The sequence below is a fragment of the Magnolia sinica genome, chromosome 10 (genome assembly GCF_029962835.1).
Source record: "Magnolia sinica isolate HGM2019 chromosome 10, MsV1, whole genome shotgun sequence".
Classification (NCBI taxonomy): domain Eukaryota; kingdom Viridiplantae; phylum Streptophyta; class Magnoliopsida; order Magnoliales; family Magnoliaceae; genus Magnolia; species Magnolia sinica.
The window spans coordinates 45,036,842-45,280,634 of record NC_080582.1 but is presented as its reverse complement, the minus strand read 5'-3'; the positions used below and the strand labels follow the sequence as shown (position 1 = coordinate 45,280,634).

General features: G+C 39.7%; 1 protein-coding gene across 5 annotated transcripts; it reads right to left on the bottom strand.

Annotated features, from left to right (window-relative positions):
• Positions 1-16,988: 16,988 nt before the first annotated feature.
• Positions 16,989-128,356, bottom strand: LOC131258346 (uncharacterized). 5 transcript variants are annotated; one of them, XM_058259604.1, is made up of 16 exons: positions 128,157-128,352; positions 115,634-115,807; positions 115,300-115,372; positions 115,098-115,205; positions 94,188-94,272; positions 93,057-93,111; positions 90,253-90,657; positions 80,993-81,073; positions 75,036-75,095; positions 70,456-70,554; positions 70,161-70,271; positions 63,529-63,600; positions 63,285-63,401; positions 47,547-47,696; positions 44,878-44,978; positions 16,989-17,702 (listed from the first exon to the last, which is right to left on the bottom strand). In XM_058259604.1, the coding sequence occupies exons 1-16, from the start codon at positions 128,217-128,219 to the stop codon at positions 17,366-17,368; spliced, it is 2,091 nt and encodes a 696-aa protein (XP_058115587.1). In that variant the 5' UTR covers positions 128,220-128,352; the 3' UTR covers positions 16,989-17,365. The 5 variants fall into 5 exon arrangements, with proteins under 5 accessions (XP_058115587.1, XP_058115590.1, XP_058115589.1 ...); XM_058259607.1 differs by having other exon boundaries at positions 115,300-115,473; positions 115,634-115,871; positions 128,157-128,297; XM_058259606.1 differs by lacking the exon at positions 47,547-47,696 and having other exon boundaries at positions 128,157-128,356.
• Positions 128,357-243,793: the final 115,437 nt, after the last annotated feature.

The following is a 243,793-nucleotide window of genomic DNA, read 5'->3' as shown; positions in this document are numbered from 1 at the left end:
TATTATTGTTTTACACACTTTAATTCACTCTTTTTGAAGAATTCAAATTCTTCTTCTGGTTCCAGTAGCGTTTTTATCCTAGTCTATGTGGATCGACCTTAGGTTCATCAAGTACTTTACTACTTCGCTACCTGCACCTGAGTATACAATATCATAGTTGTACCAACCCATGTATTAAGTAATACCATGCCTCATTTTACTTGGAATTTGCCTCAGTTTGGGTTCCACGTGCCCACATACTATCATATATATATATATATATATATATATATATATATATATATATATATATATATATATAACGGCTCCATTTTGCGGCGCAAATGGACTTTGCCATATGACCCACCACACTGCTCAAGAAATTTGCTGCATGGACCCAAAATGATACATCGAGGTGGGCCACATGGGATGCCAAAATTGGTGGACAACCTGTATAAAACACATACATCATAATGTACAACACACGCATCCTAGTGGGTCAAGAATGGATTGACCTCGAATTTAGTATATATATACTTTATCAAGTCTATTATCATTACATAAAATTTAGACCAATTAGATATCTATGGACTCCGCAACTATGTGCCATTGAAATGGGTGTTAGTGGTGACCACTACACTGGACAACAACTTTGTCCAAATTGCATTAATCAGATGAAGTAGTTAGAGAACTTGGATTAACCCTAACTTTAGTACATACATAATCTATCAAGTTTAATAATATCACACAAAATTTGAAATAAATTACATATATGTGGACCTCACAAATATGGGACGTTCACAAGGGTGTTAGTACTGATCACTACACTACAAAGCAAACCTGGTACAAATTGCATTAATCGGATGAAGGGGTTAGACAGATTAGATTAATCCCAAATTTGGTACATACATGCTCTATTAAATCTATTATCATCACAAAAAAATCGTAACCAATTACATATATGTAGACCCACAAATCTAGGCCATTCAGAAGGGTGTCAGCGCTACCCACTCTATTGGACAACAAACCTGGTTCGAATTGCATTAATTGGATGAAGGGGTTAGACATATTGAATTGACCCCAAATTTTATACATACATGATCAATCATGTCTAATATCAGCACACAAAATTTGAGATCTATTATATATTTGTAGACCTCACAAATCTAGGCTATTTAAAAGGGTGTTAGTAATTTTTAAAAGAGTTAGGACCCTCTCAATTGTTGGATGGAAAAAAAAAACATCATGATGGCCTTAGGAAGGCTTCCATGGTGTGCACTCTACCTGTGTGGTCCACTTGAGGTTTGGATCTACATCATTTTGGGTCCTACACATTTTGTAGTAAGCTAATATTTGTATTCTCCCCTAGTTTAGGTCCACGTGAATGTGGAAACCGTTCGGGTAGCCTAGACACGGCACATTGCGGTTCGCTTGAACTTGGGTTTGTGTCGTTTTGAGGGCATTCATGCACTTAGATTTGGGTACCATGAGTGGGCTCCTCTTCCTTGCATGGTGGGCCACATAGTAGGTTAAAAAGGCCCCACAAGATTCAGGCCAAACTACAAGTCCAAAGGGCCGTACAAATGGCCCTACAACAGCAAGATATCTTATTTTTGGGGCCATGACTGGGCAGCCACTAAGAGCTCATGTGGGCGCCACTTTTTGACAGAAGTAGGCCGCACCTTAGGCCACAAGTCAGAGTATGTTTATCCCAAAAATGGGCAGTAGATTTAGCCCAAAAACATATGAAAAAGGAACCCACAATCTGTCCGAAAAATCGGACTGCAAAAGATCTATTTGAAGACCATAATTAGGGTAAAACCAAGCATCATGGTGAGCCCTCCTTTGATCAACAAGGTAGGCCCAACACATGGAATTTGAGCCCTAAGAATAGGCTCCAAAGTCAACAAAAGTAACGTAAAGAAAGGAAGGAGGAAGAGGGGAGAGTATACATTCCTTTAAAAAAAACAAAAAAAAACCCTAGTACTCCTTTCTCCACCTTCACCACAGCCTTTTTTTTTATGGTCGTACTCTTTACTACTCCCTCTCTACTCTATCCATGGCTGGGAGCACAAGGGAAATGGAAGGAGAAAATGACCACTGTAGACAAAACCTTTTATCGAGCGGTTTTTATGAAGGAATACAAACTTATGTTACCAACTTAGACTAGCACGTGCGGACGGCAAATTTGATGACGAAACTACCCCTCCTTTTCACTTTTCACTGCTGCGTCATTTCCTCTCCCTCCCTTCCCTCGCTCCATTTTCGGAAAAAAAAGGACGAAAACTCCACCACTACATCAGTTGCTTGGATCGCACCACGCTCTAGCTGGATCCCACCCTCTCTATTCATCAGCATTAGGGTGTTTTTCTGAAAATGGTCCCTCCACGGAAGAAAGTACATACTACAGGTATAATGTAGTACATTTACCTAAACGGTGTAAATTTTTTGTGGGCCATTGAACTACTGGATGAAGCTCGCATCTTGGTTTTCAGTTCATCCATGCAAAAATCATCCTATGAACATGATGGATTACAAGTAAAACATCATTGTGGGGGCATAACAAGGTTTCTACAGTGGAACCACTCTTTCCTGTGGTGTGATCCACTTAATATTTCGATATGCCACCATTTTGGGCTGAAACCCTTACTTTAGATGGAAAAATGGATGAACGTTGTGGATAGTCCACGTACATTCAAGGCAGGCCCAACTCAGTTTTATTTATTTTTTATTTATTATTTTTTTTACTATTAATTTTTTTTTTTTGGGTTAGCTTATTAGTACACACCCATGTCAGTACACACACTCCATGTTAGCCACCCCCGCTAGGGATCGATACCAAGACCTCAAGTGTTGACACGAGGTATCTCCACTCAGTCTGCCAATTGAGCTATGGATCTGGGTGTGCCCAACTCAGTTAACTCAGCACTATAAGTGCGTACTGAGCAAACTATAAATCCAAAATGCGAGAGGTATTGGTCCATTTGACCTACTTCTCGGTTCATAATTGGTGAAATTCCCCAAGCAATTCATAAATTTGACGGAGATATCATAAAAATATGATGGGGAACTTCCACGGATTCATGTAATGTAACAGAAAATTTTATCAACCGGCTCGGTCAATTTCATTAATTGCTCGGTCAAATTCACCGAAGAGAATTTCATGTAAATCTCGGTCAATTTCATTAACTGCTCTGTCAAATTCACCAAAAGAGCAAGTTGTTAGGCTAGGTCAATTACACTTAAAGTTCATTCTAATTCATGTTAGCCTCACCCAATTTCAAGCTTGCCTCGCTCAAATTCATGTTTCGCTTGCTCAATTTCTCGGTTGCCTTGTTGAATTTTTACGTTCCCTCGCTCAATTTCTAACTTCCCTCGCTCAATTTCTAACTTCCCTCTCTCAATTCCTAGGTTGCCTTGCTCAATTGATAGGTTGCCTCGCTCAATTCCTAGGTTCCCTCACTCGATTCCTAGGTTCCCTCGTTCAAATCCCAGGTTGCCTCGCTTAATTTTTAGGTTCCCTCGCTCAATTTGTAGCTTCCCTCACTCAAATCCTAGGTTGCCTCGCTCAATTTTTAGGTTCCCTCGCTCAATTTGTAGCTTCCCTTGCTCAAATCCTAGGTTGCCTCACTGAATTTCTAGGTTCCCTCAATTCCTAGGTTGCCTCGCTGAATTTCTACCTTGCCTCGCTTAATTCCTAGGTTGCCTCGCTCAATTTCTAGCTTCCCTCGCTCATTTCCTACGTTACCTCGCTGAATTCCCAAGTTGTCTCACTCAATTTCTAGGTTCCTTAGCTCAATTTGTAGGTTCCCTCGCTCAATTTCTAGCTTTCCTCGCTCAATTTCTAGGTTCCCTCGTTCAATTCCTAGGTTACTTCGCTGAATTCCTACGTTGCCTCGCTTAATTCCTAGGTTGCCTCGCTCAATTTCTAGTTTCCTTTACTCAATTTCTAGCTTTCCTCGCTCAAATCCTAGGTTGCCTCGCTCAATTTCTCACTCAATTTCTAGCTTCCCTCGCTTAATTTCTACCTTCCCTCGCTCAATTCCTAGGTTATCTCGCTCAATTTCTAGCTTTCCTCGCTCAATTTCTAGGTTCCCTCACTCAATTCCTAGGTTACTTCGCTGAATTCCTACGTTGCCTCGCTCAATTCCTAGGTTGCCTCACTCAATTTCTCAATTCATAGGTTGCCTCGCTCAATTTCTAATTTTCTTTGCTCAATTTCTAGCTTTCCTCGCTCAAATCCTAGGTTGCCTCGCTCAATTTCTAGCTTCCCTCGCTCAATTCTTAGGTTACCTCGCTGAATTCCAACATTTCTAGCTTTCCTCACTAATTTCTAGGTTCCATCGCTCAATTCTTAGGTTACCTCACTGAATTCCTACATTGCCTCGCTCAATTCCTAGGCTACCTCGCTCAATTTCTAGCTTCCTTTGTTCAATTTCTAGCTTTCCTCGCTCAACTTCTAGCTTCCCTCGCTCAATTCTCAGGTTACCTCGCTGAATTCCTATGTTGCCTTGCTCAATTCCTACATTGCCTCACTTAATTTCTAGGTTCCCTCACTTAATTTCTAGCTTTCCTCACTCAAATCCTATGTTCCCTCGCTCAATTTCTACCTTCCCTCGCTCAATTCCTAGGTTACCTCGCTGAATTCGTACGTTGCCTCGCTCAATTTCTAGGTTCCCTCGCTCAATTCCTAGGTTCCCTCGCTCAATTGTTAGGTTACCTTGCTCAAATTCTAGGTTCCCTCGCTCGATTTCTTGCTTTCCTTGCTCAATTCCTAGGTTGCCTCGCTGAATTTTTAGATTCCCTCGCTCATTGTCTCGGTTCCGTTGCTGAATTTCTTGGTTGCCTCGCTTAATTTCTAGGTTTTCCGCTCATTTTTACCTTGCTTCGCTCAATTTTTTAGGTTGCCTCACTCAGTTTCATCTTGCCTCGCTAAATTTAATGTTTGCCTTGCTGAATTTCATGTTTCCCTCACTCATTTTCTAATTTGTCTTGCTCAATTTTTAGTTTGCTTCGCTCGATTTCAACTATGTTTACTTTCTTGCATTATGATTCTTTAAGTAGTGAAATTTGCTTTAAATATATTTTTCATTACATGTTTGTAGGTCAAGATTCTTGTTCTCAATTCCCAAACCCATCCTCTAAGTGTTCATTAAGATGGTGGTTCGACACGGTGAAGGGTGGATTAGAGAAGTATAATACTCAGCTAAGTCTATTCAAGCAATCCCCATTTTCCTTCTTGTTGCACCTCTCATCCTTTCGATTTATAGGGGCTTTATTTCACCTTCTTCTTGTAAGATGTAAAGGTGATCTTATATTTGAGATACGGGGGACACGATTGCAATTCACGGAGATAGACCGCCCTCATAACAGGGCGTAAGACTGGGGAGCTTACAATACCAAAAAAGCATCCCATCAGTAGTACATTAATGGACAAATACTTCAGAGAATATCCAGGTTCCCTCGCTGAATTTCTAGCTTCCCTCAGTCAATTCATTGGTTGCCTCACTGAATTTCTATGTTGCCTAGCTCAATTGCTAGGTTGCCTCGACCAATTCCTAGGTTCCTTCGCTTAATTTATATATTGCCTCGCTCAATTCCTAGGTTGCCTCGCTCAATTTGTAGCTTCCCTCGCTCAATTCGTAGGTTGCCTCGCTCAATTCATAGGTTCCCTCGTTGAATTTCTAGCTTCCCTCGCTCAATTCGTTGGTTGCCTCGCTCAATTCGTTGGTTACCTTGCCCAATTCCTAGGTTCTTTCGCTCAATTTATATATTGTCTCGCTGAATTTCTAGCTTCGCTCGCTCAATTCCTAAGTTTCCTCGCTCAATTCCGAGGTTCTCTCGCTCAATTTTTAGGTTGCCTCGCTCAATTCCTAGCTTCCCTCGCTCAATTCGTAGGTTGCCTCACTCAATCCCTAGGTTCCCTTGCTCAATTTCTAGCTTTCCTCGCTCAATTCGTTGGTTGCCTCACTGAATTTCTACGTTGCCTCGCTCAATTGCTAGGTTGCCTCGCCTAATTCGTAGGTTCCTTCGCTCAATTTATATATTACCTCGCTGAATTTCTAGCTTCGTTCGCTTAATTCGTAGGTTCCCTCGCTCAATTCCTAGGTTCTTTAGCTAAATTTTTAGGTTGCCTCGCTCAATTCCTAGGTTGGTTCTCTCGCTCAATCCCTAGGTTGGCTCGCTCAATCCCTAAGTTCCCTCGCTCAATTTCTAGCTTCCCTTGCTCTTGTAGGTTGTCTTGCTTAATTCCTAGCTTCCCTCGCTCAATTTATAGCTTCCCTCGCTCAATTCCTAGGTTGTCTCATTCAATTCACGATTTGCCTCGCTCATTTCCTATGAGTGTGTGGTCCCGATTTCCACGCATTTCATGGTCAATTTGCTTCACTTCACGGTCATTTCCATGCATTTCATGGTCATTCCCCGTGATTTTTTGAGCCTGATCACTGGCCCGCAACGTACCTTGGCTTATCTATTATTAGAATCCTTAGCCTTAGGCGAGGATTACCTTGTATAACGCCCTAAAAATTGGGGGTCGAGCAGGTACCCAACTCCCAAGTTCCAACGCATCACTTATGCAACCTGCATAATGATGATTTGATGTTGTCCATGTTAGTGCATAAAACATGAATGAGATTAAGCTAAATTAGCAGATCATACTCCAGGGACAGTTAAATTTACGCAAGCGGAAGACTGTAATCAGAGTATAAAATATATAAATCATTGTAGGTCCCCAAAGCATGAACGCATTGCCAGGTCAAATAGTTACAAGTATTGATTCAAAATACAAAATGTCAAAAGAGTGGTAGTCCTCTACAAGCATAAACCCTGAAGCCCGTCGATTCAGAACGGTCTATAAGAACCCGCCTGAATACTGCATATATGAGAAAACATCCTCATCATCCTCAAAGTCCGGCTCCGCCTTGCAAGCTATGCCATCATCTGAACCTACAACAGGATCTGGTTGGTGTGTACAACACTGTCCCGTAACGTGGGAGTGAGTGATCAACTCAGTGGGATCATAGAGCAAAGGTTAACATGTTATCAATTCAGTCAAGCAGTAATGATAAAGCAGACATATCAGACATTCCTAGATACTCTTATTAATGCAAGAATGAAATGTAAGCATGATGCATGCCCTCGCCTACACTTCCTCGTGCGACACCATCTTACGGTCGCGGTATGCTTTCTTCCCTCTGTGCTCTTCAACCCGGGGCACATGCAGTGTGATGAAATGAGAATGATTACCGAGTTATTATTAGTCCCTTTCATACAACAGGATTGGGAAGCTAAGGTACCTCCCTTATATCAATTCCCAAACGATGATCCATTCTAGGGTCGTCGTCCTAGTAAATCTCATACGATGATACGGTTTTAGGTCGCTGCAAAGGGCTCATCACCTTATCAGTGCAGGCCTAGTGTACTCTTATTGCTATGTAAGGGCTCGTCGCCTCTACGCAGTCTTAGTGTATGCTCGAGGTCACTACAAAGGGCTCGTCACCTCATCAATGAGGCCGACAGCTCGAATACAGTGCCCATACCACCATATTCGGTTCACGAGTCTGGGTTGCTCACTGGTCACTACGGGGAGACTCGTCACCTCAGCGTAGGCCGACAGCTCGACCACGGTGTCCCATACCACCATGCCCGGCTCATGAGTCTTAGCGGATTGAGGTATTAAGGTTAAAGGGGTTCTCACTGGTGAGTTTAGTACCTTAGATTTAAGCAGTGGCGTCCATACATGGTGAATATACATCGGGTCAATCGGGTTACTTGACGAGCTCGATTAGTACGAGCGCATGTTGAGTTAATCGACATGAAGTGCGTAAGCACTCCGCGTGGCCTAACCACTGCAAACATCCCAAGTACGGCTCGGATTCATCGATCACGTCCTATGTGGCGAAACAACCTCAGCCACCTATTCAAAGTCTGTTACCGATTGCCTGGACTATTCCGTAGTTCCAAACACATTCAATTATAACAGGTAATCATACAAGCTAATCAGAACAGTAATGGATCAACAATTCCAATCATACAAGCATGTGAGCATTTGATGGATTTCAACTTAAACATGAATTCACACATAAGCAGTGTCTAAGTAAAACAGACAAAGAATATAAGTTACATGGAGGAAATCATACACATCGTTAAGGTAGTTAAGAATATCTTCTCAACGCCCATATAACGTATAATTTATTACACACTTGTTCATTCAGACATTTCTACAAACACTTAGACTACACATTCCAACATACATGACGTATGTTGGTGATAGCACGTCTTAGGGTAAATCCTTTCGCCAAGGAGTTGTTACACATACAACTAGCACAAACACACGACAATTAATCATGGCAAGCACACGTTCAAATTTCGTACGTATACGATACTTTCTACATATACATGGAATACACTAAACTCAATATAGTTCATATATATCAGAAACGCGATACAAACATCACATTTGGCATGTGAAATTGCACCCACATCAATAATAAACCATTAACCGACATTGAAAGCCTTAAAAACCATAACCTATACATTTATAGTCCACACCTTTCGCCGGTAGACGCGTAACGAACTCAGTTTTAAAGCTAAGTCTTTGTCTACGGCAGATTGACAACCTATAGCATAAATTAGGTTAGCTATTTCATAACTTACACTATCCGAAACCCTAAAACAGATTAGGGTTAGATTTTCTTACCTAAGAACGGGATTGGTATTGCCCGTATAGCGACATAGGAGTGGTGGCTAAGCACGTGGAGCGTCAGGGAAAGATCCCAACATCTATCTCTCACTCTCTCTCTCTCTTCCTCACTTTCTTCTTCTCTTTTCTCTCTTCTTTCCCTTAGGGTTTGCAAAAATTCGTATGGCATATGAGAGGGAGTGTTTAACGTCCTTATATAGGCCCGGGTTTGATGGGAATGGCCCCAAGGCCAAGGTATACTTAGGTTATATCCAAATACGGACTATTCCGGTCCAACGGAGCACTTATGTCAGCCCATTTTCTACGTGCAGTCGGACTTAAGCTCCTTGACCTTGAATCTAGTTCAGGCTAAGTTTTCGCTCTGATCGGATTTACAAATCAGCCGTGGCGGACCAATTTTAGTTCAACGGTCACAGTCACTCGATCAGGGTCATAAGTACACCTTCATGTGTGGGACATTTCTCCTGATCCAAGGGTGTATTTGGGTCAGATTGTGACGGTCTGAATCCTTATATTTGGCCCGCAAGCGACACGACTTAGATTACTTAAATTCAGATTTTTATTTCTAAATATTTTCACGTTTCTCACACACTTTGCTCTGGGCTCAAGTTGTGCATTTTTAGACACAATCAAGACTTGATTTCTGAGGGGGTTATCAAGTCCAGTAATGTGGTCATATCCATATAGTTTCGGGGTAATCGGACTTTCGACGTGCCGTCCAGGTCTGATACGGAGTTTCGGTATGCTCCCGAGAGCAACTGGGTTTTGAGATGGATACTAAGTTTCAAGATAATGTAGTGTTAATGATTCTACACATTTTGAGTCTTATAGTTCATATTTAAAGTAGTTCGAGCTAATTCTATTGATTGTTCAGTTTAGCACTTAACTATATTGTGCCCTAATTACGATAGAATAAGGTCCTAGGCCAGTTCTACGCCCCTTTCTAACACTTTTAGTTAGTATATTATTTTAATTATTTTTTTAATAGTTCTTCATCAAGTCTACTTCATCCCTACCAAATTTCATTAGATTTTGTGATGTAGAAAAATTTTAAAAATTCTGGAAGTAGCAGCTGTCTAAACTAATGATTTTCGGACAGTTGTCACAATGACCTATATTTAACTATATTAAGTATTTTATTATATTTTTTTAATTATTTTTATATGAAACTAAACTTATCAAGCTTCAATATGGATATTAAATCACCTAAATCGGAGTTATAACGAGAGAGATATGATTTTTCAAAGTTGGATGTACATTGCAGAATTTTTCTGCCGAAAATGGGTCGTCGGCCCACTGCGGCCCTACCAGGCCCGCTTGGTGGTGAGGCCTCGCCAAACAGGTGAGCCCCTCGCCGTTCGCTGGACTCTGGGTGCCAAATACATGCGTGACCCACCTCGGGTCTCCTCGAATTGTGTTGTTTGGGCCCTCGAGTCCGTCGAGGCATTATCGGGTCTCATTTATAAAACAGAATGAGTTATTTGATGTGCAATATATGATTTTGGGGTAGGAGAAACTAATATATCTAAATAATCTATTTATTTCATAATATTCCAAAAGGTTAATAGTCAAAAGCCCATTTTATTTACGTATTTACCATTTACAGTAAGTTTTAGTTTAAGTATTATTCTTCATCATTTAAACTTTAGGATTAGTATCTAATATGAAAGTACTTAGAAAAAATTGAAGAATAAGGTAGTGAAAGGTGAGATTTTTGAAAGAAATGGGAGATTTTGAAGGAAATGGGTTGAAAGAGGATCTGAGACTTTGGGATTGAGTTTTTTTGAGAAGTAATTATGGTATTAGGATCGACCTATTGCCTAAGTACATCTAACTCTAAGTTGGCAAAAATCCGGGGTGTTATACCTTGTGAGCCTTGTGAGCCTCCCCTCGTAACCTTACTGACCAAAAATAACCCATATAGGGTTAGTATGGGAGTATAAGTGCCATTAGGGCCATTTATATCTCAAATTATCATGCCTTAATCTTTTATAACTTTTCCTCGGTTCTGTCACATGGTTTATTGGAATGTTCTTTTGCCAATTTCACACATATGTTGGCTTCACTTAATTGACTTTCTTAAACAAATGTACCTTTTCTTTTGTGTTTCTGTTCTTTTCTATTCTTTTTCTGTTTTTTAACATTACTCTTAATTTCCTTTGTTCCATTGTAATCTCTGTATCATCATGTAATTCTATAGCCTGAGTTTTATGCTCAGGTGCTTCTGGCAACTTGGTTTTACATAGTTCATTTTGAACAGGGCTCCTTATGCTTGTGTCGAAGACTCAGACCATCATATCAGTGCCAATATTGTTGGATGCAGCTCTACATGCAGTTGTTGAGGAGCATGTTGATCTGTTACCTCACTAACTTGAGTGAGGGAACCTAGTAATTGAGTGAGGGAACCTAGAAATTGAGCGAGGGAACCTAGGAATTCAACGAAGGAACCTAGGAATTCAGCAAGGGAACCTAGGAATAGAGCGAGGGAACATAGTAATTGAGCGAGGCAACCTAGAAATTGAGCGAGGCAACCGAGGAATTGAGCGAGGGACCTAGGAATACAGTGAGGGAACCTGGGAATTGAGCAAGGGAACCTACAAATTGAGCGAGGCAACCTAGAAATTCAGCGAGGGAACTTAGGAATTGAGCGAGGCAACCTGGAAATCGAGCGAGGGTACCTAGTAATTGAGCGAGGGAACTGAGGAATTGAGTGAGGCAACCTACGAATTGAGTGAGGCAAAGTAGAAATTAAGTGAGACAGCATAGGAAATTCAGTACAACAAACTGAAAATGAGCGAGACAACTTAGAAATTGAGCGAGACAACTAAAAGATTATTGCATGAGAGGAACTATATTACAACATATATTATACAAAACACTAAATAAATTACAAAGTATGCTATACAAAACACTAAATAAATTACAAAGTATTACAACATATATCATACAAAAAATTTTATATACATATATATACATATTTATATAAATATGTATTAGAGAAAAATGTAGGTAGACTAAAGTTCTCCATGTAAAAAATAAAAATAAAAAGAGAAAAAAGTGCATAGCATTACAGTTATGCTACGGTTATAATCCGTATCCATAGGCTCAACTTTCAGCCCTAAAATCATATATGGTACGTCAAGTAACTAATTTTAGTTTAGAAGATATTCTTGTTATATGAATAAAGAAAGAAATGAAAAAAGGAGAGAATTTTTTTTTTTTTATATGCTTATATATATAATGAAAGAAATGAAAAAATGAGAGAATTTTTTTTTATATGCTTATATATACATATTTATATAAATTTTAGTAGGTAGAATAAAATTCTCCATGTAAAAAAAATTAAAAAATAATTTTAAAAAAAGTGCACAGGATACGGCTATAGCTACAATTATAATCTGTGGCCATAGGCCTTTTGTTTGCATCAGCAATGAATTGCAGATTCTGCGATCCATCCCCAAATCCTATAGCGAGCTGCAGTGGAATCGCAGAAACTACAATTCATAAATTGTTCAAACAAAAGGCCTATGGCTACGGATTATAACTGTAGCTATATCTAGTCCTTTTTTTTTTTTTTGCCGTGGAATTTTCGTAGCTTTTGTGGGTCCCATCATGAGGTCTGTCTTATATCCAAACCGTTCATCTATTTGGCGAGCTCATATTAAGGCTCGAGACGAAAAATAAGACAGATCTAACTATCAAGTGGACTACACTGTAAAAGGTAGTGGGGAATTGAACGTCTACCATTGAAAACCTTGTAGGGGTTACAGAAGTTTTGGATCATTATGAAATTTGTTTTTCCTCTTCATCTAGGCCTTTGTGACCTTATGAATAGATTGGATGGAAAATAAATGTTATGGTGGTCCCTACAAAATTTTTAACGGTGAAAATCAATTTCCCCAATGCTCTTTGTGGTGTGGTCTAGTTGATCTTTGGATATGATTTTTTTTTTTTTTTTGGATAATACTCCGAAATGACCTTGAAATATGGATGAACGTTGTGGATATAATCAATACATAGCTGTGGGGCCATGTAACTTTGATCTCTTTTAAGCCGTTCGTACAACTCTCAGTTGGAGGAGCGTCAGCGCTCGTCTTCGCAGTGAAAAGGAGGGGTAGTTTCGTCCTCAAAGTCGCTGTCCACACGTGCTAGTCTAAGTTGGTAACTTAAGTTTGTATTCCTTCATAAAAACCGCTGGCTAAAAGGTTTTGTCTACGGTGGTCATTTTCTCTTCTTCTTCTTTTTTTTTTTTTTTCTTTCCTTTTCCTCTAATAACAGTTAGAAAATTCTGAAAAGTTCTAAGCTCTGTGTCGGAGTCTTCCTCATGTAAGGGGTATGGATGGAAATCTTAGTTGGCACTTTGGTGGACTTCCATTGGATGGTGTGACTAGCATTTATTGGCCCCGTGGTGAGATGGCTTGGCATGTAGAGTTGGGCAGAATCTGACCCAATCCGATCCAAACTGAAGGCCAGGGTTGGATCGGATCAAGTAGACCCACTTAGATTCAACTGTACATCGAGTCGAGTTCGGATCAATGGCCAATCCAGACCGATCCGATCCAATTAAATCCGATCTGCACTATGTTCATTCAACACTATTTTCTGTAATGTTGTTCACTTGAGATTGCGATATACCTCATTTTTTAGTTTAATATCATAAAATGATCTAGAAAAATAGATAGACGGCATGGATGAAATAAATACATCATGATGAGGTCCACAGAGCACCGACCACCAGCCATTTGCTGGGAGGAGTAGCCAATACGTCTCCTCTGAAGCACCTCGAGCACCGGACTCTGACACTGATATATTGGTAAAGCCTTTCACATGAAGTTCCTGCGTAAGTATGTTGGGTGGGACCCACCGCTATGTTTGTAAGAAATCCACTCCGTCCATCTATTTTTCGAGATCATTTCATGACATGAGACCAAAAATTAGGAGAATTCAAAACTCAAGTGGGGGTTGAAGCATTTACCATTGAAACTCTCTTAGGGGTCATGGAAGTTTCGGATCAATAATAAGACAGATCGGCTTGAGCCGAAAAATAAGACAGATCTAAAGATCAAGCGTTTATCATTCGACTCGGTTTCCCTAACCGAGTCGGACTCGGTTCGGGTCAGGCCAACAATGTAACGGATCGGATCGAGTTAGAGGACCCGGACTCGATCCCTGATCGGATCGAATTCGGGTCAGTGCATTGAAAATTTCGGATCGAGTCGAGTTGGACCCAAACCGGTCTGACTCGACTCGATGCCGACCTCTATTGGCATGCATTGACTCATTTGTGAAGCATCGTAAGAGAGGGAGAGGGATTGTGAGTGAAATATCTAAGTGGCATTTTAGTGGACTTTGATTAGAGAAAGGATGGTAATGTGACCAAATTCTAGGCATGCATTGGCTTAGACAGGTGGTGTAAGAATAGTAGGGGTAAGAAATAAGAAATGATTTGTTATAAGATGAGTGGAATAGGTAATAATTTGTTTTGAAAAAGAATAAGAGAGAGAATAAGTGAAAGTGGTAGAGAATTGGTGACGTGGGAAGTGTGTTGATGATGTGTAAAAGTGCAAGTGACATGTAAATGTGTATAGTGATGTGTGAAGGTGCATGCTGATGTAGACAGGTAAAGTCAAAGTCTCTCATTTGGTCTTTGGTTAATATCTTATTATGGTATACTACAATGAGGTATATGGTGCTACAAAGCTCTTTCTTATCTATTGGCATATGTGCCGTTGGATACGTGTGCAGAGGCTTAGGGTTTACACATGAGTCTAAACGAGCATGCACAATGCGCTGGATCATCGATAATATGTTCGGATAGTGCTATGAACTCCCGGGTCCCATATAAGAAGGTTGTTTTCCTCATTATTTTTCAAAAAAATTATTAAAAAAATTGTCATCATTTCCAAATATGTCGTTTGGAAAAGAGTAATTTTTTTTAAATGAAAAGTTTACTTAAAAGACGAAGGTGACGTGTACACTAGATGAATTGTGGCACATTTCACATTGTCACACGTGATTAATTTGTCACGTGTGAATGGCAACATATGTTGCACATTTTGCATGTTGACAGGATGCATGTGGAGCTCTTAAATTGCATTATGTGGTCCGACATGAGCATTTCCACAGGGGGGGCACATGTTACACATGTTCGTGTATGGTATACGTGAAGCACTTAAAAATGGAAGGTAGTCAATAACATATGTAGCAAATTAAAGGTGTACACTGATGGTACATTCAAGCCAACGACACATTGAAAGAAAAGGTGGGCCACTGGAAGATGCATAATAGCACATGTGATGTTTTAGTATGGTTGGCGGTACATACTACACCTATGGCAGGTGAGGCATTGAAAGATGTATGGTTGCCCTTATAGAGCACTCAGAAGATGAACAGTGGCACATTTCGGTACTTTATATATATATATATAACACGGAAGATCTGCAGTCCACCTTGTACATGTACAATCCACATCATCAGTTTCTCATTTTATGACAAATAAGAACAAAAATGAAGAAATCCAAAGCTTAAGATCTGCAGTCAACCTTGTACATGTACGATCCACATCATCAGTTTCTCATTTTATGACAAATAAGAAAAAAAAAATGAAGAAATCCAAAGCTTAAGTGGGGTACCCATCAGGAAATAGTAGGGACCAGACGCCCACAACTGAAACCTTCGTGTGGTCTCACAGGAGTTCTCCCATCATGCTAAATATTTTATGTTTTCAGTTCATCCTCGTGGGACTAACTATGACCAGTTTGGACGTTATATAAATATCACTGTGGGGGTCCAAAAAGGTTTCAACGGTGGGCATCTCAATCCCTATCGTTTCCTATTGTGTGGCAACCATAATTTTGATATCTACCTGATTTTCGGACTCATGTCCTAACATCAGCTGGCCAAACTGGTGGACGAATTGATTTCTCACGTGCTCCCCCGCTGGGAACGCTTGATCAATACCGCCCAATAGCCTCATCAACACAGTTCATGTTCATCCTGCTAGAAAACAAATTAGACCGATTTGGATGATCAACCCTTCCAAAACCGAGACTTCTTCATCCATGATTTCATGCCCAAACAAATAGATGACTCAGATTGTTGATTGGACCTACTTTCATATACACCATCTTGACCATCCATTTTATAGGAGATTGATTAGATCGTAAAATCATCTGACCAATGTGATGTATTGTATAGTAGTAACCAAGATCATTCCAACGTGCATCTAGCCCCAATGGATCTTAAATGATTGTTTGAACCATTCATGACTATGCTACCCGGGCCATCATAATAAGCACTCTCACATTCAAGTCCAAGATTCAAAGGGTCACAATGAAGAATGATTTATAAGAACAAGTGAGAAAATGAATGGTTCAGATCAATCTAACAACGCAATCCAGAGGTAGAAACCATCCATCGTGGACGTATTGCAAGTGCATGTATTGGCGTCCCATCTCCAATTTTCTATGTGTGGACTACCTAAGCTGTGAATCTGACCAATTTTTGGTTCCTGAACGGATCTTGCATGTACAAGATGGTGGGACCCATGGAGCTTGGGTGTTTAGTGCTGTAGAGGATTTCATTTGTAGTAGGATATGGTGGATCGGAACCGAAACCATTTACAAAACAAGTTTTAGGCACGCACCACCATATTGTAGATACAGAAATCCATTCCATCCATAAGGTGATAACTCTTATGGTTACGGTACATACAACAAAAACATTAGAGAGAGAGAGAGAGAGAGAGAGAGAGAGAGAGAGAGCTCAGGTAGGCCACATCATTGATAACAATGTAAAATTGCCCCTAGAACCTCTTACCATCATGCCGTCCCAACGTGGGAGGAATTCCGTATGTTGAGACAATTTGGAAATTTTATATATATATATATATATATATATATTTCAGTCATGCAAAAGTCATTGGAGAAAAAAAGAAAAGAAAAGAAAAGAAAAAAGTATGACTAAAACATATAAAAAATCCTCGAAAAATATTTTGCCTCTTGTTAGTATAAATTATTGATAGCTCTATAACCAAACTCACCATAGAGAAGGAATTCAAGTTCAACTGGTTGGACCATAAGTTATGGTCTACAAAGCAAATAATTTCAAACCTATCATGTTTGTGTGACATCTAACCATTCCAGTAGGTTGGACCTACCATGAGGATGGCCTTATGCAAAAATCAGTGCCATCCATTCATTACGTGGGTCACACCAAAAAAAAAAAAAAACAATGTTTAGCAATTCATAAATAACCAAAAAAAAAAAAAAAAAAAAAAAAAAAACAATGTTTAGGAATTCATAAATAACAAAATACAAGTGTGGTCCACTCGGTGAGTGGATGTGGCTGATTTCTTCACGATGTAATCCCAGTGATGGGTTGGATGTCGCATACACATGAAATGTTGGAAGCTATTTGCCGGGTGGAGTGATCGGACTTGAAACCTTATACAATCATGTCTGACCTCCACCCACTCATGTAAGAGGGGAAAGAGGACTGATCAGAAGATATATCACAGCCATTGGTTTCCGACTCATCATCAGTTGTTCAGCTTCTACTGACATCATTCATGTGGGTTTGTATTGAGAAACCACAGAAAGCATGCATATACAAATAGCAATGCAGAAATGAAATGAACTGAACTCTTAAGTATTAGCCCATTAATTCAGTCTCATGACATGTTCACATACAAGCATCATCATCATCATCTTGGTGAGGATTCATTAATTCAGTGTTGATGGGCAGAGATGGTGGGGTTCCAGGTGGGATGCAAGCCGAACCATTTTCGCCAGCACAGATGCACAGAGCCTCACCATCCCTTATAGCTCCATTGAGATCGATATGGCCACTCAGCCCGTTAATGAACTTCAAGAGTGTGTCAAAGTCCATTTGATCCCCCATTATCTTCTGGCGGTACCTTTTCAGGATTGCAACACATACATATAAGTGGAAATGCTCGGACAAGTAGTGGGTCCACAGCACCTCCCACAAAAGCATCGTCTTCTCATATTCAAATTCCCTGAGTCAGAAAACCATGTTAATGGATTGCTGCAGACTGCTATTGTAATTAAGATGAATGCAACTTGTTCCAAAAAACCAAAGACAACCTAAGTACCCAAACATGCCTTTGCCAAAAATAAAAATAAAAATGTTAAATGGACCTTTGTTATCACTCAAGTGGACCGGCTTGGTCTCACATGTGGGCTCTTATAATTATTAGGCTAGAATGTGTTGGGGTAAAGTTTATAGGGCCATGGGCTTAGTTTTGGGTACTTTCGTAACTATTGCTTTAATAATGAAAGCCCTAATATAATATGAGAGGTGAGTGGGTGTGTGAACACATTGAGCAGCCCTTCTCCCTCCTCTCTCCTTTTCTCTCATGTCTTCTCTTTTCTTCAATTTTAAGGTTTTACAGCTATAACCAGTTTGCATGAGAAGCTCCCAAGCAACCAACCCAGCTCAAGTGCCAATGTGCCATGACCTGATGAGTGGACCCCACCATGAAAATGACCTGCTGCAAAATCAGAGAAGGTCACACTTATATGAAGAAAAGGGACATGTAAATCAGGCCTGTTAACGGTCTAATTTAACGTACACGTGCAGCCTGCTTGATGAGTGGACAGCCTGATTTTGTGCACAGATACGGATGTCATGATACATGTTGGCACATAAGGAATACCACCCCCCCCCCCCCCCTCTTCATCTCCTTTTCTTTCTAGCCGACAACGAACACTTCAAAAGAAGTGGCAAAGGATAAAATCAATTAAGGCATTGGATAAGAATATCCTATAATTACACCATTCTGACTTTTTAGAGACACCTTCCTTTGCTAAAACATGGGCAATTGAGTTGACTTCACTTGTAACATAACCAAAATTGATCCTCATGGAGGAACTCCTTTTATAGAGTATCGTTTACAATGAAAACCCACTTCCAAGTGGCCAAAGTTGTTTCAAATGCCCATCCACTAGAATTTCTAGAATCTCTTCCAGTGGAGAAGGGGGCCTAGGAAACTTTCACAGAAGAGTAGGAACAATTCCACAACTCTCCCTCCCTCCCTCCCTCTCTTTGAGAATTATCAATTCCACAAATCTTGAGTATCACCAAAGACAAAGGACATGAGAACAATAACCTAATTTCCCCTCAACGATTGCAGCTTACAAAGGAGATTCCAGATAATCCAGGTGATTCTAGATAATCCAGGAATCACCAAAGAACTCCTGGCTAAGTTCAATTTCCACAGGTCCACCAGTCAGGAGGAGGAGGAACTCAGGAGGTCAATCTCCTTGGGGCAGCATTTCTTCCTTGAATAACTGCATTCCAGCACCTTCTAAGGTCAGGAATTCTCTTTCTTTAAACTCCTCAGCCAGAATAACCCAACTCACAAGAAGAAATTTCGTATGGCTACCTGCTTGAAAATAATAGCATGGAAAGCCCAAGCTCTATCATCTTCCACAAAATTGCTAAAGGAACTGACCTCTATGATGCCCTAGCTTAAGGCCTACGGAGTGCTTGTCCAACCCTCTATTATAAGATCTTCCACAGAACCAGGAAGCACCATGTTAATGAATGTAACATGGGCCTACATAGGCCACTTAGATGGGTTATTTTGGTCTAGGACATAGAGGAGATTTTTTGCTTTTGTTATTAATGACATTTATGTAATTATAAAGCTTCCATAATATGAGGGCTGCTTCTTCTTCTTCTCTATTCTCTCTCTCTTTTCACCATTTTATATGGTATTAGAGCTTCATCATTTTTTTATCCTTCTTTTATTATCCAAATCTTCTTCTTTTCTTTTATCCCTTAGTGTTCCTTACCTTGCTTGTGTTGAAAATTTCTTAAGAAACCTAGGGTTTCTTTTTTATTTCTTTTGTGTGTCAGGGGTTTTGTAATTGTCTGTGTGCGTGTGGAGGAATGAATAAATTGGCTTCTTGAATGATATCATTTCAGGTGTGAATCGTGATTGTTGCAAATGTATAGGCTATTTGCCCGTGTTGGATGCCGTGTTCATGACTATACTTCTTCGTGGCCAGTTGGAAGTAGTAGATGTCTGGGTTAGATTCTTTTGTCAGAGTTGATGAGTGCATCATGTGAAGTGTTCAAGCATTGCTTATCTATTGTGATAAGTCATACCGTGTTTGTGCTTGTGAATTACTCTTCTTTTATTTGTTATGGAGAAAAAAAGTGACCCAAAATTTGGATTTGCAAACCCATTTGATTTTGCAGGGGTCCAGATAACCTCTATTAAAGTAAATGAGACATTATTTAGAGTGATCCAAGTCAATCCAAGTTTTTCTAATGACCAAGGAAAATTTGAGATATCCGACAACAAAGAAACTAGATGAAGATTCCAATACTTATGTCCAATGGATCATTTAGGAAAATGCACAAATTATGACCTACTCATGGTATAGTATAAAACTCTCAATAAGTACAAATGTCATGCTTTTTGATACGGCTAAGTGAGGGATGCTCTACGAGAGCACATTCACCTGATAAAACACATCTCTCGTACTTATCAGTTATATGAAGAAATATTTGAGCTCTAACAAAGAGATAAATAATTGGGTGAATAGTATCTCAAACGAATGTGGGAAGAGTTGAATGTGTATCAGCCCCTAACAAATGATTTGGAGAAACTATGTAATGCAGGACGGTCTAAACTAGGATGCATGTGTAAGCACAAAAATTATCCAGCGAAATAAACTAAGCAAATCAATTAAAATATTCACATTCCACATCATATTAAAGATAATAATAAAGGGAACATGCAATGGTTGCAGACCATCATCACAATCCTGCTGTACCGTATTCAAATCATGTGTGGATTGGATCCGGCAAGGGATGGGACCTCCCAATCTTACATGGTTTCAATAGAACAATCAATGCAGCTTTTCTAATCCAGGAAATCAAAGGATTTTTGGAATAGGGATGGCTGGAAAATCTGAGAGAGGGTGGGATCAATTCTCAGATTTTCAGGGTCAATAGCAACAAAAAAATTACTAGGTATAGAAAGACAAGAAGAAGTTTAGAGGGCTAGAAATAGAATTTAGAAGAAGAGAAGAGATTAAGGGAAGAGTAGAACTTACCATAGAGAGAAAGGGGAAAGGAGACACCAAGCTTTCATTAAAAAAATTTATTAGTTTAGGGTAGAAAGCACCATATTTATAAAATTCGGATTTAAAAGAAAATGACTAAATTACCCTTATAACAAAAGAAAAAAAAAAGCGCAAAACAAAGCTTTCTATAAAAAATAAAAAATAAAAAAATCCCACGTAACAGATCAATCTTCTAACTCATCCTACACGTGTGTCCTACTAATGTGGGGCCTTCAATTAATCCAAGGACACGTGTAAGGTTTTCAAAATCATCCTTATTTGTGCCATTAACTAGGTCTTCAAAATCATCCTTGGTTGATCCATGAACCATCATTGAGCCATTCGCCTTCGTCTTTAATAAACTTTGAAGGGTCTGATGTACTCATCAACTCCCCTCGAGTGAGAAGAACTCGGCTCCGATGAGTTAAAACTTTTGTGCGTCTTGAGAAGGTTCGGATCAATCCGCTGCAGTTCCACTTCTGCAAGTCACGTGGAATCGGATGGTGACTTGTTCTTCCATTTGACAAGGTAACTTTGGAAGCCCCCATCTCGTGTGGAAACAATCTCCTCATCCATTATCCCTCCAATCTCTTCCTTACGGTCAATTGATGGTGGAAGGGGTGGAGTAGGTTAAGAAGTAAAGTCGGAAAGTGGCCAAGGGTGGGACGAAGAAACAATGGAAAGGTTAGGACAGAGGATTAGATCTTCCACATTGATCGTCAGATTTATTCCCATTTCAGGTGGAAGGTCTACCCTGTATGCATTAGACCCAATTTTACGCAATACTTTGAATGGTCCAGTACTGCGAGCTTGTAATTTCTTAGCGGAACTCGGAAGAAACCGCTCTGGTCTAATCCTAACCATTACATTATCCCCTTCATTAAATTCTGTCCACCTACGATGTTAGTCAGCTGAACATTTATAATTATCATTACTCGCATTTATTCATTGTCTAACATGTGCATGCAAGTCGTGAATGTGTCGTGCAAATGCATCGGGTAACACAGAAGATCTTTGTGTAACAGACATGGGTAACAAGTCTATGGGCATCCAAGGTTTGTACCCACTAACAATTTCAAATGGACTCAACCTTGTAGATCCATTGATTGAACTATTGTAGGCGAACTCGGCTATAGGTAGAATCAAATCCCAAGTTTTCACATGTTTACCCACTAAGCATTATAAGAGGTTTCTAAGGCTGCAATTAACCACCTCAATTTGGACGTCAGTTTGGGGGTGGTATGCAGTAGAAAACTACAAATGTGTTCCCATCATGTGCCATAGTGTCTTTCAAAAATAGTTGGTAAATTTGACATCACGGTCAAACACTATGGTCTTAGGTAAACCATGGAGACGGACCACACCATTGAAAAATACCTTAGCAATATTAGACGCATCCGAAGTTTTAGAACATGGAATGAAATGCGCCATCTTAGAGAAGCGGTCCACAACAACAAAAATGGAATCGTGCTTTTTAATCGTCTTAGGAAGCCCAAGCACAAAATCCATGCTAATATCTTGCCACGGATCATGTGGCATATGTAATGGCATATATAATCCAGAATTTTTCTTTTGTTGTTTCGCCATCTGACACATTCTACATTGCCCTAAAATTATGGCGACATCTCACTTGAGACTTGGCCAGTAGAAACGATCCTCTACGAGGGCAATAGTCTTATCGCGGCCAAAGTGGCCAGCTATCCCTCCCGAATGAAGCTCTCAGACGAGGAATTCACGGAGGGACGTACGGGAAATGCATAAAAAATTTCCTTTAAAAATAAATCCATCTCTCAAAACGAAATCCCCCGCACTTTGCTGCTCACTCGAGAGTGACCTATAGGTACCCCTAAAATTTGGACATGTGGGGTACTCATCTCTCAGTTGCTCAAAGCCGACAACTCATACACTCAAAGAATTGAGCAACACCACTTTACGACTAAGGGCATCGACTGCTGGTTTATTCTCTACTTCGGTCTTGTGTTTCAAGACAAACGAATACTCTTGAAGGAACGCAACCCACTTAGCATGCCTTGGGTTAAGTTTCTTCTGTGAGTGAAGATAACATAAGGCCTCATGATCAGAGAATAAGACAAATTCCTGCGGTAGGAGGTAGTGGTGCCAATGTCTCAAAGACTGCACTACCACATAGAATTCCTTATCATAGGTAGAGTATTTTTGTTTTGCCTCATTCAGTTTCTCACTAAAATAGGCAACAGGATGACCCACTTGACTCAGAACTCCACCTATACCAACACCAGATGCATCACACGCAACTTCAAAGACTTTAGAAAAATCGAGAAGGCGCATGATGGGAGCTTCGACCATCTTGCCCTTAATTTCTTTGAAAGCCTTAACTGCTGCTTTCGACCACACGAATTCTCCCTGCTTCATACACTCTGTAATAGGAGACATAATCGTGTTAAAACTCCTAATGAACCGACGATAGAATGTGGCTAAGCCATGGAAGCCAACGATAGAATGTGGCTAAGCCATGGAAGCTTCGCACTTCATGGATGTCCTCGGTTCAGGCCAATCAACTATGGCCTTGACTTTCTCTGAGTCTGCACACATCCCTTCTGCTGACACAATAAACCCTAATAACACAACCTGTCTGGACATGAACGAACATGTTTTAAGGTTAGCGTATAGTTTCTCCGCCCTAAGGACGCTACAGACCAACTTCAAATGTTCAAGGCATGATTCTCTAGTGGTGTAATAGACCAGGATATGGTTGAAGTACACCATTAAGAATTTCCCCATGAACGGTCTTAAGACTTGGGTCATCACCCGCATGAAAGTGCTGGATGCGTTAGTCAAGCCAAAAGGCATGACCAACCACTTATATAGCCCATCCTTCGTCTTGAAGGTTGTCTTTCATTCATCACCGAGGCGTATACGGATTTGGTGATACCCACTCTTGAGATCTATTTTGGAGAAAATGGTGGATTTAGCCATCATGTCTAACAAGTCATCAAGCCTAAGTATAAGAAACCTATACTTGACCGTGATTTTGTTGATGGCTCTACTGTCCACACACATGCGCCAAGTGCCTTCTTTCTTAGGTGTCAGTAAAATGGGTATGGCACACGGGCTCATGCTCTCCTGAATGAAACTCTTTCGCAGGAGCTCATTTACTTGTTTCTTCAACTTTGCATGCTCTGCAAGGTTCATCCTATAGTGAGGAAGGTTTGGTAGAGTCGACTAGGGACAAGATCAATGGCATGCTGGATGTCCCTCATGGATGGCAACTCATCCGGCAAATCCTCAGGGAATACATCTCTGTACTCCTCTAAGACCGAGGCTACCTCGTGGGGTAACTCTACTAGAACTTCTGGTGTAGCCTCTCTAGCCACTAAGGCATACACTGTTGAATCCTCTTCAGTCTCTCTTTCAAACTCTTTAGTTGTGATGATGTGGAGAGACTTGGGTGTGGATTTCCTCACTTCTTTAGGCTCACTAGCCTTCTCACCTTTCTTCTGTGTGGTGTTTTGCAGTGGCATATGATTAATTTTGATCTTCTTGCCGTTATGCATGAAGGTACATGCATTAGAACGGCCGTAGATCGTGACGTCATTATCGAATAGCCACAGTCTGCCTAGGATGATGTAACCTACATTCATGTGCAACACATCACACCACAGGGACTCCTTATAAGACCCGAACTCGATGGGTACAAGACATTGATGGGTGACAGGAAGGGAAGTCTTGTCTACCCATGAGACTTTGTACGGGTCAGGATGAGGGGTGGCCTCTAACTTTAAACAGCCTATGGTGATAGTGGAAATTACATTCTAGCAACTCCCACTGTCCACTATCACCTTACAATTTTTCTCGCCACACTTGGCGATCGTGTAAAAGATAAGTGTTGCGATAACAGTCAACACTACTTCTAGTCTGGGCTAGCACACCTGACAACTGCTAATGTGGCATAATCACACACCTCATCCTCATCACTCAATGATCCTACGGGCCGATATTCTTCAACTTCAGAGTCGCCCTGATCATACTCGCTATCCTGGGAATCGCCTATGACTAAGGCTTTTCCTTTGCTCTTAGTGGGACACTGAGTTGCAAAATGGTCAATATTCCCACATTCGTAGCATCGTACATTCTATCCTCCACCTAGACCAGCACGAAGGACACTTTTTCCCTTGTTATCCCTAGGCCTAGGCAGAACATTTGCCTGCGCCCTAGGTTGATTACCAATGTTGGGTCTAGTTCCCTGAGAACCAGTCCTAACATTAGTCTTGGGAATCCAACTGTGTTGTGACATGAGTCTTCAGATACTGCTCTAATTCCTGCACCACTTGGTACATATCGTCCAAATTTGTCACGGGACGAGCCCGAAGCTCACGCTGAAGATCTAATCGAAGGCCTGTCTTGAAACACGTGAGCGTTATTAGAGGGTCTTCCTAAATGTCACACCGCATCATAAATTCCTCAAATTTTGTGATGTATTCCGTGACAGGCATGGATCCTCAGCGTAAAGATTGCCATTGTTCCAGGAGCTTCTGGCGATAATAGAGAGGGAGGTACTTCTCTCTTAGCATAGTTTTCATTTCGCTCCATTGGGCAACAGGAGCTCCTCCCACCCATTCAATCCTACGCTCTTTATTGGTCCAATACATCTTTGCTTGCCCCACAAGCTTCATTTTGACAAATCGCACGTGTCGGTTTTCTGACATCTCATGCCACTCAAAATAGTCATCCATGCCAGCTAACCAATCAAGGAATGCCTTTGGTTAAAACAACCATAAAAGCTCGGGCATCAATCCTGACATTCATCATGGCCCTCTCATCAGGATCAAAGCGGTCTCAATATGCCCGTTCTCTAGCCACGTGCCCGCCATTGGTGGGGGTTTGTCTAAGGGCTGGCTCCTCACCAACACCACCTGCCTACGATTGCACATCTCCCCCAATAGTGGGGTTCTCCCTTTGGGATACCTCTAATTGCTCAAGTCTAGCTTCGATGGCGGTCAATTTTCATTTGATATTTTTGTTGGATGTCTCTATGGCAATTATCTTTTGGAGTAATTGAGTGAGATAATCGCTCAAGTCTAGCTTCGGTGGCGGTCAGTTTTCGTTTGATATTTTTGTTGGATGTCTCTATGGCAGTTATCGTTTGGAGTAATTGAGCGAGTTGATCGCTTAATTGCTCGTTACTCATGATGGGGTGTTAGCCAAAACCCTTACCACTTTTAGTGGGCATACACCAATAACTCGAACTCAATTTTCCTAAGTCCGACTCTAAGGTTTGAACAGACCTCAATATGGATGTATGATCCTATTTCTATATGATGTATGAATGCTGTAGATTTTCAGATTTAACTAGAATGAAAACACAAATCTGGAAATTCAGACTTATATCTCACAGGACTATGAATCTGAAAAATCGGGTTAGCAATTTCTTTGGCATGTAGATCTGGAATCAGGTTAGCAATTTCTATCACATGTAGATCTGAAATTATCCAGACAAATCCCATATGAGAAAACAGATGATCCTAAGTTCAGATAACTCAATCTAACAAAAACCATGCAAAACCTAAAGCTCTGATACCAAATTTGATGTAGGACGGTCTAAACAAGAATGCATGTGTGAGCACAAAAATTATCCAGTAAAATAAACTACTCAAATCAATTAAAATATTCACATTCCACATCATAGTAAAGATAATAATAAAGGGAGTGTGCAATGGTTGCAGACTATCATCACAATCCTACTATACCATATCCAAATCATGCGTGGATTGGATCCGGCAAGGGATGGGACCTCCTGATCTTGCATGGTTTCAATCTAACAATCAATGCAGCCTTTCTAGTCCAGGAAATCAAAGGATTTCTGGAATAGGGACGATTAGAAAATCTGAGAGGGTTGGGATCAATTCTCAGATTTTCAAGGTCAATAGCAAAAAATAAAATAAAATACTAGGCATAGAAAGAGATGAAGAAGGTTGGAGGGCTAGAAATAGAGTTTAGAAGAAGAGAAGAGATTAAGGGAAGATAAGAACTTACCACAGAGAGAAAGGGGATAGGAGGCACCAAACTTTCATTAAAAAAAAACATTATTAGGTTTAGGGTAGAAAACACCCTATTTATAAAATTCAGATTTAAAAGAAAATGACTAAATTACCGATATAACAAAAGAAAAAAAAACACGCAAAATAAAGCTTTCTGAAGAAATAAAAATAAAATAAAAAAATCCCACGTCACAGATCAATCTTCTAACTCATCCTACACGTGTGTCCTCCTAATGTGGGGCCTTCAATTAATCGAAGGACACGTGTAAGGTCTTCAAAATCATCCTTATTTGTGCCATTAACCAGGTCTTCAAAATCATCCTTGGTCGTGCCATGAACCATCATTGAGCCATAAAGATGTATTCGTTGGCCGCTTTCGTCTTTGATAAACTTTGAAGGGTCTGATGTCCTCATCACTACGTCAACAACATAAAGAGTTCTGAGCGACCAAGTTCTTATTTGGGTTGAAATTTGAGTATGAATCGGTTCATGCATAGATTTTGGGTGGCAAAGATGTGCCATCTCCAAACAAGGTGCATGCATGCTTGTAGCATGGATCTTTGGACTCCACAAATGGAGCAATGACAGCTCGGCTCTTGCATCATTCTATGGCCGGGGTTGCGGTGGTGACCATGGTGGAAGAGGTGGTCATGGTGACATGGGAGGTGGTTGAGGCAGTGGTTGTGGACTTCAGAAGTGCACGCATCGTGTGCTCTCCAATCATTCTATTGAAAAATGATGACACCTCCATGGGAAGCTTGCATGGGAAAATCAAGCTTCCCACACTCGAGAGAAGTGGCTTCCTCTGATTAACTCTACCTCTTTTGCTCCACAGACACATATGACTTGAGATGGTTACTTTTAACTCAAGAAAAATATTCCAAGTTGTTGAACAATCTATAGAATTAGTTTGTTCCTGCTACTTCCATCCTTAAGTACATTCGTGACCTCAATTATGGCTGGTTTAGGGTTCAAGTCTCATTCTCCATAAGTAATTGACTTTGGAATGTCTGACCACATGACGGGTCAGTCCAGTGTTTTTTTGTCTATTGATGTGCATTAACTTCTTTTGTCACTCTGGTAGATGGTATCCAATCCATCGTATATGGAATGGGTACCGTTCATACAAGTCTCACTCTTTCATTATCCTTTATTTTATTTATTCCAAAATTTCTTTTAACAAACTTATCAAAGCCCTTAACTGTTGTGTCAATTTATATCCTTCACACTGTGTTTTCCAAGACCTAAAGATGAATATGAAGATTGGTGGAGGACATGAGCATGATGGGCTGTACTATCTTGATCGTGACATTGTGGCCCCAACGATACAAAAAGACATCTCAACTTATCAATGACACTGCCATCTCAATCACCCATCATTAAAGATTTTTAAAGGTGTCATTCCCTACTTGTTGTAGATGCCATGTCTAGAGTGTGATGTGTGTGAGTTGAGTAAACATCACCGTGGTGCTTTTCTGTCACGTGTTGAGAAGTGTCGTTGAGTAATTCTTTAGTTCATTTAGATGTCAGGGTTTAAGTATTTTGTTACATTCGTCGATGATTGTTCAAGAATAATGTGACTTTATTTAATAAAAAAAAATAGATCTTAATTATTTTCTATTTTTACGACCTTTCGCATGAAAGTGCAAAATCAATTTAATTTAAAAGTGTCTATATTTTAATTTGATAATGCTAAGGAGTACATACATGTCCCAAGCTTTTAGTTAGTTTTTTCTGAAATAGGAATCCTACATTAGACATCACGAGCACACACTCCATAACAAAATGGGGTTGCATAATGGAAAATTTGTCACCTCCTTGAGGTAACTCGTGCTCTCTTAATTCACACGAATGTTCCTAATAATTTTTGGAGTGATGCAGTACTCATAACATGTTTTCTGATAAATCGGATGCCCTTATCTGTCTTAAAAGGTCAATTAGCTCATCAAGTTTTGTTGCCAGATGCTCTGTTATTTTCTCTACCTCCTAAAGTTCTTGGATATGTCTATTTTGTCCATCAGCTAAAGTTTGGCCATGATAAGTTCGATCCTCGGTAGTTAAATGTATTTTTCTTGGATATTCTCGCACATAGAGGGGTTATAATTATTATGGTCCATCACTTCAAAGACAATATATATGTGCAAGTGTTACCTTTGTTAGTCTACATCGTTCTTCTCAAAAGATAACAAATCTCTTGATATGGAAACAATTCCCATACCCGTTGCAGTCAACAAAGACATCCAATTTCCATCCTCTATTGCCTATTCCATTCCCATTGTGTCTCGGCTGAAGGCTTACTCACGACAAAAATGGATAGATGGTACAACCAATCATGACGTGCCGCGAATAGGCAAGCATACGTGTACCGGTCATCCCATCTCTAAATATGTTTCCTTTCATTGTTTATCTCCAAATTTCTGTAAGTTTGCCCTGTCCTTACCTTCTCACTTTGTTCCTAAGTCATATGAGGAAACTTCGTGACATATAGAATGAAGTAGGCTATGGAGGAATGACACTTGGAAACTTACCATTAGTGTTCGAAATATCGGTATCGCGTTACATATCGCATCCTTGGGATACAGATATGTATCGGTTATCGCGCGAGATATATCGTTTGTATTGGGTAATTTATCACACTTTTTGGGAAACATTGGGAAAATGGTTAATTTTTTCAACGAAACTTCAGGGATTGTCAAAAAAGACATTAATACACTTTTAAATTATAACATCTCAAAAGAGAAGTGTGCATAATAGGTTTCCCTTTGTATAAGGTCCTAAGCTATGCACTATCTGACTGAACTAATGTAACTACATTGAAATTGAATGCATAAAATTTAGAGTGTATGTGATGACCATTTCATCAAACACTCCTAAATACTTTGACATTAGTCTTAATTGACAGCTGGTTGAAGGGAAATTTCAAAAAATAATAATAGTAATAATAATGTTTTAAATTAATTTTTAATTAAAAAATGATTTTTACTTTTCGAAAATTGACTAGGACTTGACAAATAAGTAGATCAGCCCTCATACATGCTTGATTTCATGTTTAGAGTGCAACATTGCAAGCAATTTGGGAGAAATTGGGAATTTTTTGAATTTTTTAATTCCAAAATTCCCCAAACTGGACTACCTACGCTAAAATTTCAAAATTAAAGTATATTTTATGATAACTCCATCAAACCTAAATACTTCGAAATTAGTCCAATGGATATCGAAATCAAAGCTCCAACTCCATAATTTTTCATGCAAAACATGAAGAACCAATGGATCTGTAACCATTTGTCACTGATTTAACATAATTTCAAAAAAAAAAAAAAGGATTAGAAATTGAAAATGCTTCTTGGATTGAACATGTGGGATATATCGACATTACTCGTGTGTTTCGTATCGCACAGGTGGGATACAAGATATATCGTGGGATATATCGGCCGATATCATCGATATTTAAAACATTGCTTACCATCCTTCCAACTAATAAATGTACTATGGGTTGCAAATGGGATTACACAATTAAGTTTCATCCTAATAGTACGAGGGAATGGTTGAAGGTTCGCCTAGTTGTTAAGGGGTATACTAAATACTTGGTGTAAACCTTCTTTCCCATGGCCATACCATTCAGGTTATATTGTTAATCATGGTTGGGCCTATTTCCAACTTGATGTAGAAAATGCCTTCATGGTGATATTAAAGAGGAAGTTTATCTAGAGCAACCTCCTAGATGTGTTGCTCAAGGGATTTCGACAAAGTGTGTAAACTATGAAAACCAATTATGAGTTAAAACAAGTTTGTATTAAACTATGGTTTTATTCCGAGTCATGCTGATCATTCCATTTTTGTGCAAAAGGGTACCTTAGGTCTCATTGTGCTTAATAGTATATGTGGATGATATTGTTATTATTAGACGTGACAACTAGGGGATCGAAGAACAAAATGTGTATCTACGCTATCATTTCTCGCAAAAGATCTAGGTCATCCTCAATACTAGATATAGAAGTAGCCAAACTGAAAGGAGTTGATCTATCTCAATGAAAATATGTTTTGGATTTACTCATGTAGACAACTCTTTTTGGGAACCAAGCGAGTTGACATTCCAATGGATCCCAATTACAAGATTGTAAGTGATCATGGAGATGTAGTAGAGGATCCAAGGAGGTACAATGGATTGGTTGAAAAACTTATTTACTTGTCTATTACTTGACTACATAGATCCTATGTAGTGAGCTTGGTAAGCGAATTCATGAGTTCTCCAAGAATACCTAACATGGAAGCAGTTATTCGAATTTTGCATTACCTCATAGGAGCACCGGGTGAAGAAATTTTGTATAAACAAAATGGTCATCTTCGGATCACAAGATATACATATTCAGACTGGGCAAGTTCCTTGGCAAATAGATGATCCACTACTGGATATTGTACATTTCTAGGACGAAATCTAGTCACATGGATGAGTAAGCAATGTGGTGGCCTGATTGAGCGACAAAGCAGAGTACAAAGTAATGGCTCATACCTCCTGTGAGTTAATGTGGATCAAGGAATTATTCTAAAAAACGGGACTTATAGTGCACCTACCTATGTAGTTGTTTTCTTATAGTTGGGCTATTTCTTACATAATAAACAATCTAGTCTTATCACGAAAGAACTAAACACATCAAAGTCAACTATCACTTCATACATGAGAAAGTTTTTAATGGCGAAATCTATACTCCATATGTTCAATCATAGAACCAACTTGCTAATGAGTTCATCAAGGCTCTTCGTTCTACCTAGGCTACACACAGTGTTCAAGTTATCGGTATCGTTACAAGTTTCACTGGCCGGAGATAAAGATAAAATATCGTTATCGTCGATAATATCGTCGGTAACCGGCAATGTGGGGAAACATAGGAAAAAATGTGGAGTTTTTCAATGAAACTTCAAGACATGCCTAACAACACATATCTTCATATTTAGGAATAAAAAAATTGCAAAAAATAAAAAATAAAAAATGCATACATAATAAGTTTTCTTGTAATGGAAGTCTAAAAACATGTGCTACCGGAAGAAATCACTCTAGTAGTAACTAAAATGAGTTTATATAATACAAATGCAGCTCACATAAAATAATTAAAACATATAAAAGTAAATGAACTTAAAAAAAAAACACACATTTATGAAGCCCACCTTTATGTATGCATCGTATATCCACGTTTTCCATCCATCCAACCATCCAAACACCCATCCATCCATTCATCTCATCCAACCAACCAACCATCCATCCATCCGACCGACCACCCAACCATCCATCCATCCATCCATCCGACTATCCATTCATCCAACCATCCCATCTAATAATCCAAACATTCATCGATCAATCTCATCCATCCATCCAACCATCCCATCCATCCATCCATCCATCCCATCAAATCATCCACACATTCCATTTATCCATCAAACATCCATCCATCTTATCTATCTAACAATCCAAACATCCCATCCATCCATTCCATCAAATCATCCAAATATCCATCCTTCATCCCATTTATTCATCCAACCATCCCATCCAAGCATCCAAACATCCATCCATCCATCCAACCAATCAACCATCCAATCATCCAAACATCCATAAATCCATCCATCCAACCAATCAACCATCCAATCATCCAAACATCCATCCCATCTATCCATCCAAACATCCATACATCCATCCCATCTATTCATCAAAACATCCAACCATCCAACCATCGCATCCAATCATTCAAACATTCATCCATCCATCCCATCCAATCATTCAAGCATTCATCCGTCCATCCATCCATCCCATCTATCCATCCATTCATCCATCCAACCATCCTAGTTATTTCATGCATCCAACCATTTATCCATCCATCCATCCAACCATCCCATCCCATCATTCAAACATCCATCCATCCAACCATCCCATCCCATCATTCAAACATCCATCCATCCATCCATCCCATCCATCCATCCATCCAACCAACCAACCATCCCATCCCATCCCATCCATGCATCCAACCATCTAACCATGCTTCGGCCTCACCCAAGATTATGGCCCTTACCGCGGGGCCCACCTTAATGGATTTATTCTATATCCATCCGTTTTGCAAGACCCTTTTAAGGCATGAGCCTAACAATGAAGTAGATCTAATTCTCCAGAGAAACTTATCATTCATAGGAAACAATGGTGATGAACATTACTGGGCCACAAAAGTTTTGGAGTAAGTAGATATTTGTTTTTTCTCTTCATCCATATTTATGTGACATTATCAATAGGTTGGATGGAAAATAAACATTATGGAAACATAAGGTGGGTCTTAGGAAGTTTTTAATGGTATGTCATTCAATCACCCCTGTTGTATGGTCCACCTGAGATTTAGATCTTCTTCGTTTTTAGGCTCATGCCCTAAAATGTTCCGAAAAATGGATGGGCAGATACATCATGGTGGGCCGCATCATCTTATGTGAGAATGGGACGCACCTGATCTACTCCCGTAGCCATCACAATTTTTTATATAAAATGGTGGTGAAATAGTCTTATTATGTTGTGTGAAACTCACACTATAAAATAACTTAAAAGTTACATAATCTGTTAGTTTTGTTTTGAGGTAAAATGGCGGTGAAACAATTTTATTATGTTGTGTGAAACTCACATTATAAAATAACTTAAAAGTTACATAATATATTAGTTTTGTTTCAAAGCAAAATGGTTGTGACCTTTGCAATTTAATAGTGTGAAACGCACATTTTAGTTAACTTTAAAAATTCAGCTATAAGGAAAGAGCTTCGAAAGAGGGTTTCGAAAACCCCTTTTTCAAAACCCTAAAAGTCGATGCGCAAGCTCTTCTCCATGGCCGTAGTAACCTTGGAATCTCGGAAGTATCTTCAATCTCACAACGCAAATTCAACTATCGACAGAAATCCCAACAAGATTAGAAAAAAGTTTGTTGAAATCCTGGATTTTTTGGTTATTTCATAATTTTTCGAAGACCACACTATCGATTTACAATCCAATCACTTCTCGATCTTACAGAAAGAGGTATTTTTAAAATATGATTTTCTTTTTTAGTATTTATGGCTCGATTTTGTCGGCGAAATTTCGAAAAAAAACAGTGAAATGTCACCGATATCCAAGAGAGACAAAATCTGGGGTTTTCATTATCAAAGGGCTAGCCATACCGAAAATATCGGCGATAATTCGATATTATCACCGATAATTTAAACACTGGCTACACATATATATTCCAAGCTTGGAATTGATAACATATATGATCCAGCTTGAGAGGCAGTGTTAATGAATGTGATATGGGCTTATATAGGCCCACTTAGATGGGTTATTTTGGTGTAGGACATAAAGGGAATCTTTTTCTTTTGTCATTAATGGCATAGAGGGAATTTTTTATTTAATGGCTTTCGCGCGTGCGCTCCGGGGGGTGGGGGGTCTCCATACTCGTTAACTTAACTTCTACTCTAGCAAGCCTAATTCATGTAATGCTTAACACCTCATTCAATAATACTCCTTACACAACATGTGACCCAATGAAATTCTAAATGAATGAATCTAAGCATCAACCTTTGATCGCCAATTTGAAGTTTCAGGCTTGAAGTCACGGCAAAGTTAGAGCTTTCAGTTAAATCATACCAACCATGAGGAGCATTGTACCCTCAAAATGAATCAAAATACAAAATAAATGAAAACCATTCATTCACTATTCAACCAACATCCATGCCACATACACATTCATGGGGACATTAGCAACGTACCCAAATATTTGCAATTGGCATGTTAGACAACCAATCAATGAGCCAGAATGTCCTTCCATTCATACTTAGGGAAAGCTAAACTGTAAGAAAATCATGTAGACTAGATGATATGTAAACCATTTTGTTACACCTACTTAGCCCCTAATTGGATGGTGTTTCAACTATAAACAAATGTATTTCGATTGGGATATCTATATTCAATAATAACAAAGGAAAGAATGAAAAAACAATCATCATTATATATTTTATTGATTCCGGAATTGGTTTACACCCTCGTATTTCCCTTGATTCCAATACAAAGTATATATATAATGAGTATAGCAACATGAATGAAAATAATTCAGATGGCAATTTTGGCAGCATTCCAACTTGTAATGCGTCTATCTTAGCGACAAAGGAATTGTACGGATTCAAGAATCCTCCATTCCTTTATGATATACTTGGAATACGACCATAAACAATAATCTTCAAGGATATAGTCAGATTTCATAGAAGATTGTCGTCTTTACGAAAAATCCAAGAAGACATGTATATAATAGTACTTCACAGTGCGCGCAACGGGTGTGTTGCACGCCGTGCAATAGATGTCTGTTGCGTGCCGCGCAACAGATATCTTCTCTGCTTTCTTCTTCTTCCTCTCCCGCGGAATACCTGGAGTTCTTGGAAAATTTCTGAATTTCTTTAGAATCCCTTGGAGCTCTGCACTTGTTAATGAATTAAATGAAGGGGGAAGGGGGTGTTTATAGGCCACCACACGTGTGAACACCATTCCCGCACAACATATTTTCTCGATGGGTGAGTAATTACATTCTGCTCCTATCAAAGTCCTGCTCAGATAATAGAGCGTTTTCTTTTCCCTGTTCATTGCATTGAGCCAACAGAGCTCCTAAAGAATTCTCACATGCGGCGATATATAAAATTAAAGGTTTTCCCTTTACGGGTGTTGTCAACACTGGGGGTTGTTTCAGCAACTCTTTGATGGAATCAAATGCATTCTAACATGCCGATCTCATATGAATTCTTGCAAACTTTTCAGTTCTTTTAATGTCTTCGGGGGCGGCATTTCTTGAATAGCTCTGATATTTCCCGGATCAATTTCGATTATGCGATATCTAATGACAAACCCAAGGGATTTTCCCGATAACACACCAAAGGCACATTTTGTCGGGTTAATTTTCAATTGCTTCTTTCTAAGCCGGCGAAAGACCAACAATAGATGTTCGCGATGTTCTTCGTGATTACTAGACCAGACCACCAAATCATCGACGTAACATTCCACGTATTTGTGCATCTTCTCCTGAAAAATATTCTGCATTGCTCTCTAATATGTAGCTCTAGCATTCTTGAGCCCAAATGGCATGACCTTGTAACAATAGATTCCCAGAGACTTCTTGAATGTTGTAGCCTCTTCATCTTCAGGTACCATATGTATCTGAGTATATCCGGCGTATCCATCCATGAAGGACATGACCGCATACTTTGTCGTGCCATCGATTAGCAACTCTGTTATGGGCAATGGGAAATCATCTTTCGGGCATGCTTCATTCAGGTCTCTGAAATCCACACATACTTTGATTTGTCCACTCTTCTTTTTCGCGAGAACAATATTAGAGATCCACTTGGGATACTTGACTTCTCTTATAAAACCAACTTTAAGTAACTTATTCACCTCTTCCTCTATTAGAGGTATTAAATTGGGATGGAATCGCCTTTGTGCTTGTTTGACAGGCTTCTTATATTTAGAGATGTTCATTCGATGTATTGCCATTGCTGGTTCTAAGCTAGGTATCTTTGCATATGTCCAAGCGAACACATCTCTATTCCTTTTCAGAAATTCAACATATTGATCAGCTTCTTGTTCGATTAGGCCAGCACTCATATAAGTATTTCGAGGTTCTTCCACTGTTCCTAGATTCACCTCTCATAGTCCATCAACAGTTGGTTGCCCCCCATCTTCTATTTTCTTGGGCGTTATTTCAAGGTGCTTGATTTCTTCGTTATTACCTTCAATCATCTTTAAGTTTATTTCTTGACTAGTTACCAAAACAGTATTAGTCATGTTCACTTGCGCACATATAGGGGATGCCCCAAGAGTCTTCCATTGATCAATGAATTTTTCTGTTCTTACAGCCTCTATCATTACTTGCCGCATTTCATCTCGTGTTTTCGTTTGCATTGCAAGAGCCGACCCATGTGATTTTGCTTTCAATGGTTGCGAGTCATCTGGTTGTTGTTCATGGCCGTTGAATGTGGCCATTACAAGAGGGGCAGCGACCCGGGCTACATTATGGACCAACACGGATAATGCTTCTCTTAGGCTTTTACATTCTTCCATAAGGACAGTTTGCGCACGGGCCATTTTGGTTAGGTGTTCATCTGTAGACGATGGCTAGTTTTGACTCGTCTCTGCTATATAAGCGGTTGTTTTCCTATTCTCGAATCGTCTTACTGTCAAAGGAGAAAGAGGATATGTTGTCGTGGGGGAGTTCAAGGAAAGGGAACGCCAATTGGATCCATTAACACTTCCGTGTGTCTCTGGCAGTGTTCGAATTATCTCCGATATTATCTTTATCTCTAGCTCAGCGATACCGATAACACTGGTAGCGATATCGATAGGGTTGGTAGTATCATAAATTTCAGGTATTAGCAATATATCGTTAAGTATCGCCAACGTATCAATATCGCCAATGTAATCATCAATATTTTCAACTACGTAAATTCTAGGTGTCGCTTGTATTGCCAATGCATCAATATCGCCAATGTATCATCAATATTTTCGACTATGTAAATTTTAGGTAATGCTTGTATCATAAGTGTATCGACGATATTTCAATAATTCGAACACTGCCAGAGACACACGGAAGTGTTAACGCCAACGTATTGATATCATCAAAATTTTGTTTGTTAGCAAAAAATTATTTCAATTTTTTTTTCATGGGTGCATGGTTGTACTCTCTGGTGACTTTGGCGTAGGAATGCACGGTGGCAATGTCTGCGATGGCATAACTGCAGTAGATCCTGGAGAGAATAGTTCATTCATCAAGGGGGATTTTCTTTTCCCTTTTGGAGTCCGTCGGAAAGTCGCGGTTGGAAGAACCAGAAAATCCTATGAAGGGAAGCAGCTTTGGCTTGTCTTGGACATAATGGAGGTGAAGCTAATGCAGGATTTCGTCTTGCTACATTACATGTAACAGGCCGTTTGACTGTTTGCAGTAGAATTGGGCTTCTGTTCAGAGAGGGTTGGGCTCTTGTTCTCCTGGATGATACAACTGTCCATCCTTCTTCATTATTTTGTGGTATTGGCGATGGGGAAACCACCCCAGTTGTTGTCCACGACTTGTTGACCTTAATCAAAGTTGACTGGATCTTCTTATCCGAAGTCGTGAGTGATATTCGCATGTTATGAATATAATCGATAACAAATCCAGTGGGCGTAAAGTAGAAAATTGTGTTGTTCATGTAAGAAGCCATTATAGCTAGAACGGATCGAAGTTCTTGAATTTCAAGGAAATATATTAGTAATGCAGACTAAATGAAATACACTTTATTTTGGAGATGAATGGGAGGATGTTCCCATTGAGAGTCGCCATTTTGGCGCTACTATGGCACCGTTTGATGATAAAGGTTCTTTCAACAGTTCTGAAGTTAGTATTGAACATAGATGAATCCCCAGCAAAGTCGCCATTTTGTTTCAACTAGAAACGACTGTATTTCGATTGGGATATCTATATTCAATAATGACAAAGGAAAGAATGAAAGAACAATCATCATCATATATTTTATTGATTCTGGATTTGGTTTATGCCCTCGTATTTCCCTTGATTCCAATACAAAGTATATATATAATGAGTATAGCAACATGGATGAAAATAATTCAGATGGCAATTTCAGCAACATTCCGTCTTGTAACGCGTCTATCTAAGTAACAAAGGGATTGTATGGATTCAAGAATCCTTCAGAATCCTCCATTCCTTTCTGATACACTTGGAATACGACCATAAACAATAATCTTGAAGGAGATAGTCAGATTCCATAGAAGATTGCCGTCTTTACGAAAAATCCGTGAAGACATGTATATAATAATAGTACTTCATTGCGTGTGCAACAGGTGTGTTGCGCGGCGCGCAACAAATATCTCTTCTTCTTTTTCTTCCTCTCCCGCAAAATACCTAAAGTTCTTGGAGAAATCACAAATTTCTTTAGAATCCCCTAGAGCTCTGCACTTGTGAATGAATCAAATGAAGGGGGAAGGAGGCATTTATAGGCCACCACACGTGTGAACACCATTCCCGTACAATTGTACCCCTTTGCGCGGGTATGTAGGATGTTCATTGCGCGCCTGCTCAATGAGCCATTTTTTGGTCCGCACAACGTATCTGTTACACGCCGCGCATTGGACTTGCAATGCGCGGGAACAAGTATCTTTCCCTTTTCTCTTGATTTCCATTGCTTCCATTATTTCTTTCTTCTAAATTTTATGCCCCAATGGATGGTTAGCATCACCAAACCAAATCTTTGGAATCTTATGAACATATGTTTTAGGATGATGATTGGACTTGTTATGATTCTCTGTTCAACCTTGAGGCTCAATGGGCACATGCAATAATTGATAACTAATGGAAAAGGACTCTCGAGCACCCACTTCACAACAGTGGTAAGTAATTAATTTAATTGTTTTTATATGTTTGCAATACTTTATTGGCTACATGCATAGTGTGGACTTGTATAGTTCTCTCTCTCTTTACATTAATATGTGAATATGTGTATTGTATTGGGTTTCAGCGTACTTCTTGAACCCCAAGTACCATTATAGTCATTGACTCAGATAATGACTTAAAGAGGGTGTTGCATGAAGTCTACGGGAAGTTATTCCCCAATTCTCTAGGAAAAAACCCATTTTGATAACGAGGTAAACATGTTTTGCATTTAATTCTTGCCTACGTTCCTACTATGCTTTATAATAACAATTACTATTAAATGCGAACAACGGGTTATCGCTTTTCGAGATGCGACAAGCGTGTTTCGGTGCGAGGCTGCAAGAGAGTCAAGAAAGACAATGATGCCATGTGAATTGTTACATGCCGGGTTGTAATTAAAAGTTAGTTTTCATGTTTTAAATTACATGTGGAACTGGCGGACAAAAATGATTAATTTCATTGTAGAACGGTGGGTTGTGCCCGTATGATTACGAGACCTTACAAAGACAAAGTATTTGTGTGCTTGCAAAGATGGGGTCATCATCATCAGTAAGCGAAATTTGAGCACATTCTCTCGCATTCACACGAAAATGTGGAACAAGTTGGGTTATGAGACGCTTCAGAACTAGTGTTTTGCCACTACAATATGAAACTTCGAGAGATACTACTATGGGTAGAAATGTAAGAAAAGCTGAAAAAGACTTTCTTGCATTTAATAATGATCAGTCATCATGCACTCTACAAAGGAGATACAGATGACCCACTTTGCGAGTGGTTAAGTTAGATGATCTAGATCGAGTAGATGGCCAGCCAAAACCAAATATAACAAAGGAGTTAGCATCACAAGGCATCGATGTTAATATGGTTATAGAAGAGGCTATATCTCCCCTTAAAAACTTTTCACCCATTAACGAGGAGTGCAGAGGCAGCTAGGCCATCCAACCACCCTATCTCACAAGACACGTGGTGGCCACTCTCTATCCAACATTGATAGCGATATGAAGAGCGACCGAGGTAGTGGGCCTAGTGGTGATGGTGATTGTTCTTAAACATGAGAGAGAGAGAGAGAGAGAGAGAGAGAGAGAGAGAGAGAGAGAGAGAGAGACTACAATAGCCTTAACACACCCCCAACTTTATTCTTTATTAGATTAGGGCCTCACTAATTAATGTCAATTTACAAGTATGCCCTTCAACCTTCAAGTCATTCTAGCAAGTCAGCCCATGGACCTAAGATCACCTAACACATGTTCAGGCCTAGAAACTGAACCAAATCACATGGGAACTGAAGTTAGCCCACTACATGGGACCACACGTGTGATCAATATGGATCATCAATACTCTCCCTCGAGCTAGAGCATATATCTCACCTATACTTGACAAAGAAGTCATCTAGATGAGCATGTCTTAGAGATTTCATAAACATGTTTGCCACTTAATCTTGAGACTTGATGAATGTCATGCACATTTCCTTGCTAACAACCTTCTCCTTGATGAAGTGACAATCTACTTCGACATGCTTGGTTGTTCAAGATAAATCAGACTGTTAGCAATATGAGAAGCAGCTCGATTATCACAATACAATCTCTAAGGGATATTAACCATGAACCCAAGCTTGCACGTTAACGTCTTTAGCTATATGAGTTGGCATGTTGCGTGGGCCATTACCCTGGATTCTGCCGCAACACTTGAACAAGCAATTGAGCTTTGCTTCTTAGTTCTCTATATAATAAGATTGCCTCCTACGAAGGTACAATAACTTGTTGTAGACTGCATATCGGAGGGAGAGCCAGCCAAGTCTACATCTGAACACCCTTCTACGCGGAGAGGGCCATTTCAATTGTAGAAAATACCACAACCAAAAGATTCCTTTAAATATCTGAGGACGTGAAGCACGATCTCCATATGTGAATATGAGGAGCATGCATGAACTTACTAACTATACTAACTAGATAAGTGAAATGATCGGGTAATTGTCAAGTAGATAAGTTTTCAATAAGTTGGCGATATCTCCCTAGATCACCATACAATTCTCCTTAATCTACATGCAGTTTCTGATTTGTATTTATGGGAGCAAGGTATTTCGTAATGGTCGCGATGACCATAACAGCCACCACCATTACCTTTATGATACCGGCTATAACAACCATTATGGTCTCTCTTTAAAAATAAAAATAAATAAATAAATCATAAAAACCCCCAAAAAAACCTATATCGGCCTCATAATGGACCGTTATGGGGCTGTTACAGCCTTTACTGGGGGCCTAACAGGCCATTAAAGAGGCTGTAACAGCCATTACGGGTCATTTTTTCCATAGTGGCTGTTACGAACATTACGACTTCATAATGTGTAATTGTTGTCATTGTTACCTTTACGTAACGGCCTTTATGGCCCCATGACGGCCGTTATGGCACACCATACATGGGAGTTTTGGAGGGCTCGACTCCTAGAAGACGTGTCTTCTAGTAAATCCATCACGTACTTTCGTCGTGACAAGTTAATGCCCACCTTTAACCTTGCAACCTCAATACCAAAGAAGTATAGGCGGCCTAAATCCTTTGTATGGAAGTGTTGCTGTAAAAACTTCTTCAACTTTGTCAATACTAGTATTTTCATTGCCGATGACGATGATATCATCCATATACACAAGCAACATAATAGCACCCGTCTCACTTTATCTTACACAGTGTTCGAATTATCTCTGATATTATCGAAATATCTCCGATATTATCTTTATCTCTAGCTCAGCGATACCGATAATGCTGGTAGTACCAGAAATTCCAAGTATTAGCAATGTATCGCTAAGTATCGCCAACGTATTGATATCGCTAATATAATCGCCATTATTTTCAACTATGTAAATTCTGGGTGTTGGTTGTATTGCCAATGCATCAATATCGCCAATATTTTTTACTATGTAAATTCTAGGTAATGCTTGTATCATAAGTGTATCGACGATATTTCAATAATATTGCCAATGTATTAATATCATCAAATTTTTGTTTATTAGAAAAAATTTTATTTCAATTTTTTTTTTTTCCATGGGCACATGGTCGTATGTAGTGTCCAATTTGTCATTGATAATATTGATAATATCTTGATCTTATCGATATCGCAACATGTGTGATTTTGAGACCACAATCTTTCGTTTCCTTTCCAATTGTTGATGATTTCTTAGTGAAATATCATGTGTTGTTGATATTTTACAATACCGATGGATGTTTGGATGGTTAAATAGGCCAGATCGGATGATTGGACTGATTTCTTACAATAACACATGCTTTTAAGGCCCCATTAAATGGAAACTTGTTATGTATGCATTCTTTTTACGATTTGTTTTTAAAAATTTTCTAAATATACAAATATGTACATTTTAACCTCTCCTAAAGTTTTGTTGAAAATTCTACCGTTTTTCCCATGTTTCCCCGCATTTTCGGTTATCAGCGATATTATCGGCAATATCGATATTGTTTCCTTATCCCTGGCCAGCAAAACTAGTAGCGATACCGATACTTCGAACACTGATCTTATGAAGGCAGAATGGTTAGCCTAGCTACACTTCATGAGAAAATCAAATACCATCTTACTAAACTTGTCAAACCAAGCTTGTGGAGATTGTTTTAAGCCATACATTGACTTCTTAAGGCGGCACACTCTGTAGGACTCCCCCTGAGCAACAAAGCTAGGTGGTTGCTCCATATAGACTTCTTCAACAAGATCTCCATGAAGAAAGGCATTCTTCATGCCAAGTTGATACAACGACCAATCTAGATTTATGACAACAGAGACAAAAACACGTATAGAGTGAGTTTGGTCACAAGAGAGTTTTTTAGTACACTCCTAGGGTATTAGAATACCCTTTCGCAACTAACCGAGCTTTTAATTTATCCATAGAGCCAGTGGGATGATATTTCATTGTATACTCCTATCAACACCCAACTGCATGCTTTCCCACATGTCGTTCCACTAATGTCCAAGTTTTGATTTTGATAGAGTGCCACCATCTCCTTCTATAGCACGTTTTCACCCATCATTGTTGAGAGACTCCTGGAAAGAGTGTGCACCACATAATAGCAAGCGGGAGCATATGCCAAAGGATCTTACCTCTAGGTTTGAACTCTGAAGGCTTAACTATTCCAAGCATCGTAAGACCCCGAACATGATCCTGGCATGACCCAATCAACTTCAAAGAGGTGAAAGGACCAAACAAAAAAAGCCTCTTTACATTGGAGAAAAAGGTGATGAACTGATCTTTCATCCGCTTGACGCATTTAGCATGTTTGGAAACAACCATTTCTTTTTCTTTTTTTCTGTTTTTCTTTTGTTTTTGTTTTTAAAGTTATCTATAACAGCTTCAATTTGAACATGTATTATCCATTATGCACTATCCCATGTAAAGAAAAGTTAATGGTAATAAAAATGTTAAAAAAATACAAATAAAAAAGGCCATAACGGCTTGTATCGTAATGGTAACAATGGTTGCCATCAGTGTTCGAATTATCTCCGATATTATCTTTATCTCCAGGTTAGCAATACCGATAACACTGATAGCGATACCGATAACGCTGGTAGTACCAAAAATTCCAAGTATTAGCAATGTATCGCTAAGTATCGCCAATATTTTCAACTATGTAAATTCTAGGTGTCGATTGTATTGCCAATGCATCAATTTCACCAATGTATTGCCAATATTTTCGACAATGTAAATTCTAGGTAATTCTTATATCATTAGTGTATCAACGATATTTCAATAATATCGCCGCATTGATATCATCAAAGTTTTGTTTATTAGAAAAAAATTATTTCAATTTTTTTTTTCACGGCCATATGGTTCTATTTAGTGTTCAATTTGTCATTGATAATATTGATAATATCTCGATATTATCGATATCGCAATATGCGCGATATTGGGACCACAATCTTTCATTTCCTTTCCAATTGTTGATGATTTCTTGGTGAAATATCATATGTTGTTGATATTTTGCAATATCAATGGATGTTTGGATGGAAGGTTGGATGGTTAAATAGGCCAAATGGAATGGTTGGACTGATTTCTTACAACAACACATGCTTTTAAGGTCCCATTAAATGGAAACTTGTTATGTATGCATTCTTTTTGCAAATTTTTTTTTTTTTTTAATTTCTAAATATGCAAATATGTACATTTTAACATCTCCTGAAGTTTCACTGAAAATTCCACCATTTTTCACATGTTTCCCCGCATTTCCGGTTATCAGCGATATTATCGGCGATATCAATATTGTTTCCGTATCCTTGGCTAATGAAACTTGTAGCAATACCGATACTTTGAACACTGGTTGCCATTATGGCCACTGTAATCATTATGGAATACCTTGACTATATTTCTTTTATATGAAGTGGGCATAAATTGTAGAATATTGACCTTCCGATATGCATAAACAATTTGTCGAACATTTAATATGACTGAAAGGAATAACATCAGTAGGACACTTTATGCATTGTAGAGAAGGAACACGGCATTCCACATGACAGAAAGAAACATCATCTCACGTCTATAAACAAAAATAATAATAATAAAGGAAAAAAAAATTAACAGAAATAAATCAAGGTTCATTAAATTCACATTAAGGTTACTTGCCTTTTAAATTGTATAAGAATCCAGCGGAAGCAAAAGAAGTAGTTCAAGCAATCAGCCTGCTTTAGATAATTGTGCAATGGGCTGTCTAGTAACTCCACCAACTGCAACAAAAATACATAGTGAAAGTCATTTAACGATAAATCTAAATACTAAGAAGAATTATCTACTCATCTAAAGATAAATCTAATTATTTAAGAAGAATTATCTACTTATCTAAAGATAAATCTAAATATTTAAGAAGAATTTACTGTGCATTCATGCAATAAGAAGTTAAATAAAAGCTGAAGCCAGAGTGACCATATATTTGCACAATTAGGCAAACATGAGTTATTCAGCAAGAGAATCAAAACTAGAAACATGGTCTGAAATCTTGGTATCGGGGCATATTATACTGTTTCCTGAACAGTCTATTAGTACATTCTGGATGATGCCCGTTACATATCATCTGTAACATTATGAACCTCCTATGATTTAGTGACATGTTGGTGGCAACGCCTTTCTCAAAATCCAAGCCCATTGATAACTAGTATGCATTCAGCCCTCTAAACGGGTATGCTAAATTTACTGAAATAATTATTCTAAAAATTCTCCACGGTAATTTTTTTCAGAGAATTCTCTGTATATGTTTTATGGAAAAAGTATAAGCAATACTTGTAGAATAGAAAACAACATAGCACAATAGGATACTGTCAAATTGTATCCTACAAATACTCAGAAAGTTTCTTGTAACAGTTACCAGCACATATCATGCTGATGCCGGTTCACTAAGGATGTTCCGGTACCTGGGTATCTTAGTGTAGTGGTATCCAGTGTTTTAAGTACTGATGATATCGGCCGACATATCCCATGATATATCTTGTATCCCACCTGTGCGATACGAAATGCACTAGTAGGATATATCCAGTGTTTGAAGTATTCGTATCGCTACAAGTTTCGTTGGATAGGGATACGGAAACAATATCGATATCGCTGATAACCGTAAATGCTGGAAAACATGGAAAAATGGTAGAATTTTCAGTCAAACTTCAGGAGATTATAAAATACACATATTTGCGTATTTAGAAATAAAAAATTTACAAAAAGAATGTATACACAATAAGTTTTCATTTAATGGGGGCTTAAAAGCATGTATCGTCGTAAGAAACTGTCTAACCATTCCATCGATCCCATCTAACCATCCAATCATCCATCCAACTTTCCATCAATATTGCAGAATATCAACAACTCACAATCTTTTGCCAAGAAATCATCAACAACTAGAAAGAAAATGAAAGATTGTGGTCTTGATATCGAGCATGTTGGGATAATGATAATATTGAGATGTTATCAATATTAGCAACGACAAATTGAAAACTGCATACAACAATGTGCTCATTAAAAAATTTGAAATAGATTTTTTTTAATAAACGAACTTTTTGAGATAACTCTAGATTGATCATATTGTTGAAATATTGCCGATACACTTGTGATAGAAGTATCATTACACAGTCAGAAGTTTTGGCGATACATTGGCGATATCGATACATTGGCAATACAAGCGATGCCTGGAATTTACAGAATTGAAAATATTGGAGATGTCAATACATTGCCGATATTTAGAGATACATTGTTGATGTCTGGAATTTCTAAACTACTAGTGTTATTAGTATCGCTACTAGTGTTATCAGTATCGCCAAGCTAGAGATAACGATAATATTGGAGATATTTCGATAATATCGGAGATACGTAATATCTCAAGGGTGCGATATGTAACACAATACCGATATTTCGAACAACTGGTGGTATCTACATGAAATTGTGTGACATCCTGAGCCATTTGAGTTATTATTTGATGGAAAAATGCAGAGCCAATGCCCATCACAGCTTTGGGCTCTGAGTCCTAGAATTTAGGACGCTAGCAACATGAGACCGAAGTATCAAGCGGCAGAAAGACATGTCCATGAGACACTGGGACCACTTGAAGCAAGAACATTCACTTGGAATAGAAGACTGCCCAAAAAATGGTATTGGAAAAAAAAAAAAAAAGGTTATGTAATGGCCATAATGGCCATTATGGTAATTGTGGCACCTGTTAGGCGATACAGGGCTGTAACACCCATTCTAAAAAAAAAAAAAATGCCCGTGATAGGTCGATATGGGGCTATAATGGACTAGTACGGGCCAGTAACGGCCAGATATGGGGGCCAATGCATTTTCTTCCTTGAAAAAAAAATACTTTAATGGCCATTACGGCCACCATTATAAATGTGTGCATTTTAGTCAATAGGGTCAACAAATTTTGTTGTGGTCACCCTCTAGATCATGAGAAAACTCTTTCATTAGGTCATACTATTATACTAGTACTACCCAAGGGTTTAAAACATAAAATAACCATATCATAAAGAATATGACAAGTGAAAAATATGAGGATGATTCTGAAATTTTAAGGAATGAAGTGTAATGTTACAGTTGTCATTTCTCATCTACTTACAATAGTCAATTGTTACGTTGATAAAAACAAAAACAAAACAAAAAAAAAAAAAGTTGTGGGATCATCCTGTACAACTAAAAATTAAATGCTTAGATCATTCTAGTTTATTAAAACTACAAATGCTATGGATTATGTTTCACATGTACATATTTAAGTTGTACGCCTATACATATATCATGTATATATCCAGAGTCCATACCTTCAACAATGCCAAAAGTTGGGAATGCATGCCATTTTGATCGCGATCGAAATTGGGTCCAAGACGTTCCATCAGGGCAACAAAACACCAAAATGACTCTGATTCATTCCCCATTACAAACAGTATAGGAGACAAAAGATCACTCATGCCCTGAAAAGTAGGTGATACATAATTAGAAAAATAATGACCATAGCAATGTCATTTGAGCGCATATGATGAAAACAACCAAGCAGAGATTTCTTATAAAATAGTTATACCAACAACAACATCATCACCATCAATTTTCTAGGATATGAAATGGATAGCTACGTACAACTTTTTGCAAGAAATCTAAACGTAGGGAATCCAATACAAACATTTACTATAAAATAAAATAAAAATTGATGGAGAGAATTATTGGTTAACTAAGGGGCTGTTTGATAGAACTTATTTTCAGCACTTGTCACTGAAATTGAAACTTTTCAGTGATTTTCACTGATTCGGATCGTTTGGTAAATCCAACTTATCAAGTGCTTAAAGTAATTTTCACTGAAAATATGGGTCTTCTTTTCAGCTCTCCTGGCTTTCACTTAGGTGCTGTTTGGTAAACCGAAAAAAAAGGTCTGAAAATTAATTTTAGTACTTACAAGTAATGGAAAATCTGTTTGGTAATTTGTATGAAAAAAGTTCTGATATCTGAAAATAGGCACTTTTTTTTTTTTTTTTTTCACAAACTTGCTTGGTAAACATAAACTACAAATGTCTGAAAATTGGCAATTTGTCATATTTGCCCATATTGTTCAAATTTCTATCTTCCGTGGAGTACGAGATGAAACCTGTTATTGCCATGCCTCCAAATTTGGCACACCTATGCCCATTCCAATAAGATTTTAATACTTTCCCGTCAAAAAAAGCCAAGTAGATGAATAGTTGCCACATACAGTAACGTGAATTGATTGTTTAAGGAGGCTAATAGATGATACTCGTTCCAAGGATATGCACTGTATGTTCAGATTTTCAGCTTCTACATGTGGCCTTTAGTTCTGTAGTCAAAGCACATCGGTGAGACAGGCCACACGATTGATGGAATCCATTTTAGATGGAGAAATAACTAAAATATCATACTGGTCGGTGCTTTGCGGACCCCACCATAATCTATGTTTTTTTAATCAATGCAGTCAATCCATTTTTCCAGCTAATTTTAGGGCATGAGCCCAAATGAGGCAGATCCAAACATCAGTTGGACCACACCCCAAAAAACATTGGTGATTGCCGTCCACCATTAGAAACTTCTTGGGGCCAGCAAGAGTTTTGGATCAAGCTGATATTTGTGTTTTCCCTTAATCTAGGTCTTTGTGACATAATCAACAGGTTGGATGGCAAACAAACATTACGGTGGGCCATAGGAAGTTTTCAATGGTGGGCATTCAATCATCACTATTTTCCTGTGGTGTGGTCCACCTGAGATTCGAATCTGCTTCATTTTTGGGCTCCCTAAAATGAGCTGGTAAAATGGATGGACAACGTGGATAAAATACATACATCATGGTGGGGCGGATAGAACACCGTCTAGTACCGATGTGCCTACTTGGCTTTGAATAGGTTCCTCGACCATCCAAAAAAAAATGAGGTGGCCCACATAGATGTCTATGTGAAATGCACGTGGTCCCACCATTTTGCCAACTTATTTTAGGGCATGAGCCCAAAAATGAGGCAGATTGAAATCTCACGTAGACCACACCGAAGGAAATAGTGGTGATTGTTGCCCACCATTAAAAACTTCTTAGGGGCTATAAAAGTTCTAGGTCAAGCTGATATTTGTGTTTTCCCATCATCTAAGTCTTCGTGACCTAATCAACAGGTTGGGTGGCAAATAAACATGACAGTGGGGCCTTAGGAAGTTTTCAATGGTGGGCGTTCATTCACCATTGTTTTCCTATGATGTTGTCCACCTGAGATTCAGATCTTCCTTATTTTTTGGCTCATGCCCTAAAATGAGCCAACAAAATGGATGGATGGCGTGGATAAAACACATACATCATAGTGAGGCCCATAGAGCACCGTCTAGCGTCGTGGCTACTGGCATTGTCAGTGTGCAATACATGTTCGTATTGATAGTCCTCAACCTTCCAAATAAATGAGGTGGCCCACCTTGATGTCTATGTGAAATCCATGTTGTTTCACCATTTTGCTAGCTTATTTGAGGGCATGAGCCCAAAAATGAGGCAGATCTATATCTTAGCTTGACCACACCATAGGAAACTATGGTAATTGAATGCCCACCATTAAAAACTTCTTGGGGGCCACAAAAGTCTTGGATGAAGCTGATATTGTGTTTTCCCTTTATCTAGGTCTGTGTGACCTAATCAACAAGTTGGATGGCAAACAAACATTAAAGTGGGCCCTAAGAAATTTTTAATGGTGGGCGTTCAATCACCACTGTTTTCCTATGGTGTGTGGTCCACCTGAGATTTGGATCTGCTTCATTTTTAGGATCATGCCCTAGTGTGATCTGGAAAAACTGATGGACGGCTTAGATATACAACACATACATCAAGGTGGGCTCCACGGTCAGGGAAACACCCACTAACGATGTTACATGGTAACACCTATTCCACTCCAACGTGCTTGGATTGTGTAGTGTAGAACATAGTGAAACTGCGTGGATTGTGTACCACAGCACGCGAAAGCTTGGCGAAACTTAGAATTACGGCTAAGTCCTAGAGGGGGGAGTGAATAGGATCACTAAAAAGTCTTTGCCTAATTAAACAACTTTCCAATTAAAATAATTAAGGCAAGTAACACTTAGGCTTCCAAGCCAAGTGGGTCCAATGACATATACTACAATAGATGCAACAATATAAGCAACTAGTCTATAAGCGAGATAGATATTTTGTGTCTGCGTAATCAATTAAATGCCTAGCATACAATCCATTCAAGCATTCATATAATTCAACTAATTAAACTCATAAGCATGAATAGAAATGTGCATAAATGACAATTACAAACACAAGCATATATAGCGGTTCGGCTACTTGCCTACTCCTCTCCCGGCAGATGCACACTCCTCAAGTGTACCTGATTTCATTATCCCGATGGTTTTAAATCAGGTTCACCTCTAACCTTTACAAGCGTACACTCCCGTCGGAGGCCTACACAAGGAATTGACGCACGTACACTCTCATGTCGGAGGAATACATACACACCCATGTTTCCACCCGTGTCGGTAATTCTCATGGAGACTTGGTTTTCTATCAGCTAACTAACAACCACTAGCGGTCCTAATCCAAGCACTTACATTTACTCCCACCGAAGGCTCCCACAGAGACTAACACGTACACATTGTGTCGATTGAATTTGGTCCACACAAGAACCCGGGTCCTACAATCCTACACAAGAAAATAGTATATGGACTCTAAATAGACAACCTTGTCGGATCGAGCCCCGTTGATGCGCGTTACTTGAGATGCTTGATCGTTGCTCTCCCATTCTTCAATTAACTTCTCAATTGCTTTCACGACCATTGATGTAAATGCTTCAGCTCCTATGATCAATCGTTTTACATTTTATGCTTCAATTAGGTGACCAAGGCAATGAAAGGATTGTTGAATCACCTACAAATAATGGGATAGTTGTTTTTCAATAGGGATTCACCTATATGGGTATTCTATAAGATTTAGACAAGGATATACATATAGACTTAGTGTCTAATCTCTAGAAATGGGAGAGTTCATCCACATCTTCATAATGGAGCTTGGAATACTCATTAGAGTGATTAATCACAAGAACATTGGCATGAACCTCTTTGGTATAGAGTCTAGAAGAGGGATTAAGAGTGGAGAATCACCCGGGCTCTATTTGTACCAAAACCCATAAAAACGTCCAAATATCGAATGGCCTATATAAAGGATTTGAGTTCCAATGATTATATAACGGGCAGAAAACGACATTGTCGATCGATCGAGCACCCCTTCAATAGGATCGAAAGTCATGTGATATGATCGAGAAATTCCAGATTAAATACAATTTGCTTACTGGACATTTCTGGTTGTCTTCTATCAATCGAGCTTTGGAGATTTGATCGATCGAGGGTTCGCTTGAGACCCATCGATGGTATGTTGATGGAATTGAGATTCACTTGAAAATTAATGTTTGGGCTATGTTTTTTACATCAGCTTTGCACTTCTTTAAAGCCCAACTAAGCATGTTTCGCTTGTTTTCCTTAGGCCGAAGGATGATCAATTACAGGTTTACCTATTAAGAAATGGATCATCTAGATGTTAAGGTTGTTCTGGGTTTAAAGTTAGGGTCACCAAGGCACCTGAATTTACCTGTTCCTTCACTCCTCGATGCTTCATGTCCTCTTGTGTCTTCAGTCATCAGCTTCCAAGGGCTTGATTGACAAACTGACACGCTGACCCACGTGATTGATAAATAGGTAGACAAATAAGTGCACTAACACACAACACCTAGGTTGCTACCATATTGATGTGTGAAAGCTCTATGGGCCCAACCATGATGTATGTGTTATATCCACACCATTCATCCGTTTTATCATTTCATTTTCGAGCATGAGCCGAAAAATGAGGTAGATCTAAAGCTCAAGTGGACCACACCACAGAAAATAGTGGGGATGGAATGCCTACCATTGGAAACTTCTTAGGGGTACAAAAGTTTTGGATCAAGTTAATGTTTGAGCTTTCCCTTCATCCAGGTCTATGTGACCTTATGAACAAGTTGAATGGCAAACAAAAATAAAAAAATAAAAATAAATTACAGTGGGCCATAGGACGTTTCAACAATGGGCGTAATTGTCCCCATTGCTTTCTGCTGCAGTCCACGGGAGCTTTGGATATGCCTCATTTTCTGGCTCAAGCCCTAAAATGATCTGGCAAAATGGATGGACGGTGTGGATATGACACATACATCATGGTGGGGCCCACAGAACTTTCCCACGTTCGAATGTAATACATTTTCAAAGCCTGAAAGGGTATTATTGTCCTTTCAACATTTTGGTAGGGATATTTTCGTCAACAGTCATCCAAAAAGTTAAAAGAAAATCACTTACCAAATTTAGTGATAATTGATAAGTGAGAGTCGTTGAAAAAAAAATAAAACCTATCGATTTTAAGTGATTTTTAACATTAAGTACTTAATCTTTTATCTTTATCAAATGGTCTGAATTCCCAAAATCACTAAAAATGGCAATTTTCGGTGATAAGTCTTGAAATTAAGTTTTACCAAATGGCACCTTAATGTTGAAGGTTGAATGCTAAAAGTGGTGGTGACTTGTAATTTCTTTTTCACTTTCGACTAAAATAATCTTAAAATTATTTCAAAATTACAATTCAGCACTTAAATTAATTTTCAGAGCTTATTTTTCAGTTTATCAAACGGCACCTAAAAGTTTGATACTTTTTTTAAGTTTATTAAATGGTGTAGGCGTGTAGGCAACAAAATACATCCATCAATCACATTGTTTATATCAAACCCTAGCACCAAAATCACATCCCAAAACACGCCAATCCAAGAATAGAGATTCTTTAACTAAAAACAAAGGTATATCAATGCAAAAAACAGTGAATGATCAAAGCTCTCACCCAAATTGATGGCCTAGATCACGGGCCACACTTGCCAATACTTGCACTTGCACAAAACCCTCGAAGGGGGTTGATACCCAAGGCATAGAGAAGAGAAAAACATCCTAAGAAGTTGTGGATGACTTTTCCTTATTGAGTTTTATATGTGGGAAACAAAAGATAAGCCATGACTAGCATATATAATCCTAGATTTTGTGCATGCCCCTTGACTATTTGACATATCGGGTACCTCCACATGCTTAGCCACATCTTTCCTCAGTCATGGACAATAGTACTTTTCCATAATCAATGCGAGACTCTAATCTCAACCCTCATACCGTCGATAATGACCCTACATGAATCTCTGCCAATAGCTTCTCCTGAAAAGAATAATCTGAGATCTACAATCTTGTAGTGTAAGACACATTACTATTTTCCTATATCGAACAAAGTGAGCCATTCTAGAAAATTGATCCACAATAACAAAAATAGAATTGTTACCACGTTGTTGCGTACGCAGCATCCCCAATATGAAATCCATGCTCATGTCCACCAATGGTGCCTAAGGAGTAAGTAATAGCATATATAATCCTAGATTTTGTGCATGCCCCTTGACTGTTTGACATATCGGGTACCTCCACATGCTTACTTTTCCATAATCAATGCGAGACTCTAATCTCAACCCTCATACCGTCGATAATGGCCCTACATGAATCTATGCCAATAGCTTCTCTTGAAAAGAATAATCTGAGATCTACAATCTTGTGCCTCAAAAGAGAAACCCATCCAGTAAAGTATATTCTCCTTGCTACTCTCTCTATTCTCGACCAAATCTGCACAAAATCCTGGTCATCGATATACATATCCATGAAGCAATCAAAGCCAACCAGCTTGGCTTGCAATGGAGGCAATAAGCTCCTCTTGCACCCATACCCAGTTTCAAAGTGAAGATGAATTCCCATTTCGTGTGCCGCCAATTATTTTTGCTGCCCATTCATACTTCAAAGCTTTGTGCTTGGAAAGAAAAAAATAAAAACTCGCATTGCACCAAGTAATGTCTCCAATGATAGAAAGCCCAGACAATAGCATAGAACTCCACATCATATGTAGATGACCACACCCTTACACCACTTAATTGCTCACTGTATAAGTCTATCAGCCAACCATTTTGGCCGGTACCACCCTAATACCGGATGTGTCCCAATCCACTTGGAACACCTTATTGAGGCGTGCCAAAGCTAAATAGGTGCTTTTGTCAATTACTTCTTCATGGTATTAAAACTCTATTATGTTGCTATAGACCACCCAAATTATTCGTTCTTCAAGTATTCTACCAAAGGAGCTGCCAACGTACTAAAGTTTCTGATTAATCGGCAATAGAAAGTAGCCAACTTGCGGAAACTCTACACATGATGTGTCTTAAGTGTGGGACATTCCTGCACCGCTCACACCTTCTCTAGATCCACAGTAATAGGATTTGTACCCACTGCAAAGCCAAGAAACCATTGTTTCAAATAGCACCCGCAGAGTCGCGGTAGCATACACTACGTAGCGTAGCGTAGTGTGGTCGTAGCACTACATAGCGTCCCAAATAGTGTAAATCCCCTGTAGCGTACGCTACAGCTATGTAGCGCATAGCGTCTATAGCGTAAGCTACAATGTATTTTTTTATTATTTTTTTCATGTTTTCTTTGTTTCTAATGTTGAGGAATGTGACACTTGTATTATACTTGATACTTTTAACCCATGGGATTTTTATTTCTTTTCATAATTGTGACTAGTGGTTTCAATTAGACATTATTAATTAAAGTGCTTTGCTTAGAAAGTTGTTGACGTGATAATTATTTGATTTGGCTTATATATGTGGATTGGCTTTTGATAAATGATAACTAATAACTTTTTTGAACATGCTTATAATTGATAAAATGAATCATCTTTTAGGCATTTAAATATATATATATATATATATATATATATATATATATATATATATATACATACATATATATATATATATTCTTTTTTTTCACTATTTATTATATTTATCCTATTTTTAAATTATTATTTTAAAAAAAAAAGTATCGTGTAGCTTATGCTACACGCTATGTATTTATGCTACACGCTATAGAGTGCTGAGCGCTATGCATCACGCTACCACTATTTAAAACACTGCAAGAAACACAACCCGATCCTTCTCCAAACTATATATTTTTTTATTAGCAATTAACATATAAATGCCCCCATCTCAAAGTGTCACATATACTCCATAGAAGAAGAAATGGGTGTGAAAATCCGAATTGTAGACTGGGATGTCATCGAAATATACCACTATAAACTTTCCAAATAATGGTTGTAGCACCCAGTCCATCACCATCATGAACATGCTTTGGTGCGTAAAAGCACCAAATGGCATCACCAACCATTTGTAAAATCCCACCACCGCTGCAAAGCTCCTTGATTGGTAGAAGAGACAACTCCCACCACTAATGCAAAGCTCTCGAATGCCCCACCACGTGTTCGCCTATATGCCCCCCGACCCAAAAAGAACATTGGACGGTGCTCCATTTCCACCCACCCCAACTTTGTAACTCTCCAACATAGCGTGACCCCTCTTCTATTGTGAAGCTTTTCCCCCCATCTATAAGGAATTCTCTCTCTCTCTCTCTCTCTCTCTCTCTCTCTCTCTCTCTCTCTCTTCGCCGATGACGATAGGGACGAGACCCAGATCTTCCAACACCCTCTTCTTCTGTACATAGATTCTGGCAACACTAATCTCCTCTCCTCCTTCTATCGTAAGATCAATGGCAATAAACTCTCCTAGGAAGGAGCCTAGCGCAATAAAGGTCTCCATGAACCAAGCTCCAAGGAGATGCCCCATAATAGAAACTAGATGTCCTCAACACCAAAAACCGAGCTCTCCACCCACTTGAGAACAACCACCACTCATTGTTTAAGAGGGAACCCACAATGATGACCTTGTCCAAATTGGCTTCCGGCTGTAGAGAGATTAATACCTCATTTTCCCCAAGAGACATGAGGATGAAGTTCTCCAACTCGCAAAAGGCTCTCAACCAAGCCTTGATTTCTTCTAGAGGCAGCAAGCTTTGAATGAGCCACCAGAGACGATTGCAGAACACTCAAGGCATTCTCCACCACCCTTACGTCGACCTTCACCTTCAGAACCCTAGTTGTCTCCTCCTTCCGAACCCACCTTTTCTCCATCGGAAGCTTATCCCCTCCCAACTTTGAATATGCACCTTTAACCATCTTTGGGTCCGACTCCAACGCCATAATCCTTCTTCAACACCACACCTTCGATTGGCCTCGTATCCAAGGGCCTTTCCGTGACCACGTCTCGTAAGGATTTAGAACCAAACCACCTACCCAGTAGCTCACATCTCCACCTTCTCACTCGTTGTCATCTTGACTACCTTGGACCATCCCTCTCCCTTTTGACGAAGTTCTCCCTCCAAAACTCTTACTGTTCAACTAGGCCAATCTCGAGCCACTCTGATGTAGAGCGGGTCACGGATAGTTTCATGGCCAAGATGGATCAGAAAAGGCCTGGTCGATGACAGAAGTGATCCAGACCGTCGGACCTTAAATCAAACGTATCTCGCAATCCAAAATGGGTTATCAGATGTAAAATATATGATTTTGGGGTAGAAAGAGCTACTTTAGCCACCCAACCCCACTACGCTGCATTGCGCAAGCTGGATTTTCGAAATACCATCAGATCAACGGTCGTTTCCCTTTTTTAATTCCGTTTTTTCTATAAATAGTAAGTTTTAGTTTGATTATAACTCTTCACCCGTTGGGCTTTAGGTGTGATATATCCCACATGTTCGATCTGGTGAGCATTTTTGAATTTCGATCATTTTATTTTCTATAAATCATATTAAATTAGTGTCAAATTGTGACAAATCCATGATTTTTAATGTTTTGCATGAAAATTCATGGATTGGGAGCTTCGATTTCGAGATTTGGAGGAGATGGGCCGAGTTGCGGGAAATTGAAAAAAAAATAATCAAAATTTCCCAATTTCTCACAAATTGTTTGCAATCTTTGTGTCCAAACATCAAATCAAACACGTAACCTAATCTAGTGATTCTTCTTTTGTTTTTGAATGTATTGCTTGTGTTTCCACATGTCTTCGTACATCTATAAATTATTTGAATAGACATTGAATATACTTGCATCAATTCAGTTAGACAATGCATAGATTAGGACCCCATACAAAGAAAACCTTTTATGTGTAGTTGTTTTTTGTAATGTTTTGATTTATAGGTGTGTATTGATGTCTTTTTTAACAATCACCAAAGTTTCATTGAAAAATTCAACCAATTTCCCAATGTTTCCCCATGTTTCCAACAACAGCGATACATTACACGATACAACCGATATATCCCATGCGATAACCAATACGTATCTGTATCCCAAGAATGCGATACATAACGTGATACCGATATTTCGAACACTGGTTGCGCCCAACGTGAAAAGTGCTAAGAATAAGTAGGAGAACAGCTTGGTGAAGTCAAATAGGACACCATTTTTGGCCAAAAACCTTGTGCACTAGTAGACATCACGACCGTCTATAAATAGTAAGTTTACTATTTATAGTTAGTTGCAAATTCTAGGAGTTTTAGTTGTAGTTTGATTCTGATTTCTCTCCCATTGCTTAGTATCCCTATTTAAAGGATTGTGATCTCGTTTATTTAATTGATCAATCAATTTCGAATTTTATAGAATTTATTTTCTATTTTTCTTGTTCTTTTCCTCGTGGATTCGAGGAGTCTTTGTGAGGAGTCCAGGGAAGTTTCGTGGATTCGGAACAGTTATCCCCTTGAGGAAGACGGTGCTCGACCTCACGTCCTTCCGTGTCACACTCCTTCCAAAGATCCCGTGTGCATGAAAGCAAATCCCACGATGGACACGAATTTTCGAGCTTGATGGAGAATCACCTCCATCAACTCAGAAGTGCTCCTGAACACTCTGGAGAAGTTGACAAATGTCTAGTCCTCTAAGAAATTATCCACAGAAGGTTGGATATTCTGAAAAAGTACTAGCAGCTCAATCTACCTCTCTTGACTTCTCGGTAGCCCCAATGCCAACGACCTCTAACCCCTCCTATCTGTTGGCCCCTACTCTCAAACCCTCACGCTGATCGAACAACCCTAACCCTTTTCATGGGGCCAACTTGTTACGACAGTCTTATCTTTTTTTACGAGTCATAAATCTCGTCGCTAGAATAATCAAACCGAAGTGCTACATTATAACCATAAGAAATACAAAATAGGATCACCAAACAAATGTTTCAAGATGATGATTGGACATATTTTGTTTAACTGCTCAATGTTGATTGTCTATTTTCCATGATAACGATCCAATCCTTGGGATGAACATATTGGAGTGATTCTTGCACCATGGCTTTCCCCTAGTTATTCAAATTCACATTTGGTCCTCCCAATTGTCATTTGAAGGCTATTGGGATGTTGCTAATATATATATATATATATATATATATATATAGCAGTGTTTCAAATAGCGCCCGTAGTGTAGTGGTAGCGTACGCTATGTAGCGTAGCGTGGCCGTAGCGCTATGTAGCGTCCCAAATAGCGTCCATAGCGTAGCGTGGCCGTAGCGCTACGTAGCGTCCCAAATAGCGTAAATCTAAGCTACAATGCATTTTTTTTACTATTTTAGTTTTTTATTATTTTTTCACGTTTTCTTTGTTTCTAATGTTGAGGAATGTGACACTTGTATTGTACTTGATACTTTTAACCTATGGGATTTTTATTTCTTTTCATAATTGTGACTTGTGGTTTCAATTAGACATTATTAATTAAAGTAGTTTGCTTAGAAAGTTGTTGATGTGATAATTATTTGATTTGGCTTATATATGTGTATTGGCTTTTGATAAATGATAACTAATTACTTTTTTGAACATGCTTATAATTGATAAAATGAATCATCTTTTAGGCATTTTTATATTTTTTTTCCTTTTTTTTCACTATTTATTATATTTAGCCTATTTTTAAATTAAAAAATAGAATTATCGTGTGGCTTACGCTACACGCTACGTATTTACGCTACACGCTATAGAGGGCTGAGCGCTACACATCACGCTACCGCTATTTAAAACACTGATATATAGTACGAGTGAAAATGAGAGTGAAGTGCCAAAAGGGGGTAGTTCAGGTGGTCCCCATTGTTATGTGTACGTGGCATCAACTCCCACCATCAAACATGTCGCCCAATGTTAGTATCGGGGCTAAAAAATCATGCTAATTCATGATTCAAGTAAGCCACCACAAGGGGAACAATTGGAAAGAGGAATGTAACCCTTCATTTTTTAGGGGCACCATTGTGTTGTGTATGGGATAAATCCGACCATCGGATCTGTCACCTAATGCACAACATAGGCACAGCCGTGATTCAGGTAGGCCTTAACAAGCAACCAGTTTTGTGTGTGTTTGGGGGGTTTGTTTAATGTTCCCAATCATGTGGCTCACTTGAATCATGGACAGGCCTGATTTTTGGACTTGGTCATACACACTGGGTGAGCATTTGATCGTCAAAGTAGATGTTACATACACATAATTGTGCCTTTTGTTCGCGCGTAATGTCCCCTGTGTGTGTGTGTACACACACACACACAAAGAACTTTGGGAACACTGGGAACTCATACTAGGTTTTGTCGACCTACAAGTTAGAGGCTCGAATAACTTAGTGACCTGACTTATTTTCATAAATTTTGACCAGATTTAATTACAAATGATAAAAAGGAAAAGAAGAAAAACATGCAATAGTTTTTTTTTTTTTTTAACATAGAACAATGATTCAAGACTCATCATATTGTTTTATGATATGATAGAAATATTAAAGATTTGTAAAATCTTAAAAAATATAAAACTCTTGATAAGTGGTATGTTGGGCTATAAAGGATGGCCGATGGAGACATAATTACCCAAAAATTACATGGCCTTCTTGAATTCAGATATGAATAATATCCTGATGTTCCCATCTTGTTGATATTGATCCCATTGTTCATTGATTCTGATTATCAAATTGATGGACCATGCCATAGATGGGTTTTGTTTGAAAAATCTTCCAAATTATAATACCCTCCCATCGGCCTTCTTCTTAGATCATTGCTGTATTTCTCCATATTTTGTTTCTTTTCAGGCCCCTTTAGGCTTAGGATCTTTTAAAGAATATTGTGACATACCCCATCCATGACCAAGGTGTCCCGTATCGATATCGGTTGGCGTAACGGTGCCCTCCGAAACCGATACGGATACGGGGGCGTAACGGCCTGTAATGGCGCAAATTTTTATTTTTTATTTTTTGCCAAAAAAATATGAAAAAATATGGATTAAATCCGAAATATTTTAAGCATTCCAAATATGCATTCATTTATAAATTGGAACATGTTTATGGTGGTGTAACGGTCCACTCTTTGGTGAGAAGTTGTATCGAACTATCTGATGAATTTATGGACCAAATAACCTGAATTTGACTACAAAATTCATATATTTAATTTTCTAAATATCTAATTTATATACTTAACAATTTGATATCATTTCTCCCAATAGTTCTTTTAAAAAATGAAATTAAATTTAGGTAGATTGCATTGCCAATTTGGGGCTAACTTGGAGGACCAATCCATGCCCCAAATCAGCCTCAAATTCATGCAATTTATTGGCATTATCCCACTTGTGAATTGGTGGACATTTATTGGATAGTTAATCATGAAAAAAAATAATCAAAAGGCCCTATTTTAAAAAATAAGCGTCCACAAATTAACAATTAAAACTATTCAAACAATTTGATTTTGGCATTTTGAGTTAGCAATTACAGTCCATAATTTAATTGGTAAATTTTAAGTTAATACATGTCTCGTTTACAATTTTTTAAGGGCCCGAATTAGGTAGGACTCAGATTGTGAAGTGTAGCACACGAGTGTCAAAGTTTTTTGGACCCCACTCGTGATGAATGTGTTATATCCACACCGCCCATCCATTTTGCCAAATAATTTTAGGGCATGAGCCCAAAAATGAGGCAGATCCAAAGCTCAGGTGGACCGCACCATAAGAAACAATAATAATTAAATGACTAGCATTAACAATTTATCGGGGCTACAAAAGTTTTAGATCAAGCTGACATGTGTGTTTTCCCTTCTCATCCACGTTAGTGTGACCCTATTAATAGGTTAGATGGAAAATAAACATTATAGTGGACCCTAAGAAATTTTTAATGGTGAGCATTCTATAACCACTGTTTCCTATGCTGTGGTCCACCTGAGATTTGGATCTTACTAATTTTTTGAATCATAGCCTAAAATGATGTGGCAAAATAGATGGACGGCATGGATAAAATACATACAGCATGGTGGGGCCCATGTGGCACGTGTACATTTTATTAAATTGTGCAACGTGCTGCGTAATGCGTACCAGTCCATTCATTTGACGCAAGCAAGTCCTGTGGGTCTGATCATGAGGTACGTGTTATATCTAAATCGTCCATTCATTTGACGAGCTCGTCTTAAGGCTTGACACGAAAAATAATACAGATCTAATTATCAAGTGGACCACACTACAAAAAGCAGTGGGGGATAGAACGTCTACCATTGAAACCCTTTTTGGGATCACAGAACTTTTGGATCAATATGAAGTTTGTTTTTCCTCTTCATTCAGGTCTTTTTGACCTTTTGAACAGATTGGATGGAAAATAAACGTTATGGTGGGCCTAAGAATTTTTTAACGGTGAAAAACATCTCGCTGCTATTTTTGGTGTGGTCCAGACGATCTTTGGATACGATTCATTTTTTGGCTAATGCTCTAAAATGATATTTAAAAATAGATGAACGGTGTAGATATAATAAATACATCGCTGTGGAGCCCATGTAACTTTGATCTCCTTTGAACCGTTCGTACAACTCGGAGCTCGAGGAGTGTCAGCGCTCGTCTTAACATGACACGTACCTACAGCAGCTATACTACACCAGTCAAACTGCTTCCGATTTCAAAAGAAAAAAACGGGAGAGGAAAACCGAAAAGAAAAGGAGGCAAAGAAGAGAGAGAGAGAGAGAAAGAGAGAGAGAGAGGAGGAGGAGGAGGAGGAGGCCCGGGCCGCAGTCGCAGCCACAACCGCAGCCGCAGCCGCAGCAGGGCGAGAAGAAGAAGAAGAAGAAGGAGAAGAAAAGGAAAAAAAAAAAAGGTATGTTTTTTTTCTTCTTTTTTTTTTTACCATTTCTTTTTTTCATTTTTCTTTAAGGTTATGGGCCGTTATGGGCCGTTACGAACCCAGAAAACAGAGGTGCCCTGTTTCGGGGCCGAATCACGTAACGGTTGATGCCGTTACCGTTACGTATCGGCTATTACGGCCGAAACGTAACCAATTTGGGATACCTTGTCCATGACAGGGGTCACCAGATCACACATGTGATTGCAAGGATTCAGCATATCTACCATTTTCTTATCATAGCCCTCTGAAATACTACCCTTGCCAATATTATTTAATTAAAGTTCCACTTAAAAAATGAAAAGGGTAAAGAAAGATTAGGAATAACAACTAGCTACAAAGAAATGATGACAATGTCATCATCTCATAAAAGCTCCAAATATGAGGATGTGGTAGAAAGTTGACGGATTTCTCATTTGCCATTTAGACCTTATTCTAAGGGACTTGCCTTTCTGATGGAAACATGACTAGAACGAGAGGAAGCTAAGGAAGATATCAAATTGTGGCATTGCTGAAGAAATGAGGTTTTCGACCCATAGGATGTGGACAACCTATTTTCTCCACCTCCCAGGAAATCAGGAAAAGAAAATTCTTTCAGATATTGAATGGTAGTGCTATCGAAATCCTATCATGAGATTTTCACAAGCTGATGCCATTTGAAGTCCTTCAAAAATAAGCCTCTTTCAAGCATTAGGAGTTAAACAGGTTCTGAGAGTGGATAAGGGAAAGTAAAAAGTAACATGGTAGATTGATTGTTTATAAATGAGGTGACCCATAAGACTACGTAACTACTCGAAACAAAATATGAACTTATTTTAATTCTTAAAATACAAATTGAACTACATAAATGAACTAACAAAAGTAACAAAAAAGAAAACCAGTACATAGAGCTTCTCAAAATAATCTTGAATGTCATCAACAAAAATAAAATCTTACCTGACAGTAACCGAGATCAAAGTTGTAGAATGAGTAAGTCAGTAGTATGTCACGTAGTTGTGTCACGTTTGGATTATCATCACCATCATAGAAGGAGATAGATCTGTCTGTCCTTACCTTGACAAATTTAAACAGAAAATTTAATTAACAGATTATAAAGCAAGCTGGAAATGCTCATCTTTTCAATTCATCTTATGGAAGCAGTGCGGAGATCTAGAAATTGCTTTCTTAAGTTCATCAATACCACATCCTTGTCAATAAGGCCTTTCCGTTCCCTGAACTTTGTAAACCTTTTCGCCTGTGCTGGGGAGATACTCTGTAAAGAGAAACATGATTAAACATGGTATTCCTCATGGAGAACAAACATGACAAAAGTTTGTATATGAGATTCCAGGTCTTTGCTTATACAATCAAATCCAAAGATATCCAATGTCTAACATGCATTATATGTGGAATAATAGGTTCAGTACTTGAGAAATCTAATTGTAAAGTTCAAGCAATGCTGGATATCAACAGAAATCAGTTAGCATCAGATCATTTGCACAGAATATGATTCCCTCATTGAAGAAGCATTTGAAATTAAAACAACTCTAACACATTGCATTATTAAATGGTATGGGAAGGCTTGTAAACTGAAAGGGCATTTAGGTAATTAGGTGAAGCCTTCTATCTGCTGTGCAGCACTCCCTCACAATTAAGAACTTCAGGAATCTGGCAGAGTATGATGGTTGATAGGCAGGCATAGAAAATTGGACAGGTTGCATATGATAAACTCAAAATAAACCTCACAAATTGTGGGCCTTGATTCAGATGGCTCTTAAATCAAAAATTAAATTAATTTATTTTCCTAACTGGATTGGTAGATATTTATGTAAACTCTCAATGGTACATATTCAACAAACAAATGCTTGTTAATTAGAGGTTAGGATTATTAATATATTTGAATTTTAGATTCAAACCTATCTAAAATGTCCCATGCATGATTTGGTTTAATTGAGTTAATTTATGCCATGTGCACAATTTCAAAGTGCCTAGTATCAACCATCACAATCAGCCAATGTAGCAAATAACTCTCCCTTTTTAGCCACTTCTCCACTCCTCTCTCCCAAGTCATGCACACTGCTTCCTCTCCAGGTGCATTGAAGAACGTGCCAATCAACTAGTCTAAACCAGCGTTTACCGTATCGGTATTGCGTTATGTATCGCATATCAGTCATATTGGAGAATTTATCGCACTTTTCAGGAAACATGGGAAAATAGGTCAAATTTCTAAATGAAACTACAGGGATTGTTAAAAAAGACATTATTAATATACACTTTTAAATCATACCAACACAAAAAACAAGTGCACGTAACAAGTTTTCTTTGTATAGGGTCCTAAGTTATGTGTTGTCTGACTGAACTGATGTAACTACATTCAAACTGAATTCAAAAAGTTTATATATATATATATATAAAGACATTTATGGAAACACAACCAATACATTCAAAAGCAAAAGAAAAGTAGAAATATAGAAATATACCTGCGAATGATGTGTCCGGCCCAATCGACTGTTGATAGAATTGGAATTTCGAAATAAAATTATTTTTTAATATTTTTTTAACTATTTTTAAATTAAAAATATTTTATCCAAAAATTCTTCAAAACTAAATGAATCAATAGATCAGGCCTCATATATGTTTAATTTTCTGTTTGGACCAAAAGAGTGAAACTAATTTGGGAGAAATTGGAAAATTTTCGATTTTTCCCTAATTTCTCCCAAATTGGATCACCTACCCTCAAATCTAGAAATTGAAAGTTCAAATCCTTGATTTTTCGTGCAAAAAATGAAGAATCAAATATTTCTAACGCTTTTGACACTAATTTGGTATGATTCAAACAAAAAAAATGGAAAAAAAAAAAAAAAAAAAAAAAACCTCACCAAATCAAAACCGGCCCCAAATCCGCTTCGATCTTGATACCGACTTGAAAACCTTGTTTCTCTCAAAAGATACAAAAGGATGGACCAAAATCCACCTTAGACATGTTTAGAAGAGGGAAGAATGAAGGAAAAATGCAAAAATGGAGTATTTTGCGGTATTTGTGAAGACAACCTCAGTTTTCCTAACAGTATCGACAATATCTGTTGATCATGATGTGCAGTAAAGGCCGTTACGTAAAGGTGACGATGGCAACCGTTACACGTTACAGGGTCGTAACAGCCGTAACAGCTGTTATGGAAAAAAAAAATTGACCTGTAATTGCCGTTAACAACACGTTACATTCCCTATAAAGGCCATAATAGCCCCATAATGGTCTATTACGGGACATATATAGGTTTTTCATACTTTTTAATCAACATTACGGGGCAGATATAGGTTTTTCAGGGGTTTTTTCAATAAATAAAAAAATTTTAAAAAAGAGAGAGAGAGAGAGAGAGAGAGAGAGAGACCATAAAGGCCGTTACGGGGCCATAACAGCCGTCATGCCCCGTATCGTTTAATGGTGTTGGCCGTTACGACCACCGTTACCATTACGGAACACCTTGCTATCGATATATATAAGAAAAATATAAGGGGAACAATGATGATATCGAGTGATATATCACGATATCAGTTATATTTTACGATATCTAGTGATCCATTGTAATATATAGTGCGATATAAAGGATTTTGGATACTCTAGCACATATCGTTGATCTGCAATATTGACAATATCAACCGATATTATCGATGTTGCAATCAATGGTCTAAACTAACTATAAAACATGGAGCGAATCATCTTAAACAGTTGTTCCAAGTTCCACAAGCTCAAGAAAAATAGACTTAGGTCATTTAGCAACCTGGATTGGGCTTGAATTGAATTCCAAATTTTTTTTTTAAAAAAAAAGCCCCAATTCTCACATTTTGGGACCTTTTTGTCGGATCTCAAATCTTGATTTTGATTAATATTTATTCCTTATTTTTAAAAAAAATGGAACATAGAGAGACGTGTAGAGGATCACTTGAAACAGTTGTTCTGAGTTCCACAAGCTCAAGAAAGCAAACCATTTTTAAAAAAAAACACGCATGCACTCACACCAACACACACACCACATGGGCCCTCAAACCCACATCCTCAGTGTTGAAATGCACGCTATCTACCACTAAGCCATGGGTTGGATCCCATGGCGCCTTGGAATTGGGGCTTGGTTTGAATTCCAAATCGAAAAGGCCTTACTTCTCAGGTTTGGCGACTAGAGCTTTTCACGAACCGAGTCATCTCGATTGACTCGCCCGACTCAATTCGATAAAGCTCGACTCGGCTAGGCTTGAACGAAACTGGGTTCAGGCCGAGTCGAGCTAATTTTTGGGTGCTCGAAAAATCTTGAGTCGAGTCCAGTCCGAGCTGGACTCGGCTCGGTCTTGGGCTCAAACTTGACTCTATTCAACTGATTTCACCGACTGATCTACTAATTTGTTAAGTCCTTTAGAGGTGCCCACTTCTTAACCTTTGGAGAGCATTCTGCTAAGCACCTCTAAAATAACCAGGAAGAGAGGGAGATAAGAGGGTCACCCTTCCTGATATACCTCAAAGCAATGAAGTAGCCAAAAGGAGATCTGTTAACTAGGACCAAAAAGAGGGGCCAAGCGGACGCACACTTGAAATATGTTTCCTCCATCGATCCGCACACTTAGCCTTTTGAGCATGTAGTCCAAAACTGCTAATCTATTGGGTTGTATGCTTTCTCTAAATTGAGCTGCACACAACACTTTTGGATTCCACCCTATGGTACAAATCAATGCACTCATGGGCCAGTAAGGCTCAATTCAAAATCTACCTCCCGACAAGAAAGGCACTTTGTGGAGAGGATATGACCAATGTTTTAAATATCGACGATAGCAGCCGATATATCCCACGATATATCTTGTATCCCACCTATGTGATACGAAACGCATAGATAGTGCCAATATATCCCACATGTTCGATCTGGTGAGCATTTTCAACTTTCGGTCCCTTTTTCTTGTTCAAATTATGTTAAATCAGTGTCAAATGATTTGAAAAATCCATTGGTTCTTCATGTTTTGCAAGAAAATCGTTCAACCAGCTATCAATTAAGACTACTTTCGAAGTATTTAGGAATATTTGATGAAATGTCATCACATACACTCTAATTTCAAATTTTAAGTATAGGTGGTCCTTTGGGGAAAATTCAAAATTTCCCCAATTTCTCCCCGAAATTGCTTGCAATATTGCACTCCAAACAAGAAATCAAGCATGTATAAGGGCTGATCTACTGATTTGTTAAGTCCTTTTCAATGTTTGAAAAATAAAAATCATTTTTTAATTAAAAATTAATAAATTATTATTAAAATATTAAATTTAAAATAAATAAATAAAAATCCTTCAACCAGTTGTCAATTGAAACTAATTTTGAAGTATTTAGGAGTGTTTAATGAAATGATCATCACATACACTCTAGATGTATGCATTCAATTTGAATATAGTTGCATTAGTTTATTCAAACAACGCATAACCATTTTCCCAATGTTTCCCCATGTTTCCCAAAAAGTGCGATAAATAATAAATTACCTACGTATTTGTATCCCAAGGACGTGATACGTAACACGATACCGATATTTCAAACACTGGATATAACTTAAGAAGAAACACTTCGGAATGTAAAATCTTAACTATGATCTTGTAGGGGCTATTGATGAGGGTAATAGTTCTGAAGTCCTTTAGACACTCTACTCTTTTGGACTTCGGAATTAAGGTGTTGAACGAGTAACCCATCTGTGGAGGGAGGGAGCCCGAGGAAAAGAATATAGAGACAAAATCAATCAAGTCACACCCTAGCATCTCCCAAAAGGTTTGGAAGAAGGTGAGAGGGTAACCATCGGGGCCCGAAGCCTTGCCTTTCTCAAGGGACCACACTACATCCTTGATTTCTTCTTTGGAGAGCATCCTCTCCAGCTCCTCAGCTTTTACGCAAAAAATGAAGTCAAAAGCCAATTCATTTCAATTTGACCTTTTCAAATTTTCCCCAATCGAAAGGCGAGCAAAGAAGCTTGTAATTGCTTCAGTAACCTAAACCCATCTTCCACGCTTTGACCATCCACCATAAGAGAACAAATTATATTAGATTGAGCCCTCACACTAGCAATCCCATTGAAGAACTTGGCATTCTTAACCCCTTCCTTGAGCCACATGGCTCTCGAGCGTTGCCGCCATTTAACTTCATCTTCCTTCAGTCGTCTCCTGTATTCAGAGAGGAGACCCTCGTTTTCGACCATATCAGCATCTAAAAGGAGGTTCCCCTCTTCTGTGACACCTAAGATTTGAAAACTTTGCTAAATATCTAGAACCTCCTACTCCCTCAAGCCGAACACTTCACGATTCCAAGCCTTCAATTTCTCTTTTAGCAACTTAAGCTTCCAAAAAAGAGAGATGACAAGAGGACCCTCAATAGAAAAAGAGGCCCACCAATCCGACACTAACTCCCAAAATTCTTCAACTTCTAGTCATGCTAACTCAAAACCACTATTCCCGTTGGTCAACAACTTAAGGATATAGTACTTTCCTACCGAATCTATCAAGTCATCATCGGCTGCCAAGAGGATTTCTCAAAGAGAATCGCACGAGGCTCGGTACGCATGACAAGCTTGGCCTAGCACTAGAACCGGGATCGGGAAGAGAACATGGCAAAAACTGAGGGTTAAGATCATCACAGCCCACCTTAATGGGCTAACAGGTGTTGCGCAAAGGTAGGTTAAGGCTGACAAACCCAGCGATGAGGGCTCAACAGATGCTTTAAGATCTGTCGATGGTTCACCTGTCTCTCGAGTGACGCTTACACAAGCCAAAACCAACATCTGGCATGAAGAATTGACTCCAGATAGGTGAACTTGTGCTTGCCAACATGTCATGCACGACACATGAGGGCAACACTTTTGCGGGGTGACACTCATTTGAATAAATGCCTTGAGAGAGAGCTTGAGAATGAGGAGGGGGGAGCCTCCTAAGTCTCTCTAACATGCGTCAGTCCAGGTGTCCACATTAGGGCATATACTTATCTGATGACAGATGGTAATACCATCCTAGCCAACCATGATGCTAGAGGGAGTGGAGAGAGGAATTTCACATCCTGCCTCACACACATGTAGAAAAAGCTAATGCTATTGCTACAAAAACCGCTCCCCTCTCTTCACAAATGAGCATACACATAGCTCATCAGAACTTTTTCTTTCGTTCTTTTTTTTTCTTTTTTTTAAGTAACACTACCAAAGATTCAACCCTAGATCACTCACACACGCTACACCGTCTCTACTAGCTCATCTAATGAGCAGGAGATCTTTGCACCTCCAAAAAAAAAAAACCACAAAAAATCCGCAAAATAAAGGTTCAGATCCAATCCACCCACAGAAAACCATGTACATGCCGCCATATGTGCAATCATGGCACACGCTTCATATCCAGTCCACCAATCATAAAGGTTTCACTATATTGATGCCCTGGCCTAAGAATCAGGTCAGTCTACTAACCAAGTGGGCCACAGTTTAGGAAACAAAAGCACCGCTACAAAAAGCTCCGGTGAAGTTCTCTAAGCCATCCACTTGTTTCTAACTTAGTGGCTCACCTGATGACTGAACCAGCCAGATTTTTGGCATGAATGTCTAGACAGTCGAACCCATCTGATGGATGTCTTTGATATTGCACTTGTCTACCATGCCGGCACATATTGTAGCATGTAGATGGTTTGCTTTGTACATTTGTGTGTGCTTAGCGAACCTCCATACAAACATGTGCAAGTGCCCAAACATTCTAAATTGAGATTGTATATGTATTCTAAAGTGATAATTCTATGAAAAGTAAGACATTCACTGTAAAGAAATGAAGAGAAAATAACAGCAAACCTGCCACTGATGCTTTATTGTTTCATACTCTGATTTCTTAATTGAATCAAGATATTCCCTCTCAGCATACGTTGAATCATATGCATGAAACCCCAACAAAAACTTCCAAACCTGAAAAAAAAAAAAAAAAAAAAAAAAAAAAAAAAAAAAAAAGAAGAAGAAGAAGAAGAAGAAGAAGAAGAAGAAGAAAAGGAAAGAAAATTGTAAGTTCTCAACACAACAGAAACAACAGATTCAGAATGAACAAAGAAGAAACTTACAACCTGCAGTTTCTTACAAACTACAAAATACAAACCTCTTTCCGAAGACAGTGTTCAACACCGCCATAGAATATTCTCTTTCTTAAAGCTTTTGAATCCATGATTCGTCCTTCAGAGTCAAAGAAAGTAGCCCACTGCCAATAAATAAATAAACATAAAAATACAGATATTCACACTTTGGTTCAAGTCAAAAATGACTTGATTTTGAAGGTCCTAAAGTTCCTTTATTCTTACAAGCTATTCAACTTGAGCATAATGTCCAATTTCTATCACGGATAAAGGGGTTTGCATATGGTGATTTATAAGAAATTCTTGAGTGCCAAATATTGCAAATTTATCCCTTATTTTGCAGTGCTTGCCCATGCAAATTCATGTTAATATAGCCTGATTAGACTAATTTCCAATGTGTAGAAGGATTTTGAAGTCTAAGATTGAATGGAGCTAAAAATGAAGAGTTAAAGCCCAAGAGCGATCAAGTGATGAAGAATTGAAGAATTCCAGCTAGAAGATCATGAAGAAGCAAGAATTTCAAGGAGAGAAGATCGGAGATCAAGTGCATTGACGTACAGAAAAACAACACTTTTTGATTGATTGACAAAGCCTTCGATTCAATCGAGAGACCATTGATTGGACTCAATCGATCGAGCATCATATCGAGAAAATCACAAATTTCTGGCCAAACTCGTTGGACTATTTTTGACACTTTTGATAGATCGATAAAATACCAGATTTTTGAATTTGCTTGCTAGACAGTTTTGAACATGTTACATTTTCGATCGGATTGAACGGGAGGTTTCGATCGATCGAAGGATTTCAATTGGAGTTCGATTGATCACAGGTATCAATCGACAGTGCGCGTAAGTGAGAAAGTTTGAGAATTTTACAAAGTTGGTGGGATTTTTACTATTTAAAGGGGCTTTTAGGACGTGTTTAGAACACGAATTAGGGTTTAGAGAGGGGGAGAGAGAGAGAGAGAGAGAGAGAGAGAGAGAGCGGAGCTTCTTCGGGCCTTCATTCTTCCTCAACCTTCGATTTCTAGTTTATTTTTTCTTTGTTTTTCTGTTTTAGAGATGGTTATACTTGGTTAATCTCTTAACCAAGGCTAAGCGATGAGCCTATTGATGAATTCTTATTGTTAATTAGTATTTAATTGGTTTTGAATGTTGAATTGTGATTCTATTCATTGAATTCTAGTTTGGAGAAGGAATTGATCTATAAAATCACTTGATCTATTGTTAACTCCAGGTACAATCGATGCTTGGGATTCACTGCAATCAATTACCTAGATATTCATGAGAGATCAATCTATTTTGATTTGTATATCTTAATTGGGAGTTATTTATTGAATTGACAGATTTATATTCCAACTAGAAGTAATCCTTATTCAATTCTAGTTGAGTTATCAAGTTGAATTAGACAAATTTTAAGGATTTGTTAATTGGGGATTCCTGAATCCTTAGTTGCTTTTGATTATTGCTTTCACCCTAATTACTTCATTGGATTCCTAATTCTTAAAATTAGTTTAGTTCTAGTTGTGTTCTTACCAAATTTGTCCCTATGGATCGACCTTGGTCTCACTGAGTATATACTACTTCGCGAACATGCACTTGGGGTTGTCGAACAAGTTAGAAATATATTAAATTATCTAAAAATTGTATGTTTAACTATTAGTTCCACATGGAGAATATACAATACTCATCAAGAGTTTGTATTTATAGATAATAGGGTTTTAAACAAACTTCTCTCATTAATAATAAATATGGATTTGTTAACAATAAATGAAATTTAATTAAAATATAGTTATGAACTATCTCATAATTAACGAAAGTTCAATTACCAGACATGCCTTGACTGTTAGCAAATTCACTCATTGTGGGCAGCACAATGGTGAAGGTCCAATGTTGGTTGAGATTGTGTTGGCACGTGAGTACTGTTTGGTGAACATGTTTTGGTGGCACCTGCTATTTTTTGCAGCCATCTACTTGAGCATGTCCTTTCCAGTTTTGGTCCAATGATGATACATGTGTGAGCCAACAACTCAACATAACAATTCATGTGTTTGCATGCGTCATGCTCAACGGTGTCCACCATTTAAAATCTAACCTCAAACTGCTTGGGTCTATATTCCCTGTCTGTCCCCCTGTTCATTTGTCCTGGAATCTTGGGAAGCAAAGGACACTGTGTCTTGGGCCCTATGTGCCAGACGCAAGACCGCCTTTCCTTCCGAAACTCTTCCCTATAGGTCCTTTTCAGAGCACTTCTTAAACCTGGTCTACCTCATCAAGTGTAAAAATAAAAATAAAAATAAAAAATTGAAAAGATTTTTTTCCCCAAGTGTGAATCAAACAAAAACTGAATAAGGCCAGGGTGAATAGGTGACTATGACGAATTCGTGGCGTCTCTACGACTTTGGTAGTAGTGGTGGTGATGATGAATGGAAGTACATTTACTAACATCAAATTTTCTAAATATCTCATGGAAATGAGAAGTTCAAAGTAACTGCTTGCTTAGAAAGCTACTAGCAACTAAAAGTGCCTGACTGATGTAAAATGTATCATTAATATTTCATGTATCGGCATCGCACCCTGTGATTTACAGTTTTTGTCAGCGGTCCTTGCATTCCTTGAGATCAGTGTTTTCAGTAGCGCCCGTAGCGTAGCGGTAGCGTATGCTACGTAGCATAGCGTAGGGATTTCGCTACGTAGCGTTACAAATAGCGTTTTTCCCCTGTAGCGTGCGCTACAGGGGTCGTAGCGTACGCTACGGATACATAGCGTGTAGCGCAGGTAGCGTGCGCTACCTGTTTGGTATTTTTTTTTTTTTTTCAGTGCAGGAAACAGTGGTGAACTCACACCACAAGCCAAACTAAAGTTAAAAAAGCAAAAACCTAATTCGAAAGGGCTTCCACCCCCAAACCGAAGCAGCCGACGCAGTTGCTGTCCCCACCCTTCCATTTGGAGACTAAAAATCCTCTCACAGGGCCAATCCGACGCTGCCGACGCTGCTCCTCTCCCCACCCTTCAATGTTGAGGTCGAAAATCTGCTGTCAGGCGCAAACCGACGCTGCTGACATTGCTCCTCTCCCCACTTTTCAATCTTGAGTTTGAAAAACTGCTTCCAGAGGCCAACATTTGCAGTTTTCACTGATTCAATCTCATCTTGAGACAAAAATAGGTACGCTCCTTCCTTTTTCTTTTTTTCTTTTTTCTCCTTCTCCTCTTCCTTCTTCTCCTTCTTCTTCTTCCTCTTCTTCTTCTTCTCGAACTGCTGCGGTTGCGGCCGCAGCTGCAGATTCTTCTTCTTCTTCTTCTTCTTCTTCTTCTTCTCTCTCTCTCTCTCTCTCTCTCTCTCTCTCTCTCTCTCTCTCTCTTCTTTCCCTCTTTTCTTTCGGTTTCCCCCTCTCTCTTCTTTTTCATTTCCGGAATAGACTGCGTGGCTGTTTCACAGCCACGCACTTATTATTATTATTATTCTGTGTTCTGCGGTGCACGTTGAACAGTGCACTTGCACTATTTTGTTACACGGTCCGCTGTAATGTTTATTTTCCATCTAACCTGTTAATTGGGTCACACTGACATGGATGAGGGGAAAACACACATGTCAGCTTGATCTAAAACTTTTGTAGCCCCCAATAAATTTTTAATGGTGGACGTTTAATTATTACTGTTTCTTATGGTGCGGTCCACCCGAGATTTGGATTTGCCTCATTTTTGGGCTCATGCCCTAAAATTATTTGGCAAAATGGATGGACGGTGTGGATATAACACATTCATCACGGTGGGGCCCAAAAACTATGACACTTGTGTGCTACAGTTCACAATCTGAGTCCCGCCTAATTCGGGCCCTTAAAAAATTGTACACGAGACATGTATTAACTTAAAAATAATAAGACCCTATCCATCAACTTCTTACTATTTAATATTTATCATATAATATATATATATTTTTTTAAAAAAAAAAAATTAAAAATAAAAGTATCGTGTAGCTTACGCTACACGCTACGCTATTTCGCTACACGCTACGGAGGGTTGAACGCTACGCAACACGCTACCGCTATTTAAAACACTGCTTGAGATAGGGTACACTCATTCTCATAGGTCTGCAGGAACATTGGCTGGTACCATTCTTGGGATTACAAGATGGAGACAATTCTAGACATAAAGCAATTGAGACATTAGGACATGGCTTAACAATGTTCCACAGCTCTAGTACCTACATTACCAAACAGAACTCTTAGTCCGGTGAAATAGAACAGAGCGAGTCCCTCGTTGTTGTGGGGAAATCCATGATGAGGTCAATGATCTTTAATTTTACCTTCTTTTAATAATTGGGAGTCTTTTATTTAAATGAATGAGTACTACAACTCAAATGAATGAGTTCAGGTGTCTGCAGCACTAACACACTAAGAGCTCATTGAGGAAACTAAGATTAAAAAGAGGAGAATGAAATCTCACAAATGTGCAATACTCTTGTATATATACAAGAAGATATGGATGCAAGTTAGCATCAACTATCACATTGAAACAAAACAACAATTTACATTAACAAATCTTGTCTCAAGAAAATGGCCTTAGGGTCTAGACTTCAACAATATTACACAGGACAAAAAACATACCTCTTCCAATCCCAAAGGAGGTTGCCTTGGTTTTCCCCAAACAAGTGACAATTTATCAAACTGCCAAAAGTGACTGTTATCAGTTTCAGCTTCCATAGAATTTACATAACTTCTAAATATTTAGCAACCACAAAAAAGTGCAAGAAACAGTAATGAAATTATAAGAAAACATAACCAGAACACTAAATCCCAATAAAGCTTATTAAAAAGAAAAAACTATTCCCCTAAAGTAGGTACGAAGACAATCAACAAGATATTGTATTTCATATTTATGGTTAGAAGCCACATGCATATCCATATGTATAGAATTAGAAATACTCATAAAATCACAAGTAGAAGGTTTAAAGTCAACAAACATCATTTGCACAATACACTGTTCAAAATACATGTGCATAAAGGCATGTAATTATCCAAACTCAAAACTTCTCTGAAGTATTCAATGGAAGTTTCCAGCTAAATCATGCCCACATGACCTCTACATCCAATGGAAAGTGAAATGTAAAGATGGATATGGTTTGTTCAAGGAACCAAAAATATGTAAAATATTATCAGATATGCGGCAAAATCAGTGGATTTTGAAATTTCCAGAAGTAATCTTAAGAAGGACATTTTGCAGAAAAAGAGCAGCAGACGGCCGACAGAAGTACGGAACTATGGAGATAGTTTGAATAGTGTGGGACTTCATAAACTAACCCATGATCATGGGAGACAGTACAATTGCATGGATTAAGCACAAATCATCATAACAAATGACAATCAAATGGTCTTAACAAAGACGACATCACAATAACTACAGGAAAGCATAAAGTACCAACCTTGCTATGCAAAAGAAAAACAAAAAATAAAAAAGAGAAAACAATACAAAATACATCGCCATCACTGATTTTTTCAAAAGCATCTTTAAACCCATCTACCATATCAAGATGTTGAAAAGTAATACCTATTGTTTCTCATATGCTAATTGTATTTAGCACTGTGCATATTCTCAAGCTGTTTAGTATTTGAAAACAAAACCGAAGATGTTCTACGTTAATAATAGCAAACATACAACTATTTCATAGAATACAAGTGATGGGTCAGAACTGTGATGTCCTATGATGGAGGAATGCATGGATCTTATCCAAGTTTAGACGTCTAGAGCTATTAAGAAAAATCATGCTTTCAAATAACATTGTGGACACTTAGTTTGATGGATAATTACAGGTGACTTTCTGTTTTAATAGAATACAGAACTTTATTAAAGAAAAAGAACAACCAAATGAAAATTATTATCTGCTAAGGCAGTGGATAGAAGCTACCAATTACAAGAGGAGCACCATTCTTGGCTGAAGTATCAACAATAGCATTTTCATGTCTCGCATGAAAACAGGTAGGACACCAGCTGTCAAGATAATATCGCCAACTGTGAAGTGTCTTTTCCAAGAGGACTAGGAGGGAGGCGGAAGCCTATGGTATAGCATTTCTAGAGTTCCTTTCCATGAGAAGATGTCCCAAGAACAACCCCTAGACCAACTTAATTCCCACAAGAATCACAACAAGTTCCACTTGTTAGAAGAGTTTCCAGAGACAATTGGACCTGTGAAAGCCACTTTTGTCTCTCTAAATTCGTCCCATGCAACCCTGCCGATACCCAATAGCACTGGCTTACCAAGAGAACATACATCGGTATGCATCTGCCCATCAGTTACCGGTGGTCGCCATATTTATACATATGGAATTCATCAAGTGAAAATGTTTTCATATGGACACAAATACTTGAGGGTTTTGGGGCTGTTATACATATATGGTGTGTCGCATTTGATAACTGGATGGGACTGTTCTTTACAAAAAAGAAAATGATCCAGAAGGTGGGCCCAACTGATTGGAGGGTTTGGATGTCACATGCACATGATAGGTTGGAAGTTATCTGCCAGGTGGACGGCAACTTATCATCTAACCAGTTGAATGTGGATATTTCTCTACACGTGTGTGCATGCATGCTGCCTACATCATGCATGTATGACATCCAACCAATGCGAAAGGTGTGACCCATCATGATGTGCACCTAGAAAGAAAATTAGGCCAATCCAATCATTAGGTGGGAGTGGGACACACCATAGAAAAATATGTATAATAGCACAAGAACCAAACAAGTTCAAGTGTTGGGTCTGTGTGATGTGAGTGTGTCGTCAAGTGCATCCAAAAGGGGTGGTCCATCGTGGTGATGGGACGCCCTAAAAATCAGGTCAATTCAACCATCTAGTAAGCCCAACACTTGAATTTGGAGGGTTTTGGGTAATTTTCCATTGTTTTCTATGATGTGATCCACTTGATGTTCTACTTGATCTTTGGGACATCTAACCATCAAGATGGCATGCACCTGTTTGACTGGGTGGATGTCATACCCACACCATGTGAGCCCCACAACCTCGTACCACCACTAATTTTGGTGGTATTTCACACACACGCGCGCACACGCGCGCGCGCGCGCACACACACACACAGTAGTGCTTCCCTACAAACCATAGCTTAGGGGAGCTAAGTGCGCTCTTGAATCCATGTTTAAAGTCTAGAATAGAACTTTTGGAATGCCCACCCCTGATTTTTAACAAGTGCCACCGTAATGTGTATCCACAATCCACTCCGAGCAACAATTGCTTCGTCCACTATTAGACCTACGACTAAAAAATCAAGGTGAGCCATGATTTAGGTCGGCACACCAAAGGAAATATACTTGGGAGAGATATGCACTATTGATTTTTACAAGGCCCATCGTGATGATTATGTGAAATCCATGCAAACAATTAGATGCCACACAAATTTAGGCCTGAGGCCCAAAAATCAAGCCCATCCTTGATTCAAGTGGACCACACCACAGGAAACGGTTTGGAGGGTGGACATTGCATTGTATGTTTTTTTTTAATTGTGTGGCCCACCTAAATCACTGATGGGGTTGAGTTTTTAGCCCTACGTCTAATACTAGGTCACGAACCTAATGGTCAAAGTAGATTTCGGAAAAACCTCACATTGGAGCCAACTGCCAGTATGAGAGCAAGCCCTTGTGCAAAAATCATGCCAATTGGATGATCCTAAGCATCCGATCAATAGCATGAAAAACGAATAGTCGAGATGCATGGAGAAACAAACTAACTCCAATCATTATCTTGAAATTTCAATCTGAAATCCTTGTTTGAATTATCTTCGATATTATCGTTATCTTTAGCTTGGCGATAGCGATAACACTGGTACCGATACTGATAAAACCGGTAGTATTAGAAATTCCAGACATCAACAATGTATCACTAAGTATCGCCAACGTATCAATATCGCCAATATTTTCAATTGTGTAAATTCCAGGCGTCGCTTGTATTGCCAATGTATCGATATCGCCAATGTATCGCCAATATTTTCGACTGTGTAATGATGATTGTATCACAAGTGTATCGACAATATTTCAATAATATCACTAATGTAGAGATATCACAGAAAGGCTGTTTATTAAAAAAAAAAAAATCTAATTCAAATTTTTTTATGAGCACATTATTGTAAGTAGTTTTCAATTTGTCGTTGCTAATATTGATAATATCTCAATATTATCGTTATCACAACATGCTCGATATCAAGGCCACAATCTTTCATTTTCTTTCCATTTGTTGATGATTTCTTGGCAAAATATTGTGAATTGCTGATATTCTGCAATATCGATGGATGATTGGATGGTTATATAGGATCAATGGGATGGTTAGACCGTTTCTTATGATGACACGTGCTTTTAAGCCCCCATTAAATGGAAACTTATTGTGTATACATTCTTTTTGCAATTTTTTTATTTCTAAATATGCAAATATGTGTATTTTAGTATCTCCTGAAGTTTCACTGAAAATTCTACCATTTCCCCATGTTTTCCCACATTTTTCGTTATCAGCAATATCGATATTGTTTCTGTATCCCCAACCAGCGAAACTTGTAGCGATACTGATACTTCGAACATTGTCTAAAATATCCCAATTTGTATTAGTTATGATTCAAAAGTAGCACTTTGGTTTGATGATTTCAACCATCTATGTCATGTAAACGACAGATGGTTGGAAGAAATTAGCCCTATTCAAAGGGTTAGGATCATCTGATCACTGTGATTCTTGCACCATGGATTACTCAGCATGGTAATAATAAACAATGTTCGTCATATCGGTACTGTTACATGTTTTGTTGGCTGGGGACATGGAACATGTATCGATATTGTCGATATTATGGCCAATACCTGGAAATATATCGATTACTAAGGGAAACATGAGGGAAATGGTGGGATTTCTCAATGAAACTTTGGGAGAAGCTAAATACACATATTTGTAAATTTAGAAATCAAATAATTGCAAAAAAGATGCATACATAATAAGTTTTCATTTAATGGAGGCCTAAAAGCATGTAATGCTGACTCAAGGGAAGTTTGAGAAAACATGGGGTAAATGGTAGAATATTTTCAATGATACTTAATCAAACGTTTTAATACACATTTGCATATTTAGGAATCAAATAATAGAGGGGGAAAAAAAGAAGAAGAAGAAGAAGAAGAAGAAGAATACATAATAAGTTTTCTTTTAATGGGGGCCTAAAAACATGTATCACTGACTCAGGAAAACATTGGGGAAACATGGGGAAAATAGTGGATCCATCCATCCATGCATGCACATACATATAGACAAACATGCATGCATGATCCAACAATCCCTACATGCATACATACAATAACACATACATAAATAGCCACATTAGCAATATAACCGACATTTGGAATTTATACAATCGAAAATATCTTAATACATTGGCGATATAAAGATAATATATTACCGGTACCTAGAATTTCTAATACTACCAGCGTTATCAGTATTGCCAAGTTGGTGATATCAATAATGTCGATGATATTTTCAATAATATCACTGATACACAAAACAATGCTACTAAATGAACCATCCTTGTTGATGATTGTGCATCCCACATGTCATTTAAAAGGTTTGGGGACATCGACAATGTCCCCATGAAGGTGGAAACATTAGCAAAATCCATGTGTGTTAATATATACATAATATATATACAGAGAGAGAGAGAGAGAGAGAGAGAGAGAGAGAGAGAGAGAGAGGAATGCTCCCCTGCAACCTATAGTGGAGGGAAGCATTCATGCGAATGGGCCCCACGTGTAATGGTAGGGGTGAATGGGCCAAACCACCCCCCCCACACACACACACAAAAAACATGGTGTGGCCCATGCTATCTGCGACTTTGCCCAACATGTCCTCCCTTTCACATAGGTGGCACCAAAAAAACACCCTCCCAGCCATCTCCCTCCCTCCCCCTCACACAGCTTCAAAACCAATGTCTCACTAAACATTCAACCACATTGATTTAAGTGTAATGCTACTATCTAAGAAAAACCATTGAAGAACGGCTAGATGTATGGTGGTTGCTCATCCACCATGAATGTCATGTACATGTACGAGAATCCAGATTTTCCAAATCGTGGGCCCCATTGTGGACAAAGTGGAGCCGAATATCACGCTAACTACCATTTGATTTTTCTTGTTGAATTTTGACCAAAACCATTTAACCCTTGCCATATATTTGATGGTCAAAACTAGCAAGTTAGAATCATTAAATATGTACAATTTTCACTTAATAAACTCTCCACTATGTGCCCCATGATTTGAATGGTCAGGATTGACACATGTATGGTGGGTGAGAAGCCTCATTTATGAAATGGTGGTGACTGAAAAGGATGATCTTCTCATCCTTCATGAAATTTTCCTTAGATAGCCGCAGTCTACTTCAAACATGTTTGGTTGTTTAGTAAATTCATCTTCCTACCCCTAAAATGCCATTTCACTAGAAAACAACAGGAGGATGAGGAAAACCAAATCAATGAGCGAAGATGAGAAACAGAACTGCATAACTAAGAATGTAAAACCGAAGGCTCTTTTCTGTACCTCCTTACAATTGATAAGCTCAAAAGTCCCCACCCTGGTGACAGCTTCTTCACCATGTTTTTTTTTTCTATAGATGGTGTTCTGTTGAACAAGGAGAAAGGTTTGGATGAGACAGTCCTGGAATAGAAGCTTGTATCTTGAGGAGCCAAAGCAATGAAGTCACTATGAGTTGAATCAAGAAGTGGAGGGTTGGTACTAGAATGGATTCAAACAGCACAACAAATGGACAGACTTTAAGTGAAACTTTTAAAAATGTGCTCCAAGTCATGACTTAAAAGCCTGGGGCATTACTAGTCCATATGGAATGACCAAGAACTCAATTACAGAAGCCTTCAAACGGACTGAAATTGATCAGGGATCAAAAACCCTGAAGTTCCATCATATATAGCAACCATCCAAAATATCTTTTGATGAAACTCAATAGCAATGGAATACCAAAATATATTTGACCATTTTTCACAAAAGAGAGTGAGCTTAATAATACAAAAATGAACAGGCAAGTAATTCCAAGGCTTCAAATGTATCATCTCATCCCTAAAGGTTTATCTGCGTTAAAATTTGTCAATTGATGCACACACGAGTTTCGTCCCACGAAGGCTGATGCTAACAAGTGATTTTTCTCCTAAAACATTGGGTAGATTGTCCTTGATTATGAAGTCCCAGATTTTCTGATGCTTTAAACATGATGTGTATCAATAAAAACTTAAAATTGACAGCTTTAGAAAACAAATGGAAAAGTATCCAGTACTACAACTTAAATGCAATTTAGGTAGCAACCACTCAATTTCCATGTCTGCCAAACATGCATGGGACCTGTACTTTCTCCCAGGCCGTACAGTAGATGGGCCATGACCTAGTATTAACACCAGTTGGATGATCCTAACGACTGATCAAGGACTTTCATGGTTACAGATGGACAGTTGGAAAAATTCCAACCAACAGTTGATATTCAATGGCAGTCCACTTTGAAGCTAGGACAGCCAGACGACTGCGACTTTTGGTATAGAACCGCCATTCATCACATGGCCAACAGGTGAACTACACAAATCTCATGTTCCACGTGTACAGAGATGAGTGCCTGATAACTTAGATAGATGTCTTTAGCAGTAGAGATCCATTCCCTATATGTGAGTCACCAATTTCAGCTGCCCATGGCTCAAACTTACGATGGATGAAAACTATCCAAAATATTCCCACAATAGGGATAGAATGTCATGAGATAACTTCTTGATAAGTAGAAGAGACAATGGACTTCTTGCTAGAGGATTTACCTCCCCAAGCTGGAGGGGGGATTTGGGGATTCATACAATCAATGTTTTAAATATCGACGATATCGGCTGATATATCCCACAATATATCTTGCATCCAACCAGTGCGATATGAAGCGCACTGGTAGTGCCGATATATCCCACATGTTCAATCTGGTGAGTATTTTCAATTCCTGATTCGTTTTTTTTTTTTTTAATTATATTAAATCAGAGTCAAATAGTTACAAATCCATTGGTTCTTCATGTTTTGCACAAAAAATCATGAAGTTAGAGCTTTGATTTCGATATCCATTAGTTCTTCATGTTCTCTATGTTTGTTTTTTTTTCAAAATTTTCCTTCAACTAGCTGTCAATTGAGACTAATTTTGAAGTATTTAGGAGTATTTGATGAAATGATCATCACATATACTCCAATTTCGAAATTTGAGTGTATGTGGTCCGAGTTGGGAAAAATTCAAAAATTTCCCAATTTCTCCCAAATTGTTTGCAATGTTGCACTCCAAACATGAAATCAAGCATGTATGAGGGCTGATCTACTGATTTGTAAAGGCTTTGTCAATTTTTGAAAAATAAAACTCATTTTTAATTAAAAAATATTAAAATATTAATATTTTTTTTCTAAATTTCCCTTCAACCAGTTGTCAATTAAAAGTAATTTCGAAGTATTTAGGAGTGTTTGATGAAAATGATCATCACATACACTCTAAATGTTATGCATTCAATTTGAATATAGTTGCATTAGTTCAGTCAGACAATGCATAGCTTAGAACCCTATACAAAGGAAACCTATTAGATGCACTTCTTTTTTTAGATGTTATGATTTAAAAGTGTGTATAAAGGTCTTTTTTAACAATCGCTGAAGTTTCATTGAAAAATTCAACCATTTTTCCAATGTTTCCCCATGTTTCCCGATACAAATGATGTCATGCTTAGTAGGTGGTGCTTTCTTTTATGTTTGTGGGCAAGGTTTATGACCACTGAGAATGTCCATGGAGGCCATATTTCTAATGCAGGATGCAATGCTGGGAGTTCAAAAATGTGGATATGCAAATATGATTGTTTGGAAGCATTTTTGGACAACTCCTGGTGGATGATAGGGAATGGGCAGGTTAATTTCTAGTGCTAGTGATGGTTGGACAACACATTCCCATGAGGTGGCTGACTTAGATGCATCAGTGGTTGAAGTGGCTTTGGAGAATGGTGGGCAGATATAGTGAGAAGAAGGGCAATCCCGAGCAGCATTCTTCAAGCCATGAAAGATAACGGAATTCATATTTCAGAGGAGGAATACCTTGTCTGGAAACCTTCTACAGCTGCAACCTTCTCCATCAAATTGGCATGGAATGTAATCAGGTGTCGTGAACATCGGCAGAGGTTGACCAAATGGATTTGGCATTCCCTGATCCCATCAAAGATTGTGGTATTTGTGTGGAAACATTGGCACCATTTTGTCAACATCGACGAGTGTGTGGGGCTGAAAATCCCTCTTCCGTCAAAGTGTGAGTGCCACATCTCCTCAGTTAGAGCAGGCGGTGAAGACTTGGAGAACCCGTTTATGTATGGCAGCTTGGCTAGCGATATGTGGAATCATTTTAGCTAAGGTTCATTGCAAAAGTCTGTGCCAACCAATGCATCAGCTGCAAGGTATTCCATATCAGTAACGGTGGCCGTAATGGTCACCACCATTACCGATACGAGTATTGGGCATAACGGTCGATACGGGGTTGTAACGACCATTATGACACCCGAAACAGTTGAAAATTTTCTTTTGCCCGAAAAATTCTGAAAAAATATCTACAAAATCAAGAATAATGTAAATATTTCAAATATGTATTCAGTTTTTGTTTTGAACATGTTTATGGTAGTGTAATGGTCCACTCTTTAGTGAGGGTGTTGTATCGGGCTGTCTAGTGAATTGTTTAATAAGATTATGTCTCTAATGTTTACACATCACAATCAAGCATTAGAACTAGAAATCAAAAAAATGCATAAATACTGCTTTTTCAATTTCTTTTCCAAAAAAAAAAAGCCCTCTGAGATTCTATTCTCTTAAATCAGTTCAATCCACAATTTTAATTTTAAAAGTTATAGTAGGAGTGGTTGAAATCTATTGTAAAATGATATAAGAGAGTTTTTGGAATGAGAAAAGTGAAAAAGAGAAGAAAAATGAATTTAAATAGAAAAAAAAAAAAAAGTGATCGTTTTTCAACCGTTACGGGAGTAACGGTCGTTATGCCCTATAACGGCCTTTACGGCCACCGTAACGGCTGATACAGTCTAAAAAAAACTAACTGCCCCTTTTCACCCCCGTATCGCGTAATGGTCATGGTCGTTACCTATACGCATCAGCCTTTATGGGCGTATCATAACAGATACAGAACACCTTGATCAACAATCGATGCAGTGATTTTCAATAGAAAAAGAGGATAGCCACTTCAAGACCCTTCAAGGTATCCTGCTATGCCTAATATGTTGGGAGCTAGGGCAGGAGAGTAATAGCAGATTTGAGGGAAAGTGGGTGTTCACTGTGAGAGTCATTGACAGAGTCAAGAAATGGGCTGTCAGAATCTGTGGAGAAGTGTTTCTAGTCGCAGTTTCTTTGATTGAGTGGATCACGTTACATTCACTTGGATTGCCTACATGCTCAGTGAAGAGGAAATGCCTTTCGCCGACTAGGTGGTCCCTCCCACCACCTGTCACTAGAATGTGAACGGATCTTCAACAGGGAACCCAGGCCGAGGGGTGGGGTTGTCTGTAGAGACGACAGGTGACTTTCACATTTCATAATCACTACGGCAGCACATCCAACATGGCAGTAGAGGTCCAAGCTCAGCACAATGTAATGGATAGTATTTGCTGAAGGGTCCATTGTTGACATGATATTGGTGAAGACTGAAGAGAAATGACGGGGCTGCTTAAAGAGCTTGACCCAGAGGTTTGCCACTTGTACAGATAGACAATAAAGTGGCAGTAAAGTGGCAATCATGAGGAGTGCAGGTGACCTCACATTTTATCAACCGGATCATGAGCTCCTGTATGAGGTGAAAGATGAGCATTTGTGGATAGGAATGGGATGGTAAATTTTAAATCATTAGATCTGTTTTGGGGTGTTTATTATTCAGCATGCGAATTTTAATTCAGTTCCTTGTTTACTTTGTTTGTAGTAGGTTATTCCTGTGGGGTTGGAAATAGCCCTTTGGTTTAGCTGTATCTATCTGATCTGTGGTATAACAAAAACCACAGTGGCTCCGACCAACGATAGAGAGAGAGAGACGTCAAGAAATAGTCTAGAAAGCTGTTCTTTTTGTAGAACTAATCCTAACATTTAGATTAGGTTTAGCAGAAAAATTTATAAAACATGCTTCAAGCCTTCATCTCTATACATGAAAAAAAAAAATATTTAGATTTAATGGAGCTCTGAACTCTAGACCTGCTGGTTACTTAGAACCCTGACTTGGGTTGTTTAGGAAAATTTTTAGCATGGTTATACTTTTGAATTGTAACCAATCCTTGCCATACACATAGCCAAAGAATTTGGTTTAGACTGCTAGACCCGATACCATGCTCAACAACTTTATTATTTTTTTGGTGGTGACAAAAATTTATTGAAGAATCCTACGTGGCCAATGAAAAAAAAAAAAAAAAAAGGCCGGAAAGCTTCAGAAGCACAAAATAAATAACGACTACCCAGAAGGGAGACCTAAACTGCCGAACGAATTACAGATCCAAGTCCTTCATAACCATATCCATACTTCATCTTTATCATCTAAGCCTCATTCCAACCATACCCATACTTAGGTAAGATAATTCTACTGGCGTAAAATAGATTCCTTGAAGGTACGCCATGTCTTTCTCAACGAGATATGGAACAAAGTATCATAGGGTATGCCCTTGCAAACAAATCTTCATCTTTGAAACAAATGGTTACACCACTAGAATTCACCATCTCTTCACGCCCACAAATCATGAAGGTGAAGAAGTGTTCTTAATTTGCGAATAGCACTATCATTATGTTTTTAATGTGCAACATATCGCATTCTTGGGATACGGATACGTATTGGTTATCGCATGGGATATATTGGTTGTATCGTGTAATTTATCATTGTTGTTGGAAACATGGGGAAACATTGGGAAATTGCTTGAATTTTTCAATCAAACTTCAGTGACTGTTAAAAAAGACATCAATACACACTTATAAAATCAAAACATAACAAAAAACAAGTACACACAATAGGTTTTCTTTGTATGAGGTCCTAATCTATGCGTTGTCTAACTGAATTGATGCAAGTATATTCAATGTCTATTCATATAATTTATAAATGTCAGAAGACGTGTGGAAACACAAGCAATACATTCAAAAGCAAAAGAAGAATCACTACATTAGATTACATACATGTTTAATTTGATGTTTGGACACAAAGATTGCAAACAATTTGCGAGAAATTGGGAAATTTTGATTTTTTTTTAAATTTTCCGCAACTCGGCCCTTCTCCTCCAAATCTCAAAATAGAAGCTCCCAATCCATGATTTGTAACAATTTGACACTAATTTAACATGATTTACAAAAAATAAAAGAATCAAAATTCGAAAATGCTCATCAGATCGAACATGTGGGATATATCGCAGTACTTGTGTGTTTTGTATCGCACTGGTGGGATACAAGATATATCGTGGGATATATTAGCCGATATCGTCGATATTTAAAACACTGCCTAGAACTAAAAGTGTTAAAAACATGTTTTCTTATACCCATGCACCACAAGTATGTAGGCAGCAGATATATCTTGCAAAAGAAGCAATCAGAGCCCAAGCAAGATTCACATCCAATGGGCCTAGCAATAACAATCCAACCACATGGATATGCAACGTGTGCTAGTAATACAAATTGTGTTTCCCATAGAAAATGAGAAGCATGTTAACTGTTGCATGCTAGTTTTAATTTTAACTATGATCCCAGACACATACTAATCCAAATGCATAAAAAACTTTTATATATATATATATATATATATATATATATATATATATATATATAAAAGGGTGGGAGGGGATACAGCTCTCCATTTCCTAAAATCCAAGTTGCAGAGATGGATGCAGATATCCTTGACACGTTAGTCATAATATGCTTTATGATTTTTCTTGGAACATTTGACCAATTCAACTATGACTTTTACCTAGCAAGGTCCTGTGTTCAAATCCTTCTAGCATTCTAAATTTAAGATGCCTTGTTATTAAAAGTTTTTACACTAAAACCTTTTTATAAAATTCCTTATATGTTAAGGCTAAAGGAAGAGAGAGAAACTAATCCTATATTGAATGAACATCATCAAGGGTTGTTCATCAGTCTTATCAACAGTTCTGACAAATGCAATGTCTCTTGTGATCCTATTATTAACGACAAGCGCCAAAAAAGTTTACGTTTGCAAATCATTGTTATATATTTTTTTAAATGCTTTCCAAATTTTCAGTAGTGATTCTAATAGTAGCCTAATGTCTATGTTAGCAAATTTACATTTTTATGGCTTTTTTCCTCCAAGAGAGACTCGAATGTGCATTGATTTTTTCAGTCAATAAATGAAAAATGTAGTTCTTCTATTCAGATGAACATCAAGCAAATTGATATGCAATACAAATGACTAGGCTCATTACAGTTTGTGAGTCACATCCAAAACATTGATGAAAAGAAATTCAAACACTTAGGCAATATTGTCACCACTTAGTTGCAAGATTCTTCTACCTAGGCGCTTCTCCACTTGAAGTCATGCTTCCAACTCTCACTCCCGTGTCCCACTTCCTACCTATTTCCACTTATTTACATTTTGAAACAAACGCTTCCCCATTGCTGCACCCGAATTGTTTGCCGCTTCACTTCACGCTTCATGCATTTATACATCATCATAGTAATTAAACAAAGTTTGATGGAATCCCAGCACCAACACTAAAAAGAAAGATGAAGTAAAAAAAACGGACTAAACCATTCAGGAAGGCCCAAAATGGAGAATGGGTGCAATCCCCAATCCAAAATTTGTTTCCCTTTGGTCTATTTGGGTGGGTCCCATAGCACTATACACATTAAGCCCTTCCTATAAGCAGGCTTAAAACACGAGAATTATTGATGAAAAAGAAACCCCAACATTCACAAACACACAATAGGGAGTCTTAACATGTGCTTTCTAGGAATTTGTGCATATGTGCATGTAGTGTTCGAAATATCGGTATCGCGTTATGTATCGCATCCTTGGGATACTGATACATATCGGATATCGCACTGGAAATATCGTTTGTATCGGGTAATTTATAGCACTTTTTGGGAAACATGGGGAAACATTGGGGAAATGGTTCGATTTTTCAATGAAACTATAGGGATTTTTAAAAAGACCTTAATACACTCTTTTAAATCATAACATCTCAAAAAAGAAGTGCGCATAATAGGTTTCCTTGTACAGGGTCCTAAGCTATGCGTTGTCTGACTGAACTAATGAAATTATATTCAAATTGAATGCATAACATTTAGAGTGTATGTGTTGATCATTTCATCAACCACTCCTAAAATCTTCGAAATTAGTCTCAATTGACAGCTAGTTGAAGGGAAAGTTTGACAAATAATAATTTTTTAATAATTTTTTTAATTAATTTTTAATTAGAAAATGATTTTTATTTTCTAAAAATTGACAAGGACTTAACAAATCAGTAGACTAGCCCTCATACATGCTTGATTTCATGTTTAGAGTGCAAAATTTCAAGTAATTTGGAAGAAATTGGCAAAATTTTGAAAATTCCCAAATTTTCCCAAAATCGGAACACCTATACTCGAATTTTGAAATTAGTGTATGTGATGATCATTTCATCAAATACCCCTAAATACTTCAAAATTAGTCTCAATTGACAACTGGTTAAAGGAAAATTTTCGAAAAAAAAAAAAGAAAACATAGAGAACATGAAGAACCAATGGATATCGAAATCAACACTTCAACTCCATTATTTTTCATGAAAAACATGAATAACCAACAGTGGATTTGTAACCCTTTGACACCGATTTAGCATAATTTCAACAAAAAAAGGGGATCGAAAATTGAAAATGCTCACCGGATCGAACATGTGGGATATATCGGCACTACCTGTGCGTTTCGTATCGCACAGGTGGGATACAAGATATATCGTGGGATATATCGGCCAATATCGTCGATATTTAAAACATTGCATAGGACCAACATGCTTGATCCGGACAGTTAATACTGCGCGTGCGCGCGCGCGCGCGTGTGTGTGTGTGTGTGTGTGTGTTTAGGCAAAAGAGTTTACGATTGTAGGGAATCTTAGGTGTCTAAAGGCATTAGTGTGTTAGCAGCTTTTGGTGACTAAGGCTTAAGATTAGAATAAGACAACCTTAATATGTAGGATATGAAATAGGAAAAATGCAGTGTTGGTTGCTAGTTAGGCCTTTTCCACACATGCAAGACACTTCCTTCCTTGGAACATAAGAAGTCTTAGTTGTTACCATGCTTAGGTATATTTTGGAATGCCAGGAATCTTTTCAATATATTTGGAGTTCAGCATTTTTCTAATAGAAAAGTACATGAGTTGTTTCAGAAGATATTTTTCTTCTTTTGTGTTTAAAAAACAAGAAATAGTACAAAACATGTGGATTATCTTGGAATTGACAGGTGAGTTCCATCATCTCCTTCTACTCTTATTTTCTTGACATTAAACAGATCAACTAGATGATAAATGAAGTGTCAGTCAAACACAATTCCAAGTTCGTTCACAAATTAAATATTTCAAAGATTGCAGGATTATGATCATTACACTCAATTGGTTATTGTATATACTAGCTATTTTTATTCCAAACATATTAGTGTTTCATAGCAAGAAAGCAAGAAATATTGACAGGGAAAATTTTCCAGACTAGAATTATGAAACTCTCAAAAGCATCACACTAGATTCTTTTCCAATTTGATTACATTATTGATGAGTCGAGGGGAACCAGAGAGTTACCTCCAAAGGATCAGAGGCCACGGGTATTTCATCTTGAGGCTTTATTGTGTCATCAGGTGCACTACCAGGTGCATTAACTGGCACAGTCTGTACTTGGTGGATTCTATCGTAAGTACCGAAACTATCATTATGACTTTCACGAAAGAGATGTGAGGTTGTTTCACGGGCAAACTTCGTAACCAGAGAAAATTTCTCCAGTACATGAATCGAGAGATCACGAGCAGGATCATGAGTCTTTTGTCTATGCTTCCCATTATATTCAGATAGGCTAGAAGTTGCATCATGAGTATTTTCATAGGTCCTCTCAGAATCATCAGTTGAGCGAACTGTATTCGGTGAAATGCATGAAGATGTACCATTTGCCAAGTAAACTGCCCTAGGAAGCTCCAACGACGAGAGGCTTCTCTGCAGCAAATACATGCCAAAAAAACATAGAAAAAGAAAGGGCCAAACTTATTCTTGGCAAAACAATGATAGACCATGTGATAAAAGAAATCTTTCCATTTCAAAATTATCATAGAGTGCAGACATAATGTTGAGGCCATGCTCTTTACAAAACTATGCAGGTGATTAACTGAGTTCAAAGGGGGTGGGTGGAGTGGGCAAATTCTAATGTCAAAACAAGAGCTACAACCAGATATATGGAGTACAGAGAGAAGGATTAAAGACACCTTCCTAGCTCAAAACAGCCGGCAAATCCTCTGCCTCTCTTCGCATATAAGTAAATAAAATGTTTAGTATCGATCCCCAGTGGGGTTGGCTAACAGTGAAGTATGAACTGACAGCGGGGTGTACTAACAAGCTAACAAAAAAAAAAAAAAAATTGTTTAGCCTAAAGGTCACATCACAGATCTCAAGTAAAACAAAAGATACTTTTCAAGGATTGGGATTCGTTTTAGAGGTCCAGGTGATGATATTCCTAGAGCCTTCCTTGATAGCCAGGAGGCCCGGACAATTGGTAGGAAAAATTCCTAAACCTTCTAATGCAAGGGCATTTTCACACTAGGCTCAAGTGGGGTTGCCTGTGGGATGCAGCGGCACACTCAGGGTGGGCGGCCAGTGTGAGGCAGGTGGCTCATGTGAGGCAGTACCCATGTGATGTGGGGCCCACAAAGGGGGTTCGGCCAAGGTCCTAACCCATGCGATGTGGGACCTGGGCTATGAGATAAAGGGATTAATTCGTCATGCTCTATCAGTTCGAGTTTTAGAGCAAGTGGTTAATTGTCTTGCATCAAAGTGGTATTAGAGCGGGAGGTCTCGTGTTCGAGACTCCTCACTAAGGGTGATTAATGCAGGGGCATTTTCATACCAGTCTCAAGTGGGGTTGCCTGTAGGATGCAGGGGCGCACTCGGGGTGGGCGGCTCGTGTTAGGCTGGTGACTCGTGTGAGGCGGACCCCATGTAATTTGAGGCCCACGATGGGGGTTCGGCCGAGGTCCTAACCTATGTGATGTGGGGCCTAGGCTATGAGATAAAGGGATTAATTCACCATGCCCTATCAATTCAAGATTTTAGAGCAAGTGGTTAATTGTCCTACATCACCTTCTCTAAAAGCGACAAATAGACAAATGATGTCAATCACCAACCAAATGATATGTATTTTACAAGAATCATGTCCATCACCAACCAATATCATCCACCATAGAAGCATTATGTGATGATGGAAAAGGCCATGCATTTGTTGCATCAAAGGTTTATGCAGGGTAATAGCATTAAGATTTATTGAAACAAGCTTTCCATTTCCACATCCCTGGAACTCAACATCATTCACATCTCTTGCAAAATTGTGTTTCGATCAATAGAAATATGAGTCCTTTAGAAAATTCACTTCTTTGAGATGTAAATAAAACATTAGCTTCCACTAAAGTTAATGGAATATTTTACATTATGCTTTGTCACATATGAGCAATTTTTAAAAGGAAAAAGGAAAAAAAAATGTAAAGAACTAAGGTGCATCTAGAAAAGAAGTTATCTCAGACCCTTCTAACATTGTATTTGATTGTTTAAAACAAATGGCTAGACCCTGGAGCATACGTGGAGATTTCCAAGCCCACCTTGTGTAGTCTTTGTCGCATGGTTATCCATAATAAAAGTTTGACGATTAATCATCTCCATTTCAGAAACATCGTGCTCACAAATGGACACATCTTATGCTTAAAAAATGTGAAAACAGTGAATTACCTTCTTTTGCATTGTGAATTTGCATCATCAATTTGGTGGAAACTATTGGCCTATTTCAAGATGAAATGGTATATGCCAAATTCGACAGGCACTTATCCAAGCTGGAAAATTGGGGTTTTCAGAACAAAAGGTTGAGAAAATTATTGAAAGCGGCAATGCTCTCAGTTTTCTGATCTCTCTCGAAGGAGCGGAACTATAGAATTTGCGACAAGAAGTCGGCTTCCGTGGAGATTGTTTTTTCAGAAAACAAGAAGGACAATATCTATTGGGTGTCAGCGAATGTTCATTTTAAGGGCTGTAATATGCAAAGAAAAAAAAAAATGGATCTCCTGGGGTCTCGAATTATATCCTCAGATTAGAGGTTTAAGGTACAGTATCTCATCATTCCTCTTCTCCTTTTCTTTTCTCTCTGTGCATTTGCTTCTTCCATCTTTTCAGTAAAATTTTGATTTCCATTCAAAGAAGGATCCGAAGACATTAATTACAGCCAAGGTCAAAAGATAATGTTTGCTCTGTAATTCCTTGCAAGTACTCAATGCAACTCGGGCCTTTATGCAACATTATTGACTAGTGTAATGGACTTCTAATAATGAATCAACATGGTAATTAGGAAAAAAATTGACCTGGAGAGGATCCTGAAGATCATTCACGAGAAAGACATTCGCATCGTCTGCAGACCTGGATGAATCATTCTCAACAGTGAGAAACTAGACAAGCCAATTTGGTTGATCCCAACGTAATACATGCATAAAATTGACAATATAGTATTAAATGCTAAATATGCTTGCAAACAGAAAAAAATTTCAGACACGAATACTTCCCTAGAATACTTTGTTCTAGGTTCTGCTTGCTTCATCAAATATATATCACTCAGTGTTTTAAACAGTGAATAGCATGAAACATGAGGCATAAGCTACATAGCATGCAGAGTAAGCTACACACTACTTCTAGATTTTTAATCAAGCTCGCTTGGTTGCACCAATTTCAAGATGTTCTATATTAAATTAGATTGATTAATAAAGAAATTTAACAAAATTTCATGATATTTGGTGCAACCAAACGCAACCTAAAGTAATAGGAAAGGGTAATGATTTTAAGTATAAAGGTGAAGAAAGAACAACGAAACATATTTAATACTTAAAACTAAAAGCATTGAAATGATTAACTAATTTTTATTGAAAAAAAAAAATGTAACAAATCATTGAAAACATTAATTGATTTTAATATTGTAGTGAAAAAATAACTTATAATGTGAGCTACGTAGCATTAAGGCTAAGCCATGCTATGTGGCATAAGCTACATGCTACATAGCATAGCTATTTAAAGCAGTGATATCACTTTGGGATTTTGCTTTCTATTAAACTTTTAGTTACTGTACAAACATAAATAAATATACAACAGGAATAGGAACTACTTACTAGTTACCCATATAGTGTCTCTGAATATCAGGTTGATGTACTAGTATTGAAACCAACAAATCTACGAAAACTCAAATGTGGCTATGAATTCCACTAAAACACACAACACCAAAGTTATGGTTTATAGTAAAATGGTCAAGTTGAGACTGGAAGATTGTATATTAGATCAGAATTTCAGTTCGATAATTCAACACTGAACCCAAGTGAAATCAGCCAAGTTCTAAGTTGATCAATAGGTTTCAAACATTAGTACTTTTGAGTGTAACCAAAACTATCAATAATCATGGAAGAAAATCTGAAAAAGAGAATCACACAATTTGAACAAACAGAACCCACCTCACAAGAAACACGTGTTCTTTTAGTGTTGCTAGAAATTCACGGACACCTCCATTGTAGAAGTAAAGAGGAGGAAATGCAAGTCCTGCACAAAATCTCAAATTACACAAGGAATATATGCATCCTAAAGAGAAGCTGATATCAAACATGAAAAAATGCTTGACCAAGAAATGCATCAAGCAAAAATGAATTATCAGACCATGTTCAAGATAGAAGTACAAATTCTTAGTGATAGCTGCGGATTTGCAAACAGGGGAGGAAAAGAAACAAGCTGAAAAAACAAATACATAAAGTATAACCTGGGGCACTAAAGTCAAACAAACAATAAATGATCAATATTTTAAATATAAATAGGAAGTGAATCCCACCTTGATCATGAAAGTTGTGCGAGTACCAAAAAAAACCCCAAGTTTTTACCTCACATATGACCTCTTTGAGTTATCTTGCTAGAAGTGCTTGGAGTTGGAAAAAAAAAAAACACAAGAGAAGACTTCTATCCATAAGGTAAGTGCATTGCTTACTCAATAATGAATAGAAAATAACACAATATCATAAACTTTAGCATGTACAGAGTCCCTAGACAAATTTGGAGCATAAGAAAGGGGCAATTTTGCAACTCTACAAAGAAAGCAACTTCTGTCTAAGGGTGAAAGCTCAAAGGGCCACAACTCCAAAGTGACAAATCTCGTCCTAGACTATTTCTAAGCACCTTTCTCTCCACTATTTTAAGTGGAATTTTTCTCAGAAAATCTTACAGAACACAGAAAATAAAGTATTTAAATACAAGAAAATTGAGAAAATAAGAGCTTCATTTTTTTCAAAACATGTCTATTCAGGAATGGACTGATGACCTCATTTGCCGCTGCAGTAAATGGTAATTTGGAAAGGAGAAAATATACTGATAAATCTATTTATACAGTTTTATGCACATCAACAGGTCAACTAGCGAAGATCAAATATAATTTTATTTGTTTAATTAGACATTTCTGATGTCATGCTGTCATGATGATTGGATGAAGATTGATCTCAGTGGGCACAACTTTAAACGAGTGCATAGAATCATGTCCTTGATGCTTCTTCTTTTTTTTGCCTTTCATTCCATATTTGATTGATGTTAGGTTTGAGCGGTCTTGAGTAGAAGCAGATCGCAAATGGATGCAATAAGGATATCATGATCATGATGATGATAGGGGAAAAGAACTGAAAATTAAAAGTATCATGAGCAAAATATATCAGAAAATGTCACAATAATACAATTTTGAAAGAGTCTTGGTACCTCGCTGATGTCAGCCCAAGGGCACCATATGCCAAACCTTGGACTGCTTGCTGCTGATTTTTGGGTCTGTATTTCCGGGAATACAAGTGGTAATTTGGAAGATTGCAGTTGCATACTTTTGCATATTTTCTAGTGATTTGGGGTTCATTTTCTGGATCTATAGGTGCTATTTTTAGACTATTACAGCTTGGATAAATTAGGTTGATATAGAAGCAAAACATGCTAGATATAATCAGGTGTGAGTTGCGGATGCGATTAGCTGTTGCTGGAGGAAAGAGGGAAAGGAAGTGGAGAAGAAAGGAAGATTATAGTAAAGGGGAGGGTAGTTCAAATGGGATTAAGGTGCCGGGGAGTGTTGCGGATTGGTGCGGTAGTAGCTTAGGGGTGAGAGAGAGTGTAACAATGAGAGGGACAGGTCAGGATGGGAAAGTTGATATCGAGAGGGGGAGGGGGACAGTTGGACAGAGGTGGGCAGAAAGAAGAAAGAGCTGGAGAAGATAGGGGTTGAGAAGGCATTACTGGAGCTACCAACTATATTCGTAGTTGGGTTTCTTGATAAGATGGCTTCTGAAGAACTTCTCTCGGGTTTTTGGAAGGGCAAGCCAGGTGATGGAGTTGATAATATCTTGGGACTGGAAGACTATGACTCTCTGTGGATTCACCTTCATGCAAATGAGGTCGGAGGAAGAGGCAGTGATGGCTGTGAAGATGCTGCATGGGGAAAGTTTTGGCCGGAAGAAATTGCAGGTTGAAAAGACCCATTTTAATTGTGAGATAAATAAAAATTAAAAAATAATAATAAAATAGGGAAGAAAACGTGAAGATTAGTAGGGAGAAAATAAGTAGAGGGAGGAAGAGGGTAGCTACCCAGTGATCAATTAGAACCAAAACGGGGTAGATGAGTAAGTTCAAAGTCCTTTGGAGATATTGTGGTTAGCAAGGTGTCCCGTATCGGTATCGGTTGGCGTAACGGTGACCTCCAAAACCGATACGGATACGGGGGCGTAACGGCCCGTAATGGCGCAAAAAAATTTTTTTGCCAAAAAAATATAAAAAAATATGGATTAAATCCGGAATATTCTAAGCATTCCAAATATGCATTCATTTATAAATTGGAACATGTTTATGGTGGTATAACGGTCCACTCTTTAGTGAGAAGTTGTATCGGACTGTCTGATGAATTTATGAACCAGATAACCTGAATTTGACTACAAAATTCATATATTTAATTTTCTAACTATCTACTATCAATGATAGATATATTAGAATGAATGTAATATGAAAATATCTTACATTTAGGTGTTTGCAATTATTTTTGAGGGCCAAAATTCATGCGTAAATAGAAAAAAAATATAAAATGGCACCCCAAATATGTAAAATGCACATTAACATGTTCTACTATGATTAACACATCATATGGCATCATTAAAACAGCAAAAGAATCATTAAAAAATGATTTTTCGAATTTTCAAAAAAAGGGCCGAAATAAATGCGTAAATAGAAAAAAATATAAAAATATATATAAAATGGCACCCCAAATATGTAAAATGCACATTAACATGTTCTACTATGATTAACACATCATATGGCATCATTAAAACAGCAAAAGAATCATTAAAAAATGATTTTTCAAATTTTCAAAAAAAGGGCCAAAATAAATGCGTAAATAGAAAAAAATATAAAAAAAATATAAAATGGCACCCCAAATCTGTAAAATGCATATTAACATGTTCTACTATGATTAACACATCATATGGCATCATTAAAACAGCAAAAGAATCATTAAAAAATAATTTTTCGAATTTTCAAAAAAAGGGCCAAAATAAATGCGTAAATAGAAAAAAATATAAAAAATGGAACCCCAAATCTGTAAAATGCACACTAACATGTTCTACTATAATTAACACATCATATGACATCATTAAAACAGCAAAAGAATCACTTAAAAATGGTTTTTCGAATTTTCAAAAAAAGGGCCAAAATAAATGCGTAAATAGAAAAAAATATTAAAAAAATATAAAATGGGACCCCAAATCTGTAAAATGCACATTAACATGTTCTACTATGATTAATACATCAAATGGCATGATTAAAACAGCAAAACAACCATTAAAAACTGATTTTTCGAATTTTAAAAAAAGGGGCCAAAATTCATGTGTAAATAGAAAAAAATATTAAAAAATTATTAAATGGCACCCCAAATCTGTAAAATGCACATTAACATGTTCTACTATAATTAATACATCATATGACATGATTAAAACAGCAAAATATATTAAAAAAAGTATAAATACCTATTTTTGACGAATTTCTGAAAAATGGCCCACCGAGCTTTGATTCAAAAAAATCTATAATATAATGTGTTTTTCTATCAAATACCTAGCTAAGGTTGGTCAAAATTAGTAGTAGAAGGAGTTAGAAACAGTTTCGGGCCCGTTACGGGCCCGTAACGGCCCATTTCGGGCCATTACGCCCGTATCGCTCCCGTATCGGCCGATACGGGTACAAAAAATCGAATCGGCCGTTTCGGCCCCGAAACGGGTAACGGTTCGCACCGTTACCGTTACGTATCGGCCGTATCGGCCGATACGTAACCGATTTGGCATACCATGGTAGTTAGGGAAAAAACTCAATAGGAGATTCAAAAGGACGAGATGGTTAATGATAGCTCCAAGCAGAAGATTCAGTGGGAGAAGATTGAACAAAAAGAAGTGGATATGGTCAAAGGCGATTGGTGAAGAATGGGTGGTCAGAATCCGACAGGAGGTGACGAAGGAAGCCTGGGACTCTTTACAGCAGTCAATGGTGATCAAAGCATGGTTAAAAGAGAGTTGTGGAATAGCGGAGGATGGTTTCCTCGTCATGCTGATTGCGACAAATCAAGTATTGATCCCAGTAAAACCGGGCTTATGCTTGGATCAAATGATAGTGGTGGGAAGCAGTGTGTCGAGAAGGACTAGTGAGACAGTTGAGGAAATGGGTGGAGAACTCTTTTTTTGGCAAGAAGAGGCATGGTTCCTCATTTGGGGGATTCCGCTGGAACTTTGGATCCAGGAAGTCTTCATAGAAATCAAGGTGTGTATAGGTGATATGGTGGCGATAGACATTGCAACGAAGGATGGCGAGAAATTGGGGGTGCCCCAAGTGTGTGTGAAGAAGAAGAGGGCATAAGAGGTTATAGTTAGGAATGAGGTATTAGAATTAAGAGCGGAAAGAGAGAAAAGATGGGGGGTTCCGAAGAGTTGGGGAGAGATTTGGAGCAAGAGGGCCAATGGCAGACCGACGGGAAGAAGCTGTTGCAAAAAGAGGATGGAAGACGAAGCACAATCTCAATGTTCCGGCAGTACATCAGATCTTAAAGGGGACACATGGCCATCTCCTATTCACAATAAAGAGGTAGGTGGAGAGAGGGGAAATGGGGTGAAGCCGCATGGGTTAGAGAGGTTTGTGGGAGCATGGTTCGATGGCACTCTCACCCCATGCACTCCAAACCTAGGATGAGGGGGCACGTATCGGTGGCAGCTTTAGAGAGGGTCGGGTACTGGTTCAGAAGATGTGGCAGCAGGAGATTCGTTTTAACATCACTTCTAATGACCAAACCACCACTGAAGCCCCTCTCATGAGTACGTATCATTATGAGAACAATGATGGCAGGGGGGAAGATGATGCGTGGCAAGATGCTTATCTAGAGGGGGATGATGAGACGACTTGTGGAATTGACGGGGCCCACCTTCCTCTCGCACTTGTGTTGTCTCCTACGTGTGTGAGAAATACAGCCCTGTTGGCATGCCCACGTAATATGCAATTTGATTTTTGAAAACAATAGAAAACTTTTAAAAATTGCCCAAAAGGCAAAAATACATTAAAAATAAATTTACAGTCTCTAAAATGTAAATATTTGTTAAAAGAACTTAGATATATGTTTAAATAACATTAGATCTATCATTCCCCCAAAGAAATTTTGGAAGAAAAAATTCAACAAAATACCTAAAAATGAATAAAAATGGCTCAAATATGAGAAAATAATTTAAATCTAGTTGTAAATGGCAGATCTATGTATAAAACAAACATATATTAACCTAGATGTATAATTCATAATCATATAACTTTCCTAAAACTATTTTTGAAAAAAAAAACTCAAAAAATTAACCCAAAAATAGAAAATTGTAGAAAATATTTTTCTTAATCAATGCATGATTAGATCCATAGTATCAAAAGACTCCACAAGCAACATAACGACAAACTCAACAAAATACCAAAAAATGAATAAAAACGGCTCAAATAAGAGAAAATAATTTAAATCTAGTTGTAAATGGCAGATCTATGTATAAAACAAACATATATTAACCTGACTGAGTGGAGATACCTTGTTTCAACACTAGAGGTCTTGGTATCAATCCCTAGTGGGGGTGGCTAACATGGAGTGTGTGTATTGACATGGGTGTGTACTAACAAGCTAACCACACCCCCCAAAAAAAAAAAAAAAAACATATATTAACCTAGATGTATAATTCATAATCATATAACTTTCCTAAAACTATTTTTGAAAAAAAAAACCTCAAAAAATTAACCCAAAAATAGAAAAATGTAGAAAATATTTTTCTTAATCAATGCATGATTAGATCCATAGTATCAGAAGACTCCTCAAGCAACATAAAGACAACCTGTAGAAAAAGGATTTTTTTTTTTTTTTTTTAATTTACAAAAAATTGTGCGTAAATAAAAATAAAAAAGAACATGGAATTTGTGCATGATTAGATCCATGGTATCAAATGAAGATAATGTCATGGAATGTTGGGGGGATGGGTTGTGTCCAAAAGAGGTGCAAATTAAAGATGTGTGTAAGAAGTTCAAGATTCAGATGGCAGCTTTTCATGAAACTAAGTTGGAAAAGATAGATCTGAGGGTGATTAATTCAATGTGGTGGGGAAAGCAGAAAGATTAGGTAGTAGTGGATGCGATGCGATAGGTTCAATAGGAGGCATTCTGGTGATATGGAATTCTGCAGAAAGAGGACACTTGGTCAAGGGAATATTCGGTGTCAGTGGCCTTAAAAGATATTGCGTTGGGATTTGTTGGGACGTTCACAGCATAATACAGGCCGTGTAAACCAAGATTTCATGTCGAACTTTGGGAAATGTTGGATAGGTGGAGTAGATGGCATGTTCCTTGGTGTTTGGGAAGGGACTTCAATGTGATTAGGTTTACTCACGAGAAGTCTAATGGGAGGAGGCTATCCACAAGTATGGAAAAAAAAAAAATAATAAATCTACATGAATCTTAAAAAATGAGCTGGTGGATTTGCCAATGGGGGGTGTTAGACTTACAAGGTTGAATGGTCGAGTCGATCCGACTATGTCCCGGTTAGATAGGTTCCTTATATCCATGAAATGGGCGAAGAAATTCCCTTTGATATAACAGAGCAGTATGCCCAAACCTTTTTCCGACCATTGCCCGATGTTGCTTGAGGTAGATGAAGAGAATTGGGGCCCTCGCCCTTTAAGATTTGAGCTAGCTTGGCTTCAGGTTCAAGGGTTTGCGGAGAAGATAGTGGAATGGTGGGGCTTCTTTTTTTTGTTTTTTGTTTTTTTGTTTTTTTTTTTTTTTTGGTTGGGGGGGGAGGGGCCTCTCCCTATTTCAAAAACTCAAATTATTAAAGAAGAAGATTTGTGAATGGAAAAAAGTGACTTTGCAAGGTCGGGAAGAGAAAACGTCCTTGTGGCTTCAGGATTTGCAAAGGTTAGATATTATCAAAGAATCGAGGCAACTGTTGGAGGAGGAGAGAGTTTGGCAGGAGGTCCATCATGCAAAATATAGCGATAGACTTCGAGAGGAAGAGATCAAATGGTGCCAAAGATAAAGGGAATTGTGGCTCAAAGAAGGTGATAAAAATACAGTTCTATCATGCAATTGCCAAAAAGTGATAAAATTACAAAGTTCTTTCATGCGATTGCCAGTGCTAGAGCCCAAAAAGGAAGGTGCAAATAGTCTTAAAGATTTTCGTCTTATCAGCTTGCTTGGTGGGCCTTACAAGATTTTGGCAAAGGTGGCTTCTAGATTCTGGGGGGGTGTTGGGGAATTTTATTTCGATGTCTCAAGGAGCTTTTGTAAAGAGAAGACAAATAGTTGATAGGTCCTTGGTAGCGAATGAATGTATTGATTCCTGTGAGAGAAGAGGGGATCGATGAGTAGTTTGAAAACTTGATATTGAAAAAGCTTATGATCATGTGGATTGGGACTTTCTAGATTATATGTTGGGGAGGTTGGGTTGTGGAGTAAAATGGCGAGGCTGGATTCAATCGTGTATCAAATCAACAAAATTTTCTATATTGGTTAATAGTTCGCTGAATGGGTTCTTTTTTTTGCTTCAAGAGGGCTTCGTCAAGGTGATCCATTGTCTCCTTATCTTTTTGTCTTGTTGTTGGAAGCCCTTAGTAAAATGCTAGAGAGAGGAGAAAAGATAGGGTTGGTGGAAGGCTTTAGGGTCAACAAATCTAATTTCCAAGTTTCGCACTTACAGTATGCGGATGATACGCTTTTGTTCTGTAAGGCAGATGCGTTTAAGGTGCAAAATGTTCGGTCAATTGTAGTATCTTTTGAGGTGGTTTCTGGGCTGAGGGTGAATATCAGTAAAAGTGAGATTCTCGGTGTTGGGCTCTCTATGGAAGTGACTCAAATTTTGCATCTATATTTGGTTGTAGAGGGTGTGAGGCCCATATCTTAGTCCGTACCGTTGCTTAGGATCCCGCGGTCCTTCCGGTCGAATTCCGGAAACCCGCGACGTATGGATAGCATTTGCACACGACCCTGAGTCGCGCCCTGTCAACCTGAGTCAACTTGACCCGAGACTTGTACTCTTGCGACCGCACCGTCGCCGCGGCTCCAACGCCGCGTCTCGCGTGCCGATGTGATACCCAGGCTACGAGTTGTGGCCCGCGCATATTTCGGAAAAATGCCGTGATTTGCAAAACCCAAGAGAATCTATCAAATCAATCACATCAATCAAGTCAAGTACATCCCATCACAACCCATCACTCACCCATACCTCTCTCTTCACCAAGTCAAAGCAACCCATGCTTTAGCCCATTCATCTCATCTCATCTGAAAAGTCAATGAGACCCATGCTTCCCATGTCTTACACACCACTCCTCTCTCTCTCATTTCTCACTCCATTCCATGCGTCCAAAGAGAGGAATCGTCCAAGCAATTTCTAAGGAGAGGAGAAGCTAGGTGTGGCCCACTTCCTACCACCCAATCTCTCATCCTAGCCATCCAACCTTCATCTTCCACCATCAAAAGGAAAGCCTAGGAGCTAAGGAGTCCATGGAGCCTAGAAGAAGCGGAATCGGTGGGTGTTTATAGGTTTAGATTGTGCTTTTTGTGATGGACCAAGTGGGGCCCACTGATTGATAGTGTGGATCCTATTTGGAACCCTCTTTGATGTATGTTTTGTAACCTAGAGGGGCCCATAGTGGCGAGGTCCCTCCGGCTCACCGATCTCTCTCTTTTTCCATGAATGATGGCCCACCTTGATGTATGATCTACGCCGTCCGATTGCGGGACCCACCTTGCTGCCCGTCTATTTGGATAGGCCTGGATAAAGGAAAAACATAAATATCAGTCTAATCTGAACTCCGGTGGGCCACCGCGGGGACCCACCTTGATGTGTGTGTGCTGGATGCACCATGACGTGTGTCCCACATCCACACGTCCATCCATTTTGTCCAGACCACGGGCCCACCTGGTCCTGACCGTCCAGGTTTAGGCGTCCAGCAGCAATTGCTGTTGGACCATATGAAAGGGAAAAACAAATACCAGCTTGATTCAGAACTTTGGTGGGCCATGCTGACGTGGACCCACCCTGATATATTTATTTTTATCTTCACCGTCCATCTGTGGACGATGAGATAGAAGCTAATTGGCTGGCGTCCCTCACTCCACATCGTCCAGTCTCCTGGACAGTGTGACCCACCTCAAAGTATATATATATAATATATATTATGTGGTGGGCCCCACGTGGGACCCACCTACTGTGAAGTAGATCAGCTGGAGTGCATCTACACCAGCTACATGGCTGTTGTACGGACGCTACAAGTTCTGTGGGTCCATCGCGAGGTATGTGTTATCTCCATACCAGCCACCCATTTTGCCTGGTGCATGGGACCCACCCACACGTGTTGCACGTGTGGGGTGGGGCCCACCTTGGATGTATATATTCTATATCTATGTCGTCCATCCAATCCAGCATCTAGACGTGGGACCGCTGTGATGTAAGTATTTTGATCCACACCATCCATTGCTGGACGTGGATCCATCAGCGATTTATGGGTCTAATCCACACCATATATCTGTGGGACCCACCTAACGTATGGATTCCATCCACACCATCCAACATTTTCAGACGGTGGGGACCAACTAGCTATCTAGCTGTTGTACGACGTCATCAAGAACTATGGGTCCCACCAGCTATCTAGCTGCTAGATTGACGTCACCTGTTATACGGGTCTGATCATGAGGTATGTGTGATACCCTCACCGTCCACCGTCCATTATGTGGAAAGTAGGTCCCACAATGATGTATGTGTTTTATCTACACCGTCCACAGGACGGTGGGCCCTACCGTGGTGTATGTATTTTATCGGCACCGTCCATCTAGGACGGTACCCACTTGAGGTATGTTTTGTATGCACACCGTTCATGGGCTGCGGTCAACCATGATGTATTTTATCCACGCCGTCCAGGGCAGGCAGCCCATTGTGATGTATACGTTGTATATCCATGTTGTCCATCTGGTGGGGTCCATCTGACTCGTGCAGGCCCACCTGCTGTATGTGCAGGGCCCACCTGCAGTACATGAGGTCATGTGTGAGGCCCAATGTGATGTACATGAGGCCCATTGGACGAGGCCCACTATGATTCATTTGAGGCCCATTGTTGTGGCCTATTGCGATGTATATGAGGCCCTGAGATGTGGCCCATTGAGATGTATATGCGGCCCGTATTTGAGGCTCATTGTGATGTGTACTAAGGCCCATGTGATGCGGCCCACATGCCGTATATTAGGCCCATGTGATGCAGCCCATTATAATGCGTATTAGGCCTATGAGATGCGGCCCATTGTGGTGTATATGCGGTCCAGATATGAGGCCCATTGTGATGTGTATTAGGCCCATGAGATGCGGCCCATTGTGGTGTATATGCGGCCCAGATATGAGGCCCATTGTGATGTATATTCGGCCCATTGTGATGTATATGCGGCCCGTGTATAAGGCCCATTGTGATGTATACGAGGCCTATGTGATGAGGCCCATTGTGATGTATGAGACCCTTGTGTAAGGCCCATTGAGATTGTATATGAGGCCCTTGTGTGAAGCCATGGGCCCACTATATGTTTGGCCCAATGAGGGCCACTCATTGGGAGCAATGTCGATTGAATGCCCACATTGATGGGCAATGATGGTTAAATGTCCACATTGTGACCTTCCCTTAGGCTCTTTGTTAGGCCGATTATCGATACCGATTATGAGTACGTGATAGTATAGCATCATAACACATGCCCATACGCATCATCTGCATGCTTGATATGAGAAGTGATTGATCCTCGCACATGCCATTAGGCGGATTATTATGGGACTCCCTGAGAGACGGAGTTGCCCCACATGAGCACACAGAACGCGCAGGTTTGATGCATGATTGGATAGTATGACTCATGCATCTCGCATTTTGTGATATGACTACTGTACGCCCTAGCGACATCAGGGCTGTGGCCTCCACAGGCATGTCGTGGATGGCCAGATGAGACACCGAAAATGTTTGGTTCGAGCATCTGGGCACGTTGGATGTCCGTGGGTGAAAGTCCCTAAACCTCCGTGGCCAGGAGACGCTCCAACGTCTATACCGAGTAGATATACATGAGCGCCCGAGTGCCGAATACCAGTAGGCCGCGTTTCCCACTGTGTTGTGGTCGGTTGGAAGGAGGTGTGGCCTTATCCGCCCGAGTGAGGAAGCTGTAAGCTAGGCTGAGTTTGACCAACTCCCAAATGAGTCCGCTATCGACGAGCCGGGTAGGCATTGGTATACTGCTGGCAGGCGGGTAGTAAGGTCTTTTCCACTTGCATGGCTGTGCGGCTAGGGAGGCGGCAGCCAGTGTAGAGTGTACTAGACCCCGATGATGATCCCAGAGATATACATAACTAATATATGGACTTATCAAGCAGGAGTTGCATACTCAGCATTTTACTCATTCATTCATTCATTCACTATCCACTCGGGCTGGTGGTGCGCAACTAATTGTTATGTGTACCTTCGAAATGGTCAAGATTTCAATTGGGGCGTGCGACCAACCTGAAATCAGGAGTTTACCACATTGAGCATGGTTATCCAAATTTAGGTATTGGACTGGTTTGGATAGAAGTCCTTTGTGATGGACCCCATAGCCTGCGATACTACGTACTATCATCCCGACTTCCCACTCCAGCTTGGTCATTTTATTCGCACTGCATATTGCATTGCATTCTCAGTATATGATATTTTGTTTACTATGTCTCTACATTGCATAGCTGATCTACATTGCTTCTTCAGTATATGATATTGGCTTATTATGTTTTTGCATCACATAGCCTGGATAAGGCTGATGGTATTTATGGACTTACCCGCATGTTTCTGTATTACTTTGATATTGCATTCTGAACATGCTTATATTGCACACACACTTACACCACCCTCTAAGCTTTCTATAAGCTTATGCACGATAGATACGTGCAAATGGTGTTAGGTCGCAGCAGTGTTGATCTTAGAGCATGCAGCTGTCTTATCTTGGAGCATGCAGTTGTCTTGTGGAGCTTTGATTTTCAATATATGTATATTTCCCTTTCAACACTGTATTCAACTGTTTATATTAGTGGATATGTGATGATGATGTTGCCTTTGTGATTTAAGTAAACTTGTGGTTATGCTTTTTACGAGATAAATGTACGTTGAAAAATCCTCCTTGTAGTCCCAGGATCGGAATCTGGCGTATGGGTGCTAGGAGCCGAGAATGAGGTACTACGGTGGTTGTCGGCACCGGATTTGGCGATCGGGAATTTTGTGAGCCCGGTTTCCGAGTTTGGGGCATGACAGAGGGGTCCTTTCCGACTACGTATATGGGCCTCCTATTAGATATAGGTAAACCTACCAGACACGTGGGATACAGTTATAGAGAGATGTGAGAGGAAGATGTCAAGATGGAAATTGAGATATTTATCTAGGGGTGGTAGATTGACTTGGATTCAAAAGTCTATGTCAAATCTTCCAGTTTATTTCATGTCGCTCTTTAAGAGCCCTAATCTGTTTTAAAGATATTGGAAAAGCAAAGGAGGGATTTCTTTTGGAAAGGTTCAGAGGAGTCCCATAAGTTTTCATCTAATGAAGTGGGAAGATGTGTGCAAACCGTGAAACCAAGGAGGAGCAGGATGGAGAAAGTTAGAAGAGATGAATCTAGCGTTGTTAGGGAAATGGGTGTGGAGATTTGGGGTGGAGGGGGGAGCTAGGTGGAGAATCATGATAGGAAAGAAATATGGGATTGAAGATTCCAAGTGGTGGACTAAATCTTCTTCGTTGCATCGTGCCTCTTACTAATGGAAATCAGTGGCATCCTAAAAGCAAAAAGTTCGGGAAGGGATGGGCTTTGAGTTGGGTAATGAAGAAAATATTCGTTTTGTGGAGGAAAGATGGTTGGGTGATAATATTCTGAGAGATTCCTTTCCTAGATTAGCAGGGATAGCTAAGAAAGCTAACATGAAGGTTAGTAGTTGTTTCTCTTGGAGGGGTGAGGAAGCAATATGGTCCCCCCAATGTAGAAGGAACTTGGGTGAAGAAGAAATTCAAGAATTCGCTAGCCTTATTCTTTGTTTGGAGAAGGCTTCTCCAGTTGCCTCGAGTTTGGACTCCCTTAGATGGTTAAAAGGATAAATCGGGAAAATTCTCTATTAAATCTTAGTATCAGTTTCTACCTGAAGAAGGGGAAAATGAAGGGCTTGTGTCGACAACTTTTGTTTGGCAATACGGTGCTCCATTGAAGGTAGCGGTCCTTGGTTGGTTAGTTGGCAGGAACAAGGTGCTTATTATTAATAATCTTTCAAAGAGGAATATGGTTCTTCCGAATGCCTACTCGCTATATTTTCAAGATGCGGAATCAGTGAATCATTTGTTTCTTCATTGTTCCTTTGCTAGAGAGGTGTGGGATTCCTTCTTCCATCTTTTCAAGGTGCTGTGGGTGTCTCCCGCATCAATTGAGGGCTTTCTTCTATCTTGGCACCGAGGGGTGTAGGGGAAACAGATAAAAAGATACGGAGGCTTAGTGGGCATGTGGTATTGTGGGCTCTGTGGTTAGAAAGAAATAGTTGTGTTTAAAAACAAGAGCGATAAAGTGGAATGTGTTCAGGAGGGCTAAACCTCCAATCATAAACTAGGTTTCGGTTACGAACGATGTTTTAAATATCAACGATATCAGTTGATATATCCCATGATATATCTTGTATCCCACCTATGCGATACAAAACGCACAGGTAGTGCCGATATATCCCACATGTTCGATCCATCCGGTGAGCATTTTCAATTTCCGATCCCTTTTTTGTTGAAATTATATTAAATCAATGTCATATGGTTATAAATCTATTGGTTCTTCATGTTTTGCATGAAAAATCTTTGAGTTAGAGCTTTGATTTTGATATCCATTGGTTCTTCATGTTCTCCTTGTTTTTTTCAAAATGTTCCTTCAACCAGCTATCAGTTGAGACCAATTTCGAAGTATCTATGAGTATTTGATGAAATGGCCATCACGTATACTCTAATTTCGAAATTTGAGTGTAGGTGGTCCGATTGGGGAAAATTGGAGAAAATTCTAAATTTCCCCAATTTCTTCCAAATTGCTTGCAATGTTATACTCCAAACATGACATCAAGCATGTATGAGGGTTGATCTACTGATTTTTAAGTCCTTGTCAATTTTGGAAAATTAAAAAACATTTTTAACTAAAAATTAATATAATTTTATTAAAATATTAATTTTTTTGAAATTTCCCTTCCACCAGTTGTCAATTGGGACTAATTTTGAAGTATTTAGAAGTGTTTGATGAAATGATCATCACATAACACTCTAAATGCTATGCATTCAATTTGAATATAATTGCATTAGTTTAGTTAGACAGCGCATAGCTTAGGACCCTATATAAAGGAAACCTATTATGTGCACTTCTTTTTTTAGATGTTATGATTTAAATGTATGTATTAAGGTCTTTTTTAACAATCCCTGAAGTTTCATTGAAAAATTCAACTATTTTCCCAATGTTTCCCCATGTATTCCAAAAAAGTACGATAAATTACCTAATACAAACAATAGATCTCGTGTGATAACCGATACGTATCTGTATCCCAAGGATGCGATACATAACGCGATACCGATATTTCAAACACTGGTTACGAACAGTTTGTTTCCTTTTCCATTGGGTTGGCAGTAGTTGGTCTTTTGCTTTCTATTCTTTTGTATATTTGGCTTTGCCCTTTTAATGAAATTATCACCTTTCAAAAAAAAAAAAAAAAAACATTATAACAGCTTTAATAGGTAACCTCCACAAAACATCTGCCACACTGACCCCAAGCCGATGACCTCCAACTATAGTTGCACAGAGCGTGAAACAAAGTAGCAACAGATTCAGATCCAAGAGCAGGGAAGCATCTGTTTCAAAATGTACAAATATGTTTCATGTATTGTTATTGTTATATCTATCAAACCCCTAGGATATGGAAACATGCATCATTATTGTTGATAATATAACAGATATCTAGAAATGTATCGTTGTCTGAGGAAAACATTAACCTTGAGAAAATGGTCAAATTTTTCAGTGAATTTTTAGGAGATGTTATAAGACAGTTACACATTTAGGATCCAAAATATTACAAATGAAAGACCATACCCTATGAACCATAACTGAAAGATTTGTGAAAGAGCGGCGAAAAAAAAAAAAAACCAGAATCGAAAACAACGGAACAGGAGAAGGGACTAAACACAATGAGAAAGAAAAGCAGATAGCAACAAGAATTGGGGATGAAGAAGGAACTGTGGAAGAGGAACAAACACAGGGGGCTGGACGACAATTTCCAAGAGGAAGGTGGAGCAAGGGAAGGTAGAAAAGAGGGTAGCAAAAGGGCCATAGGAGTATCCGACCTTGTTCATGGTGAGTTTCCGGAAGAGTAGTTACCGGTGAATTTCGAAAGGGTGTTCGGACGTGCCGGTAAGGTAATGGAGATAGTCATACCTCGTGAACAACTAGCATCTCGAGAGGATTTGCATTTATAGGGATGAGCCTTGACGAGGAGGTGGAAAAGGCGATTACGATGTTGAATGGAGAGAGTTTTGGAGTGAAGGAACTCAGTAAAAAGAAAGCTCAGTTTGGACCAGAGATTAAAAACAGGGAAGAGGTTAGTTGGAAGGATAAGAGGAAGAAAGAGAATAGAGGAAAGTTTCTTGATAATCAGAAGGTGGCAGCAATGTCGACACGGGAATTTCCACCAGAGAGTAGTGAAATGGGAATGGGTAGATCTTACAAAGAGGTTGTTACAAATATCCTGAAACAGGGTTCGAAGATGAATTCAAAGATCAATGCATCTTCGAAGACAGCAGAAGGTAAGTGGATCTGGAGGGTGACAATGGAGGAGGGGCCAGAAATACGTACACATAAGAAGGTATTAAAAGATTCGCTGAAATCGTTCAAATTCAGTTTTGTAATTTCAATCTGGCTGGGGATATCTGATGAAAAAATGATGGAATGGCTGGCACGAAAGTGCAGAGAGGTCGATCAGGAAGATATCATTGGGAAGAAACTAAAGGAGGAGGCAATGTTGGTTTCTTTAAGTGACCAAGAGAATGCAGACAAGGTGCTCTTAACTTGCAATTTGTACCGAGACAATACTATGAAGAGGATACAGAGATGGGAAGAGTGGTTTGTATATGGGTGGGAGGAACATTGGTTCCAGGTTTGGGATATCCCTTTTGGAATTCTGGATGAACAAAGTCTTCAGAGAAATTGGAACTTGTATTGGGACAGCGGTAGCGATTGATGCTCAAAGGGAAGACAATGAGCAAGATATTTGGTATCGGTAACAGTGGCCGTAACGGTCACCACCATTACCGATACAGATATCGGCCGTAACGGCTGATACAAGAGCGTAACAACCATTACAACCCCTGTAATGGTTGAAAATTTTCTTTTGCCGGAAAAATTATGAATATATATATATATATATATATATATATATATATATATATATATATATATATATATATCTAAAAACTCCAAAATAATGTAAATATTCCAAATATATATTCATTTTTTGTTTTGAACATGTATATGGTAGTGTAATGATCCGCTCTTTAGTGAATAGTGATAGTGTTGTATCGGGCTATTTAGTGAATTTCTGAACATTATTATATGTCTCTAATGTTTACACATCACAATCAAGCATTAGAACTAGAAATTTAAAATTAAAAAAAGACATAAATACTACTTTTTCAATTTTTTTTAAGGCCCATGGAGCATCTATTTGCTCAAATCACTTTAATCTATGGTTTTAATCTTAAAAACTATAGTCAGGTGGTCAAAATTTGTTGTAAAATGATCTAGGAGAGTTTTTGGAATGAGAAAAGTGAAAAATGAGGAGAAATGGGTTTAAATGGGGGGGGGGGAGGAAAGTGGTTGGTTTTTTATGCCACGTAACGGCCTTTACGGCCACCATAACAGCTGATACAGTCCCAAAAAACCAACTGCCCCCATTTCACCCCTGAATCGCATAACGGTCATGGCCGTTACCTATATGTATCATCAGCCTTTACAGGCGTATCATATGGATAAAAACACCTTGGTGAGGAGCTGCGATTTGCAAGGATACAAATCAGGAACAATAAACTCAATGCAGCCCCAAAAAAGATTTCGCTTAGAGTAGAGAATGCCAAAATCTCGGTGCAGGCGGTGCAAGAGAGGGAGGAACATATGTGAGATGTTGGAGCAGAGGGGGTGAGTCCATTAAGGGCGAAAACAGGTCGCAACAATGGAGTACAACAGCAGTATTCCAGCGGACTACCATATGCAGAAGAGGCATCGTGTCGGCATCTCATAGGTCAGCAAAAAGGTGCATCAGGCATGGTGGCTGTATGCCCGACACATGGAGAAGAGGATGTGAGAGAGACGGCTTTTCCTGAAGACATTAATGAGGGATGGGGGTAGGTGGAGAGGGAGAGGGAGACACTATTCTAACAACAGGTGGCGAGAATGCTGTCTTGGTATTTAATGAGGAAGAGAGGAAGTTTGAAAATAGGGAAGAGAGCCATCCTAGGGAGATGGGCCTTTTGTTAGAGGGCAGTGCGAAGGAAAGCCTTGGGTTTCTGACACGTGGAAGATACCGCACATGTTAATGCTAACATATTTACCACACAGGTGGCGTGCAACTTACAAGCCAGCACGTGTGAAAGCCTTAAAACCAGCAGGTCCCGATTCTGATAGCCATTTGCCAGTCTTAGACAGCAGTTTGCAAGGGGTAAGGAAGGTGGACTCAAGTCAGGAGATAAGTTCACTAGTGGGGGAAGCAGGAATACAGAAAGAGCCAAGGGATTTTCAGCTGGTGGTTTATAGAGAGTCCACAGAGGGATCTTCTTCAGCAGAGGGGGAGTCTCAAGGAGGTTGGAATTCAGAGGCATGAGAGCACAATTCCAGCATCGGTTCAGGCTGGCGGGCAGATATCAAGAGGAAATCATTCCAGAAGGTGTGGCAGATATGTCAGATGCACAAGTAATAGCTCCGTTGGCAATTGATTGTCAGATGGTTGAGGCAGAAAAGGAGGTGGTAATCTCAGGCCCTCCATTGGAGGTAATTGACGCTATAACCCCGTGGGAAATACAAAATCGCAGAATCTCGATGGCACAGGGAATGAAACACATTAAGGACCCGTTTGGCCGGGCGCATTGAATGGTATTGAATGGTTTTACAATGGATTGCACATGTTTTGAGGGAATGATTGCAGCCTCAGTGGATTGTCGGCAAAGCCATGGGATTGCTATATCCCGGGACAAGTGCACCGAGTCTGTTTGGCACGCCCGGCCAATCCCGGGATTTTACCTTCAAATCCCTTCCAATCCGTCAAACCAAACATGTCCCAGGCAAAATTGAACGGGATTAGGAGGGATTGGATGGATTTTAAGGTAATGATGGTGATGTCAGTGGATTGGTTAAGATCCATGGGATTGCTATAACCCGGGAGAGGCTCACCAAGTCTGTTTGGCACGTCCGCCCAATCCCGGGGTTTTATCTTCCAATCCCTTACAAGCCCTTCCTATCCCTTACAATCCACCCGGCCAAACGGGCCCTAAGATGGTTACGATGGACAAGGCGCAGTTGCTGGGAGTATCATTTGGAAACAGCGCAGTAGCTATGTTTGAATTCGTAGAGGAAAGGGGTAGGCAGTTACCAGATCAAGAGTCGAATGGTCAGAACACCAGCAACAGCGGTGAAAGGTTGCGATTGGAATCAGGCAGAGGCAACAAGATGTGGAGATTTGTGGATGTTTCAGCCAATGGGAACGAGGGATCAGCAGGTGTCCAATGAAGATTGTAAGCTGGAAGGTAAGGGGCTTGGGGTGCTCATAAAAGAGAGCACAGATCAAGGATGTTTAAAAGATATAAAGTGCAAATGGCAGCATTTCAAGAAACCAAATTGCAAGTAACAGATCATGGTGTAGTGAAATCGTTGTGGTGGGGGAAATCAGCAGAATGGGAAGCTTTAAATGCAATAGGGGCAGCGGGAGGCATTTTGGTAATTTGAAATTCAAATATCTGGAGCAAACAGGATGGATGGAAGGGGAAATTTTCATTATCTTTATTGTTTAAAGAAGTTTTGTCAAGATTTTGGTAGGTTATTTCGGCAGTTTATGTGCCAAACAGACCGAGCTTAAGGTCACAATTCTAGGATGAGTTGCATGCATGCCGTAATAGGTGGTTTTTGCCATGGTGTGCGGAAGGGGATTTCAACGTGGTTAGATTTTCTTATGAAAAATCAGATGGGGGAGAATTTCCTGAAGTATGAGAAATTTTTCAGATTGGGTTCTCAAGAATGAGATGGTTGATTTAACAATGGGAGAAGTTCACATGGTCCAAAGGGCAAGTGAAGATAATTAAATCAAAGTTAGTTTATTTTTACCGTCACTGGAATGGGTAGATAAATTCCCATTAGTTCATCAAAGAGGTTCTACTGAAGCCAATGTCTGATCATTGCCCGAAAATGCTAGAGGTAAACAAGGAGGATTGGGGCCCCAATCCTTTCAGATTTGAACTCACTTGACTAGAGATTAGAGATTCTCAGAAAAGGTGGTTGAATGGTGGGGTCTTCTTTCACGGTTCAAGGGGGCACAGGTTGTGTTATTTCAGAAATTATTGTTGAAAGGAAAGATAAATGTGTTGCAAATAGAGGTTTTTGGTAGCTGAGGGGAGGAAACATGAAAAATATTGCATGAAATTCATCTTCTGGATGCAAAAGAGGAGGCAGGTGAGTTATCAAATGAAGAAAGAGCTTGGGATAAAGTCCATAGTGCCTAGACTAAGAGAGGATGGAATTAAATGGAGCAACATTCGAGGGCCCTGTGATTGAAAGAAGGAGACAAGAATACGAAATTCTTTCATGCTTTGGCAAGTGCTCGAGCAAGAGCCAACAAAATCAAGTCGTTAATTGTGGAGGGAGAAAGAATCGAGGGTAAAGCAAAGGTGCATGTTTCTATAGTTAATTTTTGTAGAAGACTTTTGACAAAAGGATGGTTGAGACCTACTCTTGATAACTAGTCATTTGATTCTATGTCAAGAGAAGCGCCTGAGTCTTTGGAAAGAGATTTTTCAAAGGAAGAGATAGTGAAAGCAGTTTCAGACTTGGGGTTTGACAAAGCACCCAGGCCATACGATTTCCAGATAGCGTTTTTCCAGAAGTTTTGGGAGTTAGGTGAGAAGTCGTCACGTTTATTAATGAATTTTACGAAAAAGGAAGTGTTGCATCAGAGTTAGGGGCCACTTTTATTGCACTAATCCCAAAACAGAAGGTGCCAAGTGTATAAGAGATTTCAGACCTATCAATCTTTTGAGAGGTCCATATAAAATCTTGACAAAAGCATTAGCATCTAGATTTTGTGCAGTAATTAGGGAAGTTACTTGTCCTGATAGGAACAACTGAGGAAAGAAAGAGAATGGTGGCCCCTTTTGCCCTTTCCGCCATTCCACTCTATGAAGGGCCCGAACTTCTAACATGCGTGCATGCTAGAAAAACACAGCTAAAGAACTGCTTCATGTGGCAATAGTGCATGTGGGAAAGGTCACAACCCTCCAATGAAAATATCATGGAAAGTCACAACCAATAACATCGACAATCATGGAAAAGTTAACCTCCTCAGTAAGTTCCATTGAAATATCATCCATTAATTCAATTATAGTGCAAAAGTAGCAAGCGCTAAAACGCATGGCAACTCATGACTGGGGGAAAAATAACAAAATGACTTTCATGCACTCAAAATAATATATATATATATATATATATATATATAATAGCTCAATTAAAAACCATCTTACCTGATGTCAAGACCACAATAATGTATTGCCATCCAAGTGTAGGAGTATGTCGACGAATGGATCGTACATCAGTTAAAGGCACAGCTCGAATAGTGTATAGGTTTCTGTCTGTGTGAGGTGATAAAATAACGAGTCAGCAATACTATCTCCGTCAGTGTAAAATTAATGTATGTCATGTGAAAGTTTATAGCTATAGGCTGACCTTTTTCAGGTAACCTGGCATTTGAGCTTTGTCCCACAGAATCGTTATTGCTTGGTTTGTAAGGAATCCATGTCTGCCAAAACGAGAAATTACCCAAGAGTGACTGAGATAAGACTTGGAGCATATCCAATGTTAAAATCTGCAGAACAGATGTATCTCTAATCCTGACAGCAACTAAAACAATAAACATCTTCATCTTATCCACAATTCATTCATCAAATACCAACCAACAGAAATATTAGCTATCTTATCACTGGGCAAACACAAAAAACATGACCAATCATACAGCCTGAAAATAAGCATTTCATTGATCCCAAAACACTTTAATTAATACCATGAACAAGGAAGAGCCTTGCTTGATGAGTCGCAATCGTCCACTTATCCTTTCGGAAGCATATTGGGTTGGATGAATGGTAACATTGTCCTTCACATAAACCACTTCAGATCCATTAGGCTCACTGGACCCACTTCTTTTACCAGCATCCCCATGTGCATTGCTTCTTGACCCCTTTGAGCAAGAAAACAAATGGTGTCAACTCAATGCATTAACTCCTTTTCCTGTTTCTGCAGATCTATATGAACAAAACAATAAGCTCCATATTGATGCTAGTAAAAGAAGACTGTGTGAGAGTCATGCAATCATGATGTAATGTCCCACACATGCTCAGAGTTAGAAAGGCCAAAAAATTGAAAGTGGAAACACTAGCCATCTTTAAACATTGGTTGTGATGCAAATTATCACTTGGTTTCAATAAAATGGCAGTCCTCCCATGCCATCTGTAACAAAGTATCATGCAGTTAAATATAGTATGAGCAGGCAAGTAAAGCATTCGATAAAAAAAAATTAATGAAAACATGTAATCCTTTATAATGAAAATGAACACAGCACCACAGATAAGTAGCATGAGTACAGGTGCAAGTCTCAGAATCCGACACTAATAGGGAGTACCTGAATCGAATAACCCAAAAACAGGATTCACGAATTCAGCAATACATGTTAATACTGCTATATAATACATGGGTTAGAATGGGCTAAAATAACATGAGCTATAAGGGGTCATATTAATGTGCAGAACTGCTATTAACAACCACTATTGACTGATAAATTTATCCATCATATCTGCTTCTGGTGATACAGTAGTAAAAAATTAAACTCTTGTACAATACATAGGAAGGAAGGGTGTATTTATCAATTGGAGTGTAGTAGTCCTAACCCTATAAAACATTTTTTATGAAAAAGGGTAGTACACAAAACGTATAATAATGTAAATTTGTAAGCAACAAAACGTATACTAGATGTAAATTTATAAGTACATAATATTTAGATAAAATGGACGGAAAAAAAAAAAAAACCAAACTAATAGTGTCATGTATAGGAGATAGAATATTGAAATTTGTGTGTGCATAGTCCTTGGTACTCCTACAGAGTATGTAATGGTTTTTCTTCTTAAAATAATATAAAGATGGGTGTTAGTCGCCGTAGTAGTAGTAAAAGATGCAATAGAAACTCTCTAAACAAGGGCATAATAATCTGATTGCGAACACCCTGATATTCCGAAGTACGCCCAGAAAAAAAAAAAAAACCTACATAACTCAAGAGTGTCTTATCATTGCTTCCAAATGGGATCATAATCTTTAGTGCGATGAGAGGGAAAAGGATGATAAATATCTAACTCATCCCACATCCCCAAAGGACAGTGAAGTATTCTTTCAAGGTTCTACAATCCTGCTGAAACTTACTAATATCTGAAATTAACTTATAAACCGCGGATATGTTCAGAGCCTATGAATACATGTCACCAACAGTGTCCCATATCTTTTTGGCAAATGTCAGAAACATAACGGAGTTACTCACAGAGGGTTCCATACTATTGAGTAATCAAGCCATAATTTGATAGTTTTCTTTAGCCCAAGTTTTAAAGTTACCATCTGTAGGGTTAGGAGATTCATCCAATATATATGTGAGTCTATCTACCTCCAAAAAACAACCTAACTGATTGGACATCACCAAATCCCTGCATCAATGCATTGGACACCTTCACAAGACTATAGAATATACACCAAGGACCTTGTGTATGGCCAGAAACAAAAAAAAAAAAAAAGAAAAAAAAAGAAAAAAAAAAGCCCAAAATGGTGGAACTGGTCCGCTATAATCACTGAAGAACCACCAAAATCCACAACGCCATTCAAAACAACGCTATAGATAGGCTATAAGGGTCAAAATGATCCACCTTACATAGAAAATTTAGAGAAACGGCATGCGATTTAGGAGGGATCTAAATATAAATAAATAAGATAAGATAAGATTAAAAAGAAAATACACATGACTTTAAAGCTTTCGGAGTGACCAAAAAAATGGCTCAAACCTACTAAAATCAATTCAAAAAAATCCACAAAAAACATGACAAATCTTCTAAAATCAATCTTCATCAAACCATATTTTTCCCGATCAAAAACCTTTGTACAGACACTAACATCAGCAGTACGGTTGCTAATGTCAGTAGGATTGTGTAGCAACAATAAACATTAATATTCTCCGCTCTAATACGAAGTAAAAAAAAGAAGAGATTGAGAGAAGAAATAGAGAAAAGGGGAGAAGAGGAGGAAGAGAAGAAGAAGAAGAAGAGAGGAGTTTTGGGTTTGAAAGATATATTGTGTTAGGCCGAAACAACTAACATGCATCTTTAGGGCCTGTTTGGATTCATGGAAAGCATGGGAAAGGAAATGGTGTTTTCCATAAAACTCACTTTCCTTTATTTGTTAAGCCTTTCTTTGTGGGAATTGTCAAAAATGCCATTTCCTACTTTCTATTTTTGTTGGAAAATAGATGAACTTATTTTCCCACCTCCACCCCTAAGAAACACGTTTTCCCACGATTGAAAGAAAATGAGTTTCTCAAGGGTTAAAGCCTAAATGTGCCACTACCCATGTTCAATCACCTCACATGTGCCACATGTGCCAACATACCAAATGAGACATTGTCCATCTTCGGTCAAGCTACACACGTGTTACTATGCCACATGTGCCACCATCTATCTTCTCTTGTGCCCCACGTGTAAAAAGCCCTACATGTGCTAATGTGCCACATTTGTCACCATCCATCTTCTCTTGCACGCTACATGTGCTATTCTTCCACACGTACCACCATTCATCTTACTTTTGCCCCACATGTGCAAAGCACCCCACATAAGCCAATGTACCACACGTGCCATTGTCCATCTTCAATCCTCAAATATACCATGTGCGGATGGTGCCAATGTGCACAAGTATTGTCATTTAGCTTTAGGGCCCACATGTCAAATGTGTCAATGCGTTTCTTGTGTCATGCGCCACCAAACAACTTCAAGTACCTCACATGTACCACGTGTGCCACAATTCAGCTTCAGGTGCTTATTATATATGTTGTGCATGCCACATATGCCACTGTTCATCTCTAAGCATCCCACATGTGCCACATATGCCACATGTACCAATATAACACATGCTAGTGACTACCTTAAAAAAATCCAAGAAAACTATTTGTTATGCCAAACAGCAAACTTGAAAATAAATTCTAAATTTCTATGAAAATCTTGTTGAAAAGCAAACAAGGAAAACAATTTTTCCTTTCCCAACAATTTCCTGGAAATAAGGTTTCCAAAGAAACACTATTTCCTTTCTCATTCTTTTCATGAATCCAAACAGGCCCCTATATTATTTTAAGAAAAGAAAAAACGTACATATTTTGCAAGAGACCAAGGACTGTGCACACCCATGCACACAATTTACAATATTCTATCTCCTACACCCCTTCAAGTCATTGGTCTTGATAATGCTCCTACTTCTTCTTAATCCATGTGTGGATCCATCATCCTCTCCCTATATCTCTCCATCCTTTTTTATTTAATAGTCTCCCTATATCTCTCCATCAATTTTTCTAAGTAGGATATTAGCTTTACTAGTAGATCTCTTATAGTTAGTGCCAATGTTTTAAATATCGACAATATCGGCCGATATATCCCTCGATATATCTTGTATCCCACCTACGCAATACGAAACACACAGGTAGTGCCGATATATCCCACATGTTTGATCAGTGAGCATTTTCAATTTTCGATCCCTTTTTTGTCAAAATTATGTTAAATGAGTGTCAAATGGTTATCGATCCATTAGTTCATCATGTTTTGCATGAAAAATCATGGAGTTAAAGCTTTGATTATGATATCCATTGGTTCTTCATGTTCTCCATGTTTTTTTCAAAATTTGTCTTCAACCAGCAATCAATTGAGACTAACTTCCAAGTATTTAGGAGTATTTAATGAAATGATCATCGCATACACTCTAATTTCAAAATATGAGTGTAGGTGGTCCGATTTGGGAAATTTTTGAAAAAAAATCAAAATTTCCCCAATTTCTTCCAAATTACTTACAATGTTGCACTAAAAATATGAAATCAAACATGTATGAGGGTTGATCTACTTATTTGTTAAGTCATTGTCAATTTTCAGAAAATAAAAATCATTTTTAATTAAAAATTATTATATTATTTTTTTTTTTCAAAATTTCTCTTCAATCAGCTATCAATTAAGACTAATTTCGAAGTATTTTGAAGTGATTATGAAATGATCATCACATACACTCTAAATGTTATGCATTCAATTTGAATATAGTTTCTTTAGTTAAGTCAGACAATGCATAACTTAGGACCCTATACAAAGGAAACCTATTATGTGCACTTCTTTTTTGAGATGCTATGAATTAAAAGTGTGTATTAAGGTCTTTTTAATAATTCCTGAAGTTTCATTGAAAAATTCAACCATTTTCCCAATGTTTACCGATGTTTCCCAAAAAATGCGATAAATTACCCAATATAAACGATATATCCCGTGGCATAACCGATACGTATTTGTATCCCAAGGATGTGATATCGATATTTCGAACACTAGTTAGTGCAACTCAGTATGTCTCATTTGTTCTTATAAATAGGTACCACGATACTTTTTTTTACCTCAAACTTTGTTAAACAACTTTGTCAACCAAAATAACCCAGTATCTCCCATACACTCCCAAACCACTTTTGGTATACCATCTGGTCCAAGGCCTTTCCTAATTTCATTTTTCTTAAAGTTTCTTTCACTTCAGATCAGTGTTCGAGTTGTCGTTATCGCTACAAGTTTCGCTGGCCGAAGATAAAGATATAATATCGTTATCGCTGATAACTGGAAATGTAGGGGAAAATGGGAAACATGGAGAAAATGGTGGAATTTTTCAGTGAAACTTCAGGACATACCTAAATACACATATTTACATATTCAGGAATGAAAAAATTGCAAAAAGAATGCATTTAATAATAAGTTTCCATTTAATGGGGGCCAGGCAGAGGCTTCGAGCGCCAATGAGGGGCCACCGTGATGGATGAACTTTATCCACACCGCCCATCCCTTTTTTCATATCATTTTATAATATTATCTCAAAAATAGAGAAGATTGAAATCTTAAATGGGCCACACAATGGTGTGATTAAATATATACCGTTGAAAATTTTCTTAAGGACCACAGAAGTTTTAGATCAAGATGATATTTGTTTTTTCACTTCATCCATGTGTATATATGACCGTATCAAGGGGTTGGATGGAAAATAAACGACACAGTGGGCCCTAGGAAGGTTTCAACGGCGGACGTCCTTAGCACCACTGCGTCCTATGGTGTGGTCCACTTGAGCCTTGGATATTCCTTATGTTTGGTCCATTACTCTAGAATGATATGAAAAAAGTGATGGACGGTGTTGATAAGATTCATACATCACGGTGGCCGCTTAGTGGCCCTCGGAGCCTCCGCCTGTCCCGAGCTCCGAACAGGCGGGGGTAGTACCTAATCCGCGCCCCTACTGAAGCGAGACTTCCTACTGATGTGACATCACCGGGTTATGTGGGCCCCACTATAGTGTATGTTTTGTATCCACACCGTCCAACCATTTGGAGATATCATTTTATGGCATGAGGTAAACAATGAGTTAGATCCAAAGCTCTAGTGGACCCCACCACAGAAAACAGTGGGGAGAGTGACGCCCACCGTTAAAAATTTATAACCAGAGCCACAGTGGGGAGAGTGACGCATGGGATGCTACGTGGGGTCCACCATGATGTTTTTAAAAAATCTACGTCGTCCATCCATTATTTTAGATCATTTTAAGACATTAGAAAAGAAATCATGTGGATCCAAAATTTAGGGCAGCCGCACAAGAGGAAATAGTGGAGATTCAGTGACCAACATTTAAACATTTGTCTGGTCACAAAAGTTTAGCACAAGGCTACTAATTTTGTGTTTTCACTTTATCCCAGTGGAAATGAACTTATAAACAATTTGGATGGCATATAAACATCAAGATGGTGCCCAGAGAGGTTTCAACGGCGAAAAAATCTTTCTCGAGTTTTCATTCTCATATGGCCACCTTAAGTTTTGGATCCACCTGATTTTTGGTCTCATCCCCTAAAATGATCTGAAAAAAATGGATGAACGAGGTGGATTTTTCATCAACATCATGGTGGGCCCCATGTAGCATCCCAGTGCAGGAACTTCCCGCTAGAGGCTTGCGCAAGAAATCCCCGTCCACAAATGAAGTGGGTACTCCCCTGACGTTACCCACGCATCAAACGTTGGTCTATGTGGACCCCTACATGATGTATGTGTCTCATCCATGCCGTCTAATCCATTTTTCCGAATAATTTCTTGTATGAACTCAAAACTGAGTTAGATCAAAATCTCAAGTGGGCCACATAGTGTTGATTGAACTCTCACCGTTAAAAACTTCTTGGGGCTACAAAAGTTTTAGATCAAGCTGATATTTGTTTTTTGACTTCATCCAAGTCTTTATGAGCTCATCTACAAGTTGGATGTCAAATAAACGTTATAGTGGGCCATAGCCCATAGGAGGTTTTAAATGGTAGACGTTCAATCATTATTATTTTCTCATGGTGTGGTCCACCTGAGATTTTGATGTCTCATTAACGGGGAAAATGATTAAAATGATGTGTAAGCATGAATGGATGGTGTGGATAAAACAAATAGATCATGGTGGGGCCCACATTGCACCGAACACTAGCCCCTAGTTAGTGGGAGCGTCATTAGCCAAACCACGTCCCTTGTGTATCGGAAGCGGATTGCGTAGTGAGTAATTCAGTACGGTTAGCGTACTCAGTAAACTCTGTGAGGTCCACCATGATTTATGTATTTTATCCGCTCCGTCCATCCGTTTGCCCAGATAATTTTATGGCTTAAGCCCAAAAATGAAGCATATGCAATGTTCAAATGGACCACACCACATGAAACAGTTGAATTAAACTTCTACCGTTGAAAATTTCTTGAGGGCCACAGAAGTTTTGGATCGAGCTTATATTTGTGTTTTCCGTTAATCCATATCTTTATGATCTTATGAACAGGTTGGATGACAAATAAACATCACTGTGGGGCCTAGCAAGGTTTCAACAGTGGAAATCATTATCCCCATTGTTTCCTGTGGTATGATCCACCTAATCTTTGGATATGATTCAAATTTAGGCTCAACCCCTTAAATTAGATGGAAAAAGGGATGGACGGTGTGGATAGACCACATACATTCAACGTGGGCCCAAATCAGTTTACTTAGTATGATAAAAACATACCGAGTACCGAGTAACTCGTACGCAATCTGATTTCTTCCATATCTTCGAAGTTTCGAAGTTATAAAATTTAAATTTAAAAAAAAAAAAAAAAAAAAAAAAAAAAACCCAACCCTAAAATTCCGTTGAAGAATCAATCCCGCTGAAGAAAGAGGGTTTTTGAGGGAGGGCTATTGCCGAAGAAAGAGGGGTTTTCTTACTTGCAAATTGGAATGAAATCTTCGAAGATCAGCTGCAATGCTCGAAGATCGAGGCTGTTGATGGAGGCGTTCTTCCGAGCTCCTAGTTTCGATCAACCAAGTACGATATCTTCTCAGTTTCGATATTTTTTTGGAATTTTTACCTATTTATTCAAAATACAAGTTGTTGGCTACAGTTTTCCCATGATAGGTAGCGTGGTTGGTGGCCATAGTTGATATTGTCGGCGGTAATCCAAAATTATCAGTGATAATGCAAAATTATAGGCCATAATCCAAAATTATCAGTGATATTTCACTGATAATCCGAAGAGAAACGAAAAAATGGGGTTTCAGTGTTGCTATACTGGCGACAATATCGACATTTCGTCGACAATGGAAACACTGCTTCAGATATCCTAATCCTATTAAAGTATCTATAGTATCCAAAGTCATTTGAATTTATAGTTCCTTCTATCCCAATGCTCTCAAAGTAACTGTCATTTAACAGGTTCTAAAAATAGCTTCTCCACATTTCATTGATCCCATTATCTTTTACTAGTACCATCTTGTTATCGCTCTTAATGCATCTAACATGATCTAAGCCCCTACCCTTCCTCTCCCTCATTTTTGTAAGTTTGAAGACGTCTTTCTCACCTTTTGTTGTCCCTAATCTATTGTAAAGATCATCATAAGTAATGACAACCCCGAAAGGGGAAGCAAATATATCAAAGAAAAGAAAAAAGAGATTGTGGGAAATGACCCAACAATCCTCTAGCCGAATGCTAGAGATCACAAATGCAAGACTATGAGCAAGCTCAATAGTCCTCTAGTCTTGAACTAGAGATCACTTCCCCCCTTCAACCAGTGTTTTAAATATCGACGATATCGGCCGATATATCCCACGATATATCCTATATCACACCAGTGCAATACAAAACGCACAAGTAGTGCGATATATCCCACATGTTCGATCTGGTGAGCATTTTTGTATTTCGATCATTTTATTTTCTGTAAATCATGTTAAATTAATGGATTGGGAGCTTCGATTTCGAGATTTGGAGATTAGCAGAGTTGCGGAAAATTGAAAAAAAAAAAAAAAAAAACAAAACAAAATTTCCCAATTTCTCGCAAATCATTTGCAATCTTTGTATCCAAACATCAAATCGAATATGAAACCTAATCTAGTGATTCTTCTTTTGCTTTTGAATGTATCGATTGTGTTTCCACGCATCTTCTTACATTGATAAATTATATGAATAGACATTGAATATACTTGCATCAATTCAATTAGACAACGCATAGATTAGGACCCCACACAAAGAAAACTTATTATGTGTACTTGTTTTTTGTAATGTTTTGATTTATAAGTGTGTATTTATATCTTTTTTAACAAACACCGAAGTTTCATTGAAAAATTTAACCAATTTCCCAATGTTTCCCCATGTTTCCAACGACAGCGATACATTACACGATACAACCGATATATCCCATGCGATAACCGATACGTATCCGTATCCCGAGAATGCGATACGTAACGCGATACCAATATTTCTAACACTGCCTTCAACAACTACCGTAGCGAAATATGAGAATTACTCAAAGAAAATATCAATCAACTTGTCTTATTTCATAGGTCATAGGCCTTATTTATAATAAGTCCTTAAAATCTGCAATAAAAGCAATAGAATCTAAAAATAGAATTCTTAGCTAGCCAAGATCTGAGAAAATAAAAAACTACCTAATAATAAAGTATTGTAATTAAGAAAGTTCCTAAATAAGAAACATCTAAAATTACTTCTTGCCAAATATAAAGATGATAAAGAAAAAAGAAATTTCATGATGTAGAGATTTAAAAGAAATGGAAAGTAAAGATATTCCTAATGTAGAGATTTGCCTAAAAATGGAAACTAGGGATGACCTAAAAGGGAAAGTGGGCATTTTTCTAACGCACACGTGCGGAGTATGCACACGTGAGATGTGGGCCTTTTCTTCAAATCTTGATCAATTGGCTTGTTTGGCCATTTGGTTGCATCAATTCCACCCGACTTCGAAAAAAACTCGTCCTCGAGTTTAAATTGGTAGTCGTAATTTCCTATGAAGATCCTTGTTTGTAGCGCCTTCTTCAACTTCACTGGCATTGATGGTGGAGACCTACACGCCTAACAGGTAGCTAGTGCATAATACGGTGTTGAAACGTGCACCTTCTTTTCTTTTGTTTGTTGGTCCTCCATGTTCTAGTTGTAGATTATGGCCCCTTGGTCACAGTTGGCTTCCGACTTGCATGCTTTGAATGATGTTAAGATGGTACTATTGTGTTGACCTCTGTGTAGTTTGCTACTATGATTGTAGCACTATCCATCTCTTTGACCATCAGATTGTCCATATCTATTAAACCTTCAATCTCTTCAATTGGATCATCCGTTAGCTGATCTTTTGGTTTTACTTAAATTTCCTCCGATCTGACCATTGATCCATCAACTAATCCAAATGAGGATTCCTTTTCGGTTGACTATCTATAACCATGTCATTCCTTGGAACGCTAGATAAAACAGATTGAAGCCCATAAAGCTTTCCCTGTTCAATCAAGGTCTCAAAGCAAGCTCTTACCAACTCCTTGAGTTCCTTGAATTCATTTGCAATATATTCCTTGAATGCTTTGATCTCCTTCTTGACTTCCAGCAAATTCTCTTCCCATGTCTCTTGAACATTCTTGGCCATCATTGATATTTCCGTGTGATGAGAAGCTTTTGAGTAGCCGACATGTGGTTGTCATTGCTCATAACATCTAGAAGGCCATTGAAAGGAATTATTAGAAGACCCATACGAAGAAGAGTGAGACTTGAGGCGATAAGGGTGATGATCGTGATAGTCATAATGAACCAGATAAGAATAATGCGATAGATATGAATGGGTAGGAAAGTCTGGATGGGGATAATTTTAAGAACATGGGTTGAACTATAGGCCTAGATTCTAGATCTACGGTTATGTGGTTTTGAATGATTTTTTTTTTCTTTTTTCTTGTTCTTTTTTCCTTTTGGCAAGAAAAGGAGAAAGGGCAAGGAATTAATGGGTTGGAACGAGATTGGGATATAGTAGGGTTGGAAGAGAATATAAACAGGATTTTTTTTAAAAAAAAAGTTATGGTTAGGGTTCAAAGGGTTTGGGGGAAAAAAGGAAACGTAATGGTTTAGTGTTTGGTGATTTTGGGAAGGGAAAAGGGAATCAAAAGAAATGGAAGATGAAGGATTAAGGAAGGGGAAAGATGAAAGGGTAGGACTGAAATTAGAAAATTACCTTCTTTAAATCTCCCAAGATTTGCATTGTCCCTTCTCTTCAGATATATGGTGGAGTGTCCTCCGTCTCATTGGGGTTTCCTAGGTTATGCGTTCTCTATAGATGATCTCCTTTGTGCCTGGCATGTGGATTCTGGAGGAGTGTTGGGCAAAAGGAAATGGCATATCATTCTCCTTGCCATCTTCTGGGCTATACAAGCGGAGTGTAACAATCACTGCTTTAGGAACTCTTCAATCTCAGTCATAGGAGTGTTCTCTAGAGTGCTAGTTCCGTTTCAGGATTGGGCTCCGTAATGTTGTTTTTGCCGGGTTTGGCTATTGTGGGGCAGTTTTTTGTAGTTTTTGTTTTTTCTTATTTCCTGTAGCTTGTTTTTCTGTTTTTTCTCTCCCTTACCTTGTAGCATTTGTTTCTGTTTGTTTCCTTTAATAAAATTTTCATCTTTCTAAAAAAAAATCTCCCAAGAGCATAATTTGCTTCGATACCAATTTAATGCAAACCCCAAAAAGGGAAGCAAATAGATCAAAAGAAAAGAAGAAAGAGAATGTGGTAAATGACCTAACAATCCTCTATCAGAATGCTAAAGGTCGCAAATGCGAGATTATGAGCAAGCTCAATAGTCTTCTAGTCTTAAACTAGAGATAACTCCCCCCCCTTTCAACAACTACCATAGAGAAATGTGAGAATTACTCAAAGAAAATATCAATCAACTTATCTTATTCCATAGGCCATAGGCCTTATTTATAATTAGTCCTTACAATTTGCAATAAAAACTATGGAATCTAAAAATAGAATTAAAAACTAGCCAAGATCTGAGAAATAAAGAAACTACCTAAATAAGAAAGAATTGTAATTAAGAAATTACCTAAATAAGAAATATGTAAAATTACTTCTTGCCTAATATAAAGATAATAAAGAAAAAGAAATTTTCATAATGTAGAGATTTAAAAGAAATGGAAAATAAATATATTTTCTAATGTAGAGATTTGTCTAAAAATGGAAAGTAGGGATGGAGTAAAAAGGGAAAGTGGGCATTTTTTCTTATGCACACATGCAGAACGTGCAAGCATGAGATGTGGGCCTTTTCTTCAAATCATGATCAATCGGCTTGTGTGGCCATTTGGTTGCACCAATAAGCATCATCTTGTCTCTTCAATTTTTAAACCTCTATTTCTTCTTTTTGATTCATGGACTATCAATCATCAACAGCCAATACAATTGTGACCAACCATTGAGGAAGTCGGTGATCAATAAATTTGTTACAGACCATGGGGCAATTGTTTCCCAGAATAGTTCCTATGGTGCAACTAGCTACATTGGACCAGTTAACGATTTCCAGCCCACTCATTGCAGGCTCAGTGAATGAAAACCACGCCAACTGCATGATCCTAAACATTTAAATGTTGGCCAATTTTGCAAGAAATGACCATTTCCTAAACCACAGATCCAGTGGTTAGCGTCATCTGACAGAAGTAATCCTCTAAGAATCATAAGTAATTCAAGGTGAGAACCACCTAATGGATGATTCCTGTAAACGATTTGACCTATTCTATTGGTCGGATGGTTCTGGCCTGGTTAAACGGACGGCCCAGATCCTTTTTTGGACGGTCCGTATGCCAAACAGAACTGGTTGCAACCCGGTCCTATGTTTCTCTGTACAAAAGTCGATGAGAATGGAAAATGGAAGAGAAGGGAATCCCACTATGCAGCCGACGGGAAAGTTTCATGTGGTGATCAAAATGGAAGATTACCTGTTGTAGTGACGCGGCGTAATCTGCATCGTCGGAAAGATCATGCAGCTCCATTTCGTGCATCGCAACGGATGTTCTCGCAGATCGATCTCTCTCTCTCTCTCTCTCTCTCTAACGAGTAGAGACGGAAAACGCAGTCGACGTTTTTTGTTTCTGCAAACTTCCTTCCTCGCTAAGGAATCTCTTCTGGGTGGCACGTGCGACGAGGAGAGCCGCACGAGTAACCGACTTGTTATCGACATCAGACGCGAGGGAGCGGATTAGTTTGTTACTCGGGCGACAGCTTATTGGTTGTTAATCTAACCGTGTGGGACCCACCTTGACGTATTTGCTGTATAGTCACATCTGTTTTCAAATCTCATCTTGGAACGCGATCCCCAAGCTTAAGAAGATCCAAATATCAAATATCAGGTGGTCCACACCACTAGATACAGTGAGGAATGACCATTAAAAGATTTTTATGGCCACAAATGTTTTAGATTAAGCTGAACTTTGTATTTTACCTTTCATTCAGGTTTTCTTGACATTATCAAGTGGTTGGATGGCAAATAAACGTTATGCAAAACCTACAATGGGCGCCTTGGAATTTTTGGTGATGATGCACTCAATTACCATTGTTTCCCCTGGTGTGGTCCACCTGAGATTTGGATGTGCTTAATTTTTGGCAACATGCCATAAAATGGTCTGAATAAACTAATGAACAGTGTGGATTTACAGAAAATCACCAAGTTAGGCCCACGGTAAAGGTAGCACCTGGGTGTTACCCGGTAACAGCTAATCCAATCGTATCCTTCGGCTGCATACACACCTCCAATTTTCACAAGTGGAGCTACATGGGAGGGGATCAGGTGCTACCGGATAACTTGTCAGAGGATGTTGTTGACAGGATGTTGTTGACGGTTGATTTCCAGTTTTTGTCCCATGATAAGTACTGGCGTGGTAGAATTGAATCGTGTGGCTCAATTCAAATCGAACAATTATGATCTCTGCATCAAGATAGGCAGATACCCAGAGCATGTGACCGAGATTGAATGAGATCAGTCACCTATTTAGCCATTCGCACGGTATGTTAATATGTTCGGGCAATAATCAAAGCGTAGGGTTCATCCTTTAATAATAGATTACACATTTGTCTTACATAAGAAAGTATGTTTTCAATAAAGATTAAAAAAACAATAAGAAAGGAAATTTTATAGTTGGTCGTGGAGAATAGTTGCAAATCACCTTCTTAGATGGAGAACTCTGATTGATACTTGGACTAAATCCAATGTATAAGTGTAGATCCAAATTACAGCTAAAGTTAATAGATAAGAAGCTACATTATGAGAAAATGACCACTGTAGACAAAATCTTTTGTCCAGCGGTTTTTATGAAGGAATACAAACTTTAGTTACCAACCTCGACTAGCACGTGCGGACAGCGACTTTGAGGACGAAACTACCCCTCCTTTTCACTGCGAAGACGAGCGCTGACGCTCCTCCATCTGAGAGTTGTACGAACGGCTTAAAAGAGATCAAAGTTACATGGCCCCACAGCTATATATTTATTATATCCATAACGTTCATCCGTACTTCGAGATCATTTCGGAGCATTATCCCAAAAAAAATCATATCCAAAGATCAACTGGACCACACCACAAAGGGCAGCGGGGAAATTGATTTTCACCCTTAAAACTTTTGCAGGGCCCACCATAACATTTATTTTCCATCCAATCTATTCATAAGGTCACAAAGGCCTGGATGAAGAGGAAAAACAAATTTCATAATGATCCAAAACTTCTGTAACCCCTAAAAGGGTTTCAATGGTAGACGTTCAATTTCCCACTGCCTTTTACAGTGTTGTCCACTTGATAGTTAGATCTGTCTTATTTTTCGTCTCAAGCCTTAATATGAGCTCGCCAAATAGATGGACGGTTTGGATATAACACAAACCTCATGGTGGGGCCCACAGAAGCAACGAAAAATTCAAAAAAAAAAAAAAAGAATTGGGGATGAATCGTGGATTCCGCGATTCCACCGCAGCTTGCTGTACGATTTGGGGATGGATCGCGGAATCTGCGATTCCACCCCCGATTTATGGCTACGGATTATAACCGTAGCTATAACTGTATCCCTATGCACTTTTTATTTATTTATTTTTAAAAATTTTTTACATAGAGAATTTTATTCTACCTACATTTTTCTCTAACACATATTTATATAAATATGTATATATAAGCATATAAAAAAAATTCCTCTCCTTTTTTCATTTCTTTCTTTATTCATGTAATAAGAATATCTTCTAAACCAAAATTAGTTACTTAACGTACCATATATGATTTTAGGGCTAAAAGTTGGGCGGGTTCAACTCGACCAACCTATGATCCACCCGACATTGGGTTGGGCTTGGGCAGGATGTATCGGGTTTGGTCTTGGGGTTGGGCCATACAAATACCAACCCAATAAAACTTGGAATCGGAATTACCGAGATTGACCGTCAAATGCATGGAAATGGCCGTGAAGTGAAGGGAATTGACCATGAAGTGTATCAAAATGACCTTGAATCTAAACGGAATCGTCGAAATTGACTGTGAAATGCATGGAAATGACCATGAAGTTAAACAAATTGACCGTGAAATGCGTGAAAATGACCGTGAAGTGAAGGGAATTGACCATAAAGTGTATCGAAATGACCATGAATCTAAACGGAACGTTGGAAATGACCGTGAAATGAAGCGAATTGACCATGGAATGCATGGAAATGACCATGAAGTGAAGGAAATTGATCGTGAAGTGCATGGAAATGATCGTGAATCTAAACGGAATCATCAGAATTGACCGTGAAATGCATGAAAATGACCGTGAAGTGAAGCGAATTGAACGTGAAATGCGTGGAAATGACCGTGAAGTGAAGGGAATTGACCGTGAAGTGCATCGAAATGACCGTGAATCTAAACGAAATCACTAGAAATGACCGTGAAATGCGTGAAAATGACCGTGAAGTTAAGTGAATTGACCATGAAATGCATGAAAATGACCATTAAGTGAAGGGAATTTACTAGAAATTGAGCGGGACAAATTGAAAATTAAGCGGGCCAAACTGGAAATTGAGCGGGCCAAACTGAAAATTGAGCGGGATAAACTGAAAATTGAGTGGGATAAACTGAAAATTGAGCAGGACAAACTAAAAATTAAGTGGGATAAACTAGAAATTGAGCGGGCCAAACTGAAAATTAAGCGAGACAAACTGGAAATTGAGCGGGCCAAACTGGAAATTGAGCGGGTCCTACATGGTTTTCCCATGGAATATCTCTGAGTAGATATCCTTTTAGCTATATGCATGCCTCTCTCTCAAATTGGGATCTAATTGAAAGGGAATAGAGATGAGGTTGGATACAAAGACCTTATCCCTATTGTAAACCAACTCTTCCTAATCCTCTCAGATTCTCTTTATAAAAAGTGAAACTCTCTCAGTGTAGAGGCATCCCGAAACTACAGAGAGGAAAAACCAATAGGAATACGAGAAAATACCCTATTGTCCATTAGGCTTCCATATGTTCTAAACCTTCGATATGCCATCATACAAACACCAACCCGATAAAACTTGGAAACGGAATCGCCGGGATTGACTGTCAAATGCATGGAAATGACCTCGAAGTGAAGGGAATTGACCGTGAAGTGCATCGAAATGATCGTGAATCTAAATGGAATCACCGGAATTGACCGTGAAATGCATGAAAATGACCGTGAAGTGAAGCGAATTGAACGTGAAATGCGTGGAAATGACCGTGAAGTGAAGGGAATTGACCATGAAGTGCATCAAATGACCATGAATCTAAACCCTAGCTAATTAGGCTTTCATATGTTCTAAACCCTAATTAGGCTCATCTGTCGAAAGCAGTCCATCGAAACTAGAATAGGACTGCTGATTATTGATGCACGATCAAGGATGTAATTAGGCTATTGACCGCAGCACCAGCCAATTAGCTGATCTGTGAGCTCCATGATGATGTGTCTCTTTTATCCACTTAGTTCAATCATTTAGCCGGCTCATTTTATGGCATAAGACAAAAAATGAGACATACAAATCTAAGGTGAACCATACTACAAGAACACAGTGTTGACTGAATATCCACCATTAAAAACTAGTAGGTGACCCAACATGAGACAACTATCTAGTGCAAAAGCTGTGGGCCCCACTATGAAGTATGTGTTTAATCCATGCTGTTCATCCATTCTTTCAGCTCATTTTAAGGCATGAGTCCAAAAATGAAGCAATCCAAAGCCCAGGTGGATCAAACCACAAGATACAATAGTGAGAATGATGTCCACATTTGAAACCTTCCCAGGGCCTAAAGTGATGGTTGTTTGCCATCTAACCTGCTCATGGGGTCACACGATGTATGATGGGTAAACACAAATATCAACTTGATCCAAAGCTTTTGTGTGCGTTAAAGAAGTTTCCAACAGTAAGCATTCAATCCCCGCAATTTTCTGTGGGGTAGTTCACTTGAGCTTTAGATCTGCCTCATTTTTTGGCTCATAGCCTAAAATGAGCTGAAATAAATTAGACAGATTGTTGATAAAACACATACATAATGGTGCGGCTCACATAGCTTTGACACCAACTATTCGGCTGGTCCTGGGGTCACCGACCAAACCGCGTCCTTGTGGGATCATGGGCGCTCATAAAGGTAGTTCTAATGGTGAATTTTCTGTTTCTTAAAAATTTCGTTGGTTGGGTGGGTCAGGCATGTATAAAGAAACGGACGGTTGAAACAATGATAATCGACGGTATACATTCAACATGAGTGTGTCGGTTGGCCGATGGGTGGGCTTGCTTCAGCGCATTCGGCGCATCTACGTATTCCGGTTGAACTTTTAGTGGGCATATCCAAAGGGCGATGACATGGAGGAGAGGAAAAAACCGGAGTATGGTAAAGCCATTTATACCCAGTACACTTGGCAGTGTGAGGTGCAAATCTATCCGTCCATATTTACTAATCAGCATGGATCGTTTACGCCTCAAAAATTAGAGCTAGTTAACAATCCTTGGGCCTATTTGAGAGCATGGATTTGTAAACCCCTGGATTTGGAACCCCCAAGATTAGAAACCCCCTGAATTTGCAATCCTTCCAGTGTGCTTGGTGAGGGAACCTAGGAATTTAGCGAGGGAACCTAGAAATTCAACGAGGGAACCAAAGAATTGAGCGACTCCCGCTCAATTTCCAGTTTATCCCGCTCAATTTTCAGTTTGGCCTGCTCAATTTTCAATTTGTCCCGCTCAATTTCCAATTTGACCCGAAACTTGAAATTGAGTGGGCCAAGCTGGAAATTGAGGCTAGACGAGTTCATCACCTTGCATCTAGTTAAAATTGGTTGGGTTCAATTAAGTTGAGTCTAGGTTGAGCCTAATCTAGTTTTAATATATATATATATATATATACAATCCTATGGAAAAAACAAATGAAAAGAGAGAAAATATGAGAGGTGATCCTTATCTCCTTTGATGGTTCAAGGTGCATGTGCCCTACCCAACTTCTTATAAGGAGAAGTTATATGGGTCTTGGAATAATGTTGGTAACAAATCCACCTTGTCTATTAATATTATCATATTGTGTTAGGACATGACTCTAAAAATGAGATAAATCCAAAATCTCAAATAATCTATGCTATAAAAGATAGTGGAGATGAAAATTGATGCATTGTGATGATTGAGTTCGAGTATGCTTGCCAACAAAGCAAGATTTTCTTGTTTGTTGCCATGTGATTGGGCTACATTATTACATCAATCAAGTTTGGGTTCGGGATCGGGTTTAGGTTTGGGTTTTCAAGTTTAGGTTTAGGTTTAGGTTAGGGAGTTGAGATTAGGATTAGGTGTAGGTTTACGTTTAGGGATTTAAGAATACATTTAGGTTTTAGATTTAGGTTTAGGTTTTAGGTTATATGTTTAGGGAATTGAGAATACGTTAAGGTTTAGGTTTAGGAAATCAGGTTCAATGTGTTTAACCTCCACTAAAACCATATGCTTGTTTGCATAAAAATAGACTTGTTGATGCTTTATGCCATGAGAGTTTCACCTTCTCTATTAACTGCATCGTACCACAACAACATAATCACTAAATCATGTGGATGATGAACAAAATCATGAAATCCAGTAAAAAAAAAAATGAACCTCTTTGTTGCTAGCACTGATAGCTCAACCAAACAAAGAAGAGACTATCTTCTAGCCAGCAAGATTAGAAAAGAGTGACCTAAAGTAACCAAATCAAGAGAAATAGAAGATGCAAAATAGGCGAAAAACAGCCCACACCACCAAGACCATCCTATGTCAGTATGTTCTGCAATGAATTATGACAACCATGGGAACTATGAAATCCAAATGCACTTTTACATCAAGTGTTGAAACTCGAAAGCAACCCATTCAAGTGACTGTTATTGAATCATAATACAAAATCAAAGCAAGGTCACTGATATGAAGGATTTTTGTCCTTCAAAGTATATGCTAAGAAATAAAGAAACAACTTAAAAGAAAAAAGTACAGCTTTGACGACATAAATGGATAAGTATTGCAGACTCCATGCAATGCAAATGTTCATCAGATCATGGTGCTAAGGCTAAGAACTGTCTGTAGAACTGCAAATGCAGCTTGGAAGAAGCAAGAATCCATCAATTTTCTTTCTTTCATCAACTTGGGGAGAACCCCAACTGACCAAAATCTTTTTCATATGCATGTTTTATGTCCCTGTTTTCTACATACTATTGAGGTAGCTTAAAGAAGCTTGGTACTCTCATTTTTTAGTGCTTTCAACATAAATATGTATGGACTCACTAACAACAAAATGGTGTTAGTGTACAAGTAGTGTACAAAGGAGGTAAGAACGTCATAGTATACATCACTTGTCTTAATGGTGCCACTCCTGCTCTCCTCCATCTCGTTCTTCAGCATCTTTAAAAACTGAAGATTTGCTTATCCATACAAGAAACTTCGAACAAGCATAGCTAGACAAATGCATTCAAAAAGTTCTATCTGAATACAACTTTAGGCTAACCAAACGGCCCCAAGATAAACATGAATTTTGTATAAGTGCTACATATGGACACCACAAAAGCACTTATACATACATGTGCACACATAAAGACACTAGCATGTTGCATCTACGAAAACTTACTATAGTCTGTCATCGTTCAATACTTTCAGTACTTACAAGGAACGAATGATATCCTTAATTTCCTGTAGATGATTATCATCCTTCCAATGAGCTATTGCATCAATGTCACAGATGACCAAATATTAGAAGGTATATGAAAAAACTAAGAGATCATCTTGACCTGATTTAGAATGTCAGCTTCCAACAGTCCAAAAGAAAATCGACACAGGATAAGGCCACCAAGTATTACTACATAAAAGAGGAGAGTCAGGGGTCCACCTTAGATTATGTAATTTAGTATGGTGTGGCCCACCTTAGATTTGGATCTGCCTCATTTTTGGATTCAAGCTTGAAAATGAGTTGAAAAGATGAATGATGGGCTTGAATAAAATACATTCATTATGTGAGGAAAATTTTTGGTTGCTGAGTTTTACATTTCTTAGCTTAGTAATTCCTAAGTTTCTGGGCAAAATAAAAAATAAATCAGTTCTTGGTTGGTTTTTACATTTTCCATGAATTCCTTTTGGTCATAAATCTTGCCCCAACTTCTAAGCGGGGAGTGAAAAACATGGGGAATTAAAACATGATTTTAGACTCTTCTAAGGTTTTCCCAGACTTTCATGAATATAGTGGCATAAGTGTATGCATAGATAAAATAAAATAAAATAAAAGGCAGGTTGGATGGAAAATCTCCTAGTTTTGGTTCGTTGGGACTTTGTAACCCAGTCATTATCCATGCTTTGCTATTCTTGATCGTTGCCGCTGCCATCGGCATCATCATTATCTTATTCCTTCTCATAGTGATTTGGGATTGGCCTTTAAATGGCAGATTGTCGAAAGGGTGAGGGCAAGCAAGCAAAGTAGGATCATGGAACAACAGTTGCCAAACAAACGGCCAACCACAAAACACTCACACACAAGATATGCCATGCTTAGTAGTTGGTAGCACAAAATAGCACAGAACCCACCAATACATTATTGCCAACTCACATGCAAACACGATCAAGCCCACATTTGATTACCAACTCAACTCACATGCAAACATGATCAGCCTCACACCATTATTACATGATCATCCAATTTTTAGGTTCGCCACAAATTTGAACAGTCTTCTTGTCCCTATGCTTGGACTACTTCGAATCCCTATGTCGAATAATCACTGTCCTGCGTGGCACCCCAGAAATCCTCTCAATGTCAGTCACCTTAAAGGGTATTAGGGAATTTTTGATTGCTATGTCAAAGGTCAGTGACTTTATGTTTGGATTTCGAATTGAAGCGTAGAAATGCCGCACAGTCTCAGCGTCGGCATTGTTGTAGGTTCCCTCGCTCAATTTCTAGCTTTCCTCGCTCAAATCCTAGATTGCCTCGCTCAATTTCCAGTTTATCCCACTCAATTTTCAGTTTGGTCCACTCATTTTCTAGTTTGGCCCGCTCATTTTCCAGTTTGGCCTGCTCAATTTCCAGTTTGGCCCGCTCATTTTCCAGTTTGGCCCGCTCAATTCCCATTTTGTCCTGCTCATTTTCCAGTTTGTCCCGCTCATTTTTCAGTTTGTCCCGCTCAATTTCTAGTTTGGCCCGCTCTTTCTAGTCAATTTCCAGTTTGGCCCGCTAAATTTTCAATTTGTCCCGCTCAATTTCCAGTTTGTCCTGCTCAAATGAATATTCCAAGGACTACTAGTTGAACACTAAAATAAATCCCCAACTAAAAGGAGTAATATGCATATGAAAGAATCTATTTCTTACAAGGGAAAATAAACCATGCCTACATAAAGAAAACATAGCAACTTACAGTTTCCCCATCAGTTATGGTAACAGACCCACTGGCTTGTCTTCCAATAAGACCTGTCTCAACCACTATCTGTAATAATGAATAGGCTTCGCGTTTACATGCTTGGAATGCGCATCTGATAGTGATATGGACTAGCAGTAACGATTGAGGAATTCTAGGAATTATATACTTTCATGATTTTTCAGCAACAAAAACATAAGATAAGCTTACCAGAAATTGATAAAGGTTTCCAAAAAGTCAATCAAGTTTCATGGCAATTGCCAGAAGATATCCAGCTCTAGACTCTTTTGATTAGTGCTTTTTGCAATTTTCAGATATCTTGAGGAAATAAACCCAACTTTTCATAGGAATCCATGATGAAGAGATTGAGGACCCCACTTTTCAGATATCATGAGGAAATAAAACCAACTTTACTTAGGTGTATTTTATGTAAATTGCATATTTTGTTTGATAAACACAGTAGGGTTGGACATCTAACCCCACTAGTCTTTCCTTTCTTTCAAAGCTTTTCTACTTACACAGAAAACAGGAGCTTTTAATGAACATCTAATCCCGCTCAATTTCCAGTTTGGCCCGCTCATTTTCCAGTTTGTCCCGCTCATTTTCCAGTTTGGCCCGCTCAATTCCCATTTTGGCCCGCTCAATTTTCAGTTTGTCCCACTCAATTTCCAGTTTGGCCCACTCATTTTTCAGTTTAGCCCACTCAATTCTCATTTTGGCCCACTTATAGAATTACCATAAGGTACAGGTTGTTTACCTCAATATCGAGACTGAATCGAGCACATACAATACACTAAACAAAAGATGCTTACACCCAACTCCATAGCCCAACTGGCAGACTGAGTGGAGATACCTCGTTTCAACAATTGAGGTCCTGGTATCGATCCCTAGTGGGGGTGGCTAACATGGAGGGTGTGTACTGACATGGGTGTTACTAGTAAGCTAGCCCACATTTTCATGCATTTCACGGTCAATTCGCTTCACTTCATGGTCATTTCCATGCATTTCACGGTCAATTCACTTCACTTCATGGTCATTTCCATGCATTTCACGGTCATTCCCGGCGATTCTGTGTTGATTCATGGTCATTTCCACGCATTTCACGGTCAATTCCCTTCACTTCCATGCATTTGACGATCAATTTGCTTAACTTAAGCCCTAAAATCATATATGATATGTCAAGTAACTAATTTTGGTTTAGAAGGTATTCTTGTTATATGAATAAAGAAAGAAATGAAAAATAAAAAAAGAGAAATTTTTTTTATATGCTTATATATATACATATTTATATAAAATATGTGTTAGAGAAAAATGTAGGTAGAATGAAATTTTACATGTAAAAAAAGAAAGATAAAATTGCACAGGGATACAACTATAGCTACGGTTATAATTTGTAGTCATAGATAACATTAATTCAGCGATTAATCGCGAATCCCGCGATTCCGCCCCAACTTGCTGTCCCATTCAGGGATCAATGCGGATCCCGCGATTCTACCGCTGATCTATGGCTACGGATTATAAACGTAGCGATAACCGTAGCTATAACTGTATCCCTATGTTTTTTTTTAACATGGAATCGCTGGATCCGTGATTAATCGGAATCCTCTTTGCCTTAACCTTTCCCTCACTACTCTCATCCTCTTTATGTGGATTTTTTTTTATTAGTCGTTATTGCATTTGTTTTTGAAAATGGCATTAAATCACGCCAATATTTATTTCTTTTAGATTGAATGGCAAAATCATTTTAGCAGTTGAATTTCTGTGATATTTGGTGGAGGTATCCAGAAATGGCCTCTTATGATATTTATGTCACTCAATATTAATTTGTTATAGGCTATGACAGGAATTACTGGAAAAGAAGATTGAAGAAATGCAATTGGAAGAGATGCAACTTCAATTCAAATAAACTGAAAAGATGCTAGTGAAGAAACAAGAGAAAGTGTGCTGTTAGATAAACTGACCTTTGAAAATGAACAACTGAAGGTGGGATTGCAATCTCAAGGAATTTTGTGATGAATAACATAACATTTCAAATTAGTTTGATGACCCCAATACATGATGAATAACCTTCTCCAATGTGTAAGTAATATCTCGGATCCATGCACTACCTGAATCCTGAATTCAGGTTTTGATGACCCCAATACATGATACTTCCCATAATCAAAACTTCATAGCATTTCCTTATTAGCACAAGTAATTTATTCTCTACCATGTGAAAGAGATGATGATAATGGTGCAATCTTAGTCCCTTTTCTAACACACATAATTCACTTAGTTCACACTTGCCATTGCTTTTTTACCCTTCTAACATAGAAGGCCATGTTGCTAATACCCCATTAATCAATCCATGACAATGAGTTCTTGGCTCCCTCTTCTGCATGTACAAGAGGCTAAAATTCAAGCCCATTTGGTTCTTCTCCCTTATTTCTAGGCATGCAATCCCCACCATTTATAACTTTTCACATGCACTAGTCGAAAATAAGATTTCCATGTTTTCTTTGTATGTTATGGATATTGTGATTTCTTTGCAATCATTGCCGAAAAAAGATGAAATTCTCTTGTGCTATGTTTGAATGGTAAGGACAACCAGAGTAGCATTAGTAGAATAACAAGAATATCATTTAAGGTTGTTAATTTTCTTTTCTAAGCACCTCTAATTACCCTTTTCTGTTCAACTATGATCTCCATTGACAAGTTATCTTGCGTCTCTCCCCAAACTTAGTCTCTCTAATCCATTGGAAAAATCCCTGGCCTATGCTCTCATGAGATGACGCTTTTAGTTTTGCAATCCACATGAGACTATTGATAGTTGGAAGGATTTCACCTTTCAAAATTCCCTGATAGCTGGTACTTTTGGAGAGATGCAGTTGATTATATCATACAGAAATGCTGATTTATTGTGGGCCCTATTGTCGATGGAGCATAAATATAAAATGATATTGATTGATCAATCTTTGTTATCCAATCAATCTTCTTCTTTATTGTCTATGATTTTTCTAAGATTATGTTTTCTACAAAAGTTTTGGTTTCAATTGATTGTGGCTCTTTTTGGATCTTTTCTTATTTTTATATTTTTAGAGATTCAATTGTGTTTTTAATAGCTATTGGTTGAGCTAATCTAGTATGCCATGTTTTGGTTTTTGAAGTGTTTGTTAAAGCTTATACAACATACCATTCAGGATTTAAGGAGTTCTATAGGTGGGGGCCATTGTTCAGTTGTCCAAACTGCTAATGGTTGCCTTTAGGACCCACAAAAGAGCTTAAGATTCCTTAATTGCGGCCCTTCTATTTGTTGACCACCCACAGAAATGTTTGGAATTTAAAGCTTGTACAACATACCATTCAGGTTTGTACAACATACCATTCCTTAATATTTGTACAGAATACCATTCAGGTTTTAAAGCTTGTACAACATACCATTTCTTAACATACCAGTTCGTGGGATTTCATGTAACCGTAGCTAAGATGAAAAATGACAAATGTAGATTAATGATATCTAGATGAATATCTAGATGCTTCACAGAGATTTTAGTCAGGAAAATGAGAAGAAAACCCTTCGTACTTCAGTTCTTCATTCCAAGATAGTGTAGGGCTGGAAGCACCTGTTTTTTCGTTAAGGGGAGTGAAAGCAATGCTGAAAGTAATGCAGTGAAAAGAGTATGTGAAAAGGAGGGGTATTTTCTTGAAAAATTTAGGACTGTGGACCCCACCTTTTATCCAGTTGTTTTTATGAAACAATACAAACTTTGTTTTGCAACTTAGACCTGCAACTGCGGAGACTGAATTTCAGGACGAAAATACCCCTCCTTTTCAGTTTGTCTCACTCAATTACCAGTTTGGCCCGCTCATTTTTCAGTTTGTCCCGCTCATTTTTTAGTTTGTCCTACTCATTTCCATGTTTGCCAGCTTTAGATTAAGTTGATGTTTCTGTTTTTCCTTCATTCAGGCATATGTGATTTTATGAACAGATTGGATGGCAATTAACCATCATGATGGACCCTATGAAGGTTTAAATGGTGGGTTATCACCCTTACTTCCTGTCATGTGGTTTCACTTGAGCTTTGGATCTGTATCATTTTTGAGATCCTAACATAAAACGACATGGAAACATGGATGGATGATGTGGATAAAACCTATAAATCATGGTAGCCCCTCACAGCGCGTGTCCATTCCTAGCTAGGGATGGGTGGGTTATCATGCAATCCCCGTTCATTTGAAAGCTGTTGGTTGGTACCTACTTAACTCAGTCTCCTTGTAACTGGACCAGCTATCCCGTCAAATCCGGCCACTGGAGGAGTGGATTATGTGTTACTTGGGTAATAAGTTGGTGTTTCCCTAACTGTGGGGCCCACCCTGATGTATGTTTTGTATATCCTGCATCATTTATTAGCTTTTAGAGCTCATTTAAAAGCGTGGTTGTGAAAATGAAGCAGATCCAAAATCTCAAGTTGACTACATTGCAGGGATATTAGTCATCGAAAGCCCATCATTAAAAACTTCTTAAGGCCCCGTGTAACGTTTATTTGTCATCCAACTTGTGGATAAGGCCACATGTGCCTAATTGATAAAAACTTTTGCAACCCCATTAATGGTTGGCATTCAATCCCTACCAGGTAAGTCCACATGAGATTTGAATTGCTTCATTTTTATTTTTTTAAATCATGTCCTAAAACAACTGAAAAACTGATGAACAATACAGATATACAACAAATACATCTAGGTGGGCCCCACGGTTAAGGAAAAATCCAATATTGTATTACTTGCCTAATCACTCCCACATGAGGGGTGGAATTGGGAGCGGATTAACTCAACTCATTTCATGACATTATCCAAATCTACCATGAACTACACCCTTGTAACAAGTGATGAATGACCATTAAAACCTTTTTGTAGGGCGCAATTTTTTTGGATCAAGCTAATATTTATATTTTTCCTTTATTTATTTCTATTTGACCTTATCGGAAGCTTGGATAGCAATTAAACATTATATATTTTCTTACAATTGGCAATGAGAACAATCACCACTATTTCTTGTGGTGTGATCTACCTAAGGTTTAGATATGCTTAAATTGTGGGACCACGTCTTAATATGGGCCGTAAAAATGGGGGGACAGTGTTGATATATAACAAATTATTAAGCTAGGCCCCATGCTAATTTGGTACCGACATCCAAATCGACTCAAGGTCTTTTAATGGTGAAGTGAAGGGAAGGGAATTGACCGTGAAATAAAACGGAATCACTGGAATTGACCGTGAAATGCATGGAAATGACCATGAAGTGAAGGGAAATGACCGTGAAGTGCATGGAAATGATCGTGAATCAACACGGAATCGCCGGGATTGATCGTGAAATGCATGGAAATGATCGTGAATCAATGCGGAATCGCCGGGATTGACCTTGAAATGCATGGAAATGACTATGAAGTGGAGCGAATTGACCGTGAAATGCATGAAAATGACTGTGAAGTGGAGCAAATTGACCATGAAATGCGTGGAAAGGACCATAAAGTGAAGGGAATTCACCACGAAATGCATGGAAATGATCGTGAATCAACACGAAATTGCCGGGAATGACCGTGAAATGCATGGAAATGATCGTGAAGTGAATCGAATTGACCGAAAATTGAGCGGGACAAGCTGGAAAATGAGCGAAACAAACTGGAAAATGAGCGAGCCAAACTAGAAATTGAGCGGGCCAAACTAGAAATTGAGCGGGCCAAACTGGAAAATGAGCGGGCCAAACTGGAAAATGAGCGGGCCAAACTGGAAATTGAGCGGGCCAAACTGGAAATTGAGCGGGCCAAACTGAAAATTGAGCGGGCCAAACTGAAAATGAGCGGGCCAAACTGGAAATTGAGCGGGCCAAACTGGAAATTGAGCGGGATAAACTGGAAATTGAGCGGGACAAACTGAAAATTGAGCGGGCAAACATGGAAATGAGCGGGACAAACTGAAAATTGAGCGGGCAAACATGGAAAAAGATATTTTCAGGCCACAACAGCAAAAAAAGGCTAGGATCTTCCAGAGTCTGAGATTTCAGTAAAGATGATATGACCTCAGCAAGCAAGAAATGTGCCACTTGTGTAGAGAAATAGAAAAATCATTCTATCACCTATATCTTGTTTGTAGAATGCCTAGGGATATGGAACTTCTTCAAACACTTTTTAATTTGTTAGGTTCTCCAAAAAAGTGGCCTTAGTCGTAGGTGGGAGGATGAAATTGTTGTTTAATCAAGTAGGGTGAATTTTGAGGATGCTTTCATTTGACATAATCTGGTGGATCTAGAAGGAAAAGAATAAGAAATTAGTCGCATAGAAGGAAAGGAATAAGAAATCTGGTGGATTATAACCGTAGCTATATCTGTATTCCTTTTTTTTTTAAATTTTAAACATGGAATCAATCCTCTTTGCCATAACCTTTCCCTCATTACTTTCACCTCTTTACGTGGATTTTTTTTTATATTAGTCGCATACTTTGTGCAATGAAGACCCTCTAAGCATCAGATCCTTTGAACCGGAAGAATGCTCTTTGATATCACCAAACAAAATTTCTGCAAATTACTTTCCACCAGGTACGGACTGCCATGGAATTAAAATGGATCACCCTAACATGAAATGATATAGCAGCAAAAAGATCTGAAAAACTACTAAACCACAATAACCAATAAAAAATCAAATCGAAAATGCACTAACTTATTTCCATGCTAGGAATTCAAAAAATATATAGAATCACAAAGAAAATCAATTTAATTCAAAAGGCTAAAAGGGAGATGGGATCATATAGGTAATGTAAACAATAGAAACATCATGGTAAGCAAAGAGGAATCATAAATGTAACTTCAATTCATTATTAGGTGATATCTTAGTATCAGAAGACTTCATCTCTTGGGAATGCACTGCAACTACAAGTTACAAGCGCCTCTCCCCTTCCATAGAATTACAAGACCCATGTACTACTTCCTCCGGTAACAAGAAGAAAAGAGCATGGATGTTCCTTCATCAATTATTTTCTTCCCTTCCCAAAAGAGGTTATCATATGGAGAGAGAGGATGCCAAACAAGATGTTGTCACTTGTCCAAACAAGGACATGAGGAGGAGACGGCCATCGTCGTGGCTACCAGATCCTAACCACTGATGGCCTATTCAAGGATGGTGAAATACAGATACACTTCTGCATCTTCATGTTCTTTATTTCTCTCTTTTTAATAAGAAGAAAAATTCAAACAACAAACAGGACTCCATGAAGTATATTTGGAAATTTTAGAGAAATGAAAATTGAAGAAAGAAAAAAAAAAAACTGTATCATTATTTCTTCTGTCTATTCAGTTGTAATTTATATGAGGGGTAGGAGTACAGTGGAAACCAATATTCCTACAATTCACGCCTTGTTTATGCGAGTCGCAGTTCTTTTTTTGAGAGTCATCTCCCTCCCTCCCTCCCACCCTCTCTCTCTCTCAATTATTTCTTCCTCCTTTTTTACCAGCATTGTTGATGTTAATTACTTAACAAAACCATAATATAAATTTTCAAATCAACTGGTTACAATATTGACCATATACATTAACATGGACCATCCATCATGTGACCCTAAATGGCTAGAAAATTCAGTGCTTCTCATGAGAAAGAGAAGGGGATAATGTGGTCATGGCAGCACCTGATGATCCTGATCAGAAAGAAATGGATTCCATTCTCCTCAATGGATTTTGATTACTCACCAGGTGTATCATGATGTCCTAAGATGAGCAACTGTCAGAAACAGGCCAATTGCAGTTGATCAATAACCTTTAAAGACAAACAGTCATCTCTGAGAAATGAAGAGATCTATCTATTATAGATTGTTTCTTCTGCATCTTCTTCAGGACTAATGGCAATACATGTCGAGACTTTGAGCATATGGTGAGGTGAGAGAGATGCATGGCAGCTGTATCTTGAACATTTTCAAGACAAAGATCCAATGCATCCCATTAATCATCATTTTCTCTATTTCCCATGGCTTCTATTCCATTTGCCCACGCATAGAGATTACAGATGAGGGCTTTTATAGTGCGGGAGATGAAGATATATCAATGGAAGCAGCACCATGAGCTTTTTTTTTCTACCTCTATTTGAGGACTGAAATCAGTTGCCCGTTTTATCTAATATATGAGAAATAAACAAAAAAGGAGAGTTAACAGCTATGCTGCTCCTAAACAATAAACAATAAATTGATGAATAGTGAAATTAACTTCATCTATCTCTACTTTTTTCCTTTAAATCGAGCGGCACAAATAGAAATTGAGCGTGACAAATTAGAATTGAGCGGGCCAAATTGGAAATGAGGGACAAACTCGAAATTGAGCGGGATAAACTAGAAATTGAGCGGCAAACATGGAAATGAGCGGACAAACTTGAAAATGAGGGGGCCAAACAGAAAATGAGCGGCCAAATCGAAAATTGAGCAGGACAAACTGGAAACTGAGCGGACCTAACTAGAAATTGAGAGGGCCTAACTAGAATTTGAGCAGGACAAGCTGGAAATTGAGCGGGCCAAACAGGAAATTGAGCGGGACAAACTGGACAAGTCAAGTCGAGCTTGGCCCACCTCGACTCGAGTCAAACTCGACTTAATCCATCCATCATGAAGGAAAGAAAATTTAATAAGAGGTCCCAACTTAATGATTCCAAAAATCTACTCAGCTGCTTCTTCTATGTACAACCGCGTGGGCTTGGATATGTGTACGGCTGTATGAAGCCCTCCCATACTATATGGTTTTTTGTATAAACCCAACAATAAGGCTACTAGTTCTAGATATGTGAGACCAGGTCCAATCAATGGAATTTGATTGGATATGTGGGCCTCAAATTGGACCTTAAATCATGTCCTGAGTCTACCACTAGCCAGCCATGGACCAAGTCCTTCATTAGATAGACAACATTCCAATGGCTATGTTGTTGAAACTGCCTAGTAGAAAATCTTCATCCTTCCCTATTGTCATTTCAGGGCTTTATCCTACAAATAAGTGGGATATAAATCTTAGATGTACCATAATACAGGAAAACAATAGTGATTGGATATCCATCATTTAAATCCTCCTGAGGCTAACTGTACTGTTTATTTGAAATCCAATCTGTTTATTACATCATAAAGACCCAGATGAAGGCTAAAAACAAAGATCAGCTTGATCCATTACTTTTATGGCTACCAAAAGGTTATTAATGGTCGATGTTCATTAAACATTGTTTCCTATAATGTGGTCCAATTGAGATCAGGATATACCTCATTTTTTAATATAATATCATAAAACGATATATAAAAAAAGACAGACAACATAGTTGAAACACATACATCATGATGGGGCCCACAGAGCATTGAACACCAGCCATTAGCTGGTGGCAGGGGGAGTAGTCAATCCGTTTCATGTAGTATATCAACGCTGTTGATCTATTTTTCTATCTAATTAAGGGGTTGAGCCCCAAATTGAAGCATATCAAAATATCAAGTGGATCATACGACAGGAAACAGTAGGCATAATGATTTTCTAGTTTGCCCCGCTAATTTCATGTTTCCCCTGCTTAATTTCCAGTTTGTCCCACTCATTTTCCAGTTTGGCCCGCTTAATTTCTAGTTTGGCCCGCTCAATTTCTAGTTTGGCTCGCTCAATTTCATGTTGAATGCTGAAATTAATGCGTAATTGATCTCTCATCTTGCATCCTAGGTTAGTTTCCATTGCCCTACACTAAATTTGGTATCAGAGCCTTAGTCTAACGTAAGGTAGTTGTTCGACGAAATTCTGATAGCAATAGTAGAGCATATAGATTGCATATGGCTTGCTGATCTTTTCCGATTTGGCTCATTGAATTTCTTGCTTGGGTATTTTAGAAGACCCATATTGCTGGAATTGTCAGATTTCGTGACTTTAAGACACCTAGTTGCTAAATTTTCAGTTTTGGCCTTGATAGAATCATTCAAGGATTGTCCATTTTCCTGTTTGGCCTGCTCAATTTCCAGTTTGTCCCGCTCATTTTCCAGTTTGTCCTGCTTAATTTTCAGTTCGGCCCGCTCAATTCCCGGTCAATTCGCTTCACTTCACGGTCATTTCCATACATTTCACGGTCATTCCAGGCGATTCCGTGTTGATTCACGATCATTTTCATGCATTTCATGGTGAATTCCCTTCACTTCATGGTCATTTCCACGCATTTCACGGTCAATTCGCTCCACTTCACAGTCATTTCCATGCATTTCACGGTCAATTCGCTCCACTTCATAGTCATTTCCATGCATTTCACGGTCAATCCCAGCGATTCCGTTTTGATTCACGGTCATTTCCATGCATTTCATGGTCAATTTCCTTCACTTCACGGTCATTTCTATGCATTTCACGGTCAATCCTGGCGATTCCGTTTTGATTCACGGTCATTTGCATGCATTTCACGGTCAATTTCCTTCACTTCACGGTCATTTCCATGCATTTCACGGGCAATCCCGGCGATTCCGTTTCATTTCACGGTCATTTCCATGCATTTCACGGTCAATCCCGGCGATTTCGTTTCATTTCACGGTCATTTCCATGCATTTCACGATCAATCCCGGCGATTCCGTTTCATTTCACGGTCAGTTCCATGCATTTCACGGTCATTTCCTTTCACTTCATGGTCATTTTCATGCATTTCACGGTCAATCCTAGCGATTCCATTTCATTTCACGGTCATTTCCATGCATTTCATGGTCATTTCCCTTTATTTCATGGTCATTTCCATACATTTCATGGTCATTTACACGCATTTCATGGTCATTTTCCTTCATTTCATGGTCATTTCCATGCATTTCCTGGCAATTCCCGAGACTTCAACCCAAGCCCAACCCAAGTTTTATTGAGTTGTTGTTTGTATGGCCCAACCCCAAGACCAAACTCGATACATCTTGACCAAGCCCAACCCAATGTCGGGTCGGTCACAGGTTGGTCGGGTTGAGCCCGCCCAACTTTCAGCCCTAAAATTATATATGGTACGTTAAGTAACTAATTTTGATTTAGAAAATATTCTTATTATATGAATAAAGAAAGAAATGAAAAAAAAAAAGAGATTTTTTTTATATGCTTATATTTACATATTTATATAAATATGTGTTAGAAAAGAATGTAGGTAGAATAAAATTATCCATGTAAAAAAAAAAAAAAAAAAAAAAACAAACAAAAAAAAGAAGAAAGTGTGTTGGGATACGGCTATAGCTACGGTTATAATCCGTAGCCATAGATCGGGGTGGCAAGGTTCACGATTAATCGCCAATAGGGACAGCAACTTGTGGTGGGATACGGCTATAGCTACGGTTATAGCTACGGTTATAATCCGTAGCTATAGATCGGGGATGGATTTGCAAGATTCACGATTAATCGCCAATAGGGACAGCAACTTGTGGTGGGTTGCGGCTATAGCTACGGTTATAAGCCGTAGCTAAAGATCGGGGGTGGAATCACAAAGTTCACGATTAATCGCCGATAGGGACAGCAACTTGCGGTGGAATCATGGAATCCATGATTAATCGCCGACTTACTGCTATAGCTACGGATTATAACCGTAGCTATATCCGTATCCCTGTCCACACGCCATTACCATTCTACTTGAACGTCTACCGTTGAAACCCTTTTAGGGGCACACAAGTTTTGGATCATTACGAAAATCGTTTTTCCTCTTCATCCAGGTCTTTGTGGACTTATGAATAGATTGGATGGAAAATAAATGTTATGGTGGGCCCTACAAAAGTTTTAACGATGAAAATCAATTTTCCGCTGCTCTGTGTGGTGTGGCCCAGTTGATCATTGGATATGATTTTCTTTTTTTGGATAATGCTCCGAAATGATCTCGAAATATGGATGAACGTTGTGGATATAATAAATACATAGCTGTGGGGCCATGTAACTCTGATCTCTTTTAAGCCGTTCGTACAACTGTCAGTTGGAGGAGCGTCAGCGCTCGTCTTCCCAGTGCAAAGCAGGGGTAGTTTCGTCCTCAAAGTCGCTGTCCGCACGTGCTAGTCTAAGTTGGTAACTTAAGTTTGTATTCCTTCATAAAAACCGCTGGGTAAAAGGTTTTATCTACAGTGGTCATTTTCTCCTACATTATTAACACTGAGGAATGTAAACAGCAAGCAGAAGAAAATGATTACACTACGAACTGTAATTTGCTGATAAAAAGTAAAGAGATTACACTAAGGAATATACATGACGGATAATTAAAAGGATAATTGAAATATTGATTTGATTTGATTAGGTTAGTATGTAAGACCCGTATCATATACCGTACCGTTCCAAAGGTTTCCGCGGTCCTCCCGGTCAAATTTCAACAACCCTCGACCTGTATTCGACAATTGCGCGCGATCCTAAACCAAGTAATGTATACTGGAGTCGGCTCGACCTGAAACTTGTACCCTAACGACCGCGTGTCGCTGTGGTTCCAACACCGCGACTTGCGCATCGATCCGATACCCAAGCTAGGAGATGTGGGCCCGCGTTCATTCCGAAGAAACGCCGCCCGTTGCAAATTCCGAGAGAATCTCTACGACCCATCACATCAATCAATCAAGTACACATCATTTTACAAGTCAAGTACACCACTCATGCCTCATGCCACCTCACCCCTCACAAGTCAACTCTCTCTCTCCCCACCCATTCCTCTTTTAACCAAAATTCAAATAAACACATACCTCACCATCCCTGTCTCCTTACATCACCCCTCTCTCTCATTTCTCTCTCATTTTCAAGCAACTCCCATGGGAGCAATCGTCCAAGCTTCCATGGAGAAGCTAGTGTGGCCCACCTTCCTACCTTCCATCTCCACCATCTAAGTCCAATCTCAACCGTTGAAGTCTATCCATTGGAGCTCTATATCGCATTGGTGGAAGAAAGAGTCCGAGATCTAATGGTGTGTCACGCCCCAAACTCAGAAACCGGACTCACAAAATTTTCGATCGCCGAATCCGGCGCCGACAGCCTCCATAGAACCCCATTCTTGGCTCTCAGCGCCCATTCGCCAGGTTCCGATCCTGTTATGCTACGAGGAGGATTTTCAACACCAGTTTGATTCGTAATAAGCATAACCAAAGGCATAACCCACAAACAACAACCAAAAACTCCATCACATTTTCACTATGATCAAAAACTTTAAAAGTACAATGAACATAAAGGGAAATACAATGATAATAACAAAAAGCTCCAAGATGATCTGTAAAGCGCTCCTGCCTCAGCACTGCTGCGCTCCAACGTCACCTGCATGCAACGGTCGTGCATAAGCTTATGGAAAGCTTAGAGGACGGTGAAAGTGTGTGCGCAAGGTAGTAGTTATGCAGTATCAGAGTAATGCGGAACATGCTGATGAATCCATGAATGCCATGAGCCATACCAAGGTTATGCGATACGAGGCATGGATGATATCGGCCATACCAAGGCCATGCGGTGCGAAATGCATCTTAAGCATGCGAATCCTCATCTAAGTCCACATATCAATACAGCTCAATTCTAGAATATTACCGAGGTCTAGTACACTCTAACCAGATTGCTGCCCCATCGCGCACAATAAGGTGAGTGGAAGAGACCTCACTATCCACCTGCCAATATCGGGCTCGACTCGTTAATAGCGGACTCATTCCTCGAGCTGGTCAGACTCAGCCTAGCTTTACCCCCTTCTCTCAGGCGGGTAAGGCCGCACCCCCTTCCAACTGACCACGACACAGTGGAAAGTGCAACCGTCTGGTAATCGGCACTCGGCGCTCATGCACCCACTCGGTCTAGACGTTGGAGCAACCTCTTGGTACCATAAAGGTTTAGGGACTTTCACCCAGGGATATCTATAGCACCCCATGTAAAATAAAATTTTTGGTATCCAATCCTGCTAACCACGATACGCCTGTGGAGGCTACGGCCCTAATGTCGCTAGGGCATACAGTACCATATCACACAATGCGAATGCATGAATCACACTACCCAGTCATGCAACAATCCTGTGAGTATCGTGCGCTCATGTAGGGCAACACCGCTCATTCGGAAGCCCCTAAACAATCTGCTTGAAGGCATATGCTATGATCAGTCACTTCTCATATCATGCATACATATGATGCATATGATCATGAATCATGGAACTATACTAAGCATGTTATATGGTGGTGGATGTTGTTCATAACGAAGATGAGCCTAGATGGCCTACAAGCATGGGCCTAATAATGGGCCCTAGGGAGAATTATAATGCGGACATTTAACCAACATTATTCTTACAATGTGGACGTCAAACCAACATTGCTCCCAAAATACGACCACCATAAACATCATTACTAAAACCATGGTAGGGTTATATATTGAAATGGACTTATGTACATCTAAGTGGGCCTCGACCCATGGGCCTTAGTTACATCAAATGGGCCTCATAACATGGGCTTCATATATATCAAGGTGGGCCTCAATGGATGGGCCATAACTACATTAAGATGGGCCTAATCATATGGGCCGAGTCGGATGGGCCGAATCAAATGGGCCTTAGGCATATCAAATTGGGCCCACCCTCATATATTTTGAAATCCGACCTATTCTTAAGCTAACATAGAGATAGATGAAATGAAAACAAACATCAACTTAATTGAAAACTAATGTTGCCCTTAGAAGTTGAGCAGTGGAGGCCACGGTCCACTATTTACATGGTGGGGTCCACTTGAACTTTAGATCTAATTCATCCATTATCCCATGCCATACAACGATATTATAAATGGTTGGACGGTATGGATGCAACACATGCATCATGGTGGGCCCCACCATCCAAACCGTGGACGGTGTACATCACATGGGGCCTGTGGGCTGGCTACTGACAAGAGGAGTAGCTACATAGCTGCTGTGCAAGCAGCTAGTTGTACTCCAAATGGCAAAGGTGGGTAGTTATGCATGTAGGATCCGCCCTCTCAAAAGCACATATATAATATATACAATATATATAGTATAATATATATAATATATATCTATATAATATCACTATGTGACGTCCAGGCCTTTGGACAGCCTGGACAATTAGGATCTGGTCTACCCTAGTGGATGGACGGTGAGGATGGGTCTCATGGACCCCACCGTCAGGTCACACTTCGCTGTCAGTCGCCCCCACTAGGAAAACAGTGCCAAGACCTCACGTGCTGAAATGAGGTATCCTTCACTCGGTCTGCCAGTTGAGCTATGGAACTGGGTGTGCACATGCACCAAAGAGGGCCCCACAGGGACATGGGTGGGTCCCATGAACCCTGGTGAATAGCAAAACATACTTCACATTGATTTAAAACTTCTGTTGACCCAAAGATGGGTTTCAATGCAGCCACTCAATCCCACTGTTTCCTACGGTGTGGGCCACCTGAGCTCTAGATCAGGCTGATTTTTGGAGTGGGTCCACTTCAGGGAGTGGCCCACCCAATGACCGGGTTGGATGACAGATATACATCATGGTGGGGCCCATGGGCTGCTGCCCGTCTGCCCATCCGCAGCTGCGGCTGTATCTTTTTTTTTTTGTTTTTCCACGGTATTTTATATGTGGGGCCCACGTCTTGAGAATCCACTCCATCCAATGGCCCTCCATGGCTCAAGACAAGCAAAACAAGCCCAATATTGAACCTATTTCGGTGTATAAAAACATAGAGGGTGTTTCAACGATAAATACGCTGTTACTATGATATGGCCCGCCTGAAAGTCAGATTAGCCCCATTTTTTGGCTCAACGCCTAAAATAATCAGGAGAATGGAATGGACGGCTTGGATTAGAACTAGTCATAAAGGTGGGGCTTACATAGATAGCCCTCCCAAAAGCTTTGAAAACAAAGCTATATTTTGTGTTTTCCATTGACGTGCGTCCCTGGACGCTGGACGGTCTGGACAACCCACGTACGTAAGGTGGGCCCTGCTAGGTGGGCTACCAAATGGAGGATGGTATGGGTACTACACATATAAGGTGGGCCCCACTTCTAAATGTTTTGGATAAAATACATACCTCGTGGTGGGGACCATCCAATCTAGGTGGGCCACACAACCACATCATCATCACATATATAAAAAAATAGAAAAAAAGAGGGAGAGAGAGAGAAAGAGAGAGTAGGACACGCGTGTGATGGAGGGACCCCGACACTATGGGCCCTCCATTGAAATCAATCATACATCAAGTGGGTCCCATTATATGTGGGCCCATTAAAAAAAAAAAAAGAATCCAACGGTAGAGATTCCTTCTCCACAAAATAGACGGTCTAGATGACCCATTTTCAATTTAGAAAGGTAAACATCATGGTAGGGTCCATGGAGAATGGCCCCATCATGGAATGATATGAGGATCAAGGTTGGTCATCGGCCACACCTAGGGTCCAAAGTGAGATCCATACCATCAATCGATAGGCCTCACTTGACCCATCTTAAAAACATGCAAATTTAAGCCTATGAAGCACCCACCGTTCGATCTTCTTGCTTCCTTGGCTTCCTTTGCTCCTTAGCTTCTATCTTAATAGAGGAGATGGAGTTTGGATGGTTGAGATGAGAGATAAAAGGGTAGGAAAGGTGGGCCACACTTGTGGCTCTCTTGGAGTGGAAGAGCTTGGACGTATGGAGGTTTTTGGGTTGCTTGGATTGTGATTTGAAAATGAAGGAGAGAGAGAGTTGTAAAGAGAGATGGGTGATGGAGTGATGGATGGGAGAGAGAGGGATGGGTGTGTAAGAGACTTTTTTGACTTTTGTGGTAAATGGTGTAAGAAAGGTATGAGTTTATAAGAAACTTTTGACTTTTGGGGTTGCTTGGGGAAGGGTGAGAGGTGATGGTGTACTTGACATGATGGGATGGATTGATTAATTGATTGAGGTGACATCTCGTAGAGATTCTCTCGGAATTCGTACGCGCGGCGTTTTTCTCGCACCGAACACTGGCCCACATCTCCTGGCCAGAGTATCGGATCAGCGCGCGAGACGCGGCATCGAAACCGCGACGACGGCGCGGTCACTAGGGTACAAGTCTCGGGTTGAGTCAACTTGGGTTGACGACGTGTAAATCAGGGACGCGCGCAAATACCGGTTAAGGGTCGAAGGTTACCGGAATTTGACCGGGAAGACCTCGAAAGTCCATGGAACGGTACGATCTAGGATACGGGGCTTACACGATGGGTGTTCATTATTTCAATTTTTGATTTAGAGCCCACTTGTAATGGGATCCACTTGATATATGCATTGTATTTAGAGGGATCCATAATGGCGGGGCCCCTCTCATCTCCACCGTTCTCTCTCTCTCTCTCTCTCTCATTTTTTATGATGATGTGGCCGTATGGCCCACCCGGATGTACCCCACCTTGATGTATGTCTTATCCACACCATCCAGCCCTTTGGTGGCCCACCTGAGCAGGGCCAACCTTAAATAGGTGTTGTGCCCAAACCGTCCAGCGTCCATGGACGCTGGACGTGAACTGGAAACAAAAATATTAGCTTGATTCCAAACTTTTGGGTGGGCTGCTTATACAGACCCCACCTTGATGTATAAGTTTAATCCACGCCGCCCATTCCATTCCCCAGCTCATTTTAGGCGTTGAGTCGAAAAATAAAGTTAATCCGATAATCAAGCGGGCCATACCATAGAAAACAGTGATATTGACCGTTAAAGGCTGTTAGGACCCACTCTGATGTTTCTATGCACCAAAACACATTGAACATTGGGCTCATTTGGACTGTCTTGAGCCGTAGAGTGCAATGGCTGGGCTAGATTCACCTGATGCGGCCCCACGTACGAAAAACCAAAAAAACTAGTTTTTTAAATAAAAAAATACGAGAAGCAACCGGCGCTGCTGACGCTGCAGCAGCGTCCCGCTGCTGCGCTGGCGAGGAAAAGGGGTTGGGACGTGGGTCCCAACCGTGAGCCCCACCGTGATGGTTGTGAACATCAACACCATGCATTTGGTAGGCCCCTTAGGGCAGTGGGCCCCCACCCAAGATCAGCCATGTACACGGATCAGGTGGCCCACGTCACAGAAAGTAGTGAGATTGAACGTCTACCCTTGAATCCCTGTTTGGGGGTCACAGAAGTTTTTAATCGTTATGAAATTTATTTTTTCCTCTTTACTTGGGTCTGTGGGACCTTATTAACCGATTGGATGGAAGGTAAACGTTATGGTGGGCCCCATAGATGTTGTGTTTAAACCACACCTCCCCATGCATGGGGAGGTGGGACGGCTGGTGTACCTCACTCCACACTCCAGCTACATAGCTGGTAAAGTGGCGTCACCAAGTTTTGTGGGTCCCATCTGTTTCATCTATGCCATCCATCCCTATGGGACCCACCATGATGCATGTGTTGCATCCAAACCGTCCAACCTTTTGGCAAGCTCATTTTAAGGCTTGAAGTAAAAATAAGACAGATCTATTTATCAAGTGGACCACACTGCACAGTGAGGATTGAGCGTCTGCTATTGAAATCCTTTGGGAGTGTAGAAGTTTTGGATCATTAAGAAATTTGTTTTTCCTCTTAATTCAGGTTTGTGTGACCTTATGATCAGATTAGGTAAAAAATAAATATTAAAATGAGCCTTGAGAATTTTAATGGTGGAAATCATTGTCACCACTGTTATTTGGAGTGCGGTCCAGTTGATCTTTTGATATGATTCATTATATATATATATATATATATATATATATATATATATTGATTTCTAAAAATAGATGAGTTGGGTTCGGCCTATTTGAATTGGCCCATTCAACTCGGCCCATTCGACTCGGCCTATTGATTCGGCCTATTGGATAAGGCCCATGTGATGAGGCCATATTGATGTATTTGTGGCCCATTCGTTGAGGCCCACCTTAATATACATGAGGCCCATGTGATGCGGCCCATTTGATGTATTTGAGGCCCATGGGTCGAGGCCCAATGGGATGTATATAAGGTCCATTGCAACGTGTGATTCCACCATGGTTTATGTAATGATATTTATGATAGGCCACTCCTTGGGAGGAATGTTGGTTAAATGTCCACATTGATGGGCAATGATGGTTAAATGTCCACATTGTGACCTTCCCTTAGGCCTTGTTCGGCCAATTTCGATTATTGAGGCCGGATATCGAGGCCGATTACCGAGGCGGATTGTCGATGCCGATTGTCGATGTTGATTATTGGTGCCGGTTATTGATACCGATTATGAGTATGTGACATCTTGGCATCATGATACCTACACCTTGGAGCCCACCTTGTGTATATATTGGGCCCCATAAGGAAGTCCAGTTTATTGAGCGATAGAGAGGGTAAGGAAGCTCACTTATTGCACTTAGACTCGGATATGCTCTCGGTGGGGGATATTGTGATGCTCCATCACTGTGATCACATGTGGGCGGGCGCACATGGGCGGACATTGAGTGGGCGGGGCATGAGGACCTAAGCGAGCTACCAGTGATTGGCAGGCTACTGTGTTGGCAGGTTACTGTGCACACAGTGAAGGCAGAACTTTGTCCCACATCGGGAGCATCATCCGATGTTGTGGTGGCTATAAGTTGGATTCTCTCCCTAACTATCGTGACACATTTTAAATCAGTGAGCCTATCTTGATATTTTGACTCGATCTGCTATCCTTCTGTGGACCCCCATCATTCGTATGCATGTCATGATGGATGATTGATTAAAGGAGATGTCATTGGGCTGAGATGTTTATGGGACTCCTTGTGAGATGGAGTTATCCCACATAATCGCGTGATACATGCAGGCTTGATGTATGCCTAGATGGGGTTGATGATATTCGTGACTCTTCAGGATTTGCATATTACATTGCATCATTAGCATCTGATATTTAGCCCTCCATGATTCCGCATTGGCATAGTTGGTCCATATTGCGTACTCTGATATTGTATGACTCATGGACTTGTCAGTATTTTCGCTTATTCTGTTATCATATGATTCATAATCTTGCCAATATTTCTGACACTGTATTGCATTGAATACTTGACACTTATCTTGTGTACACACTTTCACCACCCTCTAAGATTTCTATAAGCTTATGCACGATAGATGCGTGCAAGTGGCGCTAGGTTGCAGCAGCATTGAGCATAGAGTGTGCAGCGGTGTTCTGGAGCTTTAATTTTGACATATGTATTTCCCTTTCAGCATTGTATTCAAATTTTTATATTGGTGGATATGTGATGATGATGTTGCCTTTGTGATTTGGGTAAACTTATGGTTATGCTTATTACGAGACAAATATACGTTGGAAAATCCTTCTTGTAGGATCCCAGGATCGGAATCTGGGGTATGCGTCCTGGGAACCGAGAATGGGGTGCTGCGGAGGCTGTCGGCACCAGATTCGGCGATCAGGAATTTTGTGAGCCCGATTTCTGGGTTTGGGGCGTGACATAGTATAAGACAATTTGCTTTGTTGAAATCATTTGTTATTTATAACTTTAACCCGACCATCTGGATGCTTCCCACGTTCTTACGGTTATTATAACCGTTTTGCATGTCTTAACCATCTTTGCTTCTGAACCTCTCATCTGTCCTGTGACCACATTGTAACTAATGCGGAAAATGAATTCTTACCAACCAGAGTTACGACTGTTTGGAGAATATGCATTGACTATCGGAAGTTAAATACCTCCATTAGGAAAGACTACTTTCCTTTGTTTTTTGTTGATTATATTTTAGAAAGGTTAGTCGGTCATTCCTATTACTGCTTCATCGACGGTTATTCGGGCTACAATCAGATAGAGATAGCCCTTGAAGATTAAGAAAATACACCATTTTCATGTCCCTTTGGTACTTTCATTTACCGAAGGATGTCATTTGGACTATGTAATGCTCCCGCTACATTTTCAACAATATATGTTGAGCATTTTTTCTGACATAGTAGGGCAATTTTTATAGGTATTTATGGACGACTTCTTTGTTTTCAGTTCTTCCTTCAGCGAGTGTATTTAACATCTTAAGTTGGTGTTGAAAATATGCGAACAAAAGAACCATATTCTAAATTGGGAGAAGTGTCATTTTATGGGGAATAGTTCTTGGACACATTATATTATCCAATGGAATCAAGGTAAACAAGGCAAAAATTGACTTGATCTCTAACCTACCTCCACCCAAAAGCATACGCGATGTACGATCTGTTGTAGGACACATCGGGTTTTACAAAAGATTTATAAAAGACTTCAGTCACCTATCTCGTCTTTTATGTAATTTTCTTCAAAAGGATGCTACATTTGAGTGGAGTGAAGAATGCTAAAAAGCTTTCACCAAGCTTAAAGGCATGTTGACTACTGCTTCCATCATGCAACCACCCGATTGGAGCAAATTTGACATTGAGATACGAGACAAGAAATGAGTAGGAAACGGAGTGGCTGACCATCTCTCTAAGATTGTCTTATCAAATTCGATTGAGACAACACCGATTAATGACATGTTCTCTGGTGAACAACTCTTTAAAGTCACCCAATTACCTTGGTTTGTTAACATTGTGAATTATCTTGCTACAGGTATCACGCCGATTCATTGGACTGCGCAAGATAAAAGGAAATTTTATACCCAGGTGCACAAGTTTATATAGGATGATCCGTATTTGTTTAAATGTTGCCCAGATCATATCATTAGGAGACATGTTCCTGACAATGAACAACACAATGTCATATCCTTTTGTCATTATCAAGACTATGGTAGCCACTACTTGGATAACAAGATCACGGCAAAAATTCTGCAGTGTAGCTTTTATTGACCCATTATGTTCAAAGACTCACATGAATTCTTCAAAGCATGTGAACGTTGTCAAAAATTGGGAGGAATCTCCCATAGAAACATGATGCCGCTGAACCCCATTCTCATTATCGAAGCATTTGATTGATGGGGCATCGATTTCATGGGCCCATTCTCTCAATCTTTCGGAAATCTCTATATTTTGCTTGCGGTAGATTATATTACCAAATGGGTCGAAGTTATTCCGTGCTGAAATAATGACCATCAAACGGTGATTAAGTTCTTAAAAGAAAACGTCTTATCACGGTTTGAAACTCCTCGAGTCATCATAAGTGATAGAGGATCTCATTTTTATAACAAGTAATTTGAAACTTTAATGAAGAAATATGACATTTCACACAAAGTAAGTACCCCTTATTTGTAACACCCCGAACTTTTCAATACCCGAGTATTGAAAGTTCTCGAGTGTTACCATAAAATTTAACTTAATATGTACATATGTACGATACCAATCTAGCTCTCCTGACCTTACATCTATTCTCCAACATGAATCTAACCGTTGAGAATAATCTTCATCCATAGATCAGGCCATCTGACCGTTTTTTTTATGATAAGATTATCATGTCCAAGTAAACCCACTTGTGATTATCTGTTTACAAAATTGGCCATACACCTATCTACATACATGACTAGATTACTAACTGTCAAGTTTTCCTATTTTAAACATGTCATCTGACCATCCATAGTATGGTTTGATATATGTACATTCCCTAATTAATTTGGTGCAAAACTTGTTATTCATAATGATTTAGATACAAGTCCTTTTGTGAAAATTACTTAGAAACATGCCTATAACCATGTAGAACCATTAGATTTCTTAAAACTCTCATATCAACAATAATTACAAAAATGCCATTCACCTAGACCCCTGAATTCCAGATCACATGGTTCCCACGATCTATTTGATGTGAAAATTTATGCCATGCCTATGTATCATAAATTAACCATATATATCAAATTTCAGCCCTTAGATTATTGTATAAGTGACCTAATTAACAAATAAGCCCATAACCGTTGATTTTGGTGTCCATCGAGTGAAGAAACTTCGTGGGTTAGTCATAGTAGGATATTTCTCTTCATATGAATGACTTGGATTGACCATCATATGGGCCAAGTGTGAAATGTATAGACCCCACCTTAGTAGGCTTTTACTTAACAACCAAGTTCACCTTTTAGGGCTTATCAACTTTGTATAAATCTAAATCTTTAGATCTAGCCACTTCCTGTCGTTTATTGCAACTCAAAGTTGGACCACACCTTGGCCTCACATGACTATGATATCATACAAAATTTGGACCACAATTTATGATCATACGCCGTTGAACATTGAAGCCGGTTCCTTCCTTTTGACGCAAAATATGATATTTTAGATTTAGGCCTTTCCCATCATCCATCAACCACCAAACTTTGTCCAAATGTTTGCCCATCTTGACTACACATCCCCCCCAAAATTGGGCCCCGATGATTGAACAATGACCATTAATTAAGATCGAGTCGGTTTTGGCACGCGCTAGGGGAACTTCCAAGATAAGCTTACCTAAGGTTCAGATCTGCTTCATATTTCGGCTCATGGGCCAGCATGACTTGATTTGACTAATGAGGGGATTGAATTCTCATAAAAACCTCGCAATGGATCCCACTTAACCTAGCAATCAGTCACATCCCATTGATCCTTGCAAACAACGTGCGAAACCCAAAACATAAACTCCTTCGCACTTTGAATTCAAAATGAAATCTATATCCGATTTCTCCTCCTAAAAACGAGCACGACCCAAGTAAGGTCACTCCCATCCGACACAGTATGGGATGATCTCCACTAATCAACAATTCCACCCACAGATTGGATCTAACTCATCTTTGGGGCTGTGGCCCAACACCACCTAGAGAGATGGATAGACGGTTCAGATCTTCTCATAGATGTCAAAGTCGACCCCACATGGTGGACAGCGGTCCGAGACCAAATGCACTAGAAAAGAGTCGTGCGGATGGAGCAAGTAGGAGACTCCCTCTTTTCCTTAGATCGAATGATCAGGGTGTTATGGCCGACCAAAGACTTGAAACTTCTTCATCTTTTGGCCCCTGGCCTAACATTACCCTACAAAACCAATCAAGGGAGCGGATTTATTGATAACCCATGATTTGTGGGCCCCACCCAATTAGGAAGACCAGCCAAAAGTGGAAGTCCAGCTGCTGCGACAGCGGCACCGACTAGAAAGAAGCCTTTCAGACGGAAAATCCTGCTCTTTCATGCAATCCACACCGTCGAAACCATGTGAGAGGGAGTTTCGATTCTTCCCAAGAAGTCTAAAAGAAAGGGAAAGAAACAGGGGTTGCGGCACTCCCCAGCTTCCACGCAGATAATTGCGTTAAGACCTCTCTATAGGGGCCACCGTCTCATTGTTCTTGCAACCAAGAACGCTACCACGACCGTTCATCTATGGACTCTTTCAAACCGACCAACCTCTAGCATGAAGAAGGAGATGTCCTACTGTAAAATCCGAAAGCAACGGCCTTCAAACAGTAGCGCCTGCTCAACCTTATGCACACCCCAGCGTATTCTCTTACACAGGGAATATTTAGAAGAATGGAAGGGTCTAGAGTTCTTACACTCTATAAATTCAACCACCTTCCAATGCTAGAAGAGGCATAGTAAGAGAAATGAGAGAGGGAGAGAAGTCCGACGAGAGGAGGAGAAACAAGAGTGAGAGAGAAAGAAATGTGAGAGAGAGAGAGTGTGTGTGTTGTGGACTGAGCCACGACTCACTGAATCTGAGGTCAGGATCATGTTCAGGTTGAATCCAACGTCTTAGAGGTAAGAAGATCGTCCATAATGATTTCCATAAATATCCTTTGATAAATTACACTCAAACCTAAATTTCCAAGGCAATGGGTGTAGATTTGGTTCTAGCTGAGTCAAACTGAGTCGACTTAGTAAGTGAACTTGCTGAATTCTAAGTTTTATTGATCGAGGATAATTATTGATTAAAGTAGATTACTCATCTATTAAATAACCCTATATTAGGTCTGTATCTAAAATCTTATCCTAACTCTAAACTTAGATCTTAGGCGAAATCCTAGCCTTTGATCTTAGGCATTAGAGTCATCTAATGTGACAATCTAATCCCATGAATTGTTTGAAATAATATTAAAATTCAATCATATGGTATATACACAGAACTATAACAACACTTGAAGACGATCCAACATTAGAGGTGAGGGTTTTATCCTTTAAGCTTACATTAATTTAAGTTATTATATTTATCTTGCCTTTTACATGCCTTCATGTTATTGTGAATTCTCCCTGCAATTATATAGTTTATCATCAATTATTTGCCCTTTTGGGTTATAATATAATGTTGATTACAAGTGATCTTTATCAATTTATGTGGGGCAATGGATATAAGCCTTGCCTCTTGTCGAGTTAGCCTTGCTACTCACCTACTTATTGAGTTAGCCTTTACCACTCTTCTCTTTATTGAGTTTGTCATTACTACTCTTCCTTTTGTTGAGTTAGCCATTGCTACTCTCCTCTTTATTATGTTGGCCATTGCCACTTTTATCTTTACTGAGTTGGCCATTGCCACTCTTCTCTTTATGTTATTGGCCTTGTGTTATTTATCTTTAAGGCTTGGGCATGTATCTTGATATTCCTGAACTCCCAATATTTAATGGATTTCTCTCCTTGGTGCAAGTACTATGCTGGGAGTCCCTCTTCTAGCGATCGAATATATATTATGGACGCAATGCATTTTCGGTAATGGCCCCTAGGGCGAACGTAATTCTATGTTTCATGGTTAGTGGTGCACAAATCGATGTAAGTAATTCGCAATGTGTGTTACATCACTTCAGGGATTGAATGTCGCAAATAGTCGCTCTATAAAAAAATCATGTTGTGTTTATCTTGTGTTAACTGCATAAATCCACGTTAAACGTGGGACACGCTGGCGAATCTCTATAATATGGGATGTGGGGTGAGTCGGATAACTCTAATCATATTCCGCATTATGGTGATTGCTAAGTGTGATGAACTACATATACTTTGCTAGGCATGCATCTCATGTAGATTACTTATGCATATTGATACCTCTTATAGTTGTGGAGTACGGGACGTATTAGAACCTTTACATTTCTTTTATGAATCTCTTGAATTATTGTTAATCTTAAAGGATAACCATCACTATGAGTAGGGCGTTGACCCTCTCCAACCGTACAGATAATGCAGGTGATGTACAGATTGAAGACCTAGAGGATAATCTCCCTTTGAAAGATTATGCTGAAAGAATAAGAAGATAGTTTTATGATTTAGTTTTATACTTCCACTGCGTACTCAATAAATGTAATAAGCTCCCATTGAGAGGGCATTTGATTATTCTTTTACTCTGATGAAATAATCAATACAGTTGATTTTATTCGTGTGAATGTTACCTTTAAAAATGTATCTGGATGTGATTTAAATAGAAAAAAATATGGTGTAATTTTCAAAGCATCCAGTTTATACATTATTAACACCCAGTTTTCTCGGGCACGAGTATGAACTATGGCCATGAAAATTCGAGGTGTTACAGTTGGTATTCTTATCACCCTAAGACAAGCGGCCAAGCCGATATTTCAAATAGGGGGATCAAATAGATTTTGGAGAAAATGGTTAACTCTGATCATAAGGATTGGTCAATTCGATTGACCGACACATCATGAGCTTGCCTTACAACCTACAAGACTCTTATTACAATGTCTTCCTTTAGACTTGTCTATAGGAAGGCTTGTCAATTGCCTGTAGACTGGAGCATAAGGCCTACTAGGCAATTAAGAATTTCAATTTCAATCTTGACAACATAGGCTCACTATATAAATTATAATTGAACAAACTCGAAGAAATTCGGAACGATGTGTATGAGAATTCAAAATTTTACAAGGACATGATGAAGGTGTTCCATGACCAGAACATTCTTTAGACATCATTCATGCCAAATCAAAAAGTTCTCTTATACAATTCTTAATTACACATTTTTCTCGGTAAGTTGAGATCTCGATGGACCAGTCCCTTCATAGTTAAAATGATTTATCCTTATGGGGTTGTCGAGATTGAAAATCCAATTAATGGTAATATTTTAAAAGTAAATGGTCATCGTTTCAAACCATTCATTGAGAATTTTGATTCAGAGGATATGTTCATACTTCTAATTTCATATGTACATAATTGACATTCTAGTTTGATGGAAGTCCAGGTAGATTTACTGCTTTCTTAGGATTAGGATTGCTTTAGTTTAGTTTGTTTAGTTTTTATTTTTGATGCTAATCTCTTTAGACATTAAAGACTTCCTACCACATATTTTTCTTTCTCAGGTACTATCTCTAACTCATTCCTCTTTATTTTTTGTTGTCTCATGTTGTGTTTATTATATATTTCTTACATTGAGGACACTGTAGATTTTAGGTTGGGGGTGAGATTAGATAGATCTAATCAGTATTTTCTTAGTTTTAAGCATGAGCAAAAAATTTTGAAAAATTTTCAAACTTTCCAGTTTTGAAGATATTCGTGTTGTGTATATGAATATGTTGTGAGTATTAGGAAAAGAAATAAAATGAAAATTTTGAAAATTTAGAGTTTAGTTAAAGTAGTAGATTTTTGGATAAGCATTTTGAATAACTTGATTAATAGAAGTTTAAACATCAATTGAATCTAGTTCACAATTCACGTTTAATTCATTTTTTGTGAAGTGTACTTTAAATCTTAGTTTTAACATGATGATTATTTAAAAGTGATTAGGAACCAAGTCTGGAGATTCATATCTACCTTTAAGTATAAAGAAGAAAGAAAAGAATCGGCTTAAAAACAATGAGATTGAAAATGGCTACCTATTATGTGTTTCAATCAATGGAAAATGAGGAAAAGACTGGAAATAATGTGAAAGCCATCGATATAAAATTGAAAGTTGGAAAATAAGTGAAAAATGAGATGGCTTCGGAGGTAATGAACATGGCTAACATTATAAAACAGAAGTTAACTTCTATGAATTATGAGTTAGGAAACACTAAGTATAGTAGAAACTTGATGTTTAGATGCATTCTATTGATTAAGTTAATGATAGAGAACTTAGTTCGAATAATTACTACAGACATTGGACTCTAGATTCATGAGATTTCACCCATATATCTTTGAATTTTGTTCGCATATATAAGATTGCACAGGATGTTATTTTCTAAGGGAGGTTTTGAAATTGAATGCTTGAAATATTGATTCTTCACATGTTTTACTAGCGACTAGCAAAATGTTCGTTGGGTGGTGTGTTGAGTGTAAAATATTGCATATTTTTCCCTTGTTATACCTTGGTTTTATAAACATAAATATGCTTAATCGATCTATTTCCACATGTTTTCTCTTGCCAAGTGATTTTAAGAGCTAAGAATAAAAGGATGCTTAAAGCATGGATTTAATGCTTAAAAGATTAAGTGAGAATGGATCTTTGAGGGTCAAGATTAAATATTTCAAGAGTCCAAGACCCAAGAAAACCAAGTGAAGAAGGAAGAAAATCTAGATTGAAAAGTGGAGAAAATCGGAATATTGAAATCAACAATTCGATGCCATTAATGACACCTTTAATGCCATCGAAGTAAGTGTTCAATGCCATTGAAGGTGGATCAATCCCATTGTAAACATTAGAAAATCTGATTTGCTTGCTGGACATATTTGGAACATCTTCAATGCCATCGAAGAAGCACTCAATGCCATCAAAGCCAGCTCGATCACATCGAAAAAATTACGAATTTTTAGATTTACTTGCTGGACAGTTTGGAGCATTCTTTTATCCCATCAAAGACATGTTTGATGACATCGAAGCTAGTGTGATGACATCGAAGACTTATGCAGATTCAAAATTCAGTTGCTGGACAGTTTCCAAATTCGAATTGAACTCTTCGATAAAACTTTGATCCCATCGAAGCTGCGATAAATATATAAATTGAGGCGGTTTTGAAGTCGGTCCGATCTAAGCTTATAAATAGGGATGTTTTAGGAGTTTCTAAGCACGAATTAAGGTAAAAGTAGTAGAGCAATGAGTCCTCCCTCCTCTTTAATCCTTCGGTTTTAGGTAGTTTTTATATTTTTCTTTAAGAGTTTTGGTTTAATCATGTCTTTGGTTGGCTAATCTCTTAGTCAGAGTTAAGAGGTGAAGCTTGTACTTTATTTGGATGTTTATTTTACTTTGATTCAAGTTATTTAATTTATATGTTAAACAATTCATGTTTTTTTGGTTTGATTGAAGAAGTATTTTCAGTTCTACTTTTATCTATTGTCAAGTTCGGGCACATTGGATTCTTAGGAAGGCTTGTTGATATATTCTTACCTATTTTGCAATTATGTGATATGTAAAATCCATTGATTTATCATTGACTCTGGACATGGTAGATGCTTTGAATTCTCTGCGATCATTACATTGATGCTTTATGAGGGAACTAATCGACGAATGTTCAGAATCTATTTTGATGTACGAATGATGTTTCAATTGCTTTATCACCCAACTGGATAGATTAGGACTTCAATTGTAGTTGAAGTATATTGAATCAAGTAAGATAGTATTGAGATGGCTACAAGTGGATCCTTAATGCTCTAGTATTTTATTCTTGATAGTTTCAATTCACAATTCATCTCTAAAACAATTCAGTGTTTAGATTAGTTTCTGATTCTAATTCTAAAGTAGTTTAGAATTTGCACAAATAGCAAGTCCCTGTGGGTACAACCTCAGTCTCACTGAGTTATTACTATATCACAACCCTGCACTTAGAGTGATAAGTGAACATCAATCATGGCCAAAACCACTACCAAAAATGGGACATTTGGTTTAATCCTGTTGCTTCCTAATATTAAACGACATTGAGGAATTCTGCCATCTAGAAGTGTATCAAACTCTCCATATACAAGTATCTGTCGGACCCTGCTCTTCTTACAACAGTGTTGACATTCAAGAGCCCATACACCAACATGTTCTTCTTCAAATGTGGCCCTATGAGTCTAACAAATTTGAACATTATATTTCTGACTCAACTCCTTCTCTTTGGCGAGGCAGTCTTCCCAAGCTTTGCTAAGAAGGAACCAAGACATTTCACCAATAAGGTCGGCAAGGCCTATTCACACTTCATGCAAATCTATCGTAAACATGAAGGCCTGATTGATTATGAAGAACACATGGCCTTCCTACCACTTTGAATCTGCAAGCATTTACTCTGCCAGGATGTTCTCCAGATCACGAATGAGTATGTTTAACTGGCTGAGGTGCTTACGCAAGGTCAAAAACTTGCTTTTGCACCTTTTGTACTCGACCACTTGTACAGAGATATTTTTGAGATTACCACAAATGGTCTATATCTTGGAGGAGGACCATTATGGCTTCTCTAGATGTGGATCTACGACTATTTTCATCCTTCCCTTCTACATGCCCCCATTTATTTCGATATAATTTATTCTTCTTATGGTCACACATCACCAATTCCCCTCAGGAAATCAATACATTTTCTAGTTATATGAACTCCCTATTCTTTTCTCTTAATAAAAACAAACACAGTCAATCTTTCACCCCATTTCATGATAGAGAGTTCGGCCCAGATTGGTTTACCGGCCAAAACAAGGATGAAGACAACTAGGAGCATCTCAGATGCATTTCGCTTAGGAGAGCTACCTCATTTCAAGGATCTCCCCCCATGGCGGTATAATAGACACTATCAAGAATGCCAAGGCTAAAATCGAGCAATACTGTCCAAACTTGCTCGCTTGTCAATTTTGTCATGCCCCAAACCCGAAAATCGAATTCACAAGAATTTCGATCGCCGAATCTGGTGCCGACAGCCTCCGTAGTACCCCATTCTCGGCTCTTAACGTCCAGATGCCAGATTTCCGATCCTGAGATCCTACAAGGAGGATTTTTTTTGAACATTTAACTCATAATAAGCATAACCACAAGATTACCCATTTCACAAAGGCAACATCATTATCACATATCCATTAATATAATCATTTGAGTACAATGCTGAAAGGGAAATACATAAATCGAAAATCAAGCTCCAGAAGACCGCTGCACGCTTCAAGCTCAGCACTGCTGCAACCTAACATCACCTGCATGCATCTATCGTGCATAAACTTTATAGAAAGCTTAGAGGATGGTGTAAGTGTGTGCACAAGGTACGTGCCAAGTATTTAACGCAATGTCATAATCATACAATGTCGAAATAGGCACTAGGTCATGAACCATACGTTATCAGAGTAAACGAAAATACTGAGAGTCAAACAATATCAGAATACGCAATACAGATCAACTATACAAATGAGAAACAATATCAGAATACGTGGTACAGATCAACTATACAAATGAGGAGTCATAAAGAGTCAAATATCAAATGCCGTATCTAAACCATATAAATACAGAAACACAGGTAAGTAAAAAAATGCCATATGCCGCGGATGTAATGCAATATGCGGTGCAAATGGAATGACCATGCTGGAGGGTGAAGTCGGGATGATAGTACGTAGTATCGCAGGCTATGGGGTCTATCACAAGGGACTTCTATCCAAACCAGTCCCATACCTAAATTTAGATAGTCAGACTCAATGTGGTAAACTCCTAATCTCAGGTTAGTCGCGTGCCCCAACTGAAATCCTGACCATTGCGAAGGTGCACGTAACAAATAGTTACGCACCACCAGCCCGAGTGGATAGTGAATGAATTAATGAGTATGCAGCTCCTGCTCAATAAGTCCACGTATCAGTACGGTTCTTCTTTGGGATCATCACCGGGGTTTAGTACACTCCAAATGGCACTGCCCCTCTCCCATCAGCACAGTCCAAGTGAGTGTAAGAAACCTCACTATCCACTTAGCCAATAGTCTGCCAATACCTATCCGGCACGTCGATAGCAGACCCATTCACGAGCTGGTCAGACTCAGCCTAGCTATGCCACCTACCCTTGGGCGGGTAAGGCCACACCCCCTCCCAACTGACCATGACACAGTGGAGACACGGCCTCCTGGTATTCGGCACTCGGGCCCTCATGTATCCACTCAGTCTCGACATTGGGGTGTCTCCTGGCCGCGGAGGTTTAGGAATTTTCACCCAGGGACATTTATGGCGCTCGTATGCTAGAGCCAAACATTTCCAGTGTCCCATCTGGTCATCCATGATATGTCTATGGAGGCTACGGCCCTGATGTCGCTAGGGCACACAATGCAAGATGCATGAGTCATACAATCTAGTCATGCATCAATCTTATACATACCGTGAGCTCATGTGAGATAACCTCCGCCTATCAGGGAGTCTCATAACAACATACCCAATGGCATATGCAATGGTCAACCACATCTCATAACAAACATGCAGATGACACGTATGGGCATGTGTCATGATGTTATCCTGTCATATACTCATAATCGGTATCAATAATCGACAACAACAATCGGCCTCGATAATGTGGACATTTAACTAACATTACCTCAAGGAATGACCCACATAGAGCCTAACATATAGTGGGCTCATGGCTTCACTCAAGGGCCTAATATACAACACCATAGGCCTTACTCAAAAGCTCAATACACATCACGATGGGCCTCTCACATGGGCCTAACATACATCACAATGGGCTCCATAGCTTAGGCCTCAAATACACCACAATGGGCCTCGTACAATCATAATGGGCCGCATCACATGGGTCTAATACGCATCACATGGGCTACATCACATGGGCCTATATACATCAGATGGGCCACGTCCCATGAGCCCCGAATACATCACAATGGGCCACAACCCATGGGTCTCAAGTACATCGCAATGGGCCTCTCACACGAGTCCATTATGCATCACATCAAGATGGGCCTTAATGGATGGCCATAGATACGTCACATTGGGCCTCATATACATCAAGTGGGTCGCATCACATGGGCCACATATACATCACAATGGGCTTCTAACACGGGCCACATATACATCATAATGGGCCTTTAGCAAGGGCTTAATATACATCACAAAGGGCTCCATAGCCTTATATACATTACATTAGGCCTCAACAATCTGACTCGGCCAAGATACTTAGCCTTGACAATTAGAATCGGCAAATCGGTCACGTTAATCAGAAGCGGTCGAACAATCGGCCTTGACAAATTAGAATCGGCCTCGATACTCGACCTCGACAATCAGAATCGGCTGAATAAGGCCTAGTGAAAGGTCACAATGTGGACATTCGACCACCATTACCCATCAATATGGATATTTAACCGACATCACTCCCCAAGGAGTGGTCCACATAGAGCCATACGTATAATGGGCCCATGGCCCTACACAAGGGCCTAACATACATCGGTATGGGCCTCACTCATGGGCCACATATGCATCACATTGGGCCACGCCCATGGGCCTTGGATACATCATAATGGGCCACATCCCATATGCTTCTTATACATAACGTCGGGCCTTGCCATTTGAGCCGAAAATACATCATAATGGGCCTTAACCCATGGGCCTTAATGCACAATGGGTGGGCCCTACACCTGGGTCTAATATACATTACAGATGGGCCCTGCACAGGGGCCTCATACACAACAAGCATGGGCCTATCAATGGGCCCTAGGGAGGGTTATAATGTGGACATTTAACCAACATTATTCTTACAATGTGGACGTCAAACCAATATTGCTCCCAAGGCATGGCCTGCCATAAATATCATTACACAAACCATGGTGGAATCACATTCAATGGGCCTCATGTACATCCCATTGGGCCTTGACCTATGGGCCTCAAATACATCAAATGGACCTCAACCCATGGGCCTTTATACATCACAATGGGCTTTACCAAATGGGCCGTAATACATCACAATGGGTTTGAACCCATGGGCCCCAAATATATCACAATGGGCCGCAATACATGGGCCCTATATACATCACTATGGGCTGCATCACATGGTTGGAAATACATCATAGCGGGCCTTACCAAATAGGCCGGAAATACATCATAACTGGCCTCATCATATGAGTCGAAAGTATATCACAATGGGCCTCACTCGTGGGCCTTAAATACATAACAGGTGGGCCCAACACATGAGCCTCAAATACATAGCATGTGGGTTACATCAATGGGTCGCACCAATGGGCCTCATATACATCAAGTGGGCCGCATCCATGGGCCACACTAATGGGCCTCATATACATCAAGTGGGCCGCATCCACGGGCTGCACCAATGGGCCTCGTGTGCATCAAATGGGCCGCATCCATGGGCCGTACCAATGGGCCTCGTGTGCATTAAGTGGGCCGCGACAATGGGCCGCAACCTATGAGCTTCAAATACATAATAGGTGGGCCCTGCACACAGGCTTCAAATATATCAAGTGGGCCGCATCATGTGGGCCACTCAAATGGGCCAAACATCCATCAAAGGGGCCATATCATATGGGCCACACCAATAGGCCCATATACATCAAGTGAGCCGTATCAACGGACTGCACTAATGGGCCTCAAGTGGGCTTGGGCCACACCAAAAATCATTTCAATAGTTGTAGGTGTAACATGTGTATCACTGTAGACTATCATTCCATGGGGCACATGGCCCACTAACGGTGATCAACACCGTCCAAACATTGCCCGAGTAAAACAGCACCATCCAAACATTATCCATGTAAATCGGCACCGTCCAACCATTGTCCACGTAAATCAACATCACCCAAACATTGTCTAGCACCGTCCAGCACAATCTGGATGTTGTGGATGAAATAAATACATCATGGGGTCCCATGCCGGTGAAACAGATGGACGGCTTATATATAACAAATACATCCCACAGACCTACTCACGTCAATACAACAGCTATATAGCTGCTGTAGGCACATCAGCCAATCAATTTCTCTCAAAGGTGGGTCCCACGTAGGGCCCACCATAATATAAAGATATATTATAATGTAATATAGTATAATATAATATAATATAATATACTATAACATCAAAATGCCCAGCCACAGCGTGTTGGTGGCGTACTTATAACAGCTGCATAGCTAATGTGAGGTACATAACCCAATCCTCTCCCACCATCCTTGGATTGGACGGTGCGGATACAACCCAAATAAATCAAGGTGGGCCCCACGTCCTTGTGGACGGTGAAGATAAAACCCACGTAGCATGGTGGCTTCCACAGAATTTACAGACTTCAAATACGGCAGCTGCTGCTGGAGCTGGGTCATCCATCAGATGAACGGCTGGGATCTAACACATCCCTCATGTTCAACCACAGTTTGCTGACGTGGGCCTAACAGACTGCTAACCCAGGTAAACAGACGGCATGGATTTCACCACATAAATTATGTGGGCCCCATGGAACTTGTTGACTTTTAACAACTATAAAGCTGCTTGCCGGCCCACCGTCCATTAGATGGACGGTCTGGATGAACGACAGATGGATGGTGGGGGTATAAAACATACCACACGGTGGGGCCATAGTACTACTGACGTCAATACATCAAGGTGGGTCCCACCCCCACACGTGTCACACGTGTGGGGTGGGCCTACATCTCATACAGATGGACGGTATGTAAACTACATACATCGATGGAGGAATCCCACTGTCCAGCAGATTGGACGGTGGGGATGCAAGATATATACATCTCGGTGGGGTCTATATGTACAGCAGACACTACCATGTGGGACCCATAGGACAGTTGCCATCAGGACAGCAACCACGTGCTGCTGGATGGGCGGCCCGGTACAACACGTACCTCATGATCTAACACACAGAACTTGTCGTGCGAGACAACAGCTGCAGCATGCAGTGGATGGATGGTTTGGATCTCTCACATAAATGATGTGGGCCCCACGGCTGATGACCAACATGGGTGAAACACATACATCACGCGGCCTGACGGCCCGGACGGTGTGGATTTTACACGTACATAGCGTGGGGTCCACAAATCAGGCTGATGTTTGTGATTCCCTTCATCCTAGGCCCGTCGAAATCCAGCAGCAAGTGGGCCTCATGATCAAACAGTCTGATTCAAGTGGGTCACACTCCATCACAAGGAGAGAGAGAGAGAGAGAGAGAGAGAGAGAGAGAGAGAGAGAGAGAGAGAGAGCGGTGGAGATGGGAGGGACTCCGCTACTATGGGTCCCTCTTTGATACAAGGTACACATCAAGATGGGTCCCACTACAATTGGGCCCTCAAATACACAATAATCAATGATTAAAATTTCATAAAATCACCCACCTCGAGATCTCTTCTTCCTTCTTCCGCCAATGCATGATAGAGCCCCAAAGTGACAACTTCAATGGTGGAGATGATCCTTAGATGGTGGAGATGAGAGATAGGGAGGTGGGCCACACTAGCTCTCTCATGGGAGTCATGGACGTGGGAGTCTCATGGTTGCTTGAAAAAAATGAAGAAAATAAGAGAGAGAGAGGATGGGATGGGTGAGTGAGGTGATGGGTGTACTTATGTAAGGGAGAGAGTTGACTTTAAGGGGGGTGGTTGTACTTGGGGATGGGTGTGAGTGATGGGAATAATGTGTACTTGATTGATGTGATTGATGTGATATTTTCTATGGATTGCAATGCGCGGCGTTCATCCTCGAATTGAACGCGGGCCCACATCTCCTGGCCAGGGTACCGCATCGGCGTGCAAGACGCGGCATCGGAACGGCGGTGACGGCGCGGTCGCACTGGTACAAGTCTCGGGTCGAGCCGACTCAGATATACGGGACACATCTTAGGGTCGCATGCAAAAACCTGTAACTGTTCGCGAGTCACCGAAATTTGACCGGGATGACCGCGGAAGCCTACGGAACAGTACGGGCTAGGATACGGGTCTTACAAATTTGGTCTTGTCCAGTACATTCCATGTCCATTCATTCAGAAAACCTGTAACCAACCCCCTTTTGCTTGGCCAATTGCCGATAAAATTGACCTCTATCATTCTCTTCATTCCACTATTTAGTTGACTAGTCCGACTCTTAATCTTTCCATTTATCCGAATCAGCCTCAGATGATGGACACCTCTGATTGGTGGGAGTGTCACTAGAAAAGACTAGTTAATAAATCTACCCAAGTTATCATTGCTCAGCTCTTCTCCTCTATAGAGTTGGGAAGAAAGAAAAGAGCAACCCTCGATTAGCCGCAACTCCTAACCAAAAATCAAATAAGCAGAAGATCAAATTGGTCGTCGCTATTGTCCCACAAACTCAATTGACCAAGATATTTCCTTAACCAAAGCACCAAAAAGCTATGGTGAAAGGACCTGTTCCTCCAAAATCTCCATTGCCTTGACCGTCTTCATCAGCCCCAAAGAGGAACCTTGACTTAAGAGCTCCTCTCGGCCCCGCTCCACAACCTCTTACTCTGGTCTTCACTCATACCGATATGACTCTACAGCCAACAATAATGAGTCGGCCATTGCTGAACTTAACCAAAGGACAATGGAAATTAGGTACTTCCTCGACTGTAGTAGTATCTTCATTTGAAAAGTACTTCAAAACTAAATATTGGCCATGCCTCTTCGTTGAAGACTATTCCAAAGAAATCAAACAAGGTCTGAAACATTACTAAGAAGCTTACTATAATAAATGTTGGAACAAATGGTAGTAGGATAGAGAAAGATTAAATAATCCCGACCTTTTGTTCAATGAGAAATACATTACTCCCTATCATGCCAATCCACCACCATTTCCAACTTCTACTTGAGCGATGGCAATGGTTATAAGAAATCCTCAATCTGTGGAAAGAAGATTTGTTACCCTCGTCGTCCGTTTTGATTTAGGTAGAGGCTATTTTCACTTTTATACTGCTCTAAATCTTTCATATTCTCTTTTTACTAATTCCGACCTTTTTATAGTTACTCGAGAAGTATCGACCGCACAAAAATAAGTCATTGTGGTGCAATCTCTATAACAAATTCAACCTGCGACTGATATTACTGGGATAACTAAGTACAAGTTGTCAACTCTAAAGGGATAGTCAGTAATGAAACCCTTCTCGTCCTTTTCTAGAGGCTATAATCGTCATTATAGAGTCTGAATACATGGTCAAAATCCCTAAGGTGCCAATCATTAATATCGACTGAGAAGATGAAGAAAAAGAACAAGATGAGTGTCCCCTAATCGTTACTCCTGAAAGCTCCAGAAGAGAATAATCCTCTCGATCCATTCGTTCGTCAGTTCAATAACTTCCCTCAACTGCAGAATCTCTTCTTAAAGAAACTGAAGAGCCCCTTTAGTCGGATGTAGCACACGAGGTAGTCATCTCTGACCCATGTTGAGAGTGAAATATTGTATATTTCCCCCTTGTTATGCATTGATTTTATGAACATGGATGTCCTCAATTGATTTAATTACACATCTTTTCTCTTACAAGGTGATTTTGAGAGCTAAGGAGAAAAGGATGCTTAAAGCATGAATTTAGTGCTCAAAGAATTACCAAGTGCAGGATTGGATCTATGGAAGTCAAGATTGAAGAATTCAAGAGTCCAAGATCCAAGGAAACCAAGTGAAGAAGAAAGAAAATCGAGGAGACAAAGTGCAAAAAATTGTAAGTGCAGAAATCGATAGTTCGATGACACCTTCGATGCCATTGAAGCAAGTAATGATGCCATCAAAGTAAGTGTCGATGCCATCGAAGCTACTTCAATCCTATCACAAAATTTCAAAAAATCTGATTTTATTACTGGATATATTCGAGCATTCTTCGATTCCATCGAGGACATGTTCGTTGCCATCGAAGCCAAGTTTGACCCCATCGAAAAAGGTTCGATGACATGAGAAAATACGCAAATTCAAAAGTTTGTTGCTAGATAGTTTTTCAATTTTATCCGGACTCTTTGATAGGAGCTTGATCCCATTGAATATGCCATCGAAGCTGCGATAGTTGCATAAAATCAAGTCGATTTTGAAGTCGGTGCAAATTAAGCCTATATAAAGGGATGTTTTAGGAGTTTCTAATGACGAATTATGGTAAAAGGAGTAGAGCAAGAAGTTGTGGTGCTTCAAGGAGTCCTCCTTCCTCTTCAATCATTCGGTTCTAATTAGTTTTTATGTTTTTCTTTTTGAGTTTTAGTTTAATAATGTCTTTGGTTGGATAATCTCTTAGCTAGAGCTAAGAGGTGAAGCTGTAGTTCTTCTTAATGTTTATTTTATTTTGGTTCAATTTATTTTGGTTCTCATGTTGAATAATTCATTGATTTTGGTTTGAATGAAGAAGTATTTCTAGTTTACTTTGATGCATTGTCGACTTCAGGCACTTTGGATGCTTTGGAAGACTATGATATTCTCTTACATATTTTGCAATCGTTTAGTCTGTAAAATCCATTAATCTATCATTGACTCCAAGCATGATAAATGCTTTGAATTCCTTGAGATCAATACGTTGATGCGTTATGGGGAACCCAATTCAATGAATGTTTAAATATGTTTTGGAATATATGAATAATGATTTAATCGCTCCATTATCCGCCTGGATAGGATAAGACTTAGATTTTTGTTGTGCAATCTAATTGAATCAAGTAAATTAACATTAATGAAGCTATAAATGGATCCTTGGCAGTCTAGTATTTTATTTTTGATAGTTTCTTCCATAATTACTCTTTAAACTAGATTTTTGTTGTCAGTTTATATTCTAGTTTTAGTTGTATCGTATTCTACAAATTACACAAAAGCAAGTCCCTGTGGGTACAACCTCAGTCTCACCGAGTTATTACTACATCACAACCCTACACTTGGGGTTCTCATGACAAGTTTTTGGAGCTGTTGCTGGAGACTTCGGTTGCATTTTTCTGAAATAAATTAGCATTAGAATTAGATATTAACTTTGTTTTGCTGTTTCGTAGAAAATGACATAGACTCATCTATCCGATAAAATCCTTCTAACTTTTCTTGTTGTAGTGATTTCAGATTTGTTATTTTTTTTCTATAATTTTCTTTTTAGGTTTTAGTTTAGAGTTAGGGATTGAGAGTGTTTCGCGCCAAGTGGGTACGTGACAACACTTTATCTTTTAAGTGAAGGAGGTGTAACGCCCCGAATTTTGGGGGCTGAGTAAATACTTGACTCCCGATATCCCGAGTGTCACGTATGCTTTGGGGAAGTGCGATTTTATAGTTCGTTTCACCTGGCATTTGAGCAATTCATAGAATTAAAATAGACTATGTGATGTACCCTGGAATAAACGTAAATTTTAATACAAGTAAATTAGCTATTAGTAAAACATGTCCATCCAGAGTACGGGACTACCGCTGAGCAAAATATACAGTCCAAAATTTACAAATATGTCAAATCTAAGATCTCATCGATGACCCACGGGTGTCCTACATCGGCCCACTAATCAACTGGATATACGAGGACCCCTCCTTTGATTTCATGGATGCCTCGTCCAACACGTCGGACTCCAAGGTGTTTGCATCTATAATAGGGTCTGGTTGGTGTTTTAAAACACTATCTTAAAGTGGGAGTGAGTGATTAACTTAGTGGTTCCATTAACATCAAGTTACATAAGTTATCAAACCCACGTGCACAATTAACGAAAAATGACTTAAACATACAATCCCTAAATACTTTTGTTAATGCACTTACATGCTATAATGTTATGATGCATGCCCTCGCCATCCAACACTCTCTCATAGCGACTCAAACTTCACATTCACAAATGTAACATCTCGAATTTTCACGGCCAGAGTTTATACTCGTGCCCGAGAAAACCGGGTGTTAATAATTGAATGAATTGGATGCTTTAAAAATCGCACCATATTTTTTTTTTCATTTAGATCACATCCAGTTACATTCATGATGGCAACCGTTCATGAGAATAAAATTAAATATATTTATTATTTCGTTCAACAAAGTATCAAATGCCCTCTCAATGGGAGCTTATTACATCATTAAGTTTGCAGAGTTATTCAGCTTAATCTTTCATTGGGAGATGGTCCTTTGGATCCTTAGCCTATATGTCACCTGCATCGTCTGTACGGTTGGAGAGGGTCAATGCCCTACTCATAGTGATGGTTATTCTTTAAGATTAACAATAATTCCAGAGATTCACAAATGTACGGTTTTTGATACGTCTCGTACTCCACCATTACAAGTGGTATCAGTATGTGCAATGAATATGTATATGAATGCATGCCTTGTAAAGTGTGTGTGGCTTATCATATGTAGTGATCATCACAATGTGGAATATAATTCATAGAGAATTTGTTTAGCCCCGCATTCTCACACTACGAAAATTCGCCAGCATGTCTAATGCTACCGTGGATTTATGTGAACACCTCGAGGTGACACAACACATGAGTCGGATGAATTATGTGACATGATTTGTTCATGGAGCAACTATTTGTGACATCCAATCCCAGAAGTGATGTAACATATATTGCAAATTATTTACATCGATTTGTGCACCACTACCCAAACCTATGGAATTACGCATCGACCAAGAGGGTCTCTACCTAGAGCGCATTACATCCATGATAAAATATTTGAATCACTAGTTGTGATACCTTTAAAACATCACTTACATCAAATAGAATGTAAAATGAATCATGGGAGTTTTGGAATTCCAAGGCACCTGCTCAAGCCATGAAGGTATATAGCGCAAGGTTAATAAATAAGGAGGAGAGTAGCAATGACTAACTCAACAAAGAGGAGACTAGAAATGGCTAACTCAACAAAGAGGAGAGTAGCAATAGCTAACTCAACTAAGATGAGAGTAGCAAGGGCTAACTCAACAAAAGATTAGAGTAGCAATGGCTAACTCAATAAGAGATGAGAGTAGCAATGGCTAACTCAACAAAAGAGGAGAGTAGCAAGGGCTAACTCAACAAATTTGATAAAGAAAAGGTCAAGACTTGTATCCATCGCCTCACATAAAATAATGAAGATCACCCGTAATTAACATTTTACCATAATTCCTAAAGGGTAAATAATTGTTGGTGGTAAATTAAATAATTGAAGGGAGAGAATCATAGTAACATGAAAGCATGTAAAAGGCAAGATAAATCATAACAACTTAAATCAAGGTAAGCTTAAATGAATCCCTCACCTTAAATTTAGATCTAAACTCTAGGCAGATACCCATGTAAGAAAGCTTCTACATGAATTACGACATCGCTTGAGCAAGAGGGAGACACCAAACATATGGAGAAGGAAGAGGGCGTCTAGGCTTCTCATTCTCATTCTCTTTCTCTTTCTTTATTTATCTTTTTCTTTCTCTTTCTCTTTCTCCTTGGGTGTGTGAGTGGAGAGGGGAACGCACACCCCCTTTAAAAGGAGTGGGCATGTGAGAGGGGTGTGTTTCCCATCCCACTTGGATTGGGTTTCTCCAATTTTTCCTTTTCTGACGATCTTTCTTTAAATCTAACTAGTCCATTGTGTTAGGGTCATCAAATAAAGCTAGTGTATATAATTTTCCTGGTGATCCAAAATTTGGATTGGACTATCTTGAAAATTCTCCTAACGGGTGCTAAAACGAACTTGATCTCAATTAACAGTCTACACTTAATGATCAGGGCCCAAGTTTGGGGAAAATGTGTAGTCAGGATAGGGAAACGGTTGAAAAAAATTTGTTGGTTGATCAATGGTGGAAAAAGCCTAAATCTAAAATTTCACCTTTTGTACTGAAATGAAGGAACTGGCTTTAACCTTCAACTGTGTAAGATTATAAATTGGGGCCTAAATTTTGTATAACCTCGTAGTCGTATGAGACTAAAGTGTGGTCTAAATTTGAGTTACGATGGATGGAAGTGGTTAAATCGGAAGATCCAGATTTTATAACGAACCGTTAGGGAGAATGAGACTCTTCCAGCCCAACCTCTACCTAACCCAAAACAACAATGTGAATTAAGTGACCCAAGCTCTTTGAAACACCATGTGGAGCAAGCTAAGTCTATCACCACTCTTAGAAGTGATAACTGTAATGTCTCGAAAAAATTCGTATAAAGGCCCGAGTACCACCTCAGGCAGAAATCCCTAAGGATCGTATCCTGTAGAAATTTAGGCGAATTTAGTTAAATACTAAACTAAATAGGCAGTTGATTTAGCTTAAACCACCATTTATACAAATGGTAAGACCCAAAACTATCAAAAGCAATGACTCAACACTACTACTTAGTAACCTAGGAGAAATCCCAAAATCTAGTTGCTCTTGGGAGCACATTGAAACTCTGTATCGGACCTGGACCGCATGTCGAAAGTCCGATGACAGCGAAACTATAGGTTTATGACCGCCTTATTGGGCTTGACAATTATCGCAGGAATCGAACCCAAATAATATCCAAAAATGCGCAACTTGAGCCTTGAGTGAAGTGTGTGAGAAACGTGAATATCTTTAGAAAATGAAAGGAAACTTAAGTGAATTGGGGCATTCGCTTGTGGGCAAAATTGAAGCCTTCGGACCGTCATATTCTGACTGAACTTCACCCATGGATTAGGAAAATTTCCCTGCACATATCCGTATACTTGTGGCCCCGATCGAGTAAGAACGACCGTTGATCTGATGCTGGTTCTTCACGGTCGATCTGCTAATTCGATCGTACCAAAATCATAACCTGGCTTAGATCCATAGTTAGGAAACTTGCTTTATGATGTAGGTGAGAAATGGATCTTCCTTAGGGCCCTGTTTGTCAAAAACAAACACCCTTTGGCTATATCCTAAGTATACCATGGCCCTAGGGCCATTGACATCACTTCTGGGCTTATATATAGCCCTTAAACCACCCTCTCTCTCTCCCATACGAATTTCTCCAAACCCTAGGAGAGAGAAGAGAGAAAAGGAGAGAAAAGGGGAAGAAAGGAAGAAGGATTCTTGGAGTTTGCTGCAGTGATTCCTTCCTGCTACTCCATGCACTGGATCGCCTTTACATCTAGCTAACCGATTCATTTCAACTACAATTTGGGTAAAAAATCCTAACCCTAATCTTGATTTAGGGATCCAAATAGCATAAACGATGAAATAGCTAACTTATTTCAATGTTTAGGTAACCGTTGTTCTGTATACCGGAGCGTAGGATTCGAACCACGTCCGAATCGAGTATTTCGATGAAAGGTGCGGGTTATAAATGTTTAGGTTATGGTTTTCAAGGCTTTCAATGTTAGCTAATGATTTATGTCTGACTTAATTGCTACCATATCATCTTAGACACGCCGATTTCAATGTATTACACATGTATGAACTATGCTGTATAACTATGCATCCTACATGTTTGTTGAAATGTTTGAATGAACATGTAAACATGATCTATGCTTGTTATGAATACTAAGCTAGAATTCATGATTGTTATTTACGTAATGACATCCTTGTAGATGGAATTGCTAAAATACTTATTGTAACTAGCCTAGTCTATGTATTTGCTAATGTGTAGCCTAAGTGTTTGATAAATTGTCTGAATGAGAAAATGTTGATGATTTGTACTTATTATAGGTATTAAGATAGTATTTTGCATTACCTTGTACGTATGTATAATTTATTTCATGTAATCATACTTGTCTCCACGCAATTTATGAATAAAATGCAAGTGTTTGTTAACATATTCAAGGTGTTTGATAAAATGCTCAAATGAAGTATTTACTTGGATTGTTTATCAAATGCTGAAATGATTATCCCATGTATTTATTCGCTACATTTGAGTAAGATTGGGGGTACAACGCAGTCTAGGCAATCGATAACAGTCCCTGTTTAGGTGGCTGAATTAGTAGCGTCACATCAGGAAAATTCGACGAATCCGGGTCGCATGAGGATTGTCAATAGTGGTTAGGCCATAAGGGATGCTTATGCACTCCATGTCGATTACATTAGCATGTGCCCGTACTGTAATGACCTAAAAAATTTTGTGCCAAGACCCGAGTACTACCTCTATTTTTTTTCCTTAGAAGCTTTTTGGGGTAATTAACGCTAAACTCGATTGCTTGTGAAATTTGCATCAATCACTTTAAATTGGATCTGCATGACTCTAAATCTGTAGAATGGTTAGCGCTAGGTTACTCTGAAATCTGGGATTCATCGCTAAATCCAGTTGCTCTTGGGAATTTTTGGAAGTTCTGGATCGGACCTGGACCGCCGTCGAAAGTCTGATAGCGATGATCTTAGGCTGTTTTGGTCACAATGTTGGACTTGACCATCACCTTAAAAATCAAGTCCAGATGATGTTCTGGGTCGATTTGATTGAGTCCGGAGTGAAGAGTGTGAGAACGGTTGGAAATTAATTAAGATTTTATGAAATCTGAGTCGTGTCGCTTGCGCGATAATTTTAAGCAATCTGACCGTTGGATTCTGACCCAATTTTGCCCTCGGATCAGGGAAGGTGGCCCAGGCATGTCCTTGTGCTTGTGGACCTGATCGAGATTCGGTGACCATTGAATTGAGTGTGGTCCGCCACGGCTGATCTGTAGATCCGATCGGTACAAAAACTCAACTTGACCTAGATCCATGGTCAGTGAGCTTAAGTCCGACCTCTCGTGGAAAAAGGCCCACCGGAAGTGCTCCGTTGGATTGAGAGAGGCCTGTTTTGGTTATACCCTAAGTATACCTTGGCCCTGGGTTATTTTCATCAATGTTAGGCCTATATATAGACCTTAAAACCCTAGCTCTCTTTTCCATACGAATTTCCTAACCTTAGCTAGGAAAGAGAGAGGAAAAGAGAGAGAAAGTGAGAGAGAAGTTGGATAATCATCTTAGATTCTTTCCTGTTCTTCTTCATCCTTAAACCTTCACTTTTGAATAGTTATTCCGGCGATTCTGAGTTCATTTTTGGGTAAGTTAACCTAACCCTAATCTGTTTTAGAGCTTAGAATAGTCCTTGTGTTGTTGTAGCTCATTTCTATCCTTGCTTTAGGTTATCCTGTCGCCGTTGACGAAGACATATCGTCTGAATCAGTTCAGTGTTCTATTTCTGGTTTAAGGTGCGGACTTTAATCGTATAGGTTATGGTTTTCAAGGCTTTCAATGCTAGTGAATGGTTTATTCTTACTATGGATGAGATTTCACATGCCAAATGTTATGTTTATTTTGCATTCCTGATATGCTTGTGTTACATTGAGATTTGTGTATTCTATGTGTATGTATAAAGTACCGTATGCGTATAAAATATGAACATGTGATTGCCATGATTATTTGTCGTGTACTTATGCTAATTGTATGTGCGGCAACTCCTTGGTAAAAGGAATTGTCCAAATGTATGTAATTCAACATACGTCATGTATGTTGAACTATGTATTCTAAGTGTTTGTAGAAATGTCTGAATGATCTAAAGTGTGATATATCAACCTAGTATGGGTGTTGAGAAGCGATTCTCAACTCTCCCACTAGTGTGTATGATTTCCTTCATGCAAGTTACATTCCTTGTTGTTTAATTTCAAGTATTACTTATGTGAAAATCCATGTTAAGTTGACATTCTTTAAATGCTCATGTACCACATGATTTGAGTTGTTGTTCCCTTACTATCCTAAATTGTAGATATGAATATCTGTTGTAGTGGAATGTGTGTGGGACTATGAGTTAGTCCAGAAAATCGGTAATCGGCCTTAAGTTCGTGGCTGAGGTTGCTTTCGCCATGTAGGACGTGATTAGACGAACCTGAGTCGTATTAGAGTTGTCGGCAGTGGTTTGGCCACGCGGAGTGTTTGCGCACTCTATGTCGTTCAACCCAACGTGCGCTCGTGCTAGTCGAGGTCGTCAAGTAACCCGATTGTCCGATATATGTTCACCATGTATGGACACTATTGTTTGAATCTAGGGTACCGAACTTACCAATGAAATCCTGTTAACCATGGTATCTTGATCCGCTAAGACTCATGAGCCGGACATAGTGGTATGGGACACCGTGGTTGAGCTGTCGGCCTACGCTGGGGTGACGGGCCTCCCCTTAGTGACCAGTGAGCAACCAAACTCGTGAGTCGATTATGGTGGTATGGGACACTATATTCGTGCTATCGGCCAACATTGATTGGTGACGAGCCTTTTGTAGTGACCTCGAGCATGCCTGGATACCGCATTGAGGTGACGAGCCTTATTGTGGTAACGAAGGTATGATAGGCGTACATTGATTGGTGACGAGCCCTTTACAATGACCTACAACCATATGATCGTATGAGATGTCTAGGACTGATGACCCTGGAATGGATCACTGTTTGGATGGTGATATGAGGAAGGTACCTTAGCTTCCCAATCCTGCTGTATGAAAAGGACTAATAACAACTTGGTAATCATGTTCATGCACCGCATTTGCATGTGCTTTGTAGACGTGGTGCACTTTGAGGCGATGTCATGCGTAACGTAAGATGAAGACGCTGAGGGTGTACGCGCGAGGGCACCCATCATTCTGCATACATCTTTGCATTAACAAGAGTACTTAGGGCATGTTTGATTGTTCTGCTTTATCATTACTGCTTGATTGAACTGATAACATGTTAACCTTTATTTTATTGTTCCTCTGAGTTGATCACTCACTCCCACGTTCTAGGGCGGTGTTAAACACCCACCAGACTCTGTCTTAGTTGCTGATGTTGCAGATGTTGATGCAACCTTTGAGGCAGAGCCGGAGATCGATGATGATGAGGCTGCTTTTTCTTTCATGTAGTTTTCAGATGGGTTCTAGTGAGCCTTGTTCTGATGCGAGGGATGCTGGGATTTCTTTTGGGATTAAATGATGTAATTTGATACTTGTAATTTTGATAGCAACACTTGTCATACGACCTGGTATGTATATGTATTTCAGGGATTTGCACATGTATACATATATTTCTTTAAATCTTTCGCTTGCTTTCTTTACTTATCCCTGAATTATATTTGCTATTTGGCTTAATCTATTCCATGTTTTATGCACTAATACAGACAACATACATCCATCATTAAATATGTTCCATAAGTGATGTTTTGGAACTCGGGAGCTGAGTTATGCTCGACCCATGAATTTCAAGGCGTTACAAGTTGGTATCAGAGTATGAATTGGATTAAACTGGACCTGGGTTATGGTCACACACCGCACATTGTCGCCACTTTAGTGTATTTGGGTGCGAGTTTATCGTAGATTGTGTGTTTGTGTTCCGTTGCTTCTATCTGCAAAAGTTTACTAAAAACGATCACCGAGATTGAGTCTGTGCTCTCCTAATCACACACAGCGGCCTGAAATCTCTTCTAGACCATCTATTAATGAGTCTAGATGATTTATCATCCCATTTCAACCCTTCAATCTTTAAGAAATCTCTGTTTGTATCAGATTTCTGCCTGAATGGCCTGATGGCGTCGAATCAAGCAAAGGGGCCGATCGGGGCATTTTCAGTGGGGCCCAGGGGGGACCCACATCTTTTAGAGCATAAGGGACCAGGAGGACCTCGCCCAAACGGCGAGGCATCGCCGGACGGTCCAGAGACCGGCGATGTCCTCGCCGGTTTGGCGAGCCCTCGCCGATCAGCGGGCCAAGCCGGGTGGGCCGGCTCGGGCCGACGAGTTTCTGGCCTAGTGTGGCTCACCCTTCCACGGTTTGTTGATTAAAATCCTTTCTATGCCCTACTTCCTTCACAATTCTCCCTCCCTAGCTCTCCTTTTCTTCAAGTTCGTCTCAAAACTCCTCCAAATCTCTTTCAAATCTTCTTCTTCTTCCATTTTCGTGCACACCCATCTAACCCATCTCATAACCTCACCTCCCATTGCTGTTTACCTTTCCTTTTCTTCTCATTTGGGCTCTCAAATCCTCCTTTAGGATCTCAAGTGTGTGGAAGTTTCACTACTCTTCCTATTTCTCTCTTTCTCTCTTTTCTCATGGCCCTCTTTGAGTTTATCACGACCATCTTTTCCATCTCCACCCTTCTTTCTTTGATGGGGAAGAAGAGAGCACCCGTGGATGAAGCCGATCCTAGCCGCCCAACCCATACACGGAGGCCGAGAGGTGCCGCCGCGAGCACGACCGCCCCTCGTGAATTTCAGACTAAGCAGGACCTTGATCCTCGAGCTCCCATTGGTAGAACCCTGTTGACAGAGTTATCGCATGAAGTCTATGAAGGCTATAGGGTCCTTTTTGAGGCTCATGTTGATCCACGGCTATATGGCGAGTTTCTGTTGTTGGAGTGCCTGGAAGAAGCTGGTTGGTGTCCCTTGTTTGAGGGTGAGTATCGCGCGAATGCAAGTACTGTTCGAGCTTTTTATGCCAATATTCGTGATCCTTCCGTGGAGCCTCTGCAGTTCAAGATTCCTTGTGGTAGCGGTCGGGAGGCCACGGTCAATGTCGCTTTGATATCCCGACTCTTGAATGTGCCACTTGGTGAGGTGCATGCCAGTGAGAAGAATTTGAAAAGTATGCGCGAGAGGGATCATCGCACCCGATTCTTGTGTAGTCGTCTGGTCGAATGGCATCCGAATAAAAGTCTTTTGGCTACCAACATGACGGACAACTTCTGCTTGCTTCACCACATGTGTACGTTCAATATATATCCGAGGTGGAGCAATCGCAGCGAGTATACGCCCCTGATGGTAGATTTTCTGTATCAGGTGGGGCAAGGAGCGAAGTTATGTGTGCCGACGTACATCTTGCGTCAGATTATCCTTATTGCTTGTTCGACTAGGAGGACCAAATCGCTTCCTTTTGACTGCCTCATTTGTAAGCTTGCACATGAGTTTGGCTATAGGCTTGGAGCAGAGAAGCCGGTTCCTGTTCGTCATCTTAATCTGATGACCCTTAAGCAGATGGAGATTGGTCCTCGTTGACAGGCCTCAGAGAGTGAGGATGAGTCAAAGAGTGATGAGGATGAGAATTATGCTGAAGGTGGTGTTGAGATTGAAGAAGAAACAGAGCAGGACGAGGAAGAGGTTAAGACACATGATACGAGTGAGAGCTCTCCTCCTGTGGCACCAGAGCAGAGCGCAGATCAGGCTGCCAGGGATGCCCGTATTGCTCGGCTTGAGGAAGGGCAGGCTGTTCTACACCAGGATATCATGGATCTTCGAGGCCTTGTGAAGCATAAGTTTAAGAAGGTGACTCGAACTCTGAAGTCTATCTTGTGTTGCTTGCAGGATAAGGGTGCCCCGCCTCCATCTCCTGATTCTGACGAGTAGTTGTCGTTGTGGTCGTCCTTTGCTTTATTTGTTGTTTCTTTCTGTGTGTAGTCGTTGTTGGTTTTTGTAGTTGGAAGTTATTTGTTGTTGTTTGAAGTGTTAGATGTTGTAGTTCACATGCTTTCCCTGTCGTGATTCATGTAATGCTGCACTACTTGTGTTGCGATAAATTTTGTTAAATGGAATGCATGTTGTTTATCTTTGAAGTTGTGCTGTGAATGCTGTGTGGATGGATTATGTGGACGTAGAATCTTACAGGTTGCATCCTCTGTTGAATGTAGGGTATGCCTCCTAAGGACTTGAAGACTTCAGCCCGTCTCTCCTTGGTTGAGTCACTTGCTGGGGTTTCTCCCCTGAGCGATAGCCAGACGGATCCACGGTCGGGCCCGTCTCATGCTGGTGTTGGGCCGACACCTATGGCTCCTCCAGTCACGCCTTCGGTTCCTGAGCCGAGCCGTGCATCTTCATCTGCTCCACCGTCTGATAGGTTTGAGCAGATGATGCTGTTGATGCAGCAGCAGCAGATTCAGCAGCAGCAGCAGCAGTTTCTATCTTCCATGGCTGACATCTTTGCTCAGTCAGTGGGGGCGACTCCACTTGCTTCACCTATGCCCCCATCTGGGAACGTCAGTGCAAGCGGCACTTTTGAGCGATTCCAGCGCTTACGACCTCCCACATTTGCGGGTTCTCATAAACCCGAGGAGGCCGAGTATTGGATTGATCGTATCTCTAAGATGCTGAGACCACTGCACTGCTCTGAGGTTGAGCAGGTCGAGCTTGCCTCCTTCATGTTTGAGAAGGAGGCCAGTCTATGGTGGGACAGTGTTCTTCACACTGTCGAGGAAGGATTTGAGTGGTCGTGGCAGGCATTTGAGGCACGCTTCCATGAGAAGTATTTTTCGGTTATGTACCGACATGAGAAGGAGAATGAGTTCCTTCGCCTCCGCCAGGGAGGGCTGTCGGTGACGGAGTATGAGAACCGGTTCACTGAGCTAAGTCGATATGTTCCTTTGATTCTGGGTGATCAGCCGATGAGGATGCGGCGCTTTTCTGAGGGATTGAGGCCTGAGATCCGATCGAAGATATGCTGTGCTAGCATTTCTTCCTATGCAAAGTTGGTGAGCATGTCCTTGCGAGCAGAGCAGGACGGGGACAAGTTGTTCCGTATGCGAGCACCTACGGTTCCCAGACCTACACCTTTTCTCGGTAAGAGGCCGCGAGCAGATTCTCCTCCTAGGCGTTCAGCGCCGCCCGCTCAACAGATGCGAGATGATCTCCGCTGTTCGTATTGTTTGAAGATGGGGCATTTGGAACGTTTTTGTTTTTTGCGTATGCGGGCCAGTGGTTTTACTCCACCGCAGAGGATCAGCCGTCCGATGCCTCAGGTTATTTCTCCACCACCTCTTTATTCAGCGCCAGCTCATCCATCCTTCAGACCTGCAGTACCTAGCTTCAGGCCACCTCAGCGGCCCATGGTTCCTCCGCCGAATCATCAGCAACAGGCTCGAGTTCATGCGTTCTCAGCTGAAGCGCCTATGTCTGACTTGGTGCCGAGATCCTTCGAGGTTATAGCGCACATTGAAGGTATTCCCGTTTCTATGTTGGTGGATACAGGGTCCACTACCTCTCTTATATCATATGCGGCAGTTAGGCGTTTGGGTTTGAGCACTGTTTCTATGCAAGGAGTGACGCTTACTACCGCTACGGGGATTTCCTCTGCTATGAACAAGCGTTGTATGGATTGTTTGGTTGATCTAGGAAGTGGATCGATCCGTGTTGATTTCTTTGTCGCACCTCTTTTTCATTACGATGTTATTATGGGTATGGATTGGCTCACGAGGATGCGAGCAGAGATTGATTGTGAAGTAAGGTCGGTGACAATCCATGGACCTGAGGGCGAGACAGTTACTTTCCCAGTTCAAGTCAGTTATCCTTTTCATCTTGATTATTATACTTTTCTGTTGGAGAGTATGGCTGAATTGGCGTTTGATAGCACACCGGTAGTTTGGGAGTTTGAAGATGTGTTTGAGTCGATTCCTGGATTACCTCCTCAGCACGAGATTGATTTTACTATCGATCTCATGCCTAGTGCGGTGCCCATTTCTTTGTCCACCTATCATATGCCTCCGAGTGAAATGGAGGAGTTGAGGAAGCAGATAGATGGTTTGTTGGATTTGGGCTTTATTCGGCCTAGTGTATCTCCTTGGGGAGTACCTGTCTTGTTTGTGAAGAAGAAGGATGGTTCCTTGCGATTATATATTGATTATCGCAGGTTGAATCTGGTAACTGTGAAAAATAAGTACCCTTTGCCTAGGATTGATGATCTGTTTGATCAATTGAAGGGGGCACGGTACTTTTCGAAGGTTGATCTGTAGTCAGGGTATCACCAGTTGCGCGTCAAGGATGAGGACTTGCAGAAGACCACTTTCAGGACTAGCTTCGGTCACTATGAGTTCCTTGTAATGTCGTTCGGTCTTACGAACGCACCGGCCGTGTTCATGGATCTGATGAACATGGTGTTTCGGCCATTCTTGTTCCGATTCGTCATTGTCTTTATCAATGACATCTTGATTTATTTTGCGAGTCGAGAAGAGCACGATGAGCACTTAAGAGCACTTTTAGATACTCTCAGGAAGAATCAACTTTTTACGCAATTCAAGAAGTGTGATTTCTGGAAAGAGTAAGTCAAGTTCCTGGGGCATATGGTGTCCAAGGAAGGGATAGCTGTCGATCGTGCCAAGGTAGCTGCAGTGTAGGACTAGAAGCAGCCTGGTTCAGTTACTGAGGTAAGGAGCTTTCTGGGTCTAGCGGGCTATTATTGACGCTTCATTCAAGACTTCTCGAAGATTGCCAGACCGTTGTCGCAGTTAACACGGAAAGATTTGAAGTTTGATTGGAATGAGAGGGCGGGGGAAGCTTTTCAAGAGCTGAAGGACAAATTGATGTCCGCCCCTGTGCTAGTATTGTCAGAGCAAAGGGTTAAGTATATTATATATACTGACGCCTCTCGCGTTGGTGTGGGTTGTGTCCTTATGCAGAAGGTTAGGGTGATTGCTTATGCTTCGCGTCAGTTGAGGAAAAACGAAGAGAATTACCTTACGCATGACCTGGAGTTAGCAGCTGTCATTTTTGCATTAAAGCTCTGGAGACATTACCTCTATGGAGAGGAGTTCGAGCTCTTTTGCGACCACAAGAGCCTTAAGTATATTTTCACGCAGCGTGATTTAAATATGAGGCAGCGCCGATGGATGGAAACATTGAAAGACTTTAAGTTCGATGTTTCTTACCATCTGGGCAAGGCGAACCTTGTGGCAAATGCGTTGAGTTGCAAGAAGGCTATTGAGTTTGCGGCTCCGCTGATGATAGTAGAGTGGGATATGTTGGAGTTTGTGTGAGACTTTAAGCAGAAGCTTACGGTGGAAGAGCCGTATGAGGTTATCGCACACATTCGTGTACAGCCCCTTATCGACGAGAAGATCATTGCAGCTCAGGCAGATGATGAGCTTTTAGCGAAGATGAGGAAGCGGGTTGGTACAGATGAGAACTCCGACTGAAGTGTTAGTTTTGATGGGGGCCGATGATTTCGTGGCCGGTTATGTGTTCCTGACATCCCTGACTTGAGATGGGAGGTTCTTGAGTTAGCCCATAGTTCTAAGCTTGCGATGCATCCAGGTAGCACGAAGATGTATCAGGATATGAGGAGATCTTATTGGTGGGACAATATGAAGGTCCATATTACTGAGTTTGTCTCTCATTGTCTCACGTGCCAGCAGGTCAAGGCAGAGCATCGCCGACCTCCTGGGCTGCTGCAGCCCATGCCCATAGCAGAATGGAAGTCGGACTTCATCTCTATGGATTTTATTTATGGGTTGCCGAGAACGAGGAAGGGATATGATTCTATTTGGGTGATCATCGACCGATTGACGAAGTCGGCTCACTTCTTACCTATCAGAGTCACAAACTCTGCAGACGAGTTGGCTAGGTTGTATATTAAGGAGATTGTACGTCTGGATGGAGTTCCCTTGGAGATTGTGTCTGATAGAGACACGCGTTTCACATCTATCTTCTGGACTCGTATCCAGGAAGCGATGGGTGTGAAATTGAAGTTCAGCACCGCGTTTCATCCGCAAACAGATGGGCAAACGGAACGCGTGAATCAAATCCTAGAAGACATGTTGCGAGCTTGTGTTTTGGATTTCAAGGACAGTTGGGATGATTGTCTCCAGTATGCATAGTTCGTATATAATAACAGTTTTCAGGTGAGTATTGGCATGGCTCCCTATGAGGCGTTGTATGGTCGCCCGTGCAGAGCACCGCATTGCTGGGCAGAAGTTGGCGAGCGTAGTTTGATTGGCCCGAAGTTGGTGCAGGTGACTTCAGAGAAAGTTGACATTATTCGACGTCGACTTCTGACAGCCCAGAGTAGGCAGAAGAGTTACGCTGATACGAGGCGGTGACCGTTTGAGTTTGAGGTTGGAGACCATGTATTTCTCAAGGTCTCTCCTATGAAGGGAGTTCTGCGGTTCGGTTAGAAGGGAAAGCTTACACCGAGATTTATTGGTCCATTTCAAATTCTGGATCGAGTGGGAGCGGTAGCATACCGCCTTGCTTTGCCCACACCTCTTACGGGCGTGCATAACATATTTCATGTTTCTATGCTAAAGAAGTACTTTCCTGATCCTTCACATATTATCAGTTGGGAGCAGGTGCAGTTAAGCAAGGATGCCACATATGTACTGCGACCGACGCGTATTCTAAACCGGAAGGAGCAGGTATTGCATAGCAAGGTTATCCCTCTTGTGAAAGTTCTATGGAAGCATCATAGTGAGGAAGAGGCTACTTGGGAATCTGAAGCTGAGATTAGGAAGAGCTACCCTCAGATCCTTAAGGAATATGAGAAGGTATGAATTTCGAGGACGAAATTTTCTTTAACGGGGGTAGATTGTAATGACCTGAAAAATTTTGTGCCAAGACTCGAGTACTACCTCTATTTTTTTTCCTTAGAAGCTTTTTTGGGTAATTAGCGCTAAACTCGATTGCTTGTGAAATTTGCATCAATCACTTTAAATTGGATCTGCATGACTCTAAATTTGTAGAATGGTTAGCGCTAGGTTACTCTGAAATCTAGAGTCATTGCTAAATCCAGTTGCTCTTGGAAATTTTTGGAAGTTCTGGATCGGACCTGGACCGCGCGTCGAAAGTCCGATAGCGATGATCTTAGGCTATTTTGGTCATCATGTTGGACTTGACCATCACCTCAAAAATCAAGTCCAGATGATGTTCTGGGTCGATTTGATTGAGTCCGAAGTGAAGAGTGTGAGAACGGTTGGAAATTAATTAAGATTTTATGAAATCTGAGTCGTGTCGCTTGCGCGACAATTTTAAGCAATCTGACCGTTTGATTCTGCCCCAATTTCACCCTCTGATCAGGGAAGGTGGCCCAGGCATGTCCTTGTGCTTGTGGACCTGATCAAGATTCGGTGACCGTTGAATTGAGTGTGGTCCGCCACGGTTGATCTGTAGATCTGATCGGTACGAAAACTCAGCTTGACCTAGATCCATGGTCAGTGAGCTTAAGTCCGACCTCTCGTGGAAAAAGGCCCATTGGAAGTGCTCCGTTGGATCGAGAGAGGCTTATTTTGGTTATACCCTAAGTATACCTTGGCCTTGGGGTTATTTTCATCAATGTTAGGCCTATATATAGACCTTAAAACCTTAGCTCTCTTTTTCATACGAATTTTCTAACCCTAGCTAGGAAAGAGAGAGGAAAAGAGAGAAAAAGTGATAGAGAAGTTGGTGAATCATCTTAGATTCTTTCCTGTTCTTCTTCATCCTTAAACCTTCACTTTTGAATCGTTATTCCGGCGATTCTGAGTTCATCTTTTGGTAAGTTAACCTAACCCTAATCTGTTTTAGAGCTTAGAATAGTCCTTGTGTTGTTGTAGCTCATTTCTATCCTTGCTTTAGGTTATCCTGTCGCCGTTGATGAAGACATATCGTCTGAATCAGTTCGGTGTTCTATTTCTGGTTTAAGGTGCGGACTTTAATCGTATAGGTTATGGTTTTCAAGGCTTTCAATGCTAGTGAATGGTTTATTCTTGCTATGGATGAGATTTCACATGCCAAATGTTATGTTTATTTTGCATTCCTGATATGTTTGTGTTACATTGAGATTTGTGTATTCTATGTGTATGTATAAAGTACCGTATGCGTATAAAATATGAACATGTGATTGCCATGATTATTTGTCGTGTACTTATGCTAATTGTATGTGCGGCAACTCCTTGGTAAAAGGAATTGTCCAAATGTGTGTAATTCAACATACGTCATGTATGTTGAACTATGTATTCTAAGTGTTTGTAGAAATGTCTGAATGATCTAAAGTGTGATATATCAACCTAGTATGGGTGTTGAGAAGCGATTCTCAACTCTCCCACTAGTGTGCATGATTTCCTTCATGCAAGTTACATTCCTTGTTGTTTAATTTCAAGTATTACTTATGTGAAAATCTATGTTAAGTTGACATTCTTTAAATGCTCATGTACCACATGATTTGAGTTGTTGTTCCCTTACTAGCCTAAATTGTAGATATGAATATCTGTTGTAGTGGAATGTGTGTGAGACTATGAGTTAGTCCAGGAAATGGGTAATCGGCCTTAAGTTCGTGACTGAGGTTGCTTTCGCCACGTAGGACGTGATTAGACGAACCCGAGTTGTATTAGAGTTGTCGGCAGTGGTTTGGCCATGCGGAGTGTTTGCGCACTCTATGTCGTTCAACCCAACGTGCGCTCGTGCTAGTTGAGTTCGTCAAGTAACCCGATTGTCCAATGTATGTTCACCATGTATGGACGCTACTGTTTGAATCTAGGGTACCGAACTTACCAACGAAATCCTGTTAACCATGGTACCTTGATCCGCTAAGACTCATGAGCCGGACATGGTGGTATGGGACACCATGGTTGAGCTGTCGGTCTACACTATGACGAGCCTCCCCGTAGTGACCAGTGAGAAACCAAACCGTGAGCCGATTATGGTGGTATGAGACACTGTATTCGCGCTGTCGGCCTACATTGATTGGTGACGAGCCTTTTGTAGTGACCTCGAGCATGCCTGGATACCGCATTGAGGTGACGAGTCTTATTGTGGTAACGAAGGTATGATAGGCGTGCATTGATTGGTGACGAGCCCTTTGCAACGACCTACAACCATATGATCGTATGAGATGTCTAGGACTGACGACCCTAGAATGGATCACTGTTTGGATGGTGATATGAGGAAGGTACCTTAGCTTCCTAATCCTGCTGTATGAAAAGGATTAATAACAACTTGGTAATCATGTTCATGCACCGCATTTGCATGTGCTTTGTAGACGTGGCGCAGTTTGAGGCGATGTCATGCTTAACGTAAGATGAAGACGCTGAGGGTTTACACGCGAGGGCACGCATCATTCTGCATACATCTTTGCATTAACAAGAGTACTTAGGGCATGTTTGATTGTTCTGCTTTATCATTACTGCTTGATTGAACTGATAACATGTTAACCTTTGTTTTATTGTTCCTCTGAGTTGATCACTCACTCCCACGTTCTGGGGCGGTGTTAAACACCCACCAGACTCTGTCTTAGTTGCTGATGTTGCAGATGTTGATGCAACCTTTGAGGCAGAGCCGGAGATCGATGATGATGAGGCTGCTTTTTCTTTCATGCAGTTTTCCGACGGGTTCTAGTGAGCCTTGTTCTGATGCGAGGGATGCTGGGATTTCTTTTGGGATTAAATGATGTAATTTGATACTTGTAATTTTGATAGCAACACTTCTCATACGACCTGGTATGTATATGTATTTCAGGGATTTGCACATGTACACATATATTTCTTTAAGTCTTCCGCTTGCTTTCTTCACTTATTCCTGAATTATATTTTCTATTTGGCTTAATCTATTCCATGTTTTATGCACTAATGCAGACAACATACATCCATTATTAAATATGTTGCATAAGTGATGTTTTGGAACTCAGGAGTTGAGTTATGCTCGACCCCCGAATTTCAGGGCGTTACACGTACCCATCAAACTTCCCTAACAAACCGATCGACCTATTGTATGTTCACCATGTATGGACGCCACTGCTTGAATCTAAGATAACCCTACCAGTGTAAAAGCCCATTTAAACCATGGTACCACGATCCGCTAAGACTTATGAGCCAGATATGGTAGTATGGGACACCGTGGTCGAGTTGTTGGCCTACGCTGGGGTGACGAGTCTCCTCGTAGTGACCAGTGAGTAACCTAAACTCGTAAGCTGAATACGGTGGTTTGGGACACTGTATTCGAGTTGTCGATCTGCGCTGAGTTGTCGAGCCTCCCCGTAGTGACCTCGAGTATAAACTTTCAAACTTACCTATCCATTGCTTTTCATTAGGAGTGATGTCCTATAACTTGCCTATCGTATGTGATTAACTAGGATTGACGACCCTAGATGGATCTTTCAGTTGGATAAATGATATAAAGGGAGGTACCTTAGCTTCCCAAATCTGCTGTATGAATAAGCCTAATTAAGAACCCGGCTAACACGACCATGCACCGCATTACATGTGCCTTTGTAGATGAAGGGCACGATGAAGGAGTTTATCATGCGCGAATGGCTGATGTTATCGCTTGTGAGGGAGCTTTGTGCAAGTGCATCATCATTACTGCACTCCATACTTGCATTAACCAGAGTATTTAGGAAGTGATTGTCATATTGCTTTATCATTACTACTTGATTGAATTGATAACATGTTAACCTTTGCCTTATAGTACCACTGAGTTGATCACTTACTCCCACTCTGGGACGGTGTTTTAAAACACCAACTAGACTCTATTATAGATGCAGGTAACGAGGATGTATATGCAGTGGAGTTGGACTTAGTAGATGAGGAGGAAGAGTTCTCTTATATTCAGCTCTCTGGCAGGTCTATGTTGACCTCGTGCTGATTTGATGGGATTACAGGGATACATGGACTAGCTGGACATTTACATTTTAATATTTTGTATATTTTGAAACAACACTTATATATATTCAGCCTAGTACATATGCATACTCTGGTTTGTGAAACACTCTCTTGTGTAAATACACGTACTTAAGTCTTCCGCTTGCTTAATTTAATTACTCCTGGAGTATGATATACTGATTTAGTATAATCCACCTCATGCTTAATGCACTAATATGGACAACATTGAAACATCATTATCTATGTTGCAGAAGTGATGCATTGGGTCTTGGGAGTTGAGCTTTGCTCGACCCTCAAAATCCGAGGCGTTCTCACAAGAAAGGTCGAAGCTATGAAACTAAAGAAAGTTGAAACAGTTAAACCCGGTGAAACCATTGAAATTGTTTGTGGTATTTGTGTTAGTAACATACACTTGACTCGGAATTGTCCTACAATTCCTGCATTCCAAGAGTTATTACACGAACAATATAATGTCATGAACAATTATTAAAGGTCATTCAGCGCCCCCATCTCAAACAGGTATAATCGTAGTTGGAGGAACAGGCAAACGACCAATACAGAGAAAAATTCTCAAGGAGCTTTTTCATCAAATTTCAATGCTTTAAATCAGAAAAAGGTCCCAAGAGGATACGGTTAAAAAATTCATCCAAAATCAAAACCAATTCAACCAAAATATGTTACAAGCATTTCAGGATATGAAAACATCCTTGGAGATGTTTGCATCGTCTATTCAAAGGATTGAGTCATAACTAACTGTTAGGGAGAATGAGACTCTTCCAGCCCAACCTCTACCTAACCCAAAACAACAATGTGAATTAAGTGACCCAAGCTCTTCACAACACCATGTGGAGCAAGCTAAGTCTATCGCCACTCTTATAAGTGATAAGATAATTGATAAAGTCATCCTGAAGAGGGCTGAGAAGCCTAGGGACTCGAAAGAATATGAGAGGAATGATAGACCTAACCATGTTACGTATGAGAAAGAACCGGAAAAAGAGTATAAGCAGGTCACTCCATTCACACAAAGGTTAATTTGACCAAACCTCTAACTAACACTTAAAATATCTTGGAAGTGCTTAAGTAGGTGAAAATCAATATTTCTCTATTGGATGCCATAAAACAAATCCCATCATATGCCAAGTTTCTAAAAGATCTATCTATGGCTAAGAGAGGGAAAACATTCAAAATAAGATTTTTCCGACCAAAAAAGTGAGTGACATCCTCAAGCAAGATGTGCCACAAAAATATAAAGATCTTGGTAGCCTAACTACCTCTTGTGTGATTGGGAATCACTAGATTGAGCATGCACTACTTGACTTGGGAAGAAGTGTAAATATAATTACATTCTTGGTCTATGAACAACATGACCTTGGTGAATTAAAATCTACTAAGACCACACTTTAACTAGGTGATCGTTCGGTTCGTATACCGAGAGGAATGATAGAGGGCATGCTAGTCCAAGTTGATAAATTCTACTATCCAGTAGATTTTATTGTTTTAGATACTCAGCCAGTCATTGATGTGAGTGCTCAAATTCCTGTCATCCTTGGCCGACCATTCCTAGCAACATCAAATGCCATCATTAATTGTAGGAATGAGATCATAAAAATAACTTTTGGAAACATGATATTAGAGCTGAATATTTTCAATATGTGCAAACAAACCAAGGATGTTGATGATGCCCACAAAGTGAACATGATTGACTCATTCGTGGTAGATAGGTCACTTTTAAACCTATACTCTAACACCCTAGAGACCTACTTGGCCCATTCTCCTGATTTAAATAATGATATGATTAGGGAGATGGATGTCTTGCTTGATGCTAGTATTTAAAACTAACTGGTGAAGGCCGAAATTTGAAAAATTATCCCAAACCATGATAAAGCCTCTACCGTCCAGTGTCAAGGCACCGAAGCTTGACCTAAAACCATTATCCACTGATCTTCAATATGCATATTTGGGTCAAGATGAAACATATCCGATGGTGATTTCTTCCCACCTGGATGAGGAATAAGAGAGTATGCTTATTTCTACTCTCAAGGAACACAAAGGAGCCCTTGGATGGATGATTATAGACCTCAAGGGAATCAATCCTTTGATTTGTATTCATTACATTCACCTTAATGATAATGTAAAAACATCTAGACAACCACAATATTCGTTAAATCCAAATATGAAAGAAGTGGTTAAAGTCGAGGTGTGTTAAAGTGTAACACCCCGTGTTTTCGGACCCGAGTACAAGACTCGTTTTCCAAAAACCCAAGTGTTAACCTTAAAGGATGGTCAAATTCACGTATTTTTTTTCTTTATCAGAGTAAGAAGATGAGCATAGAATGGACAAGTAAGCTAAAAGGGAAGTTTCAATTTTTATTTAGAATATACAAGTGGTTGCCCATAATGACTTATACAAACCAATATCCACATTCTTACGAATACAAAATGACATAATATTACATGTGAAACAAGGTAAACTGCAACAATCTTGAACTGTGAAATCCTGTAGCAACCCTTAGCAAATAGAATCATGCACCCTTGTCAACCATAGCTTGCTCCTCACCAATATACGGGGCCACCTGTACTACCTGTACGGTTGTATATTTGATGGATGAGTGGCCAGCTCAGTGTGAATTCCCCTCAAGATTACACACTGCCGTATTAGGTAAGCATAATTATAAAACAACAAGGCAATCAAAACAATACATGATGCAGTCTTTTAAATGCATGGATGCGTGAATGCACATCGACCTGGGGATGCAATCCAGTCAGACTTAGGCTCGTCACCCATGCAAATCATCGACTTGGGAAAATCATCCAGTCGGAACATGGGTCGATAGTTGGTGGTCTAGGAGCTAGCAAAACTATACCCCAACAACTCTAGGGCACGTGCTACAGCATCCAGAATAGCCACCCGTCATCGCCAATATGCTATGAATGCATGATTAGCCAAGTCATTATTAGCCCAGTTACAATTAGCTAACTTAAATAAGCTCAAGGTCACTACAGGGAGCGTATAGCCCAGCATAGGCCGACGGCTCGGGCATAGTGTCCCATTACCACCATCCCCGGCCCATGAGACTACCACCTTAGGATGTTTAATGGAACACCATCGACTAGTGGTCAATCATATTACAACATATGGGCTTACCATCGCATGGTTACAAAGTATAAAACATCGAGCCCATATAGGGAAAATATCAAAACAAAACCACGCAGGGCGAGTATCAAAATGAGTCACATGGAGCGAATATCAAAATCATGCGATAAAAGACCATCCTTAAAAACCATTGGACACAACAACCTTGGATGGTAGGCCCACAACAATGATCCATCTAGACCACCACTCAATAACCACGAAGTCGAAGGTCCATTACGATCATAACTAGTCAAGTTACATCACAAGTATGGGTGTACATTCATATGTAGGAATTTCCCACTAATGTACCAGTTTAAGTTCTATAAGTAATCCACAAAAAGGAATCCACAAGCATGAGCAATTATACAGGATAATCATAAAGCATGTAATACAACAATTCAATTTCCGCCAGCTAACACATGTGATTATAAAGGGAGATATCAATTATGAATTTAAATAAAAACTATAACTTAAGCTAATGAGAAGATGGAAAGCTCAAGGGGAAGAATCATCACCTTATATTTTGAATCGCCTACCCGTGTTGCTAGAGAATGCATGTTTTCCTTAGAGTCAAACCCTATCATGAATTGTAAAGTTATACCATTAGATTCAAGCTTTACACGCTATTCTAGGTTAAGGTCTTAACCTAGGGTTTGGATTACCTTAGTTTTAGGGTTTTAATGTAGAACTAGGTTTTCGTCCTAGAATTTAGGTCTACGATAGGCTTTTAGGATTTGGACTGTAGTTGGCGTATGATAATTTTAATAATTGAAGAGTAATTGTTAACATTAGTGTTATAATTAACGTTAACTAATTTATTAATAATAATCATTATAATGCTAGTAATGGTATGATTTACTATTAATGATTGTACCAAAGAATGATAATTAAATTACTAATATGTAATAATGATAGTTTTGTTTGTAAGCACTACTATTAGCATGAATAATCTGCTAATGGTTAGTTGTGTTTAATAACCGTAATTATTATCGTAATACTAATGATAATAACAATAGCTATCAAGTATCAATAGTGGATTCAATCGTGATAATATATACTATAATCGGCCATTACAGTATTTATAATCATTTGTTTGGCTCACCAAATTGTGGTTCACAAATCCAACTCATCCATTAAGTGTGTCCCGCTAGTTTAAGGGGTCAAACCAAGTTTCAGGTGCATCTAAATCTCAGCTGGACCCCAACAAGTGCTTTTATATGGTTTAATGTGTCTTCACAAGATTGTAGATGGTGTGGGCCACCTAAGGTCTGTGTATGGCTGATTTTTAGGGCCACCCCATATATAAAGGGGACCCATCAAATGGACAGTGCAGGTGGGATTACATCAACGTAGGTCTCACACAGGTCCCACACATGTATTTAACATACTATATCAGTGCCACATGTCCTTGACATATATATAAATATTACATATCCATGCATTTGCTATATAAATAATACATCAACGTTACATGCATGGCTTATTTAAATATTATATCTTTCATGCATCTGATACCATGTCACGTGGGTCCCACATGGGGCCCACCACATGTGTCTATATATATATCATATTAATGCCACATGCACTACATATATTTGAATATCATATAACGTTACATGCATCTGATGCCTATCTAACCGTTATACCTCATATATACCTGATATAAATCTGAATATTATATTGATGTGGGTTACACGTGGCATCAAGGTGGGCCATGTGATGGGCGGCCAGGATGAATCATGGAGATCCATGGCACAATAGAGGAAAACGTCTAGTGCTGTTTTGAAATGGATGGACGGCTAGGTGGACTTTACATGTGGGTGCTGCCATCTGTTGCTTAAACAGGTGAACGGCTTGGATCTCAACATGGTTTGTAGTGGGCATCCCCTGACAGACCTTTTTGTATACCGATCATGCAGGTGCACACGTGTGGGACCCATGCATAAACAAGTGTGTACCACAACATGCTAAAGACGTTCTCATCATATAGTATATATATGTATAATTTCAAAGGGATGTCCAGGGCCTGCTCAGCTGGCGGTAGGCCTGGCTGAGTCACGTCATCAAGGTGGGGTCCACTTACGTGTCCCACAACTACTGTTAGGTGGGGCCCACCAGCGGTTACAGGGTGTGGCCCATTTGCACTCGTGTAGGGACCGAAACCAAGGTGTTCCATTGGTTTTTAGGTGAGGCCCACCTGCATTTGTGCAGGGCCCACCAGTGTCTTGGCGTAGCCCACATGCAGCTCACCAGCAACGAGTTCGGCTGTCGAGAAACAGCTTCTGCTGTGGCTATTTTAGAGGTCATTTTCATGTCATTGCTTGGCCCCAAAACAGGGCCCTACTCAGGCCGGTTCGGCCTTGAAATAATGCCTGAACGTAAATTTCTTCTAGCTTCAAAACAGGGTTCGCCCTTCACTATATGCATAGTTTCTGCTGACAGGTGCTTTTATACATGTGTGGTGAGGTGTGATGGAGCTTTAGCAGGAGTTTATTTTAGAGTCTCCTAAAGAAGAAAAATAATGGAGAGAGAGGTCTTACCTTCCACGGTTAGGTCCGACCCGAACTTGGGTGGTCACGCACACACCCAACACCCTTAGCTTCTTCCTCCCTTCTCTCTCACTTTCCTTTCTCTTTTACCTCATAAGTGGTGTGGCTATGGCTCCACACTGACTCGGCTCGGTCCGATTTTTTACGGACTGAGTTGGGACAGTGTGCTCCAGGCTCACCAAAACAGCCCTCTGTTTTACTCTCGCTCTCTCTCTCTCTCTATCTGTTTTCTCTCTTTCTTCTCTCTCCGACTCTTTCCTCTCTCAACTCTCTTTCTGTGTGAATTCTGAGGGGTTGAGCTCCCCATTTATAGGTAAGGGGATGGAGATTCAAAGGCTGGGATTGGTTCTGCCCATCCCCAAGCAACGACCGTCGGTGGTTGCCTCTGTTTTTCTCAAAATGGATAAATGCAGCTTGTAATTCCTCTCATTTTGGCTATTTTTGGCTTGAGAGAGAGAGAGAGCTGGCGTTTGCACGTTGAAAATCCAACCGACACCGCTCTCCCCATAACTTCAGTGGTCCGTTCGCCTTTCGTTTATTCATGATAGAACGGACGGTCAGGGATCGATTCCCTTTGTTTGTTTTCAGGGGGCACACTAGTATGGATTTTAGAAAATCCATTCCTTCCATCAGTTTTGTAAGGTGATGTTAGGCTAGCGGCCACAATATGGGGTGAATCCGAGATTTGGATGAGCCACACCACTAGTCAATGTGTGGCGCAAATTCCGTGAATTCCAATTTATGTCCGCTGTTACAACATGCAGATTTCTATTTGGTTGTTTAAAATAGATGAGGGTCCACCTATGATGATCTTCTGGAAGATCTACTCCATTCACTGTCTTTGGCATGCCGTGCTAACCCATGGTCTGAAATTTGAAGTAGATCCGAACTTCAGGTGGGCCGCACGATCGGCTAATGTATCAAATGGTATTCACCGTTAAACCCCATGCACGTAAAATTTGAATGAATTGAGTTATTTTGTGTGAAGTTCACTTTACTACTTGTAGTTGTACGATCCGCTCTGTTCATCGTGCTTAACATGCCCTGCTAGGATTAAAGTCCAAAAATGGGGCAGATCTGTTGATCGGGTGGGCCATACTATCCGATCAAGCATCAATGGTGGCATGTAGTGGCATTCACTATTTACGAACTCGCCATCTATTTCTCAACCGGCATCTGACGCCCGTTATGTCGAAATGTGCCGTCCGAATGTCTTGAAATTTGGCAAACATGCATTATTTTTCGTGCTCTTTCCTGTGATCCAGTTTGGGTCCCGATCTCCTGAATAAAATGTTCTTTTAATGGCTAATATACTTCAAAATTCTAAAATAGTATTTGTGCTCCTCTGATTGACAAGTTACTAGGTAGTTTGGACTTAAACCTGAAGATCTTCATAATGATCAATTCATCCTGATATTCAGATGGCCCATTTGACAGATCCAAACCTGATGGATGGTTAGGTGACTTGTTAAAAATAAGAAAGTTTTATGGTTAGCTCTCTAACCATGCATATGGGTGGATGTATGGTCAGTTTTGTGAATGGGTGATCACAAAGTGGGTTTTCAAAGTGATTAGGGGTATAGGTCAATGGCATTTTCATAATTATTGTTGATATATGATTTTTGTGAAATCTAATGATTCTATGTGGTTCTATGCCCATTTTTAAACAATCCTTACAAAAGAACTTACATTCAAATCATTATGGATAAAGAGTTATTCACCGATTTAGCCAAGGGAAGCTATGTATATCAGACCACATGATCAGCGGTCAGATGACTTGATTTATGGATCTTAATCAGCCAGTTTCATGTTGGAGGATGGATGTAGGGTTAGGTTAGCTAGTAGGTTAAATTTACGGTAACACTCGAGGACTTTCAATACTCAGGTATTGAAAAGTTCGGGGTGTTACATAAAGTCGTTGGATTTGTGAATCGTATACCCTATATCCGATAGCCAATGGGTGAGTCCAACTTAGGTGGTTCCCAAGAAGTCCGAGATCACCATTGTAGCCAAAGTGGAAAATGATCTCGTGCCAACTAGAGTTAGTACTGGTTGGAGAATGTGCATTGACTACAAAAAATTGAATATCGTCACAAGGAAAGACCACTTCCCTTTTCCCTTTGTTGATCATATTTTAGAAAGGTTAGCTAGTCACTCCTATTACTATTTTCTGGATGGATATTCAGGCTACAACCAAAATAGATATAGCCCTTGAAGACTAAGAGAAGACCACATTTACATGTCATTTTGGCACTTTCACATATTGAAAGATTCCATTCAGACTATGTAATACTCCTACCACATTTCAGTGATACATGTTAAGTATTTTCTCTGACATGGTGGGGCAATTCTTAGAGGTTTTCATGGACGATTTCTTTATTTTTAGTACATCTTTCAGTGAATGCCTTAACAATCTCAAACTTGTGCTGAAAAGATGTGAAAAAAGGACCTTAAGCTAAATTGGGAAAAATGTCATTTTATGGTTTAAAAGGGAATAGTCCTTAGACATATCATATCGTCTAATGGAATTGGGGTAGATAAAGTCAAAATTAATTTAATCTCTAACCTACCTCCACCCACGAGCATACGTGAGGTGCGATCCTTCTTTGAACACGCCAGATTTTATAGAATGTTCATAAAGGACTTGAATCTTATTCTCATCCTTTATGTAATCTTCTTCAAAAGGATACTCCCTTTGAGTAGAGTGAAGAATGTCAGAAAGCTTTCACTAAGTTTAAGGACATGTTGACTAGTACTCCCATTATGCAACTGCCTGATTGGAGTTTACCTTTTGAGATTATGTTCAATGTGAGCGACTATGCTATTGGGGCGGTGTTGGGCCAAAGAAAAGAGAAGAGGTCATACGTTCTCTACCATGCGAGTAGAACTCTAAACTCGGCCCAAGTAAATTATTACACTACGGGGAAGGAACTCCTAGCCGTAATATTTGCTTTGGATAAGTTTAGGTCTAACTTGATAGGATCTAAGATCATAATGTTCATTGATCATGTGGCGGTGAAGTACCTTCTTTCTAATAAGGATGTTAAGCCCCGCTTCTTACAATGGATCCTTCTACTACAAGAATTTGACATAGAAATACGTGATAAGAAATGAGTAAAAAACGTAGTGGCCAACCATCTCTCTCGACTTGTTCTAATAGATTCCATGGAGATGCTACATTAATGACATGTTCCCGGATGAACAACTATTTAAAGTCTCCTAATTACCTTGGTATGCTGACATTACTAATTACTTACCATAAGTATCACGCCTATTAATTGGATTGCGCGAGATAAAAAGAAGTTTTTCACCAATGTGCACAAGTTTATCAGGGATGATCTATATTTGTGCAAATATTGTCTATATCAAATCATTAGGAGATGTGTACCTGATAATGAACATCATAGTTTCATCTCCTTTTGTCATTTTCATGCATGTGGTGGCTACTTCTCGGCTAAGAAGACCACATAAAAAATTCTGTAGTGCAGTTTTTACTGTCCCAATATGTTCAAGGATATCCACGAATTTTGTAAAGCGTGTGAGCGTTGTCAGAAATTGGGAGAATGTTCCCATATAAATATGATGCCATTAAACCCCATTCTCATTATTAAAGCATTTGATTACTGGGGCATCAATTTCATGGGACCATTCCCCAAATATTTTTAAAATACCTACATCTTACTTGCTATAGATTATGTCTCAAAACGGGTCGAGGCAATTCCATGCCGGAATAATGATCATCGCATGGTCAGTAGGTTCTTAAAGGAAAACATTTTATCATAGTTTGGAACTCCTCAAGTCATCATAAGCGATGGAGGATCTCACTTTTTTAATATAACATTTGAAGTTTTAATGAAGAAATATGGTATTTCTCATAAAGGGAGTACCTCCTATCATCCACAGATAAGCGACCAAGCTAAAATTTCAAATAGGAAAATAAAACAAATTTTGGAGAAAACGATTAACCTAGATTATAAGGATTGGTCACTTCGATTGACCGATACATTATGGGCTTACCTTACGGCATACAAGACCCCTATTAGAATGTTCCCCTTTAGACTTTTTTATGAGAAGGCTTGCCACTTACCTACAGAGTTAGAGCATAAAGCATATTGGGCGATAAAGAATTTCAATTTCAATCTCGACAATGCCGGCTCACTGCGCAAATTACAATTGAATAAACTTGAAGAAATCCAGAATGATGCATATAATAATTTAAGGATTTACAAGGATATAACGGAGGTGTTTCATGACAGGAACATTCTTCGAAAATCTTTTAAGCCAAACCAGAAAGTCCTCTTGTATAATTTTAGGCTTTATCTTTTTCCCAGTAAATTGTGATCTTATTAGATCATCCCCTTCAAAGTTAAAACAGTCTATCCACATGGGGCCATCGAGATAGAAAACCCAATAAATGGTAACATTTTCAAAGTGATTGGTCATTGTCTTAAACCATTCATTGAGAGATTTGATTCAGAGGATATGTCCATCCCTTTGATTGATCTTGTGTATCAAGATTGACCTTCTAGTCTGATGGAGGTCCACTCATGTATTACTTTATTAGGATTAAGATAATTAGGTTTGCTTTAGTTTTAGTTTTGTTTAATACTAATCCCTTTGTAATAATGAAGACTTCATACCATCTCATTGATCTTCCTCAGATACTGATACCATCTTATTGATCTTCCTCAGATACTATCTTTCTTACTCACTCCTCTTTTATATTCTCCGTCTCATGTGAATTTCATTGCATATCTTTTACATTAAAGACAATATAGATGTTATGTTGGGGGTGAGAAGAGGTGAACAAATTGGTATTTTATGACTTGAGCAAATTTTCTTAAATTTTTTTTTAAAAATTTCAGTTTCAAATTTCTTTTTAAAGATGGATATACAGTGTAATTGAATAAATTTAAGTATTATGATAGGATATAGAATAACTTTTGAAAATCTAGAGTCTAGTTAATTAGTATATTCCTAAATAAGTTTTCTTAATAAATTGATTAATAGAAAATTTAAACATCAATTGAGTCTAGTTCACAAGTCACATCTAACTCATGTTTTGTGAAGTTTACTTAAACTCCTAATTTTAACATGATGATCACTTAAAAGTGTTAGGAACCAAATTTGGAGATCCTTATCTACCTTAAATATAAAAAGAAGAAAAAAAAAGACCAGCTAAAAAATAATGAGATTAAAATTGGCTACATATTATATGTGTTTTAATGAAAAATCAATGAAAAAGAAGTAAATGAATGAAAATAGTGTGGAAGCCATTGATATAAAATTGAGAAGCCGGAAAAATAAGTGAAAAAGGAGATATGTTCCAAATCAGCAACTTATGTTGATCTGTCCACTTTGAAGTAATTATTACTGTTAATATTATGGAGAGAAGGCTAATTTTTACAGATTATAAGTTGGATTTCACTAAGCACACTAGTTGAATGTGCCATCGAAGCTGCGATAGCTGCGTAAAATTAAGTCGGTGCGAATCAAGCCTATATGAAGGGATTTTTAGGAGTTTCTAATGACGAATTATGGTAGAAAGAGTAGAGTAAGTAGTTGTGGTGCTTCAAGGAGTCCTCCCTCCTCTTCAATCCTTCGGTTCTAGTTAGTTTATATATATATATATATATTTTTGAGTTTTAGTTCAATCATGTCTATGGTTAGCTAATCTCCTAGCTAGAGCTAAGATGTGAAGCATGTAGTTCTTCTTAATATTTATTTTATTTTGATTTAAATTATTTGCTTCTCATGTTGAACAATTCATTGATTTTGGTTTGAATGAAGAAGTATTTTCACTTTACTTTGATCCATTGTCAACTTCGGGCACTTTGGATGCTTTGGAAGACTATTGATATTCTTTTACATATTTTGCAATCATTTAGTTTGTAAAATCCATTGATCTATCATTGACTCCGGGCATGATAGATACTTTGAATTCCTGCTATCAATACGTTGATGCTTTATGAGGGAACCAATTTAATGAAAGTTCAAATCTATTTTGGAATATATGAATAATGATTCAACAACTCTATTATCCGGCTAGATATGATAGGACTTCGATTCCCGTTGTGTGATCTAATTAAATCAAGTAAATTAATATTAAGGAAGCTATAAGTGGATCCTTGACACTCTAGTATTTTATTCTTGATAGTTTCTTCCATAATTTTACTCTTTAAATGAAATTTTCGTAGTTAGTTTAGATTCTAATTCTAGTTCTAACGTATTCTCGAAATCTCATAATAGCAAGTCCTTGTGGGTACAACCTCGGTCTCACTGAGTTATTACTACATCGCAGCCTTACACTTGGAGTTGTCATAACAATTGGGCAACATAGGAGGTCTTAGAGACCGATATTTCTCTACCTCCCTCGGTACTAATTGCAGCACCAACGCTAATTCCGACCGATGATGCCTCGTCCTCTATTGCAATGACTGAAGACTCACTCCCGGTTGAAGACATTATCTCTTCCCTCCAACAGGCTCTTAGCAATGATGTCACTATGGCCAAGTCTCCCGTCCCTTCCACCGAGTTATAACATTTCTAGGAAGAGATCTAAACCCTTGTACACTTGAGGGTATCGAAGACTGTATGAATCAAGACGATTACTAAGCTTAATGAGATGATCGGTCAATATCAAAATTTCTCTTATTTTGATGAGATCCTCTTAGCCAAGCTACTAGCACTTAGGGATTTCTTGGGCTACATCATAGAAAATTACGAGCTCCATGCCACGATCGGGTGCCTAGAGGCTGAGCATGTAATAATAGAATCCCAAGTAGCTACAACCAATGATATTGTTGAGAAGTTGTCAGCCAACCACACAGAACTGAAGAATTCAGAGGCTGAGTTGGAGGACATGAGTGTACATATTATTACTTTGGAAGCACAACTGATGACATTGAAGAGGGATTTTGAAGAGAAGAGTGCAGAACACAACCGAAAGAGGAAAGTTGTCAAGGACTTGGCCGCGTTCGCCAAGGCTCAAATAGAAGCAATCGGTCGGGTTCGTCGAGTGGTCGTAAAACACAAGGCCATTTATTGAGTGTCAAATATTGTATATTTTCCCCTATTTATATCTTGATTTAATGAACATGATAATGCTTAAGGGTATATTTTATACATGTTTGCATTGCAAGGTGGATTTGAGAGCTTGGATTGAAAAGAGTGCTAAAAGCATGGATTTAACACTCAAGAATCACCAAAGCAAAGGATGGAACTTAGGAGACCAAGATTGAAGAATTCATATCCTAAAGATCTAAGGAATCAAAGAGATTTTCGACTAGCCTAAGCCCTGCTTCAACCAGTCTAAGCTCTGCCTCGACTAGTTGAAGAAACTTTAGCTCAAACTCCAGCAACATTATCTTTTATAATTCGCGCGATCCTTGACTCGTCGAAGGTTACGTAGACAGCATACGGACTACGTAAATTTGAGGCGGTTTGTAATACCCCGAGTTTTCAGAACCCGAGTGTTAGCCTTTAAAGATAGTTAAATTCAGGTATTTTTTTTCTTTAAGAGTTAATAGTTTAGCAAAAAATGGACAAATCAAACATAAAGGAAAATTTTATTTATATTTAAAATGTACGAGCGGCTGCCCATAATGACTGATATAAACCAATGTCTCTATATTAACAAATACAAAAATTATATAATTTACACATGAGAAATAATAAAATGCATATAAATTTGAGCCGCAAGATCGTGCAGCTTCTCTTGGAAAATACAGTCATGCATCCCTGGCACTTATACCCTGCTCCTCATCAAGTCTGAACGTGTGTGTCATTTAAGCCACCTATACTACCTGTGTGGTTATATATTTGATGAATGAGTGAGTAGCTCAGTATGAATTCCCCTCGAGATTACACACTGCTGCATTAATCAAGCATGATTTTAAAGAATAAAGCATCCAAAACAATATATGATGCAGTCTTGTTTAAATGCATGGATGTGTGAATTCACATCGACCTAGGGATGCTCATCCAGTCGGACTTGGGCTTGTCACCCATGCATATGACTGGTCATCAGCGCAGCACATCACGTACATACATCACGTACCACATAATAACCAAGTCTTCATACATCACGTACGTAGGTCGATAGTCGATGGTCTAAGAGCTAGCGAAACAATACCCCACTAAGCTTAAGGGCACGTGCTATCTAAAGCATCCAGAATTAGCCATCTGTCATCGCCAAAATGCTATGAATGCATGATTAACCCATCCATTATTATTCTGATTACAACCAGCCAATTTAAGAAAGATTAAAGGTCACCACGGCTGGGGGGGGGGGGGGGCTCGTCACCTAGCATAGGCCAACAGCTCGGGCATAATGTCCCATTCCCACCATCATCGGCTCATGAGACTCCAACATTAAGATGTTTAATGGTAACCTTCATGATTAGTGGCCAATCGTAGTGCCACAAGTGGATCTTATCATCACATAGATACATAATCCATCAAATGTGAAAATGACAGATATCACATCAAAGCCACAAAAGGAAGATATCACATCAAAGTTGCAAAGGGCAAATATCACATCAAATCCATAGTGGGTACAAAGATCTGCAAGTTGGTAAGTCCACACAAACTTGGGTAAAATGGCCACTAGGTCGGGGCCCATTATAGCCACAATCAGTCAAGTTACATCCCGATGATGGGTGTACATATACAAGTGGGGTTTCCCACTGATAAAGGTACTGGTTTAAGTTCCATAGGCAATCCACAAGTAATCCACAACGTACATATGTTTATACAAGATAAATGCTGAGCATATAAGTTAGAGATCAAATTCAACAACTAGCACAAGTAATAGAGATATCAATTATCAACTGTAATTAAAATAGAAACTATCACTTAAACTAATAGGAAAGTGGAAGGTTCAAGGGGAAGAAATCATCACCTTCAGGCTTGGTTTACTTGCTAGTGTTGCCGTAAGATGCGCACACTCCTAGGATCGAATCCTAAAGTTTTTTATCATAGAGTTAGGTTCAAGCCATTCACCTCGCCCATGGCTAAGGTCATATCCCATGGATTGGTCCTTAGTTTTAACGTTCAATTTAGGTAAATTAAATCTGAATTTCTTAGCTCCCTAAGTAAGGCCTTACTCTAAAACCTAAGCTGACCCGGGAGGGGCATGTTATTGTCTTACCGACGATTTTAAACCTAAAATAGACATGGACTCAATGGGTCACTATGTCGCACCATGTGAGTGCTAAAATTGGCGATCTAACCCAACTCGTAGACTCATCACAACAGTGTGAGGTTGCTAGAATGTTTAGTTCCTTAAGGAGAGTTGAATGGGTTATGGATTTCAGTTGAATATCAAGCCTTGGTCCACTGAGTTGCCTCAAACTGAGTCATCCTTCAACTGACTCGGTGGGTTTGAGTCTGGATTGGCTCGAGGACCAATGGCTGCAAGTGTAGTGGAGCTCAGCCATAGAATCCGGTCAGTGACATAAGGGTCCTAAACCAGTTTCTACATGGGCGAGTTAAGTAAGCCCAACTCAGCAATAGTGGGCGAGTGAAGGCTTGACTCAGCAGTCATGGTCTGTTGTGAAACCAGACGATCCCATCCCCTCAAATCCACGTTAGTACCTAGCTGAAGTTTCGGAGGAACGTCCCTGGGGCATTGTTGGACTCCTGGGTGGACCTCAGCGCTTGCTGAGTTGACTCAGCATCTTGTATAGCCACTGCAATGGCCTGGTTGATGTCAAACTTGATGGCAATGGCTCAAATTCCTTGTTTAATAGTTGAACCTGGGGAAAGAAGTGGTTGTAAGAAGGCCCACGTCCTGGGCTTAACACACTAATGACCCAGCTAGCCAAGGCCTCCAAACTTAGTCGATTGCGGTCTTGCCAGCTGAGCATGACAACAGCTAGAGCCCAACCATTGATCACTCCTATTTCTCCTCCTTTCTTCTTTCTTGAAACGACCCAGAGACTCACAGAATCAGCTTGGCTCAGCCTAGTCTGAATCAACCGAATAGACTCGTTGTAGTAGGGCAGCGAGTGCAGTGCCAACCAATCTCCCCGCTCTCCTTTCCTTTCACTGAAACTCTACCCCTCTTTTCTCTCTCTTTTCCTTCTGTATTTCCTAAAACCAGGACCATTGGCCACCCTAACTCGCTCCTAGTTTGAGTTAACTCAGACGGTCTGGCGTGGTACGGCACTAGTTGCCCGACTTTCTCTCCCTCATTCCTCTCCTGTTCTCTCTCTCTCTCTCTCTCTCTCTCTCCCTCTATTTTCTCTTTCCTTTCCTAGATATTTGGTGAGGATCTTGAGAATAGCTCTTCCATTTTAAAGAGCCAGGGCAGACCATCCAGCGGCTGAAAGTTCATGCCGCACTGCTTGGACATGGTGGGTTACACGCACTGACTTAAGTCGCATGGTATTAGCCCATTACATGGGATGAGTTTCTGCCACCGAGACCCTCTGATGGGACGTCCCCGATTGAGAAATGGCTCACATCTCATCATGGTGGGTTTCCTCGATAGACGGAGAAGATGGAGTGGCTGTCAATGGTAGATTATCATCTATGGCCTCATCCAATGATTTGAGCCACTTAGACAGGTTAGATGAGGTCATTGATTATTGCGGGGCCCACTTATCCTGGTAACAGTAGTGATTCTCCAAACATCTTGCGAGATTTTCGGCCGCAACCAACTTCTTGCGGGATAGGAGCTCTTTTTAGATAGAGCCATTGCTGCGCTAGTGGGAATGGTCGAGATGCGATCTATGGAGTTGGTGAAAGGTTCGGATCACGCCAGTGCAACTTTTCCAAAGTGGAAAGGCTTCTCACGCCAATTTTGGCAAGCAGTAAGTTGTCTGCCCATTTTTTGGCGCCAAAAGAAGCATTGGGATTTATCCTGGGTGAAGGGCTGAAATTCATAGGGAAGGGCTGTAAGTGCTATAGTTTATATCCCTGTCTGTTGTCAAATTTGTGGTGCCAAAATCTCTGTTATATATAACTTGCATAAGTGAAGCTCTCTCAAGGATCAACATTCATAAACAAGCTAAGCTCACAACAAGCAAAGCTCACAAGTACAAGGATCAATCTTGAATGCAAGAACTGCTCACAAGACAAGACTCAAGCTGCAAGACTTCAAGAAGAGTACAAGGCAGTTTGTAAAGAGCTCAAGACACTTTCAAGATTGAGCTACATCAAGATTTCAACTACATCAAGACTTCAAGGCTCATACTTCAAGGTCACTAGTTCCTAATGTTTCAATGTCCTTACTTCATGGTTGAGGTTTGACTGACCTTAGGTTGACCTTAGAAGTAGGTCATTTTGGATACATAAGTCGAATGTTTATTCTTCATGAGTTTGGTCTGTTCTTCGACTAGTCCTAGGCCTTCTTCGACTAGTCCTAGAGTTGCTTCGACTAGTCTAAGAAATTCCTCGATTAGTCGTGAGTTTGTTACAAATTTCAGATAAAATCTGTTAGGCTTCAACTAGTCCAGGAATCTGTTCGACCAGTCGAAGGAACAATGTCAACTGCATCTTCGACCTGTCGAAAATCTTCGACTCGAAATCCAGCGATGTTTTTAGGTTCTTCGACCAGTCGAAGGTGACCTACGACCAGTCGAAGGAGACCTTCGACCAATCATAGAACGGTCAGAGCTTATCCCGCCGGATCTTTCAAATATCTGTTATTGCTTCGACTAGTCGAAGAGCTCCCTAGACCAGTCGAAGACGCGATCTGCTCACCTATAAATAGTGCACGAATCTCAGAAGAAATCATCGAATTAATTAATCCATTCAAGCCAATCTTCGTCGAACTTCTGAGAGATAATTCTGTGCTCTATCTAAGCTAAGTGTGCTTATTTAATATTCTCTTTCCTTAGCTTTATTTAATTGATTTTGTTTCTGCTATTCCAATCTAATTTGATAAGAGGAATTGTTATTCCCTTTCTTTGGAATCAAAATCAATTAAGGCAAGCCCTATTTGGTTTAATTTAAAATCTATTAGAATTAGAACCATTGTAATCAAGTACTGGATATTGAACTTGGACATTCAATCATCTACTCTGATTTGGTTCTATCGGGCTGCTACAACGAAGGAGATAATCAGGTATTTTACATTTAATTGTAAATTCCTTTCTGTTTTGGTTTCTTTCAAGATTTGCCAGAAAAATCTTGTTGTATTGGTTATCTGAGGAGAGCCAGGAAAACTCAGAAGTGGGGTTTTTTTAATTGTGTAAGCCCACAGACAAAGACACAATTGTAAAGGTTTTGGGTGAACCTAGGAAAACCTATTTTGTTAGTGAACGCTAATATCCCCTGTGTGAGGATATTAGGAGTGGAGTAGCATTCTGTGTGGCTGTTGTTTAACAGTTGGTGAACACACAGGCGAACCACTATAATCCCTTGTGTTGTGGTTGAATGATTTATACTTTTGATCTTTAATTATTCTTTTGTGGGATGTATGTATGGTGGTGAATGTTGTAATCATTTAATTCAAGCATTGTGAGAATTTTGTAATAGTTTAGAATTTATTTTCTGCTATTCCTTTATCAGCTTGATATTTAATTTCCTTTAAAAGTTGTTCCAGCAAGGTTGCCCTGCCATTTTTATGGTGTATGGCTGTCCCTAGAACAATACATTTGTGATTACAATTTATTTTAATTCAGTTTGTATTTATTTCTGTATTCCTCTTTGGTTTGAGATTTAATACAAAGATCTTTCTAGAAATAAGGTTGTCCTACCATAAACTCTGGTTTTTGGTGAAAGGTTGTCCTTAGAACAACATTTGTATCAACCTCTCAAGATCTGAATTTTGAGGCTGTTTTACTTTCCTGCATTGTGATTTACTTTGGCTATCATATTCTTTTTAAATCCGCTGTTTTAAGTTTTATTTGGCATTGTCCTATTCACCCCCCCCCCCCTCTAGGACATATAGCTAGGCCTTTTCAAGGGCGCATGCGGATCTCCAGCGTGGCAGGCAAAAATGGAGGGAAGTTCCATTCTCGGAACGAGCCGCACACACCTCTGCTTGGGCCCACGTTTGAGTGCATGCACATGTGCATGAATTTGCATGAGTGACGTGGTTTTGGTCAGATCCACGTCGCGTACATGATGGACAGTTTGGATCTTGGCAGTGGAGTATGATGATGGGCTACAATCGTCACAGCGGATGACTCTATTTGCATTTCATCGGCAGGAAATAAAAGAGGAGAGAAAAATTCCTCTTTAGTCGGGTCAATGGAGTTTGACCGGGTCCCTTGGTCCAGTGCACCATGAGTGCACCTCCCATGGTGCACACATGATGTGATGTGGGGCCCACAAGGACAATTTTGAACGATCCGCTCTGACCTTGACGCTCCATGGGCCCTTCTGGGCCACTCAACTAGAGAAGGGGAAGATTCAACCCTTAGGTGGGCCATACTAATCGAATCACGGTCTTTACGTGCCGAATACATTGATCCGATGGTCGAATCGATCCCAATCTGACCATCAACGGTTAGAAGGTCCTAATGGATCATTTTCATGTTCAAGACTTGTCATTATCTAAATAATAATATTAATTTTGATTTAATTTAATTTTATTATTTTCACATGGATGTGCATTTTGTCATCTTGTGGTCCCACTCTCATCAGGACTACCTGTCTCATGCTTTTATATTATTAAATATTTAACTATTATTATTACCTATACATTGTTATTTATTTATCTTTTTATTTATTTATTATTATTATGCCTATAAGTAAGATATGAGACTATTCATTGTGCATCGTTTAGCTACATACGCTAATAATAGGGTTACTTTGCATTAAAGTGAGCTACACCACATGAATCTCTAATTACCAAATCACGATTTACTGAGCATTCAAACGATCCAACGATTGGATTGACTAGCATTTAATTATCAATAACCCTTGGGATCCTAACGAATGTTTAGGTGTGATTTGGGAGTTAGATATGAAATCAAATAATCCGATCTATGTTTTCAAATGATGAATCTTCCTATGGGACGTCGTAAACCTGATGAACGGTGGATTTAGACTAGAATGCTCATAGATGTCCGAATAAATTAGGTTTGTTCTTATACTAATTTGGGTTACTCGGTAGCACCCGAGTACAGGAAAGTACGAGGTGTTAAAAGGTTCTGAGGTTGGTTTGCAAATTTTCAAGGTGGGTTCACAAGAGGGTGTGACACAACTATAAATAGGAGTCCTTAAGATGTTCCTAGGCATCTTCTAAGGTTTAAGGAGTGGAGGAAAAGGGTGGAGCCGTCGTCTGAAAATTTTTCTTCTTCTTCCTTAGTTGTTTTTATGCTTTTCTTAAGAGTTTTTAGTTTAATCATGTCTATGGTTGGCTAAACCTCTTAGCTAGGGTTAAGAGGTGAAGCTTGTAGCGTGATTAGGATGTTTTCTTTGCTTTAATTCATGTTTTGTTGAACTCTCTTGGATTCTAGTTTGATTATAAGGAATATGTGAGGCCCGTATTGTTCCTTAGGCTTCCACGGTCCTCCCAATCAAATTTCAGTGACTTGCGACGCATGGACAGCAGTTACCCGCGATCCTAAATTGTATCCTGTAGATCCGAGTCGGCTCAATCTGAGACTTGTACTATTGCGACCGCACCGTTGCCACGGTTCCAACGCCGCGTCTTGCATACCGATCCGATACCCTGGTCAGGAGATGTGGGCCAGCATTCAGTTCCAGGAAAACACTGCGCTTTTGCAATCCCAAGAGAATTCTACAACATGTCTCATCAATCAATCAATTACCTCATGTTAAGTACAAGAGCAACCCCAAAGTCAACTCTCTTCCTCTCTCTCTCTCTTACATACCCATACATGTCAAGTACAACTATCACCTCACATCCATCACCTCTCTTACAACCACCCTTTCTCTCTCTTTTTCTCTTCACATTTTTCAAGCAACAAGGAAATTAAAAGAGATACACGTCCAAGAAATTCTAAGAGAGAAAAGTGTTGTGTGTGGCCCACTTCTTCTCCCAAGATCCATTATCCTAGCCCTTTATTTCTCATCATCTTCCATCAAAGAGGGACATAAGGAGATTGGCGTTCTATCGAACTAAGAAGATCGAACGGTGGGTGTTTCTATAGGCCTAGATTTCATTTTTGATGATGGGCCAAGTGAGGCCTACCGATTGATGGTATGGATCTCACTTTGGACCCTAGTGTGGCCGATAGCCCACCTTGATTCTCATGATCATTTCATAATGGGGCCATTCTACATGGACCTCATCATGATGTTTATTTTTTTCCTTACATGAATAGAGGTCATCTAGACCTTTCATTTTGGTGGAGAAGGAATCTCTATCATTGATCTTTGATTTGGTGGGCCCACATGTATTGGGACCCACTTGATGTATGATTGAATGCAAGGGAGGGCTCATAGTGGCAGAGCCCTCCATCACACGTGTCCCTCTCTCTTTCTCTCTCTCTCTCTCTCTCTCTCTCTCTCTCTCTCCCCCTCTCTCCATTTTTCTGTGTGTGATGATGTAGCTATCTGGCCCCTCTTAAATGGACCCCATGGCTGTCCAAACATGGGGATTAACCCACTTTGCTACCCCTCTTGGAGGGTCTAGATGATGGGAAAACACACATATCAGGTTGATCCAAGCAAGTGGGCCATGTCCATGCACCTTGATTCACGCCGTTCGTCCAGCATCCCTGGACGCTGGACATGCATTGTGAAGTGTGAACAGACAATGAGGTGTACTCACAAAAAAAAGAAGATATGGCAGTTTGATTTTTAAGGCTTTTGGGTGGGCCACTCATACAGGCCCCACCTTGATGTATGAACCACACCATCCATCCCGTTCCCCAGCTCATTTTAGGCGTTTAGCTGAAAAATGAAGCCAATTTGATTATCTGACAGGCCATTTCATTAAAAACAGTGATTTTTACCATTAAAATCTGCTCTGATCTTTCTACACACCGAAACATACTAAATATTGGGCTTGTTTGGTTTGTCTTGAGCCATAGAATCCAACGGCTGGGTCGAATTCTCCTAATGCGGGCCCCACATAGGAAAAATCATGAAATCAAAATATATATATATATATATATAGGCAGTAGCACCTACTGCCACTGACGTCTACAGGACGTGCAGCAGGCGCTCCTGCGTAGTGCGTTGCCGGGCAGGCCCCATCGTGGTGCATGTGTTAGTCCACACCGTGGGTCCCAGCCATGGTGTATGTGTTTTATCATTGTCGTCCAGTCATTTTGCTGGGTTGCTGGACGGCCAGTGGACCCCACTCTTGATGTATATGTTACGTCCAAACCATCCATCCAGTGGTGAGCTAGCCTTACGGCTTGAGGCAAATGAGGTAGATCTGCCTATCAAGTGGACCACACAGCAAAAGCACTGGGGATTGAGCGTCTGCCATTGAAACCATTTTGATTGTCACAGAAGTTTTGGGTCAATATGAAATTTGTTTTTCCTATTAATTCAGGTCTATGTGACCTTATGATCAGATTGGGTAGAAAATAAATGTTATGGTGGGGCTTGAGAATTTAATGGTGGAAATCATTGTCACCACTGTTATTTGGAGTGCAGTCTAGTTGATCTTTTGATATGATTCATTTTTATATACATATTGATTTCTAAAAATAGATGAGTTGGGTTTGGCCCATTTGATTCGGCCCATTCAACTCGGCCAATTTGATTCGGCCCATTTGATTAGGCCAATGTGATATACGAGACCCGTTGTTGAGGCCCACCTTGATGTGATGTATGAGGCCCATTGTTGAGGCCCACTTTAATTTACATGAGGCCCATGTGATGCGGCCCATTTGATGTATTTGAGGCCCATGGGTCGAGGCCCAATGAGATGCATATAAGGTCCATTGCACCGCGTGATTCCACCATAGTTTATATAATGATGTTTATGGCAGGCTATACCTTGGGAGCAATGATGGTTTGACATCCACATTGTAAGAATAATGTTGGTTAAATTTCCGCATTATGACTCTCCCTAGGGCCCATTGATAGGCCCATACTTGTTGTGTGTAGGCCGTATCTTCGTTGTGAGGATAGTTCATCACCATATAACATGCTTAGTATAATTCCATGACTCATGCCATACGCATCATATATATGCTTGATATGAGTAGTGACTGATCATAGCATATGTCATTGGGCAGATTATTTATGGGACTCACTGATAAGAGTTACCCACATGAGCATGCGGTACGCGCAGGATTGCTGCATGACTGGATGGTGTGACTCATGCATCTCACATATGTGTGATATAATCGTTGTATGCCCTAGCAACATCAGGGTCGTGGCCTCCATAGGCATGTCGTGGATGGCTAGATGGGAACACCAAAAATATTTAGTTTGAGCATTTGACACTTTGGATGTCTGTGGGTAAAATTAGGTTAAGATTAGGACTAACTTTCTGTTTTGTTTCTAGTTTAGGATTTTTCTGCTTTATTTTTAGAAACTAACATTGTTTTCTGTTTTATAGGGTCCTAATGTAGAACTCCAATCCGGTAATGTTTTTCTAACTTCTTCCCTCTACTTTCTTTCCATACTTGCTATAAGAATTAGAAAATAGAATTAAAATTTGGTGTGGTTCATGCCATCGCGGGTAAGGAACAATATTCTGAGACATTTAAGAGGAGTTTTGGTTGAAAAATCCATTGACAAGTTAGAAAATCCTCAAATATTTTTGAAATATCATCTGAGAGCATGGCTCAAGAACATCGGGTTGATGAATATCTTGTGCATCACACACCACCTATTAGGACGGTGCGTGATGAGAATAAAGTGCATCGAGTTCCACCGGTTTGAACTTTACAAGATTATTTACAACCGGTGAGAACAAGTTCACCTTCTTGCATAATTCTCCCAATCAATACAGGAAACATGAATTTCAAACTTGAGATAATCCAATTACTTCCTACGTTCCAAGGACTTGATTCTGAAAATCCATATATGCATATTAAAGAATTTGAAGAGATTGTTACATCTATACATTTTAATAATGTTCCTTCTAATACAATTAGCCTTAAATTATTTCCATTCTCTCTAAAAGAAATGGCCAAATCATGGTTTCATTCATTAAGGCCTAGATCCATTGGCACATGAGCATAGATGAGCTAGGAGTCCCTTAAAAAGTTCTTCCCGGCTCATAAAACCAATGCTCTTAGACGGGAAATAATGAACTTCTCCCAGAAAAAATAATGAGACCTTTGAATGCTGGGAATGGTTCAAAGACCTACTTCTTGCCTACCCACACCATGGTTACGAAACATGGAGGACAATTGATCTTTTTTATGATGGACTCAGTCCAAACATACGCCAATTCGTACAGATGATGTGTAATGGCGAGTTCTAAGAAACCAGAAGATGCATGGGATTACTTTGACATGCTAGCTAAAAACGCTTAATCATGGGACACATCAAACCAAGCTAGTACTCCCAAGGATATGTGAAGAGAGATAGGAATACATGTCCTCAAGAAGGAGGATGATTGTAATAACTCAAATAAATCTTGACCGTCAAATTTCAACCATTGATCGACGTACCCAATTAGTCTGATATGACTGTCGATCTATAAGATCAACTGGTTCAATCTCAACCATTGATTTGGACACATCCGATCCAACTGATCATCAAGTAATAAATCCAACCATACATTTATCCATCCATCCAACGATACAACCATCAAACTGTCCATATGCTGAAATCATCGGAACACTTGCCCTTGCATCTGAACTGACCATCCATCATATTGGTCATGTGGTCACCTACAATCCTACTTGTCCATCCATAGGTACATCTTGGAGTCTAGCCATCGATCATACAACAACTCATCTAACCATATATCTATCCGTCCATCTATGCATACATTGATCTGTCCATCCATCTACATTATACACTTATGCACCATTGAATACATCACAACCACACACATGCACCAAACACATCGCATACATACCTCTCACGAACACACAATTAGCCCATGCATGCATCACCAACCGTACACTATGCACACCTACCATAACCACACCTCGCATACATGTACCACACACGTGGCATGTGTGCACGACCTTACACTAGATTAGTGCACATGGTGTAAATCAAAACAAAGAAGAAAAAAAAATGTGACAAACAAAGCTTTAAAAAGAAAAACTGAGATAAAACTTATTAACATTAAAACAACACACGTGCTATTGTGTTCCTTATAAATAAGGAGCAAAGGAAGAGGGATGTGCTGTGACGTGAGAAGAGTGAGGAGAAAGAGAAGAGAGAGAGAGGGAAGAGAAAAAGAATAAGAGAGTTGCTGGTTATTTACGTTGGAAAGATGGAGAGAAAGAAGAGAGAGAAAAAGGAAGAAAGAAAAGGAGGAGAGAGAAAAGGAAGAGAGATGAAGAAAAGAAAATAAACGAAAATACCTTTTTAAGAAAAAGTGAGTTTCTCTCACTTGATATTTCTATTTATTTATTTATGTATTTTTCTTATAATAAATTCCACTTTATTTCCTTTTATTTTTATTATTATGCAAATAATTCAATAATGGTGCATTTTTCTCTTATTGATTTATTCATTTGATTCATAGTTGTTGTGTTTATTAAACATGATTTTTTTTTCTTATAGTTCTCTTTATTTTAATTAGTAAGCCTTGAGTCAACTTTAAATTTAGATTATTATTTACCCATGCATTAATAATTCTTTTATTATTATTATTTTTTTGTAATCAGAATTTAGAGCATCTTTTAAGAAACTTCAAGTTCAATATACTTTTCCAGAGTATCGGATCGGATCTGATGGATTGCATTGTATAAATATATTTTTACGTAGAACTTTAAATCATGTATGAACAGTTACAATGATTAACAATAATTTGTCCTTAGAAATATTTTGCTCATGAAATATTGAAATTAAATATCCTTCGAACAGTTTTTGTAACACTAGAAAATAGGTGGGGCGATCAAGTCCTTTTGAAAATCCCTAAAGCGTAAATAGGTGGGGCGATCAAGACCCTTGGGTTAAAAGTCCCAGAAACCTAATTGCTACCTTTTGGAACCTCTACCATACCCTTTGAGTGGGTGAGCATGTCAGGATTGCAAAAGGTTCCCACTGTCAGGTTCGGTAGGGTAGTAGTCTGACCAGCTAACGTACAAATGGGTCCCTCACCAAGTGCCCTTTGGATGGGTGAGCATGTCATGTGAGAGGTTCCCATTACCAGGCTAGGTGTTGGCCAACCGATGTAAACTGGCCCTGGTGTTAAAAAGAATAAACCACACATATTATTATAGAGTATAGCATGTATTGATTTCATTCATTCATTTTCTTTGAATTTACACTGAAAAAATCTTGTTTATTAATCTCCTCATCTATTGCTTTACCTAAATAGATATTATATCTTTTAGTGCATTTTATTCAAATTATATGAGGTTATTTTTAAAACCTGTGTTGAGATTACTCACTAGGCTTCACAGCTTACCCTGTTGGGATTTTAAAATTTCAAGATCGGGATCTCATGGAGGAGCTTAAAGAGAATTGCCTTTATATTTAGATTTATTTTTCAGTTCTTTAACATTTTCTAAATAAGTTGTAATGAACATTAAGTGTAGTATGATAGCATGACGATGACATGTGTTTGATGGTAATCTTGAATAGTCGGAACATGGACATTTTATTATTCTTTAAATAAATATTTGATTATTCAAATTTTGGATTTTTATATTTTTTGAATGAGATCATTTTGTCAATATATGTGTGGATTATGAAATGTAAACATACAAAACATAAGTCATACCTTCGGATACGGAATCGGGGTCGGATATACCCAGGTACCGGATTTCGGGGCGTGACAATGATTTTTATGTATAGTTGGCAATTCTCGCACGAAAAATTGAGGACTTGGAATCTATGAAGGAATCAATTCAGCTCAAAGCAGTCATCGAAACCGTATGTGGAATTTGTGAGAGCGATGTACACTTAATTAAAGATTGTCTTACAATCCCAGCTTTTCAATAGGTGTTTCACGTTCAAGAAAATACTACAAACACGTATCAACAACCACTTAGTGCACCAAATTCTGACACACACACTCCTAATGAGTGGAACATTAATTGGGGAAATGAACCAACTACAAATGTAACTAATTATCCACAAAGATCATTTAGTGGACTTCCACTAAGGAGAACCCTTGAATATACATTAGATGCATTTAGGTAAGAGTAATTGTAGGCTATGCATGAGCTTAGAACTTCGGTTGCAAGACTTGAGACACAACTTGTTAGGTAGACTGAAATCTTTCTAACCTAACCGTATCCTATCACGACCCAAACTCAGAAATCGGGCTCACAAAATTCCCGATCGCTGAATCCAAAGCTGACAGCCTCCATAGTACCCCATTCTCGGCTCCCAGCGCCCATTCTCCAGGTTCCGATCCTGGGATGATATGAGGAGGATTTTCAACATCAGTTTGATTTGTAATAAGTATAACCCATAACCCACAAACAACAACCAAAAACTCCATCACATTTTCACTATGATCAAAATTTTATAAGTACAGTGTGCGTAAAGGGAAATACAATGATGATAGACAAAAGCTCCAAAATGATCTGCCACGTGCTCTAGCCTCAGCGTTGCTGTGATCCAACGTCACCTACACGCAATGGTCATGCATAAGCTTATGGAAAGCTTAGAGGGTGGTGAAAGTGTGTGTGCAAGGTAGTAATACAATTATGCAGTATCAGAGTAATGCAGAACATGCTGATGAATCCACGAATACTATTAGCCGTACCAAGGCTATGCGATGCAAGGCATGAATGATGTCGGTCATACCAAGGCCATGCGATGCGAGACTCAAACTAAGTATACCAATTCTCATCTAAGTCCACATATTAATACAGCTCAACTCTAGAATATCACCGGGGTCTAGTACACTCCAAGCCAGACTACCGCCCCATCACATGCAATAAGGTGAGTGGAAGAGACCTCACTATCCGTTTGCCAATATCGGGTCTGACTAGTTGATAGTGGACCCATTCCTCGAGCTGGTCAAACTCAGCCTAGCTTTACCCCCTCCTCTCGGGTGGATAAGGCCGCACCCCCTTCCAACTGACCACGACACAGTGGAAAGCGCGACCTTCTGGTAATCGGCACTCAGCACTCGGCGCTCATGCACTCACACGATCTAGACGTTGGAGCAACCTCCTGGTACCATAAGGGTTAAGAGACTTTCACTCAAGGATATCTATAGCATCCTAAGATTTTCGGTATCCAATCCTGCCAACCACGATACGCCTGTGGAGGCTATGGTCCTGATGTCGCTAGGGCTTACAGTAACCATGTCACACAATGCGAAATGCATGAATCACACTATCCAGTCATGTAGCAATCCTGCGCGTATCGTGTGCTCATGTAGGGCAACACCGCCTATCTAAGAGCCCATAAACGATCTACCCGAAGACATGCTATGATCAGTCACTTCTTATATCAAGCATACATATGATGCGTATGATCATAAAGCATGAAACTATACTAAACATGTTATATGGTGATGTATTTTGTTCATAACGAAGATGGACCTAGACGGCCTACAAGTACGGCCTAATAGTGGGCCCTAGGGAGAATTATAATGCGAACATTTAACCAACATTATTCTTACAATGTGGACGTCAAACCAACATTGCTCTCAAGGCACGACCGTCATAAACATCATTACACAAACCATGGTAGAGTCACACATTGTAATGGACTTGTGTACATCTTATTGGGCCTTGACCCGTGGGCCTTAGATACATCAAATGGGCTGCATAACATGGGCCTCATGTATATCAAGGTGGGCCTCAACAATGGGCTTCGTATATCACATCGGCCTAAGCAAATGGGTCGAATCAATTGGGCCAAGTCGAATGGGCCAAGTCGAATGGGCCAAGACGAATGACCAAGCCCAACTCATCTATTTTAGAAATCAAAATATATAAAAAAGAAATGGATTATATCAAAAGATCAACTGGACCATATCATAGATAGCAGTGGAGATAATGATTTTCACCGTTATAAAAAATCCAGGGTCCACCATCAAGTTCATTTTCCGTCTAGTCTGTTAGTAAGGTCACAAAGACCTGGTTGGGAGGAAAATAATTATTAATTTAAGCCAAAACTGTTGAGGTCCAAAAGACTTCAATGGTAGGCGTTCATCTCTCCACTGTTTTCTATGGTGTGGTCCACTTGATACTGGATCTGCCTCATTCTTTAGCTCATGCCATAAAATGAGCTTTCAAAATGGTTGGACGACTTGGATGCAACATATGCATCATGGTGGATCCCACCGTCCAGTGGTGTGGACGGTGTGGATAGAACACATACATACATCATGGGGTCCCACCATCCTGGTGTGGATGGTGTGGAAAGAACACATACCCCATTGGGTCCCACGTGGGGCCCACCATAATGTTTATTTGCCGTCCAAACTGTTGATAACGTCACATAGACTTGGATGAAAAGGAAAAACAAATATCAAAATGATCCAAAACTTTTGGACACCCAAAAGGGTTTCAATGGTAGACGTTTAATCAACACTATTTCCTATGATGTGGGCCACTTGAGCCATGTATATGGCTGATTTTGGGGGTGGCCCGTTGCCCTAAGGGGCACATCAAAATGCACGGTGTTGATGTTCCCATGCATCACGGTGGGGCCCACGGCTAGGACCCGTGGTCCCTGCCCCTTTTCCGTCCACAACGCAGTAGCGCCTGCACACGTTGCTGACAGCAGCAGCGCCTGCAATAGCAATCATGCATTTTCTCTTTTTTTTTTCCTGAGGTTTTTTGTATGCGGGGCCCGCGTCTTGAGAATCCACTCCACCCATTGGATTCAAGGACTCAAAACACACCAAATAAGCCCAATATTTGGCATGTTTTAGCATGTAGAAACAGCAAGGTGGGCCCTGATAGCCTTGAACGGTAGAAAACATAGTTTTCTATGGTATGTCCCGCTTGATTATCGGATTGGCCTCATTTCTCGGCTCAACGCCTAAAATGAGCCAGGAATATGATGGACGGCATGGATAGGTCCCATGGACCCCACTGCCAACCCACACTTCACTGTTAGCCCACTGTCAGTCCACACTTCATGGTTAGTACACCCCATGTCAGTCTACACTTCATTGTTAGCCCACGTCCAGCGTCTTTGGATGCTTGCCAGTGTGGATACAACACAGGCATCACGGTGAGTCCCACATGGACATGGCCCACCTAATTGGATCAATATGATGTTTGTGTTTTTCCTTCCGTCCAGGCCCGGTAACGGGCTGGATGGTGTAGATCCAACTCATTCATCGGGTGGGTCCCATGAAGGTGAATGGCATGGACAAAATACATACTTCGTGGTGGGCCATAATCATAGAAAGAGAGAAAAAGAGAGAAAGAGAGAAAGAGATGAGAGAGATCGGCGAAGACAGAGGGGCCTCACCACTATGGGCCCCTCTTGGATACAAGCATACATCAAAGTGGGTCCCACCATATGTGGGCCCTTAGATCACAAAAGATAAGTACCAAAAAGTTTAAAAATGTGGGTCCAAGATCACCCATCGTCCACTTCTTCTTTCTCCCTTGGCTTCCTTTGCTCCTTAGCTTCGATCCTAATGGAAGAGATGGAGTTTTGATGGTTGAGATGGGGGATGAGAGGGTAGGAAGTGGGCCACACACAAAGCTCTCTTGGAGGTTTGGGAGATCTTGGATGTGTGATTTTTTGGGTTGCTTGGAAAGTGGTTTGAGAATGAGAGAGAGGGTTGTAAAGAGAGAGAGAGAGAGAGAGAGAGAGAGAGAGAGAGAGATGGGTGATGAATGTGGTGAGTGATGGGTGTGTAAGAAACTTTTTGACTTTAGGGGTAGATGGTATAAGAAAGGTATGGGGTGTGTAAGAACTTTTTGACTTATGGGGTTGCTTGGGGATGGGTGTGAGGTGATGTGTACTTGACATGTACTTGACCCTTGATGGGATTGATTGATTGATTGAGGTGACATGTTGTAGAGATTCTCTTGGGTTTTGCAATGCGCGACCTTTTCCTAGAACTGAACGTGGGCACACATCTCCTGGCCTAAGTATTGCCTCGGCGCGCGAGACACGGCGTCGGAACCGCGGCAATGGCATGGTCGTTAAGGTACAAGTCTCGGGTTGACAGGACTTGGCTTAGGATCGCGCGCAAATATTGAATAAAGGTTGAAGGTTACCAAAATTCGACCGGAAAGATCGCGGAAGCCTACTGGACGGTACAGACTAGGATACGGGTCTTACACAACCTAACCCAATAAGACAATGTAAGATATGCGATCTCAACTCTTCAATTCAGCATATGGAACATGTTAAGACTATCACCACCTTGAAAAGTGGAAATAAAATAGACAAAGAAATTCCAAGGAAGGTTGAAAAACCTAAGGAATCCAAAAATTCAAAGGATGATGGTGAATCTAGCAATGCTCCATATGACAAAGAGTCATTGCAGGGATACAAACTTGTGGCCCCATTTCCCCAACATCTCATCACATCAAAAAGGCTAAGTGAGAATCAAAATATTCTAGAGGTTTTTCAACAAATCAAGATCAACCCCCCTTTGTTGGATGAAATTAAATAGTTCCCATCTTACGCCAAATTCCTAAAAGATTTGTGTGTGGTAAAGTGGAAGCTAAACGTACACAAAGAAGTATTTTTGACTGAACAAGTGAGCGCCATAATCAATTGAAACACTCCCCCAAAATATAAGGATCCTGGAAGTCCTATGATCTCATGTGTGATCAAAAACTTCAAGGTTAATAACACACTTTTAGACCTTAGGGCAAGTGTTAATCCGATACCATACTCGGTATATGAACTGTTGGGTCTCGGTGAGTTAAAGCCTACCAAAACAATATTACAACTAGCTGATCGCTAGACTAGAATACCGAGAGGTAAGATAGAAGATGTGTTGGTCCAAGTTGATAGATTCTACTACCCAGTAGATTTCATCATCTTGGACGCACACTCAGCTTCAAATATGGGTGCTCAAATTCTGATCATATTAGGTCGGCCATTCCTGGCCATTACCAATGCTACCATAAATTGCTGGAATGGAGTAATGAAAATATCTTTCAGGAATATGACGGTAAAATTCAATGTGTTTCATTTGCACAAGCCACGAGAGGATGAGGACCTGACCCATGAGAGGAACTTGATAGATACATTTGAAGATGATGAGTCTCTTTTAATTGAAACTCCTGAATCTCTGGATGTCTGCCTGACGCACTTTATGGATTCAAACGATCATATTGGCTAGGAAGTTGATGTCATTCCTTCCACTAACACTAAAATCTTACCATTACAGGTGGAGGAGATAGATTCTGAACCGGAGCTTACAACTTCAGATTTTAAAGGGACCACAGTGAACAACCCTTTTGTTATTCAATTGTTTATGGTCTCTCATTCACCTCAGCCTACTAATATTGAGAAATTATCTTTTGTAAGTAAATCATATATTCTCTAGAAACCTCCAAATTCCGATTGGGAACATGATGTTGAGGTCCATAAATTTCTCTAGACATTCATGCTCTAGGATATCCAAGCCTATTGCAAAAAGGGCTTTTGGATGATCTTGTTGAGAAACCTTCTGAGGAATTTATCAAGATACTAGCTAGAGGAGGAACCTTGCTGCATGATTGAGTAGAGTAGCTTTCACTTGCTTTCCTAGTTTAGGATTAGAATTTACTGCTTTCATAGGATTTAGGACTAGGATAGTTTGTTTTTACTTTGTTTCATCATTGTGCTAACCCATCTTTGCATTAAGAACTTTGGAAAAATTGCAATTTGCCTTCTCAGGTACTATCTTCCCATCACTACTCCTTTCTTTTCGTTGCCTCATATGCATTGCATGCTCACATCTTTTATATTGAGGACAATGTAGATTTTAGGTTGGAGGTGGGATTTGGTAAACTAATCAATGTTTTGAGTTAGTTTTGAGCAAAAAATTGTGAAAATTTACAAATTTTCAAGATAAAAACCTGTTGGAAACAATAATTTGCATATTGAAGAATGCTTTGAGTATGATGATGAGCCATAATTGAATTTTGAATTATTGGAGTTTAATTATCTAAGTAACCTATCACCTAAGTTCTTGTACTAAATTGATTTAGAGAAAGTTTTAATATCATGTTAATATCAAATCATAAGACACGTTTAATTTGCTTTATGTAAATAGTACTAGATTTTCTGATTGTTAGTATGATGATCATTGAAAGATATTGAGAATCAAGTCTGGAGAATTTTATTCACCTTAAAAGAAGAAAAGGACCAGTTAAAAAATAGGAGATCAACAAAAAGGTCATATATGGTGAAAAGACTGAAAAAGTTTGAAAAAGAATAAAAAATCTGAAAGAAAAAGAGAAAAGATGAAAAGACTAAAAAGACTGAATGAATACAAATGACCATTGATATAAAATCAAAAATTGAAAAAAGAAGGAAAAGGGGATAAGTTCGGAATCAGTACTTGAGTTTTCAACCATTCTTGAAATGATGAGTATGGCTAACATTATGAAAAGATTGTATTTTTTTTATGGGAAGAAAGTTGATTTGCTCTAAGCATATTGAAAAACTTGATACATGAACTTATGATCTAAAAGAATTGATAAAGAATTTATTTGATTGATTGCTTATGTGATTTGGCTTTAAGTTTTCAAAATATCATTTTCTCACCTTAAGTCTACCCACTCATACTTGATTGTACAAAGGATTGATTTCTGAAAAAGGATTTGAACCTTAAGAATTAAGGAAAGGATTATTTCATGCATGTTTTTGCTGGAGACTAGCAAAATGTTGGTTGGGGAGTGTGTTGAGTGTCAAATATTCTAAAATTTCTCCTATTTATATCTTGGTTTTATGAACATGATAATGTTTAATGGTATATTTTATACATGTTTACATTGCAAGGTGGATTTAAGAGCTTGGATTGAAAAGAGTGCTAAAAGCATGGATTTAACGCTCAAGAATCACCAAGGGAAAGGATGGATCTTAGGAGACCAAGATTGAAGAATTCATAAGCGAAAGATCCAAGGAAACCAAGAGATTTTCGACTAGCCTAAGCCCTACTTCAACCAATTTAAGCTTTACCTCAACTAGTCAAAGAAACTTTAACTCGAACTCCAGCAACATTATCTTTTAAAATTCGCGCGCTCCTCAACTCGTCGAAGGTTACGCAAACAACACACGGACTGCGTAAATTTGAGGCGGTTCCAAGGTCGGTTTGTAAATTTTCAAGGTCGGTTCGTAAGAGGGTGTGACACTAGTATAAATAGGAGTCCCTAGGATGTTCCTAGGCATCTTCTAAGGTTTAAGGAATGGAGCAAAAGGGTGGAGCCGTTGTCCGAAAGTTTTTCTACTTCTTCCTTAGTTGTTTTTATGCTTTTCTTAAGAATTTTTAGTTCAATTATGTCTATGGTTGGCTAAAACTCTTAGCTAGGGCTAAGAGGTGAAGCTTGTAGTGTGATTAGAATATTTGCTTTGCTTTGATTCATGTTTTGTTGAACTCTCTTGGATTTTAGTTTGATTATAAGAAATATTTTTAGTTTTTAATGGTTTGTTATGACAAATTACAATAACTCTGCGATAGCTTTGAATATCTTCTTTTCCTCTTTGAGATTGTGGGATTGGTTAATCCTGTTGTTCACCATCGTCAGTTGGGCATGATAGGGTGACATAATTCCTCCCATAATTCTCCTCTATTGATGATCAGATCCATGAGAAGTTCATAGATTCAATCATCTCTCTCCTTTTCCAATTGGATATGATAGGATTCTAATTCCAAATGGATATCTTGAATCAAGCAAGGTAGCATCCTAATTGCTACAAGTGGATCCTTGGCACCTTAGTTACCGCCTTTAAATTGATTGTTTAACCTTATTCACAATTATTCTCTTCAATTATTTAGTTTTAGTTTTAGGTCTTCATCTAGTTCTAGTTCTAGTTAAATTCAAAAGACACACAAGTTCAGTCCCTGTGGATTCTACCTCGGTCTCACCGAGATTATTACTACATCACAAACCTACACTTGGGATTATGAACACCATTCTATCAATGAAGAAGGCTCGACTAGAGAAAGTAGAGGTTACAATCTAACAGTTTTCTTCCTTTTAGTTGTAGCTTTCTTTCTCCTTTTTGTATTTTTGTGGATCAATGGAATTGGTCATTGAGCCTTCTTTTATTACTGGTCACTTAGTATTTTCTTTTTCTTCTTTCTTTTTCCATACTCAAGTAACTAATTGGTGACGCGGCATGTGGAGAATGAGGAGTTGTGCATAAACCTCTGAAATAATAGCCATGATGGCTACACGTTTCACTTTCCAAGAACACGAAGCATCTTTGCCTGACATAATTACATAAAATGTGGGATCCATAATTACCTATTTAAATCACCTCGGACCTCGTTCTGAACTTACACTGAAACCCAAGCAACCTCTGAAGCTCCCTTACTCTGCAACCATGGCCTCCAACCCAGGTTCCCTCACCTTCCTCGATAGTGCTAAAGCCTATCTAAAAGAGATCCTTGATTGGGGTCTCATCAATTTTGGTCAATCCTCGTTGTTGTTTGACACCAACTTCTTCCTTAGAGAAGCCTCAGAAGCTGCTAAATCGGATGCTACTCTTGGAGAAATCATGAAAGTATTGAAGAACTTGTACTTTCTCGGTAAGCGGTATTTCCAGCTCATATTCGAGTCAGCTTGTTGAACACCTAGGACAACAAGCCGCTGCACAAGAGGATTCTTTGCCAGTGAATGAAGCTTACGAACTGGCGTGGAACAACTGACTATGGTGGAATCATATTCGCCAGTTCAACCGTACCTTACTCCGAGTGTTGCAGGCACAACGCGTCGAGCTATTGGAAGATATCAAGGAGAAGAAGTGTTCCTATGGTCCAAAGGACCTTGCCATCCAAGAGGATCTCCTTTCCTTCATTGACTCATAGATTATTGATTACCAGGCTTGGTTGAAGGTGAGCCTTGCTGGGAAGAGGGAGGCCAATGCTAGAGTTTCCTCGAACGATAACCATGTCGACCAGCTTTTGCATTTCCTACCAATCTTCATAGAAGAGAGAGCTAATTGAAAGATGCATCAAGAACATGCAGAGGCCAACAAGCAATAACTCATCAAGAATTTTGAGAAAATAAAGGTCAAACATGCCTAAACTGTAAGATCCGTAACCTTGTGAGATCTTCCATATGCTTCAACATTGGCACCGGCATGTTCCTAGCAGACTAGATAGATGAGTTAGAGTTGTACACAAACCGAGTTACCTCAGTTAACTTGATCAAGTCCACTCAACTTGAATCGAAACTGGGTTCAAGGTGAGTTGAGCTATTTTTTTAATGCTCAAAAAAATTCAAGTCGAGTCCGAGATAGACCGAGCTCGACTCGACTCGATTCGGTCTTGGGCTCAAACCTGACTTGGTTCGGCATGGATTGAAAATAATTAACCGGTTATATAAATACCCAGTTGTCTAAAAATGTGAAAAAAAAATCCTAAATCCTATTCGAGTCTCCAGCGTCCGACCCCACTTGACGGCGACCCCTCTCCTCTCCTCTCTCTCTCCATGCATCCGTTCGACCCCACCTGACTGACCACTTCCCTCTCTCCTCTCCTCTCTCTCCCTTCTTTAGCATCTGATCAGCCTCGCTCGGCTACCGCCCTCTCTTCTCTCCTCTCTCACCAGTCTCCATCGACTAACCGGGCGGTCGACCATTGATCAAGTACTCTCCTCCTCATCTCTCTCTATTTATCCCCTCCCCTCCCCTTGCCCGGCCGGACTATGGCTGTGGCGATCAGAATTTGTCCAATTCTCTAACCTCACCCGACCACTGGCAATGTGGCTATGGCCCACTCGGATGATTGGACCCCACGCGATCACTAGCCTAGTGGTTGTGGCCTACTCCGATGGTCGGACCCCCACCCAACCACTGGCCTGGTGGATGTGGCCCACTCGGACGGTTGGACCCCACCTGACCACTGGCCCGGTGGCTGTGGCCCACTCGAATAGTCAGACCCCACCCAACCACTAGTCTGATGGCTGTGGCCCGTTCAAAATATTATATATATATATATATATAATTATTAATATATATATTTACAATATATATAATATAATATAATATAATATAATATGTAATATATGGAATATATATTAAATAAATATATATATTATAGATTTATATATAATATTAAATTATTAATATATATATATATATATATATATGTTTATAGTACATACATAATATAACATAATATGTATAGAAATTATGCTTAATTGCTTATTTAATTACATGAATATCAAAATGATGGACGTTTATTAAACGATTTAAAATTGCACAACAAATATGATTTAGGCATGTTATTTAGCAAAAGTGGGCTCCATAGTTTTGTCGCTTTAGTTTGAGTTAATATACCCCACGTGTACCTTGTCTTAGGATAGAAGGGCTTTGACTAACTCTGCCGATGCTGTGACATACTACTTGAGTGGTCGACCTTCGACGGGTGGCATTAACACTGTCAGCTTCATCAGATATTCCTTAATATTTTCAAAAGTCTGTTGATTTTCTGCCTCCCACTTGAATTAAATCCCCATTCTTCTTGATAACTAGAACCACATTCGAGATCCATTCAACATATTTAATAGGTATGATGAAACTAGTCTTTAATAGTCATTTTATCTCTGCCTTTATTGTTTTGGGTCACTTCTACCGTTATCTGCCTAGGTGGTTGCTTGTGCAGTCAATATTCTTCCTTTATTGGCAACCTATGTTCGACCAAGCCCTGATTTAGACTCGACATCTCATGGTAGTCCCATGCAAAGCATTCGACGAACTCCTTGAGCAGCCCACTGATAAAAGTTGTCTTAAGATCTTGCTCTGTCCCTAGGTTCATCTTGACCAAGGGATCTTTAACCTAAGCTTGGGAGTCTTCTAGCTTGTCAAGTGCTTCCCTTAGTTCCATTTCTTCTTCATCAGTTAGGACATCTTTATCGGCCATATTCATGAAACAACCATCGTCAATATCCTTCAGGCTTTCTTCAAGCCTTCTTATTCTAGCCATGAAGCCGACCATTTGCTGGTCATCTTTTGGTGTACCAATCATGGGATTTCCTCGATGATGCAATGTGAAACTAATCGAAAAGGAATAATATCCCTCAGTAGGTTGGTGATTGGATGGATTATTTCCATAATGTCTTACACGATGCTGTTAGGATTCTTCTTAACCAATATCTCAGTTGGTCGCTCGTGATTATTTCTATCGGTAAAACGAATCTACCCTACTTCATCGCCACAATAATAAGCCTCATTTGTGTTCGAAGTGGCCAAAAAAGGTTTGTTGTTGGTCAATACCAGCTCGACTTTATCATAGTTCCGGAAGATTGTTAACGGATGCAGGGATGATGGGATGCATGCGAACAATTAAATCCAATCCCTTCCAAGAAAAGCATTGTAGCTAGATGAGGTGTCGAACATGAAGAATGAAGCCAACACCCTTTTGGTTCCAACAGTCAAGTCGATCAGCAAGACCCCATGTGTATTAATAATGTGACCAATGAAGTTACTGACTGTTATCTCAGATGGAATTAGATTAGTCGTAGTCTTCACCAGCTTTGGCATCATTCTTAATGGGAGAAGATTGACCGTAACTCCAATATCGATCAGAATCCTAGTGATTGGGCAACCCTCGAGGTGGGAAGATATATACAACGACTTGAGGTGTTGAGTCATGTCATGGGTGGGTCTCTTTATGACCACCCTTTCCAACATAGCTTTGGATTCCACAATGACATTGTTTACATGTAGCACTTTGTCCACTCCTGGTGCCCATTCGATTGTTTCTTCTAGAGGAAACTAGGCATGTTGTATTACCACAGGAGGGATGAATTCTTCTTCATTGCCCGCCATCTCACTTGGCTGGGCCGGCTTGGCCTGAAAACTAGAGGGCAAGATAAGCACCATATTATAATGAATGGCAATGCCCCAAATACAATTTCCAAACTTGGACATTACCCCTTAGTGTTTCTGAACCAGCTTTTTGTTAGAATTCTCATCAGTATGCCCAACATTCTAGTCGGTCGCAATGTCTAGCTGCATGGTAGTAGGGGAAGTCACCTGTAATGCCTCAACAGTTGTCGCCGGTCCATTTATCAGCCATTCATCCCCCGAGAAGTATTCGTCATCGAGATAATCTGACAGATTATCACAGTCATCATTATCCCTTGGTCCTGCTGACCTATTTGGTTAGGCAACATCATCCATGCCCTGGTAGTGTAGCATGGGCTGTAAGACTGCCTTGACCGTGTTAATGGTCACTTGTTCCTTTGACTGAGGGATTCTCCATAATGGCTATGGATGCACTATTTTTGGCCGAGATGCATCCTTGACCTCTATTGATTCCTTCTTCATAGTCGATTTGCGCCACTAGAAACAACGTTTCTGAGTCAGGTCATCACTGTAGGAATGACTAAAAATTTAGGATGCGTGACCCATTTCCAAACTCCCTTCTAGGTTGATGGAGGTTTGACTATCCTTTAATTCAACATTTTATCTTGAGGGTGGCGATCATGTAAGACCCGTATCTTAGACCGTAGCGTTCCGCAAACTCCCAAGGTCCTCCTGGTCAAATTTCGGTAACTTACGATCTATAACCAGCGTTTGCATGTGATCCTAAGATGAGTCCTATATATCTGAGTCGACTCGACTTAAGACTTGTACTAGTGCGACCGCGCCGTCGCCGCAGTTCCAACGCCGTGACTCGCGCATCGATCCAATACCCGTGCCAGGAGATGTAGGCCCGCGTTCATTCCGAAGAAACGCCGCGCATTGCGAATCTGAGAGAATCTATACAACATGTCCCATCAATCAATCAAGTCAAGTACACACCATACCATAAGTATAAGCAACCCATCCCTTTCCCTTTCCCAAAGTCAACTCTCTCTCTCTCTCTCTCCACCTATCCCTTTCTTACAACTCCATCACTCCACCCATCACCCATCACCCATCACTCCATCCCTTATCATCCCATCACTTCTCTCTCTCCCTCATTTCTCAAAACAATCTCCCAAGCAACAAAATTTCAAATGTCCAAGCTCTCTCTCCCAAATTTAAGTGTGACCCACTTTCCCACTCACTCATCTCCCATCTCAACCATTCATTCATCATCTACCTCCATCAAAATTGAAGGCAAGGAACATAGGAGTCTAAGGAGCTAAAGAAGGAGGCCGATAGGTGGGTGATCAACCGTTGATTTTTAATTTAGTGGCCCAGTTGTGATAGGACCCAATTTGGTTTGTGTTGTAATCATATGAGGGGCCCATAGTGGCGGGGTCCCTCCACTACACTAATCTCTCTCCCTCTCTCTCTTTCTCCTTTCTTTTGGTGATGGTGATGATGAGAGTGGCCCTCTTATGACGTATATATTATATCCATATCGTCTATTTTGGGGACGTATGGACCCACCGTGATGAATGGATTAGATCCACACCGTTCATCTGAGGATCATGTATAAGTGGGGCCACCTCTATATATGTGTGTGTGTGTGTGTGTGTGGTTGGTGGGCCACGAGTACGTGGACCCCACCTTGATAAAGGTATTACATCCATACATTGGACGTCGAGCATTCTCTGCTGCTGGATTGTGTAAGGGAAATCACACAAGCAGCCTTTTAAAAAAAAAGAGAAGTTAATATTATATATATATATAATATACATATATAAGGCTAGTACATTGAGGTGGGCCACACGTATGGACCCACCATGATTTCGTGCATTAGATCAGCGCCGTCCAGAGCATCTAGGGGTCTCTGAATGGTGGCCTTTTTTATGTGTCATGTTATATTATATATAATATATTATATTATATATATGATAAGATATCTGGTGGTGGGCCCTACGTGGGACTCACCTGTACCGTCAACAGCAGCTGACACTGCAACTCACCCAACTAAAAAGCCACCGTATTAGCGTCACCTGTTGTGGGGCCCATCTGCTGTGGGACCCACCATGATGTATGCATATATTACGCCATCCATCCATCTGGCATTCCAGCGGCCCCACGCTGATGGGTGTTTTCCCATCCAAACCGTCCATCCATCTGACCAGTTTCATGCGCCCCACCTTGATGTAATTGTTCTAGCCATGTCGTCCATCCATCTGACTATTCATGGCCCCCACTTTGATGGATGTAATCCATCCAAACCGTCCACCTATTTGGTCCACCTCGTCTCACAACTTGAGACTAAAAATAAGGCAAATCTAATATCAAGTGGACCACCTTACAGAAAACAGTGGTGTTGAAGATGTAATTGTTCTAGCCATGTCGTCCATCCATCTGACGTGTTCATGGCCCCCACTTTGATGGATGTGATCCATCCAAACCGTCCACCTATTTGGGCCACCTCGTCCCATGGCTTGAGACTACAAAAAAGGCAGATCTAATATCAAGTGGACCACCTTACAGAAAACAGTGGTGTTGAACACCCACCCTTGAAACCCCTTTGGGTTACAGAAGTTTTGATTCAGTATAATATTTGTTTTCCTTCCCTATTCAGGTCCTTGTGACCTTATGAACAGTATGGATGGAAAATAAATAGTATGGTGGGCCCACTAGAAATTTAACTGTGGAAATCATTATCACCACTGTTATTTGTGGTATGGTCCAGATGATCTTTTGATATGATTCATTATTTGGATAATGCTCTAAAATGATCTCTATAGATGGATGAATGGTGTAGTTGTTGTGGCCCATTTGATACGGCCCGTTGTGATGTATTTGGGGCCCATGGGTTAAGGCCCATTGTGATGTATTCGTCACCTATGGGCAAGGCCCATTGTGATATGTATTAGGCCCATGATGTGTGGCCCACTTGATGTATTTGAGGCCCAGATACATGGCCCATTTGATGTATATGAGACCCATGTGTAGGGCCCACATACTGTGTATTTGAGGCCCATGTGCAGGGCCCACCTATCATGTATATGAGACCCATTAATGTGGTCAACTTGATGTATATGAGGCCCATTGGTGTGGCCCATTGATGCGGCCCACTCGTTGTATTTGAGGCCCATGGGTTATGGCCCATTGTGATGTATTGGGCCCGTGGGTCGTGGCCAATTGAAATGTACTTCCGGCCCATATGGCATGGCCCATTTGATGTATTTCCAGCCCATTTGGCAAGGCCCAATGAGATGTATTTTTGGCCCATATGACGTGGCCCATTGTGATGTATTTTCAGCCCATTTGGCAAGGCCCAATGAGATGTATTTCCGGCCCATATGACGTGGCCCATTATGATGTATTTTCAGCCCATGTGGCAAGGCCCAATGAGATTTATTTTCGGCCCTTATGGAGTGGCCATTGTGATGTTTTTGTAGCCCATTTAATGAGACCATTATGATGTGCAATAGGCCCATGGGTTGTGGCCCATGCGATGTATCTAAGGTCCATATGTAGGGCCCACCTGTTGTGTATGTAGCCCTTGTATGAGGCCCATTGCGATGTATATTAAGCTTTGTGTGAGGCCATGGGCCCACTATACGTTTGGCCCTATGTGGACCACTTCCTGGGAGTAATGTTGGTTGAATGTCCACATTGATAGACAGTGATGGTTAAATGTCCACATTGTGACCTTCCCTTAAGCTCATTCTCATTATTCTCTAGTGGGTTAACCTAAAGGAATGGGCTCCATTGATATTGCTTGGACCATCATCGGCCATCCATCTATGGACCCAGCCTTGCGCCGATTCTGATTGTCGATACTGATTCCAATTGTCGAGGTCGATTCCGATTGTCGAGGCTGATTTCTATTGCCAAGGCCGATTCTGATTGTCAAGGCTGATTCTGATTGTCGAGGCCGATTCCGATTGCCGAGGCCAATTGTCGATGCCGATTCCAATTGTCGATGTCAATTCCGATTGTAGAGGCTAATTCCAATTGTCAAGGTTGATTGTCGAGGCCGATCCCAATTGTTGAGGCCGATTCTGATTCCAATTGTCGAGGCTGATTCTGATTGTTGAGGCTAATTCCAATTACCGAGGCCGATTGTTGAGGCCGCTTCCAATTGTCGAGGCCGAGTCCGATTGTCGAGGCTGATTCTGATTGTCGAGGCCGATTTCGATTGTCGAGGCCGATTCTGATTGTCGAGGCCAATTTCGATTGTCGAGGCCGAGGCCGATTGTATAGGCCGATTATCGAGGCTGATTATAGATGTCGATTATCAGTGCAGGTTATTGATACTGATTACGAGTATGTGACAGCATAGCATCATGATACATGCCCATACGCATCATCTGCATGTTTGTTATAAGATGTGGTTGACCATTGCATATGTCATTGAACAGGTTGTTATGAGACTCCCTGATAGGCGGAGGTTATCTCGCATGAGTGCACAGTATGCACAGGATTGATACATGTCTAGATTATATGACTCATGCATTGTGTGTTGTGATACTATACGCCCTAGCGACATCAGGGCCGTAGCCTCCACAGGCATATCGTGGATGGCCAGATGGGACACCGAAAATATGTTATTAGCATCGGGCTGCCATAGATGGCCCTGGGTAAAAATTCTTAAACCCTCCTAGTACCAGATGACGCCCCAACGTCGAAACCGAGTGGATATATATGAGGGCATGAGGGCCATATACCAGTAGGCCGCGTCTCCCACAGTGTCATGGTCGGTTAAGAGGGGGTGTGGCCTTACCTACTTGAGGGAGTAGGCATAGCTAGGATGAGTTTGACCAGCTCGTGAATGAGTCCGTTATCAACGTGCTGAGTAGATATTGGCTAACTACTGGCTAGGCGGATAGTGAGGTCTCTTCCACTTACCCAGTTCTGCGTTTGATGGGGCCACAAGCTGGCGTAGAGCGTACTAGACCCCGATGATGATCCCAAATATGTACGGTACTGATTTATGGAGCAGGAGTTGCACACTCAGCATTATATTCATTCATTCGCTATCCACTCGAGCTGGTGGTGCACAACTAATTGTTATGTGTACCTTCGCAATGGCCAGGATTTTGGTTGGGGCGCGGACTAACCTAAGATCAGGAGTCTACTACATTGAGTCTGGCTATCCAAATTTAGGTATGGGACTGGTTTGGATAGAAGTCCCTTGTGATGGACCCCATAGCCTGCGATACTACGTACTATCATCCCGACTTCACTCCAACTTGGTCATTTCATTCGCACCGCATATTGCATTGCATCCGCGACATTTAGCATTTTGGGTTACCATGTTTCTGCATTTGTATGGCCCAGATATGGCTGACAGTATTCGTGGACTCATCAGGATTTGCCTATTGCATTGCATCATCAACATCTGATATTTAGCTTACTGTCTCCGCATTGCATAGCTGATATATATTGCTTCATCAGTATATGATATTGTTTTTATTATATTTTTACATCACATAGCCTGGATAAGGCTTATGGTATTTATGAGTCTATCAGCATGTTTTCGCATTACTCTGATATCGTATGATTTATGATCTTGCCAGTATTTTTAACATTGTATGATTTATGGGCTTGTCAGTATTTCCACTAGCTCTGATTACTCTGATATTACTTACTTGACACTTATCTTATGCACACACCTACACCACCCTCTAAGCTTTCTATAACTTATGCATGATAGATGTGTGCAGGTGGTGTTAGGTTGCAGCAGAGTTAAGCATGGAGCATGCAACTGTCTTTTGGAGCTTTGATTTTGTCATATGTATTTCCCTTTCAGCACAGTATTCAAATGTTTATATTAGTGGATTGTGATGATGATGTTGCCTTTGTGATTTGGGTAAACTTGTGGTTATGCTTATTACGAGTTAAATGTACATTGGAAAATCCTCCTTATAGGATCCCAGGATCGGAATCTGGTGTATGGATGCTGGGAGCCGAGAATGGGGTACTACGGAGGCTGTCGACACCGGATCCGGCCATCAGGAATTTTGTGAGCCCGGTTTCCGAGTTTGGGGCGTGACAGATCAAGTGGTGGAAGAATTCCTTGTGGTCGATGACGACCACCTCTTTCAGCCATCCTTGGAGCCATTTGTTAAACTTACCTCCTTGGTCTAGGAGGTCATCCCCAATCCATGATAGTCCTTTTGGCACATCAGTTGCACCATTGTGAACGTCGACCGTCTTGGCGATTCATGTTTGGTCACTGTGGGAGGTAGATATTACCCCTGCCTTTACTGTCGTGATGTGCCCTCACGATTACTTAGGCCGAGATCGACTCTTTGTCATGGTCGATCAACCCTTCATATGTTTGCAGTGGCCATATTGACCTCAAGGTTAGGTAAGAATGGATTTGTATAGATTAACATCTCTTCCTCACCTTTTACAGGAAACTTCAGTAATCCACGATTGATGTTATCCTTAACAATGTTCCTGAACACAACACATTTTTGAGTTGAATGGGAACGAGTTCCATGCCTTTTATAATATTCAATATTTTTCAATTCGTCAGCCGACCATATCTTCTTGTTAATAGGAACCATGATAAACTTCCTAGCCAATAGAATTTTGAATATTTCATCGGCCCACGTAATATCAAAAGTATATACTTTTTGGGCCTTCTATATGGCCGACACGATCGATTCTGCCATAACCAACGCCAAGCATATGAGCAGTTCTTCACCACTACTTCAACAATTACAACCTCACAATTTAAGTGATGATAATATGTCCCAATTAATGAGTTCATTTACCTAGCACATTCCTGAAGAAGCTCTTCATATCTCGAGACATTCCTAGTTAGGTTATATATGTCCATGAACTTTGTTCTGATAAATTTCTTACGAAGTTTGTATTCAAGGCCGTCCTATGTAAGCTGTACAAATTTGGTCTTGGTCATGACGACCTTATACCGTCTCTTCGTGCTCTTAAACTGGGCAATATAGCTCTTACAAGTTTCCCTAGGTAACTATCGAAAATGGGTGAGATCGGCTATGGTTATTTTCCCATTCTTAGAAAAGAACTGAGAATGAAAATTTCTTCCATCTCTTGCCAACTATGGAATGAGTTTGACAATAAATTTGAATACCACATAAAGGTCGCTGCCATCAATGAATCACCAAACAATTGCAACTTATGTAGTCATTATTTGCCAATTCATCATACTGCATGGTGAATTGACCAAGGTGCTCGATGGTCAATTGACCGTGATCACCTAAAAATAGGGAAAAATCCAATTGATAAATCCTCGACAATAGATGTTGTCGATCAATCCATTCAGGATAGGGCTTATGATAAACCGGGATGGTATTTTGGCCGAGTACTTGGCCTGCTACCTCTTAAACCATCTGAATGATTTGGTCACGATCCACTCGTTGAGGTTCAGCCATTAGCGGTGGATCAGGACCTACTTGGTTCTGTCCCTCATGGAACAATGAGTTCCTGGGGAATTGTTGAAAATGTTGTGATCCTAGTAAAACCTGGTTCTAAACCTCAGGAATAAAATTCCCTACCTCTCACTCTGTTCACCTGAATTTGGCAAGTAGCAGAACATTCCGTACATCCTAAACTAGAATTGGCGGTGGGTTCCGCTGTGAGGGGGGCACAGGTGGCGGCTGAACCGCGTTATCAATAGAACTTCCCTTGACATTATACTGCATTGGCGCAGGCGTTCTTTTGGTCATCATAGACATCAATTGATGCATGGTCTTGGTTTGTCTAGCCATATATCTATTAGTGTTCTCAACTTGAACATGGAACTACTCGTCTTGGGTTCTCCCATATTATTGAACATGTTGAATACTCATTGGTACATCTCAGAGTGTGATCATTATCTCTTCAGGAGAGATGGTCCAAGAGTTCAAGATCCCTTCCTGATTTTTGGCACTGAGTGTCAGACTACTATTTAAATTTAATGATTCGAGGGCCGCTTGTTCCGGCATATCCTTGGTCGAAGGTGGTGCAGTTGGTGTGGAGGGTTCTACCTCAACAATTCAATTGCTCATTCTATTCATACTTTTAATTGTCCATATTGTGCTAATAAGTTAAAGACAGTGTCCCACCGGGCGTACCAAAAACTTGCTGATGTTTGATTTCTGGTTTCTGTCACGTGATGAGTGCGGGCGTGCTAGAATTGAATGTGCGGCTCAATTCAAACAGAACAACTATGACCCCATGCATCAAGATAAGCATATATGTAGTATGTGACCGAGATTGAATGAGATCAGTCGCATATTCAACCACTCGTATAGCACTTTAAAATAATCAGGCGATAGTCCAAGGGTAGGGTTCATCCTCTAATGATGGGCTACACATTTGCCTTCTGTACGAAAAGACTTTTTCAATACAAATAAAAGAATAATAAGAATGGAATTCTTATAGTTGGTCGTGAAGAACAGATGTAAAACACCTTCCTGGATGAAGAACTCTGATCGATGCTCGAAGTAAATCCAACATGCTAACGTACATCCAAATTACAGGTAAAGTTAACAACTACTTGATTAATGCTATGAATTACACTAAGGAATGTAAACATCAGGCAAAAGTAAAGGATTACACTACAAAATGTAATTTGCTAGTAAAAATTAAGGTATTACACTAAGGAATGTTTGGTTTGATTGGGTTGGTATGAGACAATTTGCTTTATTGAAGTCCTTTGCTATTTATAGCCTTAACTCGACCATCCAGATGCTTCTCACGTTTTGATGATTACTATAACTGTTTCACATGTCTTAACCCTCTTTGCTTTTAAACCCGCCATCTGTCCTATAACCACTTCATCATCATCACTCTTCACTCGACCGCTTAGTGGATGACGTGGCATCGTTCGATGCGCTCCGGCTGTATTACCATAGAATCATCTTCATATATCCCTAAAGATCTCCAAATACGCCATGCAAATCCATCCATATCACACGCAACCCACTCTAATTGGCTTTCTTAGCAATTGGCGACAATGGGGATGAATATATGTTACCTTGACTGTGGGTCCACGTTATTGATGTGTTATATATCCATGTTGTCCATCCATTTTTCCAACCAATTTTAAGACATGATCTCAAAAATTAAGTAGATACAAATCTCAGGTGGACCACACCATAGGAAAAAATGGTGATTGAACACCCACAATTAAAAACTTCCTGAGGCCCACCGTAATGTTTATTTGCCACCAACCTGTTGATTAGATCAAATTAACCTAGATGAAGGGAAAATACAAAGATCGACTTGATCCAAAACTTCCGTGGCCTACAAAAAGTTTTTAATGGTCATTCACCACTGTTTCCAGTGGTTTGGTCCTGTTGAGGTTTTTTTATATGCTTAGTTGTTAAATCACA

Excerpts from the sequence above, each read along its gene's own strand:
- LOC131258346 (XM_058259604.1), bottom strand. The coding sequence starts at position 128,219 with ATGCACGAAATGGAGCTGCATGATCTTTCCGACGATGCAGATTACGCC. Across the intron at positions 115,808-128,156 it reads ACGCCGCGTCACTACAACAG|GGGTCAAGAAGCAATGCACA; the intron begins GTAATCTTCCAT and ends TCTTGCTCAAAG. Across the intron at positions 93,112-94,187 it reads GAACACGTGTTTCTTGTGAG|GTCTGCAGACGATGCGAATG; the intron begins GTGGGTTCTGTT and ends TGATTCATCCAG.